Raw genomic sequence first — 288358 nt, forward strand, 5'->3', positions numbered from 1 at the left:
ACAGGTTTGTAGGTACGCAGGTCCGCAACTCCGCAATTTAGAGGTGCACCAACAGTTAACTTCTTATTCCAAAAATATTGCTTTCCATGCATTAGGAACGGATTCTAACGGCAGTTTAACTTCGACACACGCCTAGTAAAGGACTAGCTTCTATTTTTGGTACATCTAGACACTCCTACTTCGATTGAAGGCTTCCTCCTACTTTCTCTCTCATATTTTCTTTGTTTTTGACATGTAAAGGGCTCATGCATCCAATTAATGAATAAAATATGGATGGAGTCCCTCTAAGCACCAAATTAATTGTTAGTTTGTATATATTTAGTTTGCTTTAATATTTTAGAAGCATTTTATTGCATGAAGATATCTCTCACTCTCAACACAAATTGAGGAGACGATTTTTTATAAATACCCCACTATAATATGTAACAAGGGTCACTGCTATTATGCAATAAAATTATGCTTTTGGTGCTCGCATTTGGAGTGTAGTGATTCTTACCTAAATGTGTCATTGTTTTGTGAATTCTATTCATGAGATTGTGATTGAGCCAAAAGGTTTATTGCGTTGTTTCTAGTTGTGCGATCTTTTAGTTCTAGTGTTTGCTACAAATTTATGAATTTCGCTGACGTAATGAGCTTGAGAAGAGATCACCAAATTGTGCCTCCATAGCCTTTTGTCTTGCATGATTGCACTTTCCGTGGCCTTGCAATTTGATGAAAGGTGAAATATCATACAATTGTTAAAGTTTCTCACTGACGATTGCATCAATGGATTCTAGGAAGCACTACTCCTATTTTCATTGCTTTCCTACCAATTTTTTCGAAAGTTTAACTCGTAGCATGTTGTTTTCTGTAGCTTATGTCTATTTAGGATTTCAATTTCAAGTTATTTTAATTTCATGTTATTTGCTTTCAGTTTCGTTATTTTCTTTGCTAACCCCTTGTTAGAATAGGAACCCATTTTAGTAGTATTGTTAGATTGCAGTCATTGAAAAATAGAAAATACAAAAACATTGTTCTTTTGTGTGTTATTTTGAGACAGCTAACAGATTTCATTTCATTCCAAGATCATAACAAAACTAGCAAAGGCCTCCTCGTGAACAAACACATTTATCTTCAACTGAGCAGATTTTAGTACGTCACAAGACAAATATTGAACTTTAAGTTGATCACCAAAAGATTAGCTTTTCAAGAGAGGAATTGTGCAATGGATTCCTACTATTGACCTCATGCATAATGATCGCCCAACATTTATCTTTTACAAAAAAACAACTAATTATCTTTTCCTAATTTAATACAATTTATATACATATATATTTATTTTCTTTAAAAAATTAAAAAAATGAAACAAGAAACTAAATTTCTTTTAATAACTAACTCTTAATACCCCTTTACAAAAATAAATACTAAAAAAAATAAAAATTAAAACAAACTACCCGACACCTTTTCCATACCCTATACCTACATTTTTCCCCATATTCAAAATTTAAATAAAATAATTTTAAAAATTCAAACTTTAAACATTTATAACCTAACCTACCTCTACCCCTAAAAACTACCCCCTTACTACTTTAGCAATGCACACACAAAAAAAAAGTCAAACAAATTTAAATTTAAATTTAAAACTAACTATTTTCTTATCTACCTAACTACCCTTACCCCCCTATCACCTAGCGCTAACTTTTTCCCTCTCTCTTCCCACGTGGGAAGGAGGAGGGAGGGAGGCATACCATTTTGAGGCACTAGAATTCATTAATAACACCGGTTGACTTTCCCCCTACTTTTTCCTTTTTTTATAAAAAAATTATTAAAAAACTTCTTTCAATCACCATGACAAGAAAGATATATAGCCGCCTCTTAAGATGGATAAGATATATAATTTTTATAACATTCACCTGCCATGAGTAATGATCAGGTCACATCCATGGGATGACAGAATATGTAATAATTTTTTATTTTATTTTTTATTTTTTATTTTTATTATATATATATATATATATATATATATATATATATATATATATATATATATATATATATATATATATATATATATATATATATATATATATATATATATATATATATATATATATATATATAGATGTATTTATTGTTGATTAGTTATAGTATTGTCTTCCAATCATACATCCATATAATTATATTTTTTTTTTGTTTACTTCTTGGATAGCCCCCATTATTATGAAAGTTGACTGATACATTTTTATATTACTAGGGGTACAATATGCTTATTTTATTCAAATTTTAATGTTCTATTGACTGCAATTTTTTTTGGAGAGACTTTGTGTAATGCCATACATTATCCAGAGACTAAATATGCATCTATAGGCACTTCTTTTTTTCAAGTTGCTTCATTACTTGGTTCTTACACAATTTACTTATGGTTGTTTTATGATTGAGCTGTTATATATTGAACATTACATTTTGTATTCTAATGTTTTTTCTATATAATGCACTTTAATGTTTACTACATAATAACTATACCATCACTATCAAGATTAAAATTACAAGATACTAATTTAGGAGACACAATGAAATCTTTGCATATAATTTTATGAACATCATATACTCTAATTTTATTATTGATATCTCCTTCATGACTACGAATTCCCTATGAATTAGAAGCAAAAATCCACATGCAATATTAATCAAGATTGAACACAATTACATCTAAATTATTCAAATGAGATTATAGGAAATAAGAATAACGGAAGTATAATCTCCTATTCTTGACTCTAATTCTTTTCCTTCAATGCAATCCTTCCTAAGAGAATGCAACTTTAATAACAACTCAACAAAATTCTTTATCAAAGTCCTTCCATTTCTTCCATATTACACACTTATCAACTTGAACATAAGGTGGTGAACCAATATATCATATTACACACAATGAAAATACCTATTCCATAATACATAGATGAATCATATTCTCTTTTGACAAGTGAAATGGAACAAACAACAATTTTTCAATTACAAATATAAACACATAACAAGGTATATTTTCTCTCTACTCAATACAATACAATAGTGTCTTCTTATCCTATGCCATGGAAGGGTTACATGAAACTCCAAGTTTCCAATATCTTCAAGAATAACCTACAATAGAGAGACAAGAAAGGGGAACCATGGAGGCTCATCTCCCATCCTAGGCCTCAAGGAGGCCACCCACCAAGCTTGGAGAAATAAGGCACAAATAGTTGCACAACTTCACATTCACATATCATGCAAACTATAATTACACAATTCAACACAACATAATACAACCCATCCCAAGGCTTGCACATAGATTCTTCCATAGAATCAAGATATAGGGTGAAGGTGGGCTCTCACCATGAGGAGAATTTAAATCCAAGAATCTCATTTATTCACATAATCCCATAAGTACCATGCCCTCTCAAGGCTTAGCAATATCTTCCCTCTTCGTACACCTTCTTATACCTCCCAAAAATGTAAGTAATCGTGAAGTCCATACACAACTGAAAAACATCAAAATCATCTCCTCACATGGGAGAGTTTCTCAACTACAAGGGTGAGCCCAACTAACCCCTTCACCCAAGCATCTCTTTCCTCCCAAGGGTGAGTAATGCTTCACACCCATTTACACAAACAAACAACATGTACAAAACAAGATTCAAGGTAGAAATCACATAGAATTTCTCACATTCAACACACATAAAATAAGATTCTTCACAAAACCACATCTACACCATATCAAATCCACAATGTAATGAAGAAAACTATATCAAATCTACAATGCAATGAAGAAAAAACTATGGATCATGGATACCAACCTCATTCCAAGCAATGGCAAATGAAAGTTGTTGTAGAGCTCATTTTCCTCTTCCTCCAAACCCTAAATGTCTCTAAAGTTATGGAGTGGGCAAGTGGGTTTCTAGTTTGGCCATGCCCCTATATATGACTCCCATCTTTGGATTCAATATTAAATGAATTTTTTTTTTGTTTCCTAGGTCTTCTAGGCACCCTAGTGGTCACTATTAGCCCCCTAACATAAAGTATTAACATGGGTAGAGTTTATTTTCATCACAAATTCATCTTAGAGCTACTTTTGGCCCTCACAATGCTAGGTAAAGTCCAATTCCAAATTTCTTATGGGGTAACCCTTGTTTCCCTTACTAAATCAAGGAAATTAAATCTAATTTTTAATTAAGAAATTTAACTTGAGATAAGATGGCTACATTATCCATCTTTAGAGTACATGTCATTTCCACATAACGAGTACAAGTGTCAAGTGACACACAAAATTTCACCATACATCACACATGACATGTTCTGAATCTACTCATGAAATACATATTATACACATACATCTCAAATTTATAAAATAACACATCACAACGAGGTTTACAAATCTTCCAAAGATTCACCTTGGTAGTGTCATATTAACATGTGTTTATACCTTTTTTTCCCGTTATGTTTCCATGGTTCCTTTTCTGCAGACTAAACTCGAGCATCAGTAGTCCAATGAAAAGTCACATATAAAATGCATATGAAAGTAAAGATACATGATAGTTTCATTATTCTACCATTCACATATAACACATTTCATTATTAACTTCCTATTCTCCATCATTTACATATAAAGCATTTAATCATTAAACCTCAAAAACCTACATATTACTAACTTTCCTAACAAGATCAAATCAAGTATTTGAATCACATCATAATTCCATTTTCTATCATAATAATAAAGTACTAAGTAAATATCCATTAATTCATCCACTATGCCAATTAAGTTCCAATACATATCATAATGGAAAATCACATGGTAAATATCATCAGATAAGTAGCAAAATTTATGGTCCATCAAGTATCAAATATATGTTGAGATATCCAATCCTAAGCAACAAAATAGAAATGTAGTATCTATGCTATGATGGGTAAGGGTGAGGTCTCATATCCTCCTCCCTTAGGCATGAACTTCCTCTTGGAGCTCATCAAAAGATAGGGGTACTATGCTCTCATTTGTGTTGCATCCTCCCATGATGTCATGACCATAATAGTCCCACTAGACTCTAACTTGGTCTAGCTCTCTGCCTTGAAGTGAGAGGGTTTGTTGAGCCAATATGTGAATGGGCTCCAAGGCTACCTGTTCATTTGACTGCACCTACAGCCTCAATCACTATGGTCTAATGCTTGGTTGAGCAATTATCAACTACTAAAAACACCCTATTGGATTTTCCCATGTCACCTATTGTAGGCTCTAAGGTGGTTCCTTGCTAACTGCCTGTTGTGGGACCCTATGGACACTCTCTCACAATATGACCCATACCATCGCAAGCATAACATGGCCCATGGGTCTGAATCTGCACTCTCTATGGTTAGATTGCTATTGACCCCCGATCCTATGAGATCTACTAAAGTTTCCCCTAGAGGATTGTTGAGTCCCAGCTAACTATGTATACAAGGTCTGTGGCCTCTGATTAGGCCTAGGGCCCTGTGACTGCCACTGTTTGGGTGTACAACCCTGATAACCCTGAGAAGATCTCTACCTAGTGTCCTATTGGCCTTTCTTCTGTGCTTGTGAGGCCTTTGAGGACCCCGCTGAATGACCCTAATTACCCTTCCAAGAGGGTTTCTATTGTGTTGGCTGTTGGGAGGGGTTTTGGTTATGGGACCTATCCCAAGATTCCTATCTAGTACAAATGTCCTCAGTAACCAATGTTGTCTCAACTATCTCTTTGAAAGTGGCAAAAAATGCTAGCTGCACTGATCCCTAGAGTGATAAGTTAAGTCCCTTAATGAACTAATGGATGTGTAGCTTCTCATCTCTCATGTACTGCACATAAGGAAGTAGCTCCAAGAACCTGCTCTCATACTAGGCCACTGTAAAACCCCTCTGCTGAAGATCATAGAACTCCTCAACTTGCCTCTGTCTAAAGTGCTCTGACAAATATTTGTCTCTAAAACGGTCCACAAAGGACTCCCATGTGAGTGTCTCTATGTCTACTCTCCCTATGGTCTCCTCCTGCTACCACCAAGTGTAGGCATCCTCTTGTAACAAGTGTATGGCTAGTCGTGCCTTCAGATTGCACCCGTGGGTGTATAATCCAAAACACCTCTACAAACTCTATAGCCATGCCTCTACACATGTGCCATCTGTGGTACCAATGAATATGGTGGCTTGACTCGTAGTAACTCACTAATTGCATCTCCAATATCTCAAGGTACTCTCACTAGTGCTCGCTCTAATATAGGGGGGTGGCTCTATCTAGTGTATTGATGCTTCCCCCTGATCTTCTACAAGTCTGGTTGGGCGACTTCTACTCCTTTCCCTGATATTGACCCCATGCCTCTCTACATCCTGTTGTCCTGGCTATGAAATGATAGGTGGTAACCTCTATTGTACTAACCCAAATAGCATTCACAACCTCATCAAAGTTTGGAGGTTGCCCCAGTGGGGGTCCTCCCACATTCTGCCCTGACTCCTCTTGACTTGCTTGGTTTGCTCTAGGAGCTCTAGCCCCTTGTCGACCATTACGAGTGATTGTGGGCATCCTATATAAGGTTGCAGTTCATAGGTTAGACATAATGGATTAGGCTCCTAGTTTCGTAACCAAAAGCTCTAATACCAGAATGTCATGCCCAAAACTCAACAAGGCAAAAACACTACTATTTTTTTTTTTGAAAGATACGTTAATGTTTATGATTTAGTCGAATGACTTGATGTTTAATTTGAAAGGGTTTACACTCATATTAGGTTGTGGTTAATTTTTAATGGTACACATTATGACTGAATGTGTATAAGTTGCATTCTAAGGTTATAGGATTATGTCAAAGATTCATATATTGCCAACTGATTTGAATTTTTTATTAGATAATGAGATACATAGTCTACACTTGGAGATGTTAAAGTTACCTAATGGAACAAAGATTGAGCCGTTCGAAATCTAGATTCAAGTTTTCTATGGTAGGTTGTCGGGTTGACTATCAATGTGTGCAATACTAAGTGAAAATTGTATTTTGGATGATAACCCTTCACCTTCGATGCTCTTGACTAAGATACTTCACAGTGCATGTGAAATTCAATTTCTTGAGTCAATGGTTCTAGGGTATAGCGATGTGAAGATGTTTTATGATTACCCTAGTTGTTTTCCACTTCATTTAGATGCAAAAATTATATTCCTCTTTGATGAACTTCTTACTATCTATCTTTTCTTTTATTAACTCTAATCATTTGAGTATGCACTACTACTAGGTCTCTATTATTATTTATTTAAATTGATTCTCTTTTTTCCTCTTTACATGTCTATAAATTATAAACAATTATATGAATTGAAAATATGCTCAACATTAAAAAATATACATATTATAAAATCAAATATAGATATTATTAGACTCTTTAGTAAACTAAATGAATTTTACAAATTATAACTACCTCCCAAACTAATTATTAAAACTGAAATTTAATTGTAAAGAAATGTTAACTATGTTTTAAAAGGAAAACATAGTAGAAGAGTTTGTTTTTGAGTTATTACTTGTTTAACTATTTACTACATAAGTAATTAAAGAGATAATTTTAGATTCTTTAGTAAACTAAATTAATTTTACAATTTATAACTACCCTTAAATAAATTCCATTTACCAATATTTATTTTTCTTTTTACTATATCCTAGCTTAATCTTTATCTAACCATAACTTAAATAATAAATAAAATCATTAACTAATGTAATCCTATTAAAATTTAAGTTTACCTATCTACCAATCTTACCTATGCCCCCCAATAACATAATCTAAAATAAATATATATATATATATATTAGACTTTCCAAAATATATTAATCCTTAACTATGCAAACTTACACTCTTTAACATACTTTAAAAAAAAAACTATAATTAGAATATATTAATCCCTAAACTATACTAACTTACACCTTTTAATATATTAAAAAAAAACTATAATCATTATATATATATATATATATATATTCTCTTTTTAAAAACAAATAATTATCTTTTCCTAATTTAATACAATTTATATACATACATATTTTTCTTTAAAAATAATAATAATAAAATGAAACAACAAACTAAATTTCTTTTAAAAACTAACTCTTAATACACCTTTACAAAAATAAATACTAAAAAAATAAACATTAAAACAAACTACCCCACACATTTTCCATACCCTATACCTACATTTTTCCCCATATTCAAAATTCAAATAAAATAATTTAAGAAAAAAAGAAAAAAACTTTAAACAATTATAACCTAACCTACCTCTACCTCTAAAACTGACCCCCTTTACTACTTTAGCAATGCACACACAAAAAAGTCAAACAAATTTAAATTTAAATTTAAAGCTAACTATTTTCTTACCTACCTAACTACCCTTACCCCCCTATCACCTAACCCTCCCTTTTTCCCTCCCTCTTCCCACATGGGAAGGAAGAGGGAGGGAGGTGTATCATTCTAAGGTGCGAGAATTCATTAATACCACCCCCACCACCCCCCTTACTAAGTATGGCCGCCTAGTAGAAAGGTGGAAAGGGGTTGACTTTCCCCCTACTTTTTGTCTTTTTTTTAAATTTAAAAAAAAAATTCTTTCAACCACCATGACAAGAAAGATGTACAAGTCGCCTCCTAAAATGGATATTATATATATTTTTTAAAACATTCACCTGCCATGAGTAATGATCAGGTCATGTCCATGGGATGGCACAATATGTAATATATATATATATATATATATATATATATATATATATATATATATATATATATATATATATATATATATATATATATATATATATATATATATATATATATATATATAATTTTTAATTAATTTATTTTTTAATTTATTTTTTATTTATTTTTAATGTATTTATTGTTGATTGGTTGTAGTACTTTCTTCCAACCATACATCCATATAATTTTTATTTTTTGTTTACTTCTTGAATAGCCCCCATTATTATGAAAGTTGACTGATATATTTTTATATTACTAGGGGTACAATATGCTTATTTTATTCAAATATTAATATTCTATTGACTGTAATTTTTTTTGGAGAGACTTTTTGTAATGCCATACATTTTCCAAAGACTAAATATGCATCTACAGGCACTTCTTTTTTTCAAGTTGCTTAATTACTTGGTTCTTACACAATTTACTTGTGGTTGTTTTATGATTAAGTTGTTATATATTGAACATTACATTTTTTATTCTAATGTTTTTTCTATATAATGCATTCTAATGTTTACTACATAATAACTATAGCATTACTATCAAGATTAAAATTGCAAGATACTGATTTACGAGACAATGAAATATTTGCATATAATTTTATAAACATCATATACTCTAATTTTATTATTGATATCTCCTTCATGACTACGAATTCCCTATGAATTAGAAGTACATGCAATATGAATCAAGATTGAACACAATTACATCTAAATTATTCAAATGAGATTATAGGAAATAAGAATAAGAGAAGTATAATCTCCTATTCTTGACCCTAATTATTTTTCTTCAATGCAATCCTACCTAAGAGAATGAAACTTTAATAACAACTCAACAAAATTCTTTATCAAAGTCCTTCCATTTCTTCCATATTACACACTTATCAACTTGAATATAAGGTGGTGAACCAATATATCATATTACACACAATGGAAATACCTATTCCATAATACATAGATGAATAATATTCTCTTTTGACAAGTGCAATGGAACAAACAACACTTTTTCAATTACAAATATAAACACATAACAAGGTAGATTTTCTCTCTACTTAATAAAATACAATAGTGTCTTCTTATCCTATGCCATGGAAGGGTTACATGAAACTCCAAGTTTCCAATATCTTCAAAAATAACTTGCAATAGAGAGACAAGAAAGGGGAACCATGGAGGCTCACCTCCCATCCTAGGCCTCAAGGAGGCCACCCACTGAACTTGGGGAAACAAGGTACAAATGGGTGCACAACTTCACATTCACATATCATGCAAACTATAATTACACAATTCAACACAACACAATACAACCCATCCCAAGGCTTGCACATAGATTCTTCCATAGAATCAAGATATAGGGTGAAGGTGGGCTCTCACCATGAGGAGAATTCAAATCCAAGAATCTCATATATTCACATAATACCATAACTAACATGTTCTTTAAAGGCTTAGCGATATCTTCCCTCTTCATACACTTCCTTATACCTCCCAAAAATGCAAGTAATCATGAAGTCCATATACCATTGAAACACATCAAAATCATCTCCTCACATGGGAGAGTTTCTCAACTACACAATTGAGCTCAACTAACCCCTTCACCCAAGCATCTCTTCCCTCACAAGGGTGAATGATGCTTCACACCCATTTACACAAACAAAAAACATGTACAAAACAAGATTCAAGGTAGAAATCACATAAAATTTCTCACATTCAACACACATACAACAAGATTATTTACAAAACCACATCTACACCATATTAAATCCACAATGCAATGAAGAACACCATATCAAATCTACAATGCAATGAAGAAAACACTATGGATCATGGATACCAACCTCACTCCAAGCAATGGCAATTGAAAGTTGTTATAGAGCTCCTTATCCTCTTCCTCCAAACCCTAAATGTCTCTAAAGTTAGAGAGTGGGCAAGTGGGTTTCTAGTTGGGCCATGCCCCTATATATGACTCCCATCTTCAGATTCAATATTAAATGCATTCTTTTTGGGGTCTCTTAGGTCTTCTATGCACCCTAGTGGTCACAATTAGCTCCCTAACTTAAAGTATTAACATGGGTAGGGTTTATTTTCATCACAAATTCACTTTAGAACTACTTTTGGCCCTCACAATGCTAGGTAAAGTCCAATTCCAAATTTCTTATGGGGTAACCCTTGTTTTCCTTACTAAATCAAGGCAATTAAATCTAATTCTTAATTAAGGAATTTAACTTGAGATAAGATGTCTACATGATCCATCTTTAGAGAACATGTCATTTCCACATAACGAGTACAAGTGCCAAGTGACACACACAAAATTTCACCATACATCACACATGACATGTTCTGAATCTACTCATGAAATACATACTACACACATACATCTCATGTTTACAAAATAAATCATCACAACTTGGTTTACGAATCTTTCAAAGATTCACCTTGGCAGTGTCATATTAACATATGTTTATACCTTGTTTCCACATTATGTTTCCATGGTTCATTTCCTGCACACTAAACTCAAGCATCAATAGTCCAATGAAAAGTCACATATAAAATGCATATGAAAGTAAAGGTACATGATAGTTTCGTAATTCTACTATTCACATATAACACATTCCATAATCAACTTCCTATTCTCCATCATTTACATATAAAGCATTTTAAACCTCAAAAACTTGCATATTACTAATTTCCCTAACAAGATCAAATCAAGCATTTGAATCACATCATAATTCTATTTTCTATCATAATAATAAAGTACTGAGTAAATATCCATTAATTCATCGACTATGCCAATTAAGTACTAATACATATCATAGTGAAAAATCACATGGTAAATATCATCAGATAAGTAGCAAAATTTAGTGTCCATCAAGTATCAAATACATGTCAAGATATCTAGTCCTAAGAAATAAAATAGAAATATAGTATCTATGCTATGATGGGTCGGGGTGAGGCCTCATAGATGTGGATTGAATAATGAGAAAGAGAAGAAGAAGATAAGATGCGAAAAAAGAAGGATATCTTATTAAGAACGAAGTATCCAAGGAGCTACAAAGAATATTTTGATCAAGGAGGATCCAAAGGATAAGCCACAATAGTGATATGAATGTGCAACATAGTTGCTTCATAAATCAAGTCAATAATTGTTACTCTCTAACAATTGTATTAGTGAAGAAATCTCTTAACAATAATTTTGTAAATCCTCTAAATAGGTGGTATTTCTAGATTTAAGTGTCTTGAGACCTCTAACAAGACCACTCCTAATAGGGTGATTTAAATATTTTAATAGGGTCACACCTAATAGTGTTTTTTGTAACCTTTAGCAGGGTTGGCTCCTAATAGAGCTCACTTCAGAAGTGTAAAAAGTTGTAACTAGTTGCATTGGTTGTTTTATTAACATCTAAGGGATTTGAAATTATTTTAGTGGTAACTAATTCACCCCTCCCCTCTTAGTTACTCCTCTTATATTTCCAGCAATTGGTATTAGAGATGTTGGTGCTTGCAAAAAAGGTTTCAAGAACCTAAGCTAAAGATTAAGATGTAACCCCACCCAAGGATCCTTGGCACAAGGATTCAATACAAGACAAGATATATATTTTTCTAAAACAAGTATGGATGCACACAACATACAACATACGAGGATCACAAAGATCACAGTGGAAGACTAAACAAACATCCAAACACCAACAGATCTCCAAACACCACTACTAACCAAAATGACTAACCACAAAAGGATGCAAATGATTCTGAATCTAAAAACATACCGAATTTGAAATGCAATTTCAAGGTATTCAAGAACATCATAAAGGGTATCTAGAACACCTCCAAAAAACTTTTAGTCAAACCAAAAAGTACTTGTTGTCTACCCATATAGGTTTTTCCAAAACCCAGGTGATACTTTAAATCAACATGATATGATACTTTCCAATATCGTACGACCTTTCTAATAAAGGCGTGTGATACAATCAGGGTTTGGGTAACACTTCTCAAGAAAGCATGTGATAAATTACTAGTATTGTACAACCTTTCTCCAAGAGTCATGCAATACAATAGAGTGTCGCATGATAGAGTTTACAAGGGCATGCGATACTTTCCAATATCACATGATTCTTCTCCTTTGAGCATGTTATACTTTAATATATCACCGAATGTTGATGCATGGTCACCTATTAAAAGCAATAATTACTCTAAGGACCAAAACAAGGAATAACGTAGGAAATCAAACCTCCACACCAAGGAGTACTAGATCCATAGTTGAGACAAAGACACTCGAAACAATAGCTACAAAATGGAAACTGCATCTAACCATCTATCATAGCAATGAAAAGAGATAACTAAAAGAAACATTGCAGTGTACAGAAGCAACATCGCAATGTACTAAATTAACAAAGTGTATGGTTCCTCCCAACTGTTAATAGCATCATGAGACCATAGTGGGTCCTAGCCATCCCCTACACATAACATCCCAAACCACTGACTAGATCGTCAAAGCTATCTTATGAGGATGTCACTACTAAAACATGCTACAACATAAGAATAAGGAAATCTAACATGCTAGAATAATAGCATAAGATAATCCAATAAATCAACCACATCATCTATCATATGCTAAAAATCATATGAATAGGAAATCTAACATGCTAAACCCAAGCAATAGATACTTCAATGAAGCAATTCACATCATCTAATCATATGCTAAACATCATAATATAGGAATGCATAAATAAACTAACATCATCTAAACATGATATCCAAGCATTCCAGTGAAAGCATAAATCACAAGAAAGCATACTTCAAAACTTAAAGTATAAAGTGAAAACATCCAGCAATGGTCACACTAGGAAAAAAGATTGTCTCTATACACCAGTCCTCAGTATTGGTATAGGTAGCTATGTCTCCCAACCATGTGGAACCCGTAGGTCCACTCTAGCTATGCTAATGGAGATAATGATCCAGTCACAAACACACACAAAGAAAATATCCATGGCTAACACTCATGCCAGACAATATGATTGAAACCAAGAACATAAACAATGCATAAACTACAGGTCCTGGTTAGACACTCAATGAGCTACTAAGTAGGGGTTGACATCATGGAGAGTCACTTGGCATCGAAGAGCCCAAGCTAGTATTGGTAGCTACTTTTCTCAATAGAAGGCACAAAACCCTAGATAGAAACTCTTCTCGATGGAAGGTGCACAACCCAAACATTTAATTATCTTATAATTATTACCACCTAGTATTTTAATTTAGTTATCACTTATGTAAAACTTCCTCTACCAACCAACAAGAAATAGTCACCAAGTTGCAAGATAGAAGCCCTCCATGTGCTACCCTACCCTACCCATGCTCATCCAATGATGAGTGCCCATACGCATGCATATTACCAACCCAACCCCAATGATCATAACTCCTAGAAGTACCATAGAAGATCAGGCCTCGCAAGTTACCTGACAAGTGTATGCACACATACTCATGTGTGGTGGACCACTATCACGAATATCATAACACAAGGACTAGATGAGAGCACAAGAAAAATATCACTCAACCAAAAACAAACTTAGGAGGACAGATTCTATATGAATCCCAAGAAAACAATAAAACCATACATCATGAATTCACTCAACCGGCCTCAATCTGAGAGTATGGATTCTACAAAAATTTCAATGATGCAACAAGACCAAACATCATGAACTCACTCAATCAACCTCAATCTGAGAGGATGGATTCTACGTGAATCCTAGTGTCCACAAAATAATAGCAAAGATCCAAAAGAAACCATATCACTAGGTATAAAATCACTCAACCAAACACAAAGTCAGGAGTACGAATGTGACATGCACCCCAGTGCAAACATAAAAGTGCAACAATGGTTTGACTAACATCCTATGGAAAATTCAAGTCCACAACCAACATCATGCCAAGAAAACCTGAGAAAATTAGGTGGCACACAAATCAAGGCAAAAAACCTCAAAACTAAAAAAACTTCAAAATTAAAACCCATTTGGTCTTAGGGCACAAAATTCACAAAAATCAAATAAAATCTAGGTTTGGAGTTTGTATGCAAAAATGACCAGCATAATGGTGCAAAACCCCAAACCCTCATCTTAGAAAATAGGAAAATACTCATACCCACCCAACCAAGTAGAGCTAGCATATAGAAACAGAGGGGAACAATATTTTTCAACCTCCTAACAAATGGATATTCAAAATAGAAGTTGAAATGGAGCATAAACAATAAAATGAGAGAGCCCTACCTCATAACCAAAAGGGCAAAATGGAAATATGAACCATAAAATAAAAACCCTGCAGAAGTAACTGAAACTTGTGGCAATCCAAGGTCTCCCCAAGCTGGATCCAATGAGATCAATCTCTTGACAATCCCACGCTCATAGCTTCCACAACGAACAAAATAGTAATTCCTCATGATGAGGATTTTGGCTTTTACTCTCAAACTTTCTAATCCAAAAGTGAGTTTGAAATTAAATTCTTTTTTGGATACTTATTCACTTTTCAAGTGAATAATCGATTAGGGCAAATGACCAGCCAGCCTAGTTAAAGCCCGAATCGACCCAAACAAAAATAGGCTATTCTTAGAAATAGGAATTCATCTATGGCAAAGATGCCAAAAATTAAATTCAATAAAATTAAAAGCTCAAAAACCCAAAATCACATAAAATTTTTTAACAACTTTCGCAACAATGTGAAGCTCTAAATGCATAGACACATTCACTACTCTAATCACAAAATCAAATGAGTTTGGATTTAATAATCACCAAAAAGATTAATTTAATAATTAAATAAGATATGTCAATCATATAGGGATGATATTGGTAGATATGAACTGCTAAATCACTAACTCCATGTGCCACTATTAGGGATATAAATCTTGCACACTAAATAATGCAATCAAGTGCAATTGCATATAATAACATAGTCGAAGCAATAAATGCATCAGATCATCTAATTTAACCACTTATTTAATTATACTAAAATAATCCATTTACATCACTCATATTCGCATAAAGCATAATAATGCAGGAATAAAGTAAATAACCATAGCATTAAATCCATCACATAAAATAATTAGAGATATGTCCAAATACCGAATAACCAAATATCATCAAAAACACACTGTCATTTCAAAATGGCATCATCATGCAATATGATCAATTGAACGACATAGTAGTCTAATATCTATGAAACTAAAATCAAAGTATAACATCTAATCCTTAGGTCATCTCAAATGCAAAACATAATATGAGTAATAAGAATCTCTCAGATAAAAAAATATAACAAGGTAAATATCTGCAACACAAAACCAATAAATCCAACATGGATAATGCATTCTAAATATTTAAGCATTTAATATTGGTTGTTTAAACAACATTAAAAGGCACTTAAAACATATAAGTGAGCATAGTCACAAATGTGACTAACCACTACTACAAGAATTTAGTCTAGTGTAGCACAACATCTCAGGTTAATCACAAAACAACATCATGAAACCACATTGATCCTAGTATCCATTGGCACAAACCTTAGTGAACCATAAATCACATCATAATCTCATAAGTCAGCCATAAGCATAATCAAAGTAACTGATATAGTAATGTAAATCAAATCACCTCAAGAGTTTAGACCACTCATGCTTTTAAACATGATCAGTTCACATAGAAAGATCAACAAGGTTGCATCCATCAGGATAACTTACAGAAGTCAAATCGGAGAGGCACTACACAAGATGTCTTACAGAAGAGAGATTCCCAAGTTGAACAAAGATATATAGAGGATATGACAATGTGAGGAGAGCCAAAGTAGAAAGTTTAAGAGGTCAATTTGATCAGATGAAGATGAGAGAAGATGAAAGAATTGCAAAATACAGTGAGAGAATCAAAGCAAGTATGAGTACAATTAGAGCCTCTCGAGGAAAAATTGAAGATGCAACAGTAGTCAGCAAGGTATTAAGAACTCTTCTTCATATTTATGCAATTAAATTTTCATTTATTCAAGAGATGAGATGTGATCTCAAAAGTGATATAACTTTGGATGCACTAGTGGGAAGATTAACAAATTTTGAGTTGGATAACTTTGATAACTATCTTCCCAGATCTCACAACATAGAAAGGGGGGAAAACTCAAAAGGCAAACAATTTGATAGTGAAGAAGATGAAGAATTTGATTGGATGCACTAGTGGGAAGATTAACAACTTTTGAGTTGGATAACTTTGATAACTATCTTCCTAGATCTCGCAACATAGAAAGGGGGGAAACTCAAAAGGAAAACAATCTGATAGTGAAGAAGATGAAGAATCTTATGCTGATCTTGAAGCCATTGAAGCCCTACTTGTAAGGAGGTTACCAAAATGCAAAGGTAAATATAAGGGAAAAATTCCATTGATTTGTTTTTCTTGTGAAGAAATTGGTCACATTGCTACAAGGTGTCCAAACAAGGAAAGTAAAGATGATAGAAAATCTAGCAAGTTCAAAGACAACAAAGATTGAAAAAACTTCAAAGATTATAAAGACAAAGGTAAGAAATCTTGTTACATTTCTAAAGATTTTGATAGTGATAATGAATATGAAATGGTATATATTGCTATTAAAGATGAATTAGCTGATGAGGATAATGAAAAGATGGCACTTATGTCTCATGTTAGCAAGAATGATACATAGATAATAGATAGTGGTTGTTCTCATCACATGACTGGTGATAAAACTAAGTTTGAACACTTGGAGCATTATGATGGTGGAAGTATTAAATTTGGAAACAATGAACCATGGTATGTGAAGGGAAAAGATTGTATTGCATTAACTGGTGGAATTAGATGTGAAAATGCCTACTGGGTTGAAGGACTAGGACATAATCTTCTATATATGGCACAACTAAACAAAATTGGATTCTAGGTAGAATTCATGAGTGGGAAGACCAGGCTTTTGGATGGTAAAGGAAACCTAGTTGAAACTCGCAATTAGACAAAAGGTAAGCTATTCTACCTTGATCTCTCTAATAGTTCATGCTTCTTGGCACATGTAGAGGAAAGTTGGTTATGGCATAAAAGAATGTGTCATGTAAAATTTTATAATTTGGTTACTATAAGAAAGAACATAAGAGTAAGAGGTATTTAAAATCTAAAGAAACTTGAAATGGACATATGCAAACAATGTCAGATTGGAAAGATGGGTAAATCTAGCTTCAAAAGTAAAAATTTCAATACTGAAGAAGTCCTAGAACTAGTTCATACATATCTTTTTGGACCAATAGGTATAGAGAGGTTCATTGGAGACAAATTCTTCATTTTGTTTGTTGATGATTATTCTAGGGTGATGACAATAATATACTTGAAGGATAAATCTAAATATTTTCAAAAATTCAAGTGGTATTTGGCTAGAGTTGAGAAAGAAACAAGTAAGAAGTTAAAATGCTTAAGATCAGATAGAGGAGGAGAATTCATCTCTAATGAATTCAATGAGTTCTATAATGAAAGAGGAATTAAAAGACAAGTATTTGCACCTAGTACACCTGACCAAAATGGCATAATAGAAAGAAGAAATAGATCCATTATGGGTTGTGCAAGAACAATAATGATGGAGAAAAAATTTGCAACAAATACTAGAAGAAAGCAATTAGCACAACTGTTCATACCTCAAATTGAGTCCAACTAAAGAAAAGTACATATCAAACACCTTATGAATTATGGTATGGCTATAAACCTAATGTCTATTATTTTAAAGTATTTGGAAAAAAAATTTATATCCTAAAAGAGTCAAGGAAATGAAAGTTTGATGTGAAAAGTGATGAAGACATTTTCCTAGGATACTCCAACAAGAGCAAAGTATTGTTTGAATCTTGCTATACTCACAAGGTTATAGAAAGTGCATATGTAAAAATTGACAATTTTGCATAAAAGAATGAAGAACAAAGTAGTAAGGAACCTAAGGATTACATAAACTTCATTTACTTTGAACCTGATACCTTAACTAGCATTCAATAGATTACCCTACCTGAGTCACCCAAGTTTGGTGTGTCAACTGAGTTGCATCTAATGTCAACCGAGTTGCAACCAATGTAACCCAAGATGTCAGACAAGGGGACCCAAGTCACAATCTGTGGGAACCAAGTCTTAGACAATAGAAACAAAGGAGAACTTGGAAATTCATAGAACCTTTGAGCATGGTGAACTAAGTCAATTTAGTCCAAAATCTAGAAGTCAGAAGGCATCATGGACTTGAGAAAATAATTGGAGATTAGATAGGAGACACAATGACAAGGAGAAAACTAAAAGGTACATGTTTTCTTACTGAATTTCAACTTAGGACTATTATTGATGCATTGAAAATAAAAGTTGGATAGAGGAAATGAATGAAGAGATTGAGAAAATTGAAAGGAACAATACTTGGACTCTTGCTCCAAGACACGAGGATAAAAATGTATTTAGTACAAAGTGGGTGTTTAGAAATAAATTGAATGAAAATGGAAAAGTATCAAGGAATAAGGCAAGGCTCGTGTGCAAAGGATACGCTTAAGAAGAAGGCATAGACTATGGAAAACCATTTTCTCGTGTTGCTAGACTTGAAGGAGTCAAAATGCTACTTGCCTATGTTGCATTTAAAGGATTCAAAGTGTATCAAATGGATGTAAAATCATCTTTCTTGAATGGAATTCTAGAAGTCTACATTGATCAGCCTGAACATTTCATTGATCCAAATAAAAGAGACATGGTCTGTAAGTTACACAAAGCTTTATATGGTCTAAAGAGAGCATGGTATGAGAGACTTCATGGATATCTGGTAAAAATTGGTTTTCAAAGACTAATGATAACAACATTCTGTATATTAAAGAGGGATCGTAGAACAAGATTTTTCTAGCAAAAATATTTGTGGATGATATCCTATTTATAGGTCATGATGACTTATGCAAGTTATTTTTTAAAGAAATGAAGAAAGAGTTTGAAATGTCAATGTTTGGAGAAATAATTTTTTTTGTTGGTTTACGAGTTCATCAAATGAAGGATGACATTTACATTGCTTAGTAAAAATATGCCAAGGAGATATTGAAGACCTTTGGAATGGAAGATTCCAAACTAGTTGGAACACCTATGTCTACTAGACATAAGTTATCCAAGAATGACAATTTAGAAGAGGTAAATTGGGCCACCTATAGATCTATGATTGAAAAACTTCAGTATATTGTTCAGACAAGACTTGATATTGTATTAGCAATTGGTATAGTTGTAATATTCTCTACAAATCTGAGAGAAAATCACATGATGGCAATCAAAATAATTATGATATATCTAAAAGGATCACAAGACTATGGTCTATGGTACAAGAAAGGAGGGAACTTCAAGTTGAAATTCTTTACTGATGCTAATTGGGCTGGAAGCATTGATGACAGGAAGAGCACCAATGGAGGAGTATTCTTTCTTAGAAAGAGGTTAGTATCTTGGACAAGTAAAAAGAAGAATTGTATCTCTCGGTCTACAATAGAGGTAGAATATGTTGTTGCAGTAGTTAATTACTCCAACATAATGTGTTTCAAGCAACTATTATCAGGAATTAAGGAAGAAATCAAGGATCTAGTGGTTATCTATTGTGATAACACAAGTGCAATTAATATATCTGAAAATACAGTGATGCACACCAAGCCAAAACATATTGCAATCAAGTATCATTTTTTGAAAGAATTAGTTCAAGATAAAGAGGCTAGTTTGGAATATGTTAACACAAAGGAGTAGGTTGCTGACATATTTACCTAACCATTACCTAAGGATACATTTTTGTATCTAAGAGGAAAGCTAGGGGTCATTCTCCTATCTGATGATCACTAGAGTACAAACTAGTGATGCATCAACCAAACTACATTGAAGATCTATCAAGTTGATGCCAAGAAGTCAGAGCTCATTGCATATGAATTAGTACATCAGGTACATTGTAAAATCACTATGTCAAGTCTTTGGCATTTGATGTCAAAGAGGGAGAGAATCATGTCATACATTCATTGAGAGAGATTGGTATAATCAGAATCAAAGGTAGTAATCTGCAAGAGGGAGAACTTGATATGATGGAGTCTAAAAATAAGATGGCAGAGGGAGAATCTCAGAGGGAGTTCTCATGGATGGATAGAGAATCAAAATGAAACTAAGGATATTATAAAATCTTATAAATCATTTGATTACTCTAAGTTTTCTTTTTTTAATGACATGTTGTGTTACCATCAATGCCAAAGAGGGAGATTGTTGATAACAATTATTCAATTGTATATTTTCATTGATGCTACACATGTTATACTCTAACCAAGCATTGCCAATTGGAACTGAGTTTAGAAGATTCCAGCATCCACCGAACAAAAGTTGAAAAGAAGAGAAATTCAAGGATTCTTATGTAAACTGAGTCAAGTTAGTTACCAAGGAACTCAATGGTAATCGAGTGACTCAGTTTTAGCTAACCTTCAAAAGATTAGTTTTATTCATTTGTTGGTTTATGCAAGCTGAATCAATGGATGTTATTTTTTTTTTTGAAAGGGTATTCAAGCTGACTTGAAATTGGATTTCATATATATGAAAGGTCAACATGTGGATTGAATAATGAGAAAGAGAAGAAGAAGATAAGATGTAAAAATAGAAGGATATCTAATTAAGAGAAAAGTATCCAAGGAGTTGCAAAGAATATTATGATCAAGGAGGATATAGAGGATAAGCTAGAACAATGATATGAATCTGCAATCCAGTTGCTTCATAAATCAAGTCAATCATTGTTACTCGCTAACAATTGTAGCGGTGAAGAAATCTCTTATCAAAGTTGACTTAACAATTATTTTGTAAATCCTCTAACCACGTGGAATTTCTAGATTGAAGTGTCTTAAGACCTCTAACAAAGCCACTCCAAATAAGGTGATTTAAATCCTTTAATAGTGTCACCCATAATAGTGTGTTTTGTAACCTTTAATAGGATAGGCTCCTTACAGAGCTCACTTTAGAAGACTAAAAATTTGTAACTAGTTGCATTGGTAGTTTTCCAAAATTGGGTTTCCATATTAAATCTTGGTGTCTCATGTGTTCATTTGCTTATTGCTTTATCTTTCTGAAACTAAGTTACCAAGGGCCCATTTGGCAATAAGAATACCATAGCAATAGGCATCTATGTATCCCTATTCTCTATTTGGTGCAAAAATGTTGAATTATGAATAGGAATACAATGGGAATAAGTATTCCAATTTTGTCCAAAAAAGGGGCATATGCAATTCCACCTAAATAGGTGGAATAGGAATACTTATTCCTATTCTGTTTCTTTTTTTTTTTAGAAAATATAAAATTTTGGGTCTGTGCCCTCAACTTTATGTTTTCCTCACTTTTGTTTTCTGCTCATTCTCAGCTCATGTTCTTTGGTAGCAAGCAAAGGAAACTTTTTTCATGCTCCATTTTTACCAGGTATGAAGCAAGGTTTCATTGCTTTTTGGGTGCATAGTTCATCATTATTCTTCATTTTTCTTTTTTATGTGTTATGTCTGAATACAGTTGTGTAGGGTTGTGTTTCACGACATTGGCATGAAGTTTCTACAACATTTGAAGGTCAAAGAGGAGTTTAGTCCACAACAGGAATGGGATAGTTGGTTAGATTTTGAGGTATGTAGATTGTGTTGTTTTCATAACATTGCATTCAATGAAGCCCATTACCTTCTATACTCCTTTGTTACACATGTGGTGCCCTATTTGTAGTCGATGGAAGCTTTATCCATAAATTCTTTCTATGACTCCTCCTCCTTAAGGAAAATCTTTTTGTCGCTCCTCATGCTCTGCATTAGGCATTGTGGGGCACGTTATATAGAGAAAAAGAGGAGTTTTCCATTATCTCCTCTCCATCCTCTGCCCCAAATCTTTCACCTTTCACTATTCTATCATACTCGCATATCCCTCATCAAATAAGGGGGTACACTCACACACTAGGTTTTCTTTTCCCCACTAACTCCCTATTCAGTCCATTTCTAGTGGAAAAAAAATCAAAACTAAAAATTTTTGATTGGGGGATTTCATAATTGGGAAACTAACAAAAGATGTTGTATCATTGTCTAATATCCTTGTCATTCATAAAGTATCCTTCGAAAAACCAACATAAATTAATATAAAATGCATAAACTAATTGATCATTTCAATGCATAAAAAGTAATAATAATATAAGTTCTTGTCACGGGAGAATATTAGAGTAAGTAGATTCTAACTTGAGTGTGTGAAATCATAGTTTGTATTACTTTTTATCAGGAAATTTAAGCATGAAAACATAAGTTGGGGAGGAGAATAAAGTAAATAGATTCTAATTACTTAGAAATCAGGGTGCCCCATGTAGATTCATATTTTTTGGGGGGTTAATCTAGTATTTTAAGCATGAAGAGGGTTTTTTAAGCGTGGAATCCTTGTGCCCCATATTTTTCATGATTTTGATATGTCAATGAGAAAACAAACAAATAGAATTTACATCTTCCTCTGTCCCCTCCTAATGTAACTCAACTTCTAGGCCTAAAACTAGAAGGCGTTGAAGTATAAAAATGATGATGTAATGAAGGGTGTAGTTGATCCACTTGTTGTAATATAATAATAATGATAATATGCCTATGTGTAGATCATGACAAACAATAAATGGGGGCGGTGGCTATTAGGATATGAATTTTTTTTTTATATAAATGTTTCATTTCTTTTGGGATCAACTGTGTGATTGTTATACACACCTTGGAAGATCAAACATATAACATAGATTATGGAAATATGATATATTTAATGTTTATAAGTTATTGGAAAAAATACTAAGGGTCCCTTTGGTTGTTGGGATAAATAATGCTAAAATTGTCATGGAAGATTTGAATTCAGAAAAAGGGTTTTAGAATATATTTGGAACCATGTGGTTCACTTGAAATTCTCTTGGAATTCATGAGGAGGTGCATCTTCTTTATTTGGTTTCATATTTTTTTGAATTGGAGTATATCACTTGAATATTTAAATCAAAATCTACAAAAATCCTTCTTAGAGGGAAAAAATGAAATTGGATGACATTTTTGGTATACAATCTACAATATCAGCTCCCTATCAAATGTGTTCTTGAAGCTAAATGTACTTAAATTTCATGTATCTAGTCCTTTGGACCCATTTGGTATGTAATCATAGATCAACATTTTGTGCTCAACTTTTGAACAAATTTTCTCATATGAACAAGGTGAGGTGATGAATTTTCCCAATGATGCTCACCTAGGCCCAACATTTTTGTTCTCAATGACTAAGCCCATCCAATTTCTTCATAGTGATCTGCCTTTGATCATGCAAAAACCACTTGTAAAACCGGCTTGAATCCTCCCTTCCCTAGTATGTTGTTGAAGTCATTGTTGGAAGGAATCCATGGCAAATATTGTAGTTTTCTGTGAATTAAAAGTACTTTTAGAAATGAAACCATGGCATAAGCCCCACACAAGACCTCGAAACCAAGGAAGAAATAAATTATGTTGAGATTTTTAAGTTGTTGGGTGTCTCCAAGTGGACCCAAGAGTCCTTACCTAAAGCTTGAGAGTCTGACCCTAGGACTTGGCGAGTCCTAGGTTGAGATTCAGGTGAGTCAATTCAATGAGCATTAGGACTTGTAAGTCTCATGAGGCTTTTCAAGTATTGGTCAAGTCCTAAGACACTAGATTAAAGTGATATAGATCTCTAGGAGACCTCGAATAAAAAAAATGGCTCAATTGGATTCCTAAATCAAAAGATATGGCTTTTGAAATTCAGTCGTCCCACTTTAGGAATGTAAGATCATCTATGATGCACAATAGAGCTATAAGTGGGAGCTACATTTTCTAAATGACTCATGGTGCATGATATGACTTATCATAAGACATTTTTGAATAGAGTTTATGAAACCAAAAGGGAGTGCCCATGTTTGTGAGTGAATTATAGTGAGTTTATAATAGGTGGAGGAAATATGCATTTTTTAGCTTGTAGACAAATGTTAGGAATTGGGCATTGGATTTTGATAAGGGATTTGGAAGCCATATTTTGGGTGGGTTTGGCTCATTTTTTCCTAATTACCTTTTGATGGTTTCATATATCACTTATATTTATTGGGTACTTGTGATGCAGGTTTTGTAGTAAGTTCTGTAGGTATTGTTATGCTACTAGAATTTCTCTAGATCTCTTGTTTCTAATAATCCAATGCATAACCTTGACAAGTTCATTGTAACTATACAATCAAATTAATTTTTGAACATATCCCCTCACATAAATTGGTGAATGAACTATATTTTCCACATCTGCATCATTCATTTCATACTTGACTCTGAAATCAAGCCATTGTACACCCTACATTCCCAAATCAGTTCCTTTGTTGAAATCTTCAAAAAAATATTACAGAGAGTCTACCCTCATCAAGTTCTTCAATACTCAATGATCATTTTAATTAGAGTTTTAAAACACCATAAAACTCTAGGTAAGACATGACACGCACAATATTAGAACTCAGAATGTCTAAGCATAAAACCTTTTCATGTGCCAAAACAAAAATACTACTCATGTGCCAATAAAATATACCATAAAAATATCTTAAATACTGCTCATATGCTCTTATTTGTCAAAATATTTTAATTGGATAATAAAATTTTATGGTCACTTGTATGCACAATGAGTGTATGATCTTTGAAAATATTGTAAGAACCATCTCATCCTACTCATGTATTAGAGACTTAAAGAAAACATTGAGAGTGGAGTATTCAAACCTACTTCTTTTGTATGTCTAATTGTGTAAGTTTAAGAGATAAATAGAAAATATCTTATTAGCATATATCGAACACAAAGTGGAAGATGAGTCAATTGTCATATGAAAAAGGATGTTTAACATTGATGAACCAGAACCACAACCACAACCACAACCATAAGATATTACAAAATTATATAGGTTGATGATAGTGTTATAGTAAATGATTTGTATGGTGACATGACATGTCACAACGTCAGAGTTGAGATTCTCCCATGACAAGTAGAAGAGGATTCAATTGTCATATTGAAAAGGATCTAAGTTAACATTGATTGACCACAAATACAAGAGACTATAAAAACTATATAGGTTGATGATATTTTTATAGTAAGTAACTAAGTTGATTATTGACATGATATAACTTCTTTAATTCCTCTTTGTATGATTATTAAATGTTGTAAGTTTTGTGTTTATATATTTTTAAGCTTTTATGTTTTTATGTGGGAATGTCAAATAATAACTCTAATATGTGGTTATAGGTCATTCAATGGATCTTGATAATGAGTTAGAAGCTCAAGGAAGCAATGTTAGGAAGATCACACTCTTGCATGTACTTTTTTTTTCTTGTCACCCAAGCAGTATTCATATTAGCATCTTACAAAGACGCTAGAATACATAAGCATAAGTGAAGAAGAGTTGTGTGTCCTTTCTATAAACATATTATATATTCCAATGACACAGATTGTCATGACTAAATACGAATGAATAGAGAAGTTTTCTTCAAACTTTCCAATATTCTAAGGGAGAAAGGGAGCATTAAAGATATGGTAAACATGAAATTGGAAGTACAACTGGTCATGTTCCTCCATGCCCTTGGCCATAATCTAAGGAATCATAAGATTGGCCATAACTTTGGTCACTCAGGAGAGACTGTAAATCACTACTTCCATAAGGTCTTGAAGGCTATCATATCACTCCATAGCATTTACTTTCTGCCCCCTTCTCCAACTACTCCTCTAGAAATTGTTGGGAAGGAGCGTTTTGATTCGTACTTCAAGGTACATCTCCTATTGAAATGTATTTTGTTGCTTGAATCTTAAGTATATTCCTACATATTTGACAATAATATTTTATACACTAGGATTGTATTGGAGCAATCGATGAACCCATATACCAGTTACCATTGATGTGGAAAAGAAGGGAAAATATCGTGATAGAACGCAACCTATTTGTCACAGAATGTACTAGTTGTCTATTTGTTTGACTACAAGTTTCAATATGCTCTTTCTAGTTGGGAAGGGTTAGCTGTAGATAGTTGCATTCTTGCTTCATCTCTATCAAGAGCAAATCCACTACTAGTTCCCATAGGTATCTTAAATCATATAATTAAGGATTATATTGTCATTATTGTAATACATAGTTTTTATGCAATTTCTAATCTATTACTTTTTTTTTCCTTTGTATAGGAAAATTCTATTTAGTTGATGTTGGCTATCCAAATGTTCCTTGAATTATTGCCCCTTATTGGTGTATGTAGTATCACCTAAAAGATTTTTCCAGGGAAAACCTGATTAGCAATGCACATGAGTTGTTTAACCACTGACACTCCTCTCTTAGGAATGTGATTGAGCACCATTTGGTATTCTAAAGCAACATTTCCCTATCCCAAGGCATGCAATGTCCCATACTATCATGAATCAAATAAATATCATGTTAGCATATTGCATACTACACAATTTCATTATGATAGAGGATGGTGTTCCACCCAATGTGGAAATTAAAGATGAAGATGATCATAATGGGATAAATGTGCAAATCTTTGACACTTATGGGATGACTCGGAAAGATAGAGATCATTGGGGGAAGTTTCGAGATGAAATAGCATGAAGCATGTGGGAGGACTATAGATCTTGACATTATTTATTCTCTTTTCTTGTATTAACACTTTTTACTTCAATTTTGAAGAACTACAATACTTGCATGGACACTTTATATAGACTGTTGATTCATTAACACTAATATATGATTAAACTATTTTGGATTGAGTGACACAAAATTATCTCACAACTTCATCATGTACATTACATGCTTTCTCACCACTCCTTACAAATTCCATTTTGTGCACATTTTGCAATCATTTCATAGCATTCCTTGACATAAAACTTCTTTGAGGCTTAAACAATCAACATGGATTTTTTATGATTCCATTTTTCACATTTATATTTGCAAAATGGACTTGTTTATATTGGAGTGGTAACAAGTGCATCAATATTTTTTTATCCTTCATGTCATGAGGTTTATGTATATTATTGGTTGTATATTACTATTGTTGAAGAATTCATTTCTAGTTGTAGAATAAGGGTTGGAGCTACCATTGATGTATATTATTGGTTGTATATTATTGTTGTTGAAGAATTGGTTTCTAGTTGTAGAATAGGGGTGGAGGTGGAATTTATCCTCAATATATTTTGTAGGTTTCTTTCTGAGAATTAAAGACCATGATACATATCCTCAATATAAAGGTAATCTGACATGATAGTAAGTTGGCATGGATAAGTTTTAATTGGTTAAATAGATGGTAGCAATCTGATTGATAGCACTAGGATCATATGGTAGCCATATTGAAATGATTTGCTATGAACATATATTTATCTCATATACAGTAATAATACTTCAATCAAACTGTTGCAATAATACTCCAAGCCTATACAAATATTTATCTCATATATAGTCCGCCATGAATTCACATGGTCATTTCTTTTAGTTAGTATACTTTAGCAAAACAATACGGTCTTCAAAGGTATTGTCCCTTGTGCTAAGGGTTGGGAATTTAAACTCAACTCTGATCCTCCACTTCTAACCCTCTAACACAAAAATTTAATCATGTAGGAATAATTCATATTTCCTTTCAAATATATATTCATATTTTTAGTCAAATTTGTGGTCAACAGATCATCGACATGACAATGTTTTATGATTATATCATACTATTTTGGTGGAGTCAAATAGTATCAAAACATATAATATGTTTTGAATGAAATAAGAGATTTTTCAGCATGTTGTTGCACTAATGGACGTGTTTATATTTGTTTTTGTGCAGTAATATAACAGCTACTTATCTATAAGAAAAATATATCTTTCACTAATTTATTAACAAGCATACATGAGGAGGTTTGTATGCCCCCCATTGCTACCCCCATTTCTACCCCCATAGATACCCCTATTGTTAGTTCATCTAGAATTTTAAAAGTGGTATGGAGTAGAGAGATGGAGAGAAAACTCTTAGATTTGCTCCTTGAGCAAGTTACTCTAGGAAGAAAAGTTGAAAAAGGTTTTCGAAAAGAAGCATGGACTTCCATAGAAAGGAGATTCAATGAAGAGTTGAAGTTGAATCTTGGAAGAGAAAACTTCAAAAATAGGTTGAAAATGTGGAAGTCAGTCTATAGAATCATGAAAGAGTTGTAAAATACAAGTTGATTTTCTTGGAATGAGACAACTCAATGCATGGATGCTAAGGACAGTGTGTGGGATGACCTTTTGAAGGTGATGTTCTCTTCAAAGTATTTTTCAATTCTAATATCAAAAAAAAATCTAATTTTTTTTTTTTTCAACGTGTAGAGAAACAAATTTAGGATTGTAAAATTGTATAGGAAGCAGTCGTTCACCTATTTTAATGATCTAGCAGTCATTGTTGGGAATGAAATTGTAGAAGGAAATGAAGTAGCAACATCACAAGATACTAAAGATGGTGACCTTTTTAACGAGGTTGTTGATCTGGATGATGATGAGGATTTTAATACACTTTTGAACCTTGCTACTGATTTAGATTAAGATTTATATTTGTCAAATCAATCCACTGCATCCACTAGAAACAAACATTCCACACCTACGACTAGATAGAAGGCCAAAGAGGAGGAAGGCAAGCATGGCTTCTTCTTTGGATGTAACTTTTGAAAGTATCCATATGATACATAAGGGAATCAAAATGCCTCACACTATAGAAGTTGATAATGAGGATACTAAGATACACACTACCAAATTGTTTGTTGCCTTGAAAGAAATCATAGAAATTAATCAGGAGATTATGCTTGTGGCATGTGACAATTTTATGCATGAACCAACAAGAGCTATTTGGTTCTTAGAGATGGATGCAAAGGTGAGGGAAGATTATAATAGATATAAGTTTGGAGGATTATAATAGTTTTATTGAAACCAACATTTATGCTAATGTCACTCTTTAACTGCTATGTCAATCTGATGTATCAAACACTATTTATGTTACATGTTTTTCCAATATTCCAATTATTGTTTCATCTATTGTTAATAATAAGATTATACTATCTTGAGTTCACATCTATTGTTAATATTGCAATTGTTGTTTTAGATCTGTTGTTAATAGTAAATGTGATATTACTATCTTTAGTTCACATCTGTTGTTAATATTGCAATTGTTATTTCAGATCTATATATAATAAATGTGTTCACAATAGATATTAGTTTTATTTAGGTGTTATATAGGTAGTGATACTTTCCACAGCAATGAGCTCCTACTATCATTGTTATAAAACTATATATATCAATGATTCATCTTTGTGGGCAAGCAATCGCCATGGTTTTTCCTAGTTTGTGCTTCCAAGTATAAAATCTTGGTGTTCATGTGTTGTTGATTATTTTCCTTTTGTGATTTTTGTTATATTTGGTGAATGATAAAGTTAGTTTCTTACTCAAGTGTAGTTTTAGTTCACGTTGATTCAACCCTTGCCCTCTCAGCATCTAGAGTATGTTTAATTCACTTATGAGGGATTTTTTAATTTTTTTCATTAGATGAGGAGCTTCCAAATGACAAAGCTTCTAAGAATAATTTGAAGAATGCAATTATAAGGGAAGACAATTGATTCAAAGAAAACCATGGATTTTTCTCCTTTTTTCCCTTCTCAAAGTTCAAGTTTAGAACTAGTAATGAAACCTTTGAGAACAAAGAAAATTGAAGATGAAAGGGGTGTTGAAGTAAATACAATTTCAGCTACTTCTCCTCCTACTTCTGGGTGGTATGCACAAGTCAAAGAACGTGTGAAGTTAATGAAGTCAAGTGAAGATGAAAAGGGTTTCAAAGTCGTTGCTCGTCATCTCTTTACATGGAATGCACAACCTATGACCATGATGAAAACAAGTGAAGATGAAAAGAGATTGGAAGCTACTTCCTCATCTGGTTCTCACTCTTTTTCTTTTCATTATGCTCTAGTAGCTATTGTTTGTGTGGGAAAAGATGAGAAAAACCTCCCATCTTCTTTTGAACCTTTACATATGAATCTTCCTATTCCTTGCTACCTCTTGTCATCGGTCCTCTTGTGTGCCCAACTCCTGCAGCTTGTCATTCCTTCCCAATTTCCCCTTTGTAGACTTTGGGATGCTCACATTCCAATTCTATGTCCTTTCTCAGCATGTTATGTACACTTCTTATCATTCATTTGTAAAATTCTAGAAAATAGTTCTAATGCTTTTGCTAATGGTCTCTTCCCAAGAAGATCTCAAGATTTCATGGGATTTTGCTTCTCTTGCATGCCACATTTGTTATCTCTTCTTCTCCTTTTAATCCTCACAAAAAAATAAATCACCAAGCAAAATGTTATATATACTAGTTTGTGATTCATCTAAGGGTTCAATCATTATTGCTTCTCACACAATTGAAACTACTAAGGATTATTTAGGGTTGCAAAACTTGAAAGTCCAGTTGCCAACAAAGAAAAATGTTTTTTGTAAATCATAAGGAGGTTGTAAATCTATATCGATTCTTTATGGCATTTTTCTAATTTCGAATATAACCTGTGGATGTAGCAAAACTTTTCGTACCATTTTATGCCAAATATGCTTGCATGTAGCCGTGGTTACAGCCCAAATTTGTGGTTTTGCTTAAGTATGATTTTTCAAGATGAAGATATTCATTTAATGAGACAATTTTCTATTTTTTTAGGTGCTAATTACTTGAGGTATTATGAATAATTCTAATGAAATCCTAATAGTTGTTAACAAATTGCAATTTTATGAGTGAATTTTTCTCATATGGTCATTTGATTTGTTGTTATTAATGATTGTCATCTCAAAATTTCTTATTTTTTCATAATCTAGTCTAGCATCCATAAACATTATATATGATTTTGATGGTATGAAATATGGAGTAACATTGCTTTCTGCTAGTTTTGGTGTTTTAATTTATGTGTGTAAAATTATATCATCTTCCTAATTGAATGTAATTTTTAATGTTTTATATCTTCATTATTTATACAGGGTGGATGGATTTAAATTTACCAATGTGTGAGTGTGGCATTGGCCCTATAGTATTGAAGACCTCGCACATAACGAATAATCTAGAACATAAATTCTTGTGTTGTTCAAATGCCAAAAAGGTTGTTACTAATTTTTTTCTAGGTTTACATTTTATGTAACAACTAATTTTTGTCGAAACCACTAATTTAGATTTGGTATTGTAGGGGGGAAGTGGTGGTAATTACTTTCAGTGGGTCCATGATGTCCCACCTGCATCCATCATAGTGAAATCTATAACACATGAAAGTAATGATTGCAAGTTGTGCAGAGTACGAGAGAGTGAAAGCATGTTTCTCTGAGGTGTGTTGTCTATTATAATTATTTCAATCTTACTAGTGTATTGGGACCATGCACATAAATGCAGTTAAAAATCAAAGCAACCATTGTAGACTATAGCGTATTTTATGATTTTCTGTAGAAATGATGGACATATTTAACAATGATTTGACTACTTTAAGAACTTATTTATGATCATGGTAACTAATTTATGATTGTGGTGATTGTAGAAATAATGAATATAGTCTACGAGTTCCATGACTATTTGTCATGATTGTTTCTATTTTTCTTTATAAATAAATTCCCAAAAATTTAGCTTCACTCCATAAAGTGAAAAATATTTTTAAAAAATTATTTAAAAAAATAACCAACTCAATCAAATGTAAGGGAAAGAATATTATATATATATATATATATATATATATATATATATATATATATATATAATTTTAAAAAATTATCCCAATTCCAGTTGTGCACAACCAAACATAGAATAGGAATACGTATTCCCATTTTCTATTCCTAGAATAATAAATCTAGAATACGTATTCCTATTCCTGACACCAAACAAACCCTGATTGTCACTACCAAAATGAATCTGCAATCACAATATATAAATTTAATAAAATTAAAAACTAGGTTAAAAATTATTTGACATTTCCACTACCACTCGGCTAAACTTTTTTAAACCAATAATGTTTATTTTGACAAGTGGTTCACACAATTTTTAATATTGGATCTCATAAAATCCATGAGATAAACCCACACTAGCTTGACACAAACATGGTCATACTTGCACTTATTTTTTACCACATTATATATGTGCTACGAGCTAGAAACCTATAACCACCCACCATCCTGAAAAATCAGGCAATTCTAACATCAATTCTAGCAAGAATAAGCCTATCAACTTAATAATTAAATTCAATCATAAACATTACAACATTATACATAATTCAAAGAAACTAAATCTCATTATTTTATTTCAATCCCTTATGTCACCTCTTGTGACTAAACTACTCTTTGACATATCTTAAAAATTATGTACTCACAAATATTATAACTAATATATTATTTGCTATTTTAGAGTTTGATTGAGATGGCTTTTTTAATTGGTTATTTGACTTTTTTTTTAATCATTCGATTAAGCTCCTAACTAATATTTTTGCATTAGTAAAAAAATGTATTGAAATCTAAATGAAAAGTTTGTCAATCAAAGTGACTAATATTTTGGGATTTGATGGATAAGGACCTTACTATTTTTCTTGTGACATTACACATATAATCTCTACGTTTACAATTAACATCTATAACTAACCTAATTTGAAAACTTTCTCCTGATTGAAAAATAGTTTAAGAAGATCCAAGACTTTTTAAATATTATAATTTGGTTTAATAATGCATATGAGGGTCTAAAGATGAAGACAAGACCGTAGATTTTCACATTTGTGTCAACCATCATTTTGGTGGTGGTGTATAAATACAACAATGCCATGCAAATCACATAAAAATCTATAAATCTACAATCTAATTTGTTGAACTTTGTTAATACATTAGCAAATAAGCTTAGTGTTCAATGTTATGGAAAATCTAGTTTGGGAGTGAAATTTCAAGACGATACATGGTTGTTTTTCCTTACAAGTACCTCAATTCTAAGACAATGGGGAAGTAGCCTATACTCAAACTGAGGTAAAGAAACATGATACTTTGTTTTCGTTTCTACATATGAATCACCAATAGCACAATATACAAAACTAATTAGAGAAACATAGTCATGATTGTTATTATGATGAATTCATTGATTGAAATTTCTAGATGAATATAGTTTATATAAATCTCAAAATTGAACACTATTTTGATTTAGTAATTCAAATATGTTGTGCATTACTAAAGTATCACAAAGAATCATGGAGAAAATGAACAATCCTCTGCATTTTTTAAATAGTATTTTTTTCCACATATCATAAGAAACAATCATACTAATGCAGTCATTTGAATACAATTATTTGGTAACAAGAATGTCAAACTTCAATTTCAATCAAAACTGATTCAAGTTGTACATTTTATTTGGAGCTTGAAAAAAAATGGCAGATTTCATGGAGAGCTTTATATTCATGAAGACCAAGTGCATCAAATTTACTTTTACAAGTTGTAAGGCACAAAATTGACCCAAGCATATAGTAAGAAAGCATGGAATTTAGTAAGATTATAAATTGTTGACTTGAAGCTTCGGTATGTAAAACACCTCTAATAAATAAATTAATATGAATGTGTATGAGAATTCTAAATGCAATCTTGAAGGATATTATGCATCCAATAATAGAACAAGGATGATTTATGACATCAATTGAGTTTCCATAAGTAAATAGGCATTGATGTTTTGAATCAAAGCATACATCATTTTTACCCATTAAACTAACAATCAGAAAATGATTGAGATGCTTGAATGACTCAGCTTTCAAGTTTATGTCAAGATTTTGTACAATGGAATTCCTATGTGGTTAAGTTCGATGCTTTTTTTTGGTTTTATCAATAACTGCTTAAAGGAAACTCAATGCAAAATCAAATATGAGCATAGAGATATTAAACACAATAATAAATATGTGACTCAACCTATTGTAAACAAAAAATAGAACTCGTATTCTTTGTTGAACCAAATCAAGATAGGGTCTAATTTATTTAATTCAAATTTAAGGAGAGTACGCATTGTTTTATCACAAAAGAAAAACTTCAACTTGAGACCATCAAAGAATAGAGTTTTGTGCTAAACCCATCGGTGAGCATTAACAACATAAGATTGGAGGGGGAGTTTCATTGTTATCATGAACACTGACCATTTCAAAAATATCAATAGTTGAGAAATTAAAAAATATATAAATGATTATAAATTAGATTTTACTTTGGCTAAAATATTTTAAATTAAAATCAAATGTATAAAAAAGATTACATGTTTACATTTTTTTTTTTTAAACTAGTTTAATACAAAGTGAGAATTAATAAATTCTAATATTAATTAAAAATTAATGTAATAAAAAATTAAATAAAAATAAAACTAATTGTTGTTTTCATTAAAATTAACCTGTAAAGATAAATTTAAAATATAATTGATATTAGAAAGTATTAAAATGAATTGAAAAATAATAAAAAATTAGAAAAATAAAAATTATTAACTAAAATGTTCTTGTTGATGTTATTGATATTTATTCATTTTCTAATTATTAATCAATTTTTTGACAAAGTGATATAATTTAGTAGAAAGACACAAAATATTTGTATCTTTATATTTTGCATCATTATTGTTGTCAATCAGGATTGCGCCTATAGCAAGATGAAAAATCTAGCTAACCTATTGAAACATGGAAATCCTCTAAGGTGGTGGGTTGTCCTAAAATGAGAGATGAATCTCCAGAAGCTAGGTTAGATCCTAAATAGTGATCACCTAAAACCTAAATTCTATGTGGGAAAAGGGATGAGAAGTGAATGACAAATAATGAATACTAACCTAAATAAGGTGATACATCGATGATTTGTATGTAACTTAATTTATTTAACACCAATTACCCAAAATACAAATGATTCACAATCAGACAAACATGCAACTACAAAAGTGATTCTATGTAAGGACTTGGAATCTTCTGCTTTGAAAGGAAAACCTAGGCTTTACCATTTTATTGCAAAAAGAATAAGGACACAAACAAAGACCTGCAATCACACGTATCAAGATTCTGAAATACAATAAGGAATATAACTTTAACAAAGGACAAACATAACATAAAAGTAAAGAATCCACAATATTACACGAGAATCAATGAGGAGTTGTTGAATCTGTATAACCAATGCAGAAAAACCTCTACTACAAAGTGCTCTTACAATCAACTAAAAATTTACAATGTGCAAAAAATATGAGCTCAAAAGAAGATCATAATGAGGTGAATGTACAATAAATTGAGCTTGAAACCCTAATTTGGATATCAAAAATATGCATAGAAAAAATGAGTCACAACTTATCTAAACTATGAAGAAACCCCTGAAAACTACTCTCAATCACCTATCCAACTAATAGCTAACTAGAAAACTACCTCTAACTCCTCAAAATCATGCATAAAACCCTAACTTGGATTTCAAAATCAACCCAAAAATATAGCATGTGAAACTCATCAAAAATATGCAAAATATGCATAAAACAGGCTCCCATAATGAACTACATGCAAAACTGGCCTTAAGTGTTGAGAATGGATTAAAGAAGTTAATCAAAGAGGGAGACTGTTGAGAGAGATTGTTGAAGAAGACTATGTGTTTCAATCATTGTTTTGTCACTGATGTCAAACCTGCTAATTGGTGGTAAGACAACTACTTATAAGATTCAAGTACTATCGCCTAGTTGATTGATGAAGAGGATTTAATCAAAAGATATAATAATAGCACCTAGAGGAAAAGTTGAGTTATGATTATGTAATGAAGTGAAAGGATCAATTAAGATAGTGATGACTTGATGTATTGATAATCTACTTATGGTTACAAAGGTCGGTTACACTTAGAAACTTTAGAAGAATAGGTTACACAAAGTTTGTTTGCCAAGCTTGACCAAGTGGATAGTAGGTACCAAGCAAAGTTAGTGCAAGATGAGTAGAAAGCCAATTGGAGCCGAGTAAAAGAAAATTCTAGTGGATGTTGAGCAAGACAGTTAATGCCAAGTAAAGATTAGTTGATGTCGAGCATCAATAAACTTTAGTTGATGCCGAGTGATTTTGTAGATGATGTCGAGAAACACACTATGTGTCAAGCATCAAAAGGTTGATAATGTCAAGCTGTTGCATTATTTAAAAGATCAAAGATTCATTGAATCTGAGCCAAGTTTGTTTTCTTGAATTTTTTGAACCAAGAGGAAGATAAGGTTGATGAGTTGGTGGCACAAAATTTAATGTAAACCATTTTTAGGAGAATTCAAATGGATTCTAGGAGAAGTTTCTAGAAGATATATGAGATATGGGGTAGATACATTGTATCCTACCTAATCCATTTGAACCCTAATTTGGATGATGGAAAATGAGTGGGAAAATATTTGAATTTCCTATTTATAGGAATGTCTGGTCATGAAGCAGAGTTGTCATGTGTAAGAACCTAAGAAAGAGAAGGAGTTAAGAGTTTTGCTTCATCAAGTGACCTAAGAGAGGAATCTGCAATGCCATGTTAAGAAAGAAGGCTTAAGGAGATGAATGCTTGAAGGGTGAACAAGCTATCTGAGCTACAAAGTATGAAGGCCAAGTAGAATTGAGGATTGAATAGAGATCTATAATCTATGAGAGAAGTTGTAAGTTTTATCTAATCAAAGTTCTATTGTTATTCTCTAACAATTGTATCAGCGTAAGGTAAATCCTTTGGATTAAGGTTGACCTAGCTATCATTTGTAAATCCTTTAACCGAGTGGCATTCCAAATGAATAGCCTAAAGTCCTCTAACAAGGCTCACTCCTAACAAGGTGATTGAAATCCTTTAATTGAGTCACATTTAATAGTGTGTATTGTAACCCTTTATAGGGTTGGCCTTTCGTAGGGCATCACTTTAGAAGAGTGAAAAAGAGTAGCATGTTACTAGTGGTTTTTCTTAAATTGGGTTTCCACATAAACCATTGTATCAAGTGTTTTGATGAATTTGTTATATTTCATGCTTTACATTTATGCAAGTTGATTTGATAGTAACCTACAAGTTTTTAGTGATTGCATAATCTTATGGATGCATGCATGAGTATAAATTTTTTATGGGTTCACTAGAGTTGTGAAAAGTTTTATTTATACATCTAGACCTTAGATAACTGATTCACCCCCCCCCCCCCCCCCCCCACACACACACACATCTCTCAATTATTTTAAATTATTCCAACATTAAGTGCCCCATGTTTCACCGAAAATAGCACTAAAGTGCTCCATCACTACATGAAATACTCAAACTGCCCTTAACCAAGAATGAAACTTACGTAACATTTAGTTAACTCAAACAATCTATCTCTGCTAAAAATAGAACTCTTTGATTTTACTAAAAGACTTAATTGAAAATCACTTCAGATCTTAAAATAAACTCCCATCTTCATAGTTATCTTATTGTATGTGATGCCAATTTCTTCTTTTACCCTTTTATAATAATTAATAATAACAAAGGCTTTATAATCATAGCCATTTGATATATTAATTTTACAAGATTTATAGAAATATTCCTCTTTTATTATATTTACCAGTATTAATGTGTTTAATAAGTATTACTAGTCAATATCAGTTCTAGTCTCTCCTACTACTCTTTCAGATCATCATCATATCTCTATTTCAATCAATCTTGATTGTTCCCTTTCATGTAGTAAAAATGTTAATAATAAATTCATTCTCAATACTAGCTTGTTGGAAGATGTAGATATTCTTACTACTATTTTGATTATTAGACTTATTTGTGAGTCACAATATCCCTTATTATCTTATATTGGTAGGTGGAACATGGATATTTTCGCCTGGCAGAGTTTGTTAAGAACGGTTGGCCAAAAAAAGGCCAAGGATTACAAACATAAGGAGTCTTGGCTTAAAAATAATTTATACAATGTTGAAATGGCCATTCAAAACAATTTTGATGACCCCTATCTCTATCATCAACTAGCATATGCTAAGAACTTTTTGAGAAAACACCAACACCAAAAAGCTTTAGGAGCCAAAATCCATTCTAAAGCTCACTGGCTTCAATTTGGTGACAAAGGTAGTAAATTTTTCTTCAATCTTATTAAACAAAAGCAGGCTAAAGAAACTATTGATAAATTTCTCATTAATAATCAAATTATTTATGATGTTGATGTTATTAAAAAAGGATTTTCTCGATTTTATGAACATCTTTTCACTTATGAGGACTCTCAAGAAGCTAGGGCTCTCAGAAATCAGTGTAGGAATCTTATCCCCGAAAGAATTTCGAATAATGATGCCTCTGTTCTTGAACAACCCATATCTTTGGAGGAAATTGAAAAGTCCATCAATTCACTTAACAATGATAAAGCTCCAAGACCTGACAAATTACCTGTGGAGTTTTATAAAGCCAACAGTAAATGGATTTGTAAAGAATTACTTAACATCTATAATGAAGCTATTGATGCTGGTACTTTGGGTAGGGAGATTAACTCTGGTATCATCAAACTCATCCATAAAGAGGGAGATAAATCTCTTTTAAAGAATTGGAGACCTATAACTCTTTTAAATGTTTCCTACAAGATTCTTGCCAAAATCATGTCTCGAAGGTTGGAAACTATTCTTCCTAAATTTGTCTACCCTACTCAAACTGGTTTTGTTAAAGGGGGATATATCCTTGAGAACTTGATTACTAGTTGGGAAGCCCTTAATTGGGCTAAGCACACAGATCAAAATGTTGCTATGTTTTTCTTGGATTTTGAAAAGGCTTATGATAGAATAGAATGGGACTTTATCAGTATGATGCTTGATGCTTTTGGCTTCCCCTCCTTCTTTTGTGACATTCTTAAAATGCTTCTTAGAGATGTGCATGCTCAAATTGATATTAATGGATCTCTTTCAGCCCCTTTCCCCTTGGGTAGATCAATTAGGAAAGGTTGTCTGCTTGCCCTTGCCCTTTTTTTTATTGCCTTTAAAGCTCTTTTCTATATTCTTAGAGACAACACTTTATCCCCTGCTGTCAAAGGCGTCACCCTTCCCAATAATAAGGATATTATTAATTGCTAGTTTGTTGATGATACCTCTCTCTTTCATGAAGCCTTTGAAGATAACTTTGTTGCTATGATCAATAAGCTTACTTTTTTCTGTAAGATTTCTGGAGCTAGGTTATCTCAAACCAAGTCTGTTTGTCTTGGATGGAATGACCAACCTCTTGATTGGTTTAGTAAGTTTGGCTTCTAGTGGGGTGGTCCCTCAAAAATTGTTAGATATCTAGGTATTCCCTTCTCTGTTGATCCTTCTTTAAAAGATATGTGGAGTTGGGTTAAAGACAAGATTCATAATAAGTTGAATAAATGGCACAATAGGTCTCTGTCTTTTGCTAGAAGATTGCAAGTCTGTCAAAAGATTCTTTCCTCTTATAATATTTACGATGCTTCGTCTTGGATGTTTGATGATTACCAAGTTATGGAAATTCAAAAAGTTATCAGGAACTATCTCTAGTCAGATGGGAAAGGAAATAACAAGTCTCACTCTATCAAGTGGAGCTAGTATCATGTTGATAAGCTCTTTGGGGGCTTGGGGCTCAAAGATCTAAGACTAAGTGGTCTTGCTTTGGCCTCCAAATGGATCTTTCATGCTTTAGACTGAGATGACCCTTGGAGAGTGCTAATTTGTAACAATATTGAAAGGGGTTATCCTAAGAATGCCAAATTTTGGAAAAATCTCCCCCTGACTGATCTTATTTGTAGCGAATTTCCTATCATTGTTCAAGGGAACTATGTTAGGCAATTCATCAATAATAAAGACTTTTTTGATGATAAGACCCTCCATGGTGAGAGGTCCATTTGGTGGAACCTTAAGCTTGGTAATAAGCTCCTTGCTCTTACCCAAGGTTGTTCCGCCATGAGTTGGGCCAACCTTGGGATCAAACAGCTTATTGACATTTTTGAAAAAGATAGACTTATTCAGTGGGATGAGTTAAAGAGTAAATTTAATCTTCCTGATTCTCATAAGAGGATGTATAATATGGTTGTCAAGGCTAGCAAGAATATTTCTACTGTTTGCCACATTGATTCTAATAGTTATCTAAGAATCAAGTGGCCTAGTGGTATTATCATTTCCATGCTTAAAGCTAAGAACATTTACTCTATCATTAATAGAAATGATGAAATTATCAATCATATTAATGATACTTGGTATACTAATTTAGATGTTCCTTCCTGGAATAAGATTTTTGACAGTCTTTGGGAAAGTTCTATAGATCCAAAAATTAAATGTTTTAAATGGTTACTTATTCTCAACAAGCTTCCTATTAGGAACTCTTTCTCTGATACTAATTTGTGCAACATTTGTAGAACCTTGAAAATGGGAAGACATATATTCTTTGATTGCTCTTTTGCTAAAGAGGTTTGGTCGATGTTTGGCATTTCTATCCCTGCTTCTTTCAATATTCTTGAAGTTATTATTGGTTTTATTTCTAATGCAAAAAATATATGTTAACATGTTTTCGGATATTCTCTCAGCTAACATTTTGTGGCAAATTTGGAAGTGCAGAAATGAAGAAAGATTTCAAAATGTCACCATATTGCGTACTGAGTCTTTTCGAAGTCTCACATATTTCAAAAAAAAATCGTAGATTCAAATAACTATGAAGGTCAACAAGGCTAACTTCAAAAGATTGCTTAAGGATGGACATGTTACATTCTTTGCTAATGAAGTAAAAAATGGTTACTTTTGGAGGCTGCACCTGGACAATATCCACACTTTCAACCAAATGGTCAACTGCATCAGCAAGGAGATTAAAAGAAACCCATAGAACACTACTGGCAAGATCCACGATCATAAGAACTTGGTTTGGATGGAAGGTGCTATGGGTTGGACTACGTGGGTGGACACCTTTGAAGATGTGCTACAATAGCTATTATTTTCTAATTCAGTCCTCTTTTGTTATGCTCTGGTTGTATGTAATTTCTGGCATTTTTGCTGTGTGAGGCTTGTCCTCCTCTTGGTGGTCTTTGTTGTTTCCGTGAACTCCTTATTCTTAATACAAAAAATATCAGTTATTTACTAAATTTTAAGCATATTAATATTATTAAATATGGTAGAAGAGGGGTATAATAAAGAATTTTATAAATTTATATATATATTTAATGATAAAAATAGAACTCTTCATTTAATATGTATAAAAAATTATTAAAATGTTTTATAGTATTCATACACTTGCTTTACATATGGACCCAAAAGTATATCAAGTCAAACTTAATTTGATCAATGCAAAAAAGGTATCGATGAAAGTCAAAAACATATGGTTTCATTCATTCGATGGCACTTTTTGGAAAGAGAAGAAGGGTTTTCAAAACCCTAGCTGCGATTTTCTAGACATCATTATTCTTCCTTGCTTTGGTTGTGTGCATGGTTGCCATGAGTGCTAGTTATTCTCCTTTCTTTCCTACCATCTCGTGGTTGAGACATTGGTTTCTGTGGGTGGTTTCCTTTCTTCTAGTCATCATGGAGAAACTCTTCACGGGTTTTGGTCTCTGTGAACACCATATCTACTAGTGTATTTGGACACCATGAGTGCTCTTCTTCATTCCGTGACTTCATTTCTATCTCATGCAGTTTTTGTTGTTGATATTGTGACTCCATGTTATTCACAAGTTTCTCCATTTTGTGAGTTTCATTAGGTTTCTACATTCTTTCTCTAAGATATTAGTTATTTAGACTGTGAGTTGCTTCTTCACCTTGCTGAGTTTACTTCAAACGTAGGCGATTTAGCTTATTGCAGCTATATTTTCCCATTTTTGTTGTAAGTGGGTTTTTCCAACTCTATTATGCCATTCTCTTACTATTGTTTGTGACTAGTTAAGTAGCCATGATCTCTTGATTTATATCTATGCTTGATGTAGCTTCATCACTCCTTTAGATTTGGGTTTCTTAGCTTATTTAGTTGTATTTTCCATTTTTGTAAGTTCTTTTACCTCCATTTGCTCTGTAGTCTTCTTTTCCATGGTATTCTCTGCTCTTTGTTGATGTCGTGACTCCATGGTTATTCATGTTATAGTCGTGACCATGTTGTTGCTTTTTTTATGGGGTTACTATTGTAAGCTTCTTGATTTATGAATACTATTCTCTGTTGTAAATGCTAGGACTATTATTCTTTTTACTTCATCAACATTTTCTCTAATGTAAGCTATCTGCTACTTGAAACTTGTAACATAAAGGGTTTTTTAAGGTTTTTTTTTTTAAAATTCAAATATGTTGTTGATAATTATGTATGTTACAAAATTGTCATCTCTTCCTCTCATGTTGATTGTCATTAAAGTCCTCTATCTCTGCTTACCAAAAATTATGAAGGCTTATGGTTCGAAACTTGGGAATGCTGAATTTTAATATTATGTTGGTCCATTTCCAGAATTCAAACACCCCTGATGTAAGAACTTAGGCCTGTATTTCGTTTATTTGTAACAAATCTTTTTGTTATTGGAGGTTAAAGGTTGAAAATTCAGCTTCAATTCTATTTATTAGTACTAATGCATATGCACTTGAGTGTCTCAACTCCATGCCATTTCTTTCATTCAAATTTGATTTTCTTTTGTTATTGACAACACTACGTATGAAATTTATATCATTGATTCCTAGTGACATTCTGATTTTGATTGTACTTTTCTCACTTTTCCATCCTCAACTCCTCCTATAGCTTTCTGTTTGTTTTCATTACATATCTCAATCTTTGCCATAAATTTTGAGATGTCATACATTTTTTACATCTTGCTATACATGCTTGAAAACTTTATCCTTGGTTATGCACTTGTAGACTTCCACTCCCTCCATGATTCAACTGAAAAGTTTCATACCTGTAATATATGTATGTCCCTTTGACAATCTCCTCATGTCTTCAATCTTCTGCTATGGTTCAACAAGAAGGTCCCATACTTGTAGTTTATGTATGCCCCCTCAATAGTCTCCCCATGTCTTCAGTCTTCGCCTCTACATGATTTCACCAGAAGGTTTCACACTTGTAGTTTATGCGTGTCCCTTCGATAGTCTCCTCAATCCTTCAGTCTTGGCCTCTACAAATCTCATTTGAAAGGCTTCATGCATGTAACTTATGCAAGATCCTTTAACAACCTCAAACTTCATACCTGTATCTGCACCTGAAACAAACTTGTTAGCATAAAACTTGCTTTGATTTCAAATATCTCTCTTACTTTCACATCTTTTAATGTAGTTATCTGAATAATTACATTGTAGGAACACTAAGTAGTGTACAGATAATTGGAATTGTTTCCATTGCTCAATTTGTATGAATTGACCCTCCTCTTTTACATTTTTGTAGGTCTATTCCCGAATGGAGAAGCGGACTCAAACCTTCTTCAACATTCAGATCAACGATCCTTCCATTTAGGCAATGGAGGCCTTTCCCCTTATCTTTTTAGTACTTTTATGTTTATATAGTGTGTTTATTTAGATATTATATTACGAGTTGAGAATGCTTGTGTGGTATGTGAATGCATTGTATTAAGTATTGTTTCAAAAATTGAACATATTGTACCTTATCACAACAGTTATGAAATGTATTTCAATAAAGTGTACTATTTTGGTACTTGTATTGTATCTTGAAAAAATGATCAATTTCTCTTGTTTATTGAATTTTGTACTTTACATTCTGCATCCAAGTTATTATGCAAATTGTATGCTCAGCAACTTAAAACACCTAGCGCAATATATAGGCAAGCATAAGATAGCAATTTAGGAGGTAGGCTGAATTGGTAACAATTATAATTATAAAATACATGAAATTATTATTATAAATTAACCCATAGTAAATGCTTAGATTTTAAATGTGCTTTGAATAAATAAATTAAATAGTTTTCAAGAAAAACTAAAAAAGATTGCAATATGTATCAATAAATCTTGAAGATCTAGTGTAAGAAAAAATAATGACAAGGGTAACTTTCATCATTGAAATAAAATCATTTTATCAACTCAAAATATATAATTAAACAACCTTAATTAATCTAAGCATACATATTAATTTAAATACCATAAAATTATTAGTGTATTTTTTCTTTTCGTTACCAAGGCATCTTGTTCTATTCTTAATATTTTTTGCTCACCTATCAAAGTTGTGTTGGAATCACTACCTTATACCTTCTTCAACAAGATTACTTTGCATATTTTTTAAAAATAAGAAAATAATTTATTGATCTTTTGAAGACTCCAAGAGCTACATAACCCCTACATGGAGTTGGTAGATGGACAGATGGAGTTGTTCAAGATAATTAGGTGTTTTTTTCCTAGATGCCCAAGTGTCATTTAAGCAGAGGTAGGAGGTTACTTGGCATTTTATCTTCAACCACGGTCACAACTTGGTAGAGCCATATCACAAAATATAGAAATAGTAGATGAATAGATCTCTGTATCCTCTGGAAAGAAATAAAAGTAAGCAAGACAAGTTTGTATGGTTCATTGTTGATTACTATGTTATTAAAGTGTAATCTCTTGATTTGTTTGTTTACTTGTTGAGAAGCGTAATATTTAATTATAATGTCAAGATTCTATAATGGTCATTACCAACCTTCCTTTATGCTTGGACATCCGCACCCCATTCTAAAGCTTGACATTGATCTTATTAGTTTGTTGGAAATGAAATATATATGTTTTCTAATTTTCATTTATATAATATATAAGATCGAACATTGAATGGCGTATACTATAATCAAGGTAGTATATTTTTTTCACACAAAAAATTCATCTCGTTTATATATTTGTTTCTTCTTCACATCAATTAGTTGCTAATTTGTTGATCAACAATGTTTAATCGGTTGTTTTCATTTGCTCTCTAAGAAACAACTTGTCCATGAAATACATCTCAATGGGCAGGGATTAATATGGAGTTAGTTGTTTTCTTTGTAATATTTTTACTCTACTGAACAATGCATTAAATTCCAAGAGTCGAGTCTGAAATGGTTGGTCAATATTTTAGATCAAAAGGCAATTCTTTTGCACTATCTTCCTAAGCTTTAAAATGGAAGAAAATATGAATGGGAGCCAAAAAAAACCTCTCAAACCCTCTAGAGGCTATGAACTAAATATTAAAATATTTACTAAAAGATTGAAGACATTTTATGTCCACACTAGTGTGAAAATTGTCCGACAATAATAGCTTCACCTCCTTCATACTGTGGAGATTTGCGTAATTTAAAATTTCATATTTTTATGAATTATACATTATTTTTCTCATTATTTTTAAAATTATTGAAAATAAATATTAATATTAAACTATTATATTTTAGCACCTTCAAATTTAATATTTGATTTTCATTGGATGTTTGATTTTGTCATTCAATGATTCTTATGTAGACAGGAACTAATAAAATGTGGAAGATCTTGCGGGGATCTGATTTGAGGTTGGGCAGACAATGAGCGGGCGAAAAGAAAGGCGGGCTTCTCTGAACATCTCCTGCCCCACCTCTACACGATTGATCAGCCATGCTCTCAAAAGACTTGTGGGTAGGGGATAGGATAGTCAAGTTGGGCCCGCTCACCCCCTCGACGTGTAAGGGTTATTTGAGAATTCCACTTCCTTCTTATTCCATTCTATCGTGGGGTGGGGTGGGAATGGTCTACGAAGGGGACAACTTCCGCTTTATCCCTCGTAATAGTAAGGCTAAGGCTCTGGCGAATAGCTCCATAGCCCCCTGCACCGACACTATTATAGGTCATCTCGATGCATCCAACATTCTTTCTTGAATTCTTTTAGGGTCTGTTTGGTTTCTTGAAGATGACAGGAATTGGCTTTTTCAAAATCTGGATTTGAAAATTTGTGCGTTTGTTTCAAAATTTGCAAAATGGAATTAGCATACGGGATTTTTAATTTTGCCTCAAAACCAGGTTTTCCAACTTCCTAAAAAAGTAAGAATTGAAAATCAAAACCTAGTTTTGTTTTTTAAGAAGTGTAAAAACAATAGATTGGACTACTTTTTGAAATTTGCCTTCAACTCCAAGCTTACGCATAAAGATGTGTCTTCACATGCATCTTTTGAGTGAAACAAACGGTTTCAATAAAATCCCAAAAATCGGAATGAAGATATACAAAACCTTGATTTGGCTAAACCAAGGTTTGTAGAAATATGGGTTTTTTAAATTCCACGAACCAAACAAACCCTTATGGAGCACCCAGAGTCTGAGGACTTCAAGTAGAAGCATAGAGCGGAGAAGAAGAAGAAGAAGGGTAAGTGATGAGGTTGTCTAGGAGGAATCATAGCTAACACAAGTAAAAGATCATGATCAATTTAAACCATGTAAAGCTCGACCCCGATGGAACACCCAAACAAGGAGGAAGCCCCAACCATAGGCAAGCACGTTTGTTGGATGACTCAAATTACCTGTCAGTCCAGGTATAACTATGGGTATAGGTGGGGCATATAGGGCATATATCTGATATGATGGGGATAAATACCCTTAGCCTATAGCCCACCTCTATAGGTAGGCCCATATACAGTGTATAGCCCACCCCTACCCCTGCAGGCAGGCCTATACCTATAGCTTGCCCACGCCTTTGGTGGATGTGGGCATTTCTTACAGAGCGTCGTCAACATGAATACAACTCCAATTCCCACTTCTTCTAAAGCCTCGTGAGATTTTCCTTTTTTTCCTATTGCATGCATAATTTTATCATTTGTGAAATGTTGGGATTGTATAACAACTATAATATGTTGATATTTTTTTAATTTTGACAAAACAACTTCCATATTATGTTGTACTAGGAAAACACAAGTTGAGGGTTTTGGCATGTTGTATTGGATTTACGTTTTCTCATTAACAATATATTCGTAAATAAGATGTGGGACTCAAAATATGATATGGTAACAATATTGTTGACAAATATACAAAATGTTGAAATATAAACAACGAGACTATTTGACAAAATGCCTTTCAAATTACTTTCTAAAGTTTTGCAAGTGTGATTCCTTGAAAATATCTTGTAACAATTCAAGTAACTTTGAAAGCACATATATTCTCTCATTACAAAAATTTGAATCATTTTTGTTTCTTGAAAGTTGTCAATATTGTTTGCAAATTAGTGATTCTAATAGTTTATTTCCTTGCTACACATCACAATAGGCAAGGACTCTTGCAACTACATAGAGCTCTTGTTATTATTAAATCCAACTCCATATCTCCCTAAATTAGGGGTGGGTCCATTCGTACTCGTGGCATACGTACTAGTTGAGTAGAAGTCGCTTGTTTTGACACTTGAGTTTTAAAGTCTAGGACCATCTTTATATATACATAGACAAACTTGATATAATCCTCAAGTTCCTTCTAGCTCTCTTCATCATTCTTATCTACAAACGCATCAATTCTCACATTTGCACTCTCATCATTGTGTTGGTAGCATTATTCAAACACTTTTAAGTCTTTCTCCTAGTCTAGAGTAACCTAGGAATATGCCTTCATAATCTTTATAATCAAATTTTCTATTCTTTGCATCTATATAGATGTAACACCTACTAGCAAATATTTTGAAATAATCTACATTCAGTGTATGACCATACCAAAGTTCATATGTTGTCATGCATGTTCGTTTCTTCAACTAAATTGGGTTGAGAGTATATACTGCAATTTCAAGTAGATCTAATGGTGAGCCCTCGTCTTAAGATGTTGTTTGGTGCTCTAACAATTTGGTACGTACTTATCGCGGCTAGGGGAGCTTTGATATCGGAAGCTCCTTGTGGCCCTCAAATAGCTCTAACAATTCTATTAGAGGGTCATCAAGCACCCTGATTGCAATGTGTGGGCTCCCCAAAGTCGCCTCTTTACAACTAGATTGACACAATTTTGGAAATGGTTCGGCAACGGTTGCCATTCTAATGTATCATTGGGGTTCTCTTGATAACGATCTTAAGGTGGAGCTGACATCTAGTAGTCGGGTTGCTTATCACGAGTAACAAGAGAGCTTTTGTTATCGGAAGCTCCACGTGGCCATTGAATAGTGACATTGCTTGTGTGATCAAAGAAGAATGCAATCTTAAATTCCAAATTAAATCAACAACATTGGATCTATAATTCTTCTTACTACTTTTTGTTTCTTTATCCTTCCATCTTTCAGACAAATATATTTGAAGATTTAAATCTAAAGAGTTAGCCCTACTTTGAAAGGAGTTTTAAGCCATGGAAAAACACAATTCCCCCATAGTTTGATACATACTATTTAGTAAGATTTGTAGTGAAGTATATTTAGTGGGTTGTCATTAAAGATGGACAAAGGCCCTGCATGCTTTTTATAGTAGCTTTACGTCTTCAACAAGTGATGCAAAGCATCAAAGCTATTGTCAATAGTGCAATGTATTTAAATCTTCAAAACTGTATAGGGCTTTGAGATGTGAGTGGAGAAAATTGTGAGCACTTAGATTGCAACTTTGTAGAGGGGGCTTCTTAGAAAAATGTTATTTGAACAAGTCGTATATACACTATCATTAAATTTATTCTCTCGTCTTCAATTTTTTTCTTCAGTTTGTCTTGAATAATATGTGAGTTGGATTGTGATAATTTTGCATGAAACATGTGTAAATCTATTAAGGTTGTTTGGAGCAAGTCTTTAAAGAACCATCTTATTGGTTCAATAACATATCGATGGTAACATTATTAATTTGAAATCTTTTTAACAATTATAAAATTAGATATATTCTAAAAATAAATTAAATGTGAAAATTATGTAAGACGTTTAGTGTAAAATTGACAATATCTATATATTTTTTAAGAACTCATTGATAATTATTAATATAATTTATTTTCTATTAGTTTAAAAATTTGTGAGGCTAAATAATGTCAACAAATGATACATGATAAAAATGCACAAGTCAAAACAATATTTTAAAAATAATAATTAATTAAACTATAAAAAGATAAAGTTGTTAAATTAATGAATGACAAAGTTTTTTATTAAGAAAAATAGGTTTTGAAGGGTGCCTGAAACCGTGTACAAGTCTAAAGATTTTCAATAAGCACAAATGCAAAAGTACAACAGACAAAAGAGGAACCGATCACCCCCCAAACAAAGGGTAACCATGGTGATAGAAAAGCCTATCACTAGCCAAAACCAAACACCCAGCTAGAAGGCTAAAAATCGAATTAAGAGATAAGCCTCCAAAAAACCAGTCTCTACAAGGGAGCTCACGATTTGCCCTTCGATTTAGAGCCTCCCTTGCATGACCAGAGATTCATTTCTACAAGAGGAGCAAAGGGCTTAGATTTCTCTCTTTTTACTATAGTCCAACCATCCTCCACCTTTGTTGCCTCAACAATCCAATCCCTAGAAGAAACTGAACAGTGGAACCCAGGGGAATCAGAAGCAACAACATTCTCCCTAGGAGAGCTCGTAGATGACTGGCCCCCAACGGGACCAAGAAGAGCATCTGATACAAGGGCAGGGAAAGGAGAGGGAACAAGGTCCAGACCAGAAGTTCAGACTTTCTTCGCTACCACTAGCACCAAATGATTATCAGCAAGGGGATCGTCCACAGGGGGAAAGTCATCCATAGGTTCTAAGGGCGCATCCATGGACTTAAGCATTGTATAGTGCTCAAACGAAGCCCCTGACCACCAGGAAGATAGTCGCTTTGATTTGGTCTTCACAGTAGCACAATGAGTAGCAATGTGACTTGTCATATGACATTTTCTACAGCGAAAAGGGATACCTTCATAATCCAACATTTGGATCCAGGAACCCCTCAAGGATTCCAAACAAATCTTCTCTAGAAGGCCCTTTGAAATATCCATCTCTACAAGAATTTGTGCACACGTCAAATGGAGAATATCCAAAGTGTTTAAGTCCACATATAAAAAATCGTTGATAGCATCCCCAATAGTTTCGAAAATAGAATCTAGCCAGAGATACATCGGGAGATTCGGAAGCCAAACCCAAATAGGAACCCTATTAAAGGATTTTGTAAGCGGATCAAAATCCATATGCCGTGGTTTGGCCATAAGTGGGTATCTGTCCTGCCATGAAAAATTGTTATCACACATAATAATCTTCCTATCTTTAGCACTTTCAAATTTTACTATGAAAAATCCTTTAGCATTCGGAAAGATGTGGATATCATGATCTAAAATTGGTTCCCAATGCTTGGAGATCCAAGCATGAAGATCAGCAAGAGAGGGCCAAAAACCCTGAAAGCGAAAAATAGTAGCAAGAGAAGAGATCTCTTCTACCGTATTAAAAATATCATCAATTATTTCTGGGTCTAAAAAAACTCTTATAGGGTTTGATACACTTATAGGGGAAACTTCGTGGGGACGAGAAGGCCCAGAAAAAAGATCGGCATGAGGGACAACACCATGCAAGCTAGCTTCCAAGGCAGCCATGCCAGAAAAAGTCCTACCCCTAGAAGACATAGGAGAGGCCAGCCTAGAAGACCCTGGAGCACCTGGACGAGAACCCGAAGGAAGAGGGGCAGAAGGAGGAGAATGAGCACTAGCAAGAAATGCAGGGGAACAAACCTTACCCCCCCAGAAACTGACACTGCAACTAATGTATTTGCAGCATGCTTCACAACAGCTTTGGCTAGAGCATGCCCACCAATAGAATGACCACTAATACCTGACTCAACATGGTCCAAGGTCTTCACATGAGCATCACCCCCATTTGCAGCAAGAGAACGATGGGCGGGAACTTTAGCATTTTGAAATGCAACATAGGCGGGAGCAACAGGAGCCATAATTTGGTTTTCATGCAATTGCTAGAATCTTTCTGAAAATTCTTGTTTGAATGCATGAATGACATAAAGTTGTCATGACATGACATTGACATATTTTTATTTTTGTTGCAGGAAATTAATTTTTATTCCTACCAAAATTAGCATAGGCCAATAGAATTAGTGAAAAAAGAAAATTATTAAATCTTGAAAAATAAAGAAAAGATGTAAACATTTTAAATTCCATTTAACTTTTTTAATTCTATTATGTGATCACTCAATTTAATTAGAAAGGTGAGTTGAATGGATACAACAGTATCCTTTGGCAAGAACTAATAATTTGTAATATATAATTATATACAACTTGCACAAGTGTATGGTCTACAATTTATTTGGTTTAGATAGATAGTAGATTATTCTTAATTAAAAACACACAACAGAATGAGAATATTAGTTTTTTAAATAGAACGCAAACTATCTACTCAATTGTGAATTATTGGTTCCAATGATGCTTGACAATTTGTCTTTTCTTGATCGCCAAACATATATGTAGAACAATATTGGTTTCTCCCATTTTGGTTGAATTAGATTTTGATTGTTGAGTGTTCCATTACATATATCTTTTGATTCATAATCTTTGTGCCCTTCAAGTTTCATATTTCTCCAATCTGTGTTTAATTTTTTCTTTAATCACACAAGATGGCAAATCATGTATGATACCAATTGTAATGTGTCATGTTCAAGCATTATCAAGTTTATCTTGAATTGACTCTTTACAGACATTTTCACATCCATTCTTTTTCTATATCCCTTTTTCATCATTTTTTCTCTATTTTATAAGTGTCTACATTGATGAATGGTCACCAATGATTGCCCTTTCAAGTAATAATAAGCTTAATTAAGATATAATATAAAGTTTAATTAATTCATATTTTATAATTTGTATTGATATATATTATATATTATATATTACATGTGTATTATATTAATATATCCTTGGATCCATATAATATGCATTATTTTACTCTTATACTATTATATTAATATTATACATTATTTTAGTTCTAACAAAGGAGAGATCCTTAAATAATTTTGGAGCTTTTTAGTTCTAAGAAGGGAAAGATCCTTAAATAATTTTACTTCAATATTTGAACCACAGAATTCTATGCCCCCTATTATTCTAAAGGGAGAGCCCTAATGTGAGCACAAAAGGATGGAAAACAACATCGCAAAATAGGAGGGGCACATTATTTGATATTAATGTTGATACTTTAATCTTATTGTTTTTGAAATATTAAGTAGCCAAAATAAGGGGGTTGGCCCTTACAAAACAAACTAGCAGACTACAAGCATATTACCATCCATAGAGAGGATCACCCCAACATACATTAACACTCCAAAAACAACAACTAACAACAAACTAACAACATACGAATAAGTAAAGAAACTAATAGGCATTCTAAGATAACTTGTAACCAGCATTTTTAAAACTGTTAAAAGTAAAGAGTTTTTTAAACAAAGGCATCATTGCCTTAAACCTAACTAAGTCCAAATACCAGCAAAACCAAAAACACAAAACCATAAAGAAACAAGGCACTAACTAGGCTTTCCCTCATTTTATCCTTTGATGAGGATGCTCACCCAATCTTCCATCAGGAACCCAAGCAACAACTTGGCGTCCTCCTAGCTCAGGTCCTCCTCCTGGTTGTCCTTCAGCAAGCAAAGGGTAGTAGTCATCACATGAGTCACCTTGATAATGAACTTTGTCAACAGGTTGAACCTATCCTCCAAGACCTGCACTTTGTCTCTCTGCTCCTTAACCCCCAATTTTAGGGCCTCTGTTGTTTCCTCCAATTTGCCTCTTGACTTGTCCATCTCCTTACCCATCCTACCAACCTGCAAAATCGGAGTCAGAAATAATTTTTCCAATAGGGATCACTCGAGGTGGGGAGGACACTATCGTAGGAGAGAGGGTCTTATCCACCGTCTTCGGGAACTGATCCTACAAGAGGTCCATTATATTCATCATGAGGGACTCATAGACATGGGTCACATCCTTATCCTCCTTTTCCTCTCCTCTCGAGCCCAACACAGAAGAATCTGAAACCTCCACCTCCATATCCCTACTATCATCCTTTCCCCCTCTGTAATTTAGCGTCTTATGTTTCATCCATTACTTGGGCGAGGGTCATTTCCTCTAAACCCAACTCATCCTCCTCCTACAAAGCAATTGTTCTCATTTTTCATTTGGCATTCATTTTTGCTAGTCTCCCAGACCTCCTATCCTCTTTGACTTCCTCTTATGAATCCACCAGTTCCTTCTCTTTCCCTTTCTCCAACTTCACCTTTTTACCAGATGAGATCTTCTCTCTCTCCCTAGGGGACCTACTAGGCGAGGGTGGGTGGGGGCCCTACCTGTTGTTATTCTTAAATTTTTATAACATACTTAACATATCCTTTGCTAAGAACCCTAATCCCTTTTTCATATGGTGATTAGGGTTCTTAGTAAGGGATATGTTAAAGAACTTCTAAATACACCAACATTGTGAATTTGCAAGTATCGATAAAGATTGTCTTCAAATACTTCTTACAATCCTTATGAACATTATTGACTAAATATGTAGATTGTCTTCATTAATATGCTTAGATTTACAAATACATTTCAAAAAAAATGACACTTAAATCAAGATTAAATCATGATATCATAATACTGTCACACAGACTTGTTGTAGTTTGTAATGATTCGCACTGGCAAAATAATTATAATGTAAGTAGTGCATCCCATCAACATGTAGTGATTCCTTTTTGCAATCAAGTCTATGACCCTCCATGAAATTCCTGATTCTAATTGGTATCGCAAAGCTGGAAATTCAGTGAATATTAACCTTGTGTTGATTTCCTCATCTATTTAGCTCCTGTAAAATATGGCCTCAAAACGGAAGGAGGTGATTGTAATATGTCATGTAAAGAGAACATGTAGGGGTATTGTCCCATCTATAGATTAGTTAATGTCTTCTAGAAGTAATCCCCTTGTAAACACCAATCCAATAAATGTCAGCAAAAACAATAACTTACTCGAGCCATTAAGAAAACGTCAAAATGTTCAATAATTTCATTTATTTAAAATCTATTTTTTTCTTTATTTAATTAAAATATATAGGCTCGCCTTCTTATAGGGACATTACACAAAGTATGTTATTGGCAGGAACACATTTTTGAACCCACAAACTAATAGAAAGGCTTGCTTCAGAAATTGCATGTTGATGTGAAATGTTTTGATAATCATAGGTAAGCAGCACAGGGTTTCTAAATTTTTAATCTTTCTTGTTTAGGTTTATTAGAAAGAATAAGGAGGCATAAAATGTTTCAATAATCTATCAGCAGCACAGGGATTCTAAATATTTAATCTAGAGTAACATGACTCACTGCAAGTCAAGTGAGTCACACGAGTTAGTGAGCCACGACCACCTAACCGAGTCATAATGACCCGTGACTCACGAGTGGCGAGTCAGGTGGCATGACTCGCATGACTCGCCTGACTCACGAGTCACGTGGTGACTCGCCAGACTCGAGCAGCTTGACCCAACCACAGCAGCATGAAATCAGGTGGCTTAAAATAATATTTTTTTCATATTTTTTTAATGTTTTTTTTTCTCCTTACTCACTCTTACAACCCTAAAAGGGCTTCCATAACACTCTATTGTGAGAAGAAGAGAGAGAGAGAGAGAGAAGAGAAATAGAGTGTCCTTGTTTTGCAACCAGCTAAAAGGAAGAGAAGAAAAGCTTGCATTTGTGACATTGGAGCTTGCATTTAGATCATCAATGAGTTTATAGGAGCTCTTCTCAAAACTTATCAAAGCATTTGAATGAGGTAAGAGTTGATGTTTTAGATTTTGATGATTTTTTTCTCTATGCTTAAGAGTTTTTTGGATGATTTTTTTTTGTTTGTTTATAAGTTTTTTTTTTACTTTAGATCTCCATGAAATACAATGCTGAAATGGTAATATTTGGTCTAAAATGTCTTATTGCAACAACCTTTATATTTTTCCTTACTCATAATGGTTCCTAGAGGTAAAAAACCTAAGTTCTCTAAAGGAAAATTTAAAAAATGAGTGTTAGAAGTTCACCATAGACTTTCTGGGTAGAACTAAAACTCAAACAAAATTCCTATTTTGCAAAACCATTAATAGTGGGGCGATAAATAGATTGAAATACCATATTGTTGGCATGCGTAGTCATGATACTAAGCCTTGTAGAGCTGCAACTGTTGAGGCTCAATGTTTTTGTTATGTATCGTTGGAAAAATATGAACAAGGAAAGGAATTGAAAAAAAAACAATTAGAAGAGTTAACTCAAATTTGTTCTAGTTCCCTTCCACACTCATATGGAAATGTTTCTGAGTTAGTAGGTTGTGTTGGAGAAGGTTCTTCCCTTCCCCCCTATCGTCCTAGTGCTTCTACTAGTCTCACTTCTTCTACATTTATTCCTTGCATTGCTAGTGGTGTCGCGGCTACTGCCCCTTCTAGTAGTACTGGCTTTACCTTTCGTCCTAGAGTCGCAAAATCTAAGTTGGACAAATTTTTTGTACTGCATTCCACTCTTGGTGCACAACCCTCACTTGAGAGCTTGGGCTAGAATAGGGAGATACATGAAGGTGGAATAAGAGCAATTTGCAAGTTCAGATTTTTCTACAACATTATATTTATAGCAGCCAAGTATTTCAACTTCATTTATATTTGATTGTTTTACGTTTTAAACTTTTAAGTTTTAAATTTTAAAATTTAAATTCAATTTTATACTTTTAACTTGATGTTGAAAATTTGAAATATGTTAATTAAAATATTTTTATAAATGTAAAAGGACTCCTTATTGGCAGGGGATGATTGATATAGTTTCCATCTGTGGTGCGAGGTTCAAAGCCCCCACTGAAGATGAGTTGAGTGGCCCCCTCTTACTAGATATGGTTGAGGAGATGAAACTTGAGTTGGAGGACCATAAAAAGATTTGGACTCAAAAAGGGTGTACCATTACGACAAATGGATGGACAGATAAGAGGAATTGGACCCTCCTAAATTTTCTTGTTTCTAGTAGAGGTAATTCATCATCCTCTACTTCTTGAAATCTAAAATTTAATGTATTATTGAATAATGAAAATTTTGTTTTATTGACTATTGATTCTTGAATGATAATTATTTTGTTTAATTTTCACTTTCAGAATCCACCATGATTTTTAGGTCTATAGATGCTTCCTCACATGGAAAAATGCAAATTTCTTATGTGAGGCTATTGAGGAGGTCATAAGGGAGGTAGGGGAAGAGAATGTTGTCCGAGTGGTGACTGATAATGCAGCTAATCATGTTGCTGCAGGTAAAATTTTAACTTCTAACTTTCTAAGTTCTACGTCTTAAAAATTTGTTTTAATTTTTCATTAAATTTTAAAAATTAAAAGTTTTTTAATACATCCAAAAATTTCATTATTTACTAGCTAATTTTAAATTGTTGCAAGAAAACTTTTTATGGAGAGACACCCAAAAATCTTTTGGACTCCATGTGCGACCCAATGCATCGACCTTATGTTAGAAGATATTGGCACACTTGTATAGGTGAAATCACATGTTACCAAGGCCAAAAATCTTTGTAAGTTTATCTATAATCATGCCTTGGTCCTCGCACTATGAGTCAATACATGAAGGGAAAAAAGTTGGCTCGTTCTGGTATCACAAGATTTGTCTCTAATTTTATCACACTAAAATCCTTACTAAGTTCAAGGTTAGCTTTGAGGTGCATGTTTGTTTGTCCAAAATGGAGTTTCTCCTCCTTTGCCACCAACCCTACAGTGATAGATGCAACAAAATGCATTTATGATGATGAAGGTTTCTGAGAGCCATGTTCAAAGATTGTAGAGGTAATTTAAATTTTAAAAGCTTAAGTCTTAAAATTTTATAAATTAATTTATCTCATACATATTTTTGTTTTATTTTTTGTGCAACTTTGCAAAGTTTTATCATTCACTAAATTGTTTTTTGTTTAATTGTTTTGTAGATCACTGAGCCCCTTGTAGCCCTCTTACAAGTTGCTGATGGCGAGAAGCCCTCTATGGGCTACATTTATGAGGGCATGGATAGGGTCAAGGAAGCTATTAAGGCCAAATTTGTAGGAGTTGAGGAAAACTATGGCCTTATTTGGGACATAATTAATAGGAGATGGCAAAATCAACATCATAAGCCCATCCACGCAACAACCTATTACCTCAATCCGGCATACCGTTTTTGTGACGATTTCAAGGCAAATGAGGAGGTTTTTAGTGCCCTATACACTATGATATCAAAGATAGCCACTAATGCCACAGATATATTGCTTGAGATGGATGCCTATAATAATGCATCAAGGCCCATTTTTTCAAATGAAATTTGCAAAGGTCGTACAAAATTACAACCAAGTAAAAATTGCAACTTAAGCTTTATACAATCTAGTGTCTAAATTTCTAGCTTTAAACTTTAAGTTTAAAGCTCAAATTTTGAAATGAAAGTAATTTTTTTTCTTTTTCTTTTTTCAAAATTCAAATAGATGGTGGCAAATGTTTGGGCCTTCAACCAAAAACCTTCAACAAATTGTCATCCACATTTTGAGCCAGCCAAGTAGCGCTGCTAGATGTGAGCGCAACTCGAGCATGTTCGAGCACATCCACTCGAAGAGGCGTAACAGATTGTCTATGGAAAAAATGAATAGACTAGTTTTTGTGCATTACAACTTGTGCATTACGACTCGGGAGATTCTAGATAGTGACACCTCTCTGATTACTCTAGAGGAGGTTGATCCAGAGCCTCAGTGGATCACTGAGACTACTGATCATGTCTTTGATGATGAGGACCTACAATGGGTTGACCCGATAAATAGAGAAGGCCAAGCTGAGGTTGTGGCTATGGCCGCAAAGGACTAAAGAGCTCCAATTGTTCCTAGTGGCACCTCACAGAAATCGGCAAAGTCAGAGACTACAATTGATCCTAGTGGCACCTCACAAGCATTGGCAGAGCCAGAGACTACAGTTGATCCTAAAGGCACCTCACAGGCTGATGCTATGACTAATCAGTCATCCAGAACCTACCTTAGGCACCTTACTAAGAGGCATTTTATAGATTATACTGAGCCTGAGATTGAGGTTGGTGATGACGATGAAGATGACGATGATGATGAGGACTCCGACTAAGAGGCATAGCTATAGTCTTATTTTAACTTTTTGTTTAACTTAAATATATGATCAAAATTTGGAACATTTTGATGATCACTATTGATTCATTGAATCTTGATGTGTTGGATTTCATAATACATAATGCATATACATTTTGATGGGTTGCATGGATTTATCATTTTATATATGATTCTATGTTTTTACTTTTATAATATTTCCTTCAGCTACTGTTTAAACTTTAATTACTAGTAATATAATATTTAGCAATTTACCTTTGTAGTATTGTACTTATGTAATCAATGTATGTTTGACTTTTAACTTTAAGTATGTGCATTATGATCAAATTATCTTCTATTTAATGATGTTATTGTGTTTTTAAGCTTTATTCAATAATGGCTGCATGGAATGTTCTTTCAATCTTAAAAAATTTCAAAATTTCAAAGTTTTTTCACTTTGCCGAATCACCGCCAAGTCATTTCTGAATCCAAGCCAAGCCACGAGTCAAGTTATCCTTGCCAAGTCCAAGCCGGGTCTGAGTCACGTTACTTTGATTTAATCTTCCCTATTTAGGTTTATTAGAAAGAATAATGATACATAAACAGAAACTGTCTTGCATATACATATATATAAATACTTAAAAATGCAAATATAACTCAATAGCTAATTGAATGCTTTATGCATGTGTTCAATATCAAAATTTACCATATCAAATTCTGTATCCATGTGATATACAGTAAAATTGATTATATGCAACTGCTGAAAAGGTGTTTTGTGCTACAGCCCTAACCGCTAAACTGAGAATAACCCAGCACCACCATAAGACAGAAGCCATACAAAATTGAACTAGAAGATTGCTGCATATACAGCAAGTACATATTTTTAACAAGAACTATCAAAAACACTGATACAAAAATGGGGAATGAAAACAATGTAGATGCAAGTGTGCTTGAGTTGGAGTAGTAATAGGATGGGTGACCTCCCAGAAAGACCCAATGATTCACATCTATGAGCATCAACTAGATGCAACGAGTGCATTTCGTCCATTCTCATTAGAGATTTGTTCTAGTGAAACATGAGTCAATGAGATTCTCGGAAGCTACAATTGAATCCTGATAGCAATATCACAATGTAGATGATATAGAAAATTGTCAAATTACATTCAAATTCAAATTAGCTTGATTGCTATCTCTGTGTAAAAATTTGTTCCTGTGAGTTCTAGCAATTACCTGCTGTATGGATACTGCCCCTGTTTTCTCCATTTTAATGTAAATCAGATATTTGTAGGTTGTTTAGCATACAGCAGATGTCGTGATTGTATAACAAGATGTATCCTTCAGGCTCTTCTATCCACATTCAGATTCCTTCATAATGGCCTCTGCTTAATATTTTCATTGTCTGAATTTCCATTATCCATCAGACAATGCTAATAAAACACATGGTAACAGATATATAAACATCATAGCATGCCCCACGCGTAGAAAGTGGAACTTGTGAACACAGCTTTGAATACGCTGCAAGATTTACAAATAGAAACTAAAACTAGTCTTCAAAACATAATACAATTCATCTAGAATAAAAACACTCAAGATTTTATATTATGTCTGATTACAGGTACCAAACCGTACCTGGTAGTCTCCAAACTAAGATTATAATAATCGGTGTGACTTTCTTCCACAGCATAAGCAGCAACTTAAAAAATATTCCTTTTAGATTTTCTTTGTAGGCCGAAATATCTTTTACAGATCACTTCCCTGCAGATCAACTTTCAAAGATGACTCCTTGCTTTAGTGCAAAATGAACACAAACTGAATCAGAATATTTTTGTTATATTCATAATTCCTCGCAGTTTAATCAATGTGTATATCTGTATCTGCATTACCAGTTTCATGTTGAAGTTGAAATTGCTATTTCTGGTGTTCACCTGTTTTTATGTGACTAGCATTGCCACCTAGACAAATAAATCTGTTACACTGGAATACTTGGGAAATTGATTGAATTTTTAGATAGAAAGAAAAACTAGTACCCTGGCATATTTATAATCCACTGTTGAAAACTGACCTTGTAAAGGGCTCAGGGAAACAGCAGGGTGTTGAATAAATTCCCTCACAAGAGTATCCTCATATTATAACTCATAATTACAGAGCACTTCAACTAAAGTGAATCTGTAGCCTCAAAATGTGAATTTGGCATTTCACAAAATATATGTACATCAACCTCAACATTAGACAGCTTCACCGTCAAACATTGAAACTATGCCAGATTTGAAAATCCTCAGTAACCAAAGTTTGAAAAAAGAAACTAGCTTTTCAGGACTTATATTATACAATTCAAAACTACATATCCAATTCCAAAACATGCGAAACGACATGTGTTTGACTAGATTGAATCTGGTTTAACCAAAGTTACACCCTCAGACAACAATATATTTGTTCCTCCAGTGCCTCCATACTGACTATCATCCATTTCAAGAATACTTGACATGGAACGAATTTCAGACACAGCAGCATTACAGAAGAAACAACGCTGGTTATTCAGAAGATGTCGTGAAATACACTGCCGACATGACTTGTGGTTGCATGGAACAAATAGTGTGTCCACTTCATTGGCGTAGCAGATGCAGCAGGCTATATCTTCATCTTCTCTGTTTGAATTTGGTGTTTGTTTATTTGTTTCTGATTTTGTCTTGAGGTTTTCTACAAACCACTTTAGCTCAACTAGTCTTCCCAAGGAGGGATCACCTTTAAAAACACCAACCTAAATGACAAGAAAGCACAACATAACAATATGAGCCAGCCTCAATGGGCAATTTTTTCCAGACAAGAAAAAATAATAAATATGCAAACATACCCAATTATATTCCATTAAGTACTGAAATTTGGACTCAACAACTGCTGAAGAATCCATGTTTGCAAACGCTTGCAACAAATCATGATGTGGGGATGAGGTCACATTTGCTAAGTTCAGAACTATTCCCACAAGAGGTGCCCAGATCATTGCCCGATTTACTTTTTCTAAAGATTGACCTTGTCTCAATGCACTACACACCATATGAACATCCAGGGAATACCAATCACGTAAGATAGACAAGAAGCATTATAAATCAAACAGTATGAAACTTCAAAACATGCACATAATAGATTGCACGCCTAGTTCAACTTCCTGTACAGTATGAAGAATAAAGAGAACATCAGAACCCAAAAAAAAGCAACATAACTTGACTATTCACAACTTACTTATCAAAAAATCCTGCATCTGCAGTTGAGGTCGTGTGATTTAGTACAAAAATTATTAACTCAGTCAACCTTGTCATATTTGTTTCATAACCACAAAGGAAGGCTTGAGGAATTTCACTAGTGAAAAACTCAAGAACTCTTGCCAAGTTACAAGAAAGCTCAAAAATGATCATGCATTTTCTTTGCAGCAATTCTGAAACCTGCAAAAGATACAACAATGAGAAAGATCCTACAGAATAGCAATAGCAAAAATTCTAATATACTAAATAATCAGTTGGAATGTTCCTTTCCCAAGCTAGCCATGCCCTATTTTTTGAAGTTAAAAGTGAACTGTCTACATCAAAATCAATCTCTCTTATGTTACATGACTCACTCTGATATTTTTCTCACAGCACAATTTAGAAAAAAGAAATCCCATACCTGGTAATGTTCTTGCATCTCCTTGATTGAAACAGAAAACTCCGTAATGGTCCAACTCAAAGTGTTAAACAAACGATTAAGGAAAGATGCAAAAAGCTTTTCATCTGAGATGCATTTTTGTCGCAGTAAGCCCTTTATGTACAGAAAAGGCCATTATAAGATAGCATGTTGTGAAAAACTCTTGGAAATTGATATAAGAAATAAAGTCAAAGAAAACATTAACTGGTAATGAGCAAAAACACAAACAAACTTCTTGCAATTAATCTTCAATGTTGACTTTCAGAATACAGATTCAAACTTATTGACATGTCATTCTTTCTAAATGAACATTTGGCTAGTTTAATATTTCTTGAAACAAATAATCGAGAGTAATGCATCTTCTTGATTGAAACAGAAAACTCAGTAACAGTCCAACTCAACAGTGTTAAACAAATGGTTAAGGAAAGATGCCAGAAGCTTTTCATCTGAGATGCATTTTTTTCACAGTAGGGCTTTTATGTACAGAGAAAGCAATAATAAGCTAGCATATGAGCAACCAAAACTCTTGGAATTTATCTTATGATTAAATGCAGAAAAGAAAAGCAGTGTGCAAGAACAGGTACATAATTCACACGATTAAGCTTCAATAACAATATTCAGAATATAGAATAAATGAATTATATCTACATGTCAAGTAATCTTTAAAAATGGATTATACATTTGGCCAATAAAAATTTCTTGAAGAAAACAATAGAGACTACCTGAAAGAGACTGGACCAAGATTCCTGTTTTGATGTTCCAAATCCAGAACCCTTAAAGAGACGTAGAAGAATGTTTGTTACTGGAATCCAGAACCTATTATCAAATGCTGACAGTAATGCTCCAGGCATTCTTTCCACTGCCACTTTATTGCTTTCAAACGCAAACATGTATTCTTTATACTGTACCAAAACAGATATAGACTGTAGAAGAACATCCCTTAGGTCTGCATTTGCTATTCTTGAATCATTGAAATGCATAACAAGAAAAGTTACCTGTAAAATATGGAATTTCAATTTGAAAGAAATTAGGCTTAGCAAATATTACATTTTACAACAAAATTACCAGTAATTTCATTCAGTGAGCTTCATGTCTATAATTTATTATAAATAAACTAACTATACCAAACAAACAATAAGCTATATATGCATAAACCGGGTTCAGAAAAATAATGGGTCATGCAAAACATATAGAGAGAACATTTGAAAAAGGCCGATAATAATTGATATAGTGGACTAAAAAATGTTAATTTATATAGATGTGTTTTTTCATTATTTCTAAAAACTGTACAGCTTCAAAACTTCCTGCCATATTTTGACCACTACAAACCATATCCTAAGCTAAGAAATTTTTAGCTAACATCTACCATACAAAAACAACAGCACCCTTGCTTTCGTTGAGACCCTAAATATAACATTGATGACTTTATTTCCTCTTTAAAATTTCATATTCTAGGCATCTCTTTTTATTTACATTGTTTCAAAGAGCCATTATTCTTAACAAAATGCATTTGTCTTCCTGAAATATATCTTGCTATCATACTATACATGAGGTTTTATCAAAGATTCTTTTTCTAAATTTCAAAATCTTGTCCACATTTCCACATCCTGTCCTGAATTTCGCATTTCATTTATGGATTTGACTAAGTTCAAACAACACTAAAAAAAATATATATATTGCTTAAATAATTAATTCAATCTTCAGTGAATAGAATTATATGTACCATAATCCATTTCAAAAATTCAGAAACATATAGTAATGAAAGAAATATCCAATAAAAACTGGCAGGATGCAAATATTTGAATGTATCATATGACATTACATATGGAAGCTGAGATAACCAATGTATTGGAAATTAAAAGATTCCAAAAGCGCCATGAAAGAAACATAGAACCAATTGAAGAATCAAGGAAAAAAGGACCAGTTGGCCTTAAGGAAGATCCTTGACAACTGTGTTGATATGTTGACTCATTGGTCCATGATTCAACTCCGTAGAGTTACTGACAATTTCTTAGGAAAAGGCAATATTGAATCCACATTGAAATGACCATTGCCACGCAATAATAGACAAGCCCACTGTAATGTCCCCATTTGTTGCCAACATCAGAATTTCAGGGATTAGACTAATATTGAATCCTCATAGGCTAATGAGGATTGTTAGAGGGTCTTTTGAGGATTGAATCATCTCCAACATTCAGCAATTTATGGATTTGTTCTTCGATCGATATCATTTGGACTCCATTTGCCATACCATGTATAGTAAAACAGGAGTAATAGAGATGGACCCTTTCTATTTTTAGAAAGTGTATTTGGTCACATGGGGAATTATGAGGAGAGATTCCTATTTCAGACAGCAAGGCAATCAGACAAGTATTTCAAGAGATATTAAAGTTCATGTGACTTAAGTGATTTATTTAAATATTTTAATATTATTATTAAGTTATAAGGTAACTTAAGTGACTAAAAGACGAAATTGGCTTTTAATCCCACATTGCCTAGTTGTTTGTGTCTTCCCTCATATCAAGGTTATAAAAGCATGGAGCTACATTGGGATTGGGACTATGAAATGTTATGTTATTCAAAATCCTAATAGGTTGCTTTAATGTGACTTGACTATTTCTTGAGGAAAAGAGTGAGACTGGACGCAAACCCAGTGACTCACACTCATTCTATGACTAAGGTTCGGATTGGTATATTGGATATCTGAAATAAATCAGAGTTTCAACAGCAGGAGGTAGGAAATGTTATTGCATTCAGGATCTCTGATAGAAATACAGGTAAGGATAATTACAATCTTACCTTTCCTAATGCTGATGTATAAATCTTTAGATTCAATCTTCAATGGCCAATGTTGACAATGTGTACTTTGAAATTGCAGGTTAAAGAACGATCTTGGGACTGCAAATATGTTAGTACTTGATAATGCATTGTCTCCAAGTTCGGTGAGCATATATACCATATAGAAGAGACATGCCCCCGTAGGGGCATGACTCTACATGGCCAAAGGCCACGTAGTCATGACCCTGCGTGGTCATGATTCATACCGTAAGCTCTGATTAGTTAAGGATAACAAGCCTGATATTTATCGGGTGTGATACAAAAATTGTATATATCCAAAATGCACAGCGATTGTAATTAGACTTTGTCTAAGATCATATACAGCCCGATTCATTCTCTAATGCCCCCGTAGGGGCATGACTCTACGTGGCCAAAGGCCACGTAGTCATGACCCTACGTGCTCATGATTCACACCGTAAGCTCTGATTAGTTAAGGATAACAAGCCTGATATTTATCGGGTGTGATACAAAAATTGTATATATCCAAAATGCACAGCGATTATAATTAGACTTTGTCTAAGATCATATACAGCCCGATTCATTCTCTAATGCTTGCATAAAGTTAAGACATAGCAAGATCAGTGATAAGAACCCGATCCCTAATCGGTATAACAAAAAGTGTCATCAAACAACCCGATATGAATCAGAGGCAATCATAAAACTCAGATACTTTATATATATATATATATATATATATATATATATATATATATATATATATGCACAAGTACGTATAATCTGATGATTACTTCGACATATGCTAAACTTCAACACTCCCTTGTTAGCAAGGGAGAAGTAATAATCTAGTGATTAGATTATCTAGTCTTAACACATTATTTGACACTGCCACTCTAAGAATAGAGACTCATCAAATAATTTAAGTTTTCATGCAATGAACACTATCAAGTATAAGATATGATCTCTAATTGTCCGAAACAATATCTCGAGTAATCATAACTTGTTTTGTTATTCATGACTTCCGCCAAAATCAAAACACTGTCATAATAACAGGCCTACCATTTGTAAGATCGTCATCTTACAAAGATTACTTTCTAAATGCATATGTCAATGAAAGATCGTCACCTTTCATTACATATCTAATGCAACTAAACAACCATAGAGAAATAAACACACATATAAATTTAAACTTAAGTAAAATATTCAAAAATTACAATTTGATCAAGTTTACCTCTAAAATATTCCAATTTAATATTGGCAAGAGGTTCAGAAAGAATGTATGTGGATTGCCCATCAATCTTGATATACCATATCTCTGATTCAAAAATTAAATTTATAGATAACTGAATTATCTGAGTACTATAAGGAAACTCAGGTGCGGAAACAGCTTCCTACACTAATCTCATAAGGAAAGTATGATGCAAATCCTATTAAAATCTTCTACACTTACAGATTCAATATCATGTAAACAACAATATTGCAGCCAACCATGCATACAGAAAATAGACAGAGAAAGGAACACATAACACAAGGATTTGCCGATGGGGAAAAACCTTTCGGTAAAACAACCCCACCCCTTCAGAACCTGCACAATGTATTATCTTCAACAAAGGGTTACAATACACTTGCAGTGCAAGCTCAACGCGACAACAGAAGGCTCCAATAGCTACTCGCAGTACCAACAATACACCTTTCTCGCATCACATCTCTTCGCAACCCTAAAAAACGCTTATAACATGCACTTCACTTTAGGGCTACTCCCAAAGGTAAACCATATTAGGGTTTTACCATTCTCCGAGAAAATAGGAACCCCAAAAAAAATTTCGAGGCGATGCCTCGAACCCCACTACTGGGGTAGAATGTACAGTTCTCAAATATCTTAGTTGCCACATGTCTTCACCTGTCATTAAATCTTCCTAACATAGCTCTTACGTGTCATAGGAATCCGTCATAACCGTTTTAGTCATGATCTCCTTACACACAATTCAAGATGTCGACACATCAACATTATTTGCAAGAGATACAATTTACAAAACAAATAATAAGAATAGGAATTATACAAGGTTGAGACACCTTATTCCTAACAAGTACAATATTGCATATGCCACTTATTTATTCAAACTTTGGAAATGTATCATTCTACCTCTGATTCCTCACTATGGGATTCTCATTCCATTTTATCTCTTTGTTAAAAAACTTAAAGTGCAAGATTTTCATCTTTTTCATACTTCACTTCTGCTAGGGTTGCTTGAATTTTCTCTCATTCTTGACAAAAGTTATGAGTGTGACCAAATTTTTTATATTGAAAGCATTGTACTTTGGTCCAATCTCTTTTCCCGTATGATTTGTTGAATTCCTTGTTGTCTTGATGAATTCCCTTTCCTTTTTTTTCATGAATTATTGTTATTGGCTTGAAGAGCTTGAAATGCTCCCTCTTGATTTGAAATGATTCCTCTCATAATTAATCTGGACTCTTCTTGAGTGCATTCGTTTTTGAGAGATTCAAACTTAGGAAGCTCAGGTCGAGAGCTTAGACCTCTAATAAAGTTTTCCCAGGATATGGGAAGACCTCTTAGGGCAATCATTGAAAGTTCTTTTTCATCAACTTGATTACCAATAGTCGCAAGTTGATCTTTTAGTTCAGATATTCTCAAAAAATATGACGTTATAGATTCTCCATTGTTCATTTTAATGTATAACAAATCCAGTTTTAATGTCAACACTTTGCTAGTATTGTTAATCTCAAAAGTATCTTTAATTTTAGAGAACATTTTGAATGTTGTATTTAGATTTGAGATTGAAGGGAGAATATGATCTTTCACAGAATCTAAAATTATTTTCATAGCTTTGTTATTATGTCTTTATGTAGTTTTCTCTTGCTCATTGTTAGGAATCACTTTATTTGTTTCTACATATTCTTCTAATTCCATTTCTCTTAAAATAATCATAGCACGAGTTTTCCATGAAGAAAAATTTGTTGTGCCTTCTAACCTATCTTCTAGCCTTACGTGGTTGGTCATTTTGATTTGAAAAGATTAAAGATCTCTTTCTGAGTTTTGTAAATAAATATGTGCAATTTCTGAATAATTACTTCTTATTAAAAGAACTGTAATTATTGAGTAAAAATTTCTTATCAGAATGGCTCTGATACCATGTTAGTGCATACAGGATCTCTGATAGAAATACCGGTAAAGATAATTACAGTCTTACCTTTCTTAATGCTGATGTATAAATTTTATAAATCTTCAGATTCAATTTTCTATGGCCAATGCTAACAATGTGTACTTTCAAACTGCAGGTTAAAGAATGATCTTGGGAATACAAATATGTTAGTACTTGATATTGCATTTTCTCCAAGTTCCATGAGCATATATATCATATAGAAGAGACATGCCCCAGTAGGGGCATGAGTCTATGTGGCCTTTGAGTCATGACCCTACGTGGTCATGATTCATATCGTAAGCTCTAATTAGTTAAGGATAATGTTGTGAGGTTTTCACACCATCACCCCAAAAACTATTGGGGAAACCCTTTTTTCAGTTGCCTTAGCAAATTTTTCGAAATTGTCCAAGAGTTTTCGATTTCAAAATTTTACACCTTGGACGCCTTCGGGCCAGCAGGGGATTTGATTTGTTTTTTCACCCGGTGCTAGCTTGATTTTTCGGAACATGTAATTTGATCATTAGGCCAAACAAAATTCAAAAATTACATTTTTTTGATGGTTAAAACGATATCTAGCAGGATAGATTTGCAAATTTTGGACTTAGATGAATTTTTGAAAATTTGAAATAATTGTATAAGCTTGAACATTTTCAAAATGAATTTGTTATATTTAGTCATTTCGAAAAATATTGAATTTTTCAGTGAAAAAGAAATTTTCGATAGTGAAACTGAAATTGGAGTTTGAATTTTGACTGCTAGGAAAAGGATTTATTTTGTCAAAAAAAATAATAATAATTAATTGCATTGCAAAACTGAAATTGGATTAAATTGCAAAATCTCATTAATTTGGTTGAAATTTAGCCTAGAAGATTTTAGATATATTAAAGCAAGTTGGTAATTTGGAATTGAAAATTGATTTTGGCCTGCTAAATTTGATTTTAATGATAGTTTAATTGCCAAAACATTATTAAATGAAAATTTTGACATCTCCTAAACTTACCTTGTTTCCACTTTGCAATTTCTCATCAAAATTGGCAATTAAATGGGCCAATTTCACTATGGGCTAAGTAAATTTAATGTTGCATTTAAATCTGGGCCATTAATAAAGGGGCTAATTTAATTTTGTTTTCCCTCCAGGCAGGTTGGCCCACTTAGAGAGGCAAAAATTGTGGTATAAGAGAGCTTCCCTTCCTCTTATTTTCTAATTATTTTTTCCTCCTCCTTGGATGTGCGATTTTCTTCTAGAGGCAAATTTCCAGCTTGGGCGATTTCTTGGAGCAAATTTTTTCTTTTTTCTTGGCAGCATTTTTCTCCTTCTTGTTTGGGCGAATTTCTGCCCTAAGGCAATTTTGGAGCAGATCTTATTTTTCCAGCTTGGGCGATTTTTGTTGGGTCTGATTTCTCCATCTTTGGCTGCGATTTCTCCTTCCAAATTGGGTAATTTTATTTGGTGAAGAGGCCATATGATTTAAGGTCTAATTTTTGACAAATGTGGGCAATTTAAATAAAGTCAAAATTCTTATTTTCGCTAGGGCATCATTATTTGTGAGGATTGAACTTTCAAGGTCTGATCCGAACTTGAAGAGGGCCCGATTATTGGTAAAAGAAGATTTAAAGTAAAATTCTATTCATTTTTAGAGGTGAAGATTGGTTTTAAAGGCAAATTCTATTCCTTGTTCTTGCTTGATTTGTTTCCCTTATTTTCTTTGTGCACTCATCATCCACCACTTCATCATTCCATTGATAGGCCAAAGTTGGGAGATATAAGTGAAGATTTCATGATAGGACACTCGGAAAGGCAGAAATAAGCTAGACCACCTTAGGATTGAAGTTGGGAGATATAAGTGCAATCCATCCTAAGGTAACAAAAAGGCAGAAATAAGTGGTAGTCCCACCCCTAGGTTGAAGGTTGGAGATTGATAAGTGTAGAGATAAGGCTTGGAGAGGCAGAAATAAACTAGATTCCATCGATAGAAAAAAGGTTCAAACTTGATAAGTGTAATCCATATCATTTAGAACAAAGAGGTAGAAATAAATGTTTAGGATGGTAGATGTTAGTGCAAGCAAGAACTCAAAGGGAACGAATACCAAAAAAGACAAAGAAGACATGATGCCTAAGACCACCTTCTTCTCGAAAGTGAGGCAAATAAGTGATACCAATATCCGTACAGTGAACATGATACAGTTGAAGGACAGATTGAAGGAAGGACAATCCCCCATGGTGAAGAAGATCTACAAAAGCAAAATTGTACGCATCACAGTTGTCCCTCCCACCTTGCGTTCTCCGGAATTGGTAATGGAGTGTGCATCCCGGTTTGGTATTATTACCAAGTCTATCATTTTTTATGAAGGGAAAAGAGTCTTAGTCAACATCGATGGACAAGTGGCCGAAGAGGTATTTAATATTCCCTAGTATAAAAGCATGGCAATGGTAATGATGGATCAGGCAGCCAAGTTATTTCAGGATAATCAAGAGGCTTAGTTCATTCATTTAAAGCAAAACTGGTTACACAAAGGCAAGAAAGGAGTCACCAAGTCGTCAAAGCTCACCAAATCAGATTTCAAACCAGAGTACGGCGATCTCATTGTGCTTCTCAGTTGAATCATGGGCGTGGCTCAAAGTATGCAATTTGAGAACTAGATGTATTACTTTATTGATGAAACTGAAAATGGAAAGAGAAGATTTGATTGGGCTAGGATAAGCGAAAATTTAGTGTTGCAACATAAGACAGTACAAAATCAAAAGCAATTCTATATGGGGTCCTATCTTTTCTATCTGATTGCGAGACTATATGAAAATCCTGGACTTAAGGCCCTAGGAGTGATTGGCAATGGGCCAGGGCAATATTTGGAGCCTGAGTGCTATCCACAACTTCATTTGCACAACACCAAAGATTATAAGATGTTTTATAACGCCTTTGCCATGAAGACAGTGAGGATATTATAGGGGACACTTGCTAGAAGGCTCTCAATGGAAGCGGAAGCAAAAGTTAAGAAGTATGGGAGTTGGTTCATCCAACTTCCGCAATTCACATATATTAAAGTAGTAGAAAGTACAAGTTGTCTCAAGAGACTTCCAAGGTACCCGCTCGACAAAGTAGTTTTAATGGAATTGGCTAGGCAACTTGAGCATTATGACAAAATGATGAAAATTAAAGGTGAGACAGGGATTACCTTCTCATTTGGAATAGGCAATGATACTTGCCCCAATCCTGTCGCCTTTGCAGCTACGGAGAAAGAGTTAGAATGGTATCATCTAGGATGGTATAGAGCAAGACAAGGATTCAATCATAATGGTCCTATCAAGGCATCTTGCGGAAATACATTCAAACATATTCCTACTATAGAAAATTTTTGGGCCAATGCACTAGATGACTTTCACATGAGGAAGCTAGCTTTCTCAAGGTTGTCAATGAGCATGATGAGGGCAATCAGATGGAGAGGCCTTGATATTCCCGATCAACTAGAAGATGATGAAAATGTACTGAGAGGAGATTATGATACAGTGGATGGAATGGAGTTGGGTCTAATAGATTGGAATGATCATCAAGATCCTTCCTTGGAGGCAGTTACAAGAACAGTTGATCTACACACTGAGTCGTGGTACAATAAGAAGTTAAGGCAATTACAAAGTCAAAAGGTACACGTTACTTATGAGAAGATGAAACCGAAGGAAGAAGGTCCAGCGGAGTCAGTCAAACATAAAGGTGGGGGCAGTAGCCAGCAACAAAGAGTAGTTAAGAGTAAGAAGAGAAGTTTGGAGGCTAAGAAAAGTAAAGAACATTAGGAGCCTCCAGCAAAGAAACAGAATGCAACACTGTCCAAGGAGAGCATAATTGAGGCTAGAAGCCAAGGGGATAATACAAGTGGACAAGGGGCCGCGGTGGAGGTGAGCTCTGATTCAGAATCAAGTGGCTACAATAATAGTACCAAGTACTCTCCTCTCTCGAAGAACCAACATGGAGAGGATGTCACAATCACTAGTGAAGAAGAGGATAGGCCAATTGATATTGAGGAAATAAGCCAGGTGCCTGAGGCCGTTGGTGATGCTTTGCTAGTCGAACCGAATCCAAATTTGGGAAATGCGCTACACCACTATCGTTAAGGCAAATGCTTATGCCAAGAGGCGAGGTGATTACTACCCGAACAATTGAAGATATTCAAGGGTTAGTGGAAAATGATGATAGCGAGAAACTGAAACAAATTGCAAAAACGTAATCAGGAGCGACGATGATGGTCGCCGAAAAGTTTAGATCGCTATACCAAAGGTTAGCACGGTAGTGGATGAGATTGTAGCTCACGAGTATGAGATAGTAGAGCATCACTTGGGAAGAATCAAGGATGACATGGAATGTGAGGAGATCCAGAAAGCATGGTTTCAATTAGAGAAAGGTTGAGGAAGGAAAACAAGAGGATTGTGAAGTTGGAGGCCGAAAACAAGTATTGGAGAGATTGTCAGCCTATCCAACAATTGCATCAAGCAACCCTTCCACAAGACAGCGGAAGCAACACAAAAGAGATATATGCTCAGCTGTGTGAAGTCAAAGATTGGACTAGTGATATAATTCAGGATGGGCAAAATTTCTTGCCTTCCTTTATCTCAGCATTCAGGTCATTAGTGGCTATTAGAGATAAATTCAGAAGATTTGAAGGGGAGTGGAAGAATTTCCTTCCAGTCAAGGACTTAGCCATTCCCAAGCTACATGCATTTATTAAGCTACCCGAGAGATATTTGGAGAGAGCCAAGTTGATAGATGAAAGAGGAATGAGCAAGGTGGAGTCTCGGTTTGTTGCCTTGACCATCAGATTGAGAATACTTCAAGAGATACGAAACGAGATTACACAACACAGCCGAGGTGTTAACACTTCCATTTCAACCATGATGAGCAATGTTGGGGCTGCACTTGATTTTGAAGATATACAGGAGGAGAACGTCAATAAGACAGAATTTGGATCAAAACTAGATGAGTTGGGGAAGGTTGCCATCAAGAAGAAACATTTGGGCACCCTTGCCTCCCTCAATGCCTATATCGGATATGCGAAAGAATATGAGAAGGATCATGAGAAGACATTGCAAGTAGCAAGCAAAATGATGAATTCAGCTGAGCTCAAGATGAAGCACACGCTTTGCCCTCCCATGAAGGAAGTCAACGACAGGCTAGCCAAGTTCATCACTTTGGCTAAAAAGATGAAAGCAAAGGGTAAAATTACATTAGATCATTTGATGTAAGCCTAAGGGGCAAATTCTTCTTCTTCTTTGGTAGGATAGGTGTCTAATTTTGATTGGTTACTATTTTGGTGCCTTCTCATTGGTTGCCACTTTTCCTTTTTTCCATTGGTCCATTGATGAGGTGGTGTCTTCTCATTGGCCGATGGGGTGGAAACCCTAATTAGGGTTTTTAGGATCCAATCTGAATTGTTGGTTTTGCCTCTTAATCTCTACCGTTGGTTGTAATTTTGGACTCTATATAAGGCCATTTGCTCTAATTTGTGAAGGGTTGAAGAAAATTGTTTCTTAAGATAATACCAAAATCGCTTCTTTATCATTGTTGTGACTTGCATGGTGATTTAGAACACTTGGTGTTGTTGCATGCTTTCTACTTCCAATAGTTAAAGTTAGATTTCATTGAAATTGCTAAAGTAGATTTTATTCCAAAAAAGTTGTTAAGAGTAAGAGTAGATGGATAGTTGTATGGTGATATTAGCGAATGTTTGATAGGGATCTATAAACTAGACCACTAGCATCCTAGCAGCTGGATAGGAAGCCTTGCGTGGTAATCTAGTCCTTTTTTTCCCTTGAATCATTGCATCTATGAAGGTAAAACCGCAAGTAAGCTTTCATTAGATTCAATACGTGTCCATTTGCTAATATTTCCATTCGTAGGAGTAGAAGCAAGATAGCAAGTAGTTGAGTAGTTGGAGTTCAATCGAGAAGAAAGTTAGGAAGGCATAAGTCATTTGAACACACCCCCATCATCATCACCATCAACATCATTTGGCGCTCATATATTTTACAAAGCTAGATTCATCACCATCGCACCAAAAGTCCAAGTTATCCTTGAATGAACAATGTAAGGCCGCCTACGTGATTACCAACGAATCACATTGATATAACTGAGTTAGTATTCGCAGGTGTAAGGAACATTGGAGTTTTTCTCATGTCTTCATGAGTATTTACTTTTCAAGAAAGGGATTGAGTGTTTGATATTTTGTATCGAGTTTTCAATCACTATATGTTGGTACAAAACTAACATCAACAAATAACAAGCCCGATACTTATGGGGTGTGATACAAACATTGTATATATCCAAAGTGCACAGCAATTATAATTAGACTTTGTCTAAAATCATATATAGCCCGATTTATTATCGGATGCTTGCATGAAGTTAAGACATAGCAAGATCAGTGATAAGAATCCGATCCTTGATCAGTATAACAACAAGTGTCATCAGCCAACCCGATATGAATCGGAGGCAATCATAAAACTCATATATATCTATATATATATATATATATATATGAGCATATGCATATATATACGTATATATGCACAGGCACATATAATTTGATGATTACTTTGACAGATGCTAAACTTCAACAGGATATAGATAGCTGAAGATATCCGACTGTACTAGCAACATACAGGTTGGTAGCAGCAGACGTAAGCTGGTAAGCAAGCAAGGGGATGGTCATTACTTAGCTGTGGACAAGAGGTGAGACTTAGCGTTGATGTAGCTTTCCATTCTCACGAGTTCCTGTTATAGTCGGCTCCTCTTAGCAGTTTTCAACAGCAGGGTTAAACACAGAAGTTGGAATCAGTGGTCGGCACCCTCAAATCATCCCACAGTATACACACCACAAGGGTCCCTTCATGACAGAGATAACAGGCCGTAGACAGTAACAGGAGCAGAATACGGGATTGACAGTGACTGCAAGTAATCTCCAGGAGATAACAGTAATCTCCAATGGCACGGCATGGTTAAACTCTCTTGTCAACTGTCAGCATTCTCCAGTTGGAAACGGGGTCTGTAAGAAACCAACATGCATGTCCTAGCAGTCATGAAGGATGAGTCTGCCAATGATAATAGGGTGGATGGGATGAGAGCATCATTAAGGACAAGCCGCAGATAGCCAGATCATTCCCGCACGAAATCCAGGCTCTTACAGTATTGATTTACTTTGGTCATATTACAGATTGCTCTTACTGTACATTTCATAGGTGTTGTGAGTAGTGGAATATGTTGGTGTTATGCACACAACCAGATTTAACGCAGGAAGAAACTAATAAATGTGTTCAGAATTGTCCTGTGAGTTTACTGTGATATCTTAAGTGTTGATTGCAGATTGTGATATCTGACTGGTTTAATACTGTCACTATTGCATTTTATTTTGGTTATATCCACTGACTTCCATCATACTAGATGTTAAATATTAAAACAAATCTGTGACTTAACATTTCAAGTAACAAGATACATATTACAGAATGATTTTGTGTACTGCTGTACTGGATTGGTATATTTCAGTTGTATCCAAACTTAAATACTTGGGTTACATGTCAACTGTTTGACATAATTCTACTAGTCGCAGTTTGATAAATTTAACCAGAACAAGCAAGGGTTATTACACCCACATGCACTCTATATCCATGTTTGAAACTGTCAATCCTAACTGATGAATGAAGTTACACTGAAATCTCAACCACTAGTTAGATATAATTAACTGTTAAACTTTCTAAACCTTTATGTTATGGATACATTTCCTAATGACATGTGAGATGTAAATGCATGTGATGTCCATTTTGATATAGGACAGCACAATGCTCCTTATTTTGTAACTACAAATTTTCACAAGAGGCACAACAGACGTGAGAATTTCTTAATGAAAAAAAAATAAGGCCAATTGGGTCAAGAAAGTCCCTAATTAAGTTGTCTGAAATATGACTCATGGTACACTATTCCTGTACGAAAGCAAACATTCTTTATGCAAAAAGGATGCTGAGCATATTATGGTGGAGATACCATTAATTTATGTTTTATATGATCTCTATTTTTAAGTCAGATTCCTTCACATGTTTCATTTTCATCCTCCATATGTTGGAGAAAAGAAATGAAAAATCTTTGAACACAACGAAATCAAATATAGGTAGGTAGTTTTAAATTATATGCAATCCACTATTCATGTGCGAGATTCCCATGAAAGAATCTTATCAGAAGTTCGCTGGAAATTCAGAAAGAAGGAGAATGGTGCTGTGGTCAGTCTTACACACTGAAGGTCCCGAGTTCGAGCCTGGGCAGCACCACTGCGAAAGAAACAATTTTCATAATCCAAAGTTGTCATTGTATTTTCCTTTGGAAATTTATTGATAGTTGATATGCTAACACCAACCTCTTGTTGTTAAAGGTGATTTTTTTTTTGTGTGCACTATGTTGGAAATTACCATGCACTGTTGGAGGCAAGCAAATGCAGGCGGAATCTGGCTGGAAGCCATTCCCAGCCAGCCGGAGGATGGCTTCCACCAGCCTCCAGCTGGCTGGGAGTGGCTTCCAGCCTGCATCCGCTCCAGAATCCATATCCGCATGCTTCTGTTTCTGCCTCTGCAGCCAGGAAGCCCGCATCGACTTCTGAGAGTATAATGAATTTTAAGGGATGTTTAGTGTATTGTTTACTATCTTGTGATGATGTTACACTAGGCTGTTATATCTTCATCCTTGCAAAGCATACCGGATGGTGGGCTTCTTTGATGTTATCTCTACGTAACCCGACCTCTTCACTATTATTGCTGCTAGAACATGATTCAAAGAGACTTGTGTGAATGTGCAACATGTGGCTTTCCAATTTATTAACAACAGAATTAGGTGAATGTGGGACTTGCGGCTTTCCAGTTTATTAACTGTTATAACAAGGTTATCGACTGGCAAGGCACCACCCTGGTTATGTTGTAATTATTTGTTTAGAATATGCCATGTAAAAAAATCGGTGTAAAGATCTATTATTATATTATAACTTTTAAGGAGAAAATGTTTCTTAAGGTTTTAAATCTTGATGTATATTGATTGCAGCTCTGAAGAAATGTAATTCCTGATATTTATAAACAGTGCGCTTGATTATAAAAGAATGGAAGCACTGTAAATGCATGATTGAATACTTTATAATTGCTGCATTTTGTTTAGATGATTATTCTGCTGCATAAGTGGACTGTTTTTATTCAGTGACTACAAAGATTAGCATAATCTGCGACAATACTCTACGAACTATTTACCCTCGTGGGGTAACAAGATCTAATAATCAATATAGGAAGTGTAGAGAACTTAGAAGCAATTCATATATTCATTAATCATCAGACACAAGGTTACATTTGCAATAAACATGCCTTCGCTTAAAAAAACATTCATATGAGGCAAACCGTCGCACCCATGTCACTGCCTCTGTAATGCCAAACTGGCATAACTACCCAAGTTTCCCTGCAATGTCATCCCCCAAAAAAAGAATGTCGTCCCTTGACGACAAATACAAAATGGGATAATGCTGAATACATAACGGAAAGAAACAGCTAAGATGAGGAAGCAGGAATTGTCCCTGGAATTGATGAGGATGCTGGAGGGTTCAACTTCTTCCAGAATTGGCACACCTATTGTGTATGGATGTCCAGATCTGCCTGTATCTAGGAGTTTGCCTAGACAACCTCCTTTATCATTAAGGCCACATCATTCAGTTCAGCCTCCTTCCGATCGCATGCCTCCTTGGCTTCGGGTAATTGGGTTTCTACCACTATTAGTTGTGTTTCTACCACACACTTCTCCTATGTAATTACTGCAAGTCTTGTCTCCACTGTACTATTACCCTCAGTGGTTGCCTCGAGCTGTGCCACGACTGTTGCGTGCTCCTATGCCCAAGCCATATGTTTGAGTGGTTAATCGGGTAGCTATCTCCTCCCAAGATCTCTCTACGTCTACCCTAGCTTCATCCCTAGCCTCCTCCTCACACATCGCTGCAAACACACTATGCAACCCTATCGCCCCCATCCATCACATCGCTAAGAGCAGCAAGATATACCTCTAAATCCTCGTCGAGTGGATCATGTGGCGGTTCTTCCTCTGTAGTTTGGACCCTGACCTCGACCATCTCTCCAAAAGGAAATCTAACCTCCACTACCTCTACTAGCACCACAAGTGGCTACTCTTTGCCCCCTATACCCTCGAACTCTGGGACGACTACCTCTCCTTGTACCACACTATCCAACATCATGTCATCAAAATGGAGGTCTTCTCACATCCAAGACTAGGTAGAAGGTCCTAGAGTCACTAGTGGAGCCCAAAATCACTACAGCAAATAATCCCTTGCACGCCTAATTACTGGTGGAATGTGTCCTTGTCTAGATGTTGCAAAATGCTCTCCCTCAATCCCACTCCTGCAACTACCTCCCGTTGGATTAGCCAATAGTGTTGTATCGATTGTCACCATGACTTCTAACCCAATTACCTCAAGTCGAACATGTGATGTGTTGCCTTTCGCCTCCGGGATATCCATCATCCTGACCACCTGAGCCACTTCTTCATACTTTGAGGGATTAGCCAATAGTGTTGTATCGATTGTCACTATGAATTCCGACCCAATTACCTCAAGTCGAACATGTCATGTGTTGCCTTTCGCCTCCGAGATATCCATCATCCTGACCTCCTGAGCCAATTCTTCATACTCTGAGGGTTGCAACTCTACAAACCTCTGCTCCCATCAGAACTGTCTTAGCCAATTGTGGCATCTTAGTCACCATCTCAGGAACTACAACGAGGGATACTTCTATTGCAATCTCTGGCTCTGGTAATAGCATGGGGACTCTCGTCACAACTAGTGGTCATAACAAAAGGGGTCTGAATTTGGCCAAACATCAAGATGGGAATAGTACCTGTGGTGGGCACCAAGTGTGCAATGGAGGACAACATAGGATGCACAAACACTGACTGAATCTCTAACACTACCTTTGTCTCAACGTCCTCATCTAACTATGTGTTGTCTTCCTCCGTGGCACTCGCCCTCTTTGTGCATCTTGTCGCCCGCTATCGGTATCCCCATAAACATCTATCTCCTATCTAGCCCGTTTCTGACTTGTCACCTTCTGTCCACCAGGGGCATCCTAATGACGCCATCTCATAATGGGAGGCTTGCTAGGTGCTAATGGTCTTGCCCTGATTTCTTTAGACAAAATGTCTTGTGGCACCTAATTGACTATGGCATCTAGAAGTAGTCTGATGGCATAATCCGGCATATAAAAGGTTTTGTGTTAGAGCGTCATGAACTCATACATGTGCTCAAATAATAATGTAGCCCAATCATACAGTCTGTCGGTCAGTAGATGATTCATCAAAGATACCTATGGAAAGGAGATATCGGTGGCAAGGCTGAAACCTATCAGCCGACTCTTGACAACACTCATGCGATATCACCAATGGCCTCCCTAGACAAACGCCTTCTTAATTTCTGTGTTATCGATGATATCCAAAGGGACTCCTCTACAACAGTGAGGTCCTCTCTACAAATCAGCCTAATATAAAAATCTTTATTCTCTCAAGAGTCATTTTCTTGAGCTTCAACTCAACCTTAACCCTCTTCTCTAGCAACCCAAAAAGTCTCTGAAATGTGGCTGCTCTTAACCAAATCTCTATCGTTGGCCCCGATAAGGAACTGTGGTCCCTCTAAAAAGCTATCAAATATTTCAATCATCGCCCTTAACTATTCCTCAAAATCTCTAATACAAAAGATCAGCATCTGGATAACCCATTACACATTTACTCTTTGCAAATTGTCCTTGATAAGCAGATTATTTGAAGTATCAACACTCTCATACCACCATTTCCTGCAATCTAGGTCATTCAATCCTTTGAAAGTGATGGTTTGTGTTGTTACATAATCTATCTAAGAACTTGCAGACACCACTATTGTCCCTATACCTTTGCCCTTAGTTTCTTTTTCTTGTCTAATCCTCCTACAACTCTCACGCTTAGGGGTAGAGTTTGTGTGTGCTTATCTGGATTCATATTGTTGCTACTTGAATTACCTACGGCTACCTGCAACTTTGCTTTCCAACAGACTGCATAGCTCGTTTTTATTTTTGTCGAGTATACAAGAGGAATCGTAGGGCTTTTCCTTTTCTTTTCCAACGTGTGGTTCTAACTTCCTGTCTTCCTTTGCCTTTCTTCCTACCCCGTACGGCACCAACTTGTCTAAAATGCGACTACAGATTGTGGGTGAATGGTTGTCATGAGTTACTCTTTGCGGCCTCCTTTCTAGTCATCTAGACTTCATCTTTGTGGTGCAATTTGTTGTTATGGGATGCATTTCATGGCTCCTTGTCGTCACGCCAAAACACTCCAACTAAACCACAATGCCTATAAGCCTCTCCTATCATTACACATTGGTTGGCTCCTATATGTTGTGCATGTATAGTACTCTTATGGATGGTGTTGGAAACTACATTCTCCCTTCAGTGTATCACTTTTACTGCTTTACCGCTCGATGTTATGGTTTCCTATTCTTTGTCTTCACCAGATTGGAAATCCAAGAGCCTACCACTTCTCTGATAGGATTCTGCAATCAGTTCTGGCCAACGAACGAAAATCACCTTGATTCCCCTGCACTTCAGGCTCTGCTACACCTAGGCAGGTAGACCTTCTCCCCGAACCTAATTACTAGGTTCAAAGCTTTTCTATGGCGAATTTAAGCCTTGGAGTTCTCTGATTCGCAAAGTCCTCGAACTCAATCTAAATGAAACTGAATGTTGAGTTTTTGAAATACTTGAATGATTTGTATGAGGTTTGTTAATAATGGATTTGAGGTTTGTAGGAAGGAAGATATAGATTTTCTAACTTCAATAATAAAAGGACCAATGCCTCTGCTCATTCGAGCAATAGAGTCAACTTCAGTGAAGATTTTCACATACAACTTTAGAATGTTCTACGCAATCTTTAAATAATCAAGATTAGATAGATCAAATATATACACAATCTTAAATTTGTCCAGATTGAATTTTAACTCCTCTAGTAGGGACAAACTGGACACAGATATAGAAACAATATGATATTTCAAAATATCCGTGATGATCAAGTTTAAGATGCTAAATGACCGTGTCCACTTATCTAATATTTAAATTGTACACAGAATTCCAAAAAATAATTGCAAAGGACGAATTCGTTTGCAATTTAAATCTCCATGCCATTTTAAAATAAACAAAGGACCTTTTATTTTTATTATTAAAATAAAATAAATGAACTTACATTATAAAGTTATATACAGCCCCTTATTCCTCCATACATATTAAATACTTTATCTCTTCCGAATATGTCTTTTTTCGAATGTGTCTTTAAATATGTCATTATTCTATTTATACATATTCACTCTTATGTAAGAGTTGTGTCTCTTAATAAAAACACCTTTTGGGCTCATACCCCTTTTAATTAATTGTCTAATGCACCAATTCACCTTTGACATTCAAAAAATTTTATTATCGTTAAAATAATATCATCGAGCTTTTGCTCCTTTAATTTGACGATAATATTTATTTATTTGATGCCTTTCAATGTTTACACGATATGACTATCAGACCTTAAATATATTATTATTATTATAATTGGTCATGGCTTTTGTTTTATCTTCGAATGTGATGCCTTTCCAAAGTTTTGAATTAGGTAAACTCACAATAATTTCACTGCTAAGAATCATGCTACCATCAGATTTTCTTCGTTGGAATCATCTTTGTGTTTGCATCCAATGCTTTCACTTGGAATAGAAAATACAAGAGCCTGTTTTTATTCCAGAAGCATGCTCATATCCAAACTCTTCCACTATGACTGCTAGGACTTGTTGCTCGTTCTCGGATGTGATGATGAATCATTTACCAATATTTACCATTATCATTCCACTGAGATGATGGCATTAATGGTGATTGAATCCTCTAAATGCAAATCATTTATCTATTGGTGGCCTTTTCTCACTGCAAAACTTCCCATCCGCTCTCTACATCTCTAACCCCTGCGTTGTTATGTCTTGCATGGCTGATGTGTTTTAGTCTGAGCTCAACAACCCTCAAGACTCCCAATTTAGAAATATTACTGATCTTTGATGAAGGCAATAACAGATTGCATTCCCTTTCCCTTGGCAATGGATGCAAGGATGACTTGTTCGCTTATTTTAAAGCACTCGACTCTTCACCGGCAATCACTTATGTCTAGAAACAAACATCTTATTGCCCTCTAGATAGAAAGAGTATATGACATCTTAACGTTAATGTGGCCAACTTGGCTTTCGATGGTTTCTTAATTCTTCATGAAATGAATTCATTTTCTTGGTTCTTAATCCTTTCTCTGATCACCATCCTCATATTCATATGTGTCTCTCCATGTTGTTGTATATATCACTACTTTCTTAAATTGGTTTTGATATCAATACTTGTTGTTAGATACTCAATAGGGAGAAAATGTATGCATATGTGCCTCCTGTTCTTCCACATAATATTTATGTATTTACTATCATTTACTATATCTCGTCCTTATAAAAAAATGATAGACATCAGACTTTGTCCCATCATCAAATCATGGTGGCATAATCACTGTGTTTGTGAGTGCTAATATATGTGAGCAGCTGGGAGTCTCTTGTGCTTTCTTGCCTTTTATATAGAAGTGAAAGATGCACTCCCTATCTTTTATTTGAAGTATATAATCTTTGCAATGATCAGACACCAATAGGTGAATCCTTGGCGTCGTCATGTGTGATGATCATTCAATCTAATCCTGTGCGACATAAAAAGATAAGATTCATCATGATAGAGGATGAAATAAGTTATCTAAGTGGAGATCCCAATTTATAAAATTTGGGCTCCATCAACCTCCATCTCCACTATCACCAGTAATTTCTCTGGGTCGGTTTTCACTCCATCTTAACAAATTGTTTGCCCAGGCAACTTGCCCTAAAGCACCATAAAGAAACACTTCTTCGGGTAAGGGGCGAGGCGAGCTCACCGATGTTGCTCCACATGTACTTGCAAAGCTGCAATATGCTTGTCTTGCCCCCTAAATATTGACCAATCATACAAAAATGCTGCAAAATTCCCTACTAACATCTTGTCAAAGATGTGTAGGATGATCCACTGAAAAGTAGTCGGTGCATTGCAAAGGTTGAAGGGCATACAATTGTATGCGTATATACCATCCTCCACTACGAAGGTTGATTTTAATTTGCCTTCCTCCGCAATGGATATCTGGTTATACCCAGAAAACCCATCCATAAATGAATAAATTTCATGGCCCGCTACCTCTTCCAAAATGTTGTGGGTGAACAGAATAGGGAATGGGTCCTTGATGGTGACTGCATTGAGGCATTGAGAATACACACAAATGCGGATCTGGTTTGATTCCTTTTCCAAGAAATGACGATAATAGAGACCAACTCACTTGTTTCAACTCGAATAATGATGCCTACCTCCAACATCAGTTCAATCTCAGTGTTCACTCTTACAGCATAATTCATGTTCATTATGTACAAGCTCTTGCTTTGGGAACCACAAGAATTTGGTGTACGCATAGCTCCAAGGTACACCCTTCAAGTCTTTGTACGTCCACGCGAACACATCTTTGTACTCCATAAATATTTTAAATGTGGCAGTCTTGAGTACGGGATCCTAGTCATCCCCTATCAGGATGGTTTTTCAATTCTCCTCATCCCCCAAATTTATTTCCTGCAACTTGGCTTCTTGGTACTGAATAGGCTCATCCTTAGTGAATTGGTAGGCAAGATTGTCCTTAACTTTAGCCTCCCCTTCCTTGTATTTTCTGTATTCCAAAGAGAATTCGTTATGCTCCTCTATTTTCAACACATTGCACAATGGCATAAATAGTTCAGTCACCCATCTGCCAATTGAATAGCTCGTCCATGGAATCTATATTGTCTAAGTACTCCCTCAATTCCAATACCCCTTCGTCATTAGATTTCATGCTTCTTTTTCCTTCATCAACTCCATCATCTGTTTCAAAGTCCAAGGAGGATACATCTCCTCTCCAACCATCTAGGTTCTCAAATCAATTACAAACTTCCTTCTGCCCTTCTTGAAGGATAAAGTGTTCCTTTTCCAATTGTGGTTTGCTTTGGTCGTCACCAACCATCCTCGCCGTAAGATGGCATCATATCCCTTTTGTTGAAGAGGGATTACCACAAGGTCTAGGGTAAATAGTTGTGCGTCATTAAGACTTTCTATTTCATTAGTGTCTCGAGGGGCTTGATACCATGTTTTGCCCCCAAGAGGTTGAAGGAGGGCGACCACAATGTCGGCTTCTTGAGGCTCTTCCAAGTCTCTTCCAATAGAACATTCACAACTGACCAACCATAAACGATTGTGTCGATGAGTATGGTGCCTAGAATGTCCATCTCCACCACAGCAGGGTGTCGTCCACTGTTCACCTCAAGTATCATGGATCTACTGTCGAACTACCAGGAGCCTTGTTTCGTTCCTGTTAGTGTAATTTTTTATTTTTCCTAATTTGCTAGGTTTTTCCTACACTTTTAATAATCTCGCTTAGGTTAATAAAGCATGTCTTATTAGGTGAATGGTTGTGAGGTGTCACCTTCCTACATGTGAGCATCCATTAGCTATCTTGGGAAAATACTTTGCTATCTTTAGTCCAATAGATGGTTGCTCCTCATTGGTTGGTGTTGCCACATCCTCCCTCTTCCTAGCCTATATAAGCATGCTACCTGGCTTGTATTTGCATCTCTTGTTTTTGTATCCTCTTAATGCTATTTTGCTTCCAGCATTTGCATTACTGTCTTGGAGACTAACTCTATGATGCTATTTTGATTTTGTATCATTTGCATTCATAGTTTAGATATTTACTCTTTGCACTAATTTTCTGGGTTATTAATCTTTTCAGATTCTAACATGGTATCAGAGCTTTTCTATGTGCAAGAGTAGATTTTAGTTTCCTTATTTGAGAGATTCAGGGGGGGCAAATAAACTTTATTGTAGTTTTTTGAAAAACGAAGTATGCTCTTCTCTTGCATCTTTGGATGATCCTGAGAATCAGAAAAGTTTTGACAAAAACGGTTTTTCTCTGGGGTTTCAATCTCAAATCTAACAACCAACTTGCATATTTGGAGTTTTCAATCAGTTTTGCAGGTTCCAGCATGCCATTGATGGACTTAGGAAGCTGATCCAGCATTTGCATGTCATATTTTGGTTGCTGGAGTCGTTTTTTTATTTTTGGAGCCGTTTTTTACTGTTAAAGGTGTCCAATTTACACTACAACAGCATCTTCTGTACATCAAAAAGAAAAACGCTTTCCAAGTTTTGTTCGCAGCCCCGAAAAACCATCTGGGTATCTTTTAGATTTTGCATGCAAGCTGTATATTTTTCAGAATCGAGCATGAAAAGCTACAGCCATACCCCTCTCCATTGGCAGTCACAGATTTGAACGCAGTTTTCAAATGTCTTGTTCTTGCTCATACGAACTCCGATTTTGATGATTCTTGTTATGAAATTGCCTATTTTTTTGTGTTCTATCCACTAGTGGAGTTGTTTTTTTATTTTCATGCATGAATTCTTCAGAAATTGCAGATTCTCAATCGTGACTGTGCACAGTTCTCGTTTTGGAAACTTCGAAGGATCATAACTTTCTCATACGACCTCGTATCAAGGCGATTCTTTTTTTGAAAGTGCATGATTTTTTGAGTAGATCGCAGTGGTGCTATTTGTTTCCTTGATTATTGTGCCCAAATTTCACTTCTAGCATATGCTCTTCATGAGGGTTTGTAATGCATTGAAATCAAGACCACTAAGTATTTCTTTCTAGTGGTAGTTGTAGACGCACTAAAATAAAGTGCCAAATCATATTTCTTTAGGGGGGGGGTTTCTTTGAATAAGTAAAAGGGGGGGGCATTGACGTGGCTGGGTTCTCTTCTTTTTAGCATTTCTTTGCATTTCTTCATCATGGATCAAACAAATATGCCCATCTTAACTCCATACAATTACTTTGAGTGGAAATCACGCATGACAATTCACTTAAGGAAAGCTGGATTAAATAGGATAACTATGGGACTTGAAACTGAACCTGCTAAAGATTAAGACAAGCCTAAGTGGTTTAACAAATGTGATGAGGCATATGGAACATTGTGTTTGTCTGTTTCTCCTGACTTGCTATTTCACATTAAGTCTTTGGATACACCAAATGAAGTATGGACAAAGCTAGAAACATTATTTGGCACACAAGATTCAATGAGGGGTCATATGTTGGAAAATGAATTAATTAGTTTGAGTCCAGGCAATTTCAACACAATCCAAGATTTCTTCACCAAATTGAAATCACTAAGGCTGCAGTTAAAACAATGTGGAATTGAAAAGAAAGATGAACAATTGATTCTTAGTATTCTCTCCAAGCTAAGTTCAAAATATTCTGTGTTTGTCTCTACCTTCTATGCTACTAAGGGTGCACTTGGTACTCAATTCACCATGCCATTTTTAGATGATTTTGCTATCAATCTCACTCGAGAACAGGACAAGCTAATCCAGATGGGCACTCTTAAGTCCTCTAAGTCACATGCCTTGGCTGCCAACCAAGGCACAAAAGAACAAAAAGGACAAAGTAGTAACAACAATAGTAAGGAAAAGAAACAAAAGAATAGCAAGGAGAAGAAGGATCAGATACCGGTTGCTTCAAAAGCAACTATTGATACACCATCTTCTAAGGGTGATAAGCCTAAGAAAGAAAAGGTTAAATGTGCCTATTGTAAAAGACCTGGTCATGATGAACATAAATGCTTGAAGAAACAAATTGATCACTTGACATACATTCTTGAGAAGAATAATATTAGTGTTCCTGAGTCTATCAAACAAAGTTCTAATGAAGAGTCTAACAAGGCAAAAGAAAACAACAAGGGGAAAGAAAAGGGCAAGGCCCTTTTTGCAGTTGCTTCCTCACCATCTACTTGGGTTCTTGATTCGGGTGCTTCACACCACATGGCTTCATCTAAGGAAGAACTTGCATCCTTGGAGCCGTGTACTATGCCTTCTATTTTGATGGTTGATAACACTCTTGTTGAGGTGTGTGGGAGAGGGTCTGTTGATGTGGGGGATGGCACATTCCATGATGTTCTTTGTGTACCCTCATTGTCAACTAATCTCCTATCGGTACACCAGATCACTCACACAGGTTTAGGCAAGCGGGTTGAGTTCACTCCTGATTCAATGGATATACGTGAGTTGCACAATGATTCTACAGTTGCAGTTGGGAGAGCAGATCATCAGTCACGACTCTATATGTTTTCTCACTTTGTTCCTGATCCTCCTTTGACTGTTTTGCTCACTCACTCTAATGATGTGAGCAGATTATGGCATGAGCAGTTTGGCCATCTTAACTTCCACTACTTGCATCAGCTTAACCAACAAAGCATGGTCACAGGGTTGCCTTCTACTTTGACATTGGAGTCGCTTGGAATACATGATAAATCTTCTAATGGGTCAGATTCACTTGAGCAGTCTTCTACCTCCACTTTTGATGCAGAAAGTGATTCAAAGGACTCACCTCCTTCCTCTCCTAGTCATCATTCACAGGTTGATGATTCTCCTCTAGATTCTCCATCTTTTGGTCCACTTTGGGCTAGACAGACCTTGCAGTTTGCAGGTGATTGGGTTGGGGATCCATCAGACACCAAGCAGACTCGTTCACAATTCCAGGATGCTCTACATATCTTCATTGCTACTACCTCAAATCCACAGTCCTTTCATGAAGCTTCTGGTATTTTTGAGTGGGATACAGCTATGCAGGAAGAGTATAGTTCCTTGATGAGGAACCACACTTGGGATCTTGTCCCTTTTCCTAAGGGAAGAAAACTTGTTCGATGTAAGTGGATCTACCGGACAAAATTTGCAAGCTTTGTTGGGGGTGTAGGATGCTTCATCTTTTGAGGGGGCCTCTTCCTCTCACTTGGAGTCCTAATTTTCTTTGGGGAGTCTCTTTTCTCTCTCTTTTGGGGGAATTTTATGTACATGGGTACCTCATCAAGCTTGACTTGCCGGGACCATTTCTACATCCACCTAAGCTTCGCTTATGGGGGGGTGTTAGTGTAGTTTTTTATTTTTCCTATTTTGCTAGGTTTTTCCTACACTTTTAATAATCTCACTTAGGTTAATAAAGCATGTCTTATTAGGTGAATGGTTGTGAGGTGTCACCTTCCTACATGTGAGCATCCATTAGCTATCTTAGGAAGATACTTTGCTATCTTTAGTCCAATAAATGGTTGCTCCTCATTGGTTGGTGTTGCCACATCCTCCCTCTTCCTAGCCTATATAAGCATGCTACCTGGCTTTTATTTGCATCTCTTGTTTTTGTATCCTCTTAATGCTATTTTGCTTCTAGCATTTGCATTACTCTCTTGGAGACTAACTCTATGATGCTATTTTGATTTTGTATCATTTGCATTCATAGTTTAGATATTTACTCTTTGCACTAGTTTTCTGGGTTATTAATCTTTTCAAATTCTAACAGTTCCGAGGTACTTTTTATGGTCATTGGGGCGTTTAGGAGCGTTGTATGGAGGTGAGGCTTTGTCTCAAGTAGGTCCTTGACCTTTACCTGAACTTCTAGTTGCATCACCTGCCTTAGAATATTTTGTTTCGTCGTTGCTCGAGCCGAAGTACCCACCATATCCCTTGACTCTTTACACGCCTGTAATTCTTTCTCAATTTCAACCTTTGCCTCCAATGCCCTTAGTTTCTTTGTACGCGAGTCTAGATATACAGCCTTCTTAGCTTGTCCATGTGTGATTGCCAAAATATCTTCCTCCTTTCTCTCTTCGATGTCAAGGAGGCTGACATCAAGCTTCAAACAATTGGCATCTTTGCGATCGCCAAGTCAACACCACCTACACAGCTTTTGTGGGGTCTCTTCCTTCTAGCAATCCTAGGCAAAGTGTTCCCATTGATTGCAGTTTTCGCATTGTATCATCAATCTCCCTTTAGCATTGTATTGGATACAGGGACACTTGTTCCCTCGGCCTCCCTCTCAACTATTTTTGTAGCCGCCAAAAGTCGCATTATTGTTATTTTATTGGGAACCCATCCTAGACGCGGAGGGATGCTCTTGTGTGAACAATACTTGTTGGTTTCTGACCCTCACACTGTAGGGACATTGTCTAGTGGAATGTCCCATAACGTGGCAGATGTCACAAAAAGACTTCTTAGGACAAGAACCCTTAGTGTGTCTAGCTTCTTTACAATCTGTACACCACACTTCACCTTCCTCGTTTTTGCTCGACCTTCTTTTCATTGCCTTAACTTCTTTCATCATTCATTGAAGGTCCTTTTGCAAGGTATGTACTTTTTTACTTGTCCTCGTCACTACTTTCAATGGACTCATCATCTAATGATGACTTGTCGACCTTCTTGGAGATCTTGTACTTGCTTTTTAACTCCATGGCACGGTTGTCGGCATTCTTGTACGAAGTAGGAGGTACAATCATTATCTTCCCCCTGAGAGATGTTTTGAGTCCCTCAACAAATCATCGCTTCTTGAGTTCGTTCGTCAGTGCACACTTCCATCTTACCCAATAATTCCTTTAGTCATCGTCTATAGGCTCTAACGAACTCGCTCTTCTCTTGTTTGGTACCATAGATTTATGCCTATATCTCATTGTCGTCTCATAGTAATTTGAACTCCTAGAATTCCATTTTCAACACATTCCATGTCGTCAAGTTGATCTTATCTACACCAAAGTACTAGTCAATAGCTCCCTACCTGAGTGTAGCGGTGAATTATTCAACCTATTCATCCTAGCCAGTAACCCCATTTGTCATCCAAATGGTTTCACACATTCGGCAATGGCAGATCGGATCATCCTTCACCTAAACCATAGATTTGAGCAATTTTTGCTTGTTCGCTACCATCGCTATCGGTTGTGATATTACTTGTACCACTGGTTGTACTACCGGTTGTGCCAATTGTGCTCTGTGCAAGGTCTACACTTGCGCCTACACACCCACTACACTATGGTGTGATAGGTTTTGAGAAAAGGTTTTGGTTACCAAACTATACTCACTCGCTTGGTGTGTGAGGAACAAATTGAGTGTCTTGGTCAACCCGTGCTCATGTTGCTTCAGCACCTCTAGCTGCATTGGTTCCCTCTAGAGGATCCAACCCCTAAGTTTATGAGCAATGACTCACTGGAAGCACCAACTCCCACACTTCGCAAGCTTTGACCTACTGGAAGCACCAACTCCCGCTTCTGTCTTCGTGAGCACCAACCCAGTGCACAAAAACTTCTCTTCCACCTTAATCGTATTGCTTACTTTAACTAATGATGGATGCTTTTATTGCACACTTTTCCCTTCTTATCTTTGTATAAATTTATATTCTCCTCTCCTGAAATCAGCCAATCACTCTTCTATACTTCACATTTTACCTCTGTCTGCATATCCTTTATATAATTTGCATCTGTATGTTCTTCTATATCTGTATGTAGATCTCAAAATAAAAATTTATGCCTTTTACATGATTATCCTTCATATCTGAATTTATCTGGAGACTTATATCTGATTAAAATCAGAATACATATGTAGTTACTTTATTCACTACCATTACTTCATTCATCTGTAAATTCAGTTTACACACTTCTCTCGATGTGCTTTCCTCTAGCATAAATCTGCATATATCTTTTTAATGTTCTTTACTTCCTTCCTTTTACAGAGATCTCTGTTCTGATATTCTTATTTCTTCCACTGTTTTATTTCTACTTTTCCAACCGCAGACTTATTTTCTTCCAAATGAAACTCCTATTTATATTAACAAATGTCAAATATGAATAAATGTGACATTTCAAAAGCCAAAGTTATGTCTCCTCCTCTTTTAACAAAATTAAACAATATTTTTAATTGCACTTTACATTTTATTATAATTTAAATATTCTACTGCATAAACACTTTATATTCCAATGTTTATACACATCATCCCCATAGTCTTTATTTTCATGTTCGATAGCACTTATTTGACACAGAAAGTTTTGTCACTGTTACATCTCTTTCCAAAAGACTTCAATTCCCGACTCAAACAGACACTCGAAAAGGTTGTTGCATTTCATACAATCGAATTGAGTCTATGCTATTAGCTGACCAAAATTTGCATATTACTATGTTGCCGTTAATTAATCCATACCTTCCAAAGTTCCCAGCAGCTCTTAAATGAGGACATGGCAAACAAGGTTGACGTGTGTATTTGACTCCAATGCCGTCAAGACTTCCTAAGTTCACGATGCCATCTGTATAGTAATGAATTCGGTTGTCTTTTCCATCATATTCGTATTCATTGTGTGTCAAATATTTATTGATTCTTTTACAGAAATTGTTAGTCTCAGATTTCTGAATTATCGGGCTCTATATTAAACTTGGTATATTCTTCCTTACATGACGTGGCAATCTTAATCTTATTCCATGTTATTGTCAAATATGCTATAAAAGCAGGTATCAAAATACCACTTAAGACTCAGTGCTGACTTATCTAACAATGTGTATAAATATATATTTAAGACACGAGACATTCATACTGGCACTTTTTGTCTCTTACCAACAGCTTATTCACTCTATACCACGATTAGCTCTGTATAAAATATTCTTTTTGTCTTACATGACTTTTCAAGGAAACATTCGCAATTCTTGTTTGTGGATAAGACAATAAAATTTGTCTTTTTCTTATTTTGTCATTGTCTGCTGTTTGACTTTTCTAATTGTATCTTACGTATTTTTCCATTTTGCTGTTGTTATTTACTGCTGTATATACTTCTGCTTTGTGCATTCTATATAGATATAAATATTGTGTCTATTATTATGTCTACATTCTGTAGAGTTCATCCTTTGTATTTGTCACTGTATATTACGTACTGGTATGGTCGACCTTCACACTCTTACATTCAGATTCCCTTCGTTGTTGTTCTCCACGTATTGCCAACAGGAACTACTTAAATTCGTTCTTCTTCTGTACTGATGACACTTTGACATGCTATGTTTTATCACTCTCTATCAGGTTTCTCCAATATCAAACTTCGTCTTCTTATATGCTGACTGAATTTACCTATCACCAAGCGTAGCCAAACATTTCTTGCTGAAGATATATCTCTCTGTTTTCATCTTCATATTCTTTTCTTAATAACCGAGACTTCAAAAATTTGGGCTCTATGACTCCATTTAATCTGCTAACTCTTTAATCTGACTGACTGTATAATATATAAACTCCTTATTGGTTCCTTGAGTCGCTTCACATTATTGCTGTTGACTATGGTAGACTTTCGTACTATTATAACTGGTTGTACCTTACTTATATCATGCATTGCTACCTTAATCAGACACTGCTTCTATCCTTGGCTTATCAGGCTGTACATATCTTCAATTAGCTGAAGATGTCCATTAATATTACTGTCTAATCATTTCTTTTACGGCTCTACTGGTTTGTGAATGTGCACCATAGTTCTAAATTGCACGTGGCTTAAACAGATCTGTCTTTTTCAAATGCAATCCCCAATTCTGCTTTCTATATTCTTCATAGCCACTTCTCTTTAATGTTTAATATTCCATCAATTTCATATATATTTTATTCAATATATAATATATTAGTTATTCCATCAATAACAAATCTCATCAATATCCCTGTTTGTCTCTGCACCACTGCAATGTTTATAATCAGTCTATGTATATAAAGATTGATATATATTTATTCCTGATGATCTTGTGTACTACATATTTGAATTCTCTTTCATATCAATGATAACTTCTTAATGCACCTTTGACATCAATGACAATAATTCTATCACTTCCCTTCGGTTTTGCTGCGAGCAGAATGCTTAAGCCAAAAGATGAGGCAGTTGGTGCAAAAGCCTATCTGTCACGGGACTGACATTCATTGCATCCCACACAGTCCCTCGTAACTTCCTCTTGCACAGCCTCCCTTCGTACAAATATCTCAATGGCGGCCTGCAAGAAAATACAGAAGTTAGTTGTCAAAGCGTACTCCCCTTCAAAAGTTCTATGATTTCTTCTTCAATAGTTGCCCTGTTGTCATTCATAGGTAGTCCCATCTATTTCATTATCATGCTTCCCAGATTCAATTTGGCAACGACACCAAATGTTTACCCTCATGGGGTAACAGGAACTAATGCATGGATATAGAGCAAAGTATTCAACAGGAAGTCTGGAGAACTCAGAAGCAATTCATATATTCATTAATGATCAAACACAACATGCCTTCGCTTATGGTGAAGGTTCATACATATAGTGCCTGAGGGGGTGCGAGGCAAACCGACGCACCCCTGTAACTGCCCCAACTACCCAAGTTTCCCGACAACACTAACTATAATGAAATTGATAGTTACTAGAATTTGTTGGAAACTTAAATACTAATGAACCAAGTAGTATCACTTGAAGATAACTAATGACAATTTATTATGCAAAACGCTAGCATTCTATGTTCTGACAAAGGCACAAGAAATCTTATAAAACTCTAGGGACTGCCAAGATTAATAACTGCCATGTATATGTAGGAATTAACATTAAAGGAGTTCTCTTAATGATGAATGGACAAACAATAGTATTCTATTTTAAGTTCTGCAAACCTAAGTAGACATAAATTAAGGATCTAATTCAATCTAACTGATCTAGATGGAGATGATTATTAAGTTGTGTACCCAGGTATGCTTATGCTTTGTTTTGGATGCCTCAATCGCCTGTTACATGATCTGACACCCTTCGCACTCAGCAAAATCGCATCAGCCATCTGTCAAATAAGTGTAGTAACTCGAAGTAATGATATTAACAGTTTTCTACTCGGAGTACAATTGAATATCAAGAATTTTCATTTGCACTTCCTAGTAGCACAATATAAGGGAGAATCCTTGGTCTCCGCAATAGGTAAGGGTAAAATCATCCTAAAGAAGCAGAACGGAAAGGGAAATGAACAAAAAGATTCCTAACAAAGGGAGATGTTAATGCCAAGACCCAGTCATAGAATTATTTGTTAAGTGAAAACAATTGGTAACTTACCCTTGTCTTTTTATAACCTTCAACTACAACAAATAATAATGCAGTCCAGATTAAACAATGATTACAGTGAACAATCCTTAAGCGATGCCTAGGCACCAATACTGACAGGAGAGTGTTTCATCCCCCTCCCAGTACCATTCCAGCTTCCCCAAACTTCCTCATTTCAGGGGATGTATTAAACCCCACGGGTCCATATACACTGTAAGCACCACCTTATACAACTCCCAAGACTTCCCCAATTCAGGGGACATCTATAAATCATCGTGGACGCATCCCAAGGTACACTATAATTATGTCATTTCTATCCTATCTCCTACAATCTATTGCACATGTAAAGTTTAAATTATGAACACATTTGTACGATTCTCAATACTTTGGGTTCAAGGGAAATGTGTGAAACCCCAAGGATGCATATTATGGAACACCACAATTATGTCATTTTTATATTCAATCTTTTGCAAATATTACTTTTAAATGTATTTACTGCACATTGAAAATTAATTTTGAAGCACCACCTTTATAACACTTGAAAATTCTTAATACTTAAGCACTTATATATTCATCTATCAAGTACATTATTATGGAGCAGATGTCTGATTCATAACCAAACTCCTCCAGACCTGGTGAGTTGCAAGGCTGGTGACCCTAAGCAAGTATGGGAGACTTGGCACCAAGTGCTTGCCGGATTCAAGTCGCAACAAAAGCAACCCTAAACAGATTTGGAAGACTATGCAACCAAGCATTGCCAAACAAGAAACCCTAGATGGGTTTGGGAGATTCAGCAACCAAGTACTTGCCAAACTCACAAAATGTCATGCCCCCGCAAATGAATTCAGCAGATCACAGTTTTTCTAGCAAATAAAATCAGAGCCTCGTTTTATACTAAACTTAGGCACTCGGAATTAATTAAAGGCCAGCCACTTTAAGGGAAATAACAGTATTTTGTGCTAAGGAAGCCAACTAATTATGGGATTATAATATATAAGGACCAAAAGTATAAATAAGCCTGGGCAATAGAATTAAGAACGTGATACTGAGAATTAGGAATAAAGATAATAATAATTATTCTTGGAACCTGCAACTCCACATGAATACTTAGAAGGAAAAATTAATACTATGAACAGAACACTTGGAAAAATCCACATGCCAAGCTAGGTAACACAAGGCAGAGGAATGGTTGAATAGGTTCTTTTCATAAGTCTGATAATAAACACAGAATGATCTGCAACAGAAAACTGAGCGCTCAGGATACAAGGGCAATTTAGAAATTAATTTCTGTTACCTCACTTGCCTGCAATCTGTAGAAAATAGTTCAGACTATATTCTTAGCTCCCAGCCACACACAATGAAGATTCACTGCATCCTCAGAACTCAAGCCCAGCTTCATTTCGAGGGTTGATTGCCGAATGGTTTCCAGACACATTGAACAGAGAATTCAGAGAGTGCAATCTCTGTCGGTGCCTCAGATATCCTTGACATAGCAAATATATAATTTCTCTAGACTATAATCTCTTTCAGCCAAAATGTAACTCCTTTAATGCCTGAGTCTATTCATGGGAACAATTTAAGTATCCTGCCGTCGATATAATACTTCCTGTGACTATAGAGTATAGACTCCCGCTATATATTATATGTGAGCCTGAAACAAAACAGTAGTATTCCACCAATAATAATTTAGGCAATAATTGTTTAGGCTCAAATTTCTCTCTCAATGACTACACAGGAAAACTTGAAAATTTGTTTGAAATATATCTGTGCACCCATTACAGGGTCTTGGCACCAACATTTGTCATATGCAAAAACCTTGGGAATGATATAGTAATAAATGAATGGATCGAATATTACTTTTACTGTGCATCATATATTTCAATTTTCACCACACATATTAAGAGGCCATTCAACAAACATTAAGGTTATAACTCAACAATCTTTAATATTGCAGGTCCAAAATACTATTCTTCAGAGAGAAATTAAATAATCTTCGAGGTACTTAATACCACTGATTCTTATTACTCCCTTAAAATTATTCCACAAATAATAATAATAAACCCATGTACTCTCATGACAGATATATCCACTGACATAAACTGCTTCATGTAAATATTTCTTAATATATATTTTTCAAACAATTTGGTGAAGCTTCTAGATATTTCCCTCATGATAATAAATATATAAGTTACTAATTAATTAGATGAATTAAAATTAAGTAATCCCTTTTGATATTTAATGTATTTGGATAACTTTAATTTTATTTATTTATTTCACCACAATTTTGGAAAACACTTCCACTTAATTATACCATCATGTGAATGGGAACAAACAAAGCCATTCACAAACAACCAAGAAATGTGTTTGGGGACATACATATCCAACAACAGAAAAGGTGTGAGAGCCAAGTCATCATTGTTGTGCATGAGCCACCAAGTAGATAAGTGCCACTCTGATCACAAATAATATGAGACAATTTCTGCTGCCACCTGGAAATTGATCTTGGTTTTAGTCAATTTGGCACAAGTTAAATTGTCACTAATGCAAATTCATGACATGGTCACTAGTGACTAACAAGAGGTCATCGAATGTCCTCCATCATCCAATTTGTGTGCTACTTATTTAGCAAATTTGTCTTTTGAGGCGCATTTCATCAGTTGTGAGGAAGAATATATCCTCCCCTAATCAAAAAACAGTCCCGGAAGATGCAGGAGGATGTTGGCACCAGCAAAAATGGGAAAATACCAAAATCTATTTTTTCAGTATTTTCTCTATTCTAGTAGTTTGCATCTTCGGAGGCCTCCGGGGCATTTCTGGGCTTCGGCAGGCCCAAGAGTCATAGCTGCGCTTAAGACTTCAGACACTAAATGGAGAACTTTAGAAGATCTTTCCATAAATTTTGACAGTTCATGATTTCGAGCTGCGAGTAGAAACTTATGACTTCTACAAGTAGACATAATTTTTAATATAGATTTTTATAGTTTTTATAGTTGCTAGAATTTATCTTGTAATTAATTATCTTGTGGACTCTTCAGTTTCATTTCCAAGGGATGGTGATGACCCTTGGGATCCATCATACTTGTATAAACTCTATTTTCGAATGGAATGGATCACTTTTGGCTTGCAAAACATTTGTTGTGGAATTTTAATGGTTTTCAATTAAATCACAATACCGCAGGTTCTATACCAGGTATTGTAATCTGAATTCTTAATTCAGATCAGCGGTAGCAAAGCTTGTTCGCTCCTGTATGTCCCCATCGTACGTGGCCAGCTTATCGAAGGTTGGAATTAGGCATGAGAGATCTCTCAAATTATATTCCTTTGAGACGCACACGATCATAGATGGCAAAACAACAACCTGAGGGGATGGATGAATCCTTCAAAACACTTGTGGAAGAGGCATTAAATAAACAATGTGAAGAAATGATGCAACAATTTTCACAAATGCTTGGAAAACGAGAGGCACAAGCCAAGTCCAAGCAATTCAAAATTTGGTGGGCAAACCCCATGCAAGTTGCAGGTAAATTTTGATATTCCAACTTTTCAAGGTAAAATCAATGCAAATGTTGTTGATGACTAGTTGTCCAAATCAGAGAGGTACTTTTGTGTTAATAGTTTCTCGGATATTGAAAAGATAACCTTTGCCCTCCTCAAAGCTGAGAATCATGTGAAGTTGGTGTGGGAGGTTCACTTAACAACTGAAGAAAACCAAGAGGCTTAGGATGAACATGAATTTTCTATGATAACTGATGGAAAACCCATATGGGAAGAACTTGTAGAGCATATAAAACAAGACTATTACCCTGAGGATACCTATGAACAAAAATATATGCAATGGCAATTACTCCGACAAAAGAAAGACCAATCAATTCAGGAGTACACCAACATATTTCATGCTCTCTCTGCAAAGCTTGGCATCAAAGACTCAGAAACATATCAAGTTTTGAAGTATAAGAGTGGTCTTCATAGATATATTCAAACAGAAATGGATTTCTTGAATATAGAAACATTGTCTAGTGCTTTCAAATATACATCAAAAATTAAGAAGTTCAAACAAAAATGGAGGGAAAATCCAATGAACAACAAATGGAAAGGTGAAGGTAATAAGCCAATGGGAAAACAAACAGCCAAGGAGCCATCTCCAAATTCACCAACAAAGAAGACGTGGGGCATAAAGAAAACAGGGCTAGAATCAAGTAAGTGGTGCGAAGTCCATAAAAGTCCCTCTCATAACACTAAAGATTGTAGAACTATAAAGAATTTAATGATGGAAACCCATGAAGAAGCTATTGCACCCGAGATGACAGATTTTGGAAAACAAAAGAAGGATGAACAAATCATTGAGGCTAACCCATATGCCACAGTGGTCACTACAAAGGTATTTGCTCGTGATGATGAAGAGAGACTATTCCACTCACAAATGTGGGTAAGAGGAAATGCTTTGCATTTTATTGTTGATAGTGGTAGTCAAAAGAATTTGATATCTATTGAGACTGTAAAAAGATTGAATTTGAAGACAACATCACACTTGCAACAATATTCTATGGGATGGGTGAGCCAAGGGAGAGATATTCAAGTAAACAAGCAATGTCGTCTATCATATTCCATTAAACCATTCAAAGATGAGGTGACTTGTGATGTAGCTCCTCTTGATGTGTGTGATATTTTTGTTAGGGCAGCCATACATGTATCAACGTCATGGGGTGTACGAGTCTAGGCCACGAAGTGTGACAATCAAATTAGGTGGACAAAAGTACCAGGTTCCAGAGGCAAGTCCTACACACTCTACATCTTTGATTAGTATAAAACAATGTAGAAGATTAATAGTCCAAACTGGTACATTTGTGTTATTAATGATTTGTCTTGAGGAACAGATGAAAAATGTGTGTAATTCCCATTCCATGGTGTCCATCACAACAAAGCAGCAAAGATCAATAGATCAGATTCTAACAAAATATCAAAATGTGTTTGAGTTACCAATAGGGGTTCCCTCACATTGCCAAGTTAGACACTATATTGATTTGATATCAGGAACCCCATTACCTAATGAGCCAGTATATAGGAGGTCAGTTCTAGAAAATGATGAGATAAAAAGGAAGATACAAGAATTGATTCAGAAAGGACATATCCGCCCAAGTGAATCTCCTTGTGGTAGTCCAATTGTTCTTGCAAAGAAGAAGGATGGTACATGGTGGCTCTGTATTGATTATAGATCATTGAATAAGATCACTGTAAAAAATAGATATCCAATTCCTCGGATAGATGATATCTTAGACCAACTTAGAGGGACAAAATTCTTCACTAAAATTGACTTGAAATCTAGGTACCATCAAGTACCAATTGATCCAACAAATGTATGGAAGACTACTTTAAAATCTAAAGAGGGATTATTTGAATGGTTGGTGATGCCTTTTAGCCTCACAAATGCCCCAGCCACATTTATGAGGATGATGAATGATGTGCTTAGGCCATTCATTGACTCTTTTGTAGTTGCATATCTGGATGATATTCTAATTTTTAGTAAAACTTGGGAAGAACATTTACAACATGTGGAACGGAAATTTTCTGCATTGCAAGACCATGGACTCTATGCAAATAAGGAAATATGTTATTTTGGTATGAAAAGTATTAAGTACTTGGGATATGTTATTGATAGTGAAGGTGTTCACGTTGATCCTAAAAAGATCCAAGTAATTAAAGATTGGCCTGCTCCAAGGAATCTCAGAGAGTTGGGTAGCTTCTTGGGGTTAGCTAACTTTTATCGCAGATTTGTGTTTGGATTTTCACATTTGTCTTGGCCTTTGAATCAATCATTACGAGGAGGTATGAAAGCAAAATTCAAGTGGACAAGTGCTCAACAAGCAGCATTTGAGGAGTTAAAACAAAGGTCATGTTCTGCACCAATGTTATCTCTTCCTGATTTACAACAGTCTTTTGAAATACAAACTAATGCATTAGAATATGCCTTGGGAGCAGTCCTCATGCAACATGAACATCCAGTTGCCTACCATAGTGAGACTTTTTCTGATACAATGCATAGATATCCCACCTATGATAAAGAATTATACGCTATTATTCAAGCTTGCATGCAATGGAAACATTAGATATTGGGAAAGGAGATATAATCCACACAGATCACAAACCCCTTCAATTTTTGCAAACACAAGGCAAATTACAGAATGACAGGCACCAAAGACGGTCAGCTTATCTTCAACAATTTCATCTCAACATTTTTCATAAGAAAGGAAGCACCAATAAGGTAGCAGATTGTTTGAGGAGGCCGCCAATTACAAGAATAAGTAGGGTATTAGAATCATGTAGTCACCAAACAGAAAATTGGGCCCACTTGTATGGACAGGATAACGAATTTTTTGTTGTTTATACTCGAAATGTGGAAGGTAAACATGTAAATGATTATTACTTGCAAGATGGCATGCTTTACCACTTTGGCCAAATTTGTGTTCCTGAGGAAGAACGTAGGAAGTTAATATGGAAGTTCACTACAATAAGGTTGCTGGCCATTTTGGAATAGGTAAGACTACTAATATACGGCAAAAATATGTTTACTGGCCAAAAATGAAAAATAATGTGATAGAATACATTCAAGCATGTACAACGTGTGCCATTGCAAAGCCTGCAAATCGTAAGTTGGGTTTATATTTACCACTTCCTATTCCAGATAAACCTTGGCATTCAATTTCAATGGATTTTATGTCTGGTCTTCCTACCACTAAACATGGGTGTTGGACATGTTGGTTCCCAAAACCACGGATCAGAATCCTACAAGTCTTGCCAACTCGATGCTATGATATCCAACCGGTTATGGCCAACTTGATGGAACTAAACAGTGTAGTTCAAGTTCCCTACACTTTTGGCTCTACGAAACCAAGGCGGGTGTACCTAATCCTAAACAAAACATGTGAGTCCAAGACACTTATAGTAGATCGATTAGAATGCGAATGTATTGGAAGTTTCCCAAACAGCAAAGATTATAGAAAACTTCAAACTTACAATTTATGAATTAAGAATAATAAATGAATATATGAATGTTCCAAAATAAAAATAAGTTTAGATTAATGCAACAAATGAATATATTAATTCTTCAAAGGGAAGATATGAAATTATTGCCACCATATGGATTGCGAATTATGAAAAATATAAAGACCAATGTCGAAGGGTGATAGAGTCAGTAATATAAGTTCAAAACATACAACCTTATAAAATTCTACGCGCATTAATTATAAACAAATTTAGTAATCAAGATACAATGGATCAAATATCTGGACGCAATTTTAAAATAGTCTAGAATGTATTTTACCTCTTGTGGTTTGGAGACAAACCAAACATAGATTCGAAAACAATTAAATATTTTTGAATATCTATGATGTTCGATTTTAAAATGCTATAATTGATCTTGTCCACTTATCTATCATATAACTTATTTATAAAATAAAAATAATAATTATAAAGGACTAAACTATATAATATTTTAACTCTAAGGCTTCATGCAAATAAAATAAAATAAATATTTCTTACTGATCATGTCGGAAGTAATATTACACCGTAGACACTCCTTACGTATGACCCATCCAATATAGTTTGACTCCAAAATCACATATGAATATATTATACTATATGAGTTGTTATTTTAACTTACTTTACCTCACTCACATGTTAACACTAATTCCTAACAAGAAGTGTTCATGGGTGTCGGATGCACCCTGATACTCTCTAGATGTGCTCCGGATGTGCTTTGGATGCACTCGATGTACATCTGAGTATATCAAGATTGTGGATGTGCATCCAAACAACATCCAGCTGCATGTCCACATCCAAGTGTATCCACACCAAATGCTGGGGCTGCTGGTACAAATCTGGTCAAGGAGATGTTAATGTTTCACAATGATTGTAGTTCACAAAGCCTCTAAGCGTTCTCCAACTCCTACGAGTTTTTGATGGGGAGAAGCCCACAATGGGCTACACATGTGAGGGCATAGATTAGATTGGACAAAGGAGGCCATTAGATCCATTAATACAATTGTAAGTATTGCCCCATTTGTGAAATCATTGATAAACAATGGCATCTCCAAGTTCACAAGCCTCTACATGAAGCTATGTATTTCCTCAATACAACATTCTAATTCCATCTTGAATCAAGATATGGAGGAGGTTCTGAGCGGGTTCTGTATAAACATATAGTGAATGACACATAATTCTAGTATTAGAGGACAAGCTGTCACCAAGATTGAGATTTTTTGACTGCAAAAGGAGATCTCTTGGAACAAGATAATATACATGGCAACTCGGTTGACATTAAAGCTAGGTAAGAGTCTATTAAATGCATAATTAAATTTTAAAAATTATTGAAACTAAAAGTTGGACAGTTTGAGTGATTTTATTTTTCCTAAAATAAAATGCAGGTGGAAAAGATTTTGTGCTAAAGGGTACCAAGTAATTAGAGGAACACAATTCTAGAACTGAGCCAACCATGCAGTCCTTCATGTTGAGAGTACAATTGGAGTGTGTTTAAACACATGCCAAAAAGCACAATAAACACAATTTGAAGGTTGAATAATCTAGCTTACATTCATTACAACATTCGCCTTTGCCACATACAAATTTTGAGCAGCAACTTATCACCTGTCACACTAGAGGAGGTGTATCCACAATCAAATTGAATCACTGAGGTAGACCATCCTATCTTTAGTGATGACACCTAGATGGAGTTGACCATGCTGATAGAAGCAAAGATTGTAGCCATGGTAAAGGAGGATATTGCATGGGCAAACGGATGTTGGTGTAAGTGTCCTAAGGCATAACCAAATATCAAGACCACTTATTATCCAGGACTTATCTTGGATACCCACATAGTAGGATCAAGTGATGAGCGCTCCTCTAACGAATAGACTTATAGTTTTTCCTTTGATCACAATTGTCATATTTCATGATTTTATTATACAATCGACAATATTTATATATCTAAATGTCTTATTTTCTTTAGCTAAAATTTGGTTTATAACTTCACAGTTATGTGACAGTTGTATACTTATGTATGTGAACAAAGTAGCTTCTAATCGTTTAGTTTATTGTGTCCTCAAAGTTAACTTATTAAAGGGTGCATAAAACAATTTTTAAATCCTTCAAAATCTAAGTTTCATAAAAATGTCACTTGTTGAGTAGGTGCCAAATCTAGATGCTGAATCTAGGTATGGGTTAAACAATCAGCTTTTCAAGTCTTTGCGCAAGTTCAAGCCTTGTAACACTGTAAAATACAATTCAATCTAATAAACTAAGCTGTGGTCTTCACCTAAGTAATCAAAAGCCCATGATCAAAACAAAAATAAAAACGAGAATGTCTAGCATTACATCTAACATCTTTCAGATGTCCAACTAACAAGCAGAATGTTGCATTTCTCCTTAATTGTTGGATAAGTAGCAGGGTTCACCAGATTACTACATTAATTTTCTGACACAAATTCCAACTTGAGAAAGACACTCAGAGAAAACTATAAGGAATAAGTAAACATACGAATGATGAGAGTCCTTGTTGCAAAAGAGCAGCAGGAGAAACAAATGGAGGATCACTTCTTCTTAGTGCATGGAAACAATCTACCTGAAGACAAAAAGCGTACAATAAGCTAGTTTTATGTTTGCAAACGTTCCGTCTCATCAACAATGACAATATCATACACATGGTTATCTTAAGTTTAAGATATTAGAAGATCTTACTTCCCTGACAAATTTCAACCTACAAGCACAGAGCCAGTACATACCAGTGCTTCCACATAGAACTCTGGTACATAAAGAAAAGTTTGATCAGTTTTGCTCAGTATCAAAAGTAATTGCACTATCCACATGCATGTTGCATACATTCCCCTTTGCTTCCACCTAGCTGAGAGAGAAACTTTATACCTGCAATGAGCACAGTAATCAATAGTTTAAGAAACACAAAATGTTTCAAAACTTGCGCAAATTTCTGTGGAATAAAACTCTCAACCACTTGACTATGTTACACCAAATAGCTAATATTGTGTGTCATTACATCATCTGCTATCTGTTGACAAAAGACATCATTAGATCAAATTGATATTCTAAAAGGTGACACTGGCTACAGCAATGGAGATTTCACCTTCTGCAAGTGTATGTTAATTGTTACATTGATATAACCACTACTAAATGGCTATTAAAGGAACTGTAGCTAGAAATTCAGTTATTGATATCAAAAACAAATTATAGAGTTGCTTAAAATTCACCTCAGAAATTAGAAAACATTTTGGTAATATATATGTCAAAGGAAGAAAATCATTCTTGATAACCCTAGAGTAAAATCCATTTAAATTAAGGTTTTGTTATCTGTGATGGGAAATTCTTCAAGATGGCATTCCTTTTCAGAACAAAATTCTCTTCAAACTCGGCTTTCACATCATAATCATTACCAAGGATTATCTTTCCTAAAATGATCAGAAAAAAATGGTAACTTTTCATCATAATTTCACCACAAAAGAATATTGCATTAAAACCTGAGGCTTGTGTGAGTAACAAAATATCTTCTATAATATGAATCAAACTGTTTCCATGGTAAATTTAACAGAAAAAGCTCCTGACCTCAGCATTGAAAATCAAAAACTGCCAAGATTTTTCTGATCATTTTGTATAAATATTTTTCGGCAAATACGCAACAGCCCACACATATTCCATTTTCAGCAAACACACAGAGACTTCTAGCAACGACAAGAAGCTAGTGTTTTAGCCTTATTCTGACATTTTTTGGCAGCAACTGAGCAACAATACAAGCAATGTCTGGCAGCAACATTTCCATTTTTTCACATCCGTCTTCTAGTCTTTTGAAGAGCTTGTGGGTGGCAAGTTAGCAACAGGTGCAATTATGCATATCCATCTGCTTCTGAGAACATTTTATTTACATCTCTTTTACAAAATGAAATAAGCATTGTAGACAGCTGAAAATGGTGATCGCCCATGTCTCCCATTTTTTGTTATCTTTTGTGTTATAAGTCAATTTTAGCAATTTATAATCAATTTAGATTGATTTTTAATTTTTATCATTTAACGTTGTCTTTTTATTTATTTTGATTAAGTTGTCATTTTGCTTGAGGTTTAATCAAATAATTTTCACAACTATTTAATGAATGTCCTAATGTCCCCTTATTGCATAAATAGATTATAATTATTTATGCTAATTGTCTTTTATTTCACCGTCAATTTTCAAGTGGCTTTTTATTTCTTATTGTATTTCACATTTAAATATTTTATCATTTAAATGACCTTTGGACTTTTTAAAGGGGAATATTCGAATTTGTTTTATTATTGAGCTTTTATTGTTGACTCTCGGATCTTCCTTTCCTTCTGGCTTTTTGTTTCACCTTTTGTGTTTATTCATTTTCACGTCATTTTTCTATTCAATGACCTTATTCATTCAATTTTGGTTAACCATGTTTCAAGTATCCTCGTGTTGTTATTTCGTTTTTATACTTGCTTTTCAAATCCATATTAAAGCACCTGTCATTAAAGAGCAACATCAAATTAATGAGAAAGAAACACAATGGAGCACAAAGGGAAGTTTGTATAATTTGAATGAATGAAACTCACAAATTTCCCTGTCTACAAGCACCTTAGCTTTATTTTCTTTTTTCAATTTATTTTTTGTTGTTGTTTGTAGATTCCAAGAATGGTTGCAAGTGCTTCTAGCATCAAAGACGCCTGCTTCAAAATAGATAGACGCTTCCCCTTGTGTAAATATGTGGAAATGACTCAACCAATGCCAAGTGGAGGAGGTTATGTGTGGATTTGCAGCCATTGCAACGAGGGATCTAGCAACTCTCATAGTAGAGTGAAAGCACATTTGTGCTTTATTCCTCAACAAGACATTAAATATTGTACAAGGAAACCAAGAGTTGATGAGATGCTACCCAAAACCTTTCTTCCAAACCACATTGTGAATAAATATATTCAAGAACAAAAGCAAGTAAACAAAGCTACTAAGAGGGAAAATTCTCATCCTTTGCAAAATGCTAGGAAAAAAGCATAACTGTCATCTATGGATTCAACTACCACTCCCAATGAACCACCTACAAAGGGACATCCATTCTTGCATTCTCCTCAAGCACAGATTGCAAGTAAGACAGCAATGGGGCCCTTGGAAACATCATTTCAAAATGAAGCTAGAGACAATGTCGAGCAAGCCATAGCGAGATGCATCTATGCAAATGGATTGTCATTTAATGTCGTTCGCTCACCATATTGGCAAAAAATGGTGAGAGCAATTAATGAGGCTTCAAAGAGGTTCAAGGGTCCTCATTAAGAGAAGGTGTACACCACTTTACTGGATAGAGAGGTGACCAGTGTAGAGGTTTCCATGCAGCCCATCAAGGATTCATGGATCAAACAAGCACTACAATAGTATCTGATGTGGAAAGATGCGAAAAATTGCCCATTCATGAATGTTATTGCAATGTCCACAAGAGGTGCAATGTTTTGGAAGTTGTGGATTGTGAAGGTCAGTCCTTTCATTGCAAACATTCTCATCCAAGCCATTGAGCAAGTTAGCCCATAGAATGTTGTTCAAGTAATAACGGACAATGCCAACAATTGTAGGGTTGTCGGCTTATTGGTTGAGGAGCGCTTCAAACACATTTTTTAAACACCTTGTGTTGTGTACTCACTCAACCTAATGCTGCAAAAATTTGGCACTAAGATTGAGTGGATTAAAAAAATGTATGAAGGGGGACAAGAGATCCAAATATTTACCATGAACCACCATATGACACAAGCCATATTTAGGCAATTCTAGAAATTGGAGCTCTTGAAGGTAAGATCAATTAGTTAGAATTTAAACATGTTTTAGAAATCTAGTCACTTTAGTTCAGCAAACCTTCTATGTTTTTAAATTAAATTTTAATCTTGATTTTAATTTATTATTGTTTTGATCTTATAATAGGTTGTCGAGACCCGCTTTGCCTCCAACACTATTGTTTTGAGACGTCATGTCAAGGTCAACGAGGCATTGTCTAGAATGGTAATCAGTGTTAATTTGAGCATTGGAGGCAATCTAATAGTGCCAAGGCATTAATACTAGATGATTCTTGGTGGGAACGTGCTGAGTACCCTCTGAATTTCACTGTCCTATATTGAACATGATCCAATACACTGACATGGATAGACCTTGCTTGGGTGAGGTATATAATGACATTGACTCCATGATTAAGGATATTACAAATATCATAAATGAGCAACAAGAAGATCCTAATGAAAAGTTCTTCAAGGAGCTACAGGTAATCATGGTGGAGAGAAGGAACAAAATGACTACGCCTTTGCATCTACTTGCCTTGGCATTGAGCCCTAGGTCCTATAGCCAATCAGTCACCAGGGGAACTACCAATACAATTGCCCCATACATAGATACTAAGTTGCTCAAGGGTACAAGGAAGCCCTTCGAAGTCTCTTTCCTAAGCATCTAAGACCTATAGTGGGGTCTGAAATCATGAGTTTTGTGAGCACTGATGATTGTGGGCTTGAAGCTCTTGAAGACAAGAACAATGTTGATGCTCATAAATGGTGGTACTTCCATGGACAACTATAAAGCCCCTACAACCCATTGCCATCAAAATTTTATCACAAGTTCTTTAATCTTAAGATTCTAATTTCTAAATTCTAGTAGATAAATATTGAGTTTATATCTCTAATTTCAGAATTAGAAATCTTGATAGGTTGCTAGTTCATCATGATCATCTGAGAGAAACTTGAACACATACTCCCCCATCCACTCAATAAAACTCAACCGACTAAACTCTGAGAAAGCGGATAACTTGGTCTTTGTGCATTTGAACTTGAGGCTCACAACACACAAAGAGATTACTTACAAAAAAGGGAGGGCATTCGGATGTTGATCAAGAGTCTATGGAGTTGGAAGCCCACTTTGATGCCCTTGCAATTGATGATGGTGGTCACAAGATACTTAGTGATGTTGAAGTTGATCCTAAGGTTGGGCCTAAGGCTGCTAGTTCTGATGCTAGTGGCACTATTTGTGCTTCTAATCTGCAAATGGTGCATATTGATGATAATTTCTGATGATATTTGATCACAGATGACTGATTATTAATGTTGACCTTGTTGTTTTTGAATTGAAACATCAATATGGTGGTGTATAATGGCATTTTGTTATGTCATTCGAACTAAATCGTTAATATATGTGGTGGTGTATTTTGCTAAGTTGCTTTAATATTAGCATAGTAGTGTATCAAGTTATTTGCTGCAACATATTTTTACATTTATATAAAAAAAAATTAAAAAATCTTGTACAAATGTACCCAAACCCAACCCAAAAAAATTTGACAAATCTCGAACCTACATCCATACTAGAATTTGAACTGCCAACTAAGTTATTTAGGGATAGTATTCCATAAATAGATTACATAATTGCAGTAAGAGAACTGTAATTAATTATCACCAAGCATAACAATCATAAGTAATCCCTATTTTAAACAAAGTATCCTAAAAGCATATGGATCCATTTCTCACCTTATTTCAATTGTCCAGCCATATTGGGCTTGCAATGGGAAAGCATGATAGGGCGTCAGAAGACTGTCCACCTCAACCAAAGTCCATGGACATGGAATGAGCCTTCGAGTCAATCTATCCCCTTGGCCCACAATCAAACTAACTTGAGGTGGGGTACTTGATGAGAGAACTCGTACTACATCTCCTTACCAAATGTTTAACAATAATTCCAAATATGATCACTAGTACAAATAATATAAAAAACTTATAATCTTATGTTTCTTGTTAGTTTATGGTAAATCAATGTATTAACGAAGGAGATGAAGGCTCCTTGAATAGATTTAGAAATATAATTTTTCTAAATGAAATAATCATGAACTTAAGACAGAAAAGGGAACTTCCTAAAGCAATTAAAATGATCATTAAAGAACCATTACAATATTCTAAATTCTAATACCCTCCCATAATAGTCATCATTTGAATTAGCCTACAAAAAATAGAATTTGCAAGTCTTTTGGTCACAAACGCATTAAAGGTTGACCCCTTCTCATCAAAACATTCCACTTGATGAACCTATTATTGAGTCCCTCAGTAAATCTACAAAACTTTTGAGGATGGTCATATACGCATAAAAGATTGACCCTTCTCGTCAAAACACTCTACTACATGAGCCTACAGTGGAGACCCTCCATAAATCTATAGAACTTATGAAGACAACCAAGAAGATAACCACAATCCTTCCAACCCGATGTTGGAAAACAAAATTGTCTATTCCTATAGTTGGAGACACCAAGTTCAGCTTGTGAAACTAAAATCACAATTTTGGCAAGAAAATTTGTCAACCCTTGTGTGGCCCATTGTCTGGGAAACTCTAGCTGCAATCAAGAACTGCTGCAAGAAAGTACAATTTCTGTGAAATAAAATACCAAACCCTTGATGTGATGCTGAGATTACCCACAAAAATTGCCTAATTTTTTTACGAAAAATTTTGAAAAACCCACGGCAAAACATTATGAAACCCAAAAGGAATTTTTAAGGGGAAAATCGAAAAAAAAAATTAAATGATTTTTTAGGGGAAAAATCAACCAAAACCATACAAGATTTAAAGAGAAATTTTAATCAAAACCCACAAACATTTTTTGAGTAACCATCATTAAAAACACTCTAAAACATCAATCGTGACTTTTTTGCAAAAAAAAAAAATTTTAAAAAACCCTTGGAAAGAAAATGCATGATCACAAGTTTTGGGGAAAAACCGCACAAAACCTCAATGAGTAACTGGTACAAAATCTAAGACACGAATCAACACACAACTTCGATTTTAAGGAAAAGGGGTAAAACCCTTTTACAAATCAATTGTTATAAAAAAAATGTGCAAAATCTACAATGATTTTTTTAGGAAAAATTTGTAAAACATAAGCAGAATATATTCAGAAAGTTTTTCTAAACCAATCCAAGATTAGGAATCCATAGAACATTTTTTTTATAAAAAAATTAGTAACCCCAGCAGTAAGTTTTTATGGACAAAAATTAGAAAACCCTAAAGCTAGAGAGCCCTCTTGAATTGCTGAAACCTAACCAAGGCATACAAGAATTAACTTGTCTCACGTACTACATACTCTAAGCTCGATCTTAAAGCCGCAACAATAAAAACAACGGATTTACGAATCACAGATCAAAATTGTTGTAGACTCATCGCTTCCAAAAGGACGTCATGCAGATAATAAAACCTTGCACATGAGTTCAAAGAAGGTCAAAAACCTAAGCCATCTAGTTAAACAAAACAAGTGAAAACCACCAAAACGTGAGCCAAAAAAAGATAGAAAAGGACATGACAAGGAGTCATTGCCACCAAAACAATACATGAACAAATGACAATTGTCATTGAACTGCTGTGAGATTTTCACACCATCACCCCATTGCAAATGGGTACCTCCCTTTTTTGGCTTTAGCACAATTTCAATTCTCCAATTCCAAGAGATAAGTTTGAGTGATTTTGGTCAAGTTTGAGGAAGGGTCTATTGAAAAAGAGCAAAATCATTCAAGCTTGGACTTTAATTTCAAGAAGTGATGAATGGATTAGGGATGCAAGTGTCCAAGGACCAAGACAACCAAGTTTGACTAATAGATCCTTAATGAAATCTGCATTGAGTCTAGCTTGGAGAAAAGGAGATATCAACTAAGTTTGGACAGCATTGGGAGTAGAGTGTTCCAAAGCCTCTAAATAATCTCTTAATCCTAAGTCAGTTTTATATCAAGATGAGGTCCTTGGACTATAGAAGAAGTTTCACCACATAACCAGCCAATTGGACCCCCTCGCCATCAATTTTGTCTAACCAAGATTCAAGTTTGTCAATATATAAGCCAAACAAAGTGGGGCATAATAAGCCCCCTCACTTCATGCCAATGTCACTACCAAAACACTCAAACATTCCATCGTCAGTTCTAAGAATGACTCTAACTCTCTCATAATGTCTCTGTACATCTGCTCTATACAAATTCCGTATGCCTAATTCTTCCATTCTATTTCATAACTTATCCCTAGTCATTGTATCAAATACTCTCTTGAAGTCCACAAAAAAGAAATATGCTTCTCCCCCTAGTTGTCCCATAATTTCTCAATCAAATACCAAAGAGTGACAAACTGATCAATGGTAGAATGCCTAGGTCTGAAACTCGCTCGCCCTTTTCGCTCTTTTTCCTTCCCCCTTTGCCTAACTACTGATTCTACATTCCATCATTGATACAAAGAGTTCTCCAAATAGAGGGTTAACCATTATTGTGTGATAACTAGATGGGTTCTTAAATAGCGCGATAAAGACACTAGCAGTTCAATCAATAGAACCATCTTGAATGACCTTGTGAGGAGCAAGGAGATCACTTCCCCACTTTAGAGATTTAGCTTAAAGCCCATCAATATCACTAGCCTTTCCATTTGCTAATTTCTTCACTCTTAGTTAAATATCATCATCATTGAAAAGCTCCAAAAAAGTGTTCACAATGGGAGGGCGTTGTTCTCATGAATCCACTCATAAAGTAACTTTGCGTACTCTAACCAAATGAAACCTTCTTTCCTTTATATCTGCCAATGTAAAAGAGAGATCACACCTCCTCATCATATATGCCCTTTGGCAAAAGTCCAAAAACTTTCACAATAACCACCCTTTGAAATAGTACAGCCCTTCATTATTAGTGCCCTTTCAAAGAGTTACTTCCTTATTTACTTCTCATTCTTCATTCCTTTCATTGATCCTTCCTTGATTCACATGCTTCATTCTTTCTTCCTTCCTCCATATCCCCCTTGAAATGAAGTTGTCTTCTCCTTTTCATATCGCATGTTTGAAGGAGACAAACTTTTCATTTCATGCCTTTTGACCATTCACTAAAATTAATTCAACTTTAATTATGTTATATTTTAATTACATTCTTTTATAATGGTAATTTCATTTTTATTTTTATTCTTTCATATTTTAATTTTATTATTATTTATTCTTAAATCCTAAATCAAAAAGGGGTCATTATAGAAAGGTTTAGGAAGTATCATGCATAGTACAAAGCTAAACATAGTCATCATTGCACTTAGTATTATCTCTGATCAAGCAAAACTATGGTTATATTTAAGGAGAGACTCCAAAGTAGAGCCAAGAAGATTGGACAATTTTCATTTTGGTAAATTTAATATATTTGACCAAGTGATAAGAAGGTATTCAGATCAAATGTGCTGCTATATGCAAAAAATTATATTAATGTCAATGTTGAGAACTTAAATCTCTTTGAATCTTCAACACTAAGTGAAGAAATACTTTTTTTTGTCTTCTATTGCATGACTTGTAAATGATTCACAAGACTTGGGCAACAATGTCATTTCACAGAAGAAAGTAACAGTGGCAGGACACAAGAGACATGATGGTCTGATCTGAAGGGTCAAGAGCCAAACAAGTCCAAGTGGTAACCCAAAGACAAGGTGAGAGAATTGTTTCCTCTGTTATAAATATTGGTTTCTGGAGACAAAACCTTCAAATTTTGAGAGGTACAATCCGCAAAGGATCAGGAAAAATAAGCTAGATTAGATAACATGGCCACTAATTCATTCTCTTGAAGACAAGCCAGTCCAAAGACATTCCAAAGGATTATTCTCCTAACATAATATACAAAAGTTTAAGCAAAATGAAAGCATGAGTGATATAAGTGATCCAGACACTCATGGGGCTGAAAGCACGCTAGCTATCATTGACAGATTCAAATTTTTAAAATAACCCAAAATCATTGTACCAGTTCAGCTAGGGGCAAAACCGTCATTTACAGATGAAGTTCACACAACAGGTTTTCGACTGACGCTATCACTTACTACTGACATTCACACAACAATTTGTCTACAATTGAAACCATTCCATGCCCAACAAAATAGCAGAGCACAAAAGATGGGAAGTTTCGAATACCAGGTTCTGGAGACTATTGAGCTTCTCTTTAAAGCACTCTTGTAATTCTCATGGTATAATACCCCAAGAGAGCATTGTAATGTCATTTCTAGTAGCATTTGATTGAGTTCTAATTGTTTTGCTTCAGCCTAGGAGTCTTTAACGAGTTGTTGTCACTGGAAAGTGTTTGAGCATGCTATGCGTAAAAGATGTCCATTAAAGCCTCAGACACACTCTAACCCTTGTGATAGCTAAGAAGATTGTGGTAAAAGGAGGAGATCCCTTGCTCTTTTATAGTTTTCTCTCTATCTGGGTTTCTCCAAGTCAAATATTGTTGCATACTACATTAATAGTGTTCTTAATCTTGTATTGTTAAGCGTCATTCCTTGTCTAAATTGCACTCAACAAGATAATATCAAAAGCATTGCATAAGGAGCAACAACTTAAATGAAATATACTAATATTGTCTATTAGTAAGATTCCTCTTCAAGAATTACATAATGGAACAACAATAGTAATTTTGGATCAAGAATGCCTAAAAAGTAAAAACTTTTACCCTATGTTCCGTGTTGTTCCATGTACAGGGATGGTAAGGTACTCGGGTGCATTTTAGGGACAGCAGCAAATGGCATGATACATTTTGGGGATGGCAGTTAAAGAGGGCCCATATTGGGGGTGGCAATAAAAACATAGATAGTATATTGATACTCAAATTTGAACTTCAATGCATGATAGCATAATTCAAGTTTTTATATTTGTCAAATGTATGAAATTTGATATTCACAGTAGCATGTTCACAGACTCTAACTATACCAACAATTAAATTTAAATTCACAATTTCATTGCTCCGTGTTTTCATTATGACAAAAGACTCAAAAAAGTATACAAAATAATAAATTAAAACTGTGACGACTAATATACATTTCTGACAACCATAGGCTCTCATTTGGCACATACAATATTTCAGTTTACAAATGCATCCAATCGGCTTTTGTTCATTCTACACCCATATACTCTCATTTTGTAATTGTCTTCTCTACTACGACTGTATGTAATAGAACAGGGTAACAATTACATATTTTCATTGAACAGGGTAACAATTACATATTTTCATTGAACAGGGTAACAATTACATATTTTCAATGAACAAGACTACATTTCCATTCCATAGATACATGCAATCATTCAACAAAAGTGAATTTCCTTTCCATAGTTGCATGCAATCACTCTAATCCCCATTGATGAAAAAAGTAACATGTGTCATTACACTTAAAATTTTACAGTTGTATCAAGTCATTCTATAATTGTACAGTTCATTCTACAATTGTATGCAATCATTCCAAAGTTCTACACCTTCTTATCATGCATTTTCTCTATCTACAGTAAAAAAAAAAAAATTTAAATATATATATTTGGACCGTACGGCATCTGACTATTTGCAAGACAATTGAGAAACATCTCAAACATCCATAGCCATCCAGGTTACAGAAGGGTAACTCATGGAGGACCTGTGCTGGTTTGTCTGGTGAAGACAACCAGGAGACATCCGCTGCCATCCTGTTGTACTAAAGATTCTTGGGAAGCAGGGATGCAGGTTGGGAAGGAGGACACATCCCTGTGTAATAATGCATTTACCTTGTCATTATTACGAAGTAATTGGAAAATATTTGTTTGATATTAACAAAGACCAAGAGGTCCATATATACAAAACAATAAATTGATGTTTCCTTAGGAAACAATCGTAAAGAATAGAAACATTCTATTCTAGCTGAAAGAAAGCTAAACATCTAACTAAAGCTAACTAAACATATACAATAGATTACCATTAACTAATAACGGACTATTATCTATTATCATAATACCCTCCCTTAATCGTTAATCTATCTACAACACCAAGCTGTCCTCTAAATTTGACAAACTTATCAAGAGACCAAGAGACTTGGTGAGAATGTTTGCAGTCTGAATTTGTGGTAGGAACATACTGCAAATCTATTGTCTCGTCTTCAACCAGCTGTCGTATGTAGTGACAATGAACATCCACATACTTAAAAGACTAGATTCTGTGCCAACTTGATAATGCCTTCGTTATGTGAATCAGTTTCTGGATTAGATTGTGTGAAGATTTTTACCATCAACGTTTCGAATCACACTACGTGATCCATCATCACGTAGTGTGATTCGAAACGTTGATGGTAAAAATCTCCACACAATCTAATCCAGAAACTGATTTACATAACTATGATGGATTGTGAAAATCTGATCGCATTAATAAATGACTTCGTTATCAACAAACAGAGTAGTCGGTCCTTTTGGTGACATCTGCATATCCCCAAGCATCCAAAGAAGCGAAACAGCTTCAAATCCTGCCTTAATAATCCCTCTGTAGAGAAGAGAGAAACTGCTTGCTGCTTCTTGCTGGTCCATGTAACTACACCGGATCCCAAACTGAACACATCCAAAAGTTGACTTTTTATCCTCAACAGAGCCTTCCCAATCTGAATCTATGAATCCACTGAGTCTAGGATTAGAACTTTGAGAGTAAAGAAGTCCATACTCTGAAATGCCCTTCATATAATGAAGAACAACACTTTGCTACCATCCAATGATCAGCCTTAGGAGCTGTCATAAAGCGGAAGATGTAGTTGACTATGAAGCTGATGTTAGGCCTAGTAGCAAAGAGGTAGATGAGGCTGCCTACTAGTTGCCTGTATGTAGTATCATCAACGAAAGGAGAATCAGACTTGGCTGATAACTTGAGACCTTTCTCCATGGGTATACATACAGGCTTGCAATCTTGCATACAAAATTTGTCTAATAGAGCATGCATATTTGGACTGAGAAATGAATATACTAGAAAATTATTGCCAAACTTCAACACCTAGGCATCAATCATATCAAAAGATTGGCATAAATTCTATTTGATTCCCTAAATCAAAAATGTTAAACTACTAGTGATGATCAAATCATTCACATAAATAACCGGAAGGATGATGTCATTGTTAGTAGTCTTGATATACAAATTTGAGTCTGATGAACTCCTCTTGAAGCCTTAATCACTAAGCTATTTATCAATTTTTATGTACCATGCCTGAGGGGCTTGCTTCAAGCCATAGAGAGCTTTGACCAATCTAAGACCTAATGGTCTTTACCAGCAACCTTGAAACCAAAAGGTTGCATCATGTAGACTTGTTCATGGAGATCACCATTCAAGAAAGCACTCTTGGCGTCCATTTGATGGACCTTCCAGCCAAATTGTAATGTCATGGCCAGGACTAATCTAATGGTGCTCATCTTTGCAGTAGGAGCAAAGGTCTCCTCATAATCAATGCCCTGACGTTGAGAAAAACCCTTCGCAACTAAACGAGCTTTGTACTTATCCAAAGTACCATCCGATTTGTATTTGATTTTGTAAACCCATTTGCAACCAATGGGTTTCTTCCTTGCTTGAAGATTAGAAAGGACCTAGGTGTTACTCTTCAACAGGCTCTAGTGTTCAGATGTCATGGTCTATTCCAACTCTAGAATTCCTTTAGCCTCGAAATATGTTTGAGGTTCAAACACACTGTGAATGTTGGCCATGAGAGCAAAGTTGATAGACTTTGTAGGTTTGCTCTTTTTTCGAGCAATTCTTCCATCAATGAGCTCATCATCACGAAGATCAACAAGTGTCTTAGCCCACCACTTAGGCTAGAGTGGAGAATGACCAACATTAGTATCAAGAGATGTTTGGTGATTAGGTTCCTCATCAAAAGAATCTAGATCAAACTCAGGCGAAGCATCTAGAAATCAACGTGATCCTACAAGAGAAGTTGGAGGTGTTTGTACAAGGATCACTAATATAACTAGAGCTGCAGGGGCTACTGGAGGGCTGGAGCCCTCCCATCAGGTGGACCTAATGGAAGCCGAGCTCCCAAATCATGACCCTTTATAGGCTGGTCTACTGGATCAAGAACGGGAGAAACAAGCATGAAAGGTCCTCGTTGCTCATCAAAGACTACATCATGACTGTAGATGAGACGAGATGTCTCAACATCAATCGAGCGGTAGGCTTTGTGATGGACTATTGTATCCAACAAGCATGAGTTTTTGACTCTTGGCATCCAACTTGGTGGATGACACATCAAGGATCCAAACAAAAGCAAGGGAGCCAAAAACCTTCAGGTGACTAATTCTGGGCTTGCGACCTAATCAAGCCTCTTCCGGAGTTTTACCTTTGACCACCACTGTGGGTGACCAATTCAATAGATAAACTGCAGTGTTAACTGCTTCTACCCAAATCTTCTTCAGAGCATGTCTGTGTTCAAGCATGAATCGAGCCATCTCAGTGATTGTTATGTTCCGATGTTCAACTACACTGTTTTGTTGCGGTATGTGGGGTGTGATTAATTGGCATTTGATGCCATGAGTGTCCAAGAAGCTAAAGAAAGCATTAGAACAAAATTCCCCCCATTGTTTGATCTAAGAGTAATAATTGATTTCCCAGACTCTTTTTCAACTAAAGGTCTAAACTTTTGAAATACAGGAAATGCATTTGATTTCTTTTTAAGGAAATACACCCACATTTTTCTACTAAAATCATCAACGAACAACAAAAAATACCTAGACCCAAGAATAGGAGTGGCCATAGGGCCGCAAATATCGGCATGAACAAGCTTAAGTACCAAAGAAGCTCACCATGAATCGCCACTGGTGAAAGGTGTGCTATGTTGCTTCCCAGCCTGGCATGCATCACAAACTCCAAGCCGATGAGGTTGAATCTCTGGCAATTCGAAAACAAGCTCATCTCGAGCAAGCTGTGAGAGATAATGCGCATTGAAGTGCCCATATCGTTGATGCCAAAGTGTGATAACAGAAGATCATCGAGCAACCATAGCTAAGTCCCAAGAATAACCAAAATCAGCAAGTCTAAAAAGACCATGATCCTCAAGACCCACCATGCTCGATCAATGATGGTAGATTTAGTTCCATCCCTAAAACATAGTACAAATCGAGGAAAATGAGATTCCTCCCAGCAAACTAAATTTGAATATTGCCTTTGCCGACAACCGTGTACTCTTCTCTACCACCAAAAATAAAAGAGTTTGAATAAGGCTGGTAGTCAGTAAACCAGTCTTTGCGGTGAGTGAAATGACGAAAGGCACCTAAATCAATGTACCAGGAAGACAAATTCACATGATCTGCAAGTGTTTTAACCATGAAGACGTAAAAAGCAAATTCTATCTGCTCAGTGTGCTTTGTATGCTACAGTGGCAGATCAGAAAAATGCTACAGGAAGTAACATTGTTGAAAGTGTGACAAGAAGTTAATGTTATGTTTTATGTTTTGTTTTAAATTTTAATGTTTTCAATTAAGTCCTATGTGTGGTGGCATAACTAAAATGGTAATTCAATGAGCCTTCTAGGTATAGCCACCTAGGACAACGTATGTGTTGATTTTTCAGTTATGTAGTTTTCTTTAAGTCATAATTTTGGGTGTTCAATAATTAATCCAATCAAATTCTGGATTGTGACAGAAAGCTGGTGACAGTTTTTTCTAATTTCTTGGATTCTCATGATTTCAAGAAATGTTCTTGAGAAGGAGATGTTTCATATTCCGACTGGATAGAGAGAAAAGCCAGTTTTTGATGTAATAGAAGGATTGAATGCAGGAGAATAGAAAGTTTTTATATTTAGTGTTGATTTTTTTGTGTTTTTCGGATTGAAGTGTGATTTTTCTACTTTTTCATCGTTTTGGAAATCAACATTCCGAAGAATCACGAATGTTCTAATTCTGCAAATCGTATGTAAGTTGACTCTTTGTATTCCTTCAAAGTTTAGAGTTTTCGAATTGTATTACAGGACCTTTGATTGGTGGTATTACAAGTCTGATATAGATTATTTTGAGAGTCGTTCCTTGACGATGGAAATCATTTAACTCTCTGCGATCAGTTCTACAATCGCAGATGAGTATGTATATAAGTTTATTTGCTGTTTTATTTTCTTTTCCATCCTTGCTATCGATGCATACAACCGCGCAGGTTTAAATTTGTGAATCGGTTGAATATTTCATATATTCATCGGTATGTGGAAGATCACAGAGTTTATATGTGATAAAGGGAAAAATTTCTTATTTATGTGGAATTTCAGAGTTTGTATGGGTTTGAAAATTTCAATATCGGCGGTCAATTTTTATTAAGGTCAAGTCTAAAAATCCACGCATGAAAAGATGGTGTAGGTTTAAAGATTAGTAAATGTTATTTGCTGGTCAGTCTGTGGTCGGGTTGATTTTGGGTTTTATTTTCGCGAATATGTATTACAAATACATTGCAAAAGATTCGGGTCGGATTTCATTAAGTTTGGTGCAGAAAAATGTTGCGACAGGAGGTTAGGAAAGTTCATGTCGCATGTCAGTTTTCACTAAGTATTGAAAAATCAGTTTGTTAACAATCAAGTTTGGTTTTAGTTTGATCCTGGAGGATGTATGTGCCCCTTGAAGCAACTCAGTTGAGTGATTAATTTCCTCTTGAGTTTTCCAAGGTGAGGCTCTGCATCAGCATTGTTCGCTTTGGGCTGGGAACTTGATTGCTTAGATTGTGTAGCTAAGCATTTCCGACATTCAACCTTCATGTGTCCAAAGTTGTGGCAATAGTTGCATTGAATGTTCTTCTTCCAGGAGCCATCTCATGCTAGAGCAGAAGACTTCTGCTGAGACGGCTACTGAAACTTGCCTTTATCCTTCTGAAAGGATTTAGCAGCAAAGGCTTGCTCTATGGAGATGGAGTTGGAGCTGCTATCGAACTGTTGTTTCCACCTATCTTGCCAAAGCAGAAGTGTGCAGAGATCAATGAACTTCAAATCAATACCAGAAGATGTAATGTTGAGTCTTGATAAAATGCTCATAGGACTTTGGTAAACTCCTACAAGTGAAAACCACAATATCCTTTTCCTCCATCTTGCGACCAATGGCAAGCAACTAATCACAGATTTCTTGAATCCTATTTAGGTGTGCCTAGAGCAAGGTTCTCTCATCCATGACTATAGAAAATAGAGTGCTCTTCATCATGAATACCTTTGAGATAAGTCCAAATCTCGGCAAGTGACTTGTCGGATGGAATCTAAGAGAGTTGATCATCAACCACGGATAACTTGAGAAGCATCACTGCCTCTCAATTATTTAGATCCCATGTATCCTAATTAGGACCAGGACCAATCAAACGCTTTGTAACACCCAGGAACAAGTTGATCTGTGTTCTGATATTCAAAAATTGTGATGATCCATTGCTTCCAAGTGCCATAATTTCAACCATTGAATTTGGAGTTGTGCTCGAGCAGAATGTTTGTCAAAGATGCCATGGCACGTTTTTCAATGAAAATGTGAAAATCTGTAAAGGCGCATTCTTGAGGCAAAAAATGGAGGACCCAAAAAATTTGAAGAGTGACCTAGAAGAGAGCTCGAAAAACCCAAAAAGAATATGTTGTTGATTTTTGAATCCCCTGGCTCAAAAAATTGAGGCACCCAAAAAAATTTGATGACAACCCAATTGAGCTCTCGAAAAAACCCACCAAGAATCTGAAATCAAGAAAAAACTCCAAACTCAAAATCTAAGGTTTTGAAGAAAACCCTAGTCGGCGGCAATGGAAGCAAAAAATTAGAGAAAAATGGTCGATTTCTTCTACAACGATTGGTTTCCTGCCAAAACATCACAGATTATGAAGAAATCGACACCAAAAAGTGGTGTTACAAGCATGTTTTTGAAGAAAAACATCTTCAAAAACTCAAAAGTTTGCTTCAAATCACGACCATGGAAAAACAACCTTTGTTGTGTATAAGTGTGATTTGTTCTTTGAAATAGCTTCTGATAATTTTGTAAAGGAAATTATTTTTCGAAAAAAATTTAAAACCCTTGCTTTGATACCATATTACAAAATAATTGAAAAATATTTGCTTAATATTAACAAAGACCGAGAGGTCTATATATACAAAAGAATAAAGCGATGTTTCCTTAGAAAACAATCTTAAATAATAGAATCATTCTATTCTAGCTGAAAGAAAGCTAAAAAAGATAGAGCTAACTAAATATATACAATAGATTGCCATTGACTAATAATAGACTACTATCTATTATCGTAATAGTCATTTTCTCAATGTGGGCAGGTTTTTATATGTTTCCGCAACAATTCCAGCAAGTTTTTAGCATTTCCATCCACTTTTGACATTAATCATCTGTTTTGGGCAAAGTTACCAGAAACGCCACCCCTTGACTTGTGACACGCGTATTGCCATATCAAATATAGATACGGAAATGGTATGGCACAAATACGGTGGGAACATGTCCATCTGTTTGTAAAAACATGTTGTATTTTCAGCAATGCCAAAATCGCAGGATACAATTTCAAATAAAATCGAGCCGACTTCACAAATAAGTTTTTAAAAATAGACTAAGTTTTTAAAAATAGACTGAGCCGGATATAGAAAAGCTCACAGTTAACTACATATTTAGAGAAGAAATAAAATTAAAATTAGTATAAATAAACGCCAAAGCCGTTGAATGAGACAACACTCAATCGGAGATATTTTTGGCCTGCATGATTTGTTGATCTATTTTGGAGACTGCAAAGATTTGTTTGGAGCTTTTCTTAGCAGTGTTGGGCGTACATCTAGTGGCTTCATCGATCCCTAGTGCAGCCTAGTTCATCCGTTTCTGCTGTAGCATTTGGAGTAGACTGCAGGTAAATTATAATGTTTTATGATTTTAGGTTAATATGATACATGGTAGATTTCCATGAAAGTTTGTATTAAATTTAATCATTTGATTTTAGGTTTTGTTTTTTAATATTATATGATGTAGATAATCCTAGTTCAAATTTAATTATTATAAACATTGAAATTATATTTTAAAATTATAAATATTAAAATTAATTATAAAATTGGATAAATTATTAAATAGATATGAAAAATTAATGGTTTAATATTAATCTTATTTAATTATTTTAAATAAATTTTTATATTAAATTTACAACTATTAAAGTCTAACTTTATATTTTTATTTTTATTTAGATTTTCAAGAGTTTATAAAAATCATTAAATACTAATAAACTACCAAGTAAGAATGGTCCTTATAAAAGAATATATAAACTTTTAATTTGTTTAAATTTAATATTATTTAATTTTCTAAAATTAGTTTACATATTAAAATTAAAATTATAAGAAACTTTAAATTGTATTTTTCTTTTTATTTAACTATTTTATTCTATATAATTAAAACTGTTTTAGTAGTCACCATTGAAATATTAAGTATATAATTTTGATGGATTTAATAATATAAATCTAAATAATTTATTAAATTAAATTTATTTTGAATTAATAAATACTTTAGATTTAAGTTTTAAAGTAATATATTTTAAAATGAAATTTATTGAACATATATTATAGACTATTTAAGTTACACTGAATTATATTATTAAATAAATTTATAAATTATAATTATACTTTGTGTTGTATAAGCAAAATCTAAAATTGTTTTTGTTTTATAATTTTTTTGCAGGAAGTTAATAATGGCATCGTCTTCATGTAACATCAAAGCTTCAGAAAATGAAAAGTGGATCAAATCAAATCCTAGATATCCATTATGAAGACACGTAACCATCCTTGAAAAATTTCAAAGTGGTGGAGGTTTTAAATGGAGGTGTCATGAGTGTCTAATTGATTATAATGGTTCTTATACTAGGGTTCGTGGGGACTTTTGTCACATAAAAGGTACAGGATATGAAGTGTGCCCTGGTCCGAAGGTTGATGGTCAACCAGGGAAGGGATTGTCAAGTGAGAAGATTGCAAAGTATCAAAAAGAAGAGGACGAAGCTAATTATCAAGTTCAAATGTCAACTCAAAGGTCAAATCAAAATAGACCTCCTTTGCATCCAACTTCAAGAACATCCACTGGTCAAAAGAGGAGCAATTTAGGACCTCTTGAAAAGATATTTAATTTGCAAAGTCGAGAGGATACAAATCAAAATATTGCATGTTGTCTATATGCAAATGGAATTTCATTTAATGTGGTTCGCTCCCCATACTGGCAAGAGATGGTTAGGTCTATTAATGAAGCCCCAACAGGATACAAAAGCCCTAGGTACGAGAAGGTTTGCACTACCCTTTTGGCTAAAGAAAAAGATATTATTGATAGGCAGTTGCAAGTGATCAGAGATTCATGGAAAATTTCAAGGGTTTCTATCATTTGTGATGGAGGGAAGGATGCTAGAAATAGGCCACTAATCAATGTAGTTAAAATTTCCCCGAAGGGGGCAATGTTTTTGAGAGCAGTGGAATGCAAGGCTGAAGAGAAAGATACACAATTTATTGCCAAAATTCTAATTAAAGCAATTGAATCTGTGGGGCCAAAAATTGTTATTCAAGTGATCACAGATTATGCAAAAGTATGTAGAGCAGTTGGATTAGTTGTGGAAGCAAGATATCCAAACATTTGGTGAACCCCTTGTGTAGTTCATTCTTTGAACTTGATTTTACAAAAAACTAGCAAAATTCAATGGATACAAAAGATTTATGAAGAAACCAAAGAAATTCAAATGTTTATTAGTAATCATCACATGTCATAGGCCATTTACAAACAATTCACCAAGCTAGAGCTATTAAAGGTAAATTTCTTGTCTTAAAAATATTCAATTTTTTTTAATTAAATGTTTTACTTTATTAAAATATATGTAAGTTTAATATATTTTTAAAAATCATTATTGTTTGATTGAAGGTAGTTGAGACACGCTTTGCTACACACTACATTGTTCTTAAAAAGCTTGTAGATGTCAAGCAAGCCTTGAAAAGTATGGTGATTAGTGACATTTGGACAGTATGGAGACAATCAGAAACAGGTAGAGCAAATAATGTCAGAACTTTAATTCTTAATGAAGATTGGTGGGCTCAAATAGATTATTTACTATCTTCCACTATGCCAATATACACCCTCATTTGTCGTTGTGATACTGATAGGCCAATATTAGGTGACATCTATGAATGCATAGATACTATAGTGGAGCGAGTTAGAGATATTATTACACCAAAAGAGCAAGATCCATCTCAAATTTTTTATAAGCAAATATATGAGATAATCAAGAAGAGATGGGATAAAATGACAACTCCTTTGCAACTCTTGGCATATGCATTAAACCCCAAGTACTACCATGCTGATATGTTAGCATTGCCAAATAGGACAGCTCCAAATAGGGATGTTGAGGTCGTTGAAGGATATAAAAAAGCTTTCAAGAAAATGTTTACAGATCCCAGAGTTGCTGCAGAGATTCGAGATGAGTTTGGGACATTTGCATTCTCTAATGGAACTTATGCTGATGTTGATGCAATGGCAGATAGAAAAGAAATGGATCCCATAAAGTGGTGGAACTTCCACGGTGCCATGACTACACATTTGCAAAAGCTAGCTATCAGACTTATATCACAGGTTTAATTTTATATGAATTATTCAAATTAGAAGTATTTATTATTTCAGTTTTATTTGATTTTTTATGTCTTTGTAACTTATAATGTGAACTCTTTTATTACAGGTTTCAAGTTCTTCTGCATCTGAGAGGAATTGGAGTACATATGGCTTCATCCATTCTGTGAAACAAAATAGGCTGGCAGCTAGCAAAGCAAAGGACCTTGTATATGTGCATTCCAATCTTCATCTCTTGTCACATTCCTCCTCAAACTACATGAAAGGACCTAGTAGACTTTGGGATGTACAATATGAGATAAGCGACATTGATGCATCCATAAATACATTGACACATCTCAATCTCATTGATGAAAATTCTGATATGGTTGGAGGATCCTTTGGTGAATCTTCAGCAGGTTCTGAGTGTCTAGTTGGCAGTCACACTCGATCCAACTATCCTAGCTTTTCAGAGCATCTTGATGATATAGAGCTCAAGTTTCAAGACAATAGTGATGATATTTTTGCTAGGATGTGATTCTACGAAACTATTAATGTATTTGAAGTTTTAAGTTTTAATAAAAAAGCTATATTTAAATATAGTATTTTTGAATATGTTGCAGTTATGTGTTCATATTGTTTTCATTATAATGAAAATCCTCTTTAGTGGATTTGAAAATCTGTTATATGTATATATATATGTATGTATGTATGTATGTATGTATGTATGTATATATATATATATATATGTTTTGTATGGATGTCGTATCCTGGCGTTTCCAAATGAGAGGTCTCAAAAAATAGTCATATTTGTACCCGATACCGTACCCATATCCGATACCATACCCGTGTCCATGCAACTCTGGTTTTGGTGGTTCTTGTGGGTTGAACACAATAATCGCATAACACCTTGTGTAGAATATTGATATAGTTTTGGGGAGAATAAACACTTTTTTTCATAGATGATTAACTGAAGGTCTGTAGAAAACAATAGTTTGGTAGAATAGGCACAAACAATTAGCCTTTGAAGGGACAAAATTCAATCTCTAAGTGCACTATCATGGCTTGAATGACTTCATCCGATTTCTAGCAAAGTTTATGGTGGTATTCACATGCTAGGATTCAATGACCCCTTTTGAGTAAACCTAACCGAGCAAGGAGTTATCATTATGGAATTATTAAGTGCTACTTTATCAATAATATTTATTCATAGAGGTTTGCATTATATTTACTATTTAGGAATAATAATGCTAAAAGCCACCATAAACATGGTTCCATGACACCTCACTGTTTTTAGTGCATAGTCAAGGTCATTTCATGCCAGAACAGTTAGTTTTTAATATCTATATTATTTTTGAAATATGTCATCATGCCCTATGTGAGAGGTAGATTCTGCATTGGAGGCTGACCGAGCATATTTTATGTTCTAAATGCCCAAAAAAACCTTAAACAATACATGTTTCATGTAGTTAATTTTGGCACGCCATGCATACCTCATCTATAATGTTACGAATATAACATGATAATCTCCAGGTCTATGAGTGCAGGTCGCACTTATTCTCCTACCATCTAAATGTCTACAAATGGCTCTATATACTCTCATTATTTCCTTTATAAGGCAGTGACTTTTCCAGATTTGTTTGCGTTAATACTAATCTAACATTATATGTTAGTTAGTGTTTAATATTAAACTAAGTCTTAATATTCGCAGATTTTGAGAAAGGTTATGATAGCCAGCCAAGTATAGGGACATGCCCTATGAGGGTGAAGTCTCTTGGCTTAGATATTTAGATGGATGCTGATACAGTTTTGAAGGACACAAACGAAATTAAGTCTGCTCCTTCAAGTATCTTCATCCAGCGAATTGTAAATCAGAATTACTCTACTTCAATCAAGATCGAAGTTAGAGTATTGGATCTGCATAAAACAAAGGTGTTAAACTTGCTCAACATTTCAAAACATTTAGAATATTAAGATATCATTCTCAGCAATTCAAGACTAAATCAAAAGTCTGATCCAAAGTTCAAAGAATTAGCAGAATCTTTACATGGTATCAGAGCCTAGTTATTAAATCCAAGGCTCTACAAATTCAGTCATCAGACTTTATATACACTTAATAATTTTCTCCTATCTTCAATGGCATATACAATTAGACCCTAGGGCAAGTTTGATGGGAAAGAAGACTTTGAAGCAAGGAAATTCAGAATCTTAATGATTCTTGAAGAGAACAATGTAAAACAGTTTGTTGATGGAGCATCCAAACAACCCCCAGCTGAACCTCACAAATCCATATGGAGCAATGGAAATAGAAAATTTATTCAAATCATCTTGGATGGAGTTAAAAATGATATCATACCTATGCTTGCAAAACATCAAACTGCCTTTGATATGATGAATGCATTACGAAATGCATATGAAGTAAACAATGCAACTAGGGTTCTTGCACTAAAAAGACAACCGAATCACATTCAGATAAAAAAAGGAGAATTGATAAACTCTTATTTTCTAAGAGTTGCCAGCATTAGAGATGAAGTATCAAGCATAGGAACCATCATCAATGACACCGAATTAACGCTTATGCCTACAGATGAATTGCCAGATTCATGGGAAACATTGGCACAAGGAATGAGTGCCAGAGATCAGCTTCCAAACTTTAATAGACTCAAGAATGATTGTCTTCAAGAGGAATCCAAAAAACTAAAGAAATGAGAGAAACCAAAAGTAGAAGATGAAAAACTTCACGTTCTTAATACAAACTCCTATAAGGGCAAGAAGAAGCATTTCAAGAAGAAAAAGGGAAATTAAAAGAATGGAAAGCCCAAGAAAGATCTATCTAAAATAAAGTGTTTCAAATGTGAAAAATTTGACACTATAGATCTAATTGTCCTGAAAATTCCAAACAATAGGTAAATTGTACAAATGTAATTAGAGAAGAAGATACTTATGATCCTGAGAACCGTGTTTTGTATTCCTCTCTATCAAATGAAATTTCAAATAAAGCATGGGTAATTGATAGTGGATCTTCTAGACATATAATGGGATACAAAGAAACTCTAGATTCGTTATCAGAGAAAGTTAACGGTGAAGTTACCATTGGTGATAACTCTACACACTTCGTTGAAAGAATTGGAAGTTGTACTTTGAAACTAAAATCAGGAAATACTCTTCTTCTTAAGGGTGTACTCTATGTACCAGGGATTAAAAGAAACCTAATATTGATTACAGCACTTGAAGATGATGGACACAATGTTGCATTCGTGGATGGCAAAGTATTAACTTGGGCTAAGAACTCTTCCATCAAAAAAGCAAAGTTAATTGGTCAAAGAAAGGGATATTTGTATGAATTAAATACAAAATCTAGTCGATCCATTCAAGCCCTAGTTCACGAAGTTGAAGATTCAAACGAAATATGGCACAGAAGATTAGGGCATCTAAATTTTAAAACTTTATCAACTATGGAAAAGATGGTTACTTGATTACCCAAGTTAAAAAAAGACCACCTTAGTATTTGCAAAAGGTGTGCTCTGGGTAAAAGCACCAGAAGTCCCTTTCATGATAGTACCAGGAAAACAAATAATGTACTAGAATTAATTCATTCAGATTTATGTGGACCTATGTTCGTTCCTTCTCTTGGAAGATTCTGGTATTATATCTTGTTCAAAGATGACTTCTCTAGGAAAACATGGATTTATTTTTTTAAATGCAAGGAATCAAAAGAAATCCTACAAAGATTTAAAGAATTCAAAGCATTAACTGAAAAAATTTCAGATCATAAAATTAAAACCCTTAGAATAGATAACGGAGGACAATATACCTCAGACTTGTTTAAGAAGTTTTGTCAGACTTGTTTAAGAGGTTTTGTAAAGAATCAGGGATTAAGAGGGAGTACATTGTTCCTTATAACCCAAAACAAAACCGGGTAGTAGAAAGAAAGAATAGGACAATCATAGAAGCTGCTAGGGCTATGATTTTTTTACCAAAATCTAGAAAACTATCTTTGGGCAGAAGCCTCCTGTACTACTGTATATATTCAAAATAGAAGCCCTCACTCCTATCTTAAAGATAAGACCCCTAAAGAAGTATTTACTAAAGTAAAACCCAATATAAGTCATCTTAGAATTTTTGGATGTCCTCTATATATTCATGTTCCAAAAGAAAAGAGAACCAAGTTAGAACCCTCTCGGAGGAAAGGTATCTTTGTAGGGTATAGTGAAACTTCTAAAGCATATAGAATTTTCATACTTGGAAAGAAAACTATTGAACTTAGCAGAGATGTAATCTTTGAGGAAGATCTTGCATTCAAAAGAGCCATAAGTTCTGATGAACCTTCTCCTTTATCGAGTTCTGAAAGAAATAGTGAATCGGCATCCCAGAGGGAAAACTTAGAAGATATCGAAGATGAAATTCAATATATGAACCTTGAAGAAAATTCAAAGAAAAGACCACTTTGGCCATAAAAACAGTTGAAGTAGCTCAAGACTTTGTTGCACCTTCAAGAACAGTCAAAAAAAGTAAAAGACCTAAAAGATTCTCTAGTTATACAGCAAATATGAGTGATTTATCCAAAACAGAGCTAACCAATCCTTTTGATGCTATTAAACATTCAACCTAGAAAGAAGCTATGACAGAAGAATACCAATCAATTATGAAAAATGATGTTTGGGAAATTGTACCAAGACCTAAAGGAAAATCTGTTGTTTCTTCAAAGTGGATATTTAAAATAAAGCATGCTACTGACAGTAGTATTAAGAAATATAAAGCCAGATTTGCAGCCAAAGGATTTTTTTAGAAAGAAGAAATTGATTATGAAGAAACCTTTGCTCCTGTTGCTAGATATACCTTTGTACGAGCAGTCTTAGCAATTGCCACATCAAAGGGATGGAAAGTACATCAGATGGATGTAAAAACAACATTCCTAAATGGAAAGATTTCAAAAGAAGTCTATCTAGAGCAACCAGAAGGATTTGAAACCCATGATCCTAATGCATTAGTTTGCAGGCTCAAGAAAGCTCTCTATGGGCTTAAACAAACTCCCAGGGCCTGGTATGAAAGGATTGATAAATATCTCACTGACTTAGGATTCTCCAAAAATGAAGCCGATCCAAACCTATATTATAAAAGAGATAATGATGATATGGTAATTCTGATATTGTATGTTGATGATTTATTAATCATAGGTGATAATCATCTCGTAGATCAGTGCAAGAAAGATCTAACTAGAGAATTCGAGATGAAAGACTTGGGGCTTCTCCATTACTTCCTAGGATTGGAAGTAGGACAGAATTCTGAAAGTATCATACTTAATCAAGGAAGGTACACATCAGATATCTTGAAGAGATTTGGAATGTGGAATTGCAAGCCTATGTCTTCTCCAATGGAGACTAATTTACATAAACTTAAAGAAGCAGTTGCAGAATCACCTTCCATAGATTCTACTCTCTACCAAACAGATGATTGGGCCCCTTATGTACTTAGTAAATAGAAGACTTGATATTTGCTATGCTGTTAATGCTTTAAGCCAATTTATGTGTGAACCGAAGGAGATTCACCTAGTTGTTGTTAAACACATTATGAGATACTTACAAGGCACTCTTAATTATGGACTCAAATATGAGAAAGTTGCTTTAGACTTGCATGGATTCACTGACTCAGATTGGGGTGGAAGTGTTAAAGACAAGAAAAGCACATATGGATGTTGTTTTAGTTTAGGATCAACTATGATATCTTGGATATGCAGAAAGCAATCTTCAGTAGCTCAGAGCTCCACAAAAGCCGAATACATTGCAGCAGCGATGGCCTCTCGTGAAGCAGTTTGGCTAAGGAAGTTACTTGTGGGATTATTTGAGCAAGCTATGAATCCTACGATTATTCATTGTGATAATCAGAGTTCCATCAAACTCTCAGTGAATCCAGTTTTCCATGACAGGGCCAAGCATATTGAAATTCCTTACCATTATGTAAAAGATGTGGTAGATAGGAATTCTGTAAAATTGGAATACATTTGCACTGCAGATCAGACGGCAGACATACTCAACAAACCTCTATCTAGAGTAAAGATAGAACATTTCAAAAGGAGACTTGGTATGGTTGAGTTGTAATCCATTTGTACTCTTTTGATTATTAATAAAATTATTTTATTTTTGTCAAGCTATTGACTGTTATGGGCTTCACCATGTGTAATCATTATTTAAAGAGGTGACGATCTCTGAAATAATGAACACTTGTATAAAAGGCATTATGAGAGATGACGATCTCTTAGATAATGTGCTAAACAGTAGAGTTCTACTGTAAGATCTAGATGAGTTCAAGATCATATTGTGATATAGACATTGCTATGTCTATAAGTCATAATTTGGATTAAAGAAGAATTTTAGCATTCTCCGAGTTTATCCTGTATTCTGGTAGATCTTAAACTCAAGATCTTGTTGTGATATAGAAATGCCAATTTCCATTAGTCACAACTTGGATAAATGAAGAAATTAAATTACTCTTCAAATTTATCCTGTAACTTATCAATAGTAGCAGTGATTTGTCATATCACAAACTGAGTAATATGACATTGTGTTATGTGTTCTATGATATCACATACTAAGAAGAGTCAGACAGATATAGAGTATTAATTCTTGCTTATTCATCTATATTGATGTTGCTAGATATAATATCTCTCTATGAGATTATCAAGTTAAGAGGGAGTGTTAAGAATGTAACATGATAATCTCCAAGTCTGTGAGGGCAGGTTGCACTTATTCTTCTACCATCTAGATGTCTACAAATGGCTCGATATACTCTCATTATTTCCTTTATAAGGCTGTCATGTCCCCAATTTTTTGGTGACAGTTCGATTTAATTAATTTAATTAATCTGGTTGTCCAAAATAATGCATATTTTATAAGGACGACTGATTAATTATTTTAATTAAATAAATAAGTGATATTAAGTTAATTATTTATAAAGTTATCAAATAAATAAATATTAAAAGATAACTTTATATTTAATTAATTTAATAAAGTGACATGGATTATAAAATATTTAATAAAGTCACTTAAGAGATAAGATCAAAATTGTTCTAGAAGTCTCTGGAGAAGATGGAGAGAAAAGAATAAATAGGCACCCCGGGGCTCCATTCGAATCAGGCAGTTGTTTCTCTCTCTTTGTTTTCAGATTGTGATTCAGTCACAGGTGCATTGTAGAACCTAGGGTTTCTGCAATTGTCACAACTGGCCATTGAGAACGAAAACTCTCAATAGGTACGCAATTTTGAGGGTGTGAAATATCATCTGAATTATTGCAGATTGGAGGTGACACTCAGTCATTTCATCAGGGACAAAATCTGTGGCCTAAGGCCAAATCTTGTGATTCGTTGATCATTGGAGGTTTAGTTAGGAAGGAATTAACTAATTGCAGAACTGGAGAGATTCGAAGGGAAGCTGGAAGCACATTTGTAGTCATAAATTCCCCATATCTGGTCGAATTTGCATGCGAATTGTTGCATGGTCTTCCCTGAACCCAGACAGCTCAATCTACATCAAGTGTGGCATTGCAATGAAAGGTTTGAATTTACATTAAAAAGATCGCATTAAACCGGCAGTAGGAGCAGACTGTAGAAGGGCAGATCGGGGGGGAAGATTGAAAGGTTTCAAATCCATCCATTCTTCAGCGTTGAATAGCAAGCACTCGAATTAGAAAATTAGAAGAATGTGATTGTGCTGGAGAAGCGTCCTCATTGTTATTAGTTTCGGTGATTCCCTTCAGCATCCACCATCATTTTCGTCACTTGTTTGGAATCTAGAGAATTATATTTAAAAAATCGCAAGCCTGAATGAATTTGCGGATGTCAGTATAACTTCTTTGCAGGAGTTAAATGTGAATTTTTCAGACCAGACTGGGAGCGATCTGCATCTCGATTTGCATCAAATACTGGGCAATTTACTTGAACCGCTAGGAAGAACTGCAGGGCTCATTTCGACTTAGTCCAGGCCAGATTCGCCACAATAATTGGAGCAACCTTGCACGGGCCTGAACGGCAGTTGTAATTAATTCAGCGGCATCAGCATTCTTTCCAGATTGTGAAGGGCAGAATTAGAACAGACCTGAATCGGTCTCCATTCAGTCAATCTCATGTATATGACAACCAATGGAGGCGGCAATTCCAGGTTCTTGATGATGCTTTAACTATGTTCAGTCCAGGCTCTATCATTCATTTATCTTCAATTGGATTGTTATTGAAAGGACTTGCTATTACCATAGAACTTGTAATAAATCTATCCTTAAAATAAATTTTCGTGAATACTGTTGGCACTACCATTGTCCATTGCACTTGTTACAGTCAGCTCATTTGGTGAATTATTTGAGACATTACTCTCTTAAACATTTAACAGTTGCATGCTTAGTTTTTGACAAATCTCATAGTACATTATCCTTTCATAGAGCAAGACAGTACAATATCGGGATTTAGTGCCCTTTATAGTAAGGGTCATTTCAAAGGCGGTGACTTTTCCAGATTTGTTTGCATTAATACTAACCTAACATTATATGTTTGTTAGTGTTTAACATTAAACTAAGTCTTAATAGTCGCCGATTTTGAGAAAGGTTATGATAGCCAACCAAGTATAGGGACATGCCCTTTGAGGGTGAAGTCTCTTGGCTTAGATATTTAGATGGATGCTGATACAGTTTTGAAGGACACACAAACAAAATTAAGTCTGCTCCTTCAAGTATCTTCATCCAGCGAATTGTAAATCAGAATTACTCTATTTCAATCAAGATCAATTTTAGAGTATTGGATCTGCATAAAACAAAGGTGTTAACTTCCTGAACGTTTCAGAACATTTAGAATGTTAAGATATCATTCTCAGCAATTCAAGACTGAACCAAAAGTCTGATCCAAAGTTCAAAGAATTAGCAGAATCTTTACATATAAATAACAGATTTTGACATCATAATTTGGAATTAAATAATTTATTCAGCATTAGGTACAAAATGACTCATTTCTTTTCTTATTTCTGCATTGAAATTGAAATTTTCTATATTTCTAATTTTTTTCATGCATGTTTCTTTTCTGTGTCTCATACAACTTAAATACAGAAATATTCATAATGTAGAACATTCTTTAAGTGTTAAAGTTTTTAGTTTATTGGAAGGTCTATTTTTGCATCTTCTATACTTCAAGGTCTATTTCTGAATCATACAGGCATCAATAGGTAGACTTCACTTAGTGTGAAAAAGAAGCATGTACATGTAAAGTTGAGTCAGTGAACTATTGCATTGCTTCTAGCATGTGTGCACAACTTGATCATCATACTTCTACAGACTAATACTCAAAGCAATAGACACTAGAATAGCAAGAATGTTCTTAAAAAAAACTAAGAATCTAGAAAAGCTCATGACATCTGCATGCTATTGGCTGTTTTTTTGAAGAAAATAAATGCACGTAAAAAGGGAAAAATGGGAGTGTAACCAGATGATCCTAGCTATACAATGGAACTATTTCCTTCTCATGATAATCCTCAGTCCTATAAAACATAATATAGGCTAAGTAATTGGACTCTTGCCTTGCTGATGCCTAAATGATCTCAATTCAACCCTACATATTTTCATTTGCAACAAGATACCTAAATGAACTCAATTCAACCCTTCATATTTTCATTTGCAACTGGAAAGCCTCAAAATTTTGATGTGTAGCCAAATATCTTCAGATGAAAGTATATTTTTAGTCATTTTTATTTTAAATCAATTCTTTTTGTTGATGTTATAGCATCTGAAGTTATCATTCTATGGCTGTCTCTTCATTTGTTTTGTAAATCCAAAAGGTCATTCCTTGTTGCAACTGCCTGACCCTTAAATATCAAGATGATGAAGGGTCAAGACAAGCATATATTCATCCTGATGGATTCGCATGGTGTGTATTATAAATTCAGTTCAGTCCAGCAGTTAGTAATATTGTAAATCAGATGGGTTTTCCCAGGGTAAATACTATGTCTTGTATTCACTATATTATTTTGTGTTGCTTATTCTTTTCTGGTATACAAACATTAACACTTTTCAGACGCATATTGGAAATCTTATAATCACAAAGGAAACCCCATAAAATAAATGCAATCTTTACCATGTACACTGTCGTACGCAATCAAATAAATCTTCCCTATACACATTTCGAGCATCTTTAAGGCGCTTCAAATGTTCTGTAGAAGTTTTCTCTGCTTTGATCTGCTTATCAGTATCATCCAAGAGAGAAATCGATTGCGACTGATGTGACATGTAATGTGATGCCTGCATCCATAAAAATTGTGTCTCAGTTAAACTGCCTATACATAATGCGAAACAGATAGAGAAGGAAAGGTGTTCATATATAATAGAAAACAATTTTGAAAAAAATCTACAATGAAAGGCATCTTTCCACTTTTATTTTATGATTGACAAAATTTGATTATAAGATGGAAAATGCCAGGGATACTTATATGTAATCCATAACATCATTAAACAGTGTAAGTAAAAAGAATTACAAAATATATTATCAATCAGTTTCAAGCTATTAACATTTCTTGACCCATCAATAAAGAAATATGTAAATTCCTTCGCAATTGTGACAGGCAGCTATCCTCTTATTCAACATGTTGAGGTCCTATTAAACTTCAAGATAACCCAATGTGTTATCTGCTTTTTATTCTCCACCTTCTAAACTCTTGTTTCGCAATTCTGATCTGAATTAACAAACTTGATAAATATGCTTCATTAAAAGTTTTCTTAGACATAAATGCAAGCCTAGTGAACACAACACTGATGATGGAAAATCTGATTAAGGCTTCAACCCTGAAAAAATAATTACAAATATAATGTGATTACGGGTAAACAAATAGAGAATTAAGATTATCCATCAAAAATTAATCTAACATTCACATGTTAGATGCCATTTAGGAAAACCTGGAGGTTCCTCACCAAGAAGAAAAAAAAGTTGAATTTTATGAACTAGTCGCAGGTGAAGGCCTCTTGCTGGACTTTGAGCTTTTCTAACTATCAGTATCAGTCTGTTCCATCATAACTCCATAATGACCTTTTGGTTCTGCTTCTCTCCAGATATTCATTGTCATTTCTTAAGAACTCTATACTAGTACTACATCAGTTGATTAAAAATGAATGCTATGAGCATCACTTAGGGTCCATTTGGTTAATGGAATTGTAGAAATCGAGATTTCTACAATTCTCGATTTAGCCAAATTAAGGTTTTGCAAATCTTCATTCCTATTTTTGGAATCTTACTTGAACTGTTTGTTTCACTCGGAAGATGAGTGGGAAGACACATTTTTATGCCTAAGTTTGGAGTTGCAGGCAGACTCCAAAAAGTAGTCCAATCTATTGTTTTTACACCCCTCAAAAAGCATAATAAGGTTTTGATTTTCAATTCCTACTTGCTAGTAGGAAGTCTGAAAACCTGGTTTTGAGACAAAATTAGAAGTCTCGTATTCTAATTCCATTTTGCCAATTTTGAAACAAACACAAAAAAATTCATATCCGGATTATGAAAACCCCAATTCCTGTCATTTTTCACGAACCAAACGGACCTTTAGCATTTTTGGTGGACTGTATATGTCCAACCCAATTTCCCAAGGTGTGCTTCTCTAGTGCACAAGAACAAATTATAGGGATGTAGCTTTCAGGCCTAGTAAAAACACAAGAATGATGGAAAATCTGATTAAGGCTTAGACCCTAAAAAACCAATTACACGTACAATATGATTACTGGTGAGCACATAAAGAATTAAGATTCCCCATCAACATTAGTCTAACAGTCACATTTAAATGCCATTTATGGAATTAAGTGAGTGGTTGTAAATTAACCATTCTAAATTTCTAACCAATATCTGGTCTTTGAGACTAGTTCTCACCTTTTCAAGACTAAGTAAAGTTTTCTGACTTGTCTCAATATTAATTTGCTGACTTGTGACATGGCAACATTGACTCATCTTTTTATGAATTGAGCCTTTTTTAGTTCACACCTTTTGCATATCATGTTCTAACTATTTGCCATATCCCTTAACACAGCTGCTTTGCATATTAGTGAAGCCAAGCTGCTATGTATCGTAGTTGCTTCAAACACTGATTATATAGAATTGCTGACATTGTCAAGACTCAAAACAATGGAGGCAACCATATAAGGCTTGCATCACATGTTGACTCATTTCCAGTTCCCAAGGCTGCTACTTATATCGACTTCTCTTAGTATTGGTTTAAGCATGTTCTTGAACTTGTCCATCATATTGATTATTATATAGTCAGCTGGAATCGACCTTGACATATTGCTAAGAAGTCATTTGAGGAGTCTGTAATTAATATAAGTGCCATAATAGAATTCTGATCTGCAACAGAATATAATTCTTCCACTTTCTAGTTTCTCATTGTAGCATTTTTTAATTTTATAACATGATGAACCACAATCTTTTATATTCTCTCATTTATTCCAACTTTAATGTTGGGTCCCTACCCAAAAATGCCTTTCACAATTTTGTCTCTTCTAAAGACTTGTAATTTTATTATATTATTTATTTATCTATTTTTATATTTTGATATCATTATTTATTTAAATTGTAATTTATTTCATTACTTTTATATTTTATTACTATATTTTCATTAAATTTTCTTTAAATATGATTATTTATTTAATAAAATCCTATTATTTACTTATCATTTAATTATTATTCATTATTAAATCCTATTTTAAAACAAGGACATCACAAAGGCAACCATTTGGCACGGTTGTTTTATCAATCCTTGATTATCAAATATTATGCTTCTAGATGCAAAAATAATTGCACAATCGAATCCAAAAGCATAATATTAGACAATTTCATGTGGATTGTGGAAATCTTCTTGTTCTTAATACTTGATTGGTGAAAATAGGTGCCATCTATGCCTCATCAAGTGTCATCAACGCCTCTACTTGATTAAGTTAGCTTATCTCTTGATTGAAGTTAACTCATTTCCTCTTGGACATGTGCCACCATGATTCAATCGTTAAAGACTGCGAATATATGGACTTACTTGAGTTGCTAATGAAACGATGAATTCTACTAAATTAAGTCTTTCATTATTTTTAGCAAATCAGTTATATAAATTATCTTCAGCATTTTCGTTTGGGTAGATTTAGCTTCAGGAAATCTTACAAAACTGGCATCATAGAGCCTAGAATAGGCCTCTTGATTTGATTAGATAAGAACAAATAAATAAAAATAGACAGCTTCGAAGACTAAACTACAGAATAGCAAAAATATAATATGTGACAATTTATTTCATACATTCAAGGCATTGAGCAATTTATGAGCTTCTAAATTTCTATTGCATCAACAATAACTGGGACTACCATGTCTATTTGCTAAAATATAAGTAAAAACAATCGACAAAACTGAAAAATAAATGAGATAATCGAGGATTTAAAATGTAGCTTTGATTAGTACAAAATCCTCAAATTATTGTTACTTATTTACCTGCTTAAAATTCGGAGCCAGGCCCAAATGGTAGAGCAAAACCATGGTATCAAGCAACTCTTCTTCCCTTAATGAGCCAGATAATACTTGAGCCACCCTTAGTTCTGCTTTTTTGCTCTGCTGAATTGATTGATATGTAAGACCAGAATCTGAATGCTCGCTTGAACTGGGTTTATCTACAATCTCATTATTATAGTTCCTTGTACTACATTCTGTACTAACATGTGCTTCCCTTTCTGGAATAGCACTTCCATTGCTATTGGAAAACTTGCTGGTGAATTTTACAGGGTTTTTCCCACTACTCATGCAGGTCATAGTAGTGCCTGAACAACAACAAGGTTTTTGTCCAGTAGAATGTGTTACCTTGCTCTCCTCAACCTCCATGCAACCTTCATCCCACTCAATTTCTTTGAGATCTTCGACTTGAATTTGATGAATTTTAAGAAGATGAGTGAATGTCCCACCCAACCTGGAAAAATCAATACGCTGTGAATCTGCTCTTAGAAATAAATCAATAGGAAATTTTCTTTTTCCTTTCCTGTGAAGAAATCCCACACCACTATCGGATTTCTCCGTTGACCCTTTCATCACATCACATACATCATCCATACCAAAACCTTCAGATAAGAAACGCAGCAGTACTGTATAAACTGAAACAAGCACAGAGTTATTTGAAAGTCCTGGAGGAGGCATATTACGATCTGCTCCTCTATTCTTCCAAACAAGAGTCTGCAAAAATGTCCTGAACACCAAACCTGGTGGTTGTGATGGGGATACCGAAGTGAAATGTATCAAAAATCGGCACAGTTCCCATTGCATCTCTTCAACCTGAGAACAAGAGCAATTTTTAAATAGTTATAACTCAAATAGAAAACCACAGAATCTATCAAGATATTTAAACAATTCATCTCAAACAGAAAAATAAATTATTCACATTTCAATATTTGTATGTCAGATGATTGATGTTCTAACACCTCACAACAATAAGACATACAGCATGTTAAACACTTAATCTTATATGCAGGCTTTATATTTTTAATTGAAACAGGAGAATATGAAAACGTTCCTCAGTCACCTAAACAATGTCCAAAGTGACATAATTTAACCACAAGCAAACAAAGTTCATAATAGTACGAATAGGAACTTAAGTTATCTTGATCTCATTGACATGGCTTTCAAGTTTCAACTGATCAGAGAAGTTAAAAATGAGCATTACAGTTATTTTTTATTTCTACCATTGTGGCCAAAAACCACTATTTGACTAATAAACCACATTTTCTCATTTTTCTAGCCTTCTATATTAAAACCCTCATTTATTTGTAAAAGCATCCAATGCTAACACCCTCTCTCTCTACTTTATTACACTTTGTCTACTTTATTGATCTGAAATCAAAATTTCTACAAGTTCATATTAATGTTGTCATTGATGTCAAAAGATGATGCTCACAGTCGCGTTTAAATTTCTAGGAATTGAATTGAGCTCCTTGTCAAGCTACTTGATGTCTTGGTTGAGCAACTTGATGGCTTGGTTGAGCTAATTGCTTGCTTGGTTCAGCTACTTGGCTGTGTGTTTGAGGCTTGAGCTACTTGGGTGTCTGGTTGAGCTGGCAGCTTGTCCCCTTCACCTGCCAGCTTGTCTACTTTTTTGTTTGATACATCACAGCTTTTATATTCAACTCACGGTGATCTGAAGTTAATATTCATTGAAAGATCTCTCACCTTGGTGCATTGCATATCGTATTTTTTTGGTCGACTAGCTGGACAATGCAGTCGTTTTTATTTATTACACATCCAATATATGCTCTTGGGTGTAGCTTATGAAAAGGTGGGGTGACCAAAATTATTCTTCATGCATGATGTAAAAAGGTTAAGCTGCTTAATGTCTGCTCACTTTCATAAAACACACGCCACTGGTCAGGACTTAAAACATGGAGTTGATGAACAAGATATCATGGAGCAGACAGTAAGCTATAAAGTGTTGCTTAAATATTTTGAAATGATACAATTCCATGCTCAGTCAAATGCATTAAATGGCTCCAGAAGCATTATTATTTTAAAAATTGGATGGAGTCCAGTGATGTATGGTATTTATGTGATTCTACATGTTGAATGTTGTCATAAGTCAACTGAAATCTTTTAAATTGTGATGCTGCTCTATGTTAATATACTTCAGGTCCAAGATTACTGAAAGGGGTCATGAATCAGTAATCTATCAGACTCAAACTTTTACCCACTTATCAATAAAGATCAACCAAAATAGGTCTTAATCAGTTAATCATTCATTACATCCATCTAATGTTAACTTTGTGAAATTATAAGTAAAACAAACTCATAAAAGCATTCACACAAGTAACACAAAGACACCAATTTCATGTGGAAACTCTTGGTCAGAAAGAAATACCACGGTGAGAATTACTACCTACAAATATTTGCACTCTTCTGAAATGCGTCAGGTTAGAGGCCTGGCCCTGTTAAAAGATTACAATAACGTCCTATTAGGAGTTTTACCCTGTTAGGATTTCTAACTCAAGCTAATGAGCCCCTCAATTAAGGGAATTAATCTTCAAACCTGTTAGGATCCTGCTCACCCTATTAAGGGATTTGGACTTGGAAAACCTGTTAGGATTCAACACAGAAAGTAATCTGGTTATAGCACTTCCCAATTGCTCATACAGATCCAACTCAGCTCAACATTTTCTTCAATTTACAAAAATTCAACAACTAGCTTGACCGCACATGCCATTCACAATCTACACTTACAACTGCAATATTTTGTCATATAAATACATACTTCAATCTTTAGAGCACCCACCACCATAACCAAAACGTTTTACACTTGAATTTCACTTTAGTCCTGCCAAAACATATTACCAAACCCTAATCCAACCTTTACCAAATCCAAACGATCACCAATTTAAACTACACATTAATTCAACAAAGAACAACTAACCTTTTCTACTTTTTCCAATGAACACGCATAACTTCATGAAATTTGATCACAACAACCAATGTATGACCAATTCATCAAAACCCATTGATGTCACAGCAATGCAACTTCATCACCCAACTTTACATCGCGAAACATCTGCCGGAGTCGGCCCGAACATTACCAATTGAGTATCAAACATAAACTGTTCTAATTGTTCATGCACTTTCTCCTGAACATACTTCAATCAATCCAAAACATGCTTCCTATAAACATAATCATGTGTGATTGTAACACTGATGGCATAACTGAGTATAGATCATAAATCTTGAATTGCAACATCTGGCTCATCATAGATTTGATAGACTAATCAAATCATTCGTTGTCAGTCACTGAATGTTCAACCTGGTTGCTTTGTCACACTTAAATCCATCATAACTCTTGAGCACCTTGTTTTCAGCTTGTGTGATGGTAGACAATGCATCATGAGACATCCCCTAGACATCCATATCTACCACAGACCTTACTTCCTATTGCACAACCATTTTCAAGCTGATTTCCACTTTGTACATACTAGAACAATGCTCCCGATAAATGATTAATCAACAACCTTCAAGTTGACATCAATGACAACACAGTAACTAAACAACTGAATATCAAACATGCACTGTGACATCTCTTCAAAACTATCTGCATCAGTTATGCCCAGAAGTTCCCACTTTGGCATTGATGGAAACACCAAAGCACAAACTTGGCAACATCAAGTATCATGCATCATTCTTCTTCAGTTCCTCTCTGTCAGACTACTTGAATTTATCCCCTTACATTTTGCTTATAGTCCTCCCCTTTGACAACAATGTCAAAAGTGTCACTCAACTTGAGTCACCTATATATTAATCTCCAACAACTTTCTCAATTCCAATCCAACTAATTCACTTCCACCACTCCCCCTAGAAAGTATTCCCCCTTACATCAATTCACTTGTAAACTAGCAATCGCACCTTAGTGTGCAATAGGTATGCCGAAGATATATCAAGATCAATTATAAAATATATATATATATATATATATATATATATATATATATGAAGATAAGAGGGTAGATAGAGGAAAATGACATTACTCTTCATGAATCTCTCTCTCGCTCTCTCTCACTCTTCATGAATCTCTCTCTCTCTCTCTCTCACTCTCTCTCTCTCTCTCTCTCTCCCTCCTTTCCATAACTCTACCTCCCTCTCTAAAACTATTTACCTTTCTCTAGCTCTACCTATGTCTCTCTCTTTGTCTCTGTCTAATTTCTATCACTTTCTGTTTTACTCCATATCTTTCTTTATCAATTTATGGCATCCCCCCCCCTCTCTGATTCACTCCATCTTCACTGCCCCCCTCTCTACATTTTCTTATATCCATAACTTTCTCTATATCCATCTCCTGTATATCTATGTATAAATTTCTTCTCATTTAGTTTTGAGATATTAATGATCCAATGGAACACTAATATTATACTTCATTACTGCCAAATAGACTTATAGAACATGGGAGGCAGTTGAGCAATGTCGCAAAGCACGTGTTACATTGCACATCAGAAGGAGATAAATGGCACACACATTGAGACACAATAGGCATTTTGGCACAATAAAAATCTCTCAAATATAAATGTAGTGTCAATACATTCTTATAACTACAAAGGGCATGAAGGGAGGAAAATGATGTTTATGTGTGTATGTTAGCATACCATTTTAATCTGGTGGTTCTTGTGCATTATAAGTTTTACCTTTTATTTTGATTTAACTGATCTGTGCAAGTCCAAAATATTATACTACTAATAATAATAATAACAGTAATAAAACTGTGAAATAGAAAAACTACAGAATTACCTAGGTGGTATATTATAAGTACTAACTTAAGAAAATATAACATCTTTAATATTTCCACTCTAGTAATCAATAAAATTCACTGACAAAGTCTTGCATGACAAATGGTAGTCAATGGAAAAGTGATAGGTGCACATAACTTTTTTTATCTATTATAAGATGTCAAACGTGATTGAAACAAAACCTTTGAGTTAGGAGATAATCATGCGCTAAATTACTGATGGACTCGTGTTATGTTTGTGTGTGCGCGCGCGCGTGCGGGCGGGCGTGCGCACGCGTGTGTGTGAGAGAGAGAGAGAGAGAGATTCTAAGGAAAAAATAATGTCATTCAAATCTAAGGCTGGCCACTTTTTTTAACATTTCATTTCTATGAAATATATTCAATAGTTGAAGTTCCTAATATTATCTAGAATTTTTAGTTAAATATAAAATAATCTATAGTTTTTATAGATACATCTTATTAATAATCTTTACTTACATTATAAACATTATTAATTGGTAAGATGAAATTTTTATCTAAACCCATACTCTAGAGACTAAAGTAACATCTAACTCGATTCAATATATTCAATGTTTTAATTATGTTAAAGGATACATAAATTTTAATATTTAAATATGGGTTTTAAGATTTCAAATTTAAATTTGTATCTTTAGAAAAGGTGATCTTATTAATTGATAGAATGATAGTAAAATGGAGTGCAAAAAGTGATGAGAGAAGATAAAATTCTCGATCATAAAACATGTACTAGTTTATAGTGTTTCATTTTTTCATTAAAATCCAAGTAAGTGTTTGTTAAATCTAAAGCTCTCTCACTCTAAGAATATACATTAATTCCATGTTATAGTGTAACATGACACGATATATAATTGAAAAGTGATGTGATCATTTTGATTCAAGTTTTTATAAATATCCTTGTGGTGGTGTCTTAGTTTGATGCATATAAAACCTCCAATTGATGTGACTCATGTAGTTTGTCTCATAGTGTGTTGGGATCCTTATAGCTCCAAAGACTTCTTATTACTCCTATCTTCTTATCTCTTCATCTCATGATTACTCCATATAATCCTTATGATTCCATCCAGCATCCATCTTGTACCATCAACCTCTCTCTCTCTCTCTCTCTCTCTCTCTCTCTCTCTCTCTCTCACACACACACATATAGCTTCTTATCGCTCCATACTCCCCTTATCACTATAGCATTGCATCACTAAGTCTCCTTATGTCTCCTACCATCTATCATTATCCCTAATCTTTCCAACTCTCCTTATCACTCCATACAAACCTAATCATACCAAAAACTCCCTATTTCTCCATATATCTCCTCTTACCTCTACTTACACCTTATCTCTCCAAGTGACTCCCTTGATACAATCCTACTCCTAATTTCACCAAACAACTTCTCTCACCATTCCTCACACCTTATCACTCCAAGAAGATCCTTTTATCTCTCCTTGGACTCCCTTATTACCCCAACAATTTCTTATCACTCCTAAGTAGCCCCCCTTTTCCCTCGTCCCTTATATTTCCCTTCCCTTTCTATGTAATATTATAGCTTATTCAATATATGTAATTTACACAAATTCATGTTATATTAATAATATATAATTTAGAGAAATATTTAATATATTATTATCACTTTAAAATATTGAGCTTGAACATATTTTATTATATTAAAGTATACTATTTATTACATTTATTAACATATTTCAGAATGTTGTACACAAATTAATATCGGTAATTGCTTAGCACCAATGCATAGTGTAGTTAGGCTGAGATATTAACATAGGATTCAATTTCCGTTAAAACCACTTTTATCCACTAAAATTTTAAAAGAAGCCAATGCCAAGCTTCCATTAGTTACTTTTAGAGTATTCAAATTCACCAAGCCACCGGATCTATAAATAGAGACTAGTGTGAGTTAGCAACAATGAGGATGTCTTCAACAGTCAACACATTTCCATAGTCAAAACTATAGCAAAATGTTGGACAAAGGGTGGTTTATTGCATCAACTAGTTTCAAGCATCCATGACTGGTTATAAGAATATTCTCGGGCTTTATATACTGATGAATAACTCCCATCTCGTGACAGTATTTAATTACTACAAGAAGTTGTTTGATTAAATTTGGTCCTTAATGCTTTGAGTAGCATCCATTCTTAGACATTGAGTCAAGTAAGCACTCTCCAAAGAAAAACTACATGGCAAGATGCAGGTGAGGGCTGTGTTTGAATGGGACGATCAGCGTGAGGACCGTAACGAGAAGTTTACCTAGTGTTGCAGGTGAGGGTCGTGTTTGAATTGGACGATCAAAGTGCGATAGGGTCAGCTACCCAAAACTGCAATGTTTGAGATTGCATAGAGACAAGTAGCCAATAGGTCATATGTTGTATCTAGTTGACAAATATGAGGGACGCTAGATTCCCACAACAAAATATCCTCAGATGATGGATCATATTGCTTGGACTTCACGTTAATGTCATCGTTAACATAGTACATGTTTTCATCCCATTTCCCAAACAATGTAGATATTGTATTACCATTCCTATCCTGAACTACCCCTTGATCCGCTCGCCTGACTGCAAAAAATAGAATCACCATTATTGCAATCCACCAGTGCCTCCATTGACTCAGAGATCCCATTATTTTGCTTGTGGAAAGCTGAGGAAAAACCAGTATTCAGAAAAATTGGGGAAAACTCATTGTATGGATAGTAGGGGAAGAATCAACAAATGGAAATTTTGAGAAACCAGGGAAAATAAGTCTCAAGGAGAATGAAACCCAAGATCAAGATGAACAAATCACATACCTAATAAAAGGAGTTTGGTAGTTATCTGTGAAGCCTCTGGATTTTGATTACATTATTTTGGAACTCTGACATGGCAAGAGAGGTTTTGAGTTGGCCAATCAGATGGATCAAAGTGATATGGAACTTTATTCCTATTGGTCAGGCTTTTGTGGCAAAACGTGTTATGAATTTTGAGCCATGTCATTAGAATGTGAAGTCATTTTTATCGAGAGATACCCTACTGCCCGACCAATATAACCCGAGGTGGTTGCCAAAACCGCTATGCTATTGTGCCTAGCTCAATGTGCCCAACTTGCCCCAGCTAGCCTGTCCTTGCTGCTCTGGCCTTACTTGCCCCGATTACGTCATGCCTAATTTAATAAACGTTTGACTTCCTTCTTTAAAGTCTTTTCCATGGTCCATTAAACATTTCATGTTCCGCTTTTTCCACTTACATGTCAAATGTAACAAATGCTTTTTTTTTGCAACGAGTGACCAAGATGTAACCAATGGTCGTCGAGGGCTTTTAAAGACTTTCAACCATTGATGTACAATATTAGCTCGCCCATCTCATATAGGGAATGCCTTCAGCATAAATATACAATGATTCCATTAGATTGATGCAACAATAGCATTTTAGATCTACTTCAATAAGGGCATGAGCCCTAGCTTACCACTTAGATGCTCGAAAGTATCCTTAGCTAATGCCTTTGACAATATCTGCAACTCGTTCCTTTAAGGTCACATAATCCATCTTCACATCTTTCTCCTTCACATTTTCTCTTCAAGAGTGATATTTGATTGCAATGTGCTTAGTCTTGGGGCGTTGTACTGGATTCTTTGACATGTTTATTGCAATACTATTGTCGCAAAAAGATAATAACTGGTTCAGTGATTTTCATTAATCCCTTTGAAGACGTGCTTTCTCCATATAGCTTGTGAGCAATTGTTGGAAACTACTACATATTTTACTTTTGTTGTGAATTGTGAAACACAATTTTTCTTCTTATTGATCCAAGACACCAGTCTTCCACCTAGGAAGAATGTAATGTCAGGACATTAGAATTATTAAGTAGGAACAAATTTACAATATTAGATTTGACTATGTAAGCTGGAGATTTATTATTAAAGGTCAAATTAATATTCCATGTAGTCACAAGAGGACAAGGAGGAATAAGACGATTTATCAGAGACGAGTTAAAGAATCAAGGAATAGGACAAAGGCCAAAGGGGAGTCGAAGAGTCTCAGTTTGTGTATTAAAAAGGGAAAAAGACTCATGGTTGGGTATGCTTGATTTATTATTCAGTTGAGGACGTAGCCCCTTGTACTAGCAAGCAATGGACACAAACCCATTGTCTCGGGAAACATCACTTTAGGTGTTTCATTCGCGCTTACAAGTTCTTACCCTATCATTCCAATCCGACTGTTAAATTTGTATTTAGGATTGGTTTCTGTGTACTGGTTATTATATTGTTGTTACATAATACAATAACGTTTTAGTTGCTAGTTGTTATATTGTTGTTGTATAAGGCAATAACATTGTTTTAAGGAATTAAGAGTTTGTTGGTTCATCTCATAAGTTTGTAGTTCATGGTTATATGTTCGACATCTTGAATGTTATTTTGGAAATAACGAATTGTTATCTTGTGGAGAAGTCTTTGGTTTTACTGTTGTCTCATATTGTATATTCTTATAATTACAAACTGAATATTATATTCATAAAGAGGCTGGATATTTTCTAGTTGGTCTTCTACTGTTTTCGATAATATTCGTAGTACATCTGCAATATTCAATTTTAAATATACTAAAAAGGGGAAAACGAGATGATATCCGGAAAGGGATATTACAGTGGTATTGGAGCTGGTCTTCCTGCCCACCTATGAAGTTTTATCCAGACACAGACACAATTTTTGCAGAAATTAAGGTATTAAGAGTGCAATCTCAATTAGTTCATCAAAAACATATTGTTTTGAAAGGTTGTAATGCTATTCATCTTTTGAAGACAATAGTTGCAAAGAAATTAATGGCTGAGTTAAGAGTTGCCAAGTGAAATAGATTGTCACGCTGGACATTCAATCGAACCATATTCTGGTTGGGAAAGGAGTATTTCTGAGGAGAAAATATTCACTATATTTGTTGTCCTGAAGATACCATCTTTTGCATTGACCGAACTAGAATTTACACTAAGTCTTAATCAGCAGGCAGAGAGGGAGGTATTTACCATCGAGCAATGTGATAGAGGTAAATCCAATTATGACGGTAGTCTGGGGTGATTTTGAGTGTGCCAATACAGGAAGACCTCTTCCTAAGGTTGTGACCAGATGACAAGGCTGTGTGGTTATTGATATTGCAGAGTGCGTGGGAGGTAAAAAAAAATCAGAGTTCATGACTCCTACCCAACTCACCGTGACTCCATCATCTACAACACAAGTCGTCTACAATGTAGAGTCTAACGAGGATGAGATGATTGATGTTATGTGCTGCATGGGAGCTAAGTTAGGGAACCGACTAAGTATGGTTTGGCTGAGACAATGATTCAACAATGACCAGCACATCTCACCTCCAACTACGACATACTCCCTTAGAGAAACCGGGCCTACGTTACACCTATTCAAGATTATTACAATGATGAATTACTTCGAGGCTTGTATAAGCCTGAAGAAGAAGTTCTTTGCTTTTTTACCGACTCCAAATGGCCTTTGCCCTAGTTGGAATAATGACGAGTTTTAGTGGGAAGATAAAACATTGATTCTGGAGGTTATAATCTTAAGATTTTTTATCGTTACATATCTAGTCGGTTGCGGTCAAATATAGACACGATGTTTCATAACTAAAGGAACCATTTATTCCGTCAAATAAGGTAAACGTTTGGAGGAATTATCAATAGAGTTAGCATTCCGCAAAAAAGAATTGAAGTTGTGGCGAATACATTACTATTCCTTTCAATCTTGTCGTGCATAGTAAACAGACACGTGGTCCAGGAAGCTGAGTAGAACCGACAAAATTTGGAGGTTAGTACATTCATCGAGCATGAATCGAGAGTAGGCATCTTTGGTTATTGAGAATAGGAAGGGACAACACGTCTGGAAGTAACGGCTTTCCAAGTGGTATCCGAATTCACATGACATCTGTGTGCATTACTGGCAGATTTGTCAGGAAATGAATATGATATTTTAGTAAGGAAACGTCTGGAGTAGCAAAGTAACATCGACATCGACCAAGTTACGTTTGCAAAGGAGGGAACAGACCTCTCACAGCAGTCAGTCCCAACTACACTTTCCATCATCCAAGAGCCGTGAAACTGGAGTCGTTACAGAAAAATAATTGCTATCGAGTTTTCATGTATTTCAAATGCTTAGAACCGCAAACTTGAGAAACCGCTTTCTAATACCAAATGTGGAAATGAGTTATGAGAAGCAAAGTAATAATCTGTTAGTAGTTGAAATGTTTTGGACACTTTAGAAAACAAGTGGTGAACGGGGTAAATTGAGTCTTTTCATTGTAACTCTTTCGATAAGAAGAGCATCAATAATCAAAACCGTTTGAACAAAGGACCCTTAGTGGAAAGGATAGATGGCATTAGGAAATTTGGCCAATCATGCATAAGCAGAAAATCGTGATAATAACTGGTAACAACTTTATTATCATTGAAGACTAGAAGGTTGTCATCTTGTTTGACACGCTGAATACAAACCTCGGAGTTGCGATAAAGAAGATTGCAGACAAGGAAGTTTCACTCCATTATGAGAATTTTTTTTTCTAAGACTTGCTTACTATCGTGACTCTAGGCAGGGCTTAGTATTGTTCGAAATCCAACATCAAATTCATTGTTGGCAGCTGTAATTCAGAAAGAAAAGGATCTTGATGTGCCAAAAGATATTGTTGAATGCAACATTAAGAAAGCATCAGATAAAGGGCAGGAAGATTTTATTGAGAAGTTTTATGAGGCTGGAATAACACAGCTTGGGAGGAGTGAACAGTAAAGAGATTGTAAGCATTATAGGACTTCAATGTGCAATCTATAACAGGAGGAGCACCTACATTCTCCAAGTACTAGGGATTCATTTCCTTTTCCATATTACATTATCTTGAAAAGCATTGAGGCACTTCCAAGGACACTAGCAGATTTGTTGAGACAGTGGTTTGAGTTAATGCAGGCTTCGAACAGCTGAGTTGGCGACTGGATAATTGATGGCATAGACTCTTTTAACGAGCCAGTGGTATACAGTAGCTATGTGAGATCCATAGTGTCTATTCTACTACTTAATGGCCAATATTAACATTTCGGAGTTCTATCATGCGTCTAATGATTGTGGTTGAACAAAGACACAGAAGGTGGTGTTAAAACACGAGAATACATAAGCTATCAAAAATTTTAGAACGAAGTATTACCAAATAAACTAATAAAGGATTTGGTGACAAATAGGTGTTATCATCAACACATTCAGCGTTACGTACCCGATGGAAAGAAGTAACTGATTGCAAATTGGTATAGACTTAAAGCCAACAAAAGTTAGATAACTGTTGAACAATTGACTTCTACTCGAGGAGACACTTAGTTTCTGAAAGCTACAATTTGTAGAAGCTAAGCTTGAATATATTATTGTTCTTCTATAGAAGTGCTCAATTCAGGTGGGCAAAGATTTGGATAAATCAGGAAGGTACAGTGAAGCAACAAGTACAGTTAGCTCATGATTTTGAAGCTGATGTAAGGGCAGAAATACTCAACATTTATGGAGAGTATAAAGAATTTCCTATCTGAATCCAAAATGATCTATCATTCAATGACTAGTTGGATTTTTATCTAGGGCAGCTCAATATGACTCACATGGCAAAATGAAAGTATCTGGAGTTGACCCAAGACCTCTTTGCAAACGAACCATTCATAGGGGTGTACGAAGAAATTCCAATAGGTCAGAATTATCATTTGGATGATCTTGAAATAGAAGAGCAGACCACTACCTGAAATGAACAGCCTTCTCGCAATCACATAGAAGATGTTATACGAGGTACAAGTTTTTTCGTTGGTGACATGTAGGTGAGCTTTGCCAAGCAGAATAATGAAGTAGATTATGCACAAGGTAATAACAGTTTGGGACCATGGCATTGTGAACCATATATTCATAATACTCAAAACGTGAATTTAGAGGAACAACCTAGGATGACACTGCACGACAATGAACAGTTTCAGTAGGGAGAATGAAATTCATGCCTTACAGAATCAGTTGAAGGTTAGTAAAGACCAAGTTGTGGCATCTTTGGTGCAGTATGACAGTACCCATGAGTTGGTTGAGGTGCTCTACAGGAAGGTCCGAAGGGAAGGGGAAGGTGACTAGCACATGGCTGATTTACAAAAGGTCAAAACAGCCCTTGAGACTATGAAATCAAATTACTTACATCTGCTGTCTGACAGGGATTATATTCTTAACGTTGCTGAGATTTATGCAGCACAGTCAAATAAGGTAAAGGATGAGATTGAGGATCTCAACAGGATGCTTAAGTATGTTTGGGAGGCATTGAGTGAAACTCAATTATCTCTATAGGGAGCAGAAAATCAAATCAAGCTCATGGAACACTCTCGAGAACATGAGAATAGAATGAGGCAGAAGTTCTTCCAAGAAGTCATTGACGAACTTGAGAGCATTCAGCAGATGTATAACTTGGATAACTACCCCAAACGGTTTAGTAAAACTCTAGAACAATTTCAGCTTGTTGTCAACACTTTGTTTGAAATTGTTGCTGATTGGACCTCTGACAATCCTCTATTTGTGTTAAATGAGGGATCATCTCTTGTTTCCCATGAAGAGGAAGAATTTGATTTCAGACTTTGGAATCCTAGTTCAGATTCTAGCAGTGAATCCGATTCTCAACATGGGAATGATGAATCAACTTTTGTTGCTCATCATGGGATCAGCCCTAACATATTTTCCGATTTCACCCCATTCAGGAGTTGGGTGAATTTTTCTTCATCAACCTCTGAACAATTTTTGGTGGAGTGTTTATGTGAGGTTTGTAGATTCTCAACATTCTTCATATTCATAGCTCCTATGCGCTAGGGAGCTAGGGAATTCTCCACGTTTATGCCAATTGTATCAATTCTAATGTCCATGGGATGATGGTTTCAGCTTTTGTGCAGCTCATTACTTACATCATCCATCTAAGTCAAGTCTTCACATTCTACTGGATTATACATGGACCCTGGATATATTTCTATATCATCATAGCAGCAAGACAGCATAACAAAGTTTGGGATCCAGGTGTTGGCAAATTGTATCTATGGTTGGACGAGGATTTTATTGTGGTCATGGTGTTGATCAGTGTTGATCAGTTTACAGGTGCAAGTGTTGAGTTTTTTCAGAGAGTTATATGGGATCCAGGGGTCTAGTTGAGAAATAGATTGCAAAGAGACATCTGGCTTTGCAATATGCTGAAATTTTTATCAGTTTGGGCTATTGGATTAACTACAAATTTGTATGGGATCCTGGTACATATTGCTTAAGGGCAAGCAATCTCAAGGAGGGGAGATTTGTAATGTCCCTTCTTTGGGGACATTAGAATTATTAAGTAGGAACAAATCTACAATATTAAATTTGACTATGTAAGCTCGAGATTTATTATTAAAGGTCAAATTAATATTCCATGTGGTCACAAGAGGACGAGGAGGAATAAGAAGATTTATCAGAGAGGAGTTGAAGATTCAAGGAATAAGACGAAGGCCAGAGGGGAGTCAAAGAGTCTCAATTTGTGTATTAAAAAGGGAAAAAGACTATTGGTCGAGTATGCTTGATTTATTATTCAGTTGAGTTTCCTCTCTTGCGAGAGTCTCAGAAAGCTTCAGCTTTCAGCTAGTTGGAGGATGTTGCCCCTCGTGCTAGCAGGCAGTGGACGCAAACCCATTGTCTCGAGAAACATCACTTCAAGTGTTTCATTCGCGCTTACGAGTTCTTACATTATCATTCCAATCCGACTGTTAATTTTGTATTTAGGATTGGTTTCTGTGTACTGGTTATTGTATTTCTATTGTATAATACAATAATGTTTTAATTGTTGGTTGTTATATTGCTGTTGTATAAGGCAATAACGTTGTTTAAGGAATTAAGAGTTTGCTGGTTCATCTCATCAGTTTGTAGTTCATGGTTATATGTTCAACATCTTGAATATTATTTTGGAAATAACGAATTGTTATCATGTGGACAAGTCTTTGGTTTTACTGTTATCTTGTATTGTATGTTCTTATAATTACAAAGTGAATATTATATTCATAAAGAGGCTGGATATTTTCTAGTTGGTCTTCTACTGTTTTCGATTGTATTCGTAGTACATCTGCAATATTTAGTTTTAAATATACTAAAAAGGGGAAAACGAGATAATATCCGAAAAGGGATACTACAAAGAATCCACCACCACTTGTGTTTTTTCTATGATTAATGTTCCCTGCCCAATCTGCATTTGTAAACACACTAAGAGTAAAATCATCTTCATGAGAATAGCAAAGTCCATAATCAACTGTTCCATTTAGATATCTAAATATTCTTTTTACTACCATAAAGTGTGGTTCCTTAAGATTAGACTGAAATCTTGCAACAATCCCAATTACATGAGCAATGTATGGTCTGTTATGCGCAATATAATGTAGCTTGTCAATCATAGACCTATAAAGATTCGCATTCACTAAACTTGAATCATCATCCTTAGACAACTTGCATCCTATAATCATGGGGGTTACAACTAGTTTGGAATCTTTCATCCCAAAAGCCTTCAACACTTCTTTCACATACTTCAATTACAAATAAAGATATCATCTTTGAGTTGAATCACCTGTAAGCCTATGAAAAAAATTATCTCACCAATCATAGACATTTCAATTTCCTTCTTCATCTAATATGTAAAATCCAAGCTAATATATCATTACCACCAAGGATAATGTCATCAACAAACAATTTAGCAATCAACAATTCGTCTCCTTCCATCTTCTAAGTAAACATTGTTGTCTTCACCAATTCACTTGGAGCCAATCTTGATTAAGTACGAATGCAACCTTTCATATCAAGCCCTTGGTGCTTGTTTCAACCCATACAATGATTTCTGCAACTTACAACCCATATCTTGATCTTGTAATAATGCAAATCCATCAGGTTGATCAATGTAGGTTTCTTCCTCCAATACACCATTAAGGAAGGCAAATTTAACATCCATCTTAAAGGCTTTTAACTTCTTATAGCCTGCATAGGCTGGTAGCATCCTTACACCTTCATGTCTAGCCACCGAAACAAAAAATTCTCCATAATCCAATCCCTCTTCTTGTTCATATCCTTTGCAAACTGGTCTTGCCTTGTTTATGATGCTTGCACCATCTTTATTTAGCTTGTTCCTGAATACACACTTTGTACCTATCACATTTTATTCTCCGGGTCTTGGAACTAATGTCCAAGCATCATTATTCTCAATTTGATCAAGTTCCTCTTCCATAGCCTTTATCCCATCATCATTTTTCAATACTTCACTAACAATCCTTGGTTCAAACTCTAAAATCAAAGTACTCTCCCTAATCTTTCATCTAGTTTGTACTCATGCATTCATATCTCCAATTATCTCTTTTGTTAAATGATTCAGCTTCAAATACCTTGGTGTTATCGGTTCAAGCTTTAGAGTTGCTTCTTCCCTTGGTTGTACTATTTCCTCTTCTTCATTGTTTTGCTCAACATTTACTTGCTCTTTCGATTGCATATAAATAATCTCCTGATCAATTTCATATTCATGCTTCCTAGAATCATCATGCACATCAGGTTTATCTGGAAATTCATCTACCTTCACATTGGCACTCTCAATCTTTTTGTTAGTTCTCTTGTTGAAACATTTGTATGCTTTGATTTGGTTAAATATCCTAAGAAAATTCCTCCATCACTCTTTGGATCAAATTTTTCAAATGAATCATCCCTTTTGATATAAAATCTACTTCAAAATACTTTGAAATATTTTAAATTAGGAGTTTGGCCATGCCATAATTCATAAGGAGTCTTACCAAACCCTTTCTTCACTTGCACCTGATTCATAGTATAGACTACAGCACTAATTGCTTCTCTCCAGAATATCTTAGGAATATCGCCTTAAATCAGCATAGTTCTAGCAGCATCTATAATTGTTCTATTCTTTCTTTCAGCAATTCCATTCTATTGTGGAGTCCTCAGAGCAGACATTTTCCTATTGATTCCATTCCTATCACAATAGTTAACAAACTCCCAAGAAGTATACTCTCCACCTTTGTCAAATCTTACACACTTCAAGCTCTTTCTCTACTAAAGCCTTAAACACTTTGAACTTATAAAATGCTTCTGACTTATCTCTTAAAAAGTTAACCACATCATTCTAGAGTAATCATCAACAAATAGCATGAAATATTTATCACCATGATAACTCCGAGTCCTCATAGGACCACACAAGACAATATGTACCAAATGCAAGACATTCTCAAATGAATAAGACTTGCTACTATAAGTAGTACTAGTTAGCTTATCCAATTGACGTTCATTACACAACATTATTTGGTTTTACCAATGAAGGCAATCCTCTAATTGCGTTAGCCTTGCTTATCTTAACCACGCTATCAAAGTTCACATGGCAACGTCATCTATACCATAGCCAACTATCTTCAACTTTTACAAGAAAACAATTGTTAATAGTAGTGTTCCAATGGAATAAGTTACATTTGGTTTGTCTCCCGGTAGCAATCAAATCTGCTGAGCTTCCTAGAATCCTACACATAGCTCCCTTGAACTCTACATAATAACCTTTATCATTAAGTTGACCAACACTAAGCAAATATGCTTCAAACCTTCAACATCAGCATTACTCTTACCATTCAAAGAGATAGAACCTTTACCTTTTACCAAACATGGAGTGTGGTTTCCAAATCTGACCAAGCCACCATCAAACTCTTCAAGCCTGATGAACTTCCTTTTATAATCAGTCATGTAATGAGAACATCCATCATCAATGACCCAATCATTACTGCGATCTAGATGTGAGACTAAAGCCTGCTCACCTTTTGTACTCAACTCCTTGACAGTAACAAACTCTACTTCCTCTTCATCACTATCCTCTAACTCTTATCAATCACTCATTCATCTACTGCAACATAGCATTGCTTCAATCCTTTGTCCTCAAATTCTTGTCTTCTCCTTTTGATCAGTATTAGGACATCTAGCAGCAATGTGACCAATCTTATTGTATGAAAAAGATTTCAGGGGTGGTTTACCTTTACCCTTACCAGTACCTCTCGGTAATTTCCTCGCAAGTAGGGTTTCAAATTCATCTTGCTTTTTCTCTTCATCAAATAATGAGTCAAGCTCTCTGCAGCCACTTACTTCTTTGCCTTTGCTTCCCAGAGCCAATGCTAAGGAGACTTTGAAAGTTGCCCTAACCTTGGAAATACTATCATCATAATTGTTTATCCCGATGCAATAAGCTTACTGACTAGTCCATCAGTGGAAACTTTATCAAAAGTTCTCAACTCATGAATTGCAGAAACTCTAATGGCCAAGTGAAAGTTTTGATGAGAAATCTGATTTTGGAGAGACGAATTTCATGAGGAAGTTGAAGAAAGATATTGGCAAAATACAAAAGTAAACTGCCTTTAAAGTGCTTTAACAGTGGTAAGATAGGTTTGCAATCAAACATCCTTATGTAAAAAGTGAGGACAGCAACAATGAAAAGAAGCCCAAGTTCAACAAGAAGAAACATAAGAGAATCAGAAGATGGGCTAGAAATTCAAAGATAAACTCTATTCCAAGGAAGAACGCAGTTCATATGATGTTAGTGATGAAGATTCTTCAACTGAAGAAATTTTGTTCATGGCCTTAGAAGATATACAGGATGAAGATCAAAAATTTAATACTGATGAAGAAGGAGGAGAAACTGATTTGGAAGAAGGGCTGATAAGGGCTCTAGACAAAATTAAGAGGCTTTGAAAGAAAAAACAGAACTTGAAATTGCTGCTACAAGAACGGAATGAGGCAAATGCCACAATATCTGTAGCTCTTGGAGAAACAGAAAAACTGATAGGTGACATGAAGGTTTAGGTTAAAGAAGACAAGAAAACAAAGGAAGAAATCAGAAAATAGCTTAAGCTCAAGGAAGAAAATTGTGAAAAACTTGAAGTCAATCATTTCAGTTGAAATGATGAGAAAATGAATCAGAAAAAATTATACCTTTGACAAGGTTATTGCCTCACAAAAATCATCTAAAGATAAAGGTGGACTTGGTCTTGAAAAGGGTCAAAGTTTAACAACAGCAAAAGACCAGAGTCAATAGCTCAAAGGATTCAACGTCAGAATCAGAAATGATGTAAGAAGCCTCCTATCTCAAGACAAGCACAAATGAACAGGTTTAACAATGATTTATTTCATGGTTATTGTTTCTCTTGCAATTAATCACAAGACATTCAACTGTAGATTGCTTGCGAGAAATGATGTCAGGCTTGGGAGTAGAGATTATTTTGCTCCTACAAGGAATTACAATGTTGTATGCTATAAATGTAATAATTTTGGTCACACTGCAAAAGTTTTTATAAGTCGTATAGTAGACTTCTCCAAAGAACAAGCAGCTTGAGAAAGAGGACACAGCTAAGGTTCAGAGGAAGGAAAAAAAAGTGTTCAAAGGAATGTCTGATTGTGCAAACAGCCTCTTTTGCACAAAATCGAAAAGGCATATGGTATATTGATAGTGTTTATTCTATGCATATGACTAGAGAAAAGAGCAAGTTTATCTCCTTCAAATGCACAAATGAAGGTAAGGCAAGATTTGCTAGTAAGACACCTGCAAAAATCAAAGGTAAAGGTACACTTGTTCTAGATGATGGTGAGACAAAAGTTGAGAATGTTTTATTTGTAGGTCTAAAACACAGTTTATTGAGTATGAGTCAATTTTGTATCAAGGACATAGTTTAGTTTTCAGTTCAAACTGTTCAGAGATTAGAAAAAATTGTGAACATGGATGCAAGCAGGGCTGTTAATAATCTATACACTCTTGATGAGAAGTTGGTGAGTGATTTCACTCCATGATTGATTTGCTGTTTGGACTCGGGGGAAGTTTTATATGTCATATTCTTTCAGCCCCATTTCAGTATGCAGGTTGGTTCAGTTGTGCACAATGCTTTCAATTATGCAGGTTGGTTTCAATTATGCAGGATTATTTGTCATTGATGTCAGAAGGGGAGAAGTAAGTAGGGGGGAAGTTAATTTCAGCATAAGTCAGCTTGTTTCAGATTATGTCAAAACAATTCTTTGTTTTAGGTTGGTTTCAAATGGGTTGCCATCAAAGACAAAGTGGGAATGTTGAATATGTTATCATTGATGGCTTGTTTCAGATTATGTCAAAACAGTTCTTTGTTTTAGGTTGGTTCCAAATGGGTTGCCGTCAACGACAAAGTGGGAATGTTGAATATGTTATCATTGATGTCAAAGGTTAATGATCAAAGCCATTTGAATTTCAGAGAATTGGATTGAGCTGCTTGACATGGTTCAGCTGTATGCCTGCTTGGTTGAGCTACTTGTCTGTGTGTCTGAGCTTCTTGGGTGTTAGGTTGAGTTGGCTCTTTATCCACTTCACCTGCCATTCTTGTCTACATTTTTTGTTTGTGTAATCACCTAAAAATGGTCATCTAGACTATTAGCCCCCTTTTCAACATTTTGGCTAAATTAATTTAATCACTTACCTAAGCCAAATTGCTAATAATCAATTTATTTGATTATAACCTATAGTTTGACTATGCTATCCTAAGTTCATTATTTGATTAAAAGAACATGTCCCCTTTTAATTAAATAAAAGACCCCATTCTTCTAACCCACTTAAAGTACACACATAAAGTCTTTTTTCTATTTTGCAATTAAAAGAAAAGGCTTTGTGACTTTTGTCTTATATGACAAGTCAACTTATATTCTATTGGTTGATTTGTGTGTGCACATGGATCACTCCTCTTTTCAAATTCCACCGTTGATCATCCACCATCTTCATCTTGATCTCTACCGTCCATACATCTTTAAAAGGGAGAGAGCTTTCCCCCTCAATACATCCTCATTTTGAATATTGTTATGCTGCAGGTTTTCTAACAGGTTTCTTTGGAGCTTTGTGGAGAACTTCTATTTCTTGTCTACATTCTCTCATACCATAGCATCTTAGCTTAGCTTTCATTTTTACATGTAGCTTAATCTCACATAGCTTAATAATGGTATTGTAACACTCTCATACATGTTTTAGTATAGCTGCATTTTGCATTATCATCTTAGCTTAGTTTTCATACTTGCATTGCATTCTTGAGGGATTCCTTGAAGATATTTGCACTCTTGCTCTTGTCTCAAAGAACCTCCCGTTGCATGGTTTACTAGCAAGAAGAGTATCTCTAAGGCTCATTTGAGAGCCCTTAAACTTGAAATACACTCTCTTGCACTCCGTGGATAGGGAGCTCTAAGCCGGCATCCGAACATTCCAACTCATGGAATCGTTTGGATAGAAGGGTTTAGAGTGTGACACAAATCGAGTGTACATTTTTTGCGCCCACCGTGGGGCTTGAATCAAATTTTCAGCTCCATTTGCTTTCATTTCTTATCTCTGGTTTTTTACAGCAGCATATTGGGTCTAATCAAATGCTTTTGTAGAATTTTCACTTTGGTTTTAAGGCCAAGCCATAAGTAAATTGGTTTGAAGGCCAAAAACTTAGTTGGTTTAAAGATTTGATCATATCTTTTAAACCGCTTAGAATTTGGTTCTGAAATTTTGTTTGCAAGTTTCGTATATGCTCAAAATGTCTCAGTCCAATTTTCAGAGCATTTTGACGTGATTTTCGGAAGTTATGATATTTTCTTTATTTTTCATAAAAAGCCGTTTTTGATCGCAAATAAGCGCATTTTTTGGAAAAACTTACATTTTCAGAAAGCTTTTTTAATTCTAATGGGGGTTCTTTCTTTGTGTTTTTAATTTTGAGATCGTATTAAGGATAAAAAATTCGATTTGATAAATTTGGCCTGTTTTGACAAAATCAATCTCTAGGGAGCAAATGAAGAGATTTTTTAAAATTTCTTGCATTTTTGGAAAGCTCTCTGATTTTTAACAGGGATCTCTTTTTTTCATTTTCATTTTTGAATACGAAATCATAGCAAAAAAGTTCAATCTTGTTGACTAGGTCAAAACCAAAGAGTAAAAATGAAAGCATTTGTGATTAACTTGCACTTTCTTTGCATGTACTTGGTTGGAGGATAAATTAGATTTTTGAAGCAACTCACCACTTTTTATTGCAGATTTTTATGTTATTTCACACTAACTTTTGTTGCTAACAAGTTGTGATTTCAGGTTGCCATCCTTGTGAAAAAAATTGAAACATTGCATAAAAAGAACGCATGTCAAAGCTTCAAATGCACAAGGGCTACTAACGATTGTTTGCAGGGCTGCCCAAAGCTTAAAAACCCAAATTTCTTGCTGTTTTATTTTCATGTGTGGCATTGAATAATTGTTCATTTTTCATAGGCACATAAAACTTGTGATTGGAGTCTTTTGGTAATAGGAGAGTATGCTCTTCACCCTTGTGGTGAATCAGAAATCTTGACTTGCCATTTGGTTTCAAAAGCAAGGGGTAACTGAATCTTCTTGGCGTGTTTGGGAGAAAATGATTGGAATAGGAGAGTATGCTCTTCACCCTTGTGGTGAACCAGAAATCTTGACTTCCAAAATTTGATCCACTTTGTGTAGTTAGAATCCTTTAGAGGGCCTGCTCTCGGACAACCTGAGAGGAACGACCCAAGTGGGAACAAGCCGATTACCTGGCTCTTCCAACCCACTATAAACTCAAGGCTATCAAGGACACAAAACCTTGGTAGACGTAGTGTTTATCTTCGTCTAGTGTGATCGCTTATGGGATTTCGACCATAGGGAGATCACTAGGCAAGAATGCTTAAGGTACTCTTGTGATCGCGAGATCGGTTACTCATCGCAAGGTGAGGTGTCCCGTAATTGGGAGCAAGAGGAACACTATGAACGGAAGCCCTATCTAAACACTCTAAGTTAGTAACTACCCTTTTTTAGCCGCTCAACTTCTTGGTGCAAGGATCGATCCTAGTGGACTACCCGGATCACCCCAAGATTTACACTCACCATATGTGTTCCCTTGGTTATGCTTATGGCATTTCCATGACAAAGCCAATATCTCTTGTGGGCAACCACTTGGTGTGAGGCGAAGGAGCATCAAGCATGGGCTAAGTTGTTGAGTAATGAACCATGACTCTAAGGTAGATTGCTTGGCTATTGTTTTCGATGTTTTGACCAGTGTTAACGTTCTTGCAACATAAACATTCCGATAAAGATTTGTTAGGAAGGCTGTTCTGATATCCCAAGTGCGTATTGACAAGGTTGTTTTTACCCTTGATCAATTGTTTTGAAGACATGTTACAACACTTACTGTTTGCAAACCTTGCTGTTTACTGATACAAGTTGAGACGAAATGCTGTCTGATTGAAACAACTATCTGATTGACAAAATTGAAACGAACTCCAAGCCAAAAAATTGATCCTGGCCACGTATCAGTGTGTGAAGAATTCATCCTAAGTTGAAAAGATGGGTTTAGTCCGTCGAATGTAAGTCTTGAAACATCTTGATAAATCACTTGTCAAAATTCAGCTATTATTTTTCTAGCTATCCACTATTGAGCTTCTCGCTCGTCCGCTCGGCTCGAGTCACCCGTGCTGTAAGATCTTGAGCACTGTTTGACAAGCCATCTAATCACATTTTGACAAGTGACTAGTCCTGATCGTAAAAGCTTCAAATTTGGCTCGCTCTTCTTGTCCTACTAAATAAAGACAACTCTTTACATGCCGGTCACAACTAGATATCAAGGTGGTAACGGTAGCCACACGCCTTTCATTTTCAAACAATTGGAAACACCACCCAAACGTCCTCGCAAACAACCTTGTGATAAGAACCTCGAATTTGATCAAACACAAACAGCTAACGTTCGACACAACCCACTTTATAGTTTTGAAAATCCCTTTGGCACACCCTTTGAGACACCCGAGGGTACGAGTGGTATAGTCACAATGGTGCATCCTGATGAAATTAAACGTCGCTTAGAAGAACAAGCACGTGAAACCCAAAAGACTTTGGAGGCTATATACGCTACGGAGAGAGAAAATCAACAAGCTGAAACTGACAATCAGGCACGCTACGAAGGATATAAAGGAACTTGTCCTCGAAATCCCTTTGAAAATAATGATGGTAATCACACACCTCCAAGGACTCCTACAGTTGCCACTGGTGCATGTCCTTCACCTAAACCATCTCATCATGATAGTGATGAAGAAGTAACTAGCGAAGATGTGATCAAATTTCAACAAGATGGCTTCGCCCAAAAACTAATGCTCAGAGCTTTAGAGGAAAATGGAGACCAATACTTCCGATACATGGCAGCTAGGGGATGGAAACTCCCTAAAGGTTTTAATGTTGAACATATTATCCCAAAACGAGAGCCCACTGAGGCTGAAATCTTAAGGGAAGAAATACAAGAACTAAGAAAACAATTTACACAACTGCAAACTTCAAAAGAGCCACCTAAGACATCATTTGTTGAATCAATTTGCGCTCTTCCATTTGATAGGGGTCTATACATGCTACCATTTCCTAAGGATATAGAGGTTCCTAAGTATGACAAATACGATGGAAATGGTGACCCTCACGACCATGTGAGACATTTCTGTGCTATTAGCATGGACTTTATGCATGAAGACACCTTTCTTATGCGTTTGTTCCCTAGAAGTCTAAGAGGACAAGCTATGGAGTGGTTCACAAAATTGAGTCCTCTTAAAACATTTGACGAACTTGCACAACGTTTCATCCAGCAATATTCGTACAACATTCAACATCCTGTGACAGTGCTAGACTTATGCAACATCAAACAAAGACCAGGAGAGTCTTTTGCAATATACCTTCAACGATGGAGATCTTTATACTCTCGGTATCCTCGGCAAGTGCCCGAGGCTGAAAAAATTGACATCTTTGTCAACACGCTTGTACCCGAATTATACTTTGATCTAAGAAAACAGTTATTCACATCCTTCAACGCCATGGTAGAAAGTGCATATCGCATTGAGGATGTTGCTATCAAAAAAGGTGATATTACCATAAACAAGGATAGAATTAACAATGGGAGCAATAAAGACAAAGGCAAACCTTGGAACAAAAACAAGTATGTTGTCAATGACGGAGTAGTGGACACTCCTAAGACTAAGGAGCCTGCGTTTAACCTTTCCAATGCCATCTATGCAGCAAAGCAACAAGAAGGTTCAAAACCACAACCCTTTGACAAAGGCTCTAAATTTGCGAAGAAGCGACGTGTTTACACACCTATGGTCGAACCTTATGAAGTGGTTTTAAAAACCTTAATTGCAAACAAATTGGTTACCTTACCAGACAACTCACGTCCTTACGATCCACCTGTTAGACCTCCATGGTGGAGAGAAGATCATACTTGTAGCTATCACCAAAGTAAAGGACATAACACAGAGAATTGCTTCAAACTCAAAGATGTAATTCAAGACCTCATCGAAGCTGGAAAAGTTGTTACAGATGGCCTTGTTAAGAATACTGATCATAAGGCTTTCCAAAAACCATTACCTGAATACGAAAAGGGTGAGACCTCAAGGGTAGCTGCCAAAAAGAATCATGATGCCAAAATTAGTTATGCTTACGCTAACACTGATAATGTTATAAACATGCTTGAGCCTATTGAATACATATGTATGGCAAGCTCCAACAATGACAACTGGCCAAATTATGACGCTAAAGATGAACGAACAAGAGTGGTCTTAAGGACACGATCCACTCCTCAAGATCATATTGATACTAGACCCAAGGTGGTACTCCAAGTGGCTAAGTCTTCATCTTCTCAGGGTGAACCACTTAACGCTGTCACTAGGGGGCAATCTAAGGTTGTCCTAAAAGTTGCTAATGATCCTAAAAATGCTTCATCATCTAAGCAACCAATTACTTCCAAGATCTCCAACTATGATCTTGTTAGCCAACTGCAATGCACACAAGCACAAATCTCCATTTTTGAGTTACTAGAGTTATCTCCTTTGCACAGGGATATCCTTGAGAAAGCTTTACGTTCTGCCAATGTTCCCCCAGATATTGATGCGGAACAATTCCAAGCTATGGTGAACCACATCTCCTCACCCCACTATCTCACCTTTTCTGAAGAAGATGACCGAGCTCTTAGTCATCCCCATAACCTTGCTCTTCATGTCGAAGTTCAAATCTTTCGTACCCGTGTTCGTCGAGTCTTGATAGACAATGGTGCAGGGTTAAATATCATTTCGTTCAATGTAATCCAACAATTGGGCATGTCTGAATTTGCCATCGATCCTAAGCGCAAAATCACTATAAAGGCCTATGATGAGGTTGAAAGGCCTTCTAAAGGTCTAATTGTACTTCCAATCAGAGTTGGTCCAGTTGAGAAGAATGTCATTTTCCAAGTCTTAGACATACCACTTGCATACAACTTGTTGTTGGGACGACCATGGATTCATGATATGCAAGCAGTACCCTCTACATACCATCAGTGCATTAAGTTCCCTTTTAATGGTACTGAAGTGGTTGTCCCCGGTGACAACTCCATGTCTATCAACACATTATCTACTGCCGAAACGCTAGTCCCGCACAATCGCTCTTCTCATGAGCTAGCACCATCTTTCACAGAATGTGAACAAAAACTGAAAATGATGAGCCTTGGTATGGGCGAGTACACTTTGGACTCTATTGCTGCCTTACCAATTTCCCCTCGGTCTTATGGGAAACCAACTATTGCAAAGAAGTCTTCTGGTTCTGCTATGACACTTTTTGGCACTTTTGTGCAATCTTCCATACCACTGGAAGCAGAGAAGGAAGAACAAGCCATTAGGGACTGGATCTACAGAGAAGAGGAAGACGAGGAGGTTACAATGACTACCCCTATTTCTCCCAAAAAATATGGAAAAGGCTATAAATTTTTGACAAAAATGGGCTACCAGGGCCACGGGTCCTTAACTGGTTGTAAGAATGCTCTAGTTGAACCTTTAAGTCACACTCAAGGTCATGATGCTCAAGACACCGCTGGTCTAGGCTTTGGGCTAGACAATAATACACCGAACTGTAGTCAAATATTACTCATGTCTAGTGAATCAGAGGATGATGACTCTCCCATAATTGCTACTACTACACAAGACGAAGACTTTGTTCCTCTCACTTCCCTCCTTTGGGGAGAAGACATAGTTATTGCTAATAATGAAGAAGCTTCTACCTCCCAACAACAGGAACAAGAAGGGTCTACTTCTGAGGACATAAATAGAGGACGAATTAGGCAGAATATTGCTCATCTCATAAATAGGGGTCAAAGTACAGATTCTCATGAGTATGAATGGGAAAGCCTCTCTGATGCATCTTGTGAGCTAGGGGTGGATGTCATTCATGCCTATGCAACCCAACCCAATGTAGTCGAATGGTCTAGTATGAGGTCAGATGAGTTTGACTCACAACATGTCTTAATGGATCACGCTAGTTCCTCTAGGACTATTCCTGAGCTGAACTCTTTTTCGACATTTTCTATAGGCTCAACTTCACAGGTCACCAGAGATGACTCCTTCCATATCAATCACATTAAAACTTCTCCCTCACTCTCACTAATTTACCCAGAACTCATAGATTGGTCTATCCAAAATCAAAAACCTGAAATACGGTCTTTCCAAAATGACTATGAGATCACTTGTTATCTAAACGCAATTGAACCTGTCATTTCTTCCACCAGCGAACCCGCGGTTAACATGACGGAATCAGATATCAAGTACCTCAGTCAAAAAATTAAAAGAAAAAATAAGCGATCAGACGGCGAAAACCACATTGTGGCGGTGTCTGACCCTCAAAAAAGTAAAAATAAAGACGTATCTAATGGTGAAAACCTCTCTGAGGCACCTGTGGATGAGGTACTTGGTAGTCTGCCAAGCTATTTCCAGGATAGATCTTCGGTTCTAGTCGAACCTACACAGCCTATCAACTTGGGAACAGAAGAATGTCCTCAGATTATCCATGTAGCTCAATCTTTGTCAAACAAAGAAAAGACACAGTTTGCTCAGTTCTTTCAAGACAAGAAGGTCAACTTCGCATGGACATACTCTGACATGCCAGGGCTTGATACAGATCTCATCATGCATCACTTATCAATCTCACCAAATGTCAAGCCTGTCAAACAGAAGTTAAGAAAAATGCATCCACATGTGGCTCTACTGGTCAAGACAGAGTTAGAAAAACTATTGAATGCAAACTTCATTAGGGCCATTGATTATGCTGAGTGGATTTCCAACATTGTACCTGTCTCCAAGCATGACAAATCCATACGAGTCTGTACTGATTTTAGAGACCTCAATAAAGCGTGCCCCAAGAATGACTTTCCACTACCAAACATCGATATGATAGTGGACATGACTGCAGGTTATGAGATGTACTCGCTCATGGATGGATTTTCTGGGTACAACCAAATAAAGATAGCTCCAGCAGACCAAGAAAAGACAGCCTTTACATGTGCATGGGGTACCTTTTGTTGGAATGTCATGCCTTTTGGGCTCAAAAATGCTGGCGCTACATATCAAAGAGCAATGACAACCATCTTTCATGATATGATGCATAAAAACATGGAAGACTATGTTGATGACACACTGGTGAAATCAAAGAAACGAGACACACATCTCAAAGACCTTAGTTTGATATTGGACCGTATGGAACAATTCCAACTTAGGTTGAATCCAAAAAAATGTGCCTTTGGTGTCACTTCTGGAAAATTGCTAGGTTATATCATCTCAGCAAAAGGCATTGAGGTTGACCCTGAAAAGGTCCAAGCTATCATGGATATGCCTCCACCAAAGACTATCAGTCAACTTAGAGGTCTGCAAGGACGGCTACAATCCATAAGAAGATTTATCTCTCAATTAGCTGATAAGGCTCAACCTTTCAATAAAAATCTGCATAAAGGATCTACCCATATTTGGAACAGTGACTGTCAACAAAGCTTAGACCAAATCAAAGGCTACTTGGCAAAACCGCCAATTTTGATGCCACCCATTCTGGGAAAACCTTTGATTCTGTACATTTCAGCTACGGATTCTTCTCTAGGAGCACTCTTAGCCCAAAGTGATGAGACGGGTAAAGAAAGAGCCATATACTATATTAGTCGAACTTTGGTGGCTTATGAACTAAATTATACAAGTATAGAGAAGGCATGCCTTGCTGTAGTTTTTGCCTCCCAAAAACTTCGGCATTATATGTTGGCCCACACAGTTCACTTGATTGCCAAGATAGACCCTTTGAAATATTTATTAAGTAAAGCTGCACTTACTGGTCGCCTTGCTAAATGGATGATGATTCTTTCTGAATTTGACATTCAGTATGTTGAACGTAAGGCAATCAAAGGACAAGCCATAGCTGACCAGTTGGCTGACTTCCCACTTGAAGATGTAGCACCTCTACAAATTGAGTTTCCAGATGCCTCAATCATGAACATTACTGACAGAACATGGAAAATGTTTTTTGATGGATCCCATACATAGAATGGAGCAGGATCAGGGGTGTTGTTTGTTTCCCCTCATGGTTATACGATCCCAAAATCCTACAAATTATTGTTCCCATGTACAAACAATATTGCAGAGTATGAAGCATTAACAAATGGGATCAAAATGGCCCTTGAATGGAGAATAACTGAGCTACACATCTATGGGGATTCTCAACTGGTTGTGAACCAAGTGAATAATGAATATCAAACCAAGGATGATAAATTGATCCCTTATAAAAAGTTGATAGATGCTCTAAGGAACTATTTTACCTTTGTAACATTCCAACAAATTCCTAGAGCAGAAAACAAGGCTGCTGATGCTATGGCCACCTTAGCATCTATCCTCCAATTACAAGAACATGAATCGCGATTTCAGTTCCTGGTGGAAGAATTGTGTCATCCAGCCTATGATTCTTCAGATAACCAGGTGATCTACACTGTTGTAGGTCATGATTCCTCCCGCTATGCGGCTATTTTCTCCTACCTACGTGATCAAGTTATTCCCGAAACCCTCACGCGCAACCAAAAATGCCAACTCCTTCGTAATGCCTCACACTACACTTTGGTCTCTGGTGACTTGTATAGGAGGGGTCTAGACGGAACGTTGCTTAGGTGTTTAGAACTAGAAGAGTCTGAGAAGGCACTTGCCAAAGTCCACGATGGCATTTGTGGGGCGCATTCTAATGGCCTTGCACTTGCCCGAAAACTGCTTAGGACGGGTTATTACTGGCCCACCATGCAAGCTGATGCTGTGCGCTATGCAAAGTCCTGTCAGAAATGTCAGCTCCATGGTAACTTGATACATGCTCCTGGGCAAGAGTTAATCCCTTCTGTGACATATTGGCCATTTCAACAATGGGCCTTTGACTTGGTAGGAAAGATCCATCCAAGCTCATCCAGCGGTCATAAATTTATCATCACAGCAACGGAGTATTTCACTAAATGGGTTGAAGCTGTACCATTATCTGCTGCTACAGGCAAACATGTTGCCCTGTTTATACTGAATCACATCATTTGTCGATATGGTATCCCATCCTCTATTGTTACAGATAATGGAGGACAATTCAAAAATAAAGACTTAAAACAGCTGTGCAAAAAGTTTGGAATTAAGCAACACTGGTCTTCCATTTACTATCCCCAAGGGAATGGCCAAGCTGAGGCCTCTAATAAAACGCTGCTGAAAATCCTACACCGCACAGTTCACAAGTCTGGGAAAGATTGGCACTTGAAAATAAATTTGGCACTTTGGGCCTATAGAACCTCTATTAATACTCCTACAGGGGCTACACCCTTTTCTCTAGTCTATGGCTCTGAGGTTGTTCTCCCATTAGAAGTCGAAATACCTTCTTTGCGCATCTCCTTACATGGGTTAATAACCGATGAAGACCATAGAGCTATGAGAGTACAGGAATTAGAGACTCTGGATGAACGGCGCAAGGCTGCTTTTGATCACATGAGAGCTTATCAGAAGTGCATGTCTACACAATATAACAAAAAGGTTCACCCCCGTGAGTTCCAAGTTGGTGAACTCGTGCTTAGAGAGAATCCCAAAAATCAGCAAAATCGAGAACAGAAAGGGAAATTTGAACCTAACTGGTTAGGTCCTTACATTATCACAACATCATTTGGGTCTGGTGCTTACCAGTTGTCTACTTCAGAGGGTGAAGAACTTGCAGAACCTATCAACATCCTACACTTGAAGAAGTTCTATACTTAGAGGCTTGCTGCTCAGCTATCTTGTATACATCTATGAGTCTGAAAAAATCTTAAAAATCAGAAAATGTCCTGAAAAAATGATCATCTTAGTGAAAACCTCACTTTGATGTATCACCAAAAAAAAAAAAATCTGTCAAAGTGGTGAAAACCTGGAAACAGGCGCTACTTGAAACCCTTGCACCTATGTCTATCAATCTCCATCATCCACTTTGCTACACATTTCCTAGCTTGGAATTGTTTCTTGTCCTCATCTTGGGGGCATAGCTACTTAGCCTATTGAGGTATTCTTGTGGATTAGGGTTTCTTTGACAACTCACAAAATAGTGTTTCTCAACACTTCCCCCACTTTGACATCAAGTGTTTTTTAACACTTTACAGATAGTTTACCTACGGTCTCCGATGTTGCGATATCTCACTATCAGAATCAAGTCTGGAAGAAATGGCCAAGTGACTTACACACACACACTTTAACACTTAAACGACTGAGCTATGCTGAAATTTATCTATTTTGTGTGCTGTCTATGATGATTTCTTTGCCATGTATTCCCTCCCTAATAGTCTTTCAAGGATGTCATTGACTAGAAGACTGGGGGCATGGGACATATTTTCTTGATTTCTGCTTGTGGGTATACTTTTGTTTGTCTATAGTGTTGTAAGCATTCATGCTTGTCCTATTCAACACTTTGACTTCTAAATGTATCATCCTTGATTGTTTTGCAAGATTGCACTCAGGGTTTATCCTGGCGCTTATGCCTTGATACAGGTGTAATCTTGCTAAATTAAACTTAGGGAATCTAATCGTGTAGTTATCTTGACTTACATGTCTCTGATGCTTAGATTGGATTTCCACATACCTATCTAATATCGATCATATTCATATCCTCATAGTTATACTAGTGATGGTTGTATGATCTCATGATGTCCCTAATAAATGCTCAATGATGAAATTAAGAGTCTAAATGTTATGCACTTCTTGCTGGTAAACCACTTCGCATATTAGCTTGCATTTTAGGTTCATTTTCTAGCTTAGTCTTGCATTCTTGCATATGGGGAGAGCTCTCTTTCTTCATCTTTTTGTGGACATAACAGCTAACTCCTTTCATATATTTCTTTACTTTCTTCTTGTTCATGTCTTTTCACCTTCTTAATCTTTCACTTCATCTCTTTTCTATCTTATCATCTCATTATATAAAGTTTTGACCTCTTAAATAATTTTGACATCTTAGATTCATTTTCGAGATCGAAATCCAAATTCGAGTTCATCTTGATGGTCAAAATTGTCTTTTAAAATTCTACTTTCTTCTAAGCAGTTAGCTGACCTTTTGAGGTCTAATCTCCGAATCATCACTGGGGCATCTTCATTTCTTCATGTCTTCATCATTTCCATACTTCATATCTACTTCAATTCACTGTTTCATGTCTAAAATCATCTTTCTACTCGTTTTGACCTAATTTTTATGCTATATCCTTCAAGGTCAACTCTAGTCAAACTGGGGCATTTTATCAATTTTTTTATAGTCATTCTTGGGGTTTAATCATCCATCTGTCATCTTGGACATTGCTATATTCTATTTTTCTCATTTCTAGCCAGTTTTTGCATCCCCTTACCTCATTTCAATTTCGATCCCGAGGGGGCAGAAATACTCTATCACTGCTTAGGAGCATTTGTTTGATCTTCTCACTTGCTCTCACTCTATCCACTTTTCTAAGTGTTAGCATTCTTCTTGAATTCTGACATCATCTTTTCCTAGTGTTCAGTACTATCACTATCAGGTTGTACATTCAGGACTTGCTATCTTTTTCTACATTTCGTTCTTCAAAATTAGACATCTATATCTATCATCGCCTACTTGGCTTCGATTTTCTTTGACATAATGTGTTCCCAGATCGATCACGCATTAGTCAAAGAGGGGCAAATGTAATCACCTAAAAATGGTCATCTAGACTATTAGCCCCCTTTTCAACATTTTGGCTAAATTAATTTAATCACTTACCTAAGCCAAATTGCTAATAATCAATTTATTTGATTATAACCTATAGTTTGACTATGCTATCCTAAGTTCATTATTTGATTAAAAGAACATGTCCCCTTTTAATTAAATAAAAGACCCCATTCTTCTAACCCACTTAAAGTACACACATAAAGTCTTTTTTCTATTTTGCAATTAAAAGAAAAGGCTTTGTGACTTTTGTCTTATATGACAAGTCAACTTATATTCTATTGGTTGATTTGTGTGTGCACATGGATCACTCCTCTTTTCAAATTCCACCGTTGATCATCCACCATCTTCATCTTGATCTCTACCGTCCATACATCTTTAAAAGGGAGAGAGCTTTCCCCCTCAATACATCCTCATTTTGAATATTGTTATGCTGCAAGTTTTCTAACAGGTTTCTTTGGAGCTTTGTGGAGAACTTCTATTTCTTGTCTACATTCTCTCATACCATAGCATCTTAGCTTAGCTTTCATTTTTACATGTAGCTTAATCTCACATAGCTTAATAATGGTATTGTAACACTCTCATACATGTTTTAGTATAGCTGCATTTTGCATTATCATCTTAGCTTAGTTTTCATACTTGCATTGCATTCTTGAGGGATTCCTTGAAGATATTTGCACTCTTGCTCTTGTCTCAAAGAACCTCCCGTTGCATGGTTTACTAGCAAGAAGTACATTTCTAAGGCTTGGCTGAGAGCCTTCATGCTGAAATACTAACTCCTTGCACTCCGTGGATAGGGAGCTCTAAGTCGGCATCCAAGCATTCCAACTCATGGAATCGTTTGGATAGAAGGGTTTAGAGTGGGACACTTTCGAGTGTACAGTTTGACACGTCCCAACTTGTATATTCAACCCACAGTGGTCTGAACTTCATATTCATTGAATGATTTCGGACCTTGATGCGTAGCTTGTGAAAAGGTTGCTGTTTCTTCATGGAAGATGGAAAAGATTATGCTGCTTTGAAAAAATAAGGTCTGCTCCCTTTCATAAAACACCTGCCACTGGTCAGGACTTAATACATGGAGTTCATGGATGACATCGTGGAGCAGACACTAAACTATATAGTGTTAATTGAAAATTATGAAATTATGTCATCACCCACATTTCAAACCCTAGTTATATGTATTCGTCATTTTTCGGGATGACCAAGTGTCACAATATTGTGAAGTCTCAGAAGACACAAAATTGCTGAATGAATCGATGGTCAAGATGAATGATTATATATGAAACCAAAACATACGGCTTTGTTATCATCTATGACATTGTTGATCAATACATTCGATGAACAATCATTAGAAATACAAAACAAACAAATAGAGATTAGTCAAGATAACTAATGGAACAATATGTTTGTGTGGGATTGCACACAGTGTTCAAAGACTGTGACTTGTATATATGCAGTGATTAAGACTGAATGAAGATATAGCACCAATAGTTGTAAGGTAAATCTGCATGAGTATTAAGATCATAGAAGTCAAGAGCGCAAGCTTCGTAGGAGTCAACAGCTCAACTTATCATAAGAACCAATAACAATAGCAAAATGACGTAAGTCTAATGGCACAATACAATGGGCGCATACAGATGTATGAGGGAAGAAATAAGATGTCTCAGAACAGTGACTAAGAGAGGACATCGTCAACTTAATAGCAAATTGATGTATATGACAAATGCACAAACATTTATAAACACCCGATTACTACCAAGTATCACTGCATAATTACAGCCAATGAATATCAATTTTAGGAGGATGACTGAATTATGAAGCGATTACGATGACAGCATTGAAACAAAGAATATCCCTGACAGCTTAGTTAGCAGTAGCTCATATGAAACTAATGATAGCAACTGGTACTTGGAGGCTGAGGATGATCTTAATAAGGTAAAGATATGAGTCGGTGACAATACAAAATTATTATATGAATTTGAAGTTGGCATTTGTATCAATTATTTCTAGGTTACTGTAAATAAAGTGAGGCGACTCTAAAGAATGTGATTCTCTAATGTCAAGGCCAAACCAATTTGGTTATTAAGTGCTTCAATGTTATTTAAACAAACACAAAGATTATAAAAGAATCTTCAATTATTGAAAGATCTAAAGACTCTAAACTGATTTCTGTAAGTTATGAAAAGGATTGACTAGAGAGAGATACATCTCTTACCACAAGAGGTGTAATTGTTCACTTCTCCAAGATACATATTGATTGATACCATTCTCTCAAACAGCATGGAATGAAGAGAGAAGGAAAATTAGGACAGCAATCATAAGAATAGATACAAAACAATACATTTATATCTGCAATATCTAGCATGAGTATCAGGTGTATTCATTGTTAATTTTATTGTAGTGCTTGTTAACCACAGGCAAACCATCAAATCTGTTGCCTTACCAATCATAGATGACAAGCTCTTATCATCAACCCTGAGCACATGACATATTTTGTACATCGCAGAATTCATTTTCTGTTTATATGAACCAATGCCTCTTAATAGACCTCCAGACGGCCTTTTATTGCCAAGAAAATCATCAGACCTATTAATTACAAATTATATTCATATGGGTCTTGCCCAATATAATAGGTCTTCCCCAATTACACAAGCGCAAGTTACATGAATCATCCAAATAAGGTCAAACCTACTTAAGGATTGAAATTACAAACTTCATTAGCAACATGGTTAAGGCCAATGAGCTGACTAGCTATTAGGTGTACTAGGTCAGCTCTAGAAGGGATCTGACCTAGCTACACATCAACACTCCCTCTTAGCTAGGGAGGATTCCTCTTAAAATATATGAGTTACATAGTGACAACCATCCTGGCTACTCCCATGAAAATGTAAGTGACGTAGCCACCATGGCTACTACCAGAAGGTGGATCCATCATGGCTACTTGCATGAATAACACAAGTGCTCATCACATAAATATAATGATGTTCACCATGGCTACTCCTAGAAGGTGACTAAACTAAAGTGCTACATCATGGAATTTCTTCCGTGACGTCCACCCTACCTACTTTGCAAAGGGCGGGTCCACTATACCTACTCACAAAAGGTGGAACGAGGGCTTTCACCTTTGGACAACTCACAGAGAAGAATGCATCTCCACCATGCATATTTGTAGTGGGTGGATCCACCATACCTACTCGCAAAGGGTGGAACAAGGGCTTTCACCTCAACCTTCTCCTGGATAAGAATGCATCTCCATCATGCCTACTCGCAAAGGGTGGAACAAGGGCTTTCACCTCAGACTTCTCCCAGATAAGAATGCATCTCCATCATGCCTACTCGCAAAGGGGGGTGGATCCACCATACCTGCTCGCAGAGGGTGAAACGAACGCTTTCACCCAAAACTTCTCCCAAAAAAGAATGCAAATTCACCATGCCTACTCGTAAATGGTGGACCCACCATGCCTACTTACAAAGGGTGGAACAAGGACTTTCACCTCAAACTTCACCTAGAGAAGAATGCATCTTGACCATTCAAATAAAGTTTTAAAAAAACCCCTCCCTAGAAAATGTGTAAAATCTTGGTGAATCCTACATTATTTTGGGCAGGAGAAAAATATTACTTCGACAAATTTTTTAAATTTAATAGGAAAATATATTAGTTTGTACTCCCAATTTCTTTTCATTCGTATGTAAATTCTATAAAATCTTGGCAAATCTTCTATTCAAGAAAATCACAGCCAAAAGTACTGTTACATCCCCTATTTTGTTGATTCCAAAAAATTCATTTAACCATTGATATTTAAGTAGTTCGTTAAAACAATTACTCAATTTTGAAGTTCATATGAATGGAAATATTTATTGATCGTTATGTTTCATGTGAAGAGGAAGATGATAGTTAAATTACTTGCTATTACAGTTAATTTGGTTATTAGTTATGATGACTAATTTTAGTTGATCGATGCGGACGTATTCTTGTACCATGCTAATTCTTCTTGCAAGTAGCATGGCAATGGGGGGAAGCATTAGCAAAGAGGGAATTGGGTACGAGAGCACCATCTTGCTATCATACTTAACAGGTATGAATCTAAATCACCACGGTCAATGAACACAAGCTAGGACAAACTAGACATACGTCAAGTGACCACCATGAGCTAACTAGGTCAACAAGCTTAATAAGATATATAAATATTCACTACTGCTATAAAGCAAATTAAAACCAAATGCTACCTTTGAGAAAAGGAGTCAATCACAAATCCTTCTTGTAATGTCAAACATGTTCTAGTATAATGGTACCAGAGTACTTACATACATCTCTACATGTTACATACATGTCTATGTATCTAGTGTCATATTCGTGTATGTATACGTATACTTGAAATACAATGTATGCATAAAAATACTTGTATTTGGAATATTATGTGTATATTTGTGTATGTATATGTATACTTGAAATACAATGTATGCATAAAAATACTTGTATTTGGAATATTATGTGTATAACACATACAAATATACGTAAATTCAAATAGATATCATTAGAGTAAAACATGGAAAGTAATTTATTATTTCTATCTTATGAAAATGATTTATTATTTAGAGCCCATCGGCTATATTCATTTTACTCGTTATTTTGGCCTTGCATTTTCATTCAAGATTGTAACTCTTGTTTGACACCTTGCACTTCTTTCCATGCATGTAACTCTTTTTCAAGCTCATATTTTCAAATAACCAAGCCTCATTATATAAGATGCTTGACTGCAACCATTCAAAGGTTGCCCCTGAGTGAGTATTCTTGCATTTACCCCACATTATTCTGCAATATTGCCTTGTAAGTATGATATCACCTTAGTGGCGATGATTGAAAATTATCAAGAGATTATATAGCGTTTTATTGGTATTGCACTTTTGAGTGGCCTTCACTATAGGAGTCCAGAGTTGGATAATTTGCATCATGTTTTCAGCGGCTCATACTCATGAAGTTGCATCTCAAATTGCTCGAAATGCTTTTAATTTATATCACGCTTGGTTTATCTGAAAATAGTTATCAAGCCTACAAATATTAATTTTACATGTCTATTTCTCAGGAAAGATCTGCTATACTGTGACATGAAATTGCATAACTAGTTTTGATATAAAATCTGAATGGCCCTATAAGAGCTGAAGTCTGTTGTAATAAATCATGGCCTTGTTCTGTAAATCTTTTTGTATTGATTAGATAAGGAAAGTTGTAAGTACAAGGACATTAAGTATTTGTATGTCTCTAAGATTGGAAGGCTTATCTCTCGCCAGTGTACCTTCTAGCATGTTAATCATGATTTGAATCAGGGAATAGTATCATAATCTCATTTAATAACCCCCCCAAAGAGTGGGAAGACTTGTTCTGTAAAATAGAAATCTATAAGTACCATGAGTGTCGAATGGGCACACCAATGATCATCAAGGACAAGCGAGTAAGGCTGAGATGAACGAAGTAAATCATGGAACTATGGATTGTGCGGGAATGTCCTCTAAAATTGAGAATCATGTTAGTAATAATATACAGAAGAAAAGTAAAGCTAAGACTAGAAAAATATAACTTAGTCAGCTCATGGTGGTTCATTAAGGAATGTCTTATTTATCAAGTCAAGTGGTTGGTGATCGAGCACACAATGTCCATATAAAACCCTAGCCAGGGTAGGTTTAGTGGCAAATGATGTTGTTCTTATCACTAAAGGTCCAAATAGTCGCAGGTCAAATAGACAAACTATTAGGAGGGTATCTCAGGTCTAGCGAGCTAAGTGGTTGACACTCTAACACCACAATGCTCAAGTGGTAGGATGTGATGGTGTTCTCACGCTCTTCCTCACAAAGGGTAGGGCCATTCTCGATTGGGAGTGAGAGGGGATACACTAGGTCCATGGTTGGGTGGTTAAGCCTCTATCAATGCTTATCCTCTCTGCCAATGCCCAAACTTGCACAAGACAAATTATTATTTCACTCATAGCCTTAAGTCATTAACAGGTATCTTATTCCTTTCCATATTTATCTAAATTATATTATATGTATAATTAATTTTGTTCTTGTTGCATTACTTTCCTTTCAGTAATCGAAAAGATAATTAAGTGTATCAACTAGTTAATGATCTTCTATATCATGTTCGTAACAGTTTTCAATTTCTCTTGCCATTTGTTAGTTATGATATTTCCGAGAAACAATTAGTCTATTATAACAGTTAATTCCCTTGCTTATGAACATGCAATTTGCTCATTCTTGTACGATAATAGATGTCAATTAAAGGATAGGAATATAGGTCATTTCATATGGTATCAAAGCTTTAGGTTTGACACTAAACCTTGAGCTCATCATTGTCTTCGAAACTGAAATGCAATCTAAAAATGAGAACAGGATGTGGACCCAAATGACACCTCGGAAGAAAACTCGTCACCCCGTCCATTTCTTTTTAATGAACGTGCCCAACTTTGATTATTCACAATGTTCCATGCCTAAAGATGATAAGACATTAGACCATGATCTGATTAGAATCGAAAAGAAAAGAGTCAGATGGACTCCTGCCAGAAAGGCAATCACAAGAAAATAACTCATCCAAATTTGGAATGCTTAACAAACAAACCCACTCATGATATATAATGTACCTTCTAAAGGGCATGACAAGCCCAAGGAAGTGAACAGACAAGATACTTAGGGATAGGGTGTATGATTTCCTTAAAGAGTTGTGATAAAAATTCTCCTTGTACCTCAATAGAGGAAAAGTTTTGTAAATAAATGTGATTGCAATTGCAACCTCTATCTTATTCATTGAAAATAATGAGAACCAATGGCATTTGTACTTATTCTTTTCTTGAGCAAATAATTATTATCATATCTTCTTTCTATCAGATGCTAAACATATGCATGCAAACATATTATTCACAAATGAAACAACTATATTTCAGGAAACCAAAATCAAACGAAATGGCAAACACTGAAACTCCCAACAACAACCTCGTCCAAAACGAGGTATCCAAAGAGGTTCACTCCTTGGGTTCCATGGACTAGCTGGTCCAAGTATTACTTTGACACACAAACTAGAATGGAGAAAATGGAAAAGAGAATGAATGAACTAGTAACCCAACTTGGGCAAGGGCGGGAAGACACTGTCCTAGAGCTGAGCATGAACCATATGGTTATACTAAACAAGAAAATAGACACCCTCCAACACAATTGGAAAATCAAATGAAAAAACAAATAGCCAATGAACTGTCTGTTGATATTTCGCAAATCAAGCCCCCTAGGTTTTCGGAATCCAAGTATAGGGATGTCACTAAGGAGTGCTTGACTGAAATGAAGAAGTACTTTGACATCAAGAGTTTCTTCGAGTCCTTAAAAGTTGCTTGGGGAATCTACCAACTTACTGGTGAAGTTGCTTCATGGTGGGGAAAAAAACAGAATTGAACATTAAGACCACTAACATTATGTAGGATAAGTTTGTCTCCATCTTTAAAAACCGATGGTTACCTCAAGCCTTTTATGATCAAAAGGTGTTAGATTTCAAAAACCTTGAGCAAGGGAACTGACAGTAAACGAGTATTAGGAAAGGTTCACCCAACTTTTGAAGTGTGTTCTTGCTTGTCAGCATGATGGGAATTTCAAGGTCAAAAAAATTATCATGGGGCTGAATAGTAGAATTGGGGGAGCCATAGATGTGCTAGCACCCCAAACCATGGAGGAGGCCCTTGAAAAGGCTATCTGTCAAGAAATAAAGAAAGATGATTCCATCTATGATAATAAGAGGCAAGCCAATTGGAACACATCTAGTTCTAGATTAGGAACTCATAAAAGGAACTTCAAGAACTTTAAACCAGCAAACCCGACTTCAAATGGGGTAATAACAAAGATTCAAAAGGGACCTCCAACAACAATAATGGCAACAAATGAAATGAAAAGAAAGGACCAGCTAAAGGTTGTTTCGTTTGTAGCAGAGACCACTATCCCAACCAATGTCCTAGTAAGGGCACATCCAACCAGTAAACGAATCCTCCCATACCACCTTAGCAAACTGTTTTCTAGCAGAGGATTCATGCAGCCTTGGATAACCATCAAGCAGAGCAATAACTGGCCCCATAGAAACCCCGAGTAAGATATATGGAAACCCCATTTCTATATTAATTGATACTGGAGCCACAAAGTGTTTTATATCTCTGAATTTGTTAAGTAGATTTCCAAAAAGAGTTGGGTTTATGGAATATCTCTAGACTGTGGAATGTGCAAACAAGTCAAAGGCACGAATAGATCAATGTTTGTTTAAGGCTGAGGAGACTTTCTAAACTTCTCTACTGAGGTTCAATTATACGTGGCATCTCTAGGGTCTTATGATATTATCATAGGGATAAATTGGCTTAGCGAGCATAAGCCGAAAGTGAACTGTCTAGCAAAGACAGTAGAATGAGTAGATGACCTGGGAAACCTAGTAAGCCTTAAAGGAATACCACGAGTAAAAACACGTCAAATTTAAGCTATGTAACTTAAGAGATGTAGGAGAAAAGGGTGTGAGATCTATGCAGTAAGAATAGAGGATGTAAGGAAAACCTAGGAAAGAGTGTATCAAGATTATTACTTTTTTGAGGATGGTGAGATTGGGAAAAGGATGAAGGAATCCTTCGCGGAAAAAGTATTCTTGTCTTAGGAACTATCAAGACATGTTTCCAGAACAACTACCTGACTTACCCCCTTCTCGGATATTTGATTTTACCATAGATTTAGTGCCAGGAGCAAAACCCATATCAAGAGCACCATATAGAAAGTCTACTACAGAACTGATGGAGTTGCAAGTTCAGTTGCAGGAATTATTGGATAAAAAGTTCATCCGTCCTAGCATCCCTCCTTGGGGATCCCCAGTGTTGTACGTTAAGAAAAAGGATGGAACCATGAGGCTAGCATCAACTATAGGATGCTCATTAAGATCACCATCAAGAATAGATACCCACTTCCATGGATTGATGATTTATTCGATCAGGATGAGAGGAGTTGCAGTGTTCTCTAAAATTGATCTCAGATCGGGTTAATACCAACTTTGGATTAAGGAGGAAGACATTCGTAAAACTGCTTTTAGAACCCCTTTTGGACATTATGAGTTCACAATCTTGCCTTTCGGGTTGACTAACGGCCCTACGGCTTTTATGAATCTTACGAATGATGGAAGAATTGTCATTGATGCCAAAGGGTTTCACTAGCAAGGATAAGATTATCTGTACCACTATCATCAATGTCAAAGATATGAACATGAAATTACAATTAAGCTAAGATGTGTGATAAGTTTTGAAGCAATCAATAGTATAAAGAATAATAATAAAAAGTGATACTCACCAAGTGAAATGAGTTGTTGAATTATAATTATGGCAAATAGAAATGGGAGATATAAAGAATCTCTAAGTCAAAACTTGATCATATTCAACATACAGTAATTTCATATCTATGAAGTTTCTCACACTTGCTGGAAAGACATTATCTACAGGTGGAAACATGTTTACGTGTGAACAATAATTGACCATGAAACAGTGAACGACTATGACTATTCTAGAGTTTACTACCATACACAAAATGCAGTAGATATAAAATGATTATGTATGACTTGGATGGAAGGTTCAACACATTGAATCAGTGTTACAATGACCAGTAGCGTGACATAGAGAGATTAAAAGAAAAGACAAACCTAGAGGTCACAGTATAATGAACAAATATAAAGCAAAGACAAAAAATGATATATACATAAGTATATTTGAGTCTATGATGGCTGAAGTCTAGGAGCAAATACCAAATCTGGAAGAGCAGTGGCAAGACAGAATTAAGACAGTGAACATATATCATGAATGACTTCTTGGGTTGCATCTGCTCTTATTCACAGCAACAATATGATGACAGGTGTTTTCGTCTCATATTCAAATCGAAAGGAGACAAGACGGAAGTATCATGGGCACATAAAGATATAACCTGACCATTACTAAACATATATTTCAAAATTGAAGAGCTACACAATACAAAGTCCTTCCAAAACTCCATAATCCGTCAGACGGAGGCTACGGAACAAATTCCGATGACGAAACAATAATGTTGGAGTTCTAACATACAACAGCGAATGAAGAAAAGCCATTGGGGAATCTATTCAAGACATAACACAGACAGGAACAACTTTGGGAATGATGATATCAGGAGTTAAAAATTAAAAACCATTTATTAAGCAACGATTATTACAAAGTTGCCGCCTATTCAGTCAGATTCCCCATGTCATGTGGTGATGAGTTCTAGTCACACAGTAAGGAGAATAGACAGAGAAATCTGATGGACGATACAGAGATACATATTTGCTCTTAACGCATGAGAAAAGTCATGTGACAACCAAAACATGATAATTATGGAAGTCACGGCAACAAGCAAATACAATCAACAATGATGAATTTGATAGAATGAACTTTGAAGGAGAACAATATTAGTGAAACAAATTCATTTATATTACCTGCGAATGAAAATGAAGAAACATGTGCGTTAATTTTTCAATGGAGAAAGGAAGCGGCAATGCAAACGAAGAGCTATTGTCAAAGTTGGGCATTGAAAGTAATTCAGCCAAATTTGGTGGCAGAAAAGGTGTCATCATTTTCCCTTTTTTAAAACAAATCACATAAATATTGAAGACATAAGACAAGTCTATCGAGCAATGGAATTCTACAATGATGAAGGGATTAACTTTAACAAGAGTTTACATCTTGCTATGACTAGAAATGGTGAAAGCAGTCCAAGTGTTAAACGCAACAATTGTCCAAATAATCAAGACTGTCTACCGATAAAAGTGGGACCCTGTTGATAGCGGACATGTATTGTCACTATGCAGAGGGATGAAAAATAAATACGCAGATGCTATTTATTGCATGTGCTTGAAGGTATACATTAAAGTTCAATGGCAAAAATGAACTCACAATAATAGAAGTTCAGTATACTAACTATTAATGAGTTTGTTAATCAAAAGGTGTGATAGAAGATTTATCATAATATTATAAAAGAAATTAATTAAATGTTATGAAGTCTCTTGGTAAAGAGACACATCTTTTAGGTGATATCAAGAGATATAAATATAAGAGTTATTTATTTCCAAAACAAGCAACAGAGTAGCTTGAGAAGTAAGAGTGCTAGAAAAGGAATATATATAATCAGATTTTTCAATCTGATACATATTTATCAGAACATAAAGGTAGTGATGTAAAGAGAGCAGATCAAACATATCAGAGAAGCAATTAAAAAGGAGTGTGTGAAGCAGATCCTAAAGTGAAAAAGTGGAATAAGTGTCAGAAAAAGAAGTTGAAGAGTGGACTGTCTGAAGTAAAGTCAGACGTAGGAGAAGTATAAAGGAATAATAAGAAAGAGATATATTCAGATACAAAACTGATATATATAATAATAAGTGTGTGAAATTAAGTAATAAAAGAATAAGGAGGGGTTCAAGTTTAAAGAATAATATATGGGGCACATTGAAATAATATATACATAGATTTATTTATCTATAAATATATATTGATATTAAAGAAAGGACATAGAACAAATATGAAAGATATAAAATAAGAGGATTTGTGAAGATATATATGTGAAAGCAAGATTAACAAAGTATTTCAAGCATCCATCATCAGTTGAGTGAGAACCATTATTAGGGTAGAACAGAATTGTGTGTGCAGTGAGTTGATGATCACGAAAATAGCAGAGGAAGTTGGAACTTCCAGTAGGTCGGAGCCTGCAAAGTGTGTGGGAGTTGGAGCTTCTAGTAAGTCGGTACTCATAAACATAGAGGTTGGAGCCTCTAGTAGGTCGAAGCCTACAATACATTGTAAAAGAACAAAGTTTTAAATAAAAGCATTAATTGTCGTGGTTTTCTCCAGCATTGGGTTTCCACGTAAATCTTTGTGTCACTGTGTTCATGAGCATAATTGTTGATTTCAGCATTTAAAGTAATTAATTGGATAAAAGTTTTAAATTGGCAAAAGTTGTTAATATACTGATTCACAACCCCCCCCCCCCCTCTCAAAGTATACTCGTGCACTCTTCAATTGGTATTAGAGTCGGTTCCTTCTATAAAGCCTAACTGCTTGAAGGTAGATCTTGTGAGCATACATGGGAAAAAAGAAAGAAAATAAGAAAAAAGGAAATGTGAAAAAGAATATGAATAACAATGCATTGACTACTAGAGTTGAAGTGATTGACAATGAATTCTTTGAAAAAGGAGATAACTCTATAGATAGTAATGATTGCATTAATATTGTAGACGCACATAAATGTAGCAATATGGAGGTAAATATATGCAATCAGGCAGCACTTGCAAAACATATGGCTATGGAAAGTAATGATGTGACAAATCAGGATAACCTTGTAAATTATGGAAAAGAGATGATAGAAGAAGCAGATGATGAATCAAGTACAAAAGAAATCTTGGATGAAGAAGATGAAGAATAGGCCTACAACGAGGAAGAGGATGGTGATATCATGTAAAAACTTCATTATGCTTACAATGAAAATGGAAAGCTTAAGAAGAAGAATGTGAAACTGAAAGTACAAATCCAAGAGTTATGTGAAGCCCAAAATTAAGCAAACAAAGAAATTGAATCTTTGAAGGAACAATTAGAAGAAGCCAGACAAGTTCAGAATGAGATGATGAGAAACTTAAATGCAAAAGAAGAGGATTATGCAAAATTAAATGAAGAAGTCACCATGCTGAAATGTGATTTAGAGAAAACCACTGCCAAATTGAATACCAGTTTTAAGTTTGAAAAGAGTTCTGAAATTTTGACAAATATCATTGACAGCCAAAGGCCATCTTCTAGCAAGACAAGGGTAGGATTTGAAATAGGTTCAAAGAAAAATGATTGCAAATTCAAAGGCTTTATCAAAGAAGGCAGTAGTAGGTTGAAGCCTACAATACATTGTAAAAGAACAAAGTTTATATAAAAGCATTTATTGTCATGGATTTCTCCCGCATTGGGTTTGCATGTAAATCTATGTCACTAAGTTCGTGTGCAAAATTGTTGATTTTAGCATTTAAAGTAATTAATTGGATAAAAGTTTAAAATTGGCAAAAGTTGTTAATATACTGATTCACCCCCCTCTTAGTATACTCGTGTACTCTTCAATGAATAGTGTATTCCAAGATTGTTTGCACAAGTTCGTGTTAGTATTCATTGATGATATCCTTATTTACTCTTAGAATGAGGAGCACCAAAAACACTTAGAGATAATTCTACAAAGGTTGTGTGAGCACAACTTGTACAGGAAATTATCAAAGTTCTCTTTTTATCAAAAGGAAATCCAATATCTAGGGCATATTATATCAGCAAAAGGAATTACAATAGAACCGACAAAATAAAGGCAATCAAAGAATAGTTGGTACCCAGGAATGGTCAGAGGTCAAAAGCTTTATGGGTTTAGCCGGTTTTTACAAGAAATTTGTTAGAAACTTCTCATGGATAGCATACCCAATAACTAACTTGCAGTGAAAGGGTAAGAAGTTTGTCTAGTCGGAGAAATGCCAAGCAACATTCGAATATCTGAAAAGAAATTTCGCAACGTTTGAATATTTGAAGTAGAAACTAACTACTACATCCATACTCAAAGTACCAAATCCTGAGGATCATTGTGGTTATCACCAACACATCAGAAGAAGGATTGGGGAGCGACCTGAAGTAAGAAGACTAAGTTATTGCATATGAGTCCAAGAAGTTAAAGAACTATGAGCAGAATTTTTAATAACCCTCAACAAGTGATAGCTTAATTAAACGTCAATTTTTCTTCACAAAATTAGTGGTTTGACATTTCGTCAAACACTTCGCATGATTGTATTAGATTATTTGTTCATGCATTATGTTCTTTTGTTGCTTTTAGATAGTCTTATTCCATTCGTGAGTTTAAATTCTAGAATTGTTAAGGTTGGTATTGTTGTTGTTGCTAGGAAGATTTTTTTGTTTATGATGTTCCAATCGCCAAGAAGTGACAGTTCTTGTTGCCAGGACTAATTTGGTTTTCAATAGATTTACTTTCGCATGTTCTAGCTGCATTCATAATCACACAACTCACAACTAGCACCCCTTGATGGCATATTGCCTGGACACCATTCACAAGCTTACGCCCCCGAATTAACACAAATAACCAAGCTGAAAATCATTTAAAGTATTAAATATTTCATATATTCATTTGCCCCAATGTTGGCCTATCAAGCATGATGCCCCAAAACAAATTGCAATTAGGAGAAATTTGGAAAAATTGAAAATGATTTTTGAGGTGAAAAATGATTGAAATAGACAATAAAAAGCTTCATTTTTTTAGGACAAATGGTAAAACCTGTTACATCCCAAATGTTGACCTAATTTAAATTATTACAGCCATTGAGTTGATTGGATTTTTCTTTCCTATTCATGTGAAAAAGGTAGTTAAATATAACCATTGTATCCTATAGAATTGGTTGTCATCAATTATTTTGTATAACTGTTTAATGATAATGGTCGTTATCCGTTATTTGTCATATGATGATGATAGTAGTTTGCAGTTGCTTGGTTTCAAAATTATGGTTATTATCTAACTTCCTTACTAATATCTATGTTAATTGTTATTTTGGATTTACCATGGAACTTCTTATTATTGTGGAAATAGTTGCACGGGTGATTGCAAGAGCAGACGAAGGGGAGAAGCATTGCTTAACGAGAACTATGGAATGGGGTACTACCTTAGTCCATTTATCTGATAGACAGGTATGACCTCTAACTACCTTGGTAAGGACCTAGCGACTTGAATGATAGGATACAATCATTAGACATGCATGAGTTATTGGATAAACATTAAAACATTAAACATTTTAACTTAATTAAAGTACATACCTTTAATGGCTTATGTTTGACATCCTCATGTGCACATAGATATAAAAATAAGGTCACACCATAGTATTAATTTATACAAGATTATATCTATTAAATTACGTATATTTAAATGTGTGTACAACATGAGAAGATAAGGAGATAAAATAATCTTTCAGGTGAAACACGTATTTAGATATACATATCTTAGTAGATACAACCTTGGATAAACATTAAATATGACGCCATCATAATAAAATATATATATGTGTGTGTGTGTGTGTGTGTGTGCGTGTGTGCAAGTAAATATATGTGTATATAACTTTATAAATTATCCTTTTGAATTACGAAACCTTCAAGTTCTATTTTATTTTTCTTCATCATATAAGGCAAGAATGTACACTTAGCATTTTTATCGGTGATTCAAGAAGATGATTTTTCTTTTCTTATAACCGATCATAGTGTCACAGCTTCTTGGAAGCCTTTATTATTTCGAATGCCTCTTTTATTTATAGAAGTCGTGAGAGCCAAAGACATATATATTCTCTGCACGTTATACCTCTGCTCTCCTACGTTTTTCCTATTTTGATTATGATGCCAATGATTAAGGACAAGTCGTATTAATTGTACCCTCAACTTTGCATTTTGGATTGCTCACGTCAAGAGGAGTCGTCTGTATAGAGTCTAGCCAAGCGCACGTTTTCCAAACCAAGTTGTGTGGTCAGCCTTTCCGCTCATTAATTGTTATATGTAATTGCATTTGAATTTACAGTAGTAAGAAATGTGTCCATGAATTCCATACAATAATATAGCATTACAATATCGAATAGATATTTAATGAATCCATTCTTCCCATGTTGCGTCAAGATTAAATGTACATGATATGTTCAAACATCTCTGTTTACTGGTGGATTTCAGAATCAAACTATATTCCTTGCAAGTGATTAAGATCAGTTCTCGGGTCGTAAAGACTGTGTTATGACATACTGAAATTATATAATATTCTTTACATTGGCTAAGGTTCAACAAAAAGATTTGGATTACTCTAGGATTTGAACACCTAGGACTCACTCGGCTGTATGGCCAAGGAAGAGGATGAAGAGATGAGAGAAAAATTTGTAAGAACATGAAACAGAATCAAATGTGATACAATAAATTTATTCTTTTAAAATAATCATTTAATAGCTCATGCATGTCCATTGTTTTCCTATTGTCAAGTCGAGCGGTGGTGATCGGTTATTAGAAACCCATCCAAAAACCTTGGCCAAGGTCATTAAAGGCGTGCTTGCCTTCTTAAGATCACATGATGTCGGTAGCACCTGTTATTCGGACATGTCCGTCCATAACTGTGCAAACATTCTAAACACCGGTATTGCTTGTATGGCTGGAATAGTAATACCCCAAGCCTAGCCCCGAGGTATAGGGAGGGTCTTTCTTTTCAAAAGATTATGTGGGGATGGATATGGTCTGCAGTTGGGAGGTTAAGCCTAAGTCAATGCTTCTCCTCTTACCCAAAAGTCTAGGCTTGCACAACCAGTTAAAGACTCATCAGTTACTTTTTGTATGTTCTTTTTATATCCTTGCTATGCATTTGTTCCCTTTTGTATCATAGTAAAAATGGCACTAATTTACATTACTTGTATGCAAAGAATGTTAGGAAATGGTTATTTCAGTTAATATCTCATGAAATGGATTATAAGATGTTATGTTTTGGAAGTTAGTTGAATAACTTTCATTTATACTTGAAATTTAGATATTAGTTCCATTCTTTTTAGTTAAGAAAATTTGTTTGTTACAAAACCCACCAGAGAATTTTTGAAGAAAAAATGATAAACCCACAAAGGAATCCCACGCAACTTTGCAAATTACATTAACCAGAAATTTTTTTGAAGGTAAAATTATGAAAACCCTTCAAAAAATTTAAGAGGGCAAAACACGAGACTTTGCATGGTAGACCAGCACATGCAAGTACATAAAACCCTCAAAAACCAAAGACTTTTGCTACAACCGAAAAATTGCAGGATCAAAACTATTACAATAATAGATAAGACGTCTATTATTAGTTAATGGTTATCTTGTAAATATCTTTAGCTTTAGTTTGCTTTCGTTTTTTGCTTTCTCTGGAATAGAATGTTTCTATTCTTTACGATCGTTTCCTAAGGAAACATTGTCTCTTCCTTTTGTATAAATTGACTTTTCAGTCTCTGTTATTAATAAGCAAGTATTTACCAATTACCTCGTAATATGGTATCAGAGCTAAATACTTAAATTTTTTCAGAAAAATTTATAATTTCTTCTTGAAATTATTTGTCTAAATTTTTCCAAAATTATTTCAGCTAATTTCTCCAAAACCCACCTAGGGTTTTTCTGCTTGGAGAAATTCCCGAATTACGGGTCTGCAAATCGCGTGGAAATCGTGGCCATTTTTTGGAGACTCGCGTTTTTGGGGTGAAAATCTGCATGTTTCTGTATCAAATCTTCATGCTCTTAGCCATCTCAGTCTGTCATCGTGCTCTGGGAAGCAGATTCGACCATTTTTTCATCAAGAAATCTGAAGTTTTTTCAAGCTTTTTTCAGCTAGGGCCGTTTTTTTTCAAAACCCTAATTTTTGGGGTCGAAAAAAAATTTTGTTTGCAGATTCTTGGTGGGTTTTTCGAGAGCTCAACTGGGTTGTCGTCCGTTTTTCTGGGTGCCTCGATTTTTGTGCCTCGATTTTCGAGCCAGCGGATTCAGAAAATGACAACAGATTCCTTCTGGGTTTTTCGAGCTCTCTTTTGGGTCATTCTCTGATTCTTCTGGGTCTTCCGTATTTTTGCCTCGAAAAATGTGCCTTCACAGATTTTCACAGTTTTTCATTGAAAAACGTGCCATGGCATCTCTGACATATTCTGCTCGAGCATAATTCCAAATTCAATGGTCGCAATTATGGAACCTGGAAGCAACGCATCATCGCAATCTTCGAATATCGAAACACCGATCAACTTGTTCTAGGTGTTAAGCAGCGTCCGACTTCTCCGAGTCCTGATCAAGATACATGGGATCTGAACAATCGAGAGGCAGTAATGCTTCTCAAACTCTCCGTAGTTGATGACCAGCTTTCTCAGATTCCATCCGGCAAGACAGCGGCCGAAATCTGGACACATCTAAAAGGTCTTCACGAGACTTCCGACAAGAGCAGAGCCTTCTTTCTAAAAAACACTCTGTTTTCTATTGTCATGGATGAGCGCACCTCTCTCCAGGCACACCTGAATCGGATTCAAGAAATCCGTGATCAGTTACTTGCCATCGGTCGCAAGATGGAGGAAGAGGATATTGTGGTAATCACTCTTCGGAGTTTACCAAATTCCTATGAGCATTTTATCGAGACTCTCAACATCACATCTACTGGTGTTGATCTAAAGTTCACTGATCTCTGCACCCTGCTACTTCAGCAAGATCGGTGGAAACAACAGTTCGATAGCAGCTCCAATTCCACCTCCACTGAGCAAGCCTTTGCTGCAAAATCCTTTCAGAAGGATAAGGGAAAGTTTCAACAACCATCTCAGCAGAAGTCTTCTGCTCCAGCATCCGATGGTACCAAAAAGAAGAACATTCAATGCAACTATTGCCACAAGTATGGTCACATGAAGGTTGCATGTCGGAAACGCTTAGCTGCCCAATCTAAGCAATCAGGTTCGCAACTCAAAGCGAACAGTGCAGAGCACACTGAGCAGGCGGAATCTCCCTTTTACGCCTTCATGGCTAAAAGACCCGCAGATCATGTACAGTCATCTGCCTGGTACATTGATTCAAGGGCCTCTCGACATTTCACTCACCGCAGAGACTGGTTTACTGACGACCAGCCTTATTCAGATTCTGTTATCTTTGGTGGTGGAGAAGAGTTATCTTTGGTGGTGGAGAAGAGTACACGGTTGTTGGTAAAGGCAACATTCAAATTCAGTCTGTTGGGAGGAAGCTCATATTCCTTGATGTGTACTACGTTCCAGGGATGGAACTAAATCTACTCTCGGTCAGTCAGTTGCTGCGACATTCTCCACACTTGGCAGTCACCTTCAGTTCACATCAGTGCACCATCACTGATCGGGCGACTAAGTCTACTATTGCAGTTGGTCTTGAGGATCATGGTCTTTTCAGACTTACTGATTCTGGTGATTCTCAGGACTTAGCTATGGCTGCTCGGCGATCTTCCATCAGCACACTTTGGCATCAGCGATATGGGCACTTAAATGTGCATTATCTCTCACAACTTGCTCGGGATGAGCTTGTTCTTGGTTTGCCAGAGATTCAAACCCAACACCTTGGAGTTTGTGACGCATGTCAAGCTGGGAAGCAACATCGCACACCTTTCCCCAGTGGCGATTCTTGGCGAGCTTCTCAAGTACTTCAGCTTGTTCATGCTGATATCTGCGGCCCTATGGCCACTCCTTCTGTTCTTGGGTACAGGTATTTTCTGTTGTTTGTAGATGATTTCAGTAGAAAAATGTGGGTGTATTTCCTTAAAAAGAAATCCGATGCATTTATTGTATTTCAGAAGTTTAAACCCTTAGTTGAAAAAGAGTCTGGGAAATTTATTATTACTCTTAGATCAGACAATGGGGGGGAATTTTGTTCTAATGTTTTCTCTAGCTTCTTGGATACACATGGCATCCAACGCCAGTTCACCACACCCCACACGCCACAACAGAACAATGTAGTTGAACGTCGGAACAGGACAATCACCGAGATGGCTCGTTCCATGCTCGAACACAGACATGTTCCGAAGCATTTTTGGGCAGAAGCAGTTAACACTGCAGTTTATCTGTTGAACCGGTCACCCACAGTGGCTGTCAAAGGTAAAACTCTGGAAGAGGCCTGGTCAAGTCGCAAGCCCAAAATCAGTCACCTGAAGGTTTTTGGCTCTCTTGCTTTTGTTTGGATCCTTGATGCTTCACGCACCAAGTTGGATGCCAAGAGTCAGAAACTGATGCTTGCTGGATATAGCAGTCTTCACAAAGCCTACCACCTTATTGATGTTGAGACATCTCGTCTCATATACAGCCGCGATGTAGTCTCAGAAATTTTTTTGAAGGTAAAATTATGAAAACCCTTCAAAAAATTTAAGAGGGCAAAACACGAGACTTTGCATGGTAGACCAGCACATGCAAGTACATAAAACCCTCAAAAACCAAAGACTTTTGCTACAACCGGAAAATTGCAAGATCAAAACACCCTTAACAAGGCATGTGATTTCCAACAAAAACCCTCGAAGATGAACCACAAAAGTTTCATAATATACCTCTTAACTGTTTTTAATTAAAAATAAAAAAGCAAATTTCCAAAAAAATATTCCAAACCAAAACAGGCTCGAATTTTTCTTCAAACATCCACCAATGAAATCTCACTAAACTGCTCCTTATATAGATTTACAAAGACAATGTTTCTAAAAGAAACAATCGTAAACTAAAGACAGAAATAGAAACTACAAAATAAACTAAAGACTAACTAAGATGACCATTAAAAAAACATTATAATATTCTAAGAACATTACTTTCCTTTCAGCAATTGAAAAGATAATTAGTGTATCAACTAGTTAATGATCTTCTATATCATGATTGTAACAGTTAGTTTTCAAATCTCTTGTCATTTGTTAGTTATGATATTTTCAAGAAACAATTAATCTATTATAACAGTTAACTCCCTTGCTTATGAACATGTAATTTGATGATTCTTGTATGATAATAGAAGTTAATTAACAGATGGGAATTTAGGCCATTACAAGTACACATACCTAGAAACCATCATTTCACCGCTTATTATTATATGGAGCCAAATTAATTATCAAACTTCAAGGTTAGATTTACAAAGACAATGTTTCTAAAAGAAACAATCGTAAACTAAAGACAGAAATAGAAACTACAAAATAAACTAAAGACTAACTAAGATGACCATTAAAAAAACATTATAATATTCTAATAACATTACTTTCCTTTCAGCAATTGAAAAGATAATTAGTGTATCAACTAGTTAATGATCTTCTATATCATGATTGTAACAGTTAGTTTTCAAATCTCTTGTCATTTGTTAGTTATGATATTTTCAAGAAACAATTAATCTATTATAACAGTTAACTCCCTTGCTTATGAACATGTAATTTGATGATTCTTGTATGATAATAGAAGTTAATTAACAGATGGGAATTTAGGCCATTACAACTACACATACCTAGAAACCATCATTTCACCGCTTATTATTATATGGAGCCAAATTAATTATCAAACTTCAAGGTTAGATTTTCCCCATTTTTATCACTGCAATTTCCCCTCAAATTATTGAATGGGGTTCAAGGTACCCTTGCAGGGATTTGGGGGCACCCTAAGTTGATTTTATATCATTCGACACATAGTAACACTACTTTCTATAATTGTTGGATTATCCTAGATTAATGGCATAAAACCTATTTCAGCCCTAACTTTTAGAGGACACTAAGTTTTAGAGAAAGTCCCTAAAATAGAGACACGTGTCCACAATCAAATTTATTTCGAGCCAAAGTTTGAAAGGATAAATATTTCCATGGAAAGTTTCTAAAATAGAGATATGTCAAATCTATGCACTCAACCTATACGCTAACTTAAATTTTGACCACATATTGGCGAATATGACCATTGATTAAGACACTCGTTGGAATTTATAGGCGAAAATATTCAATTTACTATGGGGAAAAATTAGATTCTATCGGCGAAGTCATCCCTGAAATACAAAAATTTCATATCACTATTGGCGATTGGCCTATGCAAAGGACCCATTTTTTATAAAGGATCTACCATACCTACTCACAAAGGGTGGATCCACTATACCTACTCACAAAGGATGGAACAAAGGCTTTCACCTCAAACTTCTCACAAAGAAGAATGCCAATATATAGATAGGGCTACTGAAGCCCCTGTTACGGTATATGGGTATGGATCAGCAGAGACTATCTTCATCAAAATCTGAATACATATCACTAGGATCTCCTACCATTCGGCTCTATCGCGATGTACCATCATGAACTGTGCAAATCTACAACTGCACCTCCACCATGACTACTCGCAAATGGATGAACCATACCTACTCGTAGAGGGAGGAACAAGGGCGGCTTCCACCTCAAACTTCTCAAACAAAGAAGAATGCATTAACAAGGGACTACACCTCTAGCTTCTCCCTCACAAAGAACTCATGAACAAGGGATTGCACCTCGAACTTCTCCCTCACAAAGAACTCATGAGCAAGGGATTACACCTCAAACTTCTCCCTCGTGAAGAATTCATTAACAAGGGATTGCATCTCGAGCTTCTCCCCCATGCAGAAAAACTTAGTAACAACACATAAAAGATCATCTGAAAGTTGAGACTCCCTCTCAATAGGGACAACATTCTCATAGCTTTGACTAACACAATACTGAGAAATTGGCTCCAGTATTTGTCCAACAATTAGCATTTGTAGTCACACTGCTACACAAGCTTGTTGGTCCTCTCCAAAGGACTTGGCATTCTACATTTTCCACTCAAGCTCCCTTTGAATCTGATTCACTAGCTAAATTCTCCCTCTGGATGTCATTTTTTCCTCTTCAAAGAAAGTAATCACAATGATAATCTATATAGGTTCTTTTTCTTTAATGAAGTTATGTGCCACCAATTTTGCCTCGTGGCTACAAGCAACATCCCCATGTCAATTTCTATAGCTTGCATGACTTTGCATAAAATATCTAATCACCCATTGATTCTCAATCCATTTGGGTAGCATCTCTTTATTGCCTAAATTTTCTCACAATCCACCGAAGATCTTTTGCCATCACAAAATTATAGTGCAGGAAGAGAGCGAAAAAATTGAACACCAATACGTCCTCCAAGGCCCTTCAGCTACACATTCTTATAAGAATCCCTCATTTCTTGCATCTCTTAAATTCCAATTTTCCTATTCTTGTCAAGGATCTTTATTACACACCCGCTCTGATACCATGTTAATTTTATGGTAGTGCTCATTAACCATAGGCAAACAATCAGATTTGTTGTCTTCCCAACCATTAATGATATGCTCTCATCATCACCCCAGAGCACACTACATATTTTGTACATCACAAAATTCATTTTGTATTGATGCAAGAATGGCCTTGTATAAATATCAATCAATGCCTGTTAATAAACCTCTAGTCGCCCTTGTAGTTTTGGCGCCAAGAATAGGATCAGACCTACTAATTACAAGTTACATTCATATAGGTATTTCCTCATTACAAGTTACACAAATCAATCAAATAGGGCCAGACCCAATTAAGGATTGAAATGATAAAGTTCATTAGCAACATGGCTAAGGCTGACAGTTCATTAGCAACATAGCTAAGGCTGACAGTCCAACTCGCCATTAGGTGTACTAATTTTAGCTAGGTCGACCCTAGAAGGGATCTGACCTAGCTAACATCACCATTCATGACATGGTATTTATGGTTGCTCATCGCTAACTACATACAGTTAATAATTGTGAATTCTTATATTAATCATAACATACATCCATATGGTGGGAAACTTCTAAGATTAAATGCATTATTGTTTACATTTGGATGTATTGTTAATTCATTGCTTGTGATCAATTTAGGTGACATGGAATGTATATTTAACTATTATAAGAATCCATGGTACTGGAAATAAGATAGTCATAGAAGAGAAAATGGTGATGAGGCCACCCTCTAAACACACTACCTCATGTTGAAGTAAGGAATCAGGGGCCCATGGGGGACAAGGGGACGGTCTTTGATCTTAGGGACTTTTTGGCACCTTATTGCATATTCCCCATGACCTTTACCACAATGAACAAATGCATTAGGATGCTAAATCACTGGCTACAAGGTATAAGTGAAAAGGTTGAGGAAAATGGTGATAGTACACTGCACTAGGTACGCCACCTCATATAAATGACAAGGGCCACATGAGGCCAAGAGGAATGTTATATTCGCTCTTGGGACTAGGGTAGGGAGTCCCTCAGGCACCTCATCAAATCACCCTTCCTTATTACTCATATGGTTGAGACATCTTAAATCTGATTCAAGTAATTTGTTAACCTGATATACATTTATTTCTAACTCAAGAATGTCTGATTATGAATATAAAGTTTCCCAACTTGTTTGCAGGATCTGAATTAAATCAAAAGGTACCACTAAAACATGTTTTTATATAGAAACTATAGTCTAGGGCAGATTTGAGTTCCTCTAATTTGGGGAGTGTACTGTCTTCAAATGGATGCACTTGCATGTTAAGACCTTTTAGCACACTTTCCATAATTCCTTTCTTGCACTATAGATGGACCCATGCTCAATGTCTCTTTTTCTCCTCTGCCCTTCCATTTCATTTTGCTTCATCATCTCTCTCCTTTTAACATGGTCTTCTAGGTATCACTTTGCTACCCTTTTGACCATATTTTCCAGTTTCACCTGCAACTCCCTCAGATCTCTCTGAGGCCTATCACCTCCCCTTGGACTATGTCAACCAGGTCAACCTGGTCCAGGACTAGGTTGACCTCAACTTAGTCTATCCAAGAGTTGGTCGACCTCGACCTAGTCTGGGACTAGGTCGACCTGGTCCCAGTGGTTGCAGAGTTTAGGGCCCGAAAGTCCTCAAGTTTGCCAATTAATTAATTTTACTCCCCCGTCGACCTAAGTTATTTTCCTACCTGAAAACTAGTATAAAAGGAGGCTCGGGGACTTCATTCTCATATATCATTCTCAAGACATCTCATCTCATCAAGCACTCAAGGCAAGGACTTCAAGTATTAAAACAAGCAACCAAATCTTCTTCAAGCATTCAAAGATTCTTTGTGGGTATTTCCTCTTCAAGATCTAGCATTTTGTTGGCCATCAAGGGAGTAGATCTATATTAAGGCATTCATTATCTTCTTCATTGATGCACATTTACATCCATGGCTCCATGATGTGGTTATGATAGATCCATTGCAATTGTGGAGATATCCTACATCTTTCATATCAAATTCAAGATCTACAACATACATCACAACAAATAGGGTTTTTACAAGCAAGGTGGATATTTACATTTATCTTGTTTCCTTTACATTTACATTTACCATTTACGATTAATTCCTTAACCTAGGGCTTGAGAAAGGCAAGCCCTTCCCCAACAAAACTCCAAAAACCCTTTTTTATGTGTTTATTTGTAGGATACCAATCAGAGGTTACAGATCTAGAACCTACTCTTCGGGAGCTTTGACGAGAGTTGCAGCTGTCAGACAATGTCAACCTAGTTGTAGGGCGCCCTTCCAAGTCGACCTAAACCGTCAGTGCCCTTAACTGGGAGATTTCTAGGTTTTGTTACTTTCGTCATTTTATTCCGAAATCTATGAATAGATATTCAGAAAAGGATTCAGAACCACAACTTTTGGAGTTAGAATACATCTTTCTCTACACATTTCAAGGTGAGTCTTTTATATTTTATTTTTCTTCATATCTTTAATCTAGATCTATATCTCAATTGGGCTAATTGTATACACAACTTAAAAATTGGTTCAATTTCACATTCACGTCATCTTGTTAAGGGTCAAAGAGTATATTTCCTTGTTTTGCATTCCTCTCTATAATATGAATTTAGTATTGGTTATATTTCCTTGTATTGCATTCCTGTCTATAATACGAATTTAGTATATTTCCTTGTATTGCATTCCTCTTTATAGTACTAAATTTACCACTGTCAAGGAAGACTATTTTTGGGACATTAAGCATTTTAATCAGAAAGTATTATAAAATCGTAGTGTTTTTGCAGTCCAGCAAATAGGATTGTTATTTTGAAAAGAGAGGTTTATCATTCATGAAGGTGGAGATTTTTGAAGTTGGACTATATAGAAAAGTTCACAGAGGTATAATTTACAAAAACAATAGGAGCAAATATTCAGAATAAAGAAGATAATTACAGAACCATCATGAAGAACAGAGGAATTTCTGTGGGAGATTTATAACAATACATTATGGCAGTGACTCTCCAAGGGATGTTCATCTTAATAAGTAAGAGTTTACATAGGCATCAGTTGATTGAGAGCACTGATTAGCATAATGGGGTGCTTTGCCATAAACTCCAAGCAGGCACTTTAAGAATACAATTAATAAATAGTTATCCGATGCTAAGTAGGGTCGGCAATGTTTGTGATGATGTTAGGCATGGTAGTGACCTAAATCAGACCAGCAATTCTCTTTGGAAGGATACGCCCATTCCAAGTGGCAACACCAATTGAAGATATAAAAGCAGATAAAATGGAATAGGAGATAAGAAAATTAGTAATCTGATTTAGTAAGAGCAGCAGTAAACATCCAATAGCAGCAAATAGATTAAAGATAATTCTGTGAAAAGAGTTTAATTATAGGCATGCATATATGTAGTCATTCTATAGTAATATTTGGAGCAATTATTGAATTTTGTCAGAATTCAAAATGTTTTTCATACGTATATGTTTTAAGGGATTCATTTAATAATTTATTTAAATGTGGAGAAACAGATTGCAAATGGCAAGGAAAAACTACCTTCTGAGTTTATGAGACCCAAGTACACCACCCCACGATGAATGAGCATTACGCCCATTGGCCAAGGGCTTAGCGTGCCCTTAGGTTTGAGGTCCATCAAATACGCCACCCCATGATGGAATGGATGGCCAGTCTTCCATGTCTGTGGGCCAAGAGGGTGAATGGAAGAGCAGCCTGCCATGCTCTTTGGCTTGGACAACGACAGCCAGCCTCCAAGGTGAACTGAGAGATGGAAGGGCACACACATTCCATGTTCTCGCATCACAAGGGCGACCAACCTTGAGACTGCAGTTTGCAAGCATTTTAACAAATTCCTAGCTGGGTCGTTATGGGAATCCACGTGGGAATGGTTAATGCCTTAATCAGATCTTAATATGAGAACATTATATGATTTTATGATTTATGCTAATGATTAGTCAAAAATATATGTTATCTTAAATTATCATTTAATGTTAATTTCCAACTTCCAAGTGACTGATATCGTGTGCAGGACCTAAACCAGGTTTTATCTTGTTAAAATGCATTTCAATTGGTAAATTTATACTCATAACTATATTGCATTTTTCTTATTTTCAAAAGGAACTGTAATTTTAGGATAAAATATAAGAATATACCCAACAGGAACATTAAAGTGTCCTTCATACTATAATCATCATCTTGGAAAAATAAAAGCAAATCAAAGGAAATCATTTCTAAAATTTCTAGGCAGATTTAGAGTATTTTACTATTTATTTTTTTTGTAACTTTTCAATACTCACAGATACTTGAAATTTCATTTAAATTAGCAGAAAAATAATCTGAATTTAAATCTGAGGTTACTGAATGATTTCTTATATGCAAATTAAATTTAAGAAATTTTTGTTGATGTGTAGCTAGGTCAGATCACTTCTAGGCCGACCTAGTACACCTAATGGCTAAATTGGCCTGTCAGCCTTGGCCATGTTGCTAATGCCATTTGCCATATCAATCCTTATTTGGGTCCAGGCCTATTTGGTGATTCACGTAACTTGCAATTATGTAATTGGGCAAGACCTATATGAATGTAACATGTAAGCAATAGATGTGATCCTATTCTTGGCGTCAAAACTGCAAGGCCAACAAGACCAATTGATTCATATATATGGAAGGTCATTCTTGCATCAATAGTAATGAGTTCCAGAATGTACTAAGTACCGGGGGTGACGATAAGAGCCCATCATCTATGGTTGGGAAAGCAACAAATCTAATGCTTTGCTTGTGCTTTAACGAGCACTACAATAAAATCAAAAAGGAATCAGAGCTAGTTTGAAAACCAGGAAAGGCATGTAGATTTCATTTCACTCAACGCTTCACCTTAAATTTCATATATCTGAATCTAACACTAATGTTCACCTCCAGCCTAGTAGATAGGTCGTATCCCTTCTAGGCCGACCTAGTACACCTAAAGGCTAATTGGCATGTCAGCCTTAGCTATGTTGATAATGGCATTTGTCATATCAATCCTTATTTGGGTCCAGGCCTATTTGGGTGATTCACATAACTTGCAATTATATAATTGGGCAAGACATATATGAATGTAACATGTAAGCAATAGATATGATCCTATTCTTGGCATCAAAACTACAAGGCCAACAATACCAATTGATTCATATACATGGAAGGCCATTCTTGCATCAATAGTAATGAGTTCCAGGATGTATTATGTAGTGTGCTTGGGGGTGACAATAAGAGCTTATCATCTATGGTTGGGAAGGCAACAAATCTGATGCTTTGCTTGTGCTTAACGAGCACTACAATAAAATCAACATCCTCTCAAAGCTAGTTCAAAAACTAGGAAAGGCATGTAGATTTCATTTCACTCAACGCTTCACCTTGAATTTTGTGTATCTAAACCTGACATTGATGTTCACCTCCAGCCTGTCCATCAACAGATCGCAGCACTCATGAAAAGTAATCTTTAGTCACAGTACTAGAGGAGCACTTGATCTTGGCACCCAAGGAACACTTGACACTAGTTTTTTTTTGTGGGTGGAGAAGTGGAGGGGATTCGATCAATGGAGGAATTGCTATGAAGGCACAGGTTGTATCGCCACACGAGGGATGGTGTAAGCGTTGCTACCATGATTTGCTATTATAATCCTATCAAATTGGTTTCAATATACCAATCAAATATGTGTCACATTAGAATGAGGTCATGGACAAGAAAATCGGAGAAACACGGGCAATGGTTGCTAGTAGTTGAATATTTCACTCAGAGAGAGTAGTAGGCATGACAGAAACACTAACCTTTAGGCCAAACAATCGAAAACAATTGACATGCACTAAATTTGCTCCTACTTGTACAGATACAACTCTGTGTTAGTATCCTTGATGGTCATAGTCTATTATGACAAGATGCACCTATATCATGATGATGAGGGGGCAGAAGGAATTTTGTACGCCCACCAAACCATTAAAGCTAGATGCCAACAATTTAATGGAAGCTTGTGAGTAGCAGGTTTAATAGATGATGATGCCATGATCAAAGGTAGCCCTCGCAAGCATTTTGGTCCATCGGCTTGATATGTTCTCAAGGCTAGCGGTGCTCGAGCACCTATCTAGCAAGGCGGAGGAGGTGACGAAGTCAAATCGTATCTTGGCCACGAAGCAAACACTTTCGGATTGGTACACTCCCAAAGTTGTGCTAGATCCTGACGGAGGAGTTACAGGATAGACTTCATGTTGATGTTGGTTCGTTTGATTTGGTATTGGCTGGCCAAAGCTCAACAATAGTTGCTACCATCAGCCACCAAAATCTCTTCTTTAAACTGTGTTAATGTTAATGGCCAAGTTGTCACTTGCAGTGTAGTTGTGTGTCAACAAAGTCATTTCGCATATAAATCAAAAGTTGGTGATCAAGACGGCATCACACTAATCGATAGCGACTGACCTTGTAGAATAACAAAAGTATGTTCATTGACTATGATATTTCTACATATGCGAGGATTGGACTTTTTTGAGGCAAAGATACAAGATGGATTTCCAAACATATATGCATTACAAACATTGTGTACATCGATAAGTAGAAGATAATTTCCACATCAAGTCAAATTGTGATATTGCTATCAAGATTTAATCATGAAGTTTGAATCAAACTCATCGACCCATGTTTCATGAGTAGTGATTCAACATGAATCCATCTCTCATGAGAATAAATGGAACACTTAGCACTAACTGGATCTAGGTGATGCTCACAGAGGTGAAGCATCGAGACTTCCCAAAAGGTCACCCATCCTAGTACTACTCCAGCTTGAGCGCACTTAACTACAGCATTTCCTCCATGGTTAAACCCATTTTGCTTGCAAACCCATTTGCAAAACCTTCAACAAGTGTTGTGCCTTATGAACCATTCATTAGAAAACCCCTTAAGCTCATTAATTGATAAGTGCTTCACCTCTGTGAGCATCACCTAGATCCAATGAGTGCTAAGTGTTCCATTTATTCTCATGAGAGATGGATTCATGTTGAATCACTACTCATGAAACATGGGTTGATGAGTTTGACTCATAAACTACACAATTAAATCCTGATGCCAACATCATAATTGTGTACATTGTTGTCATGTTATCACAAAGATGTGATAATCTCTGCCACCACCTCCAATGATGTCATGATCAAATTACTTTCGTTATCAAGTTGTGATGTCATAACCGATGATAAGGATAATATTGACAGTCAATGAGTTGAAGATAGATGATGAGTGATAGAAGGGGTCGAAGGCCATGCAACCATTAGATCATCAGTCGATGCTTGGGTGTGATCAATCTACGTGGATGGTAATTTCATTACTAAGCAAAATAAGGAAAGAACGTTGGTGGAAGAAGACTAACTTATAAAGAGATAAAAATTCTTAATGGTTGAATGATGTTCATAAATTTTTTATGTCGTTATTAACTCATGCTATATGATTGGGGTAGTGAATTTTATGCTTCAAGCATTGATATTTCTCTTTGAAAGTCCTGGATTGTTATTAATCTTTGTGAAATGCTTCCACGACAAACAAAGAAGCATAAGAGATTGCCTTTGAGAAAGGAAGATCTTGATAACTACTTGCATTTCTTCAAAGAGAAAGAATTAACATTCTAAGGGAGTCTAATAATTCATCAAAGGCATCCTTAAACGAGGAGGTCAAAAGGTTGATTACTGGTTCAGAGAGAGATTGACATATGGTCAGAAGCAACCTTAAACGAAGAGGTCAGAAGGTTGGCATCTTCTTCAGAGGCAGTTGAACATTTCAAAAGATTGATATCAAGTTCAAAGGGAGCCCCATATCATCTTGGTAATGCATTCTTCTTTAGGAGAAGTTTAAGGCACAAGCCCTCGATAATGCATTCTTCTCTGGGAGAAGCTTCAAGTGCAAACCCTCAATAATGTAGTCTTCTCTAGGAGAAGTTTGGGGTGAAAGCCCTTGTTCCACCCTTTACGGGTAGGTATGGTGGATCTATCCTCTACAAACATGCATGGTAGAGATGCATTCTTCTCTAGGAGAAGTGTGAGGTGAAAGCCCCCATTCCACCCTCGTGAGCAAGCATGGTGGATGTCATGGAAGAAATTCCATGATGTAGCACTTTTGTTTATTCACCCTCTAGTAGTAGTCATGGTGAACGTCATAACATTTTTTGTGATAAGCACTTGCGTTCCCATTCATGCAAGTATCCATTCATGGATCCACCCTCTAGGAGCAAACATGGTGGTTGTGTTCGCTTGTATTTTCATGGGAGTAGCAATGATGATTGTCACTATGTAACTCAGATATTGAGAAGGAATCCTCCCTAGCTAAGAGGAAGTGTTGATGTTTAGCTAGGTTAGATCCCTTCTAGGGCCGACCTAGTGCACCTAATGGAAAATTAGATTGTCAGCCTTAGCCATGTTGGTAATGAAATTTGTCACATCAATCCTTATTTGGATCTGGCCCTATTTGGGTGATTCGTGCAACTTGAAATTATGTAATTGGGCAAGACCTATAGGAATGTAACTTGTAAGTTATGGGTATGGTCCTATTCTTGGAGCCAAAACTACAAATCCGAATGGAGGTCTATTACAAGGCATTAATTCATATATATGCACAGAAAATCTTGCATCAATAGCATTGAATTTGGCAATGTACAAATATGTAGTGTGTGTCCAGAGGTAATGATAAGAGCTTATCATATGGTTAGGACGGCAACAGATCTAATGGTTTGTCTATGGTTAACGAACAATACCATGAAATAAAAAAAGATTGTGCACTAATTTTTGAAATATTGTTGTTTTTCTATTGCCCTATTTGGGGATATTATAGTGGTTTTGGAGCTGTAAAACTTGGTAACCTATTTGAATTGGTTGCATGAGTGGAAAAGGTTGGTTATAACGAGCGCATAAATGTTTTCCAAAATGCTAAAATGGCTACAAAACACCACTCTGTATTTAGAGCAAAATGGCTTGTACCACAGAAAATGGAAGGATTTTGGTGCTATGGAGAGAGCGGAAAGTAGCAAAGCTGCAGAAAACAATGAACAATCTACAATTTCTAAATGCCAAGTTTCAAATTTATTTTGGTTTTGAAAAAAAAAATCAAAAGTTAATAGATGAGCCAAACCAGTCCCCTTTATGTACACTAGGTTCCCATTAAAGGGGACAAGCATTCTAGAGCAGACAGCCTCTACGAGGACTCTTTTAAGCAAACAACCAATCCTTTGCTAAAGCACTGTCAACTATAATTCCGGCATTCACCCAATGAAAATCCACATCCATCCACCATCCTAAACAATCTAAATCACCTTATTTCAACCCCACCGCCTCTTCCTTTTACAATCTTAAACTTGATAATCATTTAAGCATCACAACCCGTCAAACCTGCTCAAACTCATTTTTTCTCGAGGATTTTTTCCACAAATCCCAAGCTAATTTTTTTGGGATAGATGAAGAAACATAATTGGGTTTAGTGAAGTGATCGCATCCCTCACAAATGACTTAATTTTAATTACCCTTTATCAAATATTATGTAAGATAATAGGATATTCTTCTGAATTTTCCCCATAAGCTAGAGCATTAAAATAAAGGGGATTTGGGAATAATTAAATGGCCACAAAGCTAAAGTTTGATTTAAATTTATCACCATTTTAAGTTATCCACATTTTTACTTTTAGTCAAAGTATTCATATTGGGGAATGTGAGTAGGGAAATGCCTAAAATCAAGGTTTTATGAGGAGGATCAGGGCTTCTTGAGAATAAGATACCTTATAAAGAATCAGATGAAAAAGAAGAGAAAGCCAAGTTTAAAATATTTTTTTGTTATCTTCCTCTCTCCAATTTGCATGCCTGGTATGGGGCAAAACCCCTGTAGCAGCAAGTTTTCTGGATGCAACCCCAGCACAGAATAATGTCTGGTGATTTTAACAGCACAGAAATTCAACAAATCTAGCAGCAAGCCGTGAAATATAACCATTCTGAAGCAGAAAAGGGTTTGTATGAACTCTATCTCTGATATTGTAATGATAATCACAGAATTAACTTAAAAATTGCAGCCTGCATAATGGATAAACATGCAGCCACCTGGTAATTATAGGCAATTCTTGAAGCTCAACAATTCACGGTTTTATGGGCATAGTGATCTGGTATGTTTTTTGTAGGACTCCAAGTTCAGTGATCAAAATTAGTAGTCTAATGTAAGCAAGCTCCATAAATATAAAGGGGAAATCAATAATAATTGCACAAGGTTTGAATTTCCGTAAAATCTTGTGTTTGATTCAGTTTGTGACAATTCCTTGCTAGTTAGGGTATTTCAGTTTTCAGTGTGGTCTATTTAACCAAGGGGTCTCCTTTGTAATCTCCTTCGAATTCCAGCTCATTCATTACAATGAATTCAGTTAATTCAGCTATTCTGTGACATTCTTGGTAAGAATATAATTTATTCTTCTCCTATTATTTCTCTCTTGTTAATATATTTCCTACTAGGCCTCTAGATCTTGGGTGGCTACCTTAATAGCCAAATCTTACAAAAGTTTATTTTAAATTATAACTGCTTTCACACAATCATGGCTCATTTAAAGAGTTATGTCTCTTGGAGGGAAATTCTACCTACTAGAGGGCAGTCAAGTTAAAAGGAGACATGAATTGAGAAAACAATTGTAATCAAATTTCTAATCCTTATGGAGCATGGAAGTTTGCTTCAATTAGCTTGACAACAAAAGCCCTATAGGACTGGAATAGGAGAATGAAAAGCAACAATTCCTTGGAGTGACTTCCAACAGACATCACCACTGCATGAAGTTCATTAATATCCATTTTGAGGTAAATTTTCAGATAAGTACGAGCCAACAGTTACACTACCTGTTGCACCTCCTTATTGGAAACTGTAGTAGTAAAATTAGTGGAATTGGTTGATCACAGCAATTGTCTAATTGGTTTCAGACTCAGATTGATTGTAGGTGTAAGGACCTGTGGACTTGATAGAGGAGTGTGGACTTGATAGAGGAGCTGCCTTGAAAGAGGTAGCAGTTCAATAAAAATAAAAATTGTTGAAGTCTTACTTCCTTGAAGTAAAATGTGAAATTTATAAGTATGGCAATTGATGCTATTTGATAAGGAACCACATATATTAAGTGATGACCTCAGGAATAAGCCAAAACTATTCAAAGTGGAAGGTGTGCCAACTGCTGCCAGCCTGTCTTGATAAGCTTAAGCACAACACAAAATGAAGATTGCAGCAAGAAAGAAGGCAGCCTCTGACAGACATAAGTTTATTGTCTGCATTACTCTTTGGTAGTGTTAAAGACTCCACTTCAAACTAATCTCATTGTCAACTGATCTGCCCGAATTTCTGAACATTGTCTACTATCACTTCTTTAAAGAGGGTCACATAGATTCTCGAATCAACACAGATACTAATCCCATTGCATTAGAAATTCAAAATTACCAGATATTTATTGGTGGGATTAATTGCTGTCATAATATGGTAATGGCTGTTATACTACTGTCTTCTGTATCAGGACCTATCATTATTTAAGTTGCAATATCAACATTACCAGTAAGGGATGAAGAGATCAACAATAGATAGATGAGTCCCAATGTAAAAGGAATGTGCAAATCAGAAAGATCTACAAACTGTCAATTTACTATGAATGTCAGAACCGGAAAATAAATTATTTTGCACTTTATAATTACTTTTGAGGCTCAAACTTCAAAGTTGAACTATGCAGTAATGCACTCTGCGTGTAGTCAACAATGTCAAAAAATACTAAGACTAATCAACATTTCAAAATTCATGGTGTACCAAATTGACTTTAATATTAGTAATGTCAACTGTTTCTTTTTTTGCTTCTGCATTTATTGAGTTTCCAATGTTTTTCCAATTCAATTCCATTAAATTGAAAAAAGCTTTATCTTTTGATTTACTGGATTATTCCTTAGAATTTTGTAACCATGATTCTGATAACCCAAAAATGAAACAAATGTTGTACCTCTATAACGACATGATGATCAAGCATAAGGTGTTTTGGTAACAAAATGCTATATTGGTGACCTTTAATGTGTTTTTGTAAAGTCTTTAAGCCTGCTTGATAAGTTTTTTGTGTATTAAATTTATTATCCTCATGCATAGAATTGTATATTTAGATGCAAAGATGAGACTGAGTGAGTATTTTGGCGCAATTGGAGTTTATATTCTAAATTAGTAATTTACCGAAATGTAAGCATGTCGTTCAAAATTGTATAATTTCATTTTTTATTATAGCGCTCATTTCTCTTAAGCCATTTTTGTTTTGCAATCCTATCCATTTCGGTGTTCTGTTAAACTTAGTTTCAATTCATACACTGTATTGTACTGGTGACAAAAAGAGAAAAACTAGTTAACAAGAAATTTCAGGCTAGCTTTTTAACAAAATGATTCAAAAGGGGTGAGTTTGGATTCATATTGTGAACTGGTCTTGCTAAATGTTTAACATAAGCTGTACTATTAGTCGGCAAACATACAAAATGAGTGAGCTATCATTCAGCTGCGTCCTTACCTTCTTTAAGATTACTTACTAGGTGTGAAGGTACATATGACAAACTCTTCAAAATTGATGGGACAATCCGCTAAGGTATTTCAAAGCTTGATAATCAATCAGTTTAACATAAGCTATACCATTTGTTGGCAAACATACAATTATGAGTAATCTATCATTCAGCTGCATGCCTATCTTCTTTAAGATTACGTCCTAGCTGTGAAGGTACATATAACAAACTTTTCAAAATATGACGGGACCATCCACTAAGATACTTAAAAGTTTTATAATCAAGCATTGTACAAATTAACTACACTTATTGATATCCTCTCTTCAAAAATGAAGGGACAATCCACTAATGTTATTGACATTCTCTCTTCAAAAATGATGGGACCATTCACTAATGTACTTAGAAGTTCAATACTACACCAATTGATATCCTCTTAGGGTGCAAGTTATTCACGATCAATTAGATAAATTATGTACTGACATCTAAGGGCCCGTTTGGTTGCGGGAATATAAAAACGGGAATAGGAATAAATATTCTGGAATACTTATTCTCGAATAGAGAATGGGGTTACATATTCCTGTTCTTGTTTGGTTCATCCAGAATTTGATGCGGAATACACAGACTCAAAAATTTATGTTTTCTAAAATAAAAAAAATTGGAATAGGAATACGTATTCCTATTCCATCTATTTAGGGCCCGTTTGGCTGCGGGCATAGGAGTGGAGAATAGGCATGTAATATTGGGAATAGGAATGGCTATTCCAATAACAGCTATTTTTTGGAATGGGAATAAGCTCATTTTAGAGGCAAAATGGGAATACGTATTCCTATTCCCTATTCCAAGTGATGAACCAAACAGAAAATAGAATACATATTCCAACTTTTCTATTCCTATTCCAGCAACCAAACAGGCCCTTAGATGGATTACCAAATCCTCATTTTTGAGCCAAAATTGGAATGTGTATTCCAATTTTTTTCCTATTCCTATTCCGAATTGGTGCATCCAAACAGAGAATTATAAAAATTCGATATATACATATGCCTATTCCACTTGTATTCCCGTTGCCAAACGGGCCCTAAGAGTTGTTGAATATATATGTTACATCCTCATATTTTAGACAAGGTTTCTTGTATTAAAAAAAATCTGTACATCATATAAAATGTAACTTGTCATTTTGTAAGATAATATGCTACTGCAAGGTAAAAAGTCCAAATATATTTGTAATGGTTTCCCAGTTTCAGAGCCACATTGGTTGCCTGAGGAGATGAAAGTTGCTACTTTTCCTTTTTGAATCCGTAAAATATTGCAGCCAACCAAGTCATTACCCAAAGGTGGATTGGCACATTGGATCAACATATCAGGCATTGCATTAGTGATACCCACAATCAGAGATACAGGAGCATGCGCTTCAGCAAATAACGACTTAACCACATAATTACCATCATAATGATATCCAGAAGTACGCTATGCATAATATGCTATTGGAAGGTAAAAAATCCAAATGTATTTGTAATGGTTCCCCAGTTCCGGAGCTACAATAGTTGTCTGAGGAGGTGAAAGTTGCTACTTTTCCTTTTTAAATCCGTAAAATATTGCAGCCAACCAAGTCATTACCCAAAGGTGGATTGACACATTAGATCAACATATCAGCATTGCATCACTGATACCCACAATGGGAGAGACAGGGGCATGCACTTTAATAAATAACCACTTGACCCCATTATTACCATCATAAAGATATCCAGAAGTACTCTACACATAAAACCGCTTGGCTTTTGACTAAGACGTCTACCATGCTACATTATCTAATTCTCAGATGGAACTCAAATGAAACAATAGTTTAAATAGACAAAGAAGTATCATTGTGAGATAAAGGTAACACATACCTTACATATAGCCCTTGATAGTGCTAAAGTTGTATGTCTCATTTTTCTCTCCCAAGAAGAATCTTCACGAGACCCGGGCCACCAAACACTTGGCATCAACTCCTGCAAATCCTGCTTATTTGGACCTTTCCTTGAAAGCAATCCTTCCATAGATGACTCAAAATCTGCGGACTGGCACCAATGCATCAATATTTCCTCACGTCTGAGAACATGGCAGGCAAGGGCCAAATATGGATAAGATCCGGTATACGGACAGTCTACAAGAATAATCGCTGATGTTTTGCAGCTATAGGCAAGTGCCTGCATAATTGGTATGATTAATCCACTGAATTCAGGAAACAATGAAAAAAGGTCCATGACCCTATCCAAACTTGCCCCATCATGTGGTGCTTGTGTTCCAAAGGTTTCCATCATGAATGGAACCAGAGCACCCCATACCACATGCTCTTTAACTCCCGGATCACCATCCAACAAAGAGAAAAAATGTTGGCAAATTTCTTTTCCAATAGGAGTTAATATTTCTTCATCTAAAGTAAATCTCTTTAACCTTCTCAGCTTTTCCACCGACATGGAAGAGCTTGGATAGTGGCTACGCAATTTAACAAGCCTATATAAACATCTTAGCAGGTAGGAAGCAATTTCTGAGAGACTTGCCACTTCCTCTCCGTCCTCCACCTTGGGCGTCACTTGGATTGGTAGGAAGCCTGAGATAGGGTATTTGAAAGGTCTTGCACCAAAATTCAAATCACACCGTTCACCTTGAGATAAGGAAATAGCAGGGAAATATCCAAACTCCGGCTCCAACTTCCTTACTTTATTAAAAGCTACGCCAAGTGGAACGCCATTTCTGTAAAATGAAATTTCACTTGCATCCAGGTTTAAGCAGCATCCTATAACATCACCCACTACCCACAACTGCCCGTACGTCTGAAATTCTTTGTTCCACTTTCTAATTCGTCTACCATCATAAGCATACGAACTCTCATCATCTCCAACACCTTCACGATGAGTAAACGGACATGTAAGAGTTGCCCAGCCAAGTTGCTGAATCCCAGCAGTCTCTAAAGTTACTTCATACATCCATTTTCCTTTCAACACGCATGCATTAGCACGAGCACTGCTGAACATTGCCTGGCTTTCCATAAGTAAAGAACGATTAGAAAATCTTATATCACCAGACGCACTTTTTTCGTCCATTGCAACAATGCCCTTACCACAACCATTATCTAAAATAGAGACTCCATCCCATGGGTTCAGATCAACACCTGTCGTTGACCTGTAAAATTGCTTCAACTTGGCTTTCAAAATTGACCGTGCTGAATAAACATCAAAGACATTATTACCCATTCGAGGTAAGGAATTCCCCGGCACTTCAAATATATAACCGAGAGTTCTTTCAAGTTCACGTCTGTCGTTGTCCTTATCATTCTCGTCGGTTAAAACTATGGCTAGACCTGAAAATGCCGAGTGCCCAGGCGGCAACTGAAATTTCCCACCACCAAATCCCTCTTCACCCATCAGTGCTACTGTCCTTCCCAATTAGAAATCTTGAATGTTGTTATGAGAACACTTCTTCCACCTAATCGGGCTTGCTCTTATGCCACTTATCAATCCTTGCCGACTTTAGCAAAAGGCAAATCATATCAAGTCAGAGATAACCTGCCGAATACAAGCCAAATAAATGGATTCAGAAATTCCGCCCGATCAGTTAGATAACGTGGTTCGAATCTGTACAACCTAAATACCGAAATCCCCGCGTTTTCCCCCACTTTATCCGGGATTTTTTTTCCTGTAACCACATACGAAGGCTCTCAATTCATAAAATTGAACTTTCTAGAGGTCGACTTCCTCGTTATTTTAAAACCTGCATTCAATCCACCACGCACAGGATGAGAGCTGCGACTCCCGAAAATTAAATTCAGACATAAAGGCACGAATTACTCCAAAAAGGCTGTTTTTTAAAGGCTTAATCAATGCGAATTCAATATTCCTAAGTCGAAACGAATTTGATCTTCCCATGCAATGAAATTCATCAGTCCGGTCGACTTAATGACTAGGAAAATCTGCACTTTCTAGGTTTCAAAGATTCTAAGATGAAAGAAAAGGTAAGAACCAACAAATACCTCTGTGCATCTTCATTATACCAAAGTTGAGTCGACGAATCGGATTGCAGCCACCAATATTAAAATTTTCACTGGGGGAAATCAAGAAGAACAAAAGAAGTTGCAGATGAAACGGAATTGATAGGACAAAATTGAAAGTTTTATAAATAGGGAAAAGAAAAAGTGCAGAAACAGCTAGGGTTTGATGCGCTCTCCATAGCCAGCCAGCTCATGCTTCCTTTATTTTCTATCTATATTCAATTGCGGAGGCCAAATTATCGCTAGAAGTTGGGAGGACTGAGGACTCTCTCAAAGACTAACACCGGACGCCGGTCATTGTGAGGCGCTAACCTGAAAAGGCACCGCCAGGTGGAGGTGCTCTACTCCCGACTACGTGTTCGTTCCTGTGTTTGGAATGAGAAAGCTACCTAAGTCAACGAAAATGGAAATGGGAAGCAACGTGAGTTTAGGGTCCGTTTGGTTCGTGGAATTTAAGAAATCCGGATTTCTACAAACTTTGGTTTAGCCAAATCAAGGTTTTGTATATCTTCATTCTGATTTTTGAGATTTTACTAAACCGTTTGTTTCACTCGAAAGATGTGTGTGAAAACACATTTTTATGTGTAAGCTTGGAGTTGAAGATAAATTTCAAAAAGTAGTCCAATCTATTGTTTTTACACTCCTTAAAAAACAAAACCAGATTTTGATTTTCAATTCCTACTTTTTTTAAGAAGTCGCAAAACTTGGTTTTGAGGCAAAATTGGAAGTTGCGTATGCTAATTCCATTTTGCAAATTTTGAAACAAACGCACAAATTTTCAAATCTGGATTTTGAAAAAGCCAATTCCTGTCATCTTCCAGAAACCAAATGGTCCCTTAGATAATTCTTTCTTTTACATACCTAGGTACTGTTTTCAAGGATATCCTACCTCTATTAAATAAAGGACTGTGGTTACCAATGGTGGTGTGATCAGCATTTAATTTGTTTAATTTTTCCTTGCTTTTTAAGTAATTCTAATTTTTTTAAATAAACGTTCAAAATTTCAAATGAGGTGATAATAAAAGGAAGTGTATAAAAGAGAATAAATGGATGATTTAAAAGTTATAGTCTTATTGTATTTGTTTTGTAGATCATCTTATAAGATATAGTGTTGAAATGCATGGAAACACATTTTAAAAATGTTGCATTTAATTAACAAGTGGGAACCTATGGAATAATTTACATAAAATGAAAGGGGGAATATTTTGAACTTAGGACTTAAAGTGGTTGCAGAAGTAAATTCACATATCTAGACTTTTAACAAGCTTAATTGGAGGCAAGTTTCTTATGTCTTTCTCAATTCTTTTTCATTTTGGTCAATTTTTTTAATTTGAGAATAAAAAAATTTAAATAATAAAAGAAAGTGTATAAAAGTGACTATCTAGCATTCATTTTGGATGAATTAAAGTTACAATAATGCCATATTTTGTTTTTTGTAGGTTATCCTAATAAAAGTGGTATTGAAGTACATGGAAACCTGTTTAAAAATGTTGTATTTGTGAATTCACATGCCTGGACTTTTTTTTCATATCAATTAAAGGCGACCTTATTCTTTCTTTCTAATATTTTTGTATGAATTTTTTTTCATCTATTAAAGTGACCCACAGAGAAGGCGTGCAATATACAAAGGCTCTGTAGGGATTTGACTTTGGAGATTGTTGTAAAGGTGATGTCTTCTCTTTTAGTCTTACCTATATCAATTATGGCTCTATCTAGTGTTGGACTCTGTGATTTGTGTAAAGTGACAACTTGTGCAATGGTTAGTGATATTTTTGTAAGCAATGACCTTTATTGGTCCTAACTCCAAAATTGCATCACAAATCACATCATCATAGGACTATTATTTTGTCAAATAGTTGGCCGCCAAAATAATTAGAGTTTCTTCGTAGAATATGCAGGGACATTATATCAAAAAAAGCTAGTATGCATTTTGTAATTTTTATGTAAATTTATGTTTTTGATGAACCTTGTGGTTTGTTGTTTGGTTGCTTTGAGCTTGCATAAGTATTGTATAACAATTAAAGATAAACAATGTTAAAGAGTATGAAGTTTGAATATGACCTTGTTTCTCAACCTAATATAAAATTACATAATTATATTGGACATCCAATAGTATTCAGATATAATCAAATTACACACAAATTGATTATTGATAATCCAACTAAATTAAATATGACATTTCTAGTAGTAGAAAAGGATCTCATCAATCTATAGAAGTTCAATGTAGAAAAGGGGTTGCATACAAATGGTGCTTATGAACAACAAATGATTGCACAACTCCAGAAGGACCACAATCAATGTAATATTATTTAGGACAAAATTGTGCTCCCTCGGTCTTCCAGCTCCATTAAGTTAACATGAAACTTGGAGATATTTGGTGCAAATTGCACGCTAAGATTGTGTCACACTCTAAACCCTTCTATCCAAGTGATTCCATGAGATTGGAATGCTTAAATGCCAGCTTAGAGCTCCCTATCCATGGAGTGTGAGAAGTGTCTTTTAAGCATGTAATGGGCTCTCAGCTGAGCCTTATAAGACACATTCCTTGCTAGTAAACCATGCAGTGGGAGGTTCTCTAAGACAAGAGCAAGAATGCAAGTGTCCTGTTAGTACCCAATATGAACTCAATGTTTAAAATTTTTAATTTGTGTTTTTGAATCACTTTGAACTAAGGTTCAAAGTAGTTTGAAGCGGTTCAATGGTTCAGACGGCTCATCTTACAAGTTCAGAATGGAAGTCCAATGATTTGAAGGTCAAAAGTTCAAAGTTCGAATCTTGTGTTGCAGATTCAAAATATCAGTGAATCTATGGCCATTTCAGAAATGCAGTTTGTAAGTTCAAGTTCAAGGTTATTTCAATTTTCGAGGCTCAGAATCACCAATCCAAGATTAAATTGTAAAGTTGCAGATCTTCGAGGGCCAACTCAAAGCATAGATCTATAGTAAGATAGATCATTGGCTTAAAAGGGTGGATCTTAATGTGAAAACTCAAAGGCTCCAAATTGATAATCAGGTTGATGGTATAATGAGTCTCATGAAAATCTCACAACCATATTATTTATGAGTTATTGTCTGATTTATTGCCCAAAGTTATGAGAATACCTCTAACAAACATGGAAAGAGGCATATGTGTAATCCAACATGAAGAAATGACCTCGATCACTATTGGAGTTAATCATGGAATCACAAAATGGCAATGATCGCTCATGACATGCAAATGTGTAAGCATTCGGCATAGGTAAAATCCTTAATAGAATGATCACACTAACAGAACTTTTGGGCAGTGACTATGTATGTGTGAGAAGTGAATGTGATATGAAAAGGGATGAAGCCACTCCATCCGCACCAATGTGAAGATAAAGCATACAACCCAAGACAAAAAGGAGAATAACAAGCTTGAACCATAGCTCGTGGATCTAGTGTGACACTCAGCGACCTTGATTCCACCATATTGAAGTCGTATTTTGAAAGCTTAATGGAGGAGTAAGGAAAAAAACCTCCAATAAAGATTGCATGACAGTTGGTTGAACCAATACATTCGATTATAATCTAGTGGCACTCACGGTAGATGTCTCCAATGTAAAGTTTTTTTTCTATAGGTGGTAGGATGATAATGACCTTCTTTCATAATACTAGATTATGAAATCTAGCAATGATATCACCGATAGCTTCCCACCCATCTCCTATCATGAGTGTTGGTGGCACAAAATATGTTGATTCATCGTATTACATGAAGGATAAAGGTGCTTTTTGGGACCAAACTGATCAAGTTTCCTTGAATAAAGCAAAGCAAGTGAAAGCGTCCTGTCAAGACCATGAGCTCACAGTTAAGATACCCGCAAAGGCTTGGACAGAGAAGTTGGCATGAAATATGTCATTTTGTGCACTCCATTTGCAAAGATAATCATTGATGGAATGAATCCCTATGGATGAATGGGATAGGCACGAATTGTGCTTTTTAAAAAAGAATGTCGAACTCGTATAAAGAGTGCTTATCAACCAATCGACTAGATGATGAGGAAGTTAAAAGGTCAAGCCATATCTTTCAAGTGTAATTCATCTAATTTCAAGGAAGAACATGAAATGCTCCATAGTTTGCCAACATAAGAATAAAAAGAACTCCAAATGAAGGTAGTAATGTGTAAAGCGATGGCAGATCACAAAGAAGACGAATTCCTATTCTGGTCGCATTTGTATCAAATCATATGCAATCTATAACAACAGTATAGTAATGTGAATCAAGGTCATTTTCAAAGATGAGGGGATGCGCATTTCATTCCACGTGTGCTTGATAATTGAGAGCTATTAATAAGCGAAAGCTATGGGGGGTAACTCGGAAGGTGATAAATAATGGTTAAGGATTCATAAACCTATGTGATGGAACTACCATTTCTCAACAAATTGAAGTATCAAAGATCATCAATATAAGAATGTGATTGTTGGAATCATAAAGGGCAACTTTGAATGATGTTGCCCAATCACCCATGACCAATTGGAAGCTTTAATAAAGTTATAAGTTGGGATGTTTGATTACTATAAAAGAAGATAGGCATTATGTTGTTAGGAGATAAAGATATAAAAAAAGGGTGGTATAATACATTCCTCCAAGAATCAGTTACTCAAACCGAATTGAAGCCGACAAGGGAAAAGATAAATGTGTCGGCTAAAGAGAGGGAGGGGGTTCCACTCTTTCCCAGAGACTACAAACTGTGTGCTATAGCAAGAAGGGGAAGCTTTGTCTCGAATTATTCCAACTCTTGTGAGGGAGAGAAAGTAGAGCTCGTATTATTCTAAATTGTGTGTTGAAAAAAGGGGAAATCTTGTTTTAAAATGTAATGCAAGGGAAGGAGTGTAGTTTTCTTTAAATGGTGACTTTAATTGCAAATGTGTAATAGGGTCTTTGTTACCTTTTATGCTTTAGGGAAGGGAGATTTCAAAGATGATTACATATCAAAATCTGGAGTTTGAGAAATTCTCTTTCCACTAATCGTGATCTTTGTATCACTTTTAATTTTCTCTAAAATGTGCTTTATGTCACTATTTCTTATATATGTTTGATTGCAAGGTATATTTATAGCTTTGTTTCTTCACTTTCTCAAGAGAGTAGAAAATGCGTTCCTTGATTTCGTACTCTTTAAAATGCAATGTCCAGGCAAATAACCTTGTGTAATTTGTTTTTCTTTTCTTTTCAGTCATTTAGTTTTTGCATTTATTTCGTGTTTATGAGTAGATGTTTGTAAACCTTTTGTGCTTTCTAGTTAAAAGCATCCATATTTAATTCATTATAAATCATGTACGGGGAGTTGTACCTGATAAAATTCAGAGGAAGGTTATCAATCCAATGATAACCTATCCAACTATTAGTGCTGATTCAATCTTCCTATCTGGGCATTTAGAGTTAATTTGTGTTTATTTCTTGGAGGACAATCTGTTCACTAACATGTCCACAATGAGTTCCTCAAATATCCAATGCATATATGGATTAAACTAACATGAATATGCAAAATGCAACTATATTAAACAAGAACGAGAGTGTTACAAGATCCAAACTAGTTACTATGTGAGCTAGATTATTGCAAAATGAAAGCTAAACTACATGGATCTAAACTAGAATGCCACAGATGATAGAAGGAGACAAGGAATTAGAAGTTCTCCACAAAGCACTCAAGAATTCGAATGATAAACCTACAACATAACAATTCTCAAGAGTGTGGATCCTTTGAGAAGGGGAGAGCTATTTCTTTTAAAGATATACAAACGATGGAGATCAAGATCAATAGATGAAGGATCAAGGGTGCAAGTTAACTTTGGCATGATCCATGTGCAAGAGGAAGTCAACCAATAAGAAAAGAGTTGACTTTGCATGTGAGACAAAAAGCCTTTTCTTTTAATTTTGAAATAGGAATAATGCTTTATGTGTGCACATTAAGTGGGTTAGAAGAATGGGGTCTTTTATTTAATTAAAAGGGGACATGATCTTTTAATCAAATAATGAACTTAGGATAGTACAGTCAAACTATAGGTTATAATCAAATTAATTGATTTTTAGCAATTTGGTCTAAGCAAATGATTATTTAATTTAGCCAAAATGCTAAGAAGGGGGCTAATAGTATAGATGACCATTTTTGGGTGATTATATTTGCCCCTCTTTGACTAATGTGTGATTGATTTGGAACACTTTACTTCAAAGAGAATAGAAGCCAAGTAAGCAGCAATAGATAGAGACATTTGATTCCGAAGAATGAAGTGCAAAAAGAGATAGCAAATTTGGAATGTACAACCTGATAGCGGTAGTATTAAACACTAGGAAAAAGACGATGTTAAAACTCAAGAAGAATGCTAACACCAAGCAAAGTAGATAGATCAAGATCAAACATATGCTCCTAACAAATAGATAGTTGTAGCAAGCGATGATTGAGTATGTATGCCCCCTCGGGATCGAAATCGAAATGAGATAAAGGGACTACAAAAATGAGCTAGATTTGAAAATCGAGATATAGCAAAGTCCAAGATGACAGATATATGATTAGAACAAAAGAGTGACCATAAGGAAATAGTAAAATGCCCCAATTTGACTAGAGTTGATCATAAAGGATAAAGTATGAAGTTTAGGTCAAATCAAGTAGAAAGATAATGTAGACATGAAAATGTGAAGTGAAGTAGATAGGAAGTGTAGAAATGATGAAGACATGGAGAAATGAAGATGCCCCAACGAAGATTTGAAGATTAGACCTCAAAAGGTCAGCTAATTGCATAAAAGAAGGTAGAACTTTGAAATGCAATTTTGACTATCAAGATGAACTCAAATTTTGATTTCAATCCCAAAAATGGATCCAAGACATTGAAATTAGTTAGGGGTACAATTTTCGCAAAATTTTGAGGAGTTTGAAAAATGGGTCAAAATGAGATTGGAAAGCTATATGAGCGGTCCAACTGTCATTTTCAATTCATTTGTCTTTTGTGAATTTGAGAGCTTTAGAGTGCTTTGGAGAGAGAGAAATGGTGTTAGCAGGCATTATGATCCACTAACATTGTTTCGAGCGCAACGGGTTGCACAACCGGCCACCTGACTACAAGGTATCGGTAAGTCATCAACTTTTTCTCTTTTTTTGATGCATTTATGACCTTTTTTCACACGTTTTAGGGGTTTGTATGAGAAATATCATGTGATATTTTAAAAAGTATCACATGGGTACTTTAAGAAATATCGCATGATATTTTGCATGAGAAAATGTATCACCCTGTTTGTATAAGTATGTCGTATCGATCATACCCAAATATCGTCTGAGCTAGTGCGAAATATCACTGAGGAAAAAAGTATCACTCAGGTATTGTAAAAAGTATCGTATGATACTTAGACAGCAAAAAGTACATCGCCTACCTATGGGAAGAAGTATCGCACAACCTTTTTTTTTGAGTTTTTAGGTTGGATTTTTGCATGTTTTGATCACTTTTTGCAATGTTATTGATGTTTGTCTTGTTTTGCAAATTGTGTTTCCCATACTTCACATCGAGGCCCCCAAAGTGGTGGGGTTGCATGCTATACAACATCTTACTAATGATGGCAGGACCACCATATCGAGTATGGGGCTAGAGTGGGTGACATAGATGCCCCATATACGAGCAAACCATGGGTTGTTAACTATGCTAGTCGAGCGATGACATGGCGAGCACAACACCTTTCACTTGCCTACTGGAGAGGCGACCATCACATTAGAGGTTGTATATCGCATCCTTCAAGTACCATGCTATGGTGATCTAGTGAGTTTATGTCAGGTTGCTCTTTTGCATTCAAAGTTTCTGATATCCATGTGAGGCATATTAATGCAAGGTTTTTACATGTCACAGGTTTATTATGATTAGACCCCGACAGAGGGGAGAGCATCTATGCAGAAGATGTTTCAGGATGTCACCATCTTAGATCGCTATTTGAGTTAGGAGTGGCTCATAGATGAGTATGGGGATGAGTACCCATTACAGTGTTTGTTGAGTTTGTTAGTTGCTTAGGCTTTGGTTACCGACAGGAGCCATAAGGGCTTCTTATTGGGATGGGGTAGATTAGTAGTAGATTTGATTTGGCAACCCTAGAGGATGGCATGGGGACCAACTATCCTAGTCGATATATACCATGAACTACACAAGATTATCTACCATTAGGGGAATACATGGGTGTGTGGATTAGTGTTGGCTTAGATATGGGCTTGGGAGCACATTGTCATGATTCAACTGTAGGTTCAACTATGAGAGCACAACCAACCATTCATTTTTAAATACATAAGATTTGTACCTCAAAGTTGCAGTAGGGATGTGACTTATTATCGACAACTTCTAGATGAGCTTACATCTTTTGTGTGACGATAGTACTGATAATGCCATTGATGGTTTGACTCTTGAGAATTGGAGTGCATGCACTACAACTAACCACTAGTTGGGAGGCACATGGCACTAGCTTGTTGAGCAATAAGTGGTCTTAGTGGAGACTACTACTTATGCACGGTTCCACAGGGATGAAGCTTGAGGTTGGCTTCTCATGCTTGATTATCATGCAAGGCTATGAGAGACAACAACTTTGATGTGCCAACCCTAGGACTATCGACCAAAGGTGAAAGATGCGGGGGTAGACCCAACATATCTATATGAGATGCAGAGGCATCCATTTCTGAGGTTTACATGACCAAATGCCCCACTTGCAACAGTAGGACAAGGGGAGATGGTAGTGGAGGGAGAGGTAGAGGTAGCAGATAGATGGAGGTTGGGAGTAGTTCCCAAGCAAGGAGGAGATAGATGCAGGAGGAGGACAAGGATGCGCATCTAGTGGAGGTACAGGTAGAGCAACCTGCTAGAGGAGATGATGATCGTGATGCCAAGATTTGGGCTTTGGAGGTAGAGGTATAGGGGTTGAGGATGACCATAGTAGTCAAGGATCAATAGTTGGTGGATGCGCGGGCCAAGGTAGATAGGCGAGAATGATCTTTGAGAGATTATTTATTAGAGGCTCGATGGGAGGTGGAGCGATAGACAACCAGGGTAGCTTACTATCACAGGGTGTACATTGTTGCAATTATGGTGGACCGACGAGTACCTATGTACTTTGAGAGGCATGGTAGATTGGATCAGCCACCATTGAGGGCACTAGTAGCTCCTCCCTAGGCACAACCTACTCATGAGGGGGGAAGCCAATCTTAGGTCTAGGTTGATGTTTCATGACAAATGTATTGTACCCCATGTATTTGAGACATATATCCAAATTTTGGATCTCAAATTGTATATATATTGTGACACATTTTGATATATATGAGATAATGGATTTGAGCAATAGCCTTGTGTACTTGTCTCATTGCATGGATGTTTCAGCATTTTTATGTTTCCATGTGATGTTTTAGTTTCTTGCTCATGTATGTGTTGTTTTATGCTCATAGATCTCTCTCATGTATGGTTTTTAGCTCCCATGTGTATGATATAAACTTATATTTTGAAAAATGTCACACTTGGATATATTAGATGTGATTTTTAGATTGACCCCTTGTGATGATAGGATAGCAAAGAGGCAAAGCAAAAGATCAAGAAGATGAAAAGACATGATCAAGAAGAAAAGCAAAAGAAGATATGAAAGTAGTTAGCCGACATGTCCAACAAAAGATGAAGAGAGCACCCTCCCCATATGCAGAAAATGTAAGACTAAGCTAAAAAATGAGCCTATGATGCAAACTAATATGCAAATTAGTTTACTAGCAAGAAATGTAAAACATTTAGACTCTAATTTCATCATTGAGTGTTTATTAGGGACATCATAAAGATCATACAACCATCACTAGTATAACCATGATGATATAAATATGATTGATATCATATAGAACTATGGAAATCCAATCTAAGCATCATAGACATGTAAATCAAGATGGCTATGCGATTAGATTCCCTAAGTTTAATATAACAAGATTACACCTTTATCAAGGCATAAGCGCCAAGATAACCGAAAAGTGTGGTCTTGCAAAAATAGTCAAGGACAACAGTGTAGGTCCAAAGTGTTAAGTAGGACAAGCATGAATGCTCTAGAAATTGTACACTAACAAAGTACACATGAAGGATTTGTGTAATACACAATACAAATCCACAAAGCCCTCAAATACCTACTTGTAAAAACCTGTCCCAGAGAACAAAAAGACAAGAAGAGGTGAGAGTTTATTCTGAAAATATGCAAATTGTATTCTCAGAAATGAAAAAGATACAAGATAATTACAAATGATTTGTCCTTATAGAAGGAGATCGAAACCTGAAAAGGTTAACCTAAAAGGTAAATTCTATCTAATCATTACTAATTAATTATTAAATAAGAATGCAAAAAGAGGCATAAAGTGAAATCTTAAGAAGGGAGAAAATGTAATTTAATTAATGAAATTAAATAAATCTTTTTCTCTAACACCCCCTTTAAGATAAGCAACAATGCAACTATAAAAAATATAGAAAGAGTAAGGAAACTACAATGCAATGAGTAATAAAAACTTGGGTCCCAACAACAAGGCCTAATGAGGTACCCAATCACAACCAAATCTCTATGAAACAGAGAAATATAGAAAACCTAGTGGGGAAAACTCTACTTTAAAAAGAGATAGAAAATAATGCACAAATGAAACATCTCAGGAGAATCTCTCAAGACCATAAGTACAATGAAAGCCTTCATGATAGAAGCTTGAGACTCCATAGCCCCCCAGAATGACATAACTCCTGTGTTGATGAACATACCAATGTGGCTCCAATCTAAAGGAAACAAAGGCAGTGGACAAGGATGATAAAATCCATGTATGTAAGGTGTAGCTAGAAATCCTAGCTGATGCTCAAAGGAGAAAGCATGAGAATCCTAAAATGGAATCTCCAATGGAGGTGGAATAATAGGTGTATTGAATATGTCATCTAAGAGGAATGTGTGTCCTCTGATATATCCTCAATAATTGCAGTAGGTGGCTCAATGACTGGAGTTTCAATAGTAGGCAATGATGAAGAGTAATCCTATGTAAGAGATGGAATCTAAGCAAGAGGTGGAGGTCTAGAAGTCACAACACTGGTCTCAAGAACAACACATAAGTTCAAGAAATCTAACTTCACCTCAATAGACTCTCATGAAAAAAAGAGTGAGTCTCTGATAGTGGAGATGGTGGACCAAAATGTGAGGAGGAATATAAATGGGAAGCATGATCAACAATCCTTGTAGCAATAATATTGCCTATCTCATTATCTCTGAAGTGCACTGAATCCTATGCAAACTCGATTGTCTTCCCTGTCCCATTGTGTGTAATCTGATAAATAGAGAAAAGGTTAGAGGACAAAGATAGAACATAAAGTACATCATGAAATGTACCATCATCAATATCAATAGAACCTTTCCCACATACAGTCATAACAATATTATTCCCCATCAAAATGCGTGGAGTAGGAGAAGCCCCAAAAGAAGATAACAAATCCTGAGAAGATGTCATATGGTGTGAAGCACCTGAATCTAGTAACCGACTAGAAGAATGAGGGATACTAGTTGCACATAGTGTATGACCCTTTCCCATATCTTTACCATCTAACTGAAATGATGATGATGATGAAGGTCTGTGAGAAGTAGAAGGAATATCAACGTTACTCTTTTGAAGGAGAGTTGTCAAATCTAAAACCTTCTTGGCATAGCCATCTAACTTCTTCTCATAGAAATGTGACTCATCATGATTAGGCTTATTATAATAAGCACATTTCGGTCTTTTTGCCTTTGATTTACCCCCCTTAGGATGAGGTGGCCTTGATGAACTGTGAGTGTTGGAATCAATTTGAAACTCTGTAGAATGAGATTTCTTGAGTCTTCTCCTTCATCCCTGAAGATGGTCGAGCTACCAATGCATGACTTTATGAGCCTGTGAGAGAATCCAACTAAGAGAGCTTAGCTTGCTCTCAATGCAACTGATCACAAAAAACCTCAAAGGATGGCATGATAATTCTATTACCCAAAGCATCTTTGGTGGAATAAAAGGTAGAAGAAGAAATTTGAAAGTTTCCACAAAGCTTAGAAAGAATTAGGTAGATACACTCAATGTCAGTCTTCGTTTTCCTACAACCCTACAATAAAGATCTCAGTTGCTTGAATTTCATCAAGAAGTCCTCAATGGAGGGAAAAAAATTTGGTATAAGAGAGGTAAGCTCTACCTCAATCTGAAGTTCGCTAAACTCATTCATTGTACCAAACAAGCCTTCAAGCTTGGTCCACATAGCTAGAGGGGTATTGCACCCATCAAGATGAAACTATAGACTGTCGGAGACCTGTAAGGCAATCAATCCTATTGCCTCATCCATCTTTTTCCTATGTTGGATGACCTCAAAAGGCCTCTGTAAAATTGGTTGCTCTGCATCTAAACAAGACCACAACCCTTATGAGTAGAGAAGTCATGTCATCAAGGTCTTCTACGTGTGATAGTTATGAGGGGTCATAAGTTCTAGACAAGAAGAGGTCTCAGCCATTGTTTTTAGAAGGTGTTGAATTGTTTTCTTAATGTAGTTCTATTTTATATAAGTAAATAATAGAAACAATATGATTAAACACCTCCCACAATGCAAAAAATGAACCCCAGCTGCTAGAAAGAACATGTAAATGAGTGAAAAGAAAAAAAAACTTCAGAAATAAATTACAAATACCTAGTACAAAATGCTACTTAGAATTTGGAAAGTTCTCGAGAAGAGCTTTCTGACACTCTTTCAAAACAAAAAATGGAGCTATAACAAAGAAGTTATGCCCCCCGAAAGATAGAAATCATCAACAGACTTTAAGCACAATAATAGATACCAAACTAGAAAAAACTCTCAAAAATACCTGATCCATTGTCTCCATCTTAAAACTATCCTTTCGACAATTCTTTCAAATCAAAAAAAGACCCCCATATGCTCAAGATATCGCAAGAAAATGATAGGGCCCCCAAAAATGCTTCAAAAAGATTTTTTTTGTTATATATATATATATATATATATATATATATATATATATATATATATATATATAATTTTACAGTTGCTCACCGGTGGCAGGGGCGGTCTTGAATGGAGCCATTGGTGGAGCTCGATATACTGACATCAAGAGTTTTGACAGTGGCCAAAATGTTCTACGGTGGCCAAGATTTTCCACGGTGACCAGAAATGCTTACAATGTTGGATTTGCCCTGTGTACTGGAAAATGACCTTCTAGAAATAGATCTGCGAGCCAGGTTTTAAGTTTTTTTTTTTTTGTTGTTGAAAAAATCACATCCTAATGCATGCAGGAGGTCGTATGACCTATTAGGCAAATTATTTTTGCCTCCCAGATCAACATTGTCTAAAATGGATAAACTTTATATAAAAATGGGAGTTTTGACGCCTTCTGAATCCAACCGTGAGGTCTGTTTGGCCTCAAAGTGCTTTGAAAATTAGAAACCCCTCTATTTTCACAAAAAATACTCAAAAAAACCATATCTAATATGTCAAACCCTCATTCTCTTTTTTCTCCAAATATCAAACAAGCTACAACAGATTTGATTATGGTACCATGAAGGATTTATGCAATACAGAATACAAATCCACAAAGCCCTTGAATTGTTGCATGTAAAAACCTATCATAAAGAAGAAAAAGACAAGAAGAGGCGAGGGTTTACTTTGAAAATATGCAAATTGTATTCTCAGAATGAAAAAGATACAAGATAATTACAAACAATCTATCCTTATAGAAGGAGATCGAAACCCAAAAAGGGTAACCGAGAAGGTACAAAGGGTAACCTAAAAGGTAAATGTTATTTAATAATTACTAATTAATTATTAAATAAAAATGCAAAAAGGGGTGTAAAGTGAAATCTTAAGAAGGGAGAAAAGGTAATTTAATTAATGAGATTAAATTAACCCTTCTCTCTAACAATACCCACAAGAAGAAAGAAAGTAAAACATGCCCCATGCTCTTAGTCTTCTAATCTGTGACATCCTCAAAAGACTAGTGGGGAGGGAACACATAGCAAAGAAATCATCATAAATAACACACAAAGAAAGTTAAAGTTCATCATAGCTAAGCAATTTAAATGTTTAAGTATGTGTGTAAGTCACTTGGCCATTTCTTCAGAACTTGACTCTGACAGTGAGAAATATCGCAACATCTAAGACTGTAGGTCGACTATCTAAAAAGTATTGAGAAACACTTGATGTCAAGTTGTGGGAGGGGGTGGAGCTAGTGTTGAGAAACATTATTTTTGTGAGGTGCCAAAGAAACCCTAATACACAAGGAGACCCCAATAGGCTAAGAAGATATGCCCCCAAGACGAGGACAAGGGATAATTCCAAGCTAGGAAATGTGTTGCAGAGTGAATGATTGAGACTGATAGACATAGGTATGAGGTATCAAGTAGTTTCTATTTCCAAGTTCTCACCACTTGGTATTTTTTTTAGGACTTTTTTTTAAAAATTATATTTTAATTTTTTTTGGTGATACATCAAAGCACCTATTGCTAGGTTTTCACTAAGATGGTCATTTTTTTAGGACATTTTCTAATTACATTGATAGGCTCCATAAGTTGTTCCCCTTCTAGAGTAGAAAGATGATAGGCACCAAACCCAAATGTTGTTGTGATAATGTAAAGGCCCAACCAGTTAGGTTCAAATTTCTCTTTTTGCTCTTTGTTCTATTTTTTTTGGGATTTTATCTAAGCACAAGCTCACCCACTTGGAACTCATGGGGATGAACTTTCATGTTGTATGTAGTAGACACACGCTTTTGATAAACTCTCATATGGTTGAAAGTAGCCTTGCGGCATTCATCAAGGGTTTCTAGCTCTTGTACTTACATAGCCCTATTGTCTTCATTAGTTATCAACCCATGTAAGGAGACTTGCAATGGGAGGATCTCAACTTCTAAGGGGAGGACAACCTCAAAGCCATTGACTAAAGAAAAGGGTGTGGCCCCTATAGGAGTACATATGGTGGTTTTGTAGGCTCATAGTGTCAAATTGATTTGTAAGTGCTAGTCTTTCCCTAATTTGTGGATTGTATTGTGCAGAATCTTGAGCAATGTCTTGTTAGAAGCTTCATCTTGTCAATTCCCTTGGAGATAGTAGATTGAGGACCAATGTTGTTTGATTTTTAATTTCTTACACAACTGTTTTAGGTCCTTGTTTTTAATTTGTCCTCCATTATGAGTAACAATGGAGGAAGGAATGTTGTAGTGACAAATGATGTGGTTGAGTATAAACAAGGTAATGTTTTGTTGTAGCAGTAAATAAGAGCACAACCTCAACCCATTTGGTAAAATACTCAGTCATTGTGATAATGAACTTGTGGGCACTAGATGAACTTGGATGAATTTTCCCTACCAAGTGAAAGGCTCATTGTTGAAATGGCCAGTATGTAATAGAGGGTATAAGCTCACGTCTAGGAGCATGAATCAAGTTGCCATGAAGTTGAAATTTCTTACAGGACTTAGCATAATGAACAATGTCAGCTTGCATGGTCAGCCAATAATAACCCGCCTCACTCAATTTTTGAGCAAGTGTAAGGCCATTGGAGTGTGCCTTGTAAATGTTATCGTGAACTTTAGCTAGTGCCTTTTTGGACTCTTCTAGCTCTAAACACATGAGCAAAGTTCCATCTATACCCTTCCTATACAAGTCACCAGATACCAAAGTGTAATGTGAAGCATTGAGAAGGAGTTGGCATTTTTGGTGTGCGTGAGATTTTTAGGAATAACCTGATCACGTAGGTAGGAGAAAATGGTATCATAGCAAGATGAATCATGATCCATAATGGTTCAAATCACATGGTTATCAAAGGAATCATAGGCAAGATGACATAATTCTTCCACAATAACTCAAATCATGATTCATGTTCTTATAACTGGAGGATAGATGCTAGGGTGGCCATAACATCTGCAACCTTATTTTTTGCTGGAATGTGAAATAGTTCCTTAGAGCATCAATCAAATTCTTGTAAGGTACCAACTTGTCCATCTTTGGTTTGATATTCATTGTTGACTTGATTTATGACATGTTAAGAATCTCCATAGATGTGCAATTCTGTGATTCTCCATTCAAGAGCCATTTTAATCCCATTTGTTAAGGCCTCATATTCCACAATATTGTTAGTGCAAGGAAATAGGAGTTTGTAAGACTTTGGGATTGTGTAACCATGAGGTGTGATAAAGATAATGCTTGTCCTAGCCCCAACCTAAGTATAAGAACCATCAAAAAACATTTTCCAAGTTCTTTCAGTAATGTACATGATTGAAACATCTGGAAATTCAATCTACATAGGCATTGTATCTTCTAATGGAAAATCAACCAGTTGATTTGCTATAGCCTACCCCTTGATAGCTTTGTGTTTGACATACTGAATGTCAAATTTGGAAAGAATCATCATCCATTTAGCTAGGTGGTCGATAAGCACAACTTTACTTAACAAGTATTTTAGGGGATCAATTTTAGCAATAAGATGGATTGTGTGTGCCAACATATAGTGTCTAAGTTTTTGAGAGGCAAATACCACTAAAAGGGAAGCTTTCTCAATGTTGTTGTAGTTCATCTAATAGGCCACCAAAGTGCGACTGATGTAGTATATAGCATATTCTTTTCTGGTCTCATCAATTTGTGCCAATAATGCTCCCAGGGGGGAATCTGTAGCTGAGATATATAAGATCAAAGGTTTTCCCAATATGGGTGGCATCAAAACTAGAGGTTTAGCCAAGTATACTTTGATTTGATTTGGGATTTGTTGATAATTTTCGTTCCAAATACAAGTAGAGCCTTTATGAAAGTTTTTGTTGAAAGATTGAACCTTATCAACCAATTGAGAAATGAACCTTCTAATTAATTGTAGACATCCTTAAAGACTTTTGGGTTGACTGATATTCCAAGGGGGAGGTATTTCCATGATGGCTTGTACCTTTTTCAGGATCAACCTCAATGCCTTTGGTAGATATGACGTAGCCTAGCAATTTTCCTAATGTGACACGAAAGACATACTTTTTTGGGTTTAGCCTATGTTGAAATTGTTCCATGTGGTCCAATATCAAACTAAGGTTGTCAAGATGTGTGTCTCTTTTTTAAGATTTTTCTAATGTTTCATCAACATAATCTTCCATATTCTTATGCATCATGTCGTGGAAGATACTGGTCATTGTGCATTGATAGGTAGCGCCAACATTCTTGATCCCAAAGGGTATGACATTCCAACAGAAGGTACCCCATGCATATGTAAAGGGTTTTTTTTGCTTGATTAGCAGGAGCAATTTTAATTTGGTTATACATGGAGAAGCCATCTATTAAGGAGTACATTTCATAACCTACCATCATATCCACTATCATGTCTATGTTGGGTAGTGGAAAGTCATCCTTAGGGAATGCCTTGTTTAAATCTCTAAAACCAGTGCATACTCGAATGGATTTGTCACGTTTAGACACATGTACAATATCATAAATCCACTCTACATAATCAATAGCTCTGATGAAATTTGCACTTAGGAGATTTTCCAATTCTGCTTTAACTAAGAGGGCCACATGTGGGTGCATCTTTCTCAGTTTTTGCTTAACAAGTTTTGCACCAGGAGAGATAAATAAATGAGGCATAATTAGATCTGTGTCAAGTCCTTGCATATTTGAGTAAGTCCATGCAAAATTGATCTTCTTTTCTTGAAAGAACTTGGAAAAACTCTCCTTTTCTTCAGTTGACAATGATTGAGCCACATGGATAATTTTAGGAGATTCTTTAGTACCTGAGTTGATTGGTTATTGAGGTTCGATGAGAATTGAAGATCTATCCTAGAAATAGCTTGGTAGACTACCAAGTACCTCATCTACAAATGCCTCGAGCAGGTTTTCGCCATTGGATACATCTTTATTTTTACTCTTTTTGGGTTTAGATATCGCCACAAAGTGGTTTTTGTCATTTGATCGCTTATTTTTTCTTTTAATTTTGTGGCTGGGGTATTTTATATATGCTTCTATCATGCTAACCACGAGTTCACTAGTGGAAGAGGTTACAAGTTCAATGGTGTTAAGATAGCAAGCAATCTCATTGTTGTTCTAGAAAAATGATATTTTAGGTCTTTGATGTTGAGCTAACCAATCTATGAGATCATGGTGAATTGATGAAAGGGATGTGGAGGCTTAAAGGCTATTGATATGGAAGGAGTCATCTTCAATGACATGAGAAGCTAAGCCTTTAGTGAATGTTGCAAAGGAGTTAAAATTAGTAATAGACCTAGAGGAACTAGTATGGTCCACTAAAAAAGTTTGCAGACCAAACTCATCTAACCCTAAACTAGACTCTTCAACTACATTTGATTGGGTAGCATAGGTGTGAATGACATCCACTCCTAATCCACAAGATGCATCTAAGAGACTTTCCCATTCATACTCACCAGAATCTATACTCTAGTTTCTAGCAATTAAGCGATCAATATTCTCTCTAATCCTTCCTTTGTTTAAGTCTTCGTGATTAGATTCATCATGGTCATGTTGTCCAAAAGTGGAAGCCCACATCATTGTGGGTAATACTTGATTCTTCTCCCCAAAGGAGAGAAGTGAAAGGCATGAAATCCTCATCTTGTAGAGTGGTAACAACAAAGGGTGGATCATTATCCTCAAATTCATTGAACATGAGAGCTCTTCTGTCAAATCTAGCTATTTCTTCTTCAAGGCCAAAGCCTAGGCCAATAGTTTCTCGAGTGTTGCGACCTTCAGTATGACTTAAGGGTTCTATGAGGGCTTTTTTGTGACCAGTTAAGGACTCATGACCTTGATAGCCCATGTTTGTCAAAAGTTTATACCCTTTGTCATAACGCTTAGAAGAGATCGGGGTAGTGACTGTGACTTCCTCCTCATCTTCCTCTTCCCTATATATCCAATCCTTGATTGTTTGTTCTTCTTTTTTTGCTTCTAAGGGGGCTGAGGATTGAACAAAAGTGCCAAAAATGGTCATTGTAGAAGCTGAAGGCTTCGATTTTGCAGAAGGTTTCCCTTAAAATCTAGGGGAAACTAGTAAAGAAGTGATAGAATCCAGAGTGTACTCGCCCATGTCTAGGCTCATCATTTTCAGTTTATGTTTGTACTTTGTAAAAGATATTTTTAGCTTGTGAGAAGAGCGATTATGAGGAACCAATGTTTTTGCAACATATAGCATGTTTATAGAAATTGAGTTGTCTCCGGAGACAACGATCTCAGTACCATTGAAAAGAAACTTTATACACTGGTGATATGTGGAAGGTACTACTTGCATATCATGGATCTAATGCCTTCTCAACAACAAATTGTATGTTAGTGGTATGTCTAGGACGTGGTAAACCACATTTTTTTCAACTGGACCAACTCAAATTGGGAACACAATGAGACCTTTAGAAGGTCTTTTGACCTCATCATAGGCTTTGATAGTGATGTTGCGCTTAGGGTTGATGGAAAATTTAGACATGCCTAGTTGTTGGGTAACATTGAATGAGATAATGTTCAACCCTACACCATTGTCTATTAGGACTCGACAAATGCGAGTATGAAAGATTTGGACTTCAACATGGAGGGTGAAATTGTGGGGTGACTAAGAGATCTATCATATTCTTCAAAGAATGTGAGATAATGAGGTGAAGAAATGTGGTTCACTATAGCTTGGAATCACTCAATGTCAATATCTATGGGGATGTTGGTGAAGCGTAAGGCTTTTTTTGAGAATGTCCTTGTGCAAAGGAGATAACTCTAACAACTCAAAGATGGATATTTTGGTTGGAGTTCATTGTAGCTGACTAATAAGGTCATAACTAGATATTGTTGAGGTAGTTATTTTCTTAGATGATGAAACATTTTTAGGATCGTTAGCAACTTTAAGAACAACTTTGCATTACCCCCTAGCGACAGTGTTAAGCGGCTCACTTTGTGAGGAGGAAGATTTTGCCACTCAAAGTACTACCTTAGGTTTAGTGTCCTTAGGTTAGTGTTGATAATTTTGTGTTTTGAGGACAACCTTGGGTCTTTTATCCTCAACATCATAATTGGGTTGTTTTTTAGAATTAGAATTCATCATGCAAAGATATTCGACAAGCTCAATCATGTTTATAACATTGTTTGTGTCAACATACACATAGTTAATCTCAACATCATGATTTTTCTTAGGAACCTTGGAGGATTTGCCTTTCATATATTCTGGTAATGGTTCTTTAAAAGCTTTGTGATTAGATTTCTTCACTAGGCCATTTATGACAACTTTACCAACATCTATGAGATCTTGAATGACATCTTTGAGTTAAAATAGTGTTCAGTATTGTTGCCTTTACTTCTATGATAACTACAAATGTGATCCTCTCTCCACCAAGGGGGTTTGACGGGTGGGTCATAGGGGCAAGAATTGTTTAGAAGTGTAATAAGTTTGTTTGCAATTAAGGTCTTCAAGACCACTTCATAAGGTTTGACCATTGGTGTGTAAATACGTCTTTTCTTAGCAAACTTGGTGTTCTTGTTAGATGTTTGTGGCTTCAAACCTTCTTTTTGTTTTGCAGCGTAAATGACATTGGAAAGGTTGAATACAGACTCTTTGGTATTAGGAGCATCCACTACTCCATCATTGACAATATATTTGTTTTTGTTCCAAGGTTTGTTTTTGCCATTTTTGTCTCTGTTCATAACAATATCACCTTTCTTGATAGCAACATCCTCAATATGATATGTACTCTCAACCATTGCATTGAAGAACATGAACAACTATTTTCTCAAGTCAAAGTATAGTTCTTGTAAAAGTGTATTGACAAAGATATCAATTTTCTTGGCCTCAAGAACTTGTTGAGGGTACCTAGAATGTAGAGATCTCCATCTCTGCAGATATGTTGAAAAAGGGTCTCCCTGTTTTTGTTTGATGTTGCACAAATCCAATATAGTGACGGGATGTTGAATGTTATGGGAATATTTTTGGATCAAACGTTGTGCAAGTTCATCAAATGTTTTGAGAGGGGGAGTCAATTTTGTGAACCACTCCATGGCTTGTCCTCTTAGACTCCTAGGAAACAATCACAAAAGATAGGTGTCTTTATGCATGAAATCCATGCTAATAGCATAGAAGTGTCTTACATAATCACGAGGTTCACCATTTCTATCATATTTGTCATACTCAGGAACCTCTATATCCTTAAGAAATGGAAATGTGTACAAACTCCTATCAAAGGGGAGAACACATATTGATTCGACAAAGGAAGTTTTAGGTTGCTCCTTGTAAGTTTATATTGTGCAAGTTGTTTCGTAAGTTCTTGCATTACTTCTCTCAAGATTTCAACCTCAATGGACTCTCATTTTTTGATTATTCTTTGCACATAAAAATCTTGAGGGAGTTTTCATTTGATTGCTATCATATATTGAAAGTATTGGTCCCCATTATGTTCTAAGGTTTTCAACATCAATTTTGAGAGACCTCATCCTGTTGAAATCTTATGATCATCGTTATTAGTGATCTCATCATCACTTTCATGATGTGATTGTGACTGTCTAGGTGGTGATGGGCATGCTTCTACATTGACTCTAGGAGTCCTTGGAGGTGTGTTGTTGTTGTCATTGTCATTGATGGGAATGTGATCAAATGGATTGTGGGATTAGCCCCTCATATTTTCCTTATTGTGTATGTGAGTATCAGTTCTAGCTTGTTGATAAGCCTTTTCTCTAGTGTGTATGGCTTCTTTGAGTCATTCATTTTTTGGCGCTTGTTCTTTTAAGTGGCATTTGATCTCTTCGGGATGCATGGTGATCAAGCTATTGTTTTCACCCATGGGTGTATCAAAGGGTGTACCAAATGGGTTTTCAAAGCTATAAAGCATATTATGTTAGATGTTGGTTGTTTGTGTTTGATTAGAGTCAACATCTTCCACACAAGGTTATCCACGAGGGCGCCTAGGTGGAGTTTCCAGTTGTGCGAAAATGAAAGAGGGACGACTACCATTACCAAATTGGAATCTAGTTGTGACCAACATGTAAGGGTATGTCTTTGCTTAGTAGGACAAGAAAAGTGTTTCAAATTTGAAGCTTGTACAATCAAGAATAATCACTTGTTAAAGTAATATAGATGGCTTGTCAAGAGTGCTCAAGAACTTACAACACTAATAACTCAAGCCGAGAGAGAGCAATAATCTTGACAACAAGTAGCTAGCATAGAATGATAACCAAGTTTTGACAAGCGATCATCAGTGACATTTTGAGACTTACATCAGGGAGAATAAACCCATCCTTTGACAAGTGATCATCAGTGACATTTTGAGACTTACATCAGGAAGAATAAATCCATCCTTTTCAACTTAGGATAGCACCTAACATGAAGTGTTGAGACTAGATTTGGGAAGGAATGAAGAAACAAGACCCTAGATTAGTTAAAATGCACTACAAACTTTGTTTTGAAGGAAAAATAGCCTATGTGATATGTTTCCAGAAGATAAGTGTAGTAGGACAACAATTTGTATTGTACAATATAGTTTTAAGTAACTAAGCAACACTTTTCTTGAGGGTGACAATTTCTCTTAAGCAAGGTGACAAAGTTAAGTATAACCAGGTGATAGAACTCAAAGTAATCAAGCGATATAATTTTGGAAAGACGAGTATCGTATGATATTTCTCTAGAGATGGTACAATAGTGTGCCAGTGAATTGTGAAAAAGGATAGTTTTGACTCAAAAAATTTGCATTTTGGTTTGACAATCGAGTAGTTTTCAGATTAGAATGTTGTGTAGGCAATGTAGAACTTCAGTTTACATCAAGGAACATCACAGTTTGCAAATAGTAGAGGTATTTTTTTATGTCTCTATCAATTGAACAAGGAACAAAGCAACCTTTCCAACACACATTTGTGATATAAGAACATACTTTCTATTAAAGCTATCGAGATGTTTGATTTGTGAGAATGTTTACACAGGTCATCACATTCGAAAAACACTTGCCAAGCATATGTACCTAAAAGTCATAGTTCATTACTCAACAACTTGGCCCACACTAAGTGTTCCTTTGCCTCACACCAAGTGGTTTCCCTCAAGAGATCAATTTGGCTTTGTCATGGAAAAGGCCATAAGCGTAACCAAGGGAACACAGATGGTGAATGTAAAATCTCGAGGTGATCAGGTTAATCCATTATGATCGATCCTTGCATAAAAAATTTGAGCAAAATCATAGGGTAGTTACTAACTTAGAGTGTTTATAAAGGGCTTCCATTCATAATGTTCTTCTTGCACCCAATTACAGGACACCCCACCTTGCAGTGAAAGAGCACCTTAAGCATTCTTGCTTAGCATTTTCCTTATGGTCCCAATCCCACAAGTACTCACACTAAGTGAAGACAAACACTATGTCTACCAAGGTTTTGTGTCCTTGATAGCCTTTAGATTATAGTGGGTTGGAATAACCAAGTTTGCTTGTCCCCACTTGGGTCGTCCTCTTGGTTGCCCACTTTCAAGAGTAAAGATTTCTAATTCACTGTGAGGGTGAAGAACATACTCTCCTATCTTAATTGTTTCCCCCAAACATGCCAAAAAGCTTCAATTAATCCCCTTGTTCTCAAAATCCAAAGGTGAGTCAAGATTTTTTTTTCACCACAAGTGTGAAGAAAATACTTTGTTATCACCAAAGAATCCCAATTACAAGTTTACATGCCTAGAAAATGAAACAACTAGTAAGATGTCGCACATAAAATGAAAGAAATACAAGCAAGTGTTTGATTTTTATGCATTAGGAAACCCTGTAAACAAGTTTTTAGTAGCCTTTATGCATTTGAAGCTTTGACATGCATTCCTTTCAAGGTAGTTATGCAAGCATTTCAAGGCAATAACCTACAAGAACAACTATTAGTCCACCACAAGTTAGTACCAAACAATAGAAAAATCTACAACTAAACCTCTGTCAGCCTGTAATGGACTTATAAAACCTAGCAAACAACAAGCAACAACTGGAAAACTAATCAAATCACCTGAACAACAAGTAATTTTGGACTAGGCAATATTTTTTGTTGGAAAGGTATCGTATGATACTTTTTTGTATACTTGTGCAAGACTTTTCCTTCGTGCAATATTTTTACCGAAGCCGTGCGATACTAGCCACATACTTAGGTGATATAATTTAGTAAGGGCATGTGATACTTTTACTAGAAAAGTATCACCTGACAATACAAACAAATATCATACGATACTGGAAAAGTATTGCCCAATACTTGCGACTGTAAAAAAAAAGTACAGACAAAATGCATAAAATGTAGGAAATGCAGCAAGACAAGGAGAAAAACTAGAGTGTTCAGCCCCATGGTGGGTGTACAAGTTTCATAATAGATGAAGATAATCACACCATTGTCTTTCTCAGAGATACCATATCTATTTGAAGACTACCTATTCCATCATGAAATACATTTGAATTGTCAACCCAGGGACCTAGGACTTGAAATGGGTCAGCACGGTATGTGCACTAAGTTCCTTTAAGAATCTTAACACCTATGCTGCAGGAAGGTAAAATGCATGAAAGGAATCTATACTACTGATACAGAATAGTAGACACACATATACTAACAATAGATAACTAAGGAAAGCTTTAGAAAATGAATTCTAAACTAGTTAACAATTCAAACATCCACCATGACCATTTTCTGCAAGTGTTGCAGGAACTTTCATAGTAACAATGTTGTAGGACTAATATAGTAAATCTATCTTAAAATAGGAAATTACAAGGAATGAATCTGCTATACCCAAATCTATTCCACCTCCCAAGTAGGCTAGGTTGGCTTCAACTAACTAAGAACACATCATTAAAATCCTTCTTTGATCACATCACTGAATAATTCATGAAGAATAGAAAAGAGTAACTTCTAAATCTTAAATTAGCATTGTCTATTTTTCATTACTTTTTCACTAAGATGATCCCAAATCCATTATAGAGAGGATCGGGTACTTATTAAAAAAATGACATAAAAGTTGTGAACAAACATCGCCAGAAAAGAAGGCAAAACATCAACCATGAAATAGAACATTGATTAAGCAATAGAGTAATAGCTCATAGAAAATATAGCAGGTCGATCTTCTTGGTTTTTATTTGGAACAATAACTCCTCTCTAGGTGCAGCTTACCCATAGGAACTGATCTGTGCTTCCTTTGCAATGATTGGTCTTCATCATCATCTTCCTTTAATGTGGTAACCACCACTCTTTGCGCCACTTCTCCATTTCTAGAAAGTTAGAAACATCTGAAACACATATGTATGATGACATTCCTACTCTTATTCAAATATTAGAATGTAGCTTAAAATATGTATATGAAATACTGCATTCTATGTATAATATTAAGCAAAGTATGTCATACCCATTAGCTGTATCTGACATAAGTTCACACAATATTTAAAACAAATATTTTGGAAATGTTCACAAGGCTCAAAGAGTAAGTTCAAACTATAAAAACTATACCAAATTTGAGACATTAATATGCCTCAATAGTGGGTGCCAAAAATGTATACTAAGATTGTGTCACACTCTAAAGCCTTCTATCCAAGTGATTCCATGAGATTGAAATGCTTGAATGTTGGCTTAGAGCTCCCTATCCATAGAGTGCAAGAAGTGTGTTTGAGCATGTAATGGGCTCTCACTTGAGCCTTAGAGACACATTTCTTGCTAGTAAACCATGCAATGGGAGGTTCTTTGAAATGAGCAAGAATTCAAGTGTCCACAATGAGTTTCTCAAATATGCAATGCAAATATGGATTAAACTAACACGAATATGCAAAATGCAACTATTGTAAACAAGAATGAGAGTGTTACAAGATCCAAACTAGTTACTATGTGAGCTAGATTATTGTAAAATGAGAGCTAAACTACATGAATCTAAATTAGAATGCCATGGATGATAGAAGGAGACAAGGAATTAGAAGTTCTCCACAAAGCTCTCAAGAATTCCAACAATAAAACTGCAGCATAACAATACTCAAGAGTGCGGATCCTTTGAGAAGGGGAGAGCTCTTTCTTTTAAAGATGTATAGACAGTGAAGATTGAGATCTATAGATGAAGGATCAAGGGTGCAAGTTGACTTGGCATGATCCATTTGCAAGAGGAAGTAAACCAATAAGAAAAGAGTTGACTTTGCATGTGAGACAAAAAAACCTTTTCTTTTAATTTTGAAATAGGAATAATGCTTTGCGTGTGCACATTAAGCGGGTTAGAAGAATGGGGTATTTTATTTAATTAAAAGGGGACATGTTCTTTTAATGAAATAATGGACTTCAAATAGTATAGTCAAACTATAGGTTATAATCAAATTGATTAATTTTTAGCAATTTGGTCTAGGAAAATGATTAATTAATTTAGCCAAAATGCTAAGAAGGGGGCTAATAGTCTAGATGACCATTTTTGGGTGATTACAAGAAGTACCTTCACTTTTCAGTCTATATTGTCCCTTATACTAGGGTTAACTTTAGATGAGTAAAACCTATAAAAGAAATGTCTGAATGAAACAATAATAAGTCTTACTAGAACATTCTAACCCAAACCTTAAGGATGTCTCCAAATATAGTTTCCTAACCCTTTATTACTCTATTTCATTCTTTGGAGTGCATCACCCAAGGTTTCTTCTTCTAAGGGACATTCGCTATCCAAGTCCTTATCCCATATGCATATGTTGACTCATTAGAATATTCTAGCCATTATATCAATTCTAGTCATTTTGGTCAGATGGAGATCAAATCTCACATATCGACATTATGGGGATTATATACATCTAGGTAGTATCATCCAAATAGGGAGTTTTGCTCATCTCTAATACTGATGCTAAAGATGTTTGAGATTTCTCTCTTCCCTTCATAAATGGCTCTCTTGATCTCCTCATAAAATATTAAATATTTTAATAACAATAATATCACATTCTCCATTTGATGATTCATGTGTAAATTTTAAATGAATTAGTGTATGTATGTCGATAAAGGGACTCTCTTGATCTCTTCATGAAATATTAAATATTTAATAAAAATAATATCATATTATTTAATTGTACATTTATAGGAAAGAATTAAATTGAATAATACCTTAATATCACCCTTGGTAAAAATGGTAAGAGAAAATAATGTATCGAGGGGGATTAATTCAATACGTATCTCCCATTTTGTCTTGACATACTAAGTGACTGGCTTGAGTGATTATTTTCTCCATGATCTTTTTTACTTATGAGCAAAACATTGTTGACCCTAAAGGCAATCTTAGTATTGTTAATTAGTGCAAAATACTTAAGTCATTTACAAGGCAAAGTTGGTTGGTCAACACTATGACTGAGCCACAATGAAGGCCGAGCCACGATGAAGGTCAAGCTACATAGGGCATAAGAATACAAGTTTGGTATGCATCGAGGTAGACATACTTGTCGAGCACGTCGACAGTTGCTGAACATTTTAGTTCTTGTCGAGTGCTAGACATGAGTTGAGCAATTTAGAGGATTGAATCAGTGTAAGTTGAGCATTGGGAGGGTATATGTGTTGAGTTATACAATTTGAGTATAAGAGTTTGGAATGACACAAAATCCTACGTAAATTGTTTTACTTAGTATGAATCATGTCTCTATGTTTGAGGAGCTAATCAAGGAGATTATTACGCTTGTGATTAAACATCATTAATCCCTATGTAATGTAATGGACCAATAAAAAAAAAGGTCAAATGGAAAAAGGGATGAATGTGGATTGTTGATTGTGATCTAGAAGTTTCTCTAGATGGCTATAAAAGAAGGGTTTTAGGCCAAAAAAATTTGGTGCGAGTTGAAGGTATGTGTGTATGCAAAGTTTGTAAGAGAGTCAACAAGTTTTGAAGTAAGGTGACCAAGTAGTATAGCAAGGAGATATTGAAAATTAGTCACATAGAGGTGATTATAGTTTGGATGAAGATTTGTTATCAACATCTTAGTGTGAAGGATCAAGATACTATTGCATTTTAACAAGTGTATCGAGTGAATCTCTCAATAGAGTGGTCCCAATAGGCCTATTGTAAATTTCTTAATTGAGTGCCAAATTAGTTGTGAAGTATAAATCCTTTAGTCAAGGAAGACTTAAAAATCTTGTAAGCTTTTAATAAAGAAAACCTCTCACAGGGTAGATCATCAGAAGTGATAAAATTGTAGCCCTAATAGGCACTTTATTGATGTAATAGTGAAGATTTTGTGGGTTTTATCCCCATTGTAGATTTACCTTTACCTTGGAGGGTTTTTGTGTTACCAAATCTTGTGTTATGCGTTGATTACATGTTTATGTGTTAAATCCATGCAAGTTGATGGTAGATATGATATTACTTGTTAAATACATGATGATGCATGATCAAGGATTAAGGTTGAGTTATACAGTGAATTATGTTTGTACATGATTTAAGTTTGAAGTGGTAAAAGTTTTTGGAAGATCCTGATTCACCCCCACCCCTCCTCTTAGTATCTTATTTTCCTATTAGATTCCCAAGAATTGGTATCAGAGCCCAGTTAGCTAATCAAGAAGTCTAACCACGTGAGAGTCAAAGATCTTGGAGATGGAAACGTACAAATTAGGAAAGGTGATTAAGAACCAGAAGCTAGATTTGCAAATTGCATTGGAACAAGTTAAGGCTACAAAGGAGGAACTGAAGAAATCCTTGAAAAGAAGGAAGGAGATGACAATCCAACAAAATGACACACAATACCTGGAAGAAAGCATTGAAGACATGTGTGATGAAGGTAAATATAGTGAAATTGATGCTGCAATAGTAGATCTATTAGAAAAGAACAACATCTTGAATGAAGAAGTAAGAGCACTAACGAGAGAACATGAAATACACTTAGTAAGGCTATATGAAATCATTGAACAAAAGAAAAAGGTTGAATAAGATAAGGTAATGATTGATGTAGACGAGAGGCAAAGGACTATAAGACTTGATGAAAGGATTAATAAAGTACAAAGTTAGACACACAATCAATTTGACATGGTTAACCAGTTATTAAGTGCCAATCATGAAATTGCAAAGAATGTGGAAGAGATTATAGATTTGAGATTAGAGAATAATCAACTAAAAAGTGAATTAAGAGCTGAAAAGAAAATTGTTGAAAGAATGAATAGATCTGGAGAGGTCAAGAAACAACTTGATGAATAGTTAAGAGCACAGAGAGGACCTCATGATACTACTAGATCAGGCTATACCAAGTTCATATCATCTACCAAGCAAGGAGAGTCATCAAAGCGTGGAGAAAAAAGGAATGCAAAACCAAAGAACAAGAACCCCACATGCTATCACTATGGAAAATCAAGCCATACAACAAATTTATGCATGAGCAAAATTGGTAAGTCCAATCCTAAGCCAAAATTTAATGGTTATTGTTTTAATTGCAACAAGCATGGACATCAAGCATATGAGTGTAGATCAAAGACCAGTAAGACACCAATTGCATCTAGATTTGAAGGTTATTGCTATGCATGTTAGAAGTATGGTCACAAGGTACAAGATTGTAGATCTAATGGAAAATACAGTTGGACAACCAAAGGTTAAGGCAATGTAAATAGGCAAGCAATGAAATAAATTGGGATTACAACACTTGGGTCACATGTCAATTATGTGGAAAGTATGGACATATTGCAATGAATTGTGCAAGGATACATATCAGAGGAAGATCAAGAAATTGGAAGAACTTTGGTCCAGTAAGTTTCACTACCAGAAGATTAGTTACCTAAGCAGAGAATGTAGGAACTGAGCACCATCACCTAATGTTGAAGAGAACAATAGAAAATAAAAGGTTAATGTTAAAGAAGTGAGAAGCTAGATGAATCAAACCTGAAAGAAGAAATGTGATGGAAGCAACAATGTAAATGATGAAGTTGTGATCCACCAATCCAAGGGATCAAGTGATTATGACACCACAAACTAAATCAAAAAGTATGTATGGAACTACATTTAAAATTGTTGAATCACACATCAGTTCCTGATATTGAAAGCATGAAAGTCCAAATTAGCATATGATTAGAGATATAAAGAGGGATTTGTAGTGTTAATTGAGTGAATGTTTGGATGTCGAGTTTAAAAGTTTATGATGGTCGAGTGTCAATATTGAAGAACTAAGAAGTGTTAAGTCACCTAGCAAAATTGTCAGTATAGACCAAGTTGTGGTATTGGCCGAGTTTAATTAGTCTCAAAGTGTTACTGCCGAGTGTTACTACATAGCATTAATGAGGCCCTAAAATCAAAATTTTTGACATATTTAGCAAATTTTGTCAATCATTTTGGTCACTTTTCATTTGAGTTTTCAAGAGCATATAGAGCTTGAGCAATTTCTGAGTGGATTTGTGCACGTTTATGAACATTTAATGCATGTCATTAACATAGTGAAAAGATTTGTGAGACTTGTATTGTGGTTGAGTAAAGTATAATTCTAAAAGATCAAACCCTAAGTAACCTAATGAGATCTATTTCATCTACAATAGAGAAGAATATTGAATCAAAGGTTGGTAGAGTTGAACTAGTAAGAAATGAAGTTGTTAATCAACCTCAGTTCAAAGCTTATCTAGAGATTGTGACAAAAGGAGATACATTAGGTGCCCTATCCTCAATCTTTCCAAGAGTCATCTTGATTCACAATGTGAGTTCTTGTTACATGTGTAAAATTGGTGAAGTAGGAGATTTCGAGTTAAGAAGTGCATATGAAAAGTTGTGCATTGATGATAAATTGAAGGAAGAACACAAACATATTGTTGAGAAAGGGTTAAATCATGCCCTAAATTTTCCTAGGATTTTCAAAATTTAATGGATTAAGATTGTTTTGAGCCACATTCATGACATGAAGATATGGTTGGAAAGTGGACCAATTGATATCACCAAGAAAATCATACACCAAGTCACTAAATACCCTATCATGGATAAGGTAAAGACAATATGTTGCTAGAGCAAGGATGTGATTGAGGCAAACACATTGGCAATATGGAATAAGCATGGGATGATTGTTTCCACCATTATTGATACTGAGATTGAGTTTTTAGTGTGGGTTATAGCTCATAAATTCTATCAGTCTTGCTGACTAGATAGTTTTCCTTATGTTGCAATTGATGTTGCATGGAAAATTGTGAAGAAATATCATAGCTATGAGCTTGTTGACCTACAATTGACACAGTTGGCTAAGAATTTGGAGAGCATCAAAAAAGAAAATAATTTTGTTTGTAAGTTTGGTTCACTACTTGTTCGCATATTCTTTTATGTAAAAAATTATTTTCCTACCATCGACAATATCACTTGGAATAAGAAGAAGCCAGTAACTTAGCAAATAAATGAGTTCATTAAGCAATTGGAAGACAATTTTGAGAAGGTTATGGATGGATATTTTGAAGAGCTTAAACTAAAGATGAAAAATAGGACAAGGATTCCCCAATCCCTTGTTGACAAATATTATGATGATGCTTGTTTTCTAGTTGCCACAGACAAGACATACCTTCAAGCAGGGATACCTAGAATTGAGACTATTACCCTATGATGTAAACATTGATGAAGCTACAACCATAATTACAAATTTTCTAGATGACCTATTGATAAGGATGCTAAGCCATTCAACATATATGAAATTACAAAAGTAAAGATAATAGTGTAGATCAATGCAACTAATATTGAGAAGAAAAGAAAAGGCACAATAGATAACTTTGAAAGGATATTTGGTGAAGGAGTCGAATATGAAGGACCATTATAGATCACCAAGGGAAAGGGTGAGGACATGTCTAGTGAAGAAGAGGAAGAGGGCAATGATGAAGAAGAAGTGGAAGAAAAAGGTAAAGAGATAGAGGTTGTTGAGGCTCATGCAAGCAAGATCACCAAGAAGGTCACCAAGCTAGTTCCTACAACACAGAGTAACAAGATAGAGGACAAGGATAACTATTGTGGGAGTGACCGAGCCCAAGAAAGAAGTAGCTAAAGCTACAAAGCTTGCTCAAAGAAAAATATTGATAAAGAGAAAGAATAACTCAATAGAGGAAGTATAGCCAAGCAAGCTTGCACATAAGCCAAGAAGAAAGGTTGTTATGCCTAAGGATGATGATGAAGATGATGAAGAGAAGATCAAATCAAAAGATACAAGCCAATTTAGAATTGTAGTGCACAAGCCACCCCATACTATAGATGAACTTTGTGAAAACATTAGGGGGAGTGCAAGAATGACATGTTTCAAATTTATCAAGTATGACACATTGGACACTATAGATAACACAAAGATTGAGGAGGCAGTGCTTGATATGATGGCAACATTTAAGTATATGACATTGGAGTTAGGTAACCTCATGCCTAATAAGAGATGACAATATGCCTTGAAGACTAAAAGGAAAATAAGAGAAGATACACTAGCAAATATTATACCTAAACTAAGCAACAAATAAATTTCAAAAGCCACGAGTGAGTATAACAAAAAAATTGTTCCTAAGAGGAGAGCATTTCTAATTTTGAAAAGAAAAATAGACAATGTGGTTGAAGAGAGAAAAATCATTTGGAAGAAAGTTTATGGGCTTATGGTTGATGATGAGAAAGGATGGGGGTGAGCAAGCTAAGCCTAAAAAGGTTGAATTTGATAATACATAAGACTTCAATGATGATACTATACAACAAGGTGGAGAATAGATTGAAACAATCACAATTAAAGATGAACCAGAGGAAAGTCTAGTCAAATATGTGACAAATGAAGATAATGTAAAGGCTGAACTAGAAAAGAAGTCCACGCTGACCAAGCTAGAAAGGAAGGATGAAGCTTCACAATCAAAGTCAACACATGAGACCTTGTTGGATCCAAACCCTATGATTGTACAAGTTAAAGATTATCCTAAGGTTGACACATAAGTGAGCTCAAAATAGGTAGACTCAGCACCTGTTATTTGTACGGTTCCTATTATTTTAATTAGTCCACTTGATAGTCAAGTATATGTAAATATTGGTGAACTTGAGCAATAGAGTCTTTTGACTAATAAAGGTGAGAATGCACACGAACCAAAACAAAAAAAATGATGTTGTTAAGGGCAATACCAATGTTAATAATGATGGTGAGAATAATGAGAAGAGCCTAAATGAAAGTGCATATTAACCTTCTATTGGTGAGAAACCACATACCTTAGGACCTATGAAGGAGGGAGAAAAGAAGGCAGGACAACAAAGTTCAATTAGTGAACTCAATTTTGATGATGAAAAGGAGAAGACAGATGAACTAGTGCAACAAGAGAGTAAACCTGAAGAGACCAAAAGAGATGAGGAGCCCGAGAAGGCTGAGAAGACTAAAGAGGAAATATAAAGGCCAAGTTTGGAAGTACAAACATGAGTTATACAACAAACTGTGTTGAGCTCTAATACACCAGACTCTAAAGGAAAGAGATTAAAGAAGAAGGTGAAGCAGTGTATTGAGCGCTAGCACACCAGACTCTAAAGGAAAGAGATTGAAGAAGAAGGTGAAGCAGTCACCACAAACCATAAAGAGTAGACCTATTACTCTTGATGAAGAGATTTTGATTCCAAATTGGGACACATCTAAGTTGAGTGTTGAACAAATGAGAACACTAAGTGACTTGCTAGATATAAAGGCCAAGCAAGAGGAGATGATAAAGGAGCATCAAAAAAGACAAGCATTATATGATATCAAAGATACATTTCTTGATACTGTTGTTATTGATGATTTGGAGGAGAATGCCCCTATAATTGAATAATTGACCAAGATAGTGAAGAAGCTTAATGACACTTATATAGACACACAAGAGAAATTCATGCAATGATTAAAAATAAAATTTGAGAATAAAGTATTAGAGAAGGTTGCTACTAAAATTGCTATCAAGGAGGTTGAGATTTCCACTTTGACTACTGATTTGGAGTCATTAGTTACTGTTGCCAATAAATTGTTTTCCAAACTATGCAATATTCTAGGATTTACAAAGGAAATAAGGGAGAAAATGGATAACATTGATGTCGATCTATTGAAGTGTGGATCATATCTAAACATGGATCCTAGTTCTAGTTCACTTTAATTTTTCAAAGATCAATTTTTTTGCAAGGTAAACAATCAAAGTTGTCACATGAGGAGTGTAATACTAGAAATGATGTTGCTTCTATACAAGCACTATTATTACCTCATTTGGAAGTAATGCAAAGACATTTATAGGCTGAAAAGGATCTCATGCAAAGTCAACAACTATCTATAGAAGATAACATGGTGAATCTCATAGCCAAACTAGAGATTGAAAGGCAAGTTCTTGAGACACTCAAGAATAATTGGGATAAAACTATGGATATTGTTCTGAGATTACACCACCAATTTTCAGAAGAATTTGGTATACTCCTCGTGCCATATTTGAGTGTCACTACTCAACATAAGTGATAAAAACAAGAGGGAAATATTTATATGCTAAGTATGAGTATAAAGAGGGAGATGTATGAGGATTTTATAAAGTAAATGTATATTATGACTATGAAGTACAAGGGGGAAATTGAGTAATAAGGAGAGAGTTTATTACTATGATGTTGAAAACAAAATATTTTGGAAAAGATTTTGAAAATGTAAGTTACAATGATATGATGACCAAACTATAGGTATGGAGTACACCATAAGTAGGGGAATTGACACTTTTTGAAGTTTTTGAGATGTCAAATTTTGAATATGATAAGTGTTTTTGCCACTAATACCAAAAGGAGAGATTTTTGACCCTAAAGGTAATCTTAGTATTGTTAATTAGTGCAAAACACTTAGTTATTTACAAGGCAAAGTTGGTCGGTTAACATTGCGACCAAGCCATAATGAAGGTTGAGCTACATAGAGCAGAAGTATATAAGTTTATTATGTGCCAAGGAAGACATAGTTATCGAGCACATCAACAATCATCAAACATTTTAGTTCTTGTCGAGTGCAACATATAAGCTAAGTAGTTTAGAGGATGAAATTAGTCTAAGCCGAGCACAGTTCATGCCAAGGGACATCATGAAGAAACAAGCATAGTTGAGCGTTAGGAAGGTCTATGTGCCGAGTTATACAGTTGAGTATATGAGTTTGGAATGACACAAAATCCTATGCAAACCATTTTTCCAAACATGAATCATGTTTCTATGTTCGAGGAGCTAATTACACTTGTGATTATGCATCATTAATCTCTATGTAGTGTGATGGACCAGTTAGAAAAATGGGAAGGTCAAATGACAAAAAGGATGAATGTGGATCATTGATTGTGATCTAGAAGGTTCCTTAGATGGCTATAAAAGAAAGGTTTCAAGCTAGAAATTGTTGTTGTGAGTTGAAGGTATGTGTGTATGCAAGGTTAAAGGAGAATCAACAAGTTGTGACGTAAGGCGATTGAGCAATGTAGTGAGTAGGTATTGTAGATAAGTCATAAAGAGGTGATTACAATTTGGATAGAGAAGATATGTTATTAGCATCTTACTACAAACTGAAGGATCAAGGTAATGTTACATTCTAACAAGTGTATCAGGCAAATCTCTTAACACAGTAGTCCTAATAGGCCTATTGTAAATCTCTTAATAGAGTACTACATTAGTTTTGAAGTTTAAATCCTTTAGTCAAGGTAGAAGTAATACCCTTGTAAGCTTTTAAAAGAGCAAATCCATGACAAGGTAGATCATTATAAGTGATCAAATTGTAGCCCTAACATGCACTTTATTGCTGCAGTAGTGAAGATTTTATGGGTGCTATCCCCACTATAGTTTTACCTTCACCTTGGAGGGTTTCTGCATTACCAAATATTGTGTTATGTATTCATTACATGTTTATGTGTTTAAATCATGAAAGTAGATGGTAGATCTGATATTACATGTTATTACATGATGGTGCATGATTAAGGTTGAGATGTGTTGTGAATTATGTTTGAACATGATTTAAGTTTGAAGTGGTAAAAGTTTTTGGAAGATCTTGATTCACCCCCCCTCTTAGCATCTAACATTCTCATTAGATTTTCAACAAAAATATCCATTTACCACTCTTTATTCATAATATAATGTATCCATAATTAATTGTCTCTCGACACTCCTCAAGCTCATACATTTGATAATAACTTGTTTCTCAATTGATGGCTAACTCATTGTCCTTCCATCTTAGATAATTCCTTTAAACATCAAATGCTCCATATGTGGCTCCCTTTGATTACCCTTTCATAAAAGTACTTGGCTTGTTCACCATTTTCAACTTAAGACTTAAATTCTCCCTTCTGCATGTTGTATAAAAAAAACCCTTTTTCAATGGCATCTTATCCACTTAAATACCCCTCCTTCCTCATGAGTTGCGACCATTATGGAGGGACATGTAACATTTTATTAATGTTGATCGATAGTATTTTGTTATTAATGTTGGTAACTGACATTATAGAGATTATATCCATCCAAGTAGTGTCAACCAAATGGGGAATTACACCCATCTCTGATATGGACACTAAATATGTTTGAGATCACTCTCTTCCTTTCATAAGAGACTCTCTTGATCTCTTCATGAAATATTAAATATTCTAATAAAATAATTTTGCATTCTCCATTAGAGTTTCATATGTGTAAATTTCAAATGAATTAGTCTTCATGTGTGTGTGTGTGTGTGCACGTGCACACGTGTGTGTGAAGGGAATCTCTTGATCTCTTCATGAAATATAAAATATTTTTAATAAAAATAATATCGTATTATCCATTTGAGGTTTCATATGTGTACATTCATAGGAAATAATTCAATTGAATTATACCTTTATAGAACCCTTGGTAAATAAGAGAAGAGAGTTTGTCCTACTAAGGGGGGTTAATTCAATATGCATCTCCCCTTTTGTCTTGATGTACTAAGTGCCCATCCTTGAGTGATTCTTTTCTCTGTGATCTTCTTGACTCGCGAGAAACAAATATTCATCTACCACTTTTGTAATATAATGTATCCATAATTAATTGTCTCCCAACACTCGTCAAGGTCAAATATTTGATAATAATTAGCCAATAGGATATTAATGTGGGATTGCCCTTGTATTTTTCATTGAGAAATTTTTTCTCATGCCGTGAAACCACTTTAAAAGCCACAAAACAACCTTTAGAAACCCGTAAAACCATATTGCGTTGGTCAAAAAATCTGTTAACGTTAAGAAAATGATATCTAACATTATATATATTTTATTTTATTTTAAAAACACTTCTTATCTGTTTTTAATGAGTAAAATAATTATTACTAATTATCTTTTTTATTAATCAGTTTTAAGATTAAAATAAACAATAACATTGTATAAAATAATAATAGAATGGATAATATTGATTGTATAAAACCTAATAATTATATTTTTAAGTAAAAAAAATTTATTTTTGATAAATTAATTTAATTGTTCTTTAAGCAACATTTAAAAAAAAATTATATATATATGTGTGTGTGTGTGTGTGTGTGTGTGTGTGTGTGTGTGTGTGTGTGTGTGTGTGTGTGTGTGCAATTATAACATTTAAAGTAAACAAAATTTAATAATATCTTCAAAACTTTAAGTAGTAAATTTAAGATTACTTATAGGCAAGAGCCTACAACACAACGATAAATTGTCAGCCTCTTAACTGGGAGGTCTTGGGTTCGATCTACGCAAACTTAACAAATAATAATAATTGATCACAACACATAATAATAATTAATCTTGGCTTCGACCTCTTACTGATCAAAAAAATTTAAGATTACTTTTTATTTTAAGAATTAAATAAATACTTTCTCTAAAAAAAATGACTATCTATTTAATTAATTAAAAAAAGCTTAATACACTAATATTAAAATTATTTTGTGAGAATCATATATGATTAGAGGAATATTTCGTTTGTTTATTTTCTCCCTTGATATGAAAGATACTAACAAAGATCTTGGCCAAGAAAGACGTTCCCTTTGCAGATTTCTAACTCTATAGGATGAGGAAGGACTAAGAAGCATAATGTACACATGAATAATGCTATATACCAAATTCATATAGAAATAAAGGCCAAAGCAACACAAATTTAACAAATTATAACAAGCGAAGGATGCAAAATGTACAAATAAGAACGTAAGCATACAAATATAAGGGAAAATCTTTGTAAAGATGTCATATTTGAGTATTTGTAAGAATGGAAAACCTCTCAAGTATGTAGAGAAATTGGGGTATGCCCCTTTTATTCTTTGTATAGTATAGGACCCTAGGTCCTAGGCAAGACTTAGAGGTTTTCTTTCTCCATTCTTTCGAACCAGTGTCCATTTGCACAGAGACTTTGTAATTTTGTTTAATATTATATTATAATCTATAGGGCTCGACCTTTTACTGATAAAAAAGAAGAAGTTAATTTTTTTTTAAATTAATAATTAAATAAATATTTTTTCAATATTTTTATTATCATTAAAAACAAATATTTTGTATTTAATTAATTAAAAATATTTCCATGAAAATTTCATTAATAGAAAAGGTATGTTGTTTCTAACCTTTTTTTTTTTTAAAGATCTGTAAGAGGCCAAAACCAAGATTCATTATTATTATGTGATGTGATTAATTTTTATTATTTATTAAACTTGTGTAGGGTCAAACCTAAGACCTCTCAGATACGAGGCTCACAATTTACCGTTGTGTTGCATGCTCTTGCCTTTAACTTTATCTTTTTTATTATTCATTTTGAAAATTAAAATGAATAATAATATTCTTAATAGAATAGATAAAAGTAATTGTATAAAATTTAAAACTTATTTTTTTTGGTAAAAAAGATATGTATTAATCAAATAAAATATTAAAATTGTAAAATAATCTCATTCTAATTAAAATAATATCTTGAATGAATAAAATAGAAAAAATCTAAATGTAGTGATAATATCTTCACATTTAAAAAATAATAATTGTAATAATATTTGAAAAACTTGATATACTAAATTAAAAATTACTTTTTATATGGACAATTCAATAAATAGTTTCTCAATATTTAATTTTCATAAGTTCTATCATTTTTAAAAATTTAAACAAACCTAAACTTAAGATTTTTTATATAAAAAATTAAATAAATATTTTTGCCATATACATTTTTTTCTCTATTTGTTAGTCAATAAAATAATCAAAATAAAGTATCTTTTTCATCAAATAAATATATCAATTTTTTTTTTAAAAAAAAAAAGAGAGGCAAAAGTCCACAACACAACAATAACTTATGAGTCTCTCATGTGGGAGGTCTTGGGTTCGAATCTACCTTTGCCTAACATATAATAATAATTAATTCCAACAAATAATAGTAATTAATCTACGATGAAAAAATAAATAGTAATAAGATAAGTAAATCTCTAGAATACTAAATAAAATAGATTTGTATGAAATAAAACATATTTGTATTAAATTAAAAAAAAAAATTAGCAATAAAACGAAAAAATATATCTCTTTTTTAATAATTAAAATAATCAATATAAATGATCTTATTCATAAAAAAAAATACAAAAATTAGATTAAACAAAATAAGACTTGCTAATCTCTAGGATAATAAATAAAATAAAAATTATCTATTTTTTATTATTTTAAGTTTTGCCAAAAACTATGCCTAAATATTGTTGTGTTGAGCTTCTCCCTATAAATATAGGGTCAGAGTATTTTAAATATCCACAACTTTAAGAAGACTCACATATTGAAAGGTATTTGACATATTTGTATGAATGGAGTTCAAATTGGATTTTTAATTATCAATGTTTTGTTAGTTGTCTATTTTGTATAGTGTTAAGTAATAATTGTCCATTCAATATATTGATAACTGTTAAAATGGAACAACTGTTGCAAGTGCTGATATTCAAAATTTGTGAGTTTGTGTTTCAAGATCCTTTGAATAGACCCAAGATATTTTGTCAGAGACAACTTGTCACCTGGTAATATCTACCCATGTTTTAGATTGTAATATTTTTTTGGTTTATTGTGTGGTATAATTTTACGTTCAAATTAGTCCTCTAAAGAGTCTTGCAACTGTTTTGAGTTTAGTTTTAGTAAGTAACTATTACATGGATGGTTGTTTTTTTTTTGGGTGTACTAACCTTTACTTTCCTTACTTTTCGAACCGTTTGATCACGATTTAATGCTTTGTATGCAAAATGTTTCATTAATATCTCTATGATTGGTATCAAAAGTAGATTGTGATAGACACTTGGTTTATCTGACCTAACTTCAATAAGAATTATTTTCTTGCAAATGAGAACCTTTAAGTAGTGTTACTTTTTTTTTTAATCTTCTTGTTACATGTGCAGGTTTACAATTATGTGGAGAGATTCTAGTAGTTGGTCATCAAGATATTTTCTTACCTCCTTTGGGATGAAGGAGAGTTCTATGTCGAAGATTGGATAGCAACATGTGGAAAGAGTTCACTCAACAACTCTCAATTTTTTTTGAACCTAATAGTTTGTCACTTCTAATCATTAGGTTTCCTATGAACAAAGTAAAGAGAGTTGAAGTTTAAAAGAAAAATCACTTCTTCCTCGAAATACCAACCATGACAAATGGCAAGGGAGATAAGAAGGATTTGTCTTTGAGGCATCCTTCAATGTCACAATGAAGGAGAGTGGACTTGATGCTCCCTATAAATTTGAGAATCAAGATAGTGCATGGTGTTTCTCCTAGAATTTTTACCTGTTGAGTAGGTTGAGATACCTTTCCTTTTTTTGTTTCTTGAGTTATTGAGTCCATCTGCAAAGACAAGAATTTGTGGTAGAGTAACCTATCTATTGGGCAACTTTGTTTTTCATTCGATGACTATAGGAGTAAAGAAATCTCTTTGTTTGGGGCATATAAATTACCTAGATAATATATTCAATTTTACGCAATCGGGCATATAGGTAGTTATGTTAAAACATGTAAAAAATAGCCTATCAACTATTCCCTTGCTCCTCCTATGGCACAAGTGCTAGTCTATAATCTCAATTGATGGCTAGCTCATTCTCCTTACATCTTAGATTATTTCTTCAAATGTCAATCAATCCATTTGTGGCTCCCTCTGAGTAACCATTAAAGAAGTATGAGTCATGTTCATTATTTTCAACATATATTTTCAACATAAGACTTTAATTCTCCCTTTTATATGTTGTATAAAATACACCCTTTTTGGGTGGTATCTTATCCAATTAAATACTCGTCCTTCCTTGCGAGGAATGACCATTATAGATGTTTGTGAATTTTTTTTATTAATGTTGCTAACTAGTAGCATTTTGTTATTAATATTTTGTAAAATAGATTTTAAGTGAATGTCTTTTACTATGATTGATTTGGAGCCTTGGGTCAAAAGTTATCCTCAAATGTGTAATTTCTACACATTGATTAAAATTGGTGTTCCTTATCATTGGTGGTTATACTAATATCTTCACTAATTTGATGCATCCTCTTAATAGTAACCACTATTTTTTTTCCATATAAGTAAGACCGTATTCCTTCTTATGAGTCTTCAAAACTTTTTGTCATGTCATTTCATATTTGTAGTCATCTTGGGTATTGTTTATGATCAAGGTTTGTATAATATTGATTTATGATCAAGAAGTATACAAAATTATTCATCTTTACAAATGTATCCATTAATAATTATATATATTATATTGTTTAATAAATTATATCATAATATTTACTAACAAATGTATTAACAATGATTATAATTATTTATTTATAATATTCATTTGTATTGTTGACAAATATACATAATTAAATGAGGGATTTGACTATATATTTGATGCCTTAAATATATCTTTATAGAGGTGAATTTTGCTTCATGACATTCTTCTAAGTCTTCTTCAATCACTTAACTCTTAGCATAGTGGGATTGTCACTTTATAATTGATTGACTTTATTAGTCAATTTTTTGCTTATTCCAACTTTATTATATTAATATATAGTTATAGTTATTTTTTGTGTACTAAGAATCGCACCTCCATGAATCAATACAATAAAAAATCACTTTGACATGAAAGATGAACAAAATAATGCAAATATCAAATTGAAATGCATAAAATTGATACCATTTTTTTCCCTTAAAAGTTTATACAACATCAAAAAAACAATGTGGAAGCAATACAAAACAAACACATCAAATACACATAAGCAATGCAAATGAAAGTTTCACTTATCAAGAGTTCCTTCATATTGAGCGATATTTAAGAAAGTTTTACTAATAGGTTTAAGACTTAAGTACAATGTCCATAGCCATGATGAAAACTGATACAAAATCTCATCAGCAAATATATAATACAATCGATACAATGAAGTACATCCAATAAAAAACATTCACTGCACATGTCATAGGCTATGTAATAAAAAATACAAGTACATCATCCCATAGGATCTCAAAATTCAAGATGCAATAATTAATATATACATTAACTGAAAAAGGAAGTCTTTAAGATAAGAGTAAGAATGATAATAGTACAACTACATTAATGAACATTAAATATTTGTCAATCTGAGGGAGACCCAAATGGTAAGAAGTCACTACCCCCCAACCTCATGGTAACCTAATCAAGTTCACACTCCTACCATGCAAGGGAGATAATGTATAATCCACACACAAGAAATCAAATCATAAAATCAATCCTAGATAAGGAATCCTAATAGCCTAGTCTACCTTAAGGATAACACAAAGTAATCATAAAAAAAAAGATAACGAAAGTCAAAATGACAATCATCCAATGCCAAATCACTACATACCAAAGTCAACAATAGGATACCAAATCCAAAGCAAATATCAAAAGCCAAAGAGATACAACATCGAAAGAAAATCAATTTTTGAATCAATATCAAGTGTTAAAAGAATAATAATCAATGAATTACTTGTAATCGTCAACAAAAGTCAACCACTCATAACTCCAACCATAAGTATCGACTCATGCAATAAACACATCATCCAAAAGTAATCTAACAACAAGTACACTACCAGTGGCAAAAAAGGAGACTCATGATACATAGTAGAGAGTGTCATCATATGGTCAAGATACTTGAGTTGTCCTAGACTGGTCTCTTACTATACCTCAAACCCTTGAGCATTGAGTTACCCTAGACTAGTCACTCTAGATCTCAGACCCTCCCATGACCCATGCAGAACCAAAATACTCTCTTATAAAGATGAGGAACACTAGTCATACCTCTCACTAGGTATAATCCCATTCCTATGCTTAACCTATACAAGAACTCAAGGCACGGGCAAGGCAACATAGTTATCTTATTAATGTTTAAACTCAATCCCAAAAATTTATTAAGTTATCACTTACTACACAACTTATAATGAGTTACCCTAACAACCACTTTGGGTCCTGACCCCATTGCAAGCCACTCCTATAAAAAGCACCTAGACAACCTTCTCAAAGCTCATAGAGCACAATTGTCTCTCATACCATAAAAATAGTTGATCGAATTTGGTTCCATAATAGACAACCCAAAAAATACATTAGTTCTCAAAATCCAAGTCATCATAAATGATCTATAAATAAATCTCATAAATATAAACCTCAATTCAAATCATAAAATATATCATAACACCCAGTCAAATAATCATCATAAAAGAAATTTTAAAAGCCTCTAGTGGACATCCTATTTCAGCCAACTACACAAGTCACATAAAACCATCACAAAATAAATATCAGAAGACTTTAAACAAAACATAAAGAAACACATAGTTTTTAACCATATGGTTTAATTCCATCATTTTCTATTATTTAGTTTGGACCATAAAGACAAGTTTAACAATAAGATAGGGATATACATGTTAATATAAATTGAACTATCCATATAAAAGACATATAATATTATTATGTTATTAATTTAAATAATTATAAATTATAAATGACTTAACTAACAACATAAATATATATTGTTATTAACTTCCAATATCTATGTTGCTGCTGCAAGTCTTGAGAAGCATACCAATGAACAAATAATGTCTCTAAGGGGACCAAGTAAAAGAACTAAGTAGAGCTCTAAGAAAAGGGCAGTGGAGGCTACTGGCGGTTTAGCTACTGATACCATTCAAGGCGTTGCGGAGATCGGTAAACAGGTGGTCAAAATGATAAAAGAGCTGCAATAGTAGCTTCTAATACCTTTGATTTTTGGTCTCTATTTTTAGTTCTAGTCTTGGTTACTGGTCGTGAATTTTGGTTTTTCCATCTGGTTTTTGTTTATTGTTAAAACTAGGTTCCAGGTCCTTGTAAAACCTGGATTCATTTTATGCTCCTTTTTTATGGTTTTAGGTGCCTATAAAACCTGATTTTGCTATTGTTTAAACTGCAGGTTTTAGGTCCTTGTAAAACCTGGTTGTGCTTCATGGCTTATCTTTTTCTTTACTATTAAAGAGTTTCGGGGCCCCTTCAAAACCTATTTTTACCTTAATCTAAAACATAAATATATATTGTTAGATTAAATATAATAATATTAATTCCATTTTAAGAATATTAATTTGACTTCCATTTAAGTTTAATATTAATATTTGGTTATCTTTTAATTCATAATGTAATTATAAATGGCTCAAACTAAGAATAATAATTTCAATTAAATTATTTATAATTTTACTCATAATATCAATTAAGTATAATTACATAACTATGTAGTAAACTCTATTAAACTTCTATTAAAATATAACTAGATCATAATTATATCCAACCATTAGTTATACTAACCTTGCACAAGGGTGTTGGCTGCGGAAGTAGGAAAAATGGTGCTAGGGCTTCTAGCAATAGTGTGGTGGTTGTTGGATCTGGCAATAGTATGGTCATATCTAGCTCTGGTGGTGTGGTGGCTTCTAAATTTGGCAAGGTTGCTGGTTGCGGAAGTGAGAAAAATGGTGCTAGGGCTTCTAGCAATGGTGTGGTGGTTGCTGGATCTGGCAATAGTGGTGTGATGGCTTCTGAATCTGGCAAGGGTGTTGGCTGCAGAAGTGGTATAAATAGTGCTAGGGCTTCTGGCAATGGTGTGGTGGATGCTGGATTTGGCAATGGTATGGTCATAATTGGTTCTGGCGGTGTGATGGCTTCTAAATTTCGCAAGGGTGCTAGCTACAAAAGTGGGAAAAATGGTGCTAGGGCTTCTAGCAATGGTATGGTGGTTGCTGGATTTGGCAGTGATATGGTTGTAACTAGTTCTGGTGATGTGATGGCTTTTGAATCTAGCAAGGGGTTTTGGTTGCAAAAGCACTAAGAATGGTGTTAGGGCTTCTGGAAATGGTGTAGTGGTTGCTGGATCTACCAATGGTGTGGTCGTAACTAGTTCTGCTAGTTTTAGGGTTTCTGGTATTGGTAAGGTGGCTTTATACACTAATTCTGGTGTGGTGGTTGCCAATTCTGGTTCAAAATTTGGCAAGGATACTTGTGCTAGTGCTAGGATTTTCGACATTCATGTAACAGTTGTTGGTTCTAGTAGTGATGCTGGTGCTAGTGCCAAGGTTTTTGGTAAGGGTGTGTTGGGTGCTAGTTTTGGTTCTGTGGCTTCTGAATCTAGCAAGGGTGTTGATGTTGATGCTAAGGTTTTTGGGAATGATGTGGTGGCTACCCATGCAATAGATGTTAAGAAAGGGTTTTCATATGATGTGTCCCTGTGCAAGGGCAACAGTTTGGAAAAGGCTTCTAAACCTTGTGTATCTCCTTTAATCCTTACCTGTAAGCCAATTTCACTTAATTTGGGGGATGAGTCACTTTTAGAAATTGAAGAATGTTCTAGGGATTTGTCTAAGGATTCTATTATTTGTTTCTTTAAAGGTTTTTGGCCCACTCTCTCAGAGCTCCATGCTTGGATTTCAAAGCAATGGGATCCATATATTATGACTACTATTGAGATTTTCCCTTTGGTCAAAAGTTTCTTCATTGTTACTTTTGTTGGAAGAAGTGATGACAAATGGTCCTTGTCAAAATTTGGATGAATTTCCCTCTATTTTGGATTCTCAAAATTGGCAGTGTAAGGCTGTGATGGTTGAGGAGGGGTGGACACCTATGACTAGGAAAAGATATAAAAAGGCCCTTCCTCAATTTGATATGAATTTCCACTCTCACAAAAAGGGAGTGAAATGGAATTCTTAGTCCCTTTGGCTAGTTAAGAAGTTCCTGTTGGTTTCTTTTCTAATTTTTTGTTGGTGTTGCCAGTCATATAATGTTTTTCTGTTGCAGTATGCTTCTGGTTTAGATCCCTTTGGGATGTTTGGGCTTTCTTTGAATATCTCTTGGGTCTATGATGTAAAGGGGTTTCGGGTCCCCTCAAAACCTGTTTTTACCTTAATCTAAAACCTTGCATAAATATATTATTTTAAAAATATATTTATACAAAATAATAATGATATATATATATATATATATATATATATATATATATATATTAATATAAATCTATTTTTACCTTAATCTAAAACCTTGCATAAATATATTATTTTAAAAATATATTTATAAAAAATAATAATGATATATATATATATATATATATATATATATATATATATATATATATATATATATATATATATATATATATATATATATATATATATATATATATATATATATAACACTTAATAATAATATTTTTAATTTTTAAAAAAAATTAATGATTCATAGTGCAATTATAAATGGCTCAAGCTAAGAATTACAATTTCAATTGAATAATTTATAATTTAACTCATAATATCAATTAATTATAACTACAGAACTATGTAGTAAACTCCATTAAACTTCTATTAAAATATAACCAGATCATAATTATATCCAACCATTAGTTATACTAAACTTGCATAAATAGATTATTTTAAAAATATATTTATAAAAAATAATAATGATTTAAATATTTTTATTTTTATTTTTAAAAATTAATAATAATAAATTAATATATATTTTTTAAATTAATAAATAATAATTAAACCGATAAGCTTTATGTGGGAGCTTTGCTCCCAGAAATGACATTCGTTATCAAAAATGTTGTAAGACCATTTTTCGATATATCTTTTCCGGTTAATTGGTCATCATTTCAAAAAAAAGTAGAGAAAATCATGTATAAAAATAGGGTGATAAATAGACACATTCCTCATTCTATTTCTTGGACTCTACCATTTTCAACTTTCCATTTTTCATCTTTCGCAATGGTTGGGCTTTTTTGCCTTCTACAAAACCCCATCCATGTGCTCAATTTTTCTTCACTGTGGTTGTGAGATCTTATTAACATCTCTTCCTTTGTTTTTCTTTTGTGGGGACATCTTTGTATACGTCTTCACAAGCCCCGCTTTATATTTACATTCAATTATTCTATAATCTTTGTACAGGCTTAGCAAGGGCTTTGATCTTTAACTTTGTGGAGTTTTTGAGGGTTTTTCTTGAGTGACAATGAGATTCATTATATTCTTTATTTTTCTAGAAATGATTCTCTTTACTTTTTCCATTTATGTTTTCAATTCGTTTATTTATGTTAGGATTTTGATTTTCTGTAAGTTTTCATTTCACTTATTTTCCTTTTTAAATCAGTTTTGCTCTAATGGATTTCCTTTTTACAACGTCTCATATGTTGTGTGCATTTCTCCACATCACTTGAGTATACTGTCCACACTATTTACCCATAGTGCATGAATTGGAATTATAATCATAAAATGACTTCTCCTCATTAACCCATGCATTCACTACATTAATGGGGATGTATCTAGAAGTAGTTCCAATGAAAAGGTTTTCTCCACAATGGTTCTAGCCTCCAGGATATATAATAACAACTTTGTTTCTTTATTTAATATTTCAACTTTTCATATATCTTTGAGATATATAGCAGTTTTAAAAATAATAGAAATTGCATAATTTTGATCTTATATAACATTTTATTTTTTTAAAAAATTATCTTTAATTTTTTAAATTCTAATAATAATAATTTGGAAGATCATTTAAATTGATAAAATATAAAAGTACTTTTATTTAAATATAGTAAATTGAAATTTTAATAATTGGATGTTTATATTAAAATTTGGATATTTTTGTTTCTATATGTAACTATTGAAAAAATAAATCTTTTATAAATTTATTTTCATTTGACGATTTAAAAATTAATTTTAAAATTGTACAAAAGCATTTTTTTTTCAAAAATAAGATATTAGAATTTATAAAATTGTAAAATATTACTCTAGATAAAATAATTTTTCATATGATAATTTTATATTGAACTCTTTATTTTAAAAGTATATTTATTATAAATTATTTATGATTTTTTTTATTGATAAATGATCAAAGCCTTTATATTATATTTAAATGTTAAAAAGAAAGTTACATTTTTCTCTGTTTAAACGGGCACTGGTAGGAAAAAACAGAGCAAGAAGACCTCTAGTCTTGCCTAGGACTGAAGTCCTATATTATACAGATTTTAAAAGGGGCATTCTCTAGTATATTCAAAATTAATGAGATCTTACAATGTCCATTTATTAGATCTTATATTGACAGGAATAACTTTTCTTGTAGTATTCAACTTATCTTCCAAATTCAGACTTATGACGTTAGTCGAAACTGAATATACCTCCTAAGATAGTACTTCTATACAAACCTGCATATCAAAGAAGACCTTTCTTTCCACAAGGGGCTAGTAGTATTAGTCCAAAAAAGTAAATGAAGGGATCAAAAACAAGATTGGATGAAAGAACCTTTTGTATAACAAATTTAAACACTTTTCTTCTTAGCTATATATAGATTATTATGAGTTGGTAAAATACCAATAGATTTATCAATTTTTAATGTAAGTATCCTTTTGATGTTTATATGAGCTTAGACTGTCCATATTAGTGAATAAACCAATAATACTATACTGTACTATATTAGGAAGGGTTAGGAGTGATTAAAAGTTTCCATTAAAAGATTTCATTGCCTTTTTGATATTGCTTACTATAGTTGATTGATTTATTTCCTTATATTTTTCTTTCAACTTTTGAACTTCTTAATTTAAATTTGAATGTAACTACTGAGTTGAAATATGAGAAATGCAAACTTGCAAAATGATATTACCAGTTTCTGAAGGTGATAATACTACGATTTTGCCATTATTCATACATTTAGAGGAAAACATATATGAAGAGCCTAAAACCATAATACATATGTTGACAAAACTAAAAACCAAATTCATCAATATCTAAAATCTTATTTCAAAATGAGATGAATAGGGGTAACATTAATACTGAGCACCTAGGGCAAGAGAATCCTATCAGTACTATATAACAACAAAAGCATGGGGAAAAGGAAGGGCCCAAAAAAGAAAATAGGACCCAAACAAAAAAGAAGGCAAAAACTTAGAGACATAATGTGATACCGTCTGAACTATAGATAAGCCAAAAGGTAGGAAATGAGGAACAAGAACAGAAAAATCTCCATCTAGCAGTCAAGATGATCAAAATTTGACATCTGTAAAAAAAAAAATCAAGTAGGAGAAGCCAACAAACTTAACCTTCCTTTTTCAAGTACACCATGATGATTTCTGCTATGTTCTTAGGGTTCTTAGTTTGGAAGTTCGATGAAAATTCAAAGGATCTTTTCTCCCTACTAGACTTTTCCATATTAGGGATACAAAAATACAAAGCATCTAGGTTATCGAGCTCCACTCCCAGTTGAATATAGGAATTGAAGATGTAGAGATAGTGCTTGAGCTAGTCCTTGCTCTGGTCTTCTATAATCCGTATCCACCTAAGAAGAAAATGGATAATGACTTCCATTTTTTGCCACTCTTGGAAAAATAAGGCATTCTCTTAGATTACCAGATAGGGTCATCTAAGGACAATGTCCAACTCGAACCTCCTAGGCAGATGCACCATGTAAAGCTCTGGTAGAGGGTTTCTAAGCTTCTCATCTATACTCTTAACAACTTTTTCAAGACTTACACACCAAGTGGGATTGAATACATTATAGCAATACTTGATAATTACCCACTTCTCCACCTTGGCTCTAGCCATACACCCTATAAAGGAGCCTGCAATGTTGTTGTTGGTTCTCCAAGAGAAATCATAATTGAAAACACCTTCCCTTAAGACATAATTAACAACGGTCCTAGTCATGTCATCCACAAGATTTAAAAGACGGTTCCATCTTTCTAGTTTAATGTTACCTCTAAATACCATGGTATGAACCTCTAAGGAATGAAATAAACTAACATTGGTCTCCATACTAATACTATAGCAAAATCAGGCTCAAAAGAGTCAGGGCAAAATAAGCAGCAAAAACCAAGTTGAAGTTAAATAGAAAACTAACGATCTCAAAGGAAGGATCCAAAAGATCTGAGATTGCTTGACATCATCTGTTGATGCCAACTAAAAGAAAATCGTATAATGATGATACCATATGATACCTAGTGTCAAGCAATGATGAAATTAAATGGAATAATAAAGAGTTTACACATGTTGGAAGTTACCAAAAAAAATGCAAAAAAGAGGCCGAGAGAAAGATTAGAGCTAGGGATAAAAACTTATAGGATTCAAAAATATGTTCCCAAATAAACTTACTAATTTCCTAATTCTTAAAATGATTTCCTTTTAGATATGGAGGTACTATTATCGTAGTTGTTTTAATTTTTAAGTTAAAAACCCTTTATTATTATTATTTTTAAATTAACATTTTTAATTCTTTACAAATCTTGATTGATAACTAATAATTCTTCTCCATCTGCCCCTTTGTTTGCTAAATGATCTACCACTCTATTACCTTCTCAAAAAATATGTAGAATCTAGATATCTTTAAAGAGGTCTAGGAGATTTAGAACTTCTTCTAGTTTAGAATTTAAAACCCAGTTTGGTGTCTCCCTTTTTCCAATGGCATTTAGGACAATCTGCGAGTCTCCTTCAATAATACATTTTGAGATACTTAGATTTAGGTAAATTTGGAGACCTCCTCGAAGCACTTCTAATTCAGTGAAGTTGTTAGTGGTAGATCCTATAGATTTGGCCCTTTTAGCGATCCAATTGCCAGAATCATTATTAATGATGCATCATATTCTAGTAGTCCCAAGATTACCTCTTGAGGCTCCATCAAAATTTAATTTGGTCCAACCACTTGGGGGTGGAATTCATCTACACTTGTCCCTTGCATCTTTATTCTTTTTTTTAAAACATAAGCGGGGGATTAATTAGATTTTTCCAACTCTTTTTCATTAGACCATCCCACTTTGAAAAATGATCCTTCCTCTTTTCGAGTTTTCCTAAGATGAGATTTTAAGGTTTCAATCATACTGGCCTCAATTTTATTAGTAAGCTCATGAATTGTCATATCCTAATCATGAAATATTCTTTTGTTTCTTTCTTCCTATACTTCCCAAACAAGGTTAGATGGACAAATATTCTAGAGTTTACCATAGATACAACTACTACTATCAGTTGGCCATCCCCTAAGAAGATCATCTAAAAATTTTGGCAATGGAGTGGTCCAACCCAGCATATGTCGGAGCCAATCCCAATAATATTGTGTATATGGGTGGTTATATAAGAGATGATCAGAATCTTCACAATCATGCTTACATAACACACATCTTGAAGGGCCCCCTCAATGCCCATCTTTCTGAGTTTGTCAACAGTTAGAATCCTATTTTGGGAGGTAGTCCACAAAAAGAAGCCTACCGTGGTAAGCAGGAAGAGTCCTAACAAAGTTTAAGGGCAGTATTAACTTCTTCCTACCTTTGTGAATGAGTGATTACTCTATATCCATTCTTAGTGTTATAACTACCATCTTTTGATGCTGCCCATATGAGTTTGTCATTTCTCACTGATTGCTTTATTCTCCTCTTAAGAATGATTTTTTCATAAACCTTCTTTATTGTTGGTTCCAAGTCAATATTATCAAAATTTTCCATTCCTAACTTATACTGCCATTAATATATTTTTTAATTTTATAATTATTGACCTTACACCCCTAGAGTTTGACTAATTGATCTTTAAGGATTACTAGGATACCCATGCCATCCACTGGGGGGTGGCCATCCCAAGAGTCCTCCAAAAGAGAGCTTCATCACCATTACCAATTTCCCAAGTGAGATATTTACTAACAAGGGATCTACTTTTTACTATAAAATTCCAACTTTTAGATCCTTTAGAGAGGTTCCTCATTCTAAACAAGGAGTAAGGATCGACTGCATCTAGGTATTTGTTATATACATTTTTTGACCATTTTTTATCTCTTTCTATGAATAGTTTCCAAGTCAGTTTGACCCCTAAAGCTTCATTTTGCCAACTTAAGTTTTTGATACCTAGATTTCCTAATTCCTTTGGTTTACATAAGTTTTCCCATTTTATAAGAGCCAATTTTTTTTGTTCTTCAATTTCATTCCAAAAGAAACTTCTAAGTTTTTCCTCAAGCTTCTTATTAATACTTTTAGATAGAGATAAGCAAGAAAGGGGTTAGGTTGGGAGGGAAGATAAGATTGCTTTGATCTTTGTAACTTTACCAACCTTTATGAGCCATTTATCTTTCCAACCTCCTATCTTTTTATCCATTCTTTCAAGGATACTATACCATCCCTTGTTAGTTTTACTACCATTTTGATGGGGACACAACCCAAGCACAAAATGGACACAATAGGAAAGGGAAATTTTTATTAACTGTAAAAATATGCTAGTAAACTTAGTGCAGAGAAACAGACTCCAAAACATGCCCTATGGGCTTACAATAGCATAAATCTAGAGATAAATTCTTCTCCCAGTACCTTCTCTCAAACTCCACTCCGAACTGCCTTCTACAATGCCAGAAATGTTCTTAAATAGACCCTGGAGGGTTAAGGATTAGGAATACATTCTAGAAAGTGCTAGTTGGCATCCACCGACCAAATAGAAGGCTCCAGAAGTCGCATTAGAAGTTGGCACAAAATTAGAAGAATCCAGAAATGGTAATTGAACTTTCGGGAGGCATAACTTTTGAACCGTAGCTTCGATTGATGAATCGTTTACATTTCTAGAAATCTCTCGAAGCGCTCTATAGCCCTATGGACCAACTTCACTCATCCCCCATTTTTTGGCTATATTCAAGGTCATTTAATGCCCCTAGCCTAACTTTGAAGCATTCTTAAGAGGTCTCTAGAAATCGAAAAACTGCAATAACTTTCAAACCGTGGGGCCTTTTGACCTGATTCTTTTTCTGGAATGCTCTATATTACAATTACATTCATCCAGCCAATTTACACCCTCTAATTTACCAAAATTATGGCTCAATTACATACTCCTATTTTTTTGACATTTACACGTATCCCAAGGTGTTCAAATACTCTAACCTAGAACGCTGATAGTGGAACTGTGAGAGTTGGAACCTTTATTTGACCCAAATGGGTATCCAGAAATGAAAACACATGAAACAGAAACTAAGTCTAAGTACATTTTTTTTGGATGACACAAGATTGCCCTTATACCTCTGGATGCTCCTGCATTACATTTTCTAGCTCTATTCCTAAGTATTTACATAGGAATGTACCTCTTTTATATCCCATAATATTATAGATTTATTTTTCAATTTTAGGTTTGGTGTTAATGAAATTTTTATTTTTTTTATTTTTTAGCATTCACTCTTTGGTTTGATGCTTCCATGTATTGTTGAATGATTGACTTGAGGTTTAGGGCCTCTTCTATTGTACTTTCTCCTAGTAGAATGGTATCATCTGCATATTGTTGGTGGGTTATACTAGTGACATTTTTAGTTACAGTAATTCCACTTAATTTGCCGTCAGTGTGAGCTTTGATTATTGCTCTACCGAATGCTTTTGCCATGATAATGTATAGGAAAGGCTATAGGGGATCTCCTTGTCTTATACCTCTGGATGTGTCAAAGAATCCTTTGGGAGTTCCATTAATAAGAAATGAAATTTTAGTTGTTGAGATGCATTGATAGATAAGATTAATCCATTGGTGTGAGAATCCAAAGGCTTCTAAGGTTTTGCATAGAAACCTCTAGTCAACCATGTCATATGCTTTCTGAATATCTAGTTCCATGAACATGCTTGCCATTTTATTGTTATTGGCTAAGTGTAACATTTCTTGTATAATGAGTATCCCATCTAGAATTGATCTACCTGGTACAAAACCTATTTGTTCTTCTGATATAAACTTAGGGAGAATCAATTTCATTCGATTTGCTAAAATTTTGGATATGATTTTATAAATGGTGTTGCAAAGAGCTATAGGTCTAATATCTCTTGGGTTTTTAGGGTCATCATTTTTGGATATCAAGGTAAGAAAGGTATTATTGATTTAAGATAGTAATGATCCACCATTTCTTGATGCTTCAATGGCTTTCCAAAGATCAATTCTGATAATATCCCAACATTTTTGGTAGAAGAAAGTCTTGAATCCATCTGGACTTGGAGATTTGTCAAGGTTCATGTTGAATAAAATAGATATGACTTCTTCCAAAGATATGGTTGTAATTAATGTTTTATTATCTTCTATAGTAACTACTTTTTGGTATAGCTTTAAGCATTTTTGCTTGAGCTATCATATTCAAACTATCAAAATTATTTAATAAATTATTGAAATTACCTACAAAAATCTTTACTATACTATCAGGATTTTCAATGATAGTACCTAATGAGTCTTTGTTTTTTATAATTTTGCTTTAGCTCTATTGTACACAGTGCTGTTATGAAAAAAAATTGTATTACAGTCTCCTCCTTCTAGCCATTTTTCTCTTGATTTTTGTCTCCAGAAGACTTCTTCCTTTGCTAGAATGTTTTCCTACTTGGCAAGTAGATGTTTTTCTAGAAAAAAGTTCTCGTTATTCATACCTTCTTTAATTACTTCTATGTTTAATTTTTTAAAGCTTTCTTTGAGGTCTATTTTTTCTTTAAATATATTATTGACTTCTTCTTTATTCCATTTCAATATATTTTCTTTGATCATTTTCATCTTAGAAACAAATATGTACATTTTAGAACCTTTAAAATTGCCTTGATTCCACCATTCTCTAATAAGCTCCATAAAAATTTTGTCTAGAAACCACAATTTTTTCACACTTAAAAGGGTTTCTGATAGGTTTAGTAGGTTCAATAAATTCAATTCTAACAGGATAGTGGTTTTACCTTGCTATAGGTAGAATTGAGATTTGGATATCTAAATCTAATTCACTTAGTTCTCCTTTGAGAAATAATTTGTCTAGTTTCTCAGCAATAAAAGAAATTTTTTTCTTTCTATTATTCCATTTGTACTGACCATTATAAATAGGAATATCAATTAGGTTGTTAAGGTCTATCTATTTTTTATATTCCATAGATGTGTGGGAAATTTTCTGGATCCCTCTAGATTTTTCATCTATATTCATGATAGTATTAAAATCTCCACCTATAAGAATGAGTTCATTACTACGATTTTTAATAAAGAGACTAATTTCTTCCCATAAAAAGTTTTTTATCTATGTTATGGATTGGTCTATAAATGTTTATTAAAATTAGTTGTAGGTTAGTCTTTATGCTTTTAATTCTGCTGCTCATCCATGAATTATTTGATTTTAGTACATTTAGAGTTACTTTCCTAGGGTTCCAAATCATTCCTAATCCTCTTGAGGCTCCTCTAGATTCATGTATGTTAATGTTTGAACTACCTAATTTCCTTTCTAGCTTAATTCCTTCTTCCTTATTCAATTTTATTTCTTGTAACATAATAATTTTAAAATCAAATTGTTTTAGGTTTTTCTTTACTAATCGTTTCTTGCTAGGAGCATTTAAAACCCTAACATTCTAGGTCGTAATCTTCATGCTAACTTGGGAAGGTTCTTCCCCTTCCCTGGATTAAGTAATTGACTAATCTTTCGTTGTTCTTTTACCTACCCATCTACTTCTCTAAGTTCTTTAAGAGACTTCCTTCCTCTTTTAGCTTTCAATCTGCCATATTTAGGAGAATTTATCCCTTCTTGATTCATCAAAATACCCAATTGCTCTATGTTCTCCTATTCATTTAAGGCACTTTCAGATTATTTTCCTTCTTTCTCAACTTTTTCTTCATTTTCTAGTTCTTTCATTATTTATTAAGTGAGGATTGTCGAACCATCTATATGTCTATTATCTGTTGAAACTGGTATACTCCATGTTCTACCCATATCAATACCATCTGCTTGTCCTGTTATTGTTCTAGATTCAATTGTCTGTAAAGCTTTACTTCTCTTATCTTCATCCTAAATGATTAACATATCTCTTCTTAAATCTTCAAAGGTGTAGTTATCTCCACCTAGTTTAAGAACTCATTGCATTATTTCCTCTTTCTGTAAGTCACTACTTTTATCAATATTGTTGAAGTTAAATACTTGGATCAATTCATCGGTTAATAGTTCCAAATTCTCTTTCTCTGCCTCATTTGAAATTACCATACCTAAATCTTCATTCTTTGACATACCATTATTCAAGAAGTCATGAAAATCTTGTATTAAAATTCCTTTTATCTTACTTTGATCCTTCTCCCTTACATTTTACTCACTAAGGTTGTAAATAGGTGATTCTTGTGCTGTAGTAGGTGTCTGGAAAAAGTTGGTGAACAAATTTATTGCCTCTTTTTTGGAATCTATGATCTCCTTCATAGGCTCTTCTTTCTATTGTTGCAGAGTCTCCATTGTTTCTTTTATACACTTAGCCTTACTTTGCTCTAGAGATACATCAGAGAAAAGGCATTTGTTTTCTACTTCTTCAAAACTACTATTAGTGTTACCCAAAAACTTTTTGTCCTAAGACCTAGATTCCTTTTCTGATAGTTTTTCTTTCCCACTAATTTCTTTTGTATTCTTAACTTTTTGTGCTTTCTTTAGTTTCTTGTTTAACCTTCTACTGTTGATGACTGTACTTTGCATCCTTATGTTAGGCATATTATGTTTAGTTTTTTCTTCTTCTCTCTTGTTGATTTCTTTGGAACTTTGATCTACACAGATAATATCTATTTTCAACTGTGAGCTAGTGCCTTTACATTCTTTCATATCTAATAATTCAATAAATTCTTTACTATTATATGATATTGAAAACTTTTCCTTTTCTTTGCTTTGAGATTCTTTTTCTTTTACAACTTGTAGTATCTCTATTACTTTCTTCTGATCTTTCCTGGACATAGGAGAAGAATTGCTTCTGATATTTGTAATTGGAGTTAGAAATGCTATTTTTTCTTTTCTTAATTCACCATCCTCCAATTCTGGAACTACTTTCCCTATTGTATCATGAATAGGCTTCAAGAGACCATTCTCATTTATGGGCTTCCTCTGGTATTCTTTTTGGTTTCTTATATTCATCATAGGGAAGGTGTCTTTAAGATCCTAAGTTGGTTGATAATTTTTAAATGTAATCTTTCTCTCATTATTTAATCTGATTATTTCCAAGATTTTTCCTTCAAATCTATAGAAGTTTAAGTTATAGATAGATCTATTTTTTATTACCTTAATAGGTTTGAATTTTGGGTTTTTCGTCTCGAAGTTGATCAAAGATTTAATATTATTGCAATATTTAAAAGAGGTATCTATTCCTATCAAATTACCAATTGAAAAACCTATTTTCCTGAGAATATATACATGCATAAGTTTAGGAGGGAGAGATTGAAAGGAATCTAGGTTGGTATGGAGAAATTTAATAATTCTTCCTTACAATTTGGGATCCATTCAAAGAATTCAATAGCATAACCTTTAAAATAACAATCAAAGACAAAAAGGAAACCTTTTGTAACATATTCATCACTACAATTAATGTAAACTAATCCATTAGAATGGTGAGATATTCTTACTTGATTTTTATAAAAATCCTTTAGCAAGTTAATGAGATTGATCATTTCTTGTTTTGGCCCATTCCAAAATGTGAATACACTAACATTCTGACAATCTTGCCAGTGATATTCGCTGTCTTGATTGTTGATAATTAGGATCTCTTCCTCAATTAGTTAAAATTGGGGTGAGGAGCTGTGAAGGCTTAAATGGAGGAATGAGTGGGAGACTTGGAAATAATATTCCTACCATAAGGGCGGATATATGTTTTAGGAGGGATGAATGTTGGTTTGAGATTTGAGGTCTCAATCTTCCAGAGATGTGCTTCATGGATATTGGGGGAAATCGCATAGGATTATATAGAAAACCTATTTGTTGAGAGTAAAGGGGATATCTATTTTGGTCTGCATATTTAGTATGATTAAAAAAGAAAATTTGTTTGTCAAGGCTTTAAGTTGAACAGATGATATTAGGTCAAAAGCCTTTCCAGGCAGGGGAACTGACTAATTTGGGGAAATCGTCTATGTTAATTGTTTGAGGGTTTAACATAAGCTTACTTGCCTTATTATGATCTGGAGAGACTTGGTTCGTTTCCAATTTAGCCCTGGCATTGATATTCCCATTGGATTTTACCACTGGCTGAAACCCTAACCTCTTTGAAGATTTTTCCAGAATCTCTAGAGTGGTGGTGCCTAATTTTTTATCAATGACCTAAGGTTTACAATTTGTCTGTTGGATATTAGGATGTTCCAGTTCATTGGGCTTAATTAGGGTCAAAAAAGGATTCGTCATCTTTACTACATATCTTAAATTTACAGAATGTGTGAGATTAAGGGAAGGAGGATCAGTGTAGAGTCTCCCAGACTTATTTGATTCCCCGCTAGGGCTTCAAGATGATGGCTGAGGATGAGTACCAATCACTTGCATAACAATTGTGAGCTAGGATTTGGATTATTCACCAAATACCCCAATTTCTTAGAAGGCCAAAAGTGATTAACTTGTTGCTTGTCTTTATTCACAATTTTTGCATGTTTCACATATTTGAAATTTGCTTTGATTGCCATATTCGTAGATTATGATTTTTTTGTTATATTTCATTTTTTAAAATCATGATTTATAATCATAGACCATTTTTTCTAAAGAAATATATGTCTAATTTGTTATAATTTTTTATTATAAAGAAACAAAAAAATAAATCAAAATATTTAATCAATAATTTAATTTAGCTCACATGCTATACTCTAACAAATTTATTTCTATTAATAAAGTAGCTCTGCTATGCAAAAAAACTGCTATATGCGAATATGAAGCCTGTGGGAATGTTAGGCACAAAATGGAGGAAACAAAATCAAAAATTGCAAACCAGAGATTTATCTCAATGTAATAACTCTGGGAAATCAGATAATAGATTTATGGTTCCGACGACCAACAGGTTTGCGGCCCTAGAAGAACATGTAGGAAAAAATCCGATTCATTCGTGGGCAAATTGGCAGTGAGGATCTCAAGACTATCCAACAACCTCCACTAAATTCTCAGGTAACTGTGAAACCCTAGCCCATCTCCCTTTTTCTACTGTGGAACAACTAGACAACCAAATCAAAATTTTCAATCTAACAAGATACGTGCAACCCACATTTTTCATGCCATCATCCCAATTGGAGAATATATCTCAAATGGATGCAGTCCCGTTGGCAGAGCCTTTCTATAATCCTAATTCCCCTCCATCATACATTCCTCCACATCGTAGGCTAACTAAAACCACTAAGCAAGCTAACCCTAAGGTATCTTCAGGATCGCCCCCAATTAAACCCCAAGATAGGCCCATTAGTATTGCCATGAAAGTACCTGGTTTGATTGCCTTAAGAAAGGGGTTTTTGCCATTTGGAATGGTCCTATTAAAGATATCCCTCTGTTAACAGACTGGTTAAAGGATAACTTATGCAATCAAGTAAGCATCTTCCATCATTCAGATAATATTTTATTTTTAAAATGTGAGGAAGAATTTATTAAAAAAGAGTTCATCTTTGTTTCTAAATGTTTCTTTAAAGGTCATTTTGTTAAATTTATAGAATGGTTTCATAAATTTAATATAGAAATGGTTGATTGCATGATTCCCTTATGGTTTACCATAACTTCTCTTCCCCCAGAACTGTGCGATGTAGATATTATTTATTCATTAGGTTCTTTAATTAGGGAAGTAATTTCTATTGATGCGTCCTTTTTCTACTGTAATAATATCAAAATTCTCATTAATGTTAACATTAAACATCCATTAGAAATCCAAAAGAAAGTCGAAACTGGTCAAGCCAATTATGATATTAAATTCCAACTCTATAAAGGGAAAATCATTGATGTCTTGAGATCTGATGAGTTACACCAAATCAGACCCAAGATCCTTCCCCTTACCATGGATTTCAGAAGCAAATTTCCAAAATTGAGCTTTGTGATAGACAATAGGAAGCAAGAACAAGGTAAAGAGAACTGCCATCCAAAGCATTAGAGTGGGCAAAATAGTCAGGAAAAACCAAGGATATCTTTAAACAACATCATAGTGGATAAGGTGAAAGAGTCTATAGCAACACCAATGTTAGATCCCATGGAGAAATCGAAAGGAGGGAAGGTTGGGAGCTCCTCAAAGAAATTAAAAAAACATAAGAAGAAAGGAACATATATTTCTAGAAATGACACTAACAGGAGTGGAAATGTCTTTAGTAAACCACAACAATAGAATATCAAGGAAAATACTGCTGAGATTAGAAAGGAATTTTCTCCTAAACACTTCAAAGATACTAGCAATGTTGAAAACCAAGGAATTTTCTTAGCTATTGCTTCAACAGATATGGGAAATGAGAAGATTAGGACCAACAAAGAGGCAGGGGATGATCTAGAATAGCTCAACACAAAATCTAAACCACCTGTGAGACACATAGTGTAGGGTGAACATGAAGAACCCACAAGCAGTGATAAGGAAGACACAGTTACAACTACTCCTCAGTTGGAGATTGCAGATATATTAGAAGCAAAAAATGCTCTACTACTTTCGACACCAAAGATGGGAAGGAAGAACATTTCATTCTCTTCAGAGGAACAAGTCCAGGACAGATCACAGAGAGAGAGAGAGAGATTGAAATAGAGCATCTGAGTCATAACATTAAAGGAATTAGAGAATTCAGAATCTCAAAATTTTGGCAGACCCCGGCCGAGCATGCTTCATCCCCCTTTACTCCAGAAAGGGATCAGGAAGAACCCTCAACATCACATCAGACAGGACAATTAGAGGACAACCAACTAACTCTGCCTTTGGCTCTAGACAACTTGAAGAAATCAGTCAGAGTGTCCAATAAATGTTGGCAAAATCCCATTACAATTAATAGCTCAGTTCGCACTCCTTACAATATGACCCAAAAGATGCACAAAGGAGAGACTCAAGCAGAGGATTCTCTAATATTGGTGTTCCAAGAATTTCTGAATGAAGAAGGAATCTCAGACCCTTCAAACACTAAAATAGATATGATAGAGGAAGAAGAAGTAAAGATTGACTAGCTTGCCGAAGAGTTGGCCCAAGTTTTTTTTCCAGACAATCTTGACAAGACATTGGAATCACAGAAGAAGGAACTTGTTCTGAGGGTCCTTAAATTGGGTGGCGAGAATTATTCCTGTGAAAATCTTAGAAGAGACATATTGAACATCCAAATGGAATAAAAGGCAGAAACATTTTTCAAACAATCGGAAATAGCTAATCAGATTATTGAAGAAAGTAACTTAGAGTATCAGGAACATTTATCAGAAAATAAGATTGACATAGTTCAGACTGCAGAGGGCAATATCGAACAATTTGGAATTTGAATGACACAAGAAGGGCCTAAGGTTCCTTGCTGTGGTAAGTCAAAAGGCAAAAGAGGAAGAAAATCATTAAAGGAACTTAGAGAATCAGAGAGCCTCAACAAGGACCAATAGAAGATTGATCAACTATTCCACAATGGGAAGGGGAAGTGCCTTCCCGCTCAGGTATGAAGCTCACCACTTGGAATGCTAGGGGCCTTAATGCCCCTAGCAAAAAGAGGTTATTAAAGTGTACAGTCGAAAGTGTCCCACTCTAAACCCTTCTATCCAAACGATTCCATGAGTTTGGAATGCTTGGATGCCAACTTAGAGCTCCCAATCCACGGAGTGCAAGGAGTTAGTATTTCAGCATGAAGGCTCTCAGCCAAGCCTTAGAAATGTACTTCTTGCCAGTAAACCATGCAACGAGAGGTTATTTGAGACAAGAGCAAGAGTGCAAATATCTTCAAGGAATCCCTCAAGAATGCAATGCAAGTATGGAAACTAAGCTATGATGATAATGTAAAATGCAGCTATGCTAAGCATGTATGAGATTGTTACAAAACCAAATATTTAAAATATGTGAGATTATTACAAGAATCAAAGCTAAACTAACATGCAACTATGCTAAGAATGCCATATGATCTTATGCTAATATGATGGAATGAGAGAATGAGACAAGAAATGAGAAGTTCTCCACAAAGCTCCAAAGAAACCTGTTAGAAAAACCTGTAGCATAACAATATTCGAAAGATGGATGGATTGAGGGGGAAAGCTCTCTCCCTTTTAAAGTTGTACAAACGGTGGAGATCAAGATGAAGATGGTGGATGATCAATGGTGGAATTCAAAAATAGGAGTGATCCATGTGCACACACAAGTCAACCAATGGAATATAAGTTGACTTGTCACATAAGACAAAAGTCTCACAAGCCTTTTCTTTTAATTGTAAAATAGAAAAAGGACTTTATGTGTGCACTTTAAGTGGGTTAGAAGAATGGGGTCTTTTATTTAATTAAAAGGGGACATGTTCTTTTAATCAAATAATGAACTTAGGATAGCATAGTCAAACTATAGGTTATAATCAAATAAATTGATTATTAGCAATTTGGTCTAGGTAAATGATTAAATTAATTTAGCCAAAATGCTGAGAAGGGGGCTAATAGTCTAGATGACCATTTTTAGGTGATTACATTTGCCCCTCTTTGATTAATGCGTGATCGATCTGGGAATACATTATGTCAAAGAAAATAGAAAGCCAAGTAGGTAGTGATAGATATAGATATCTGATTTTGAAGAACGAAATGCAGAAAGAGATAGCAAGTCCTAAATGCACAGCCTGATAGCGGTAGTACTGAACATTAGGAAGATGATGTTAGGATCTGAAAAGGATTCTAACATCTAGCAAAGCAAATAGATTAAGAGCAAGTGATAAGGTCAAACAAATGCTCCTAAGAAATAGATAGCTATAACAATCAACAATAGAGTATTTCTGCCCCCTCGGGATCGAAATCAAAATGAGGTAAGAAGAAGCAGAAACTAGCTAGATATGAGAAAATTAGAATATAGCAATGTCCAAGATGATAGATAGATTATTAGAGCCCAAGAATGACTATAAGAAAGTGATTAAATGCCCCAGTTTGACTTAGAGTTGTCCATGAAGGACACAGTGTAAAATTAGGTCAAATCTGGTAGAAAGATGATTTAGATGTGAAAAGGTGACTAGAAGTAGATATGAAGTATGGAAATGAAGATGCCTCATTGATGATTTGGAGATTAGACCTCAAAAGGTCAGCTAACTGCTTAGAAGAAAGTAGAAATTCAAAAGACAATTTTGACCATCAAGATGAATTTGAATTTGGATTTTGATCTCGAAAATGAATCTAGGATGTCGAAATTATTTAAGAGGCCAAAACTTTATATAATGTGATGATAAGATAGAAAAGAGATGAAGCGAAAGATTAAGAAGGTGAAAAGACATGAACAAGAAGAAAGTAAAGAAATATATGAAAGGAGTTAGCCGATATGTCCACAAAAAGATGAAGAGAGAGCTTTCCCCATATGCAAGAATATAAGATTAAGCTAGAAAATGAACCTAAAATGCAAGCTAATATGCAAAGTGGTTTACCAAAAAGAAGCGCATAACATTTAGACTCTTAATTTCATCATTGAGCATTTATTAGGGACATCATGAGATCATACAACCATCACTAGTATAACTATGAGGATATGAATATGATCGATATTAGATAGGTATGTGGAAATCCAATCTAAGCATCAGAGACATGTAAGTCAAGATAACTATGCGATTAGATTCCCTAAATTTAATTTAGCAAGATTACACCTGTATCAAGGCATAAGCGCCAGGATAAACCCCAAGTGCAGTCTTGTGAAACAGTCAAAATGTTGAATAGGTCAAGCATAAATGCTTACAAAACTATAGACAAACAAAGTATACCCACAAGCAGAAATCAAGAAAATATGTCCCATGCCCCCAGTATTCTAATCAATGACATCCTCAAAAGACTATTAGGGAGAGAACACATGGCAAAGAAATCATCATAGACAGCACACAAAGTAGATAAAGGTCAGCATAGCTTAGTCGTTTAAGTGTTAAAGTGTGTTTGTGTAAGTCACTTGGTCATTTGTTCAAGACTTGTTTCTGATAGTGAGGAATATTGCGACATTAGAGACCATAGGTAAACTATCTGAAAAGTGTTGAAAAAAACTTGATGTCAAGGTGGGGGAAGTGTTGAGAAACACTATTTTGTGAGTTGTCAAAGAAACCCTAATGCACAAGAATACCTCAATAGGCTAAGCAGTTGTGCCCCCAAGATGAGGACAAGAAACAATTCCAAGCTAGGAAATGTGTAGCGAAATCTAATAGACAGAGGTGCAAGGGTCTCAAGAAGCACCCGTTTCCAGATTTTCACCACTTGATAGATTTTTTCAGGACTTTTTTCAATTTTTTTGTATTTTTCAATTTTTCAATTTTTTTTGGTGATACATCAAAGCGCCTATTGCTAGGTTTTCACTAAGATGATCTTTTTGCAAGACATTTTTTGATTTTTAGGATTTTTCGGCATCATATATGATTTTTTGGGATTTTTAGAATAATTTAGAGATCACTAGTTCTCAAGCAAGATCACATCATTTTCTTCCAATGTCTAGCAAGGTATAGGACATGATGGAGAAACAAGCCGATGGATAAGTAAAGATGCATAAGAAAGGAATGTGAAGCAAGTGAAAGTGATCCTCAAGAATTGACTCCTTAAGAGTACCCAAGCTAGGGAAAGAAGTGAAATAGTCATATGAAGCATGTTTTGGATAAGCAATGGAAGTAATAAGAAAGATAACATGTAGGATAAGCGGTGAAGCCAACAAGTGTGATAGCATATAAGATAAGCGATGGAAGCCAATTAGTAAGATAGCATGTAGGATAAGTAGTGGAAGCCAATGAGAGAGATAGCATGAAAGCGTGCAATCCAAGAGAGAAGACATGTCAAGAGGCTTATGAGAACCATGTTTGATTTATTATGATCAAGACCAGGGGTTCAACTAGATAGTATAGCAATGGGATAGAGCAATAAGAATAAAGCTCAAGATAGAGGCTATGAGTGAATGGGAGAGCACAATAGAAAATTTGGTGGATAAGATAGCCAATATGCAAAGATAGCTCAACATTGTCAAGATCAAAGAGAGAAGAAGGGATAGATGGATGATGGAAGAATTATGCATGATGCCTGTTTGCCAGGTTTTCATCATGGTACTTATCTAAGGTGTCACAAGAAGTAATTTTCACCATAGGATGGATTTATTTCTCTTTACTTTTGCTACCAAGGTGCCACAAGAAGTGGTTTTCACCAAGGCACATTTTCAATTTTTTTCATTTTTAAAATTTTTTTCTTTTTATTTTTTTGAATTTTTAGAAAGAGCTCAACCTTTTTGAATGTAGATAGTTCTCCTATAGGAAATATAAGTCATGATAAGACAAGACCATAGAAAGGTATGCTCAAAGATGTTGATAGGGTGATGAAAGAGAAATGGTAGTAGGAAGAGTATATGGAGGATATAGTTCATGTATAGAAAGTAAGTGTAAGCTTTAGAGGATTTCATGAGGGTAGTTGAAATATTGGACAAGATCAACATTGACACACACCTTGAAGGGTATTGGAATGATGGAGGAATCATGGATGAAGTAGCTTGAGGTTTAGATGTATGAGGTGGTCGAAGAGATTTGGAAAAAAGTGGAGTGGAAGGCTTTGGAATATTTTTAGAAAGATTTTTGAAAGAAGATGGAATGGAAGCCTTTGGAAGCTTGAATGTCAACTTTGAAGTATTTTCAATATTCAAGTCTTTTAAAAGAGACTTGGGAATCCATATAGCTTTAGATTTTCCTTCGGATACTTCAAAACACATTTCTTCAATAATGGGTTTAGAAACCCATATTTTCTTTGATTTAGCTTTTTTAATAGTGGACCTTTGCGGTCTCTTTTGTGCATTCTCCTTCTTAGCATTCACATGTTGATTAGATGGGACATAGTGATCTTTCTTTTTCAATGGATTCTTATGTTTATTCTCACTTCCAAAGGAAATCGGATTTGTGGATGAATAAGGATGATATGACTGGTTTAGATGTATAGATGGGTGAAAAGTCATCAAGGATGAGTGTCTTTGTTGATCTTGAGGCATGATGGCAGAGCTAGGGAATGAGCTAGGAGTGAATGTAGGAGATGGAGGAACATAAGGCCCCAAAATGGATGGAAGGTTTGAATGCTTTAGCTTAGATGGATAAAGACCAAGGATAGATTTAGAAGATGCAAAGGGATAGTGGGAAGGGATATCAACATCTTTAGAATGAGCAACATGGTCAAAACCATCAATAGACTCATGAGTACCTTTGATAGGAACAACATTTTTAATAGTAGCACTTGAAGCTTGAGCACAATTTTGAAGTGGATATGGAGAAGTAGAACATGAGGGGATGCTTTGATCTTGAAAAGTAGCCTTGGATAGCATATGAAGAGAACTTTTCTCATAATTTTTAGTAAGCTCAAGGGAGATAATGGAAGTGGTATCTTCATCATACTTGGGGGGTGGACAAGATATAGGATATGGAGGGGGAAAATATTGAAAGAGATGAAAGGGTGCTTGATCTTGATCTTTCTTGAAATTTATAGCTTTTTTTTTTTGAGAGTCCTCTTGACATGGAGCCACTTCCAAGGACAAGGGAGAATAAAGAGTGAATGGAGTAGTGTTTGGATTAGGCATAGTAGTGCATGAAGGTTGAGGATGTTTAGGATTAGTAGCATGGAAAAGGTTTGCAGCCAAGTGAACGTTAGCTTGAGTTTCTTTTAGAGATAGCCCTTGAGGATACACATAGTCAATGTGGAAAGAATTAGGTTCTTTATTTGATGGAGGCAAGTTGGAAAGCTTTGAAGGCTTGGGAGATGCATGAGTGTTGGAAGAAGTGGAAGATGTAATAGAGCTGCTACTAGACATAGGTTCATTAATGTAATCTTGCTCAAGAAAAGTATCCTCATCACATGAATCATTAGAGGTATCAATAATTCCATTATCAATAAGATCTTGGATTTTATGTTTTAGCTCAATGCAATCTGAAGTACTATGCTCATTATGTTGATGATAAGCACAATAGATATCCAAGAATGGGTTTCCATATGAGCTAGACTTTGGTAACATGATGATCTTATTGCTAAGAAGTTTTTGCAAAGTGTCATCATAAGAATCTTCCAAGGGAGCAAAAGTTCTATTAGAAGTATGCCTAGGATCTTCTTGTTGTTTCTCAAGTGAATAGAATGCATTCATGTCTTCATCATTATCTTGGTCAAAGATAGGTCCATCATGAAATTTTGGAATAGGCTCAAAGTAGGTATCACTTGCTTGTCCTCTAAGGATGTCTTTAGATCTAGAAGATGAAGATATTTGATGTCTTGAAGTAGAGCATGTAAACCTAGAAGAAGAGGATAACCTCAAAGAAGGTGACTCACATGCATGTAAAGACCTTAAGGAAGATTCATGTAATGATGCAATCTTCTCCTCTAACCTTTTCTCAAGTTTAGACTTCATTTCCATCATGCACTTAGAGAGATGAAGGTAAGAAAGATCATTTGTCTCTTCTAGTTCTTTGTATTGCACATATAGATCTTGAAACTCTTTAGTGATATGGAGGATATCATGATCATCTAGATTTGGTTGAGGTTTGGTAGCACAAGATTTGAATTCCATAGTGGTAGATGCAAAGCCAACCATAAAAGAGCCTAGAAGATAACTTAATGTTGAAACTATAGGAGGTAGAGTGTTTACTTGCCAAGATAGTAGAGAGAGATTAAAGTGACTTGCCAAACAATATGTCCAATAAAATTACGACATGAATAACTCAAGTCAATAGCTAGGCAAGATGCCCAAATAGCCAAATAGATAGAGCAAGCAGGGTGACAAGTGAACAACTCTCCAATCCAAGAGTGTAGTCAAGAAATCAAGGCAACCATTGCAGCAAAAATATAACTAGCAAGTGGATGATCAACGGTGGAATTCAAAAAGAGGAGTGATCCATGTGCACACACAAGTCAACCAATGGAATATAAGTTGACTTTTCACATAAGACAAAAGTGTCACAAGCCTTTTCTTTTAATTGTAAAATAGAAAAAGGACTTTATGTGTGCACTTTAAGTGGGTTAGAAGAATGGGGTCTTTTATTTAATTAAAAGGGGACATGTTCTTTTAATCAAATAATGAACTTAGGATAGCATAGTCAAACTATAGGTTATAATCAAATAAATTGATTATTAGCAATTTGGTCTAGGTAAATGATTAAATTAATTTAGCCAAAATGCTGAGAAGGGGGCTAATAGTCTAGATGACCATTTTTAGGTGATTACAATTAAAACATAACCTCAAAGCGTTCAATTCTGATATTATAAAATTTAGGAATCTAAATTAAATTCAGTAGAAATAGATAAATTTAGCAAAATGCTCGGAGTATGGTGCTCTGTGTTTCAGGAGTCTATAGAGGCCTCTGGGGGTTTAGGCATTCTTTGGGATACTAGGAAGGTTAATATTAATATTCTTAAATGCACAAAAAATTGGATAACTGGTAAGGTACACAGTTTAAAACTGGATCTTAATTTTACTGTCATAAATGTGTATGGACCAATCAACAACACGGATAAACTTGTAGTATGGAAAGAAATTGGGCATTTCCTGGAGAATATAGATAGTGAACTTTGTATTTTAGGGGGTGACTTTAATACAATCTTAGATATTAATGAGAAAATAGGAGGTTCCCAGGTGCTTACACAAGCATCTAGAGACTTTAAAGATTGGTGCACCCTACATAACCTAGTCGATACACTTACTAATAATGGGATCTATACATGGAACAATAAAAGAAAGGACTTTTTCTACATCATTGAAAAACTCGATAGATTTCTAATAAAACGTGAATTGGATACTTTTATCTTAAACTTTCACTCTTCAATTCTCCCCATTGCTGGATCTAATCACTTCCTTGTTAGGTTTGAGTTCATTGAGCCCATCAAGCCATCAAGAAACCTGTTCAAGTGTAAGAAGATGTGGTTTCTTGACCTAAACTTTATCAACAACATTAAAGCTTGGTGGGCTCAAGACAACTGTGTAGGATCTAAAATGTTTATTTTTATTCAAAAATTAAAGATGTTAAAGGAGCGCATCCTCAAATGGAATAGAGAACAATTTAATAACATATTTAAAGAAAAATTGGACGTAGAAAAGAAACTTAAAGATTTAAATTCATAAGTTATTAGCAAGGGTATGGACAAAAGAAGATATTATCTAGAAAAAGAACTGCTAGCAAAGCAAGAATCGATCCTATCCAAAGAAGAAACATTTTGGAGACAGAAATCAAGAGAAAGATGGTTGGTTGAAGGTGACTGCAACACAAAATTTTTTCACAACTCCACTCTATATAATAGAGCTAAGAATAGAATCACACACATTAAAGATAAGCAAGGAAATTTTATCGAAAAATTTGGAGAAATTGCTAGTACTTTTGTCAATTATTTTCAGGATATATTAAACGACTAGCAAAGTTCAAATTATACTGCGCAATCTAGTTTATTAAAAGTTATCCCGAAAATCATTTCCCAAGATGATAACAAAAACCTAAATAAACCTATCACTTTAGAGGAAGTCAAAAAAGTAGTTTTTGATATGAACTTGGCTAAATCTCTAGACCCAAACAGATTCTAGGCTTTCTTCTTTCAAAAGTGTTGGGATATCCTCAGTCAGGGTCTTTGGAAAGCTATTGAAGCATCCAGAAATGGAGGATCCGTCCTTACTGAGATCAATCATTCCTTCATCACCTTGATTCCAAAGAAGCCTGATCCAGAATCCCCAAGAGATTTCAAACCCATAGCCTTCTGTAATACGATCTATAAATTTTTTTCCAAAGTTATAGCCAACAGACTGAAAGTAATTTTACCCAAAATCATCTCCGAGGAGCAAACTGGTTTCATGCCAGGGAGATCCATCCTTGATGGTATCATCACTATTCAAGAGACCATCCATTTTGCAGGGCTTAATAAGGAAGCTTGTATGCTCATGAAACTGGATATTCAAAAAGCTTACGATATGGTTGATTAGAGATTCCTATGTAAGATGCTAGAAGCGTTTGGTTTCTCTCGTCAATGGATAAATCTAATTTTCAAATTCGTCTGGACTCCTAAAATTTCAGTCCTTGTTAATGGCTCGCCAAAAGGTTTTTTTTCGATATTTCAAGAGGCATCCAGCAAGGGGATCCTCTCTCTCCCTCTCTTTTCATCATCATGGTTGAAGAATTTGGAAGAGCTGTGTCAGACGCATATAATAAATAGAGAATATCGGGTATCACTATCACCAAAAACCTACCTAATATTACTCATCAACAATTCATTGATGACACCATTCTTCCAGCAAAGAGTGAGATCTCTGAAGCTCACTCCCTCAAGAGCATCATAAATACATATATGGAGGCCTTAGGATAGAAGGTTAACGCTCTCAAATAAGAGATTTTCTTCATTAACACCTTGTCAGAGATGGAGTCACAAATATGTAGGATTATGGGCTTCAAGAAAGGATCCTTCCCTTGTAAATATCTAGCTATAACCTTAGAGAAGGGTTCAAAATCAGGCAAGGTGTGGGATAATACCCTCAAAAAATTGGATTCTAAATTATGCTCTTGGAAGGATAGATGGCTCACCAAGGTTGGCAAATGCACTAACATCCATGTAGTTCTTTCAGCCATTCTGATTTATCCTCTCTTATGTCTTCCTCTCTCTAAACAGAATCTCAAAAAATTTGATTCCAAAATGAGGAATTTTCTTTGGAATGATCGAGACAAAGACAATAAATTAGCTCTCATCAAGTGGGAAAATATATGCAAACCTAAAGCCCTCGGGGGCTTAGGGATTAAAAACTTACAATGGCAAAATGAAGCCTTAGGGGCAAAACTCATTTGGCAGCTATACCACGAATATAACCATAAGTGGGCTAAAATCCTCTATAATAAATACCTTATCACTGTAGATCCACTTTCCATTTTTCGTATTAACTCTCTTCCTAAAGGGTCAGAATGTTGGAATTTTATGGTTAAGTGTCGCCCGTAGATCAACAAATGTCTAACTTGGGATGTTGGATCTGGGGATGAAGCACTGTTTTGGGAAGATTCATGGGAAGGTAAACCCCCACTCTCTTCACACATGGATCCTATAACCCTTAAATCTAGATTAACTGAACTTTGGGGTAACAAAGCAAAGGATTATTCTGTCAAGACAGACTTTGAAGGTTCTCTAACTTGGCATTGGAAATCCCTTAGAAGCTTAGATTTTGATGAAGCATCAATTACACAGTTTGAGAAGATTTTGGAAGGTAGAAAACCTTTGCAACCTAACAAAAGAGACACACTCATTTGGGCTACTGCTAATAATAGTAAATACAATGTTAAAGATGGATATAAGGCCATTTTAGCAGCCAATAGATGGATAGCTATGGATATCCCACTAAAGTTGTGTTAGGGTCCTTCCTGTCTCCTGAAAGCTGGATTTTTTCTATGGCTTGCCATTCAAAATAGGATTCTTACTATGTATAGATTGAATAGTGTTGGCATTCAAGATCCCTCTAGATGTGTCCTTTGCCAGCATAGCAGTAAGAATGTGGATCATCTTCTTTACCTTTGCCCTTACTCCCAAAAATATTGGGAATGGCTCAGATAGATGTTAGGTTGGTCCTCCCCCTTTCCTAAATCCTTAGCTAATTTACTCTGGGGATGGCCATCTAACATGGGCAATAGTGTCTATAGCAAGCTTTGGAACATCTCCCCTTCCATCTTGATTTGGGAAATTTGGAAGGAAAGAAATCGTCGCATCTTTTGCAATATGGAACCCAAACCTGAGAATCTTATATCCAAAATAGAAGTCTGTATAGTAGAAACCATCAATTCATATTTAAGGAAGGTGAATCTAAAAGAAGAATCCTTTTTCGTTTGGGATGGCCTCATGAAGAAACTTTGGACTAACTTGATCAATCCCCCTCTCTACTATACTAAGGTTAATAAAGAGGCAAAGAAAAACTACAAATGGGAGCCACCTCCCCCTGGATGGGTCAAACTGAACTTTGATGGGGCTGCTTAGGGTAACCCAGGTACAGGTGGTATTGGATGCATCATTCATAATGAGAATGGTGATTGGATTGCCAAAAAAGCTTCGTCTATTCATTCCACATCTAACAATCTAGTTGAACTCAAGGCCCTCCATCAAGGTATCAAGCTTTGTCATAAGCTCAATTTATCTAAAGTTTCTATCGAAGGCGACTCTCAAATTATTGTTAATGCTATTAGGAAATGATCCACTCCTAATTGGGTCCTCCACTCCCATCTTGAAGTGGTCTTGTCTTTAATAGATAAACTTGATGATTATAGGATTAGTCATATTTTTAGAGAAGGCAATCAACTTGCTGATCAATTAGCCAATTTAGGAGTAGATGGAATTAATTCCATGCTTATAAACGATAGATTATCCCTTATTTCTTAAATTCTACTTCCTTAATTTGATCTTTATCTTTTAGTTCCTACAACTAGTATTTTGAATACATAAACAATAACAATTAATCCATTTAAATTTAAATTATTTTATTAGTTATTTATTTATTTGATTACTATGTCTAGCTAAGATGACCTATCTTCTTTAGCTTTTTAGTGTTATTTACATCATTTTCGATCTATCTATAAATATGGCCTTATCTCGGTTCATCATTAACTATTATTTATTTATGATTGTGGTACTTCACTCATCATTCTAGTGACAGCTTCTTATGTGAAATTGCTAGGAGTATCAAATAATTAATCATCCATCATGGTTTCTCATGAATGTAGGCATTTTGCACTTATTTATCATGTTATACCTGCATTTGTGTATTCACCTTTTAAGTTCTCTTGCCTTTCTCCAGTAGTTCCTTTGTGTCGTTCCAGGGTATGCAGTTTTGGGTGTATCCTTTTTCTATTACCCTTAGCCATGGAATCCAACATATATCTCTTTCATGCTTCTGAAAATCACACTATGGCCTTTTGTGGAACGGTGAAACCGAAAAGATGGAATCAGATTCTACTTCCAGTGGATGATATGATGAGGTTTGCAATAAATAAATCCTTGGGTGAAGGGGTTTTTGACTATCGATTCACTTGGAGAACCAATAGTGATATTATTGGGTCATTTATAGGCTATCTGGTTAGAGCCAAAATTCAAGCTGACGACATAGTTAGGCTATGCCGTGACTTGTTTGTCCCAGCCTGGAGAAAGGGGCTTGAACAAGCGATCTATAGTATAGATTCCAAATTTTGGATTCCATTCCCTAAAAAATATATGAACCTTCCTGTTGGCCATCTAGATTTAGATACAATCCCCCACCGTCAGTCTTTGGTTATTCGTGCAAATTTGACCTTTTATCGTGAATGGACGAAGATGGAGGCTAGCCTGAACTTTCTTCTTCGCTGGAGGGGCATCATTCTGGAAGAAAATGTGGAATGACTTATTAATTATCTGCATCTTTTTAATGACCACATTCAGCCAGGGGTGACTTTTGAGAATTTGGATGAGTTGGACTTTTATACTCCTAATGTAGAGAAAACAAGTAAAAGGAAGTGCGTATTTGAGTTCCCCCCGAATTACCAGGTAGAGCAATCCAGTGACATCAAGGACATGATCAGGGTTCTATGGAAGGAAGGCAAAGGTCTGGATGAAATGTAACTATCTATTAGGTTTAGAATTAACATATAAGATCTTTGTTTCATAGATTAAGCAATTTTGTTAAGTACGCCTAAGTTTCATCGGCTTTAGTACTATAGCTTGATATGTTTATATAGTAAGTCGAGCAATCTGTTCTTTTCTGTGTATTCAAACTAATCGGGTTAGAAATATCATTTGGATAATGGTAAGGATAGTTTCACACTTATCCCTATGTATATTTGAACTTTTCAGATTATATGGATACACCATATGGCTACTGTTAAGGAAAGCTTCACACTTAAGCCTTATTGATGCGGATCATTTATGCTCCTAGGATGGATGATTGTTTGGTAAAAAACCTTGTGGGCTATGATTAAAATTGTGCCTCCATTTAAATAGGTATCACTCTAGCTTTGGGATGGTATCTTATTTGTGTCTTTAATATGGTCTGTTATGCTCTCTGTGAATGATCGTTTGTCTGTAGCTTATTGCCACTAGTTTAAGATTTACTATTTTGATGGTGTTCTTGCTAATTATTTAGAACATAGATTGTAATACTGAAATGAAGGGCTTTCATTAGTTGTTGAATTTATATGTAGGTTGTTGGATCCTTAGTAAGAATTCATGGAAGAACTTCATTGGCTTATATAGATGAATTGGATGTTAGTTAGTGGATTAACAACCTATCAAGTTTTGGATACAGCTTACTGATTTTTGTTGATATGGTCTCTCTATTATTGTATGATATCCAAAGGAGGCTCGGTATGGTCCCATGGATTTCTCTTGGAATTTGGAACAATGCATATAATTGCCGATAGATTTACCATTTAATGCTGTATGTATTTGTTTATAACATTTGCTCTAACTCTTCTTGGGATGATACAACTAGTTAGGGTCACATTTTGTGGAAGAAGGGGTTTGGAAGGGATTCATGGCCATTCATCTATCAGAAACCCTTCCTGGGATGGCTCTTACAAATTCTATATGGCTTAATCTTCTTTGGACCCTGGACTCTTTTAGTGATCTACTTTGGTCTATCAAAATATTTGATTAAATAGGATCTCTTCATGCTCTTTTTTGATTTCTTTTTTGATTTCTGATTGATCTATTCTGAATGAATCTAATAATAGTTTAGCTTTAGTATGATTTTTCAGGGTGATCCTCTCATAGTCTCGTTTAGTTTCCTCTAACCTTTTAAATTTGATTGTTCATTTGACCCTTTTAATGGAAGGATGTTACCTTTCTCTCCCCTTCTGATGGTGTATAATAAGTTTTACTAATGGTTTAACATTCTTAGCTGGCTGGCTATTTTCAAGCATCAGATTCACCCACCGATGGATATTTGGTACAATACCTCTGAGAGCAGCTTTGAGTTCCAAATGAAGATGTTGTATTTAGGGGCATAACCCTATTTTGATAATATTTTGTATTGATTTTTTTTCTGGTTTTAGTTCACTGGGGTATGCCCCTTTCATTTTGTAATAATATAGGACATTTCTCCTGGGCAAGACTGGAGGTTTTCTTCTCCATTCTTTCCTACCAATGCCCATTTGAACGGAGAACGCTACTGTAAATTATTCTTTTCATATAATAAAATTATCATGGCCTTGGCCGTTTACTGATAAAAAAAAAAAAAAAAAAAAAATTATTTCTATTGAGTGTGCCTTAATGTAAAATTTATATTTCCTATCATCTCACCATTGCATGCACAAAAGTATGCGACTGCTAGTTTTTATTTTCATTTTTAATAAATCTAAAAATTAAATTATATATATTTTGTAATCACAATAAGCATACAATTATTATTTTCACATGACTATGATTTGTTCAAACATGAAAGCATTATATACTTCATTTTCTATTTTTAATGTATTTTATTCCACATGCACGTATATGTTTGGTCACAACATATTTTTCTCCATTATTCTTTTATTTTTATAATAAATTTGGCAACCAAATTTATCTTAAATATAAGTGAAATATTTACCTTTATTTAGAAGATTCATTGTAATTATATGGCTCTATGGCACAATTTAAGTTGCAACCATGGCTGATTAAATTTGTTATTTTCCTCCAAATATTAATTTTTTTTTTAAAGAAGAAAATCATAATATTTTCTAATTTTCTACATTTTTTTTTAGTCAAGATTTTTCAATCAACAAGTTTTCTTTCTCAAAATCCATAATATAATTCATCATCCAAAAATTAATACAATAAATCAATAATCATTTTGTAAATACCTAGGAAGATACGAAGTATATATATCTTTCAAATAGAATTTTACAATAGGTTTTCAAACCCTACCTCCAAACAACAACTGAAATTTGAGATAATGTATGAATGCATGCAAATTCAAACTTTCCATGATCAATATTTTTTTTTCTCTTATACCAAACTTACTCTCCCAAAATCTATGTGTGCTCAAATGACCAAAAGACCGCTAATCCTACCTAGGGTTTTTCGCCTCTAATTTAATTAAAAACTATAAAATAATAATTATTTTAATTATTTAATCATTTAATGCACACTTAAAGCACTTTTTATTTTAAACAATTTTTTTTTTTTTGATTTAATTAATCATTGCAAATACTTCTAAATACATAATTCATAATTTGAATTAATAATAATAATACTTAAACCTTATTATTCAAATGCAACTCTTAAATACAGTTACATAAACAATTGTAAAGTTAAACATAACAAATGAAACTTAGTATAACACTAAAAATAATTGATTACGATGGATTAGACAATATAAATGTAAGAAAAAAATTAAAAGAATCATCTAATTAAATAATTGCAATAGAATCTCAAAAGATAAGAACAAGAAAAATCATATATTTCTTACCCTTAAAATATTTAGGAGTATTATATTTAACTTAAAGCATATTTTAATATTCAGATAAAATGAACTTCTTTAAAAATCACAATTTAAAACTTTAATAAACTTTCATATAAAAAACAATTTGAATTAATAAAGTTACATTTATTTTTTCAAAAGAATTATTTAATAAGAAAAAGTGTATATTTGTGTGTTCAAAAAGATAGATTTATAATCTAAATGAAAATGTTCATTTCTATAAAGATAAATAAACAAACTTACAATATTAGTAAAATTGTTTAAAATTGCATTGGGAATGTGGCAGATTCATTGGGTTAGGAAAATCCTACGTGTATTTCCATCAGTGTTGGTATGCTGAGTTAGTTTGATTTGCCCTTGGCTAAACAATCGAATATCTGCACCTAATTTGACAATTTATATAATTAATTAATTAATTTTAAAGTCACAGATCAGTGGTTTTGTGGTTTTAAAATTAATTAATAAATTGCATAAACTGTCAAATCAAGTGCAAATTTTCTGTTGTATAGACAACTCCATTTGATTTATGGTAGATGTGGGTCACACCAACCCCAAATCTTGGATTTTTTGAATAATGAGCAGGTATTTAAAGCTTTGGCAAAATATCATTTTTGGCATCATTTTTAGGTAATACCTGTATCATCTCAAATCTCCCAAAAATTCACGATTTAGATCTCCAATATATTGTCGTCATTCCCTCTAGTACTTTCACTTGTTGTCATTTCCTTGCTAACTTGTATTAGTCGATCACTTCATTTCACTAGTGTCGCATTCCCCCTCTCAGGAGTTTGGATGAAAGGACTATACTTTTTGTATGTACTGCTATCAAATTTCTTTATTTGGGAACATTTCCAATGTTGTATCTTTAATATGCCATTTCAATCCTTATAACCTCACATTGCTCTCCCCATTTTATTTCATGGCAATGGCTACCCAGCTAATTATTTCAACATGGCTGGATGTCCATACAATGCATACCCATTCCCTTTTTTCTATGATTTCATGTAGATTAAACATTACACAAAGTCCAACGAGCCTTGATGTAATCACTGACAACACGATCAACCTCTACAAAGAAACTTGGACTTATTTGTGCAACATTAATTTTAGTGGGATCTTTAGCCTTATAACTATTTTGTTTTTTTAATATTCATGTCACATTAGTTCTTAGTTTAAATTAACATTAAAATGATTTTAAATAAATAAATAAACATTAGTATTAATATATCTTTGATATTATATAATTTTAAGTAAAATTATTCTTATTATTATTTAAATCTTTAATTTATTATAATTAAGTTTTTGAAAGATTATTTGAAATGGATGTATACTATATTAAGAAAGTAGTTGTTTAGTGAAAGTGCACAAATTTCGATAAAACATTCGGAATATATAATTCATGAAAAAAGATTCACAATTTTAAAAATATATCTAATTGTTTTTGATAAAAATTATGTAATTAAAAATTACATTAAATTTTTTATTTTATTAAAATTTAA

The 288358-nt window shown here is 35.0% G+C and overlaps 1 protein-coding gene and 1 long non-coding RNA gene across 2 annotated transcripts; both read right to left on the reverse strand.

The window, feature by feature from the left end:
* Positions 1 to 59499: 59499 nt before the first annotated feature.
* On the reverse strand, positions 59500 to 59949 carry LOC149530282 (uncharacterized). The gene is made up of 2 exons (XR_016359033.1): positions 59813 to 59949; positions 59500 to 59695 (listed from the first exon to the last, which is right to left on the reverse strand). It is a non-coding gene; the product is annotated as an uncharacterized LOC149530282 (long non-coding RNA).
* A 613-nt stretch (positions 59950 to 60562) lies between these two features.
* On the reverse strand, positions 60563 to 210593 carry LOC149530283 (E3 ubiquitin-protein ligase RKP). Its single transcript, XM_089810944.1, has 11 exons — positions 210332 to 210593; positions 208209 to 210072; positions 138085 to 138912; positions 134713 to 134876; positions 104033 to 104171; positions 103789 to 103872; positions 62980 to 63252; positions 62240 to 62371; positions 61820 to 62019; positions 61434 to 61623; positions 60563 to 61340 (listed from the first exon to the last, which is right to left on the reverse strand). The coding sequence occupies exons 2-11, from the start codon at positions 209724 to 209726 to the stop codon at positions 60963 to 60965; spliced, it is 3906 nt and encodes a 1301-aa protein (XP_089667070.1). The 5' UTR covers positions 209727 to 210072; positions 210332 to 210593; the 3' UTR covers positions 60563 to 60962.
* Positions 210594 to 288358: the final 77765 nt, after the last annotated feature.

Source organism: Cupressus sempervirens, chromosome 11 (assembly GCF_028749045.1).
Source record: "Cupressus sempervirens isolate cs-2001-9-10 chromosome 11, ASM2874904v1, whole genome shotgun sequence".
Lineage (NCBI taxonomy): Eukaryota > Viridiplantae > Streptophyta > Pinopsida > Cupressales > Cupressaceae > Cupressus > Cupressus sempervirens.

Excerpts from the sequence above, each read along its gene's own strand:
- LOC149530283 (XM_089810944.1), bottom strand. The coding sequence starts at position 209,726 with ATGGGTGAAGAGGGATTTGGTGGTGGGAAATTTCAGTTGCCGCCTGGG. Across the intron at positions 103,873-104,032 it reads AGTTCTATGTGGAAGCACTG|GTAGATTGTTTCCATGCACT; the intron begins GTATGTACTGGC and ends TTTTGTCTTCAG. Across the intron at positions 61,341-61,433 it reads ACTTAATGGAATATAATTGG|GTTGGTGTTTTTAAAGGTGA; the intron begins GTATGTTTGCAT and ends CTTGTCATTTAG.